Source organism: Staurois parvus, unplaced genomic scaffold, assembly GCF_062004578.1.
Source record: "Staurois parvus isolate SC_StPar_1 unplaced genomic scaffold, SC_StPar_1.0 ptg000270l, whole genome shotgun sequence".
Classification (NCBI taxonomy): Eukaryota; Metazoa; Chordata; class Amphibia; order Anura; family Ranidae; genus Staurois; species Staurois parvus.
In genome coordinates, this window is record NW_028318066.1 from 1,947,336 (window position 1) to 2,235,693 (window position 288,358).

The window sequence follows — 288,358 nt, forward strand, 5'->3', positions numbered from 1 at the left end:
ATGTACAGCACTGAGCGAACTATTGGCGCTTTATAAATACTGTATAATAATAATAATAATAATTATTATTCTTTGTCTGGCAAGAATATTTGTTGTTTAAACAGTCACAAGTCAGATATGAAAAAACAGGCTACTAATAGCTTATTTTCATTATCAAAAAACAAAAATCCTGTCTGCCTGACATAACATTTTGTTTAAAATATATTTAATAACTTAGGGTACAATTAGATCTGTAAGAGATTTGAATTTTGTGATAGGCTTTTTTGGTCAGCCATGTTGTTTTAGCCTTCCATTCCATATTATAAACCTACAATAATGTGCTTGTATAAACTCACTAATGAATGCTAGCTAGAGCTTATGTGAGACAGAAATAACACATTTTTCATTACAATTTTGAAAAAAAACACACCAAAACCTCTTTGTGAAACATTTTGTATTGACTAAAGAGGACTTGATTTATGGAAGCTGTGCCCCCCAAAAAGTCAAGAAAACCCACAAAGAACCAGTCATCAGTATGCTTGTAGGCTTCTTGCAGCTGATATTTTCCTCATTACTGATTTACTATGCCGTGTTCTGCACTATGCCTCTGTGTGAAGGCAGCCTTCTTGACAGTGGCAGAGATTTTCTTGTTTGTGTCAGATCCTGATGACTGGCAATGATCAAAATGCAGTAGAAGAGATGGAGAAAGCACATAAACACAGAATGGATGAAGTAAAAGCAGAGGGATGCTTGCAATGCAGATCCTCATGTACAGCTTTACCTCCAACAAGCCTCCCAGCATAGCAATGAGCAGCTATGAGGCTGCAGGAGGGATTCAATGCACAGAGGTTTCAGGATACTTCAAAGCTCCTATTAACCTTTCTAGATATTTACACTAAGATAACAAACATACAAATTCCATGACATTGTGATCACGTGCTCAGGAGCTATGCTAATTGTTTACTGATAATTAATAAAGACCAGAAGGTGTCAGTGACAGAGCAGTCTCAGGCTTAGTACCTGCATTCTCTTAGCTGTAAAGGGGAACATAGCTTTCCTCCCCATGGGGCACCACAATGAGAAATGTTAATCTGCAAATTGTAAACTGGAATTTGCTTTAAATTAAAAGTCATGGAGGATGGAAACTTCTCTACAGATAATGGTTTGTTGAACCCAAAAAGGGCAGGCAGGGGAAAAATAAGTAGTCACCAGCATTGCCTATGGTCTCTCTGCAGCTGATCTTTTCCCCAAAACTGACTTGCCAAGCCTGGTTCTGCAGCAAAGAGAATAGTGAGCAACAGTACCAACATCACCATATCTCACTCTGGTGAGACTAGCAGACTGAGGCACAGTGCCTTAGGTCCCACACTGCAGACAAACATCTATGAGACTGTACACACAGGAGTGCCTAAGTGCATTCACATACCAAAAGTACAGTGCCATTTTTCAGCAGCAATTCCAGACCAAAAGGTAAATTTTTCAGGGAACTTTAGCACAATATACATTTCTATATGTTCTCTATAAAAAGCAATTTTGGCTTTTTGAGGTCAAGTCTACTTTAAGAAATTGTCCTGTGACCGAGTAAAGCAAGGAGAGAAACACCACAACTAAACTTTTTCTATTATTTTAATATTTTTCACCTGCAAACTGTAGCAAAACATTAGCTTTATTATGCAGACATCTTCAGTCTTCAGTATGGAGAATTTAGGCGTATAGAAATGGGTAGCTTTGAATGGGCAAAATAAAAGTTTGTCGGGTTTATTTTCAATTTTAAATGAATAAAATTTATATATTTTTTTATTTAACATTTAATTTCACATCCCTTCAAGCCAAATTGCTAAAATTAAGAAAGTTTGCTCTTAAGTAACAAAGCGGATATTTAACACCGCTTGGTTTCTTCACTCCCACATAGCATAAAGTGTTATGAGTTAGAAATACTGATATGAACAATTATCTAGACCCTAAGAAAAAAATATATATGTACAGTACTGCAGCTTAATGAATATGGAATCTGCAATAACTTACCAAATTTATTATACATGATACGCCCTTCAGTTAACCCTTTGGTTGACCATTGAGTTGCTAACAGAGTGCTCTGCAATATTTTGCTAACAAGCCTGTGGACAGCCAAAGGGCTGAATGAGAAAGAAAACGCTTTCCAATTGCACATTTTACCTTGTTTTTCTTCCTTTTTTTTTTTTGTTTAAATAGAAAAAAAAATATAATTGCAGGCTCTGAAAGAACTCCCTGTGTTTAAAGCTTACGCTGGTTAAACAAGACAAACAGTGCAAGAGGCAGTACATGTATGGTGATGCTTGGTAAGCTCCTGTGTTAGTCTAAGGCTATAAGAAAGGATTGGTTGATGAACTTCCTGCTGGAAACTGTCCCGTAGGTCCTCCAGCCTGCAGATAAAACAAAACAGAGGAACTGTGAGTTGTAACAATCTGGATACCACGTACTTATTTATTTTATTTCAGGTACTTCTATAGCGCCGTCAATTTACACAGAGCTTTACATATATATATTGTACATTTACATCAGTCCCTATCCCTCAAGGGGCTTACAATCTAAGGTCCCTATCTCACATTCATACATACACATTCTAGGGCCAATTTAGACAGGATCCAATTAACCTACCAGCATGTCTTTGGAGTGTGGAAGGAAACCGGAGTACACGGAGGAAACCCACGCAGGCACAGGGAGAACATACAAACTCCAGGCAGGTGGTGCTGTGGTTGGGATTCGACCAACGATTCTAGTACTGCCAGGTGGAAGGGCTAACCATTTAGCCACTGTGCTGCCCTTGTACTGAATATTTGTAATAATAAACCAATATACAAGAAAGATAGCAATATCACACAGAACTTTGCTGCAAGTACACATGGTTAGCACTACAAGTAGGAGGTTTTCAGTCTTATAAACCCCTTAAACTGTACTTTAGTGACCAATTATTTATTTTCATTGGTACTTGAAGTATAGCATTCCAAAAAAAAAAAAACACACACATACTAACACCTCCATGTTGCAGTATTTGTGTGATGCTGTATTAGTCAGACGTAGGATCCGAGCACTCATGTGACTGCTGATTACTCAGTTTATGGTATGCTTGGAACGGATATCAGCGGTTGTCAGTCTCAACTCTCTTCTCTGCTCCTCCAGTGCTCACTGGAGTGCTGGGCCAGGGAGGGGGTGGGAGTGGCTGGTTCCAGCTCAGAGCCACATGCTGAAAGGTGGAGCCAGCTGTCGATCAGACAGCGGGGTAGATCCTGACATCATCAGTGCGCTTTCAGCTGACTCAGTGTCACAGAAGGACATAAGTAGTTGTACTCCTCTGATCCACAAGAGAAATATGGCCAAACTGTAACAATTTGAGCTGTGAATTACCATACCTTTACTTGTAAGCTGTAATGCTTGACAGGTATCGTGCCAATATGCCCCCAATTTAAATAAACATTTTTTTACATAAAAATGCACTTTAAAATAATAATAAAAAAAAAAAAAAGGTAGAGATATTTTCTATACATACATTTTTATTGACTTAAATGTGCCTCAAACTTGCTAGCAAATCTCACTTCCTTAGCACAGTATCCTCCCTTTGTGTACATCCTAGCCCTCCTGTTTTATGGAAGTGCTTAATTACTCTCTGTGCTGGACAAACTCCTCTGCACCTTCCCCCCTACAAATCCTTTTATGTGGCAGTTAAAAGGAGACCAAAAGAGTATACTACAGGGTGCCTCACTCGAGTGACAGCTGCTCTAAAAGTCTGCCCTCTAAAATCCCATCCAAAATGACAGCACACAGCAGCAGTCAAGGGGCTTTTGGATGTTTCCATAGGAAAGGCTTTTAACCCCTAGATGCCGAGATCACACAAATATGCAGCCTCTCGGTGTCTGGGCCTTGACGCCGAGCGCCCACATATTTGCACACCATTTGAAAATACATATGTGCTGAGAGTGCATGCCCTTTGCGATTGGGACCTTTCCCGATCATGTGACTGCCGTGACAGCAAATCACGGCGGTCACATGACCCTAAACCTTGCCCCGTGGTTTCTCAAACCCCCGCCCCTCGCTGCTGCTGCTCAGCAGTTCTTAGCCTTACCATCAAACGATCCCGGTGCTGGCCATAGAGTTGAGTGAAGGAAAGATGGCCTCCACTCGTCTCTATGTCCTTGGAGGACCGGAGCGATGTCATTTCTGGACGGATTGTATTTATTTTAAAGCACTAGATCAATGCTTTTTTTTTTTTTATTTGATGCTTTACATTGCAGAGAAGAGATGTGGGGTCTTATTGACCCCATATCTCTCCATAAAGAGGACCTGTCACTAATTAATACTATAACAAGGTATGCATGCATTTCATGTGATAAGAATAAAAGTGATTAAAATTTTTTTTTAAAAGGGACAGTGCAAAAAAAAAAAAAAAAAAAGTTTAACGTTCCCCCAGTTCTCGCACGTAGTGGTGAACGCATACGTAGGCCATGCCCACATATGTAAATGGTGAGGTATCCCCATGAATGTCAGCGCAAGAGCAATAATTCTCTTACTAACTTTACACTTCTAACCTGTAGAAATTTTTAAAGCATCACCCATGGAGATTTTTCAGTACTGCAGTTTCACGCCATTCCACAAGCGTGCGCAATTTTAAAGCGTGACATGTTCGGTATCTATTTACTCACTGTAACATCCTCTTTCATATATTACAAAAAAATTGGGGTATATATTGTTTTTTTAATTATTATTATTATTATTATTATTATTATTATTATACAGTATTTATAAAGCGCCAATAGTTCGCTCAGCGCTGTACATTATAAAGGGGGACAGAACATGTGACAGAACAATACCAATACAATGCAAAACATGAGGGTATCGAGGGCCCTGCTCTTTCAAGCTTACAATCTAGGAGGGAGGGGATGGTGGCACAGGAGGAGATAGCTGTGGGGGATGGAGTGGTAGGAAGAGTGGAGGAGGTCGGCAAGTTAGCAGGGGGCGGGGTAGGCTTCCCTGAAGAGATGGGTTTTCAGGGTGCGCCTAAAGGAGAGGAGAGTAGGTGATAATCTGATGGGTTGGGGCAGGGAGTTCCAGAGGATGGGTGACACCCTGGAGAAGTCCTGGAGGCGGGCATGGGAGGAGGAGACCAGGGAACTAGAGAGAAGGAGGTCTTGTGAGGAGCGGAGTGTGCGTGTTGGGCGGTACTTGGATATTAGGTCAGAGATGTAGTTCGGGGCAGTATGGTGGACAGCTTTGTACGTCAGCGTTAGGATTTTGAATTTGATCCGTTGCGCAATCGGAAGCCAGTGGAGGGATTGGCAGAGGGGGGTGGCGGAAACGGAGCGGTTGGAAAGGTGAATGAGTCTGGCAGCCGTATTCAGGATGGACTGAAGCGGGGATAGCCAGCGGCGAGGCAGGCCAGTGAGGAGGGAGTTGCAGTAGTCGAGTCGTGATATGATGAGGGAGTGGATGAGCTGTTTAGTGGTTTCTGGAGTTAGGAACGTGCGGATTTTGGCGATGTTGCGGAGGTGGAGTCTGCACGAGTTTGTTAAAGAGTGGACTTGGGGCTGGAAGGATAGGTTGGAGTCCAAAATGACACCAAGTACTCTGGCCTGCGGGGCGGGATTGATGGTGGCGTTGTTGGACATGATGGAGAAGTCAATGGGGGGTGGTGTCCGGGCTGGAGGGAAGACAAGAAACTCGGTTTTGGAGAGGTTCAGTTTAAGGAAGTGGAGCGACATCCAGTCTGATATGTCGCTCAACAGGTGTGTGATTCGGGCGGAGACCGAGGGGGTGAGGTGGGGGGTTGAGAGATAGATTTGTGTGTCGTCGGCATAGAGGTGGTAGTTGAAGCCGTGAGAGTGTATGAGTTGGCCACGGGAGGAGGTGTAGATGGAGAAGAGAAGGGGCCCGAGGACAGAGCCTTGAGGGACCCCAACAGAGAGGGGGAGTGAGAGGGAGTGTATTTTTTTAAAAACATATATATATATATATTCATTTTTAAAAACTGCACATTTCGGTTTTCGGCCAGGTGCATTTTGAATTTTCGGTTTTGGCACCAGAATTTTAATTTCGGTGCACCACTACTTTTACGGGAAATTAACATTCAAAAAAGATGTGAAATGCACACATAATCCTAGGGGTCTGACAACAGGGTCTCTTTAAATTGCACATTTTACACCCCAATAATAACAAAACTCACCATGAAAGGATTGCTAGAGACCGCAGGAGCTGCAACTTGTCCAAACGGAGTAACCACTGACTTTGCTGGAGCAAACACACCAAAACCAGCTCCTTCACAAAAGAAAACAGTATCAGTAAAAAAGTGGTGACAGAGATTTTCATGTATTCTATGAAAGATTATGTCAAACATGTAGAGTTACATTGCATGTGAATATAGCACAATCATATGTGGAGGACCATTACCTTGTATATTACCATTGGGTTGCTGGGAGAAAGCAGTCTGTTGGGGAAAGGCTGTCTGGGCAGGGAATGCAGGCTGATGGAAAGAGCCACTGAAGCTGGTCGGAAGACTATAAGATGCTGATGTCCCGAAGCCTGCGGGCATGCTTAGAGAGGCTGTGCCAAAAGAAGCTGTGCCAGGTGAGGCCGGAGAAGGAAAAGAAATGATAAGATACACAAGAGTACATATTGATCTATTTTTATTACTCCTCAGTTATAACTAAAACCTCAACACCAAACAAATAGTTCTCAAATGTCAAGAAGTAATTCCAAAGAACAGAAATCCTCAATCAGCTTAAAGAGGAACTTCACTCACCCTTTACAAAAATAAAAGTCAGCAGCTACAAATACTGTAGCTCCTAACATTTAAGAAAGAAATACTTATCAGTCAACTACGTCCAATGCCATCTTGTTGACACCTGAAATCTTCACAATTCTTTAGATTTACATGAGCCATCTTTCATTTGGCAGCGGACTGTCGCTTCCTGATGATTCACAGCCAGCTCCCCACTGCAAATGTGTAAGATCAGCCAGCTGGGGTTGACTGGTCCCATAGCCTCCTGGAATGTGTGATATTATTCCAGAAGGCGGTTTGTGGAAGGATAGGCTGAGCACGACATCATCCTCACCTAGGTGGGGAATAAGGACGCAGGAGCATGAAAAACCCTACTTGCTACTCTCAAAAACTAAACGTGTAATAGAGAAGGAGGAGGGTTAGAAAGATGCTATGAGAAAAATGGAACTAAACGGGCCGCTTTAAAACTATATTTTTCCTATAATATGGTAGATTTTTTTTTACAGTTTGTTTAATTTATAGGTCATTTAACACTAAGGATTTAATTAAAAAAAATATTTTAAGCTACTTTAACTATACTGTATATTAATCAAATGTGTTGTTTTAGGTTTATGACAGTGTACTTGTTAAAAACTTAACAAAGGATGTCGTTTGCAAAATTTGTGTTGGAAGATCTGTTTAGCCGCTGCTAAAAGTCCAGCTCCATGTTCTGTAAAAGTGGTACTGTAAACCCAAAGCAAGAGAAACTAAAAAAACTGTCTTTACTATCAAGTAACTAAAAAGTTAAAAGTACTAAACGGCAAAACTATTTCTTAGTTTTTGACAGAATGGAGAGGGACTAGAACATCTGCATTGTTTACTGCTGTCTGTGTTCCCACTAGGGAGATTCACCCTCTATATTTCCTGTTTACCGGACCTGGGATTTCCTCCTGCTTCCTATTGTGGCTACGGGACTGGAAGTGAAGGGAATTCTCCCCAATAGGAGACAGTCGGCAAAAAAAAACCCAAAACTTGACAGGGGTATAACCCTCCCTTACTCTATTCAAGATGAATAAAAGCTTTGCCTTTAGTTCCACTTTATTAGTGGGGGAAAAACAGTTTGTAAAAAGAAATTGGGATGCTTGTATTTATAAAAAAAAAAATCAATTTCCTGGAGTTAGTTGAGAGTGACAGGAATTCAGAGACTCTTGGGTTTTGCTGTCTCCTACAGAAGGATTTGGAAACTGTAAAACAAAAAAACAAAAAAACTTGTGGCCAACCTAGTATAACCCTTCCTACTCCCACCTTGCCTCAGTTTTGTGTAAAAGCAATACCAAGAGCATGGTCATAGACCTAGAGCTATGGGACCCATATCTCTCAATGAACTCAAAGAAGTGGATTATACGATAAGTACAAAATTTCCATTTTCCTTATCGTTCATTGAAGGACACAGGAATTCAGACTGTTGGGATGTCCGAATGCAGTCAAATTGATAGGGTGGACAAGAGCAACAAAACACTAACAGGCCTACAAAAAAACAAGTGGGGACTGTCTGCACCTAAAGGAGCTTACACTTCAAACATAAGCTTTGTTGTAAGTATCTTCTAAGAGACTGGAAGATCTTCCACCAACTCCAGAGCTGAATAAATGAGCCACAAGATAAGAGATAACCTAATCTTTGGCACCAGTCAAATTAGTTTGTCCAAGGTCTGGACTGACTTGTTCAATGATGATGGAATGTTGTGGTGTAGGGGGTCTGGAATGAAACTGGGCAAATAGGACTGCCTCAAAAGAGTCGGCCCTAAGCCCCAGAACTCTCATGCAGAAGTAAAAAGTTGGGCGAATCCTGGTGCTGGAGTCTAGGAGTAGAGAGTTAGCTCAAGCCAGAGTTTTTCTTCCCCAAGAGCAGCTTCTATGTCTAGGATAAGACCCAGATATTCCAAGTGATGAGTCAGTTCCAGTGCTGACCTCCAAAGGTGCAGGATCCAGCCAGACCTTTGCAGGGTCTGGACAGATCAAGCTGCATGGCTGGTCAGAACCTGAGTCAACTGCTTCCTCCAGAAGATATTCCAGATATCCCACAATGGGGATGCCCTGGAGCAAACACAGGAGTGAGGACATTGGTGAACAATAGAGGCGCAAAGGATAGTCTGAGTAGCAGGACCACCCACTGGAAGTGCCTGCAGTAAAGCAAAGAAATTGCTGAAGTGCTCAAAAAAAGGTGATATGCAAGTACGTATCCTTGATGTCCACAGAAGCCAGAAATTCTTGGTGGAGAAAGGGTATAACAGACCTGATGAATTCTAGGTTGAATTTTGGGGCTCACATGAAGGAATTTAGGGCCTTAAGATCCTTGGTGGGGTGGATGCCCCCTTTTTGTTCGGAACATGTAAATAGGTCAGAATAAAACCTCGGGAACACCTTGCCACTGGTAACAAGACAATGACCTCATGCTCCAGAAGATTCACAAAGCCTGCATGGAGATCTATTAATCTGTTTGGTGACACATGGTAGGCTGGAAATCAAGAACGAGGAGCAGGCCGAGAGTTGAATTTTACCTTGCAGTCCCTGGAAGCTATGCCCCGCATCCAGGCATCTGAGACAATACCTGTCCAGGTGTCCACAGATGCCAACAGATATCCCAACACTATGAAAAATAGGGGCTCCCTTTCATATCACAAATGAACTTTTCCTGACATAGGAGGAAGGATGGACATTTGTCCAGTCCAGCAGATATGGCCTCTAAAGCCATTGCTAAGGAAATGCCAATCTGCACAGTTGTGTGTAGAAACCACCTCAAGCAGTTTTTATAGTAATCTTGAATAAAGACAAAATTATCCCGATTGAAAAAACAAATACAGGTGAAAAGGTTAGACTTTTCTCAGCAGAGCAGAAAGATGTCCATTCTCCCACCCCAAAATAAAATCAGCCATGCTGGGAGTAGAAGGGGTTATACCAAAATGGCCACAAGTATTTTGTGTTCAAATGCCATTTCAGACAGCAGTTTAACTCAGCATACTTTGAATTCCTGTGTCACTTAATGAACCAAAAAGATAAATAGCTTTACTTTACATACATAAGGATACATCATTTAATAAATCACAAAGAAAATATGCGAAGATCGAGAAATGATCACAGGAAGTTACTATGAGCATCTAAACCTAAAAGCAAAAATGTTATATACTGTAGCTCATCAGTTCCTATATGCAGAGACTGCATTCGTTTCCTTTTTTCAGGCTTTTTTTCTTTATTTCTTGACAACGCTCACTTCTCACTGTATCTACAGAAACAGCTATGATTGTCACTCTAGGTTGCTCTCCTAATTTAGACTACTAAACACTTCTCCAAACCTCATCTCCATTACACAGTTAAGTGTTCCTTCAAAGTCCACAGAAAGTAGCTTGGAAAACTGATGAGATTATTTGATTTAGCAGCTCAGTGCACAGGGAGTTACAAGGACACTGCAATTCTGGAAAGACAAAACATTATTTTTCTGTACTTGCAGAAAATGTTTTGTTATTCTGGGATTTAGACAACCTTTACAATAAAGCTGTTGCTGTGAGAAAAGAATTCCAAACATACAGCTGCCTATTTGTCCTGTAATGTGAAGGTTCATTGTCATTCTGCTACCTGTTACCTAACATGGCAGATACCTCCGAGCAATAGGCTGTGTTAAAAATTACACACATTTCCCAATTTCTCTGAAGGTATGGCTATCGTCACCTGGTTGACTGTGAAGGTTGCATGTAGTTCCTTTACAAATGTAGGGGTTTTTTTTGTTTGGGGCACAGTGGTCCTTTAAACTCTTTATAGTGCATTCTAATAAGAGAACAATGGGCATGCTGACAGTCAGATAAGAAACAGTAGATCCACACAAAATGAGGACAAACCTGCAGCACTGAAATCTAAGTAAGCACATGCAACTGTCACCTGAGTGTGGATTCTGGTTTGTGTAGGTAAACACTGGGAATGTCCTTGGAAAGAAAACTGAAACAGCATACAATGGTATTAATAACCTCCGCTGTATACCATTACATGCACATTCTATTGTTTAAAGAGGACCTGTCATTTGTTTCCTTTTCTGTACACAATGATTAAGCGGTCTATTTATCAATGATTTCATCCACGATTTTCACATTTTTCTTTTGAATATTTGATTGTGTGAATCTTGGATAAAAACATTGATAAACAGACACCATTACTATTATATTTCTGAAAACCACTGAGCTCATTTAATCAATTAAATACAAATTCATAAACCAAGTTAGAAGACACATACCTAAAAGGAGACATACAGTCAAAGCTTTTTTGGCTGTGAGTCTCCTGTGGATCACAGGAGTGCAGTTCATTCTGCACTCCTGTGACCCATTTTCAGCTGACAGCGGACTGAAGTCCACCATTTTTTTTCACAATTTTGTATTGCCGGCAAAGGTTTTCTTTTTTTTTTCCATTCAGCTGTTAGTGGGGAACCCCGATGATGGCTGATGACTATCATTGTTAAGAAAGTGGAGGCTGGCTTCCCGGCCAGCTCCATTAAAATGGAGTCACTGCTCCTTACCGCTGAAGCTACTAAATGTAGAATACAAATTAGGCTGAACACAGCAGCAAATCATTAGCATTTAGTTGTCCAGCATTTCTAAGACAGTTTTTAGCTTTTCTAGTGTGCGTGAAGCCTAATTATTTCCAAATGTCTGCTTTAGGACTTGGCAAATGGCTGACAAACTGTTGTATTTAGTCATGGTCTGTCAATGTGCACCTGCAAAATGAGCCTCATTATACACACAGTGGGTGTCTTGCACCAGCTAAATGTTAGTAGTTCCTTAAAAAAAAAAATACTTACTAGAAGTAAAAAAGAAGAGGCACATGTAGCAGCTTTGTTTGTGTCTTGCATGTCTGAATGCTAGGCTATTCTGAATGGTTAAAGCTCCTTCACCTACCCCCCCATTTCTACTGGCTGTGAATGATGAACTATCTCCCTGGCCAACAGGAATGTGTGGGAGGGGCAGGCAAGTTCCATCAGAACAAGCAAGTGCCAGAGCTTTGCTGGCATGAATGACTAGGCATCTGGGCATGCAGGGGGAAACTAAAGCTGCTCCAGGTATATGCAGGCACCTCTACAATTTGTTTTTTTTTGTTAAAGGATTACTAAAAGCAGCTTTTTTACAAAAAAAATTAACTAAACATACTCGCTCGCTCTGTGCAGTGGTATTGCACAAAGCAGCCCCAATCCTCATCTTCTTGGGTCCCCTGGCAGTGATCTTGGCTACTCCTCCTTTGTGTGTCCCCATAGCAAGCCGTTTGCTATGGGGACACACGCTGCGTGCTCCCGACCTGTGTTTCTACTGTCATGGAAATTTTGTATTACAGGTTGAACTTTAAATGTGTCATATATCAGTGTTATTCATATGTCTTTCGTGTGGCTTAATTAAAGCTCTGAAGGCTGCAATTAGGCCATGTGCATTTACAATGTATATATTACAGTATTCAGCTTGGTAATGGATGAGATGGCAGATCTGCGCTTATAGACTGGCAAGTATGCCACCACGGCATTCGATGCGAATGCTGCCGGCGGCAGGCCGCGGGCCTGTATCCACATATCAGCAGCATAGTACCACATGGACTTCGTATGGCCAGGCGCCGGGCAGTGCGAACTCCGCGTGCAGGCTCATGTATATCTTACAAGCCACTACCGACCTGAACTGTATCTGGATGGGTGTGTTTTAATAAAGATCATATCAGGCCCATTCAGATACAGACTGGCACTGTTTTATTTAAGAGATGCTTGTACAGAGAGTGAACATACTACTAGGAGCTGATAGCATGTAAAGGATGGGAAGCTTGCTCTCCACAGAGAGCTTATGGGGGAGGGGAGGACTGGTTTAACTGGTTTTCAGTATAGATAAGAGGAAATGCTACACTCCAAACAGGATGTACATTCTCATGTATGGACACCCCCTATACATTGTTCTGTGGGAGGGGATTGACCTGACCCCCCGTGTGGGGGGGCGTGTGTGTGCTTTTAATAAAACAAGAGTCTGGGGTTAGAGCCAGACACAGAGTGAATTCAACCTCCAACCTGAGAGTATCATTTGATTATTCCTGGGTCACGGGAGCTCCATTTTTCCCCACATCTCAAAAGAGCTACTCACGGTAAGGAAAAATTAGTTGAAAACGAATTTCCAAGACACTACGGAGCCGCGCTCCATACACACATACAGCGGGACGTAGCCCCCCCCCTTTCACTTCCTCTTCAGCGCATTTGATTGACAGCAGCACGGGCCAATGAATCCTGTTACTGTTTGAGTTCCTGTGTAAACAGGAAGCGAGGGGGGGGAAGAGATTCAGCAACGCACAGCATGATCTCTTCTCCCATCTCTTCCCCTTCACACAAGGAAGGGGGAGCATATGGAAACTAAACGTTTTTTACATTAATGCAATCAATTCATTACAATAAAAAACATTGTTGGGTTTAGTATCACTGACAATCACTTTAAAATGTATAGTAATCTTATGGCGCTACTGTGGTATTAAGTAATCCTAGAAACCTGCTTCACGTTTTTTAACAGGAGTGATAGGCACATGACAAAAATAAAGCTGCATACTACTTATGCTACCTCTGGGGCAATGGAAACAGTTTTCCTTCAAGTTTAGAACTAGTCCTAGTATTAAGCAGAGGTCATCTGCATGCAAAGCTTTCAAAGATACCTCACAAGCAGACAGAAATGTTGGTGTTTTGCTTTAGTGCACAGCCTTCTACATAGTAACCACAGAAAAGAAAATGACAGATCCTCTTTAACATCAGCCATCAAAGACATACTTCCCCTTGTCTCTTATGTTTCAAGGGCCCTGCATAAATATAACCATGCTGCACATGAATACATTTGGAATGATCTATAAAAACTGAAGGGCAGGAAAATGTCTTTGCTCACCATTACTCATCAGATGGCAGAGCTTAGACAAAAAAAAAAAAATCTGACTAGGTAGCTATGAGCAGCACAGTCATTTTCAACGATTCTTCCCTGTATGGGCACCAGTGACAAAGACAAGAGTACAGACTACTCACAGACATCCATCGCTGCGGCTGTCGGTAGTCTGGTCTGGTGGAATGGGTGAAATGGAGCAGCTGGAAACTCCATCTCTGTTTGCCCATCACGGATTCCTGTTTAAGAATTTCAAGGAAATTAGATGAACTAGATGGTTTACCTAACAGGCAAGAATTCTACTGTGGTGGAAAACTAACACATTTATCCAACTTTACTTAATGGGCTTTTTAATTAACTTATAAAATCAAAAACAAATGCATGAATAGTAATATATGAAGCCACAATTATCAACGCTATATAAATGATACACCAGAGCTACCTAGAATGGGAGACTATTATACAGGTGCCTCTTTACAAATATTGTGTTTAAAATAAAGTTTTATATTGGAGAATTATTGCATTAATGAATCTAGGAATATGAACATTTTACGTTCAGGCAAAAACAGACAATCAGTGCCTTAGCCTTAATTGCCTTCCTGCTGCCCTATAGCAGATATACTGCTACCGGGCAGCAGGGGTGTGCAAAATCATGCGTATATATACACAGGATTTCGCATTTCCGGATAGGGGTGGTGCACTACCTGTGCCGCCGTTGGCGGCTGTCAATCACCAGGACCCACCCGGTGATTACTCAGCATCTCCGATGGGGAGGACTGTTTTGTTAACAGTCCTCCTCCCTGTCAGCTCGGGCACACTGCTTTGGATGGCCATCCAAAGCAGTGTGCTTACAGTGAAGCACACCGACATGGCCCCGTAGTAAAACACTCCCTGCACACAGTTAACCCTTTGATTGCACCTCATGTTAACCCCTTCCTGCCCAGTGCCATTTGTACAGTGTCAGTGCTTTTTTTTTTTTAGCACTGATTACTGTATTGGTGTCACTGGGGATGTCAGAATTTCTGACGTAGTCCCGCTATAAGTCGATCGTTGCTATAACTAGTAAAAAAAAAACATTCCAGTATCTATACCGCCATTTGGAAACACTAACTTTCAAGTAAACCAATTAATTTACATGTATTGGGATTCTTTTAAGCAAAGACATGTAGCAGAACACATTTTGGCCTAAATTTATGACGAATTTGATTTTTTAAATTTTTTTAGTGGACATGTTTAATAGCAAAAAGTAAAAAATATTGTTTCTCTCTAAAAATTGTCGGTCTTTTTATTTTTATAGCGTAAAAAATAAAAAATGCACAGGCAATCAAATACCACAGAAAGAAACCTCAATTTGTGGGAAAAAAAGGACACAAATTTCATTTGGGTGCAGTGTTGCATGACCGCGCAATCGTCAGTTAAAGTAACGCAGTGCCATAACGCAAAAAATGGCCTGGTCAGGAAGGGGGGTAAATCCTCAGGGGGGCAAGTGGTTAAAGACCGTGTATTTGTTCATGTCAGAACTGCTTCCCTCACTATATGTCAGTAAGAATGTAGAAGCAGATTAAAGCATAGCTTAGAAAAAAAATCAAATATACTATAGGTCAGATTGGAGTCAATTGCAGTTGAAATGCACCTGCTAATTCTCAAGCTAATCTTAATTGCTAGCGGAACACACCTGTAAGGAGGCTGCACATGGACACAAGCCCTGAGCTGTGGCTATTACCAGAGAGTAACCCAAAAGAAGTAGGCTGTTTGTGACCAGAGGAAGCCAAACCTGGGTGTACGTAAGAGGGAATTTGGGAGTAAGAGTAACAATGGCTTCCTGGTCCGTTCCCTCACTACCTTCCTTCGATTTTTTTCTTGGGAGGATGAGGGGGCATCGTTTTGGATGCAGGTGTCATCCAAGCTTTATTTCATTAAACATTTAATATGTTCTTCCTGGGGCACACCCCTAATCGAGTGTTACTCTTTATTATGTATAATTTTATAAAGCCCTAGTTCACTCGTGCTTTGCTTGCACTATGCCTTGTTATGCCACTCTTTATTGACACAATTGCTCATGTGAGCATATTCGGTTTTCCTGTATTGTTATGCTTGTCAAACTTAATTTTAAAAATTTATTGAACGAAAATTGGCTTCAACAGCAGCAGCAAAATAAACTATCATCCATATAATTGGATTATTTTTCACTACACAGCACAGACTCATGGGAATTATATGATCACTGCATGCAGAAAACTTCACAATGCATTTATAGACCAATTTTGTTTTATATACCTGGTGCTGCTCGCCCATTTGTCTGGAATGGATTAACAGCTTGTGCAACGGAAGCTGACACAAATGGGTTTGTGGAAGCAGGTGCTGCAAAAGTGATGAAAAAAATATATATTTTCACGTAAATAATGTAATCACATAAAATACATTTTATATTGATATGGTACAAACTAGATGAAACCTAAAATTATGCTTAAAGTAGAAGTGCCTACTCTGTAAATGGATGGGAAGGAGATGAAGGTATTATGTGGACATCACCATTGTGATGATCTTTGCTAAAAGAAAAGATTGGGTAGCAGCTAAAGCATAGGCATAGTCTGCTCAGTGGTGTCACTCTCCTAACAAAATGCAGCAACACAGTATGACAGGTAAGTAGATAACAGCAATAGCACACTCCTTTACAAATCTTTCAGAGGCTTCAGGTGTAGCTACATACATGTTTCAAACTGTCCACTCAGCTATTTTAATGGCGATGGCCTTTAGGAGAGTGCAAATGTGTTTTACAAGGTCTTAAAAGAAATCTATTCTAACAAACATATGGCTTGTAATAAAGACAGTGATAAGAAATAATTTGCTCTCACCTCCAAAGGTTCCAGCGACTGGTGGCGTGGGGTGCGCGTGTGCTGCAGGGACTGCAGCAGGTATTCCAAAAACACTGCTGAAAAATACAAGCAGATTTGCAGTTACAAATCCTAATTCCTCAAACCATAAAAACAGCTTTATCGTTACAGAAAACATGCAGCTCATGTGTTTACCTTCACTGCATTCTAACACATGTTGGAATGTTAAAATGAAAACAAAATACAAGGTAAATGCTGCAAAACGACACAAAAAGCATATTAATGACATGCACCAAAACAGTGTTTTAAGTAAAGCTTTAGTGTGAATAAAGCCTACAATCATTTACATGTATTACTGCAAATGTAGTATCGGAAACGTAGAACTTTTAGATCATACTGTTGCATAAATAGGGGAAAACACTTTTATTCTCTCTATCTATCTATATATATATCTATATATATATATCTATATATATAGATAGAGTTAGGTTTGCTTTATTAGACAAACACTGGGAAGGTCAGATAGAAGCAATAAAGACAGCAAAAATTTAACTACCAAGTGTTAAAATACAAAAAAAATGTACAGTTTACGCCCATTTTTATAGTACCTACTACATATAAACAATGTTGTATAAACCAAAATGAACCTCTCCTGACTCCACTTGAAGTTTACACTGAAGTAGGTATGATGCAATCTGAGGAACCAGTCAAATGGTATAGCTACAATCTGTAAGGGTGACTAGTAGTATGATGATAGTAGTATGGTATGACCAAATTGGCTTGATTTATTTTTGGACAGAAAGAAAACCCCTGTAACATGCAGATTTACACAGTCACCTGATTTTGGGAGAAAGTCAGACTGCCTGGATTGGATGGATATTTTTCTCAACTGCTACGGTCAGTAATAAGGAGAAAATCAGGGATGTGTTTCTGCAATCTCTACTGCATAGTCTTAAAAGTAATTGTAAATGCTCCTTTTTTTTAATACAAAATAACCAACATGGTATATTTGCCTGCTATGTGCAATGGATTTGCATAAAACAGCCCTGATCCTCATCTTCGCAGGTACCCTGCCAGTGCTCCTGGTTCTCCCCCCCCCCCACCAAGTGCTGCCATAGCAAGCCACTTCCTATGGAAGCACTTGTGGGGCTCGCTCCCAAGCCCCCCCAATTTCTCCTCACTGGCTGTGATTCACAGCTGCAGGAGCCAATGGCTCCCGCTACGGTTTCTGAGCCAATGAGGAGTGAGAGAGCTGAAAGAGCCTCTGCTTTAATGCACATTGCTGGATCGAGATCGGGATCAAGTAAGTATATGGGGGGCTGGAGGAGGGAGCAGCTCGTAGAAGTTTGTTTACCTTAATGCAGATATCTACCCTTTCAACCTGTGTGCTTGGACATTTAATGTAAGCTTGCTTACTGAAATATCTTTCAAAGGTGACCAAACTATTTCTACATGTCTGACCACCCTCTGTCAACTATTGTAAGCTTAAGATAAATGTAGTCACCAAGTAGCAAGGAAGATTAGTTTACTAAGGCAGGTCTATTGAGCGTTTTTCCATGGCGAGACATGTCAATGTCAAAATGAAACAGGCATTGAAGGTTCCTGAGCTCTGAAGCAGGTTTATCCTTCGTCTAAAGGCCTCTAAATTTAAAGATAGTAGAAGTATGCGAGACATACAGACATGACCTGACTGTCCTCAGGCATTTCTACCAATCAAATAAAAATGTTAAACTCTCCTGCATATGAGTGTGGAGCACCAGAAACAGCTATCCTATATATATCGGTGTATGTATGTTTCATGAATGGACCAACGGATAAGCCAAGCCTTGCTGCTCTCACAAACGACTGGGGTAGTCCTGATACCAACTATAAAGAGACAAACAGAGCGCAATAGCCTAGTGCATTAACCCAAGGTAAAATGTATTAAATAATGGTAAAATCATACTCACAAACAATATGTGGAAAATCGCATATCAGGTACAGCCACTAGGTATAATGATCAAAAAGTCCCAATGGACCTTACGTTGCTTCAAAGGTGCCGTCCAAGGACCTAGACAATGACTAACGCATTTCGAGGGTAACCTTCTTCCCTCTTGGTCAGTAGGGGATTTAACATGATGGAGGGATCCTATTCTCTTGACTCTGAGGAAGAGGGTTCCCTCGAAACGCGTTAGCCTTTGTCTAGGTCCTTGGTCTTATTGATCATTGTACCAAGTGGCTGTACTTGATAAGCGATTTTACACATATTGTTTGAGAGTTTGATTTTACCATTATTTTAATAAATTTACTTTGGGATAATGCACTAGGGCTGGTGCACTCTGTCTCATTACAATTCCTACCAGCCACCAGGTTCCTAAACATGAACATTCACATTATAGAATGATTCCTTACTAGCCTAATGAGAGGGACAGACAGGAAAATTACAGACACCCCTGGCACTGGTTAACCACAGGAAGCATAAAGTGATCAGCAATGTATTCCAATATGTCTGATCATTTCTCCTGATAAACCTCAACTGGAAGTGACCCATATGCATTAGACTCATAATCAGGTCAAAAACAGTTGGATCTAACGTTTGCCATCAAATATCAATGGACAACCTAAAACTGAACTCTGAGAACAAAAAACATTTACCCTTACAGTAAGACCCCTCCACACTTCAAGGGTTCACTGCTCATTTTGTCAAGGGGATAATGAATAAGGTGTTATAGTTCCCCAATTCCTACTCTTCATGCGCACAGTCCTCCTATGACCTCCCTCTTGCCTCTGCTGCCCAATGATTGCAGCTATTGTACATCAACCCCCAATAATGTGGGACTAGCAGTCCTGCATTGTACGCAAGAATGCCATGGACCCATGTGCATTCTGGAGCATCGGACAGCAGAGGTGAGTGCTGATTGATAGGGGGCATAGATAAGGTATATCACCTTATTCACCATACCCTATGCAGTTAACCCTTGCAGTGAGGAATAGGACCCACTACAAGGGTACATATTTCTCGTCTTCAGAGTTCAGCTAAAGCAACAGAGGATAAGGGGGGGTAAGGACACCTGCCTGAAACAATGGATGAAGACAACAGGCACATGCAGCACTTTCATACAAACTGCCCTCACAAAAAGAGTCATATTTGTGCAGAATATCCGGACAAGGAACACTATCTACACTCCCTTTAGCAACTGCTTAATATTGGATATTCCCACTGTAAGAACATTAGGCTAGAAGCAGTTGCCTATCAGCAGTCATCCAGTCCCCCCTCCTGCATTCAGCATTGATCAGAGCACTTGCAATACACATACAAGTTATAATACATACTTTTCTGTTGCAGATGAGGCCACTGGGCCAGATGTTGCAGAAACAGCTGCACTACTAAAGAGACCGCTACCACCTGGAAGAAAATGAACTTGGTAAGTTGCTATGATTAGCACCAAAGGACACCGTGACAAACACTGGTCAAGAACAAGGCACTGCAAACATTTCTTAAAGGGACCATACTAGAACATTTTCAAGTATTTACAAGAACTAGATTTTATTAAACTGAAAGCTTGCTCAGTTTTGTGACCCTTCGTGTCAGAGATCGCTCTAAAAGATCTAAACATTAGACTGACTTTAGAGAGGAACTGCAGGCTAGTGTAGCAAGAAAATATATTAATAACACCACCAAGACAAATATACTGATCTACAAAAAAAAAAAAAAAAAAAAAAAAAAAAAAAAAAAGCATTTAGCGCTTTCTTGTTAAGTTGAATATTCTGAAATCTCCCGTGGCCATGTGTGCCAGAAATAACTCCTTTCTTTCAGGAACTGACTGTAGATTACTGTGGAGACAAAATGACTATCAGCACTGTCATTAGATTGCACTATCGGTTGCATGAAAACTGTATTGTTTAGGGCTCATGTAGGCGGGTGTTTTCCTATGTCTGATGTTTGAAACGTGCATCAAACGCAAATCAGCAGATGACAATTCTGAGACCCAGTTGGCCCTTCTTTGTGTTTCTCTGGACAAAGCATGTCCTTTTGAGATCCATTTGTACTGCAAGTAAAGCAGGTCAAATGCAGCCTTTTGTGGCATTTCACATTTGAATGCATGTGTTTGGGTATAACTATGTTTAAATGCCAAAGGCAGTGTTTGAAAAATGGCTAAAACACCCATCTACACAAACCCATAATCTGCTGTGATATTAAAGTGTTACTAAACCCACAACAGTAATATCAGTCTGTATATGCAGTAAAGCATGCTTGTTATACTCACTGTGGAACCTAATGGGTTAATCCTCTGCACTTTGTAAAATAATGTTTGATCCTGACTTCTCTGATCCTCCCCTTCTTCCAGTGCACCCCTCTTATCTCCTGATAAGACACATCATGTGGAGACACTGCACATGCTCAGTTTGGTGTGTATTGCTAGAGGTTTTGTTTTCTTGGGAGAGTGCATGGGATCAGCACAGGGCCAATCAGCACTGTCCAGACAGAGGTCAGGGGTTCTGCATCCCCCTAGAAAAAACTCCTCCTACAAGCCTTAACCAGTGCTCTGCTGAACACTGACAGAAGTCACAAGACTGCTCTAACTGCTTTAAGACTTTAAAGCTGGCCATATACTGGGAGATTTCTGAATGAACATTCAAACGATTTTCAGTACACTCAATGATTTGACATATGTTGTTCAAAAATAGTTAAAAAATGTTGTTTGCCTTTTCGATTCAGTGTTGGAACGAATGTAATTTACTGTAATTACACTGTCCAGGCTTGTTTACGCTTGCTTCAAAATGTGGCACTGGACACACATTTTTAAAGCGCTCTGAATGCCAATCAAAGCACCTATCACTAAATAAAATGGTAAGCTTCCAGTCCTGTTAACACTTTACATCTGCTTTGCTTCGATAATTATACCCTATGTCACTTCAAAGCCTCCATTGAAAGTCTATGACAGCGCTTGCTAACAGTACCTGCAGTTTTTGAGAGGCTTTTATTCAACGTTAGCTTTGCTTTGTTTTGGAGGTATTGCAGGTATGCGACATCTCAGGATGCAGTGGGAAACCAACAATCGAAACGGAAAAAAAAGTAATCAGCAGTCAATTCTAGTTCATGTGCATATATTCTGGAAGTGTCTGGTGCAGACGTCACATCTGTAGAAGCAGCAGGAAGGTGTGTGTTGGGGGATGGACCAGAGTGGCGCAACTAGCAGACGGCACACATCGTGTGTCATATGGGAAACACTATAGCGGAAAGTGAGCGTAGACCAGACAGAGAGGACTAAACAGATTATCACCAGAACTGGGGAACTGGAGCAGGAGAAACTAAGAGATGTCACACGTGGTGCACAGCATGGGACAATATATCGGTAGGTGAGCAGAGACTGCGTGAGCGGGAGAGAGGAGGATCAGCAAAGCTGAGGGTTACCAACGAGTGTGGGATCAGCAGAGCTGGGGGGTTAATACTGACAAGGGGCTAGCAAAGCTGGGGTTTACTATTGAGCGAGGGCTCAGTAAAGCTGGGGGATATTACTTAACGGGAGTCATCAAAGCTAGAGGTTATACTGAGCGGGGGATCAGCAGAGCTGGTGGTGGTACTAATAAGCTGGGGATCTGCTGAGTTGGGGTACTACCGAGTTGGCATTCTACTGGGCCCCTTTAAAACAAATCAAAAATCAACACACAGAACATATGCCAAGCTTCCTAAAGCTTTAAAAAAAAAAAAAAAAAGTATGTTGAAGCGGTGGGAGTTTTAATTTGTGTTAAAGTCGAAGCAAGCGTAAATGAGCCATTAGAAATTCATTCGACAAAATTTTTTCCATTCTCCTCCTTCAAATTTTCTCATCACTATGGTCAAAAATGGATATCGATTTGATCTCACTGATGGTTAGATAGTACGAACGTAATTAAAACAGAAACATTTGTTTCTGCTAGTGTATGGCCAACTTAAAAGGGTGACCCGAGAAGAATATAGAAGACGGCTAACAGGCATACACATTAAAAGTGGTTCTAAAGGCTGAAGGTTTTTTTACCTTCATGTATTCTATGCAAGAAGGTAAAAAACCTTCACCATGCAGCTTCCTCCGCAGCCCCCCGCTGATACTTACCCAAGCCCAATCCAGCGGTATGCACGAAAGCTCTCCCAGGTCTCTGCCTCCTCATTGGCTGAGAGACAGCAGTGGAAGTCATTTGCTCCCGCAGCTATCAATCACAGCCAGTAAGGAAGGAGCTGTGGGCGGAGCTGAGCCCTGTCCGGTGTGTCTTATGGACATTCAGTATGGGGCTCGGAAGCGAGCACACAGAAGAGCAAGCTGCTTGCTATGGGAGCACTTGGAGAAGAGGAAGAGGCAGGAGCGCCAGCAGGGGACCCGAGAAGAGGAGGCTCTGGGCTGCTCTGTGCAAAACCATTGCACAGAGCAGGTAAGTATAACATGTTTGTTATTTAAAAAAAAAAAATTCTACCTTTAATATCACTTTAAATATATTAAATATATTTTACAGTAAATTATTTGTCTGTAGGGTTTAGAGTTCATCACAAATTCAACAGGAAACCTGCTATATATGTCTATGTAAGAATGTAATTTATATTGCAGAAGTTCTTTAAAGTGGTTGTAAACCCTCACATATACCCAGTGAAGTGACTGGCGTATGACACACAGATATGAAACAAATCCTCTTATACAAGTTGTACCTGTCTATCTGAAGTCTTCCCTTCTCTACATCTGTTCAAAGTGTTGAATTTTAAAGCTTGTCTAAGAGTCCAGAAAACAAAGAGGTGGAGAGCTGAAGTTACACTCCCCCCCCCCCCCCCCCCCTTTCCCCACACACGCACGCAGGCTGTCGATCTGCTGGAGGTCCTTTCCCTGTCACCATTTTTCTCTGTGTCAGGAAAACGTGTCAGAAGTGACTCATAGGGATAGAAGAACAAAGCAGCAGACAGAAATTACATTTACTGCTCTTAAAGGAGAAGTTCACCTTTTGATAAAAAATAATAAACGCAAGTATTTATTATTTTTGTTGCAGGAGCCTGTAAAGCATAGCACCAGCAAATCAGATCACTGGTGCCATGCAGATCCCCTGCAGATCTGCTGGTATATCTGCTTGCCTGTACGGGATGTACTTGCCTGTACTGATAGGAAGATTCAACTGACTACCACCGCACTCCACTATCGTGATTTGTTAAGTTTTTTTTTTTTTATTTGACAGCTAGGTGGGGGGGGGGGATGTGGGTTGTGAAGAAGACCCCCCTCTAGCTGTCAAATTGGGGGGTTGGCGGGGGCCGATGTTTTCATAACATGTTACACCCTGAATACATGTGTAACATGTTATGAAGGTAAACCTATCCTTTAATTAAGACAAGTACATACTACAGAGGGATAGGCTTTGTCCATATATCATATCTGAGGTTTACAACCACTTTAAAAACCTGCAGTAAAAATACCTACCTGAATTAGCTAATGTAGAGGGAACTGTAGGTGCAAGTTAATGTATTTTTTTATCTCAGACTGACATTAAAATACTTCCCACAATCCTTCAAATGTAACTATATGAAATGATGCAAAGGGAAAACAGCCACAGATCTTGTGGCTCTTGGCTTCCTGCCCGATAGAATGCCCAATGTTACATTCAATAGGAAAAATGAACCTGCCACACAACCAGATGTTTTACTGTGCAAAAAAAAAAAAAAAAACACACACACAGAAGTTTAAAGCTATTCAAAAGGAAGCGTGAGATCCCTTTATAATGGATGCAGCACATGAGCAGACCTGGGAATGCAACTGCAGAGATCTCACCAATGAAAACTCTGAGAGGCATAAGAAACTACAAGGACATTTTCCTGTTCAGCACCTCCATTTCAAGTGGACTGACTCTTAACACATTTCAAACTATGCATGGTGTCAGTTGGTGTGGTTGCCTACCAAGCTGGTACAGCACAGTTCATAGGGCCTCTGATCATGCCAGAAAATGCTAAATTCATATACTTGTACTTAAAAAAATAAATTGGTTATAAATATGTTCACTTATGAAAAACAATTTTATTTACACACTTATTCAGCTTTGCTTAGCCTGACTCTTCAACTTTAATAAAACAGTGAGATATCACAAGACTTGCTTTGTCAACTGCCTGTCCTCACTGCACAAATCAGAGGCAGGCCTGTGAGACCAGACAGCCGACACGCAGCAATGATCAGACTTTGAATATATCTGGCTGTTCAGCTTCAGTCAGGGGTACGAAAAGTAAAAGCCAAATAAAGTAGTAAATATAGATATTTCAAGTAATTCTTGAACAAGTCCCAATAGTGGCTCGTTCTTTTTACCATCTTTCATTAAATGCGTCATGGAAACGCATCCCTGCACATTATCTTCTCCCTTGCCTTACCTTGCTGGTTGCTGAAGATACTGTCTAGGTCAGCAAGAGCTGCGTATTTATCCGCTGAAGGCTGGCTAGGTTTACTGACTGCAGTGGTTTTGCTGGCTCCGGTGGAATTAAAGGCTCCAAAGTCAGCACTGGAGGATTTGGGAAAGTTATCAAACTGAGCAAAGTTTGCATTTGCATTGGTACCTACAAAAAAAATATCCAATTAAAAAGGCAAAGAAATCAAATACACTGCCAGATGATTCCATTATGTTTTCAGTTTATAATAAATTCAGGCAGTCCTAAACATTACGTGATGAATCCTCAAATGTAAATGCTTATAAAAAGGTAAGCATTTTGAGATCTTGATCAGCAGGAAAAAGTAGGTTCTAATTAAGAGTAATGCTGAGAGCCCCCTGATTTCAGGGGTGAATGTATGTTAAGCCAAACTGCTCTCTCCACCCCGATGCTCACTAAACCTCTCTCCTTGCTGCAATATCTAGTGCCCATTGCATTCCTATTGAATTATACTTATCCCTCAAGGAGGAACCAACACCAGAGGGCAGCCAGTGGCCAGATGAACAGCGGTGAAAGTTAAATAATCCCTAACTGGACTTCTGAATTCAGGGTTTTTCTGAAAGACCCAAAAGCACCCCAATAAATATTTAGTAACTTGTGGACTATTTCCACAAGGTCCAGGCAAGGTTAATAGCTTTGTCCACAGTGGCAGGCTGAAAGTCCAATATATCAGCTTTAAGCTGATAAACACCGTCTTCTGACCATGATCAACTGGCAAAGCAATGTTGCTAAAAGTGCTTTTAAATGGGGAAAGATGTTTCTCCATTGCCCATGGTGGAATTACAAATAGAGAATAGCTACAATGCTTTTGTACAGACTGCAACTTGTAGAAGAAAAAAAAAATTATAATTCTATGGTCATGAAGCCAATATACTGTGTATTCTAAGTCATAAGAGGGTTAAATAACACAAAGGTATTGTTTTGTGTCGTCCTTCTGGGTAAAGATACCACTACAACTGTTAACCATTACCTGCATTGAATATTCTCTTCCAACTGAAAATCAGTTAGATTCACCTAATGTTGCAAGTATAAAAGGGAAAAAAAAAATCTGACTTGTTTTCCCAAATTGTGGAGCTTCTGTTTGTTTTAGATTTGCATCAAAAAACCTAGAGTATATGCTGAGGAAGACCTGTCACTGAAACCACAAACACAAGTAGTCTAAATCTACACACTACAGGAATAAACTAGGCACAGCAAGAACCAAACCAAACACTGGTAGAGGTCCCCCACAGGGACAAAGACTTACGGTAAGCGGCCTGCAGAGAGAAAGCAGACGTAAAGTCGCCAAAACTGCAGCTGGATGAAAGCGTTCTGAACGCTGATAGGCCATGAAAAAAAGGGAGGAAGAAGGTAGAAAAGAAAAAAAAAAAAAAAGGAGTTGCAGAGAAAACAAAATTAAGTTGTCATGTTTGAAGGAATTAAAAGGCAAACAGACAAAACTGAAAACAAGACCATGCTGTGACAGGTGGAATGATGTAAGACACCAACATGCTATGCATCAGTGAAAAAGACAAGTTTATGGAATATGCTGTAGGGTACCCGAGAACAACCTACATCACAGAAATGCTAAGCTGAAGCTATCTAAATGTTCAGTAATGTTCAGTCAGGTCAGTAATGGAAGCACCCACCATGTCTTTATACATCTCAGGGGCTCAAACGCAGAAATCTGCACTTGAGTCACCAAGCCAGCCCATTTGCTGCTGCTAATATAAGGGGTCTCACACACTCATCTTGCAACTGGAATTTATTTAGAGGTTTCAAACTACTGTACTATTATCTACTCAAGAAGAAATATCAGTTTTCAGTAAACTGACCCTTTAAAATGGATGTATACTCAAAAGACAATCTGAACCTGTGTTACGTGTTTTGCAGGTGTCAGTAAGCACACAGGTAAGTTGTACATCTCATGGGAAAGTGCTGCATGTGGGTCCTCTCCAGTGCAGTGAACTATTATAGGTGTTTGGTGTGTAATCTTTAAAGGAAAGAAACAGAGCTAAGACTGGCTGATCTTCCTTTCAGCAGAGATCGCATAGCCCAATGCCTAAGATTATAATTTTATTACTGGTACAAGAGGTAGCTTGAAGACATGTTTTTTATTTTTTTTCTTGGGAAAGATAAGCATTTCAACCCTTTTATTGTTTGTTAAAACACGGTAAAACAGCTAACATACCTTTAGGCTAAAAAGTGAGTGTATGCCTGATTCAAGATTTTCCAGTAAAATATACGGATTTCCTTCAACGTTAGTTTACTCAAACTACATGACTGCATAAGAAAAATACCTGAACAGTACATGGTATACTCTGGATGGTCAGCAGTCACTGGGACACAAAAATGCTTATTATCTCCGGGCTTCAGAGACATGCAGCACAATAGTACCAGGGCAAGCAATGGTAACAATATTTATGTTTACTCACACATAATACAGCTAGAGGCATACTGAGATCACAGCAATAAAGGTCAACACAAAGGGCCCAAATGTGAATCTTTTAGGTACACAACAGGACTCATCCTTCCACAAATGGGTGCAGAACTAAATTTATAGTTAAAAGCCGCAAAAATATGACTTTGGCCTTACTATAAAAACCTTCTCTTGGAGTACATTAAGGGACACAAAATGAAGTATGTCAGGTACATTGGATAATGCTGCTACCTTCAAAAGATTGGACACAGGCAAACAAAAGCTATAATGATAGCCCAGTATAAACCCTCACACTCTCAGAATGGCTTGGTTTTGTAGCAAGGCAATAGTAAAAGTGGATCATAAGAACAGAGGGAAGGATAGAAAAGAGAGTCCCTTAATGTACTTCAAGAAAAGGAGTCTGCGGTAAGTCAAAAATCATTCTTAATTGTACAGTAAGAGACACAGGGTGAAGTGATTCAGGTACGTTAGGATGTCCACAAGCAGTCTTAACTGAAGGGTGAACAACACAGAAACGAAAGGCTAACAGGCCCACAGGGGGCCAAACAGAGCCTACAGAACTGCCTGAAGCTGGCAACAGCCAGGATGTGAACTTCCACCTGGTTAAACTTGAAGGATAAGTTCACCTTTTCATAAAATGTTACACCCATATTCAGGGTGTAACATGTTACTGTAGAACCAGCCCTCAAAACATGGATCCCCCGTTGTGACAGCTAGTGACAACTTAAAAAAACGTGGCCATACATGGCTCTGCCCAGCTGGCCGCATTATTTATTTACAGAGTTCTGTGAATGGGAAACTACAAGTAGCGGCATCCTTTGCCGCTGTCGGCTTGTAGTTCTCAATGAACTACCATGGCACTGCTAAGTGCTGTGGAAGTTGATGATTATTTCTGTCAGTGTAAAACTGCCTTCCTCTATGATGTACGTGCAGATTACACTGACAGTCTGCAGGAGACCTGCATAGCACCAGCTTTCCAGGCTCCGTAAACAAAAATAGTAAATGCACATTTTTTTTACCTGCAAAAAAATGTGCATTTGATATTTTTTGTTAAAGATTAACTTATTCTTTAAACTTATGAATTGAAGGCCATGTGGCAGCCTTGAAGATCTGAAAAAAAAACAGATGTCTTCAGGAAAGACAAACAGTCAGACTGTCTAAAGGCAGCTATAAATAAGAGCCTCAAACAGCATGTACCACATCCAGACAATGAAGGGAAATCTCCTTAAAGGATGATTTGGAATAGGACAGAGGAACAGCAGAACATCCTGGTTATGGTAAAAGGAAGAAACTACCTTGGGAAAAAGAAGCTTTGGTCTTAAAAAAAGCTTGTCTCTGTGTAGCACAAGAAAAAAAGTTCTTACAAATTAAAGTGATTTTAAACATGTCATACTAAGCTATTCTGTCCAATGGCTTTGTACAGAGGAGCCCTGAACCTCTTTTTTTGGGGTCCCCTGCTAGCGCTCCTGGCTCCTAGGAAGGCACATGTGAGGGCCTGACCCCAAGCTACGCTGCCAGCATCCAAAGACACAAAGCAGTGCAGCTCTGCCCTGCAGCTGCCGTCTCACTGTCCTGTGAAGAGACAGAGTGGAGAGAATCGCTGCTCTTGGGCACAGAGCTGGATCAAGATCGGGCTCAGATAAGTATTTAGGGGGGACTGGGGGAACCTGTTCACAGAAGGTTTTTTTACCTTAATGCAGAGAAGGCATTACAGTAAAAAACCTTAAGCCACCACCTTAACCTTAAGAACCACTTTAAAGCAGTAGTAAACCGCTGCTTTTAGGAAAAATAACTGCAAGACAATGGCATAATGTGCTAGTATGCATCAAATGCGCATCGGTTTGCATACTCCGACCGTCTGAGAAACGATGACATCACTCCCATGCATGATATTCACTTTACTGAATGAAAAGCATGATAAAACCCTTTACTTCCACTTTAAGGTCACAACTCAGAAGCTTGCCTCACTGAGAAAATGGCAATGAGAAAGTTAGGGTTAGGATGTGGACAGTCCACTGGACATGGACTGGACACAGAAACATGTAGCCAAGTATCCTTTACATCAACAGAGTCCAGTAAGCTTCCAGTAAAGAGAGGGACAATGACTGATCTTGCAGATTCCAAGAACAAATATTTGTACCTGAAGAAAGGTGTTGAGAACCTTTTAACAGTGAACAGGTTTGAGTGGAAACCTTGGAACCTTTATCTCATCCAGAACAATGGTTATTATCCCCTGAAGAGCTGCGTTAGAGCTGTGTAGAGGACCACTAATTTTTGTGGAGATGATGGTAAGTTGGACAACATGAAGCAGGGTGAAAAAAGAAAAAAATCTAGCATGTCGCCCTTGGAAACCACGCCTCTTGACCCAAGTGTCCAAAAAAGCCCTAGGACCAAGTGGCTGCAAAGGCCAACAAATGACACAACAGTTTATTGCAGTCCCGTAAGCGACACATTTTAAAAAGTGGCATGGTGGCCTGCATACAGCATCTGCAATACAGCAAATGTATTGCAGCTCACAGCCGAATAGCAACCCAAAAGGGGATCTCCAAAGGAACATTACATGCTCCATAGACCACGGCAAAGCCCCGCTGCTACTGCAGTAATGAACTGGATGGCGACCTTTGTAAACCACATTACAAGTCTTGGAAGGCGTCCAGGCATAGCATAAATTACATGTACATACTGCAAAATCTTCACCTCTCTGGCAGGCATATCTGCTAAGGAGTTTTCAGGGGCAGGGTTCCACTGAACAGGTGCACCATGGCCCTTGACCTGTAAAATGATCTGTGGCTCATGCTTTGCACACACATAGATGCCTAAGCAAACGGCTTCAGCAAATCCCAGTGCCCAAGGGCATATTAGAGGCTGGCTCCACTTCTCAGTGGGATCAGGTAGGGCTTCTGTAGCAATGTTAAGGATCAGTTGATCCAGAAATGAGCCCCTTCTGGCTTTGCATCAACTGAAGAAACTTGCTAGAAGAAAGATATCCTTGATAAAAAACAAAAAAAAGTGTTGCTTCTCTCAGAGGAGAGCAGTTAATTTTCCCTAGACATGAAAAATGGAGGCACAGAGTGGGAAGGTTTATACTACGCTGTCTACAGCTTTTGCCTGCCAGTGCACAATCTTCTGATGGCAGCAGCATAACTCAATATACCTAAATTACTTAATCCCTTAGTGTATGATCAAGACATTCATTTATAACATATGAACCTCAGATAAAATTAGAGCTAGTTATTAATACAATGTGCTTTTTTTTTTTTCTAAACTAGGAGACACTCTAAAGAGCGTTACCTAATACTCCATGTCTATTTTTTTCCCTTTTGTACTAAATTGTACAACGATTCACTTCTACTATCGTCTCTGGGCGATCACATTTGAATCCAATTATTTTGTGATAATTATGATTACTACTATACAGAAGGCCCTGAAACTTTTGAACTATTCTGATTTGTTTGTAAGAACATTCTCTGCAATGTGATATTTGATATTACTCATGCATGGAGAGCCCCCTACTGGACAGTGTAGGAAACTTTCCCAGGTAGACTTTCTTGTTATACTTAAACCGGAGTTCCAGATGTTTTTGTGTTTATTAAAAGTCAGCAGCTACAAAAACTGTAGCTGCTGACTTTTAATAAACACACACTCACCTGTCCCAGGGTCCGGCGACATGCTCACTCGCACCGTCTCTTCTCTCCCTCTTCTCCGCCTGGCCCCAGCATCTCAACTGTGGGCACCAGACTGCGACAGGTTGCGGCTTCACAGCCGGGTGCCCGCTGCGCATTCCGATTGGCCCAGCAGTCTTCTTGGACCTGTGAAGGTTCCCAGGAGTCTGCGGGAGGAAAAAGGGGGCTGAACTTCCGGCTCACTTCGCCATGGCGAACTGAGCCGGAAGCGGGGTACCCGTCAAAACCAGGTATCCGCTCCCCCTCCCCCCAAAAAGGTGCCAAATATGGCAGTGGAGGGAGGAGGCAAACATCGGAGCTTCCACTTTTGAGTGGAACTCCGCTTTAAAAGGAAACTTTCAGGAAAGAAATATGGGGGCTGATTTAATAGGATAAGCACACCTCTCTAACATGTTACACCCATATTCAGGGTGTAACATTCTTAGAAAGTACCCCCCCCCCCTTTTTTTACAGCCAATTTAAAAAATCCACAAACATACAGAGCTTCATCCGCCTGGCCATGCCATACATTCACAGTATTCTGTAGGCAGCTGTCGGCGTGTAGTTCTCAATGATCTATCACAGCGCTGTTGATCGCTGTGGTAGTTCATTGATTCTTACTATCAAGAGTGTACCTGCTTGCTTGTACGAGGTATGAGCACACAGATACACTGACAGGTCTGTTCATCGCCGTCACAATGCTTTACAAAAGAAAGTAGTAAATGCACATTTTGTGCATTTATTATTTTTTTGCTAAAAGGTGAACTTATCCTTTAAGAAGCAAACACTGGGGCTATCATGATTCTCTCTTCACTACTTGGCAAATCACAGTCCCAGAATGAGGTTGAGGTTATCTGGTGTCTGCTCAGAGCTCAGACACACTGAATAGTAACGCAAGAGCATGAAAACAAAAAAATCTTACTCAGTGTTATTCACTACCAACTATTCAAATGAGCTCTACAATATAGTCAGGTTTTTTTTTTTTTTTTGCTACAATCTTTCTTAAGTCTGTCAATGAATAAGCAATATGCCAATGACATGAAGTGGTTTGGTAATTCTGTTCACATAAAAACCAGGTATTATACACTGACAATTTTAACTGAAATTGATGGAATAAGAAGATGATATTCAACACTGCAAAGAAGAGGTCAGATGCCTTTCAACATCAAGCTGCTAGGAAATCTATTAAAAACACTGGTGTGACTAGGCTCTGATAGAAGTGGCCACTCTGACTTCATGTGGCTAGGCTCTGATAGAAGTGGCCACTCTGACTTCATGTGGCTAGGCTCTGATAGAAGTGGCCACTCTGACTTCATGTGGCTAGGCTCTGATAGAAGTGGCCACTCTGACTTTATGTGGCTAGGCTCTGATAGAAGTGGCCACTCCGACTTCATGGCGCTCACTAGTTCTTGGTTAGACCAATTTATTGTAGGAACCAGTACATGCTTGAGTCGTATAAAAATGCATTTAATACAGCCTAATCACACAGGTGTCTTGCTTTAGGACAGGGTCTCTATAAGGCCCCATGCACATTAGCGTTTTTTATAAGCTCAAAATTGCTAGGGAAGAAAAAGCTGAATGAAAAACGCTGATAATAGCATTTTTGTGCTGGCTTTTAGGAGCGTTAGATTAGTGTTTTTATGGTACAGCATTTCGGAGCATTCAGCACTTTTTATGACAGAAAACCGCTCCCAAAAAATCCACAAAAACATTTTTTTTCCTGCTCCTAAATGCTGAAGCTTGAAAACGTTACTAGCCTAAAATAATGTGCATGGACACATAGGATAACACTACCTTCTAGGGGAATAAAAAAATGCTGCTAACAGCTTCTGTGAACTTAAAGAAACTCTAGTGTACACTGAGCCTAAATGGTTATTTTGTTAAAAATGTGTCAGTCATAGTGAAACACCAGCAGTCATATGGCCTTCCATGCTTAAGTATAACTAAGGCCTCATTACTCTGGCTACAAGATCTGAGCCCGAATTCCCACATAAACATATACTAGGAACTTACAAAGGCATTTTACCCTCCAAAACTAGATCTATCTTTTACATTACTTTACATTTAGGGGATAGCAGTAAATATGGGGCTATTCTTGCTACAGAGCAAGAGTGGGAATGTGAAAAAGGTGGATCAGTGCCAAATACCATGGTGTGGAGATGTTGTAGCTGGAAGTCCTGAGTAGCCCAAGCTGTCAAAACATGATCCAGCCCATGCGAATCCACTCATAAAAGAATAATTGTGTATGGATTCTATATCTTTAAGGGTAGACCTTTATACGGAAAGGTAAAAATTATATTTATTTTGATATGCAGCTGTGCCTTTCCTCAATCAGCTGAAGCAACACAGCAACCAGCATTCTTAAGTCCCCCTAAATGTTTTTTTTTTAGGCGCGTAACAAACCCTTCCCGTTTAACATTTTATACCTGTAACCCAACAGCAAGATTAGCAGCAAGTGAAGTGAAGCACATGAAGGGCTGTAGGACTTTTTTTTTTACATGTAGTAGAAAGCGCTTCTGTTGCAGATGAAACAGCACAGCACAAAGGTGGTATGTTATAATACTAAATGAAACACAGATACAACGTAGTAAAGCAAAAAGATACAAAAACTTTAAAGTGTTAGTTCACCTTTAGGTCAACAGCCTGTTTTTACTCCATATGGCCCCCTCCAGACTACCTGTGTAAATTAAGTCTTAAAGGGTTAGTTCACCTGTACAGAAAAAAGTGAACAACGCACACCCTCCCCACCTACCCAGTGCCCACTGTACTTACCTCTGAGGCTGATAAATTGTCTGCGCTCCAGCAGTCGGTCCATGGATCAAAGGGATGACACTGGAAGCAGAATCAATGCAGTCTGTCCCAGAAGCACTGATGAAGAAGAGGGAGAAGAGCTGGGATTTCCAATTCCCAGACTGCTGCAGTAAGTACAGCGTGGGTGTCAGTTTTGAGTTTTGTGTCTTCTGTTAGTTCAGTGTTCATTATTTCTGCAAAGGTGAAATAACCCTTTAAGACTTCGTTTACACAGACAGCTATGGAGGGGACCATGGAGAGTAAAAACAGGCGGTTGAGGCATGGTTTTTCCCACCCCAACTGCCAAGTTGCAGTTGAGGTGTGGCAAAATTTATACAACAGGGATCTGGCAGAACCAAAAAACACTGCTCAAGTGAATGTGGCCATGCTGCAACCATGAGCCAAATGCTTGGCTGTATTTCAAAAGAAAATCTCCCTTTGGCTAGGAAAAAAAAAAAAAAGGATTCAAGAGGAGGCAGTATTTCCTGCTGAATGCCTGGCAGCCACTGCTTTACCATGCTCAGAAAAGCAAATTCACCTCTGACTGCTTTTCAGAGAGGCAGTACAGTGCAGCTTGTGTAAATGTAACATTAACAGTTTGAGCACTTGATTAAAAAGGTCACTGCGGCTTTAGGCTCCTGGATGAAGTGTTTTGGAATTTTAAATTATCTCTGTAGCAATCCCATAGCAAGGTATACAGCTTGCTGACAGACTCAGCAGCAGTGTTAATGTACTGGTAAAACATGATCATGATTCCTTTGCTTCTTGTTTTTTCTTAGGGATATTATTTAGGAGATTCACAGTTCTCTAGCAATCTTTAGCAGCTGTGAAAACCCAATACTGGGAAACAGATTAGTCAACTAGTAGAAAAATTCCAGCCAATTGTGAAAGAATGAAGAAAGTTAAAGAGAAACAAAGCAAAGTGTATTTTTTACACACAGTTTTCACAGCTGCAATCTATGGACTGCTATGGACACACGCACGCACTAATCAGCCATTACATTATGACCACAGACGGGTAAAGTTAACCACACAGATTTTCCTGTGCAGTCCAATGCAATAGAAGAGCTACTGGTGCTCAAATTGCTGAAAAAGTAAATTTTGGTTCCGATAGAAAGGTGTCAGAAAAAACAGTGCATCACAGTTTGTTGTGTATGGTGCTGTCATGCCGAACCATGTCCACACCTAAAAACACCTACAATGGGCATGTGAGCATCAGAACTCGACCACAGAGCAATGGACCAAGGTGACCCGGTCTGATATATTATGTTTTCTTTTACATCATGTGGATAGCCAGGTGCGTGTGCATTGCGTACCTGAGGAAGATATGGCACCAGGATGTACTAAGGGAAAAAGGCAAGCCAGCGGAGGCTTAAAGAATCTGCTACTGACAGCTTGGTGCCAAATACTACAGTATACCTTCAGAGGTCTAGTGAAATCAATGCTTTGACAGGTCAGTGCTGCTTTGGTTGCAAAAAGGAGAACTACTCATCAATTAGGTGGGTGGTCAGAAAGTTATGGCCGGTGTGTGTGTGCGCGCGCAGACACACACATTTTGTTAAATGGGTAAACAAGCTACATATCATTCACTGCCACCATTCATGAATAAACTAATCTTTTCTGTAGACTGTCTTTAAACTATGACACAGAAAAAAATAAAGTAGCCTGCAGTTGGGGTCCTTGCTCAAGAATCACTACAGTTCAAATATTCAGCACTGAATGTAACCAACTTTTGTCAGATTTTATCAGTTCATGTCACCAGCTGCTCTTTTCATTGCAGGCACTGTGCTGTATTTCTCCTGAAATGGAAAGAGAGAGCGAATGTCGACTACTGATAGGTGACCAGAGAAACACTGAATGTTCAAAACAGTAAGATGCCAAGAGCAGGAATCACTTCTGGCCACTGTTTTGAGGCACAAGGGGTTTCCACTTCTTTTTATTAAGCTGTTGCTAAACAGCACAAACATGTGACATACGTATTTATAAACATAAAATACAGCAACACAAACAAGATAAAATAACAAACAAGATGCACAAGCACAGAGTGTGATGGAGATGACATCACCTTGCTTATTAGCTATAGTGCAACGCTTCTCCTATGCAAACTGCATTATAGAGGAAAGACTACCTGTACTTAAGGGCTGGGAGGGTGTCTGACTCGCTGGGGCAAACGCTCCAAAACTACTCGTGCCACTAGATTGTCCGAATGCATCAAAGTTTGCAAAGTCTGCATGGGCAGAACTGGGAGCTGCAAATTGTGAAGAACAGAAGGAAGAAAGCAAAAAAAAAACAATAGGTGTTAATGAAGATGAGCAATATGGTAAAAAAAAAAAACTGATAAATGGTTAAAACACAAAAAAAAAAAAAAATACTTATTAGCTAAACATACATACAGATAAAGGAAAAATAAAAAACCCAAAAGAACGATGTGACATGATCCCACTGATCCTGTCCTGCAGGTAATGACTGGTAATCATGGATTTTCACAAACTGGTTACACTCACCTTGAAAAGGACATTTCATCACCTGGACAAGGTCATTTGCATGGTCCCAAATAGTGACAGAACCACATAGCTGAGTTTATTTATTCCATAACACATAGCCATGTTTTGACTGACTGCAATGAGCAGCAGATTTTTTTTTGGTTTCATGCACACAAACGTCATGTATGCACACCAGATGTTTGAAATAGCAACTAATAAGACTGTCTCAGTGCAGTATGAGAAAATGCTATTTAAATGTAATTCCTGTTGGCAATAGTTTCTAATTCAGACTTCTAAACAAGGCCTAAGCAATCTACAACCAATCCTAAGGAACAGAAAAACAAAACACTTGCTGATTATAGGGGACCTCTAGACTCCAAGAGTGACACACAAAAGGAAGAGTTAAAAACAGCAGCTGCCTGTTAGTGGAAGAAAACCCCAACTCTAACTGTTCTTAAAGTGTCATTGTGTTACATAACAGGGCATGCATGCTCACAAAGCCACTAAAGCATTTGTTTTCTGTAGAGTGAAATATATCTGGTTAATCCTGCCTTTAGCTGTTCCTCCCATCTTCTCTGTGCCCCCGCTGCAGGCTGAAATTGTGTAGACTAGCTGTTGTCATCTACTGAGCATGCTCCAGTTCTGGCTCCCTTCCAAGCTCCCTTCCAAGCTCTTCATTTCCTCCATTTTATCTGTGCAGCCCGCATGACTATAGTCACACATGTGGGCGTATACACTGTGGTAAATGACACTCCCCTTCCTCCATGTCCTCCTATTGCTTAACACAAAAAAAAGCTTAGTTTTAATATAAATTGGTATAAAATATATCAAATGTAATTGCTAATACCTGTAAGGTTAAAAAAAAAAAATACACATTCGATGTTCAATAAAAATTTATAGAGAGCTGTAAAAATTGCTTTCTGAAACTTTTTGGTTTTAGTCATGAGACCAGCAAAGCATAAATCAAGGCTGTGCAGACACAGACTGATACTGTAGAAAGCATACATCAACAGAGTAATAGAAGCCCCTCCCAAGGATCATTGCCTGCAGATGCCAAAGAACAGGGAAATCATGTGAGCACACAACAGTGCTGCAGGAATAAGGTACTTCGGTCATATACTGTATATCATGATACTGTTTTTATTTAAAATCTGCTATGTGAATGAATTATGGCAATTAACACTTCTCTGTTTAGTATCACTTTAATAATGTTCTCCTCCAACCTATCCTACCTCACTGGTCTGGTCACATGATCCATCAGCTCCAGCTCCCCAATGGTAAGCCAGATAGGTAAGAGTAAGGGGAGGGACATTTTTAAGAATTGTTATAGTTAAGCTTTTCTTCCACTTTAAAGAACATCTAAACCCAGAGACTAGAAATGTAACATATTGCAGCTTATTAATCTTTAGATATAGTGGTTGATTTAAAATTTTATTTTTCAGAAAAAAGAAATTCAGCTTATACATAACAATATCCATTGAGCTTGACAGAAATGCAGTGTCCTGGTCACTGTCACTGAACTAAACTGAGAGCACAAATATAATTTTCGTCCTTTCAAGCTATCCATCTAAAAACTACCATATTCCGTTGTTTCCCATGTATGAGAAGTGGAGAGTAAGAGTTTGTAGCTCAAATCAGGACAGCAGCTTTGTGACAACCATGGCTCCCTCCATAGATATTGCGGAAATGTGAGCATGGGCATGCTAGAATTGAAAGTATTTAGGTATTTGCTGGAGCTGTCAGAAAGCTGGGTGGATCCCGACAATATGGTCTGGAGGGATTCTGGCATCAGCTAACAGCAGGTTTTAGCCCATTGTTGGCTGATTCCAGGTTACAGGAGAGCAAAAGTACAGTGAGTGCACTCCTGTGACCCAGAAGAGAAGTATGGCCACAAAAGCATTGTCCATATTTCTATTTTAAAGAGTAACTCCACTTTTGCAGAGAAGAAAATAAAACCCCTCTGGTGAACAATACACATTGCAGGGATTGTAACAAACTTTGGATCATTTGTTGCTGTAGCTCTTGGTTTCATCAGACTGGTAGCATACACATTCTGAATGGGAGGGTCTGTGCTTTAATGAGGAAAGCTGCAGTAATTGCATCCCTTTAGAAGTGAGTAACCTTTGGTGAGTACCTCACCTACATTTCTGTTACAGGGGAAGCCCACAATCTGACTTGTATCTTAGTGCAAACTTCTGGGGAAATCATTGAGCCAATCACACAAGCTGGAAATTACATTTTTGGAGGTGTTTTATATACAAACTGGAGATCCCTGTGCTCAAATCCATACAGCTAGTGCATGCATTTATCCATCAGGTGCTAAAGGGGTGTAACCACATTAACTCTAGAAATTCTGAAGGACCCTCTGCACACTGGTATATACCCTTTCAAGCAAACTATGCAACAAATAGGGATATTTGGTTCACACATATTGCAATACATGTTTAAGCTGGCCAACTGTGTCAAAGTATTGCAATATGTGTGAACCAAATATTGATGATATTTATGATGGATAAATGCATGCACTAGCTGTATGGATTTGAGCACAGGGATCTCTTGTTTGTTGTATTGTTGGGTCAGTAGCCAGACCTGAACCTTGTAGCTCCCCCCATTGTGTCTTTTCCCCTATGTTAGCATTGTGTCCACAGTAGCACTTGCGTAGGCAGGGCAGAGTAGGACTGGCCATAGAGGGATTACTTTGACGCAGTTGGCCAGCTTAAACATGTATTGCAATATGTGTGAACCAAATATCCCTATTTGTTGCATAGTTTGCTTGAAAGGGTATATACCAGTGTGCAGAGGGTCCTTCAGAATTTATATACAAACTGTGTACAGAATACCTCCGGGCTACCATATTGCATTGCATTTTACAATGACAGCACTGCAGACTGAAAAGAAAAGGTAATTTTTAATAACATTAAATTACAACATGGCTTGTGTAGCAAATGCATATGGAACATTTTTTATTTGCTATTTTTTTCCCATGGAAGTGGAGTTACCTTTTAAATCCTCTATAAGTACCTCCCCTGCAGCAATGCATGCTCCCTCACTGGTGTATTTTCCTCTTCATCTTTGGCAGACCCATAATGATGCAACTCTTATGCAAGGGCACTGTAGTTAAATCATCCTGGAGCCAGGGCATGCCAGGAATGTACACTGAGCTGTGCATGTGTGGCTCATTGTATATTTAAAAGAAACATTGCTGGCAGGCAGAAGATAAACTTTTATTGTGTTGTAGGCATAGAGTCTCTTCTGGAAAAAAGCCTTTCTTCCAGCAATGATTCAAGAACAATTAAGCATACTATAGCTATCAGTGCTCAGGGGCAGACAGATACAGCATGGCTCAAAGGGACTCCCAATAATAGTAAATCAGGGAATGCAGAGATATCATACTTATACAGGTTGTCTGGTTCAGGCAATCAGCTAATCTGTATATTAGCAGCCCTGGTAGTTTCAAAGTCCATGAGAACGTTAAACTTATACAGTATATTTGGAGACCTAAACAGCTCTGTAACTGAAAACTAAAGAATGGCTTTTAAATAAGCAGGAATTCTTTCACCACTTGAAGATCATGGTCTACTACAGTGGCAGGAGGCCGAATGTGGCCCTTTGCTAGCTGTGGCCCTTTGCTAGCCTTCATCCAGCCCTTGGGGCACTATTTTTCCCACTTATACGAGGAACTATTCCTTCCACTGGCACCAACAACTGCCCATAATTACTGCCACTAACACCAATGATGCAAGGAATTATTCGTCCCGCTGACACCAAAAATGGAGCATAATTCCTGCCAATGACACCAATAATGGGCCACTATTCCTCCAACTGACACCAATGATGAGATATAGTTAGCTCCCACACTAGGAAATATTCTACTCCCACTGGCCACACTCCAACCCTAAGTCTGAAGGACAGTAAACTGGCCCTTTGTTTAGAAATTTTTGAAACCCAAGGTCTACTAAGTAGGCCCTGGAGGATAGCAAAGTCTCTATCTTCTCTATCTTTTTACCAGAGATGAATCCTTCAAATAACTTTCCGGCCTCAGGGAACACCTGCTAAGATTAGTATCTCTATCTATCCATTCAGTCGTATCCGACCCTTGGCGATTGCATGGACCGTCACTCATAAGCAACTTTTTCCATGAATTCTCTTAGCAATTATTTTAAAGGGTAGGTTGCCAGGTCTTTCCCCAACCCCTACCATGTAGGAGATCCTGCATGGCCAGGGATGAAACTAGGGCACTTTAGACAGGAGCCAATTAACCTATCAGCATGTCTTTGGAGTGTGGGAGGAAACCCATGCGAACACAGGGAGAACATGCAAACTCCATGCAGGAGGCGCCATGGTTGGGAATCGAACCCATGACCCAATTACTGCAAGGCAGAAGTGCTAACCACTAAGCCACTGTGCAGCCCAATATTAGTATAACAGGGGTCATTAAGAAAATACAGCTTACATTGGTAGTCAGTGGGAAGACAAATGGTTTGCTGTAACTGTTTGTGACCTCAAACACAGGTATAAAAAAACACCTGTTTCAGAAGCGTTCAGCAATTTTTCTTTTTTTATGCCTCTAAACGCAGCTCTATTTCAGCCTATGTGGCCATGCACATCAGGTGTTTAGAGCACTATGTATAAGCAGAAATGTATTCCAATGGCCAGAAAAAATATTCTGCCCAGCTAAATGCATTCATGCTCAATGCGCACACATACTTGACATTAGAGGCATTTTATTTTGCCATATTCTGACAGAAAAAAATTCAGCTTATTTGAAGCATAAATTCATACACTCATTGGCATGAGGCCTATAGTGTGTATTTAAATCCGTGAGTGCATCTAAGGCCTCGTTCACATGTGGCGATTATATCCGTGCAGGGTCATGTTTACCAGCAAGGGATGCACAGGTGTATTGTGCATCCCCCCTGTGGGCAATCCTATTCATGCCTATTGGGATACAGCAGCTGCACAGACAGACGTTGGGTCCCAATATGACAACCATATGTTTGAGGGTGCATGCTCCCGCATGGATATCATACTGGGAACAGCCAGCACGGGGATGCACGCAACACCTGTGCATAACCATGCTGGTAAACATAGCCCTGCGCGGTGCACGAATATAATCACCCTGTGTGAACAAAGCCTACCCCCCCACACTGATAATGATGCCTTCCAAAGCGGTCTTTGCTGCTCCTTTATCCAGAGTGTAGGCACCCTAATATAGGAAGTACGTTACTGCCCAGATCACCAGGTGAAAACATAGGTGGGGAGCTTAAAAAAAAAGAAAACTAATGCAGCCATCACATCTAATGACTGATAACTTGCAATATTACATATTTGGTTTTGGGTTTATTACTATTTTAATCAACCTGCAAAGCAAAAAATGTCCATACATGGCTCGAATTTTGGCCAATCCCTGCTAAAATGGGAAATATTTGAGCTGTGATTGGTCCTGTCGGCACCACCTGGCTCCACAAAATTTAACTGAACAATCAATGGCACTGGAAAGAGAACGGTCAACTGAATGGTAACTGCAAACAATATTATGAAGTCACTATTTGGGTACTTAGACTGTCATAGGTGTGGCAGCTGTCTGAATACAGAAGCCGACAGGGAAGATTCCTCTATCCATGCTAAACGGAATCGATTGATTTCTCTTGATCGGCTGAACTAGAGTAATCTTAATGTGTACAGCTAGGTTTAGTTACAATCACAAAAACACTTAAGCACTTGGGCTTTTAAGGCACCAGATATCAAACAAATGGCATGTTTTGTGAATGGCTAGGTTTAGTATGTCCATGTCAAGTAGTTAAAAAAAGAAAAAAAAAAACAGTTGCTGTGTGTCTCACTGGAGATGACTATTATTTGCTAAAATGGCACAAGATAATAGGGTGAGAGAAAGTGCTAACACATAAGAAACAAGATGTGAAAGTGTGAGTTAAGGAAGTTAAAATTTACATTCAAGAAAACAGGCCGAGAAATCACATGAAAGTAAAAAGACACCAACATTCTATTTTCCCTAGTAACTGGCCAACATCCAGACAAGTATCTGACACCGCTGCTACAGATATCTGAATTATGCAGCAATTCCTTACATTATTAAACCTGCTCTCGACCCAAAAGAAAAACTAGCCTTTGCCTTAGAACTACAGATAAAAGACCTGTGTGCGATTGTGTAACTTACAGCGGCCAATAAATATTGTTACAATATTATATTGCTGCTGGTTTGAAAAACAAAACCTGTGTATAAGATAGAATACAAAAATGAAAACCTTTACTTTTACTTCAACTAAAGAATAGACTCTATACCTCACATTTCTGCTATGCCTTCTCCTTTATTACTGAGGTAAAGAAATGCCATAGCAAGACTGGCAAATGGCAATATATATACTTTAATTATGCATTGAACTATTTGCTGGAGTTTGCATTAAAAAGTACAAATTCAACCCATATAAGCAATGCCACATTGCTAAAAGTCACTCCAGCTAACAACTGCCCTAGATAAGACATGCAAACGAGATAAATTCAATTACACTAAACCTCTAGCTTTTTTTCAGCTCGAGCAGTTTTCATACTTTGCCCACATGTGCATTTTTAAAAAATCCAAAACATGTTTTTGGAAAACAGAAGGCCTATAAAACGAAAAGTTAGAAGTTGCAAAATGTTATGTTGTATATATTTTCAGTAAAACATACAATAAAATTAAATTTAATGCATGCAAGCAAAATCTATAACGTTTTGGAAAATATAAAAAGATGAGATTGTGTCAAATAAATACATACAAAACATTAAATAAAAAACTGAAACAGTGAAATTTGGATACCCAATATTGCCCATAGGAGATGCATTAAAAATCTATACAGCTCTTTAGTTTAATGTTAATCATAAACAATGGTCCGAGAATTATTTCTCCCACTTCCACATGCATGGTGATACCAAATTATGTGTTTTTGTACGCATGTGTGAGTAGGTTTGTATATTTTTACATATGCACACTGGAGCGCTTTAACCACTTTTCCAATTCTGAGATTCCTCTCCTACATTTAAAAAGTCAGCATTTTTGTTTTGTTAGAAAATTCTTAAGAAACCCAAACGTTATATTTATGCAGAGGCCCTAGAGAATACAATTGTAAGTGTTACAATTTTTTATGTGACATGGTATTAGCACAGCTTTTCAAATTAAATTCATTAAAGTGTATTTTTTCTAAAAAGTTTTAAGTGCGCACAAACATTTTATAATACACAATTTTTTGGTAAAATATAAAGAGACGGTGTTGCTTCGAGTAAATATATATACTAAATTATTCACAGGCAAAGTTTTAATGCTGGTTCACATTTATGCTGATTGGATGCAGTTTGAACCGCATCCAATTCACATGACATGCGAATAAACATTGCTTCCTATGGTTTCTGTTCACATATGTCCGGTGCACCAGCGGTGCACCTTCAGTGTGGTTTGAAAAAGAGTCCTGTACGATTTCTGAGAAGTGTGGCCCAGTTCAGGTGCGGATTACAGGTTATTGACTTCTATGGAAACTGTTTCTAAATCACTGTTTCTAATGGAAACTGTTTCTAATGTGTGTGAACAGGATAATTCTAAAAGCTAATTCTGTCCTGAACCTGATGTAAACCTGACATGAACCGGTGAACAACTACTGTATCAATGAACTGTAAAACCAGACCATCAATTCGCACCGCACATGTGTGAATCAGCTCTTGCTTTTACAGGTTACTACCTTAGATTTACAGAGGAGGTCCAGTGCTAGAATTTTTGCTCTTGCTCTGACGCCCGCAGTGATACCTCACATGCGTGGTGCAATCGCGGTTTACATATGCGTGCAGGGCCATCACGAGTTTGCCTTTGCACGTGAGCACAGGGGATGGGGATTCTGAAAAATTAATTTATTAAAATTATTTTTATTTGATTTTTTTTTTTTTTTTTTTTTTTTTTACACTGTACCATTACATTTTTTTTAAATGGATTTTTTTGCTATCACAAGAGATGAACAGCATAGCTTGTAGTAACATGGGCCATGCCAGTTTGGCTTTATGGAGAGATCTAAGGTCTATCAGACCCCAGATCTCTCCACTGGCCTATAGAGCAGCAAATAAAACAGAGATTGGTTTGATCTGCTGCTACAGAAGGTGGCGAAGACTTGTAAATAAAAGAACTGAAACTGGAAGCGACTAATTCCTCATTGTTTCCAGTTTTTGAAATTGAACAGCGGGAGGAACAAGGTCAGTTCCTCTCACCCTGTTCGGGATAGCCAATGCTGCCAGTGGCATCTCCTCACTGGGCTCTCCCGAGCGATCGGGAGTGGGGTCAGACCCCCTTTGATCACCTGTAAAAGTAATCCAGTGACTTTTTAGCCACTATAACTACTTTTACATTCGAGGGAATTGCTGGCCCTAAAAAAAATATCTTGTCACTGCTGCAGTGATCACCGAGACATCACTCTTCCAATTCAGCAACGTATCAGTAAGTCGCTGGTCATCAAGTGGTTAAACTTTTCTTATTGATTTTACTCATTTTATTATTTTTGAGCGTACAATTATATTATGCAGTAACAGGTTCTTTGTATGGAGACATCAGACTCCTAATGTCTCTCACCCGCAATATCCCTGAGCTGAGGACAGAAAGTCCCTGATCAGCACCAATCACAGCAGCAGCTAGCTGTCAACTGACAGCCATAAACCCAGAAATGCTCAGAGCAGAGAATAGAGCAGAGAACAGAGGCGAGGTTGGGTATCATGCCATCTGGAAGCAGTTTTCTGTTGTCTCAGGCTCCCAGGAGAAGTGGGAGAATCTGGGAACCACTGAAGAACCAAACCTGAACTTCCACCACATGTAGAAGTGATTGGGCAGCTTTAGAGCCACCCAGATCACTTCCTTAATCTAAAAGCTATTGCTAGACTGCATTAAAAGGCGGGAACCTGCAAATAAAATGTAAAACTTCAGCAATTTTAAAAGTTCAGCAATGTAAGCCCAGTCAGCTTTCCTGCTATAGGAATAGTACGGTTTAAAGAAACAATACAACAAGTAAGACATATTCCAGCTTCTGTAATTTTTTTTTTTTTGCAGTGTGCAAATTCAGTGGCAGTAATTTTGACACAACACCTGTTCTTCCAGGAATGATAACTATAATTCATCATAATGGAAAAGACAAGCTCTGAAACTCACCCTTTACCTCAACTAAACTGCCAAAACACGCATTTAACCTAAACCTAACCTCTTAACACTCTAAACCTACTGAGATGATGTTTTATTAACACACAGATAAATACTATCATGGCAATACACTTGACATAAACCCTCTTGAAAATGTAATGTGATAAAAGCATCCCTTTAAAAAGGGTCAAATTACTGATAGATCCTGAAAAACATGCACCAAATTGAAATAGTTCAGATACTAGAATTAATCAGTTTATAAAAAACAGTCCTTGACGAATAGTAACATTAGTGATTCATATTCTCCATAAAATAAATAGTGCCACATACCTGTGTGACTGTTGAAGTTTGCAAAATTGGCAAAGTTCGCGGTGGCAGCTTGCTGAGGCGCAGGCGTAGCAAAGATGTCTCCTCCAAGGTCGCTCAGAAGGTCAAACTTTTTCTCTTGGTGATGGTGGTGATGATGATGATGAAGATGCTGTTGCTGGGGCACCTGATTGCGAGCCACAACAGGAGACTGAAAACGAGACCTCTATTAGCTGAACAGAAGTCCATTTAAACATTTAAACCGTGTTCTTACTGGAGACACAGCAGAGGGAAATGCAAGCTCCACTGTGAAACTCTGACAGATAAGTAGTGCTTTAACAGCAGCAAACCGCCTTAAGGCCTGGCTCACATCCATATGCAGGTTACGGTTGATGCTTTTTTCCCCAGTTCGTTTTTAATGCATTTTTAGGGAGGTGTCTGTTTTGCGGGAGAAACCAGCAAAAACATAACAGAAACGCAACAAAAATGCAAGCACTGTGTTTTTGATGCGTCTCCATTGAAATAGAACTATAGAACCAAAAACGCAACCTGCTGTGGGAAAAAAAGGCCCTGATCTTTTCCAAGAAACATACCAGTGGAAAACACACAGATGTAAACATGACCCATGGCAAACCATGCTAAATGGACTGTAGTGAGTTTCTGCAAAACTGAAAACGCACAGGTGTGAACCAGGCCTAACACAGAAAACATTCAAAACTGAGATTTCCTCCATTGAGAATCACCAGTGCCTTACATTACTAGAGTTTTATGTTCGGTTTCAATCAGGTGCACTACATGCTTCAGATTGTATGTTCTCCCCATGTTCTTTCATTTCCTTTAGATGCTCTGGACATACTGCCATCTACCAACAATGGCACTACAATATCTGAGTGTTCACATGACCACTTCAGGTACATTAGCCTGTAAGAGCCATTGAAACAAAGACTACCAGGAAATTGGTCCAAAGAACAGCCACACAACAAGCTGGGATCTTCACTAAACATTAATCTTCATAAATTCTGCCATTGCTGGTTTCCTTCTACTCTTTGAATATTCTATGGCAGGAGGAGCTTGTGCAGCGATGTTTGGAACAGTGTTTAGTGGAGATGAGATTGTAGCGTGATGTCTGGCCATGCCATTCTTTGGATCATACTAAGTGGGGTCAGAGGCAAGCTGGCACCTGAGGTGGGGTGAATGGAGCACATATGTGCTTGGAGCAGAATCATCGCTGTTTATGGACCAAGATGGAATGCTGCAATTTATTTATTTATTACAGATACTTATATAGTACCATCAATTTATGCAGAGCTTTACACATATATTGTACATTCACATCAGTCCCTAACCCTCAAGGGGCGTACAATCTACAGTCTCTAACTCACATTCATACACATACTAGGGCCAATTTAGACAGGATCCAAATAACCTACCAGCATGTCCTTGGAGTGTGGCAGGAAACCGGAGTACCCGGAGGAAATCTACGCAGGCACAGGGAGAACATGCAAACTCCAGGCAGGAGATGCCGTGGCTGGGATTCGAACCAATGACCCTAGTACCGCCAGGTGGAAGTGCTAACCATTTAGCCACTGTGCTGCCCAGTATGATGCATGAGAACTTAACTGCTCAATGACACTCATCCCTAGATTGTAAGCTCGAAAGAGTAGGGCCCTCTTACCCCTCGTACGTTGTTTGTTATTGTTGTACTGTGCCATGTATTGTCCCCCCCCCTATTGTACAGCGCTGAGCAAACCCTTTGGCGCTATATAAACTCGATGTAATAATAATAATAATCCCAAATTTCTGGAAATATGTTTGGCTGGACTACAATAGCAATGCTACAATAGTATACCAGGACACACTAGCTCTATACAAATCTCATTACAAATCCAGAGGGCCTCATATAAGGAATAGGACCTAAACTGTCTTGTAACAGCTATCTTAACAAAAAAAATTTGAAAACAAAAAAACATAGGCTGTCACGTGACTTTTTTTTTTTTTTTTTTTTTTAGGGTCATAGTTCACAAGCAAACTGAAATCTGGGCCTCCAGAATAAAGACTCAGCACCTCTGGAACAACCGAATAAATTCAAGTGTAGTCTAATCACAGGCAGTGTATGCTGACACAGAACGTCACACCACATCTAGTGCTCATAGCTGCCTATCTCTCTGAATGAAAAGGGATTCTGCGACAAATGGATTTTGAAACAGGATTTATTTTCTGCACATCCTGCACAAAATAATGAGAAGACCTATTTGATATGCACACAGAAATAAAGCCGGTATAAACATTTCCAAGCCATTCCGCTCACAGAAGATTAAACTATATTTTCCTACTGTTTAGCATTCTAACTTGCAGACACCTTTACAGGAATGATCTACATGTAGTGTCTTCTTAATACAGGGCACATTGCCGAATTACATCTGTAATAATTGTTACACATACGTTTCTCTCCCTGAATACCTACAACATATGTTAAATCATTCCAGTACAGACTACAAACAAAATACGGAACATGCACAGTACTAGGTTTACTTTTCAATTATCTCTTCCAAACAAGGGTTAAAGCTGAACTCAAAGATTAGTAAATACCATCTAAGTGTAAGAGTCATGTGTATTCTTCCTTGAATCTGGGAGTGCTTTGTGTATTCCTTCTGTGCAGTACTCCAGTGTAAAACTTTACCTCTGTGCAGGAGGTTCCTCTAATAAAGACCAGTCACTGCTGATCTCTTTCCTTGTGCTGGATGACTGGTCTCATCTCCTCCCCTCCCTTGTCATTTTCTGCAGTCTGTAGTGGGTGGAGCCTCCTGGATCCCCCCCCCCCCCCATAGCTCTGCTCTTTGAACAAGCTATATACAGCACAGCGATGTCACTACTACTTTTTAAAGGTAATATCTGGGTTTGCATTGACATTTGTGCACACAAAGTGGATTTCTGTCCTTTGTATTAATGTAAAACTATAGGCAAAACTTTTTTTTCCCCACTTTGAATAGAGTAAGGGAGGGTTATAACTCCTGTCCGATTTTTTTTTCACATTGTGAGATCCATTGCAGAGATTTCCCTTCACTTACTATCCCATAGCTAAACAGGAAGTGAGAGGAAATCCCTGCAAATTAAGAGAAATCCTGGGTGACCCCCAGGTCACCTGAACTAGTGTCTGCATTGGAGAATTTCCACTCTATTACTGTTCTGGGGACAACCCAAAATTTGGGAATTTCTTCTACTTTCAATGAAAATGGCGAACAGGACAAATAGAGAGTGAATCTCCTGAACAGAGACACAGAGAGCAATAAAAACTGACAAGTATTCAAACCCCTCACATGCTATCCAAAACTAAAAGAAAAAAAAAAAAAAGTCTTGCCTTTAGTTATACTTCAAGGAATATAGAAGGACTCAAAATTTGAAGTCCTGGACTACTAGCCAGGCCTTAAGAGTTACTCGCCACCAGGTGCCCCACCCAACCCCTACCCTGCCCGGGCCCTAAACACGCCCTCGTAAATTATGTCACTGTTAAATGTTTTATGCAGATCCACCCCAGGTCAGTGTTGTCCTACAGTAAAATCTGCCCTAGGACAGTCTTTTCCCAGTAAATCCCCCCCCCACCCTGGTCAGTCCATCCCCAGTAAAATCCCCCCACAGGAGGGGGCAGCGAGACAGGTGGGGGGCCAGCGTCACAACAGGGGGGCAGTGGGAAAGGTGGGGGGCAGAATGACAGCAGGGGGGACAGGAGAGGGCAGCGTTAAAGGAGTGGGGGACAGTGGGATAGGTGGAGGCAGCGTCACAGGAGGGGGGGGCGGGGGATAGGTGGGGGGCAGTGTCACAGAATGGGGGGCAGTGGGACAGGTGAGGGGCAGTGGGCTAGTTGGCACCGTGCTACAAGTGGGGCTGTCCGATTTCACACAAGTAGTGAGACTTGGTGGCCCCATTGACTCCCACTGTTGAAGGTGGCATTGACAGATCCTGGCGCGTGGCTGGCCAGTTGGTGGTAGTGGTGGGGGGGGTCGGGGGGGTGTGAATGTGTGGCGAGGGCCATGCCTGCAGTGTCCTCCGTGGGGCTGTGCAGGACTCTGCTCCGCCTGGACTATGCACGAGGAGGGATGGGGGAGACTCCAGTAGTTCTGGAATACTGGGCTGGGCTCCACACTCGCCCCCATGTTATATACACTCACCAAATGCGAGTAGGCAAATGGAAATTTTGAGGCCTGGGATAAAGGGTTAGTTCATCTTTTTCAAAAAACCACCTATGCATATAGGGGGCATCTGTAGATCAAAACAAACTCTGCAGTTTTAACCAAAGTTCAATAATACCCATTATAGGTGTAGGCCATTTACGTATATCCTGAAGCCTGATTGGAAAACTCCCAGGACATTGCTAAGTGAGACCTATTTATTCCTGTTCATCTTCACCATCACAGGAGTGAACTCTCAATTTTTGAGCCCAGAACTACTACATCAGGAGTGAGAAAGCAAACGTTAGGAGGTTTGAATCCGAGAAAAAGCTCACTCCTGTTATGGTGAAGGTGAACAGTAATAGCTGGGCTTCTCTTAGCAATGTTCTAGGAGTTTTCAGGTCAGGCTTAATGAAGTACATAAACGGCCTATATACACATATAGCAAGGGTTTTTGGTCAAAGCTGCACCGTTTGATTTTATCTCCAAAACATCCCTTTTCTGCATATGCAGTTTATTGAAAATTATTATTATTTCAGGTACTTATATAGTGCCATCAATTTACACAGTGCTTTACACACACACACATATATATATATATATATATATATATATATATATATATATATATATATATATATATATATATAGTACATTCACATCAGTCCCTAACCCTGATGGGGTGTACAATCTAAGGTCCCTAACTTACATTCATACATACGCATACTAGGGCCAGTTTAGACAGATTCCAGTTAACCTACCAGCATGTCTTTGGAGTGTGGACGGAAACCGGAGTACCCGAAGGAAACCCACGCAGGCACAGAAAAAACATGCAAACTCCATGCAGGTGGTGCCATGGCTGGGATTCGAACCCATGACCCCAGTACTGCCAAGCAGAAGTCCTAACCATTTAGCCACTGTGCTGCCCAAGGTAGATCTCCAACCAAAGCTTTTTTTTTCTCTTATAAGTTTTGGATAGAGTAAGAAACGTTTAGAACCTCTTTTGGGTTTCAAAGTAGAATTCCATTAAACTGCAACTGAGCTCAAACAGCCAAAGATTGAGTGACTTGTGGGCAATTTAACTGCACTTTGTTTTTTTTTGTCTTTTTAGCAAACCTGCTGCTGTAGTGGTGTTGCTAGTGAAAGGATTACAAGTGGTGACCAATCATAAGGTTTCAGAGAAAGAAAAATGTATCTTTATTCAAGCTCATGCTTTCATCAGCACAGTTAAAGCCCAAATCCAGGATTAGCAACTTATTTGATATAATACTTTTTTTATCCACAAAACCAGCGCATTTTTAATTTTAAGAGAGAGAAGCCAAAAATGTCACTACCTGTAACATCACCATACTACAACCACTTTCTAAGCTCTAATCAGATTCCTGGGGAGGTTTTATATAGAAACATCTTGCCATTTCCTCCTGTGTTATTGGACCACATATCCCATGATTCCCGACATCTGTTTTTTGTCTTTGTGCAGAATCACAGTAAGAGTTGTGGGCAGAGTGGTGTGCTGCTTTGCCGTAGTGTCTAATATGGCCAGAGCAGCACATCAAAGGCACAAAAGAGTACAGGTGACACCGTGGTACCAAACAAGAGGTAGAGCGGGACAAGGGCAGGTGAGCTAAATAAATTGGCATTTTAATATACTCGACCACCAAAATATTCACATCACAAGCAGAGCTCTGAAAATTACACAGGGGCAATATGATGTATTTTTAATTTTTGCCTGGCATTTGCCTTTAAAAGGTCTATGCACAGCTTTGAAGCACAGTAAAAAGGTGTCCCTCTGAGTCTTTTAGTTCACTAAATGGAACTGTATGAAAATTTGGTGTGAATGAGTTTCAATATAAAAAGTGTATATACCAGCTACATTATACTACTCATATGTGTAATATAGCATTTATAAACACACCGCAGAGACCTGAAGTATATGGGAACATGCATACAGAATTTCTGTCTGGTGAATATGGAAAAGTGGATCAAGTTTCTGTAATCTAAATATAAACCAGCATCATTTAAATCTAGTAGAATGTATCACACATACACAGTACCGGCTGAAAGATTCTTATCCTTATATATCAGATTTATGGTTATGATCTGATGTAATCAGAATCCTAGCAATGTGAGGCTAAGCAGTATATATAATTCACGGCTTCGTATCTCTTCCCTTAGGGATCACACTTGTTTTCCAGCAGGCCAGTGGAAAACAGCAGTAATTATTTGTGAAGCTTGCTATAGCAGTACTTTAGGGAGAACTTTATGGTGACGTTCGCTTTAGCAAGAGTCATGTGATTAAGACAACTATTACTATTAGAAGAACAAGCCATTTCCAGGAAAGTGTGGCCTCTAGGGAATGGTTAAGGGAGAGTATTTAAGAAAAATCATTGCTTGAACAAGAGGTCATGCACTACAGAACGGAGTGAATAGCTGGCAGGAAACACAAGGGGAAGTATTATTCACCACTCCTCCATTAAAAAATATGCCTGCAACAACAAAAAAAATAATCTAAAAAAAAAGGTAGAAAAACGTAGAGAAAGTGGGAAATGAAAAAAAAGAAAAGAAAAAAAGGCCAGCAATTGGCCCAGGCTTAAAGTAATGGTTTTTTTTTTACGTACAATTGAACTTCCAGTTTAAATCTGCTAGATACATTTTGGGTGCATCAAAACATAAGAGGTGCAAAGTCTTGTAGCTTTTTTTCTATAAAAAAACAGCTACAGCTTTAGTAGAACAGCCTGTCCCCTGCCAGCAGCTGCAGAATGGAAATCTTACTCTCTGCAAGAAGGCAGTGATGACATTAAAGAGGTCTGACATGCCCTCTAAGTTAAGGCCAGAACTCGCCTACTTGAAAGGGGGGGGGGGGGGGGGGATCATGAGCTTTGCTGATTGCAGAGCTTCAAATCTGACATAGCAGATGGCGTGTTGGTCCTCTGCAATAAGGTCATTGCTTCCCCACAAACAGCAGGGGTCATGCTCTGCGGGGTCATGCTCTGCAGCTCACCGTAGGCTTTAGAAACAAAATGATGTGTAAGACATTGAACACATTTTTCCTGATGCACCTGAAATGTATGAAACACATTTAAACTTAGGGTTAAATTGGACTTTATGTACAACTTGAGCAGTCAAAAACATTACATCTTGTACCGATCTAAATTTTCTGGTACTTAAAGTGCAACTGCAGGCAAACGTCTAGATAAGCAGTTTAAATACATTCATTATATAGGTCCCCTGTGTTACCTGCTAAATGATTTGTTGTTTTGTTCAGCCATGCCAGAGATGTACACACCTGTCACATTGAGCAGCCAGGAATATCACTCAATTACACCAATTCCATGCATATTTGTACAGAGGTGATGATTCCAGTTCACAGTCCAGTAAGCAGAGTGGAGCTGGAGCAGTGACACTTGCCTGCCTTTGCAATGTCATAGGCGGTATAAACACAAGACTGACTGTACAGATTTAGCAGGTAAAATAGTAAACATATCTAGATTAAATTTATTAAGCCATTTACCTGGAGCTCCACATTAAGAGCCCCTGTGGTGTTGACTGGCTTAATGGCAAAGCTGACCACTGTTCTCAGTAGCAGACACCTCCACCTGTCTTTATAGAGCACACAAGTAATCGAAAACATGCTCTATAAACCAAACTGGGACCAGAGCTTCCATAGCTGACATTAAAACCTGACTCCTGACTGCTTACTACTTTGTTAGTATCACAATTCCTGCTGAAAGGAAGATGGAGGTTTCAAGAAGGGGCAGGGCTATATAACCGCACACTTCCAATCACACTTTCCTTTACGGTGTATCCTGGGATTCAAGTCATCTAGAGGTGCCAGCAACCAGGGAAAAGAGTTAACTTATCAATAAATCACCCTACAGATTTACTTTCAACTGTAAAAGAACAATGATGCTGAAACTTCTGCCAATCCACCTGAGCATGTGAGGTCATTAACAGATTTAGTCCTCATGCACACTGGATGTTTTTACAGCGGCTGTTTTTGGCTTTTGATGTTTTTTTCTACAGCCAGTAAACCCCCCAGCATGTTATCCTGTGTCCATGCACACAGACTGTAATCAACATTTTTTGGCAGGGACGTTTTTTGGCTGGAAAAAAAACCCAGAACTAGTGGGTTTCTACAGGAGTTCTTTAGCTGTAAAAATGCTCTAACACTGAGCAGCATTTCTGAACTTTTTGTGACTAAAAAAAAAAATTTTTTTTTGGTCAACAAAAACTCTAAATAAAAGCTAAAATCACAACCACGAAAAAAACGCGGCAAAACACTAATACAAAAACGCTAAAAAAAAAAGCTGAAAAACACGTTTTTAACGTGACTTTACACAGCTAACATTACCAGTGTTATTAAAACACCCCGTGTGCATGGAGCTGAAAGGGGATGATTAGGAAGGTTTCAATTTTACTAAAGTATTACTGCATTAGCATCTTGAATCATATTGCTTTAGCCCGGGTTCACACTGAGGTGCGGAATTCACAGCGGTTTCTGTGTGAATTCCGCACCGCATCACAATCGCACCCTGTTCATGCAAACTGCTGTGGGTGTGTATGTTAAGTTAACAACACCCTGAAATCAGTCCGCAAAATGCGGTGCGATGTGCAGGTGTGAAGACCCATGTGATCCGATTCTAGTGCGAACCCAAAAAAAGGGTCCTGCACCTCTTTTTGGCGCAGATGCGGTGTGATTTGAGACATACTAAATGTATGGCTCAAAATCTCACCGCACAGAATTTGCATGTGATTTGCACAGAAATGAGATGAGGTTCCTGTGCAAATCACATGCGATATGCTTCACCACACAAGTGTGGACCCAGCTTAACAAAATTAGACCATCCATGTTTGATATCACAATATTTATGTATACTACAGTTATTTTAAAAGAGAAACAGACAGTAAAATCAAGTAAACTCCTGCCAGCAAAAAACAATGGCGCTGTGGGAGGGATTCAAGCCATTAAAATCGCATCATCTATGGGCTGCCTAAGATTTTATCATACTCCAACTAGCTAACTTTTCAGTAACCAGTGTGCAACAGCACAGGAATAACATGAAGGAGATAGTTAACATTTCCCAATTTTTCCTTTCATCTTACTGGAATGACGGTGTATGAACAGACTAACACATTAAAAAAAAAAAAAAGTTCTGCTTGCTGTTAGGTACAGTATCTATAAATACACCTAAAAATACTCATGTAAGTTACCCACAACTAAATATATGATTAGTTTCTGGTAAACACACTTCCATGATTCACCTGGCTAGGGGTGTTCTTGTTCAGGTGTAGAGTCGGTGCAGAGTCTCCCAAGAGAGTTTTCAATGGTTTGACTTCTGGTGTACTACTAGCACTACTTGCTGAGGACCCAGATATAGAGGCATGAACAGAAGCCACTACTCTGGCTTGTTCTGGCGGTACATACCTGGAGGAACAAAGACAAAATTATTACAGCTCAATCAAAAAGCATGCAACTACAGAAATGGCTATATATACACACACAGTATATTCCAGGCTATTTCAAAACAAAATGCATGGCTAGATTTCAATTATGTGACTGCTAGACCACATTAAATCCCACAAATTAGGGTTCAGGGCTTCTGTCAGCTTTTATTGCCGTCTGTGGCTTCACTGGATACAGGATTTCCCATCACCGAGTATCCCATAAAAAATTGTCAAATGTTGTAGCCCTTCTGAACCCTACCCAAAACAGTTTCAGCTCTAAATGGAACCTAACATTTTGGTACTTTATACTATTTGCAAATGTATAAATTGATAAACTGATTTAAATCAATATGTTGAAAATGTGTATTTTGAAAATGGAGTTTTAATACACAGTTCTTTTACAGTGTCCAGAGAATTTTTTTTTTAAAATGTGCAAAGCCCAGGGTTGTCTGCTTAAAGTGTTACTAAACCCACAACTGTAAAATCAGTCTGTATATACAGTAAAGCATGCTGGTTATATTCACTGTGGAACCTAAGGGGTTAAACTTCTGCATTGTGTAAACATGCTGTTTGATCCTGACTTCTCTGATCCTCCCCTTCCTATCTCCTGATAAGACATAATAGCTTAGTAAGTATTGCTAGAGGTTTTTTTTGGTTTTTTTTTCCTTTGGACAGTGCATTTGATCAGCACAGGGCCAATCAGATAAGGTGTTCCACATTCTCCTAGAGCAGAAAAAACTCCTCCTACAAGCTTTAACCAGTGCTCTGCCGAACACTGATAGATGTCACAAGACTGCTGTAACTGCTGAGAAAAGGTATTTAGCAGTTTATATTTACTAATATAATTGCAATTCCATGTTCTGTGTACTTTAGGAGACCAGATAGAGTGAATGCAGAGTCCTGGGTTTAGTAACACTTTAAGCGATTCTATTTAACTAAAAATTCAAATGGCTCCTTATCACCTTATCAGCAAGCAGATGGGGTGGGGAGTGTACCTCCCCTGACACTTTCAGCTGGATGTGTGTGTTAGTAGTTTGAACCCGAGCATGTATATTCACAATGCAGCATGTATATTCACAACACAGACTATTTAAAGCATTTCAGTAAAGCCCCATACACCCGATGAGAATATTGGACGAATGATCATCCGTTTTCTTTGCATGCCAGTCTCATATTGAAAGTGAAGGTGTTACTAAAGTTACGAAAATTCTTGTGCAAAAGAAAGAAAATTCGGAAGTCATGTAATGTATTTGTATTGTATTTTTGGACAAAAACTGTATTGATTAACCAAAAATCGCACGATCTGGTAACAGACGAGAACATTTTTCGTGCTTGTCCCTTCAAATAATTTTGGACGAAAGCTGTGTACTAACGATCAGATTATTGTACGATCACTTTAAAAAGCGGTATTTTTCATACGATTTTCTGATCGTGTGTACTAGGCTTAAGTCACTACATAAAGTCTGAAGCTGCATTCTCAAGTGTGTCTATTGTATTCCCAAATTGAAGAGATGGGTAAATGGGAATTCATGTTAAAAAGGAGAAAAGTGAAATAGATCAATGACCTCAACATACTACAATCAATGGGTTGTAACAGAGATTTTGATTTCTTTTTAGGAGATGGGTAGAGTGGTTAACATCATGTACTTTGTTCCACAGGTACTGCACTGTTCCAATGAAATTAGAAAAATAGGATATGATACACTTGAAGTCTAAGGTTTGAATGGAGGAGTTGCCATGTCTGGTTAGCATATGTCTGAGCTTGGGAGGAATGATACTATGTTGAGATGCGAATAATGACCTGAGGAACAGTCCAGTGGGGTGACCAGAAACAGTTATCTTTGTGATATTTTAACAATAGAGCAACTTTGAAATAAAGATGATTTAGCCTGCAGCAGTGTTGTTGGTTAAATGCACACACATTTATACAAACATACATGTTATAAGCGTATGGTTCAAAAAATGTGTTAAAAAAACCCAAAAAACAAATGGAACTAGTTTTCCTGAAATATTGCTGGCCTAAACTGGGTCTTGCATATCTCCCATGATTCTAGGTCTGAATTATGCTGTATATACATAGATCAAACATACATTCACCAACCAATAGTACACAATTCACAGCATTAGAATACTAAAACTTGATATATGTCCTTACCATCTCTTCTTTTCATATTTTTCTTGAAGGAATTCTTTCACTTTCTGTGGATCTCTAAAATCTGGGATTGCAGAAGACCTATCATCAAATAATCCTAGCCAAATTTGTTTGCACACCTAAAATAAACAAAGAAAACCATGATGTAATTACATGCTGTGATGATCAGGCTTTCTATTAATAAAACATCATGTGCCTATGCAACTTGAACAATCAAGGAAATTAAATCCGTTAGTATTCTGGCTGAAAGGTTCTATACAAACTGTTTACAGTGCCTTGATAAGTATTCATACATCTTGAAATTTTCCACATTTGGTCATGTTACAGGCAAAAACATAAATGTATTTTATTGAGATTTAATGTGATAGATCAACACAAAGTGGCATATAATTGTAAAGTGGAAGGAAAATAATAAATGTTTTTCACAATTGTTTACAAATAAATATCTGAAAAGTGTGGCATGCATTTGTATACAGCCCCCCTTACTGTGATACACCTAACTAAAATCTAGTGGAACCAATTGCCTTCAGAAGTCACCTAATTGGTAAATAGAGTCCACCTGTATGTAATTTAATCTCAGTATAAGTACAGCTGTTCTGTGAAGCATCACGAAGGCCAATGAACACACCAGACAGGTCAGGGATAAAGTTGGAGAAGTTTAAAGCAGGGTTAGGTTATAAAAAAAAAACATCCCAAGCTTTAAACATCTCATGGAGCACTGTTCAATCCATCATCCGAAAATGTAAAAAGTATGGCACAACTGCAAACCTACCAAGACATGGCTGTCCTCCTAAACTGACAGGTCAGGCAAGGAGAGCATTAATCAGAGAAGCAGCCAAGAAGCCCATGGTAACTCTGGAGGAGCTGCAGAGATCCACAGCTCAGGCGGGTGAAGTATTTGTCATGCAATCCACAAATCTGGCCTTTATGGAAGAGTGGCAAGAAGAAAGCCATTGTTGAAAAAAAGCCATAAGAAGTCCCGTTTGCAGTTTGTGAGAAGCCATGTGGGGGGACACAGCAAACATGTGGAAGAAGGTGCTCTGATCAGATGAAACCAAAATTTAACTTTTTGGCCTAAAAGCAAAACGCTTTGTGTGGCGGAAATCGAACACTGCACATCACCCTGAACACACCATCCCCACCGTGAAACATGGTGGTGGCAGCATTATATTGTGGTGATGCTTTTCTTCAGCAGGGACAGGGAAGCTGGTCAGAGTTGATGGGAAGATGGATGGAGTCAAATACAGGGCAATCTTAGAAGAAAACATGTTCAAATCTGCAAAAGACTTGAGACTGGGGCGGAGGTTCGTCTTCCAGCAGGACAACGACCATAAACATACCGCCAGAGCTGCAATGGAATGGTTTAGAACAAAGCATATTCATGTGCAAGAATGGCCCAGTCAAAGTCCAGACCTAAATCCAATTGAGGATCTGTGGCAAGACTTGAAAATTGCTGTTCTTGTTGTATTTGGCTGGGCACCCTCCATATACATGACCCTACCTATTAAATTGTGACCTTGCCATATTGTATCTACTATGACCTTTTTTTCTCTAAATCACATTTGAAATTAGGGATGCACATACATTGTTGGCTGAAATGTGTCGGTCAAAAAGTGTCATCAGCATTTTGCCGATAGGAAAAAAGGTGCCGATAATGACCGCCGAAAAAACACGATTTTGCCACGTTTAGGGTGCGTTTTTTTATAGGTCCATTGACTCACAAAAATGCATCAAAACACAACACATGTGCATTTTTGAGAGGTTTTCAGTGCACTTCAGACCTGGTTCACACCAATGAAGTTTGCGTTTTGTCTATTTTGCAATCCATCTTGCATTTTTGCATGAGCGTTTTTACTGCATTTTGCGCTTTTTTAAAAAAAAATTTGCCCAACTTCTTGCTGGGCAGATGAAAACTGCAAAATGCATCAAAAGCGTGGTAAACACATAAAAATTTGTCACGTTTGCGGTTAGAAAAGTCCCTGACCCTTTCCAAAAACACAGAAGCTATAAAAAAAAAAAAAAAATAGATGTGAGCGTGTCCCATAGGAAACCATATTAAATAGGCTGTAGTGCATTAGTGCAAAAAGCCCTTTAAAAAATGCATTGGTGTGAACCAGCCCTCAATAGGGAGGTGCACTTTTGGTGTTTTTTTGTTTTTTTTAACTCACCAAATATGCACACAACTCCTCCGGTCACCCTCCTCCATCCTTTACTACCTCACCCACATCTTCAATCTCTCTCTCTCTACTGGCACATTCCACTCCCCCCTAAAGCACGCGCACATCACCCCCATACTCAAAAAACCCTCCCTGGACCCCACCGACCTGAACAAACTTAGACCCATCTCCCTGCTGCCATTACTTCCAAGCTCCTTGAGCGCTTAGTCTACAATCGCCTATGCGCCCACCTCACTGATAACCTCCTCGATCCACTACAGTCTGGCTTCCGTCCCCTACACTCCACCGAAACTGCCCTACTCAAAATCACTAATGACCTGCTAACCGCCAAAGCTAATGGCCACTACTCAGTCCTCTTACTCCTCGACCTTTCCGCGGCCTTCGACACAGTCGACCACCCCCTCCTCCTTAACAAACTACACTCCCTTGGCATCAGAGACTCTTGCTCTCTCCTGGCTCTCCTCCTATCTATCCCAACGCTCCTTCAGCGTTACCTATAACGCTACCACCTCCCCCTCTCTCCCCCTCTCTGCTGGGGTCCCCCCAAGGCTCGGTCCTCGGGCCCCTTCTCCATCTACACCTTCTCCCTCGGCAAACTGATACACTCCCATGGCTTCAACTATCACCTCTACGCCGATGACACGCAAATTTACCTCTCCACCCCTCGCCTCACCCCTTCAGTCTCCGCCCGTATCACCCACCTACTGAACGACATATCAGACTGGATGTCGCTCCATTTCCTCAAATTGAACGTTTCCAAAACCGAGCTCCTGATTTTCCCCCCAGCCCGTGCCCCCCTCCCCCCCACCCTCCCCATCATGACCAACAACGCCACCATCAGTCCCACCCCACAAGCCAAAGTCCTAGGTGTCACTCTAGACTCAAACCTGTCCTTCCAACCCCATGTCCAATCGTTGGCAAACTCACGCAGGCTCCACCTCCACAACATCTCCAAAATACGCTCGTTCCTAACCCCAGACACTACTAAACTACTCGTTCACTCCCTTATTATCTCACGTCTGGACTACTGCAACTCCCTTCTCACCGGCCTACCTCGTCGTAGACTATCCCCACTTCAGTCTATCCTGAACTCAGCGGCCAGACTCATCCACCTTACCAACCGCTCCGCATCTGCCACCCCCCCCCCCCCCCCCCCGTCATTCCCTCCACTGACTCCAGATTGCCCAACGCATTGAATTCAAACTACTAACACAGACATACAAAGCCATTCATAATGCTGCCCCAAACTACCTCACCGACCTGATACCCAAATACCACTCTACCCGTAATCTTCGCTCCTCACAAGACCTCCTACTTTCTAGCTCCCTGGTCTCCACCTCCTACGCCCGACTGCAGGACTTCTCCAGGACTTCCCCCATCCTCTGGAACTCACTACCCCAATCCATCAGACTGTCACCTACCCTCCTCACCTTTAGGCGCACCCTGAAAACCCATCTCTTCAGGGAAGCCTACCCCGCCCTCACCTAACTGCCGATCTCCTCCCACCACTCCATCTCCCACAGCCACTTCCTCCTGTACCACTATCCCCTCCCTCCTAGATTGTAAGCTCGAAAGAGCAGGGCCCTTGTCCCCCTCGTGTTCTGTTTTGTTACTGTATTGTCTCATGTACTGTCCCCCACTATAACAGCGCTGAGCAAACCTTTTAGCGCTATATAAATACTGTATAATAATAATAATATGCACCAAAAATGCAGGATTTTTAACACTGCAAGCGCAACTGACCAGAGTGAAGACATACATTGAATTTAAATGGATGCATTTTTATTGAGCTGTCCTTGGTTTTTTTTTTGTTTTATTAATGCAAAAACACTGCCAAAACTGCTCAGTGTGAAAGCAGCCTATTGGCCAAAAGGTGCTGAAAATAAATTCATATTCATTTAAATTCATGAAATTAATTAAAAAGTGGAATAATACAATTATACATAACAAAAAAAACATTGTCCATTTCAGTTTTCGGTCAAATGCATCCTGATTTTTTAGTTTCGGCCCAGTAATTTTCATTTTGCTGCACCACTATTTGAAAGTAAAAAAAACAAAAAACCTAGCCTCCCTAGACGAATTTCCCTTTTAGACAGGCCTCTTGCCTGTGCCATCCAAACTAATATTTTCCCATAACAAACTGCTAAACTTTATAAAAAGTGCTCTTTATGTGAGCAAGATTTCTGTAAAATTCTAGTTGCAGTCATATAAACAGAACACCTATACAAACCCAGCCATGCAGATATTCCCAGTATATGTCTGTACAACCATGGATGAGTGGATAAATTTACACAGTGGTATTGTATTTCGCATACCCCCTACCAAGCCAGGACTGCCTTGCCTGTTTAATTGATGAGTCTGCTACAGCATCTGGAACTGGCACTAATCATGTTAATTCGAGGAAAAGCAAATAAAGCCTGCGTTTTCTTGTCTTCTGAGAACCGTCATTTGGAGTTATGATTGTTTGCTACGTCTCAGTAAAAGTGTGTGAGACTTTGGAAGAATTTGATCTTAGTTGCCTTGTGACTCAGTCAGGTACTGGTGCTGCAATGGCTTCTGTAGAACTGTCCGATACAATGTTGCACAATGTCATTCTGAGAGTGTCAATCTGAAAGCCTAGGTGCACAACTGTGCATTTTTAGCGCAGAAAATACAATCCATACACCCTTCTTTCCTATGGGGCCTGTTCACAACTATGCAGTTTCCTGCAGTGCATTTTTTGGAAAGGTGCAGGGACTTTTGGACACAGGACAGGGGCTCCATAGACATCAATGGAAGTGCATGAAAAATGCACATATTGTACATGCATTTTTGGTAGGGTTTTGTGTTTACACAACCAGTCTCATCCTACATACCTGATGAAGTCACATGTGCTGTGCCGCAACACGTAGGTGACGTGGTGACGCAATTTCTGACACGGACGCCATCTTTGTACTCCACATGAACCCATGCAAGTACACCCATAGCATGAGGTTCCAAGGCTTACTATCTGCTGAACTAATGTGAGTGTAATGGTTTACATTGCCTTTTATTTTTAATAAACAATATTACACTATGGAGGTTCTCTCTTTCTCCTGTGGGAGCTGGTCACACTTATTGTAGCCAAAGGGGAGTTTGGAGGTGATCTTGACCTGGAAAAGCTTACATGCATTTACCTGATGCAAGGTTTTGTCTGCATTGGAGGATACTATTAAGAGGAATCCATACTTGGGGGGTCCAGGAGTGATCCCAAAAGCTAGCAGGCCCTTTTTAGGGTCTCGGTAAGGAGGTGAGGAGGCTGCAATGCTTAGGATCACCTGCATGTTTTTGGAACACTGGTGTCACATTAATTTTTTTGGACTTTTGTTTAGTACTACTTATACTGCATTTTTTATTATATAAGGGATTCATGTGTTTATTTTCCATTATTTTTTCATCATTATCCATTATAAGGTTTTGGATGTGAGTTTTGTATTTGTACACATTATTTGAAGTGTTTTTAGCACTGAGCACTTTTTTCACTATTATTGATCTACTTATCCCCCAGTGCTGGGATCACATGCGTGTCTCACCATTTATGATTTTTTTTTTTTTACTTTAAAGTTTTTTTCACTTATCTCAATTGAGATCTGGAATAATCAGAACTTTATTTTGTATAGTTGTATCACAATTGGTCTATTGGAGACCATTGGTTTATGTTATATATTCACTGAGTTTTTTATTTATTTTTTTCCCACTTGGATACCCTATAAGGGATGTGATCACAATTTATTATTATTACAGTATTTATGTGTTGATAAGAGCACTACACCATTTTTTCGTATTTTTTTTAACCCAGTCAAAGGGCTCATTCACACAGCAGCAGCACTGTGCAGCATTGCCCAATGCAGTCCAAGAGCGAAAAAAAATGCAATTTTGTTTAATTAAGAAAAAATAAAGAGAATATGCTGCATTTTTTTTTTCAACACATTACAATGCACTGTGGCGCATAGAAATACATAAAACACATTGCAGTGTTTTGTGTTTTTTTAATTTTAACAACGTATTTACAGGTTCACACTGCACACAAGTTATGCACACGGCAAAGCTGTGTTGTGAATGGGCCCTGAAGTATTGTTCTCCCTAACAGGTTTTTGCCAAATGCTCTACACACCAGTGTTTGACAGCCATCAAGCAAAAGCCCCATAGGGCTGCAATGCCCCCCTGGCGGAAGCCAGGCTCAGCTTGCTTCACTGTGAGCTTAGGATCACTAAAGGGGTATCAGGATGGTGAGTATGAGAAAAATCGGTGAACTGACATTCATCTCTCTTCTAGGCTTATTATACTCCAGAACTCAGCACTCCGATATCAAATCCCAGCTGGATGTAATGCAGAGGGTTCTATCACCATACTTCCATAAAGAGCCTGAGGAATGCCAAGTAGCCCAAATCCCACGAGATGACACAGCAGCACAGTGTACATGCGTTTTCTACCACTGAGCTATCCGGCATTAACTGGTATCTCACTGGAAGGATTGTGACATCAACCTTATTATTATTATTATTATTATACAGCATTTATAAAGCGCCAATAGTTCACTCAGCGCTGTACATTACACAAAGGGGGACAGAACATGTGACAGAACAATACCAATACAATGAAAAACATGAGGGGATCGAGGGCCCTGCTCTTTCGAGCTTACAATCTAGGAGGGAGGGGATGGTGGCACAGGAGGAGAAAGCTGTGGGGGATGGATTGGTAGGAAGAGTGGAGGAGGTCGGCAAGTTAGCAGGGGGTGGGGTAGGCTTCCCTGAAGAGATGGGTTTTCAGCGTGCGCCTAAAGGAGAGGAGAGTGGGTGATAATCTGATGGGTTGGGGCAGGGAGTTCCAAAGGATGGGTGACTTCCTGGAGAAGTCCTGGAGGCGGGCATGGGAGGAGGAGACCAGGGAACTAGAGAGAAGGAGGTCTTGTGAGGAGCGGAGTGTGCGTGCTGGGCGGTACTTGGATATTAGGTCAGTGATGTAGTATGGGGCAGTATGGTGGACAGCTTTGTACGTCAGCGTTAGGATTTTGAATTTGATCCGTTGGGCAATCGGAAGCCAGTGGAGGGATTGGCAGAGGGGGGTGGCGGAGACAGAGCGATTGGAAAGGTGAATGAGTCTGGCAGCCGTATTCAGGATCGACTGAAGCGGGGATAGCCAGTGGTGAGGCAGGCCAGTGAGGAGGGAGTTGCAGTAGTCGAGTCGTGATATGATGAGGGAGTGGATGAGCTGTTTAGTGTTTTCTGGGGTTAGGAACGTGCGGATTTTGGCGATGTTGCGGAGGTGGAGTCTGCATGAGTTTGTTAAAGATTGGAAGCTGGAGGGATAGGTTGGAGTCCAGAATGACACCAAGTACTTTGGCCTGCAGGGTGGGTTTGATGGTAGCATTGTTGGATGTGATAGAGAAGTCAATGGGGGGTGGTGTCCGGGCTGGGGGGGAAGACAAGAAACTCGGTTTTGGAGAGGTGCCTAGATGCTGCAGACAGTAGCATTTTCTGCAGGACTTTGAGATGGGGATTAGGGTTACAATAAATGAACAGACCTTGCAATTTTAGTGCAAGGTCCCCCTTCAATTGGAGAAAAAAAAATGTAAAAAGTAATACGCATTGAAAAAATGTAAAAGACACACACGCATTTAGGAAAAATACACAAACGCCTATTGTCCAACACATTAAGTATCCTCAAGCACATCACAGAGAGAAGAATCATTTTGGAGCCATCATTTTGATAGCTTCAGTTCCAAATTGAGAAGTTTTTAATGTATTGTTTACTTAGAATGTATCATAGTGTTAACACTTATTCGCAAAGGCAGTTTATTGTCTAGATATATATTTGTACTTATTAACGGATTAACTTACTTATTAACTTGGTGTCATCTTTTACAATTAAAATTTTAGAGATCAAATTACTTTTTAATTTTTTTTTTTGTTATACAAGGGATGTTTTACAAGCTTAGGGTTTACAATCACTGTAGAGTATATGTAAACCCTCACTTTGTAAAAGAACCCATTCAGTTCAAAACAGAAATGAAAAGACAAAACATTTGTGTATACATATAAAAAAAAATACTATAAATACCCTTTTTTATAAGTGATCACATACCCTCTGTTCTCAGCTGCATAAGGAGGTCAGAGAACTGGGCGAGGAAAACCAGCAGCACACTGTTTTTCCCAGTGAATGGCTCACAGCACAGCCAGAAAACTGACCACACTGTGCACTCCTGCCTAGTGCGGTCAGTTTTCAATAGTAAATCAGAAAGGCAGACAGGAACACCAGGAATTTTTTTTTAAAAAAGGAAACACTACAAAGAGAACAGGATACTTTTTCATACAAGTACATGGTACAGCAGGCACATATCAAGAATATGAAATGTTAGGTTTACATATTTTTTAATAATGTGCACTGTTCCTTTATTTAAAGTGCTAAAACTCAAAGGGACAGTGCACATCAATCATCACTTTTTAAGAAGGCTATAGAGCACCAGGCACACTAATTTAAAGAGAAAGTGTATATTAATACGTTCACGGATAATGTGTTTAGGGAAAAAAGCAGTGTATCATCTGTTTCATTCAAACAGCTCTGCCACACAGGACATCCCTGTCTGCCTGGGCAAAAGACCTGATATTCCTTTGCTGCATTTAGCACTAACAAGTCTTGTCCCTTCCCCAGACCGTGACTGGACATTGAAAGGATAAGCAGCAGACTGATGAGCTCATCTGTCACTTTGCCCTCTCTGCATTTCAGCATGACTCTTATCAGCTCGTGAGCACTACAGCACCACTGACTGGCTCATTCTGCTGTCTTTTCCTCTACTAGTCTGAGGATTGCTGGGACTAAAAAAGACAAAATACTATGTCAAACTCAGGTACTTGCATTTAAAGGTTCACATTTGAAAAGTATGTTACCCCAACATTTGATATTCCTAATGTGTCTGCTGTACAATGTACATGTTTTAAAATGTATCCTGTTCTCATTGTATTGCTTCTTTATACCTGGTGTTCCTGCCAGTCCCTCTGCTTTCCTATTTAAAAACTGACCGCACTAGGCATAGAAGGCATCCATCTCAGTGTGTCTGTTTTCTGGCTGTGTTGGGAGAAAAACCTGCCTGTCCTCCAATGAAACCTCTTGCATTAACACACACCCCCTGCACAGTTGTTCACTGGGAAGATCAGTGCACTGCTGTTTCTCCACCCCCACATGCAGCTATACATATATATGATATATATATACATACAGTTGTGTTCAAAATAATAGCAGTCAGACATCACTAACCTGATCAATCACTGTTTTTGGTAGAAATGATATTTCTACATGGCAAATAATTTACTAGCAGGTGTAGTAGAGTAATAGAAATCCAACAGATCCAACAGTCATGACATGCATGCTGATGATTCTGTGTAATTGAATCACTAATTGAAAGGGGCATGTTCAAAATAATAGCAGTGTGGAGTTCTATTAGTGAGGTCATTCATTCTTTGAAAAACAGGTGGCAATTATTGCCCTTATTTAAGGAAGGAAGGCAGAAAATGTTGTACATGCTGATTACAGTGCATTTCTCTCTGAAATTGAGGAAAATGGGTTGTTCCAGACATTGTTAAGAACAGCGTACCTTGATTAAAAAGTTGATTGGAGAGGGGAAAACATAAAGAAGTACAGAAAATGATAGGCTGCTCAGCTAAAATAATCGCAAATGCTTTAAAATAGCAACCAAAACCTGAAAGACGTGAAAGAAAGCGAAAAACTACCATTCGAATGGATAGAAGAATAGCCAAAATGGCAAGGACTCAGCCAACAATCAGCTCCAGGAAGATCAAAGAAGCTCTAAAGTTACCTGTGAGTACTGTTACAATTAGAAGACGCCTATGTGAAGCCAAGCTATCTGCAAGAAGCCCCCGCAAAGTCCCACTGTTGAAAAAAAGACATGTGCTGAAGAGGTTACAATTTGCCAAAGAGCACATTGACTGGCCTAAAGAGAAATGGCGCAACATTTTGTGGACTGATGAAAGTAAGATTGTTCTTTTTGGGTCTAGTGGCCAGAGACAGTTTTTCAGACGACCCCCAAACACTGAATTCAAGCCACAGTACACTGTGAACACAGTGAAGCATGGTTGCGCACGCATCATGATATGGGGATGTTTCTCATACTACGGTGTTGGGCCTATTTATCACATACCAGGGATCATGGATCAGTTTGAATACATCAGAATACTTGAAGAGGTCATGCTGCCTTATGCTGAAGAGGAAATGCCCTTGAAATGGGTGTTCCAACAAGATAACGACCCCAAACACACCAGTAAACGTGCAACATCTTGGTTCCAGACCAACAAGATTGACGTTATGGAGTGGCCAGTCCAATCCCCGGATCTTAATCCAATAGAAAACTTGTGGGGCGACATCAAAAATGCAGTTTCTGAGGCAAAACCAAGAAATAGAGAAGAACTGTGGAATGTAGTCCAATCATCCTGGGCTGGAATACCTGTTCACAGGTGCCAGAAGTTGGTTGACTCCATGCAACACAGATGTACAGCAGTTCTCAGAAACAGTGCTTATACAACTAAATATTCATTAAGTGATTCAAAGGAAAGCAAAATCTTCAAACATTTTTCAGTTTATATAGTGAATGTTTGAGTTTGTAAAGAAGAATACAAACATTGCTTTTTTTTTGAACAGTCTAATATTCACTTTTCTTCAATTTTGTTTAGAGGAACAACACAAATTTGATATATTTTTCTTCATGTTTTGATTTGGAATAGAATGTGTAGTGTTCCCAACGCATTTGTGTGTATGGAAATAAAAACTATTAGAAGGATTTTGAGCTTTATTCACTTTTTTCAACACACTATTATTTTGAACACAACAGTACACACGAACGAACACACACACACACTTTTGCCTTTTATTTCTATTTTAAACTGAATGGGTTGTTTTACAAAGTGAGGGTCCCCTTATACTTTAAGGACAAAAATAAATACAGGGCGAACTACTTTGCTTATTTCAGACTGGAGTTCAGCTTCAGCGCTTAAAGTGGAAGTAAAGACAAAACCTACCGCAAGACCTTCAAAAAAAAAAAAAATCATTATACTTCAAATGGTTGTAAAGGCTGAAGGTTTTTACCTTCATGCATAGAATACATGAAGGTAAAAACCTTCAGCATTTACAACCATTTGAAGTATGATTTTTTTTTTTTTTTTGAAGGTAAAAAACCTTCGGTGTGCAGCAGCTCCCCCAGCCCCCTCAATACTTACCTGAGCTCCATCGTGATCCAACGATGTGAACGACCGCCTCGGTTGTCTCAGGTCTCTGCCTTTTTGGCTGGGACAGGAAGTGGCAGCTATTGTCTCCCGCTGCTCTCAATCACAGCCAGTCAGCCAATGAGGAGAGAGAGGGGGCTGGGCCAAGCCACAGCTCCGTGTGTGAATGGACACACGGAGCAGCGGGTGCCCCCATAGCAAGATGCTTGCTGTGTGGGCACCCAACAGACAGGAAGAGCCAGGAGAGCCTGCGGGGGACCCGAGCAAAGAAGGATCCAGGCTGCTCTGTGGAAAACCAATTCACACAGTAAGTATAGAAAAATAGAAAAAAAAAAATGAACCTTTAGAATCGCTTTAACTGTTCTGCATCTGCTCCGGTCCACGGACGGCTGAGCTGTCAGTGGTGGCTTCAGTTTGTAGGAGTGTGCAGGAAAGGCAGCCAACAACAGAAATTCCATATTAACTCTGGGGTGGGTGACGTCACTTCCTAGCCGTTGTCGGTTTTCACCTGCACACAGCAGCTACCCCTGAAGACTAGACACGAGCAGCTACAGAAGAGGTAAGTAGAACAATTTTTTCTTTATAGGGCTAGATAGATTAGCCATAGAATGTGGCTGAGAGTAGGAGACTTTTAGAGTTAGTTAGGATTTGCCTTTTCATCCACTTTAAAAAGGGGGGTATTCAAAATCCAAAATTGTTCCCAATTTTAGTTACCTTCTATTACAAACGTTTATGCTATCTTCACCTTAAAGCTGAACTTCAAGCCATGTTTACAGTAAACACACTTACAGGAAGAGAGAGCAAAATTGTGATCGTATAATGTGTGCTGCTTCAACTTTACTGTCCAATCACAGGCTGGAGTCAAGTTGGTGACCAAGCTGTATTGTTAACTGCAGCAGAGAAGGATGAGGTCGCCAATCCGTACTGTCTGGCAGCGATGCATGGATGACGAGATTGGCTGAACACAAAAATCCTTTGACTCATATATATATATATATATACTCTGATGTGTATGCAGCTAGCATTCATCACTAAACCCAGCCCCAACTTTAATCACTAAATTATCTACAGACACTTTGGGCTTATCTAGAGCCAAAATAATTGACTTTGAATCTATGCATTACTGAAATGATACAAACTGTGCTAAGATCCCTGTGCCAAGACCCTGTTCTGATAGTTTGGCATGCGTCTGTTCTGCAAGTAGTGAATAGGTAGCTTGTGCCCAGCATGTCGCAGATCACGGGCATTCACAGATTGTACACTTTGGTTAAACAGCAGTCATTTATTAAGGTAAATTTTATAGCCTGCCAGACAGGAGGTATGAAGGGAATGTCTGAATATTAGCAGCCATGTGAGATTCCAATGCTGCAGATAAAATATGTAGCAGGTGTGTAACAAACTAGATCTTGTTTTATTTAACTGCAAATAGGAATCTGGAATAAAAAATGTTAGACCACAAAGGGACACGTTTTTGACACACCAACAGCAGCTCTAACATGTACTCTCAATTGCCTTGACAACGTTTCCATGCATAAAGAACCAACAACAACATAGAATCAGTGCACAGTGTATCCACAACATTGTATTGGGACTTTATTCAGCATAATCAGTGGAAAAAGCACATAGCAGTATTCCTGAGTAGGGCTCATGCACACAGGGCCTTTTTGCAGCCACTTTTAGGGGCGTCAGGTATTTGTTTTTTTTACTGCTTGTAAACGGTCCTCCATGTTATCCTATGTGTCGATGCACACTTAGACATTTAGGAGCTTTTAGTAGCAAGAGCGCTTACAAGCAGGAAAAAAAAAAAAAAAAAAAACAGGGCCAGTGCATCCAGGAGCAGCAGCGTTTTGGCAGAAAAAACGCTTGACACGTGTGAACATGTCTAAAAGCATCTTAATGCTAGGCACATTTAGCGCTTGATCGCTAATTTCAATGGCCAGAATAAATTATTATTCTGGCCAATTCACCTAAGCGCTTGACACATGTAAAGTGTTAAATACGTTTACAGCTTTTTTTCTGCAAAAACGCTGCTGCCAGGAGGAAGGCTTCTAGAAGAGGTTTTGGGTTTTTTTTAACACCCGGTGTGCATAAGGCCTAAAACTGCAGAATCAGCTGACAGAGGTTGGCCAATAAAAGTGTATATCCAATGCAGCAAACTGATTTTTTTTTTTTTTTTTGTAAAAACTGAAACATTTACAACATTTACATAGAAAACATCAACCAAGAAGGAATCAAAAAGCAACGACTGCTGTAGCCCTTATCCACCCCATGTATTGGCTTTAGCAAATGTGTGTATTTGTTTGCTATGGTCCAGAGCAAACGAATGGCTTTATGGGTTCAATCTGTCCACATCCACTGTTGTGATTAGGAGTAGAAGCTTACAGGACCTTATTGAATCTTTTTGATTCAACATTGTCCTATGGCATGGGGGAGTAGCACCCATATAAGTATAAACCTCCGACAGAGTCTCCATCCTTCTGAAATGGGTAATTTGCACAATCAGGGATGCTTGATAAAAAGCTAATATGGGGGTTGACAACAAGGCTTTATTCCTATCGCCTACAAAAATGTAATATGCAAAGTATGTGCACTTACACCCTGGTCACATCGGGTGCAACTTGGCAAGCGACTGGCATGCCATGCAACTTACAAATCACATGCCAAGTCGTACCCTATTGTCCGCAATTAGAGCGGACAAATCGTTGCGTTTCCAACTTGGTCGGAGTCGCACCGATTTCTAAAGTAGTACATGTACTACTTTTGGTGCAATTTGCATAGACATCTGTGTCAGATGTCTTGCAAATCACACCTGAAATCGGCATCTCACCCGACTTTGAAATTGTGCGACTTCACTGTGCTGTGATACAAACAGGTGCAACTATTTAGCTAGCTGCATAATCAATATCCTTCAACTGAAATAGCAAAACAGGTGCAAACAAAAATTTCTCAGATGCACCAGAACAAATCCAACAAGAAGCAAACTACACTTGTGAGTGACTAGTGACTGTACAAGTATCTCAAAACTTTATGTTTAGCTCATAAGGTCCTCTTCATGTTTGTCTACTACAGGCATCACTAAACAGTGGACCGTGATCCGGATCAAGACACTGTTCCATCTGGATCCGCGGTCACGCCACTTAGAAGAACATTTCTGGATCAATTGGGTGAGGCCCAGCATTGAACAAGGGGCAGTAGCGGGAGCTGCCGTGGGTTACTTTTCAAGTTAACCAGCAGGTGATTGGATGCAGGGCGGTCCTATCAGCCAATCACCTGCTGGTTAATTAAAAAAAAAAAAAAAAAGTATTGCTTTTGTGTAGCGTGAAATATATCTTGTTGAATATAGCTGCCCGTCACATCTTCTCTGTGTCCCAGCTGCAGCCTGAGATTGTGTAGACCAGCTGGTGTCCTCTACTGAGCATGCTCATAGTTCAGTTCCCTTCTAAGCTCTTCATTTCCTCCTTTTTCATATCTGGGCAGCCCACATGACTATAGCATCACATATGTGGGCATATGCACAGTGGTAAATGACACTCCCCTCTCTTCCTCCTCCTCCACATCCTCCTATTTGCAAACACTATGGGGGTAGGATAAAGTATGCCGACTGATTACATTCTCCAAGAAACTCAAAAAAAAAAAAAAAAAAAAAAAAGAAGCTTACTTTTAATATAAATCAGTATTAAATATATCAAATGTAATTACAAATACCTGTAAAGTAAACAAAAATAGCCTTGAATGCAGATGCCATCTAAACATATTGAAAGTTAGTATCAATCACTTTTGACTCCGTCCACATCATATTAATGCACAAAAAGTAAACATTTGGTGTTCCATAAAGATTTATGATGCATATATGATTTATGTGAATGAATTATGACAATTAACACATCTGTTTAGTATCGCTTTAAAGGAGAAGTATAGCCAAAGCTACCTCTCCTGTGACCAGTTCGTAGACAGCAGCGGGCTAAAGTATGCTGTTGGCAGACGTTGCTCTTTCAATTCAACTCTAAGAATGATCCCAACCATATGGTCAGGATCCACCCAGAAGCCTGGACCAGCACCTTGCTCAGCTTTTAAGTGATCTGATGAGAACCTGAGCCAGCTACTCTACAGCCCAGCACTGCAGTAAGCGCTGGAGGGGCAGAGCAGAGAGCCGGAGACAGACAGTCACCGCTCTCTGCTCAGAGAGGAGGGGAGAACTGAGCGTTCATCAGTGTTTGATCACTTAGTTTTCACTACAGAGCTGACGTGGGACTGATGCAGCAATGGATCGATGCTGCATCCACCTAGGTGAGTATACATTTTTTTTTTTACTATAAATGTCAATACTTCTCTCTTAAATAAAAGCCACATTTTCCTATTCTGCTTTAGAGTTCATAACAGGGGGTATGGGTAACCATATGAAATAATTACAGTTAATACCCAATAAGAAGTGGCCTTTAAGGAAACCTTCCAGGCTGCTGGTATTGTCAGAATATAAAAGTGCAATCCAATTATCTGTAGGCATGTTAAAGGTGCATTATTATTATTGAATATCGCAGGTTTTTTTCAGCTCTTGCCATTTCAACATGATAATATGCCCATATGACCAGTACTGATCCTAGACCCTATTGGTTTGGCATGCAGAAAAAGGAAATAATCAAGGTGTACTAAGGTCTTAAACACTCTTATTTAATGCTCTCGAACGTTTTTAAAAATAATTTCATGTGTGTGTCAAAGCCAGTATTTTTTTTTTTCTGTATTGCATCTCAATGGGCAAAATTACACTGCAGCTGTGGCTCCCTGCACCACAATAACAAGAGTACAGTCGTACATGGACATACATGTACATGGGGGAATCTATATTTGTTCAGATATACTGCTACAGGGCGGAAGGGGTGCATAAAATCATGAATATATACGTGATTTAGCAATTTCGGGTAGGGGGCGCGTGCGTGCACCCTACACACGCCGCCATTTGCGCCTGTGGCTGTCAATCACCGGTTCCCGGCCATGATTCCCCACTGGCGCCCAGTGATTCCCGAGCATCTCCAACAAGGAAGACTGCTTTGTTTACTAACAGTCCTTCTCCCTGTCGGCTCATAACACAGCACAGCCATCCAGAGCAGTGTGCTTACCTTACAGTGAAGAACCAACACACCGCCCCCAAGTAATACACTCCCAGCACACAGTTAACTATTTGATCGCCCCTTATGTTACCCCCTTCCTGCCCAGTGCCATTAGTACAGCATCAGTGCTTTTTTTTTTTAGCATTTATCACTGTACCGGCGTCACTAGGGATGTCAGTGACACCAAGTCATGCAAGCCACGTGCGTGCCCTACCCATGCCGCTATTTGCGGCCTCACCTGGAACCCGACGATCGCCGAGCATTACCGACTTGGGGAGAGAACTGTATGTAAACAGTACTCCCTGTCAGCTCCTGCACACTGCTGTATGGCTCTGCAGAGCCATACAAAGCAGTGTGCTTACAGTTGAAAGCACACAGTAAAACAACACACATTTAACCCTTTGATCACCTCACATGTTAACCCCTTCCTGCCCAGTGCCATTAGTACAGCGTCAGTGCTTTTTTTTTTAGCATTGATCACTGTACTGGTGTCACTAGGGATGTCAGTGACACCAAGTCAGTTCCCCCCAGTGTCAGAATGCCCGCCGCAGTCCTGCTATAAGTCGCTGATCGCCGCGATTACGATTTAAAAAAAAAAATTTCCAATATCTATACTGCCATTTGTAAACGCTATAAAAAACTTTAACGTAACACAATTATTTTACACGTATTGGGATTTTTTTTTAGCAAAGACATGTAGCAGAATACATTTTGGCGTAAATTTATGAGGAGATTTGATTTTTTCAATTTTTTTTTACTGGACATGTTTAATAGGAAAAAGTCAAAGCAAAATATTGTTTTCTCCAAATTGACTTTTTTTTTTCATAGCGAAAAAAATAAAACACAATGGCAATCAAATACCACCCAAAAAAAGCTCAACTCGCGGGGAAAAAAGGACGTAAATTTCATTTGGGTGCAGCGGTGCATGACTGCGTACTTACCAGTTAAAGTAATGCAGTGCCGTAACGCAAAAAATGGCCTGGTCAGGAAGGAGGGGGGGGGGGTAAATCTTCAGGAGGGCAAGTGGCTAAAAAGTTTTACTTTTCTCACTAGAATGACTGTATTAAAATAAGGTAGAGCAGAACACAACAGAGATATGTTATTATAATAAAATACTGGTTTAATTTATGAGGTGAGCCAGTAGGAAGCCTAATGAAGTTACCAGGCTCACATCATTCCTGCTATTGAGGCATGAAACACAGGGGTGAGGTTTTAAAGAAGTAGGTTAGGGGAACAGAACAACAAACTTGTAAGGTTTTTTCCTCCTTTTTTCTCTATGGCACATTTTTTCTGTGTTTTTTACTAATGTTATTTAAATGCATAAATATCAAAATAAAATAATAATCTCCGTGCTTTGAAAACCAATATCCCATGTAATCTGCTGGCTAGATACAAATTAAACACTAGGTACAGGGGTAACTGCATCATTATTAAACACAGTTTGCAATGAATAGAAAAAGTGATCCAAATTAAAAACTTACTTCATTGCCATGTTTCTGAAGGAATTCTATTTCTTGTTGTGTAAATGTGGTCATAGAAATTGACTTCACTCTGTGGGGTGGATTCAAACCTCGGCTAAAATGATAAAAATAAAGATTTGTTAAAATCAACATAGCAAATGAAAAGATACAGTAATTAGCATATTCACAATATAATACCTTCATTTTTGTTTACTGCATACACCTCAATTTTGATTTTACCATTACAACATGACACCTGTATTTAGGGTATAACATGTAACTGGTTCTAGCATTCCACAATCCCCCCCCACCAGCTGTCACATTTAGATTAGCATGGCTGAACATAGCTGTAGCAAGCAGAGATGGACGCGGTTCAACCATTTTGTTAAGCATTCTCCATGTTGTCCCATTTTTCTCCCTCTCTGAGAGTCACAGTGACATATGGTCGGTGTGTGTGTGTTGGAAGTGTCACAGGCTGGCCAGGGCACAGCAGGGAGCTCCGAGCTATAAACCATTTTTGAGCTGGGTGCCGGGCGGGCTGGGAAGCTGAGTAATCTGGCACCTCGTAAAAAGATAAGCCAAGCCTTCCCCTGAGTTCAAAGACATTCCCGAGGAGTAAGGAACTAGATAACACTTTTAAAATCCATTTTTCCCCTCTGTCTCATATCTTGGAATATGAGAGACTTATATAAAAACCAGGTATATCTTCGGATTGGTCACGATCAGACAAATCGTTTGATAGGTCACACTCCCTGACTGGAATACCTAGGAAAGCAGAAAATCACATCTCTTGAACCCTTCCAGTATGTATTTCATATCTAACCGTTCCTCAGAGGCGTCTGCAAATTAATCTACCCGCGGGTGGAATGGTACTTGTGCCTAGGAAAAGTTATGAGCCAAAATATGAACTACGAGAGATTTTGGTTCTAGTTTAGGTCTCCACCCAGACAATCCTCCCCAAAACGAGGCATTGGTCCTTGGCTTCAGAGACACCCCCTGCTGGGGGACTATAAAATAGGCTGTCAGGCCTTAGAGTGAAGTTGAAGAATTCTCCCGTCTAACATCAGACCAACTTGTGAGATGTGCCCTTTTGCTCTGAAACTTGATCTGCTTAACCTCAGGCTGATTGGCAAGTACTTTAACCCTCCTTTCTGTTACCTCTTTGCTGTGCTGTTGTTCTCTGTATATTTATATATATATTGGCTACATCTTTTTTCTGTAAATAATTTTATTGCACCCTTTTGACCTTTTAGTAATAAATCTTTCTTTCTGAAAGTGTTGAACGGTTTCTATAGTTCGTTAATGCAACTTACGAATTCCTGCCTCTAAAAGAGTGCTACTGTGTTTGTTTAACCCTCTGTCTGCGGTGACAGTGCTATACAGACAATTATCTCAACCATCATAGTGTTACTGCTGATATTGCCGAGTTTCCTCTCTGTACAAAAAGGAGGTGGTGGCAGTGTGAAGGGTAATTGCGTCATTAACCTGACCCAGTAACAATCGCTCCTAGGCTGCCGGTACATCGATTTCTGGTCCATTAGCTGGAAAATCATTGTGCAGTTGGGTGTGGCATTGTTGCGCACGTGACATCGCAGTTTTAGATTGGCCAGTCCTTCGGTCACGAGTTTGGTGAGAGGGGCAGGGGTCTGACGCGCGATCGTCACAATAGCCTTTAAAGAAGTTCAGTTGCACAGTGAGACAAAGGCAGACAGTAATCATATGCCAAATATCCGACAAGCTGGTTGTACCCAAGTCATACAATTGAACTGGGTAGAATCAGCCAGCCCATAGATGGTTCGAATCTCGGCCATGCTGATCCTGCCGAAATTCGAACCATCTATGGCCAGCTTTAGGGTGAGAAGTATAAAGCCACTGACATCTGAGGGCTGGTTCACACCAGATGTAATCCAGTGAGTTTCATTTCTGAATCAGAAATGCATGGACAGTTTTAACATGGATTCCAATGGCCCTAGTTCACATGAGTGCAGTATGTTCCAGTGCAGTATGAACTCCTACCTTGCATGCATGTTCATGTAGCCCCACAGCCTGCATCTTAAAAACACAACAGCAAAGGCAGCATCCCTATCTCTATCCAGATTCCCATAAAATGTTAGAGGATGTGAGTTTGATATGCCCAACTCCCTTCCCACCAACATCTATTCTTTTAACTCAAAGAATTATTGCTGGTACAGAAAGCTTAATCTCAACATCACATATCAGGAGAAGGGGGTCATGAATAGTAATTTCTCCCCAAAGGAGGCAAATAGAATGCAGAGACTATCATATGTGAAATATGTACAGTAAACACCCTTCAAGGAGGGAAAATGTGGCATTAAAGTACACTGCAACACATCATGTTTGCAAATTACTGCTATGGTAGCATTAGGAAATTATGACTTAACTGGTTGCACAATGGCGTGACAAGCGTTTTCCTAAGTATTTGCAGCAAACCCTTGCTTACCAGCAATTCTACAGCATATTTCCTTCCAATACAGCTATTCAAAAACAGAAAAAGAGAAACGCATCATGGAGCCTTCCACCCAACCTTGCCATCACCCCATAACTGCTTGCCCCACAGCAAATAGGAACTGGAGCTGTTGATTCCGGGTCAAAAACGCGTCAGACCACAACATGACCTGCTGAATCACCATCTTTCTACATCATTGCCGCTCATAGTCTTCTCAGCAGCACACCAACAGGGAAAGTCTCTCCCCACGTTCTAGCCTGACCAAAGACCATTGGAGGGGGATTTCTGGCAACAATGCTGAGTGAGAAATCCTGTAAGCTCTGCTGTCATGTCTAATGTTAACATTTTGTCCCCTACTATTAAAGGTCTAAACATTCCTAGAAAACATAGAATTATGTTGCCTGATGTGCAGGAAAAGGAAGGGCCAAGTAGTTTTCCTGCAGGAGACCCACTTAAGAAGAAATCAAATTCCCAAGCTCACAGATACAGTGTTCCTAACGGCATAGCACAGCTAATTGGTGAATTCCAAGATGAAAGTAGTAAGAATTCCTGTTTCTGGCTCTAACCGATTGTCACTTAAAGTGCAGCGGAGGGGATGTCCCTTTTTGTCATGGGTTACATAACCAAAAGGAGAATGTCACCAGCACACTGAGGATCACTAATATGGGTCTAAAAGTTTTAATGAACGATCACATACTTACAGCAAGGCGTTTTTGGAGTCTCGCAGAACCCCTTCATCAGGAATGTGACACAGGGGATAAACTTGGGGGATTCTCAGCATTCAATGTAAATTGGAGATTAGCAACAATGGACATTTCGTACTTGTATACAAACATACCTAATGAAGCAGGTTTGGTGGCGGTTAAACATTGCTGGTCCAGATTGAAGGCCCAGATTTTCCCGTGTGAATACCTTATTGATTGTTTACGTTTTGTACTTGAAAGCAATTTTTTTGCATTTGAGGGGACCATCTATGCTCAAATATGTGGCACTGCCATGGGCAGTTCTGCTGCCCCTTCCTTTGCAAATTTGTTTGTTGGGTATATAGGACAGCACAACATTTATTCCATGCCTTCATTGATCATGTCAAATGCTGGCTGAGATATATTGATATCTCCCTTATTGAGAAGGAAAAACATCTATTTTTTATGAGTTTGTTGATCAGCTTAACAGCATCTTTCCCTGTATCATTTTCAACCCTGAGATATCCAACAAAATTCCATATCTTGATGTGAGGATGACTAATAACTAGGGTACACACCAGACATCTGTGCTCTCAAAACTAACAGACAGGAACACCTTTCTACATTACCAAGCATCTCCGTGATAACCTGCCTATTTCACAGTTCAAGAAGGTGTTACGCATTTGCTCCTGTATGAATGACAGGACAGAACAATTTGAGGCCATGTATGTAAAATTTGTAGAACCAGTCTAAAAGAACCCACCATTAATGGTACATAAGTGAGGTAGATTCCTACGTGACTTATTAGTTCAAGCGGACCTTAGGACAAAGTACGCTAAGGCAGTGTTCAAGTTCTCAAAAAGACAGGGTTGTTACAAGTGTTACAATTGTAATGTATGCAACTCATTGATCTGTGGGGAATATTTCATACATCCCCACAGTAGGAAACATTACCAGATACAGGGTTACCTGAACTGTAAGACTGATTACTGCGTTTATATTCAGAAATGCCCCTGCTCACTAGTTTATGTGGGCAAAACAAAAAGGTCCCTTTAAGCATAGGTTTCAGAAACACAGGAGTGATATTAGAACAGCTCTAGTCAAGAGTATCAAAGTTGAACCTATTGATTTGAACAAACCCGTAGCAGTCCATTTTATTTCGGCAGGACACCAGGTACATGAATTGAGGGGCATGACCATCGCACACGTCAGTCAATTGGCAAGAGGAGGATATCGTGACAACTTCCTCCTCCATCGTGAAGCTTATTGGATCCATACCCTAAACACAAGCGAGGAGCCTTAATATTAATACATCTTATTTGTGCTTTTTGGATAGCAGATGAACTTTGGTTAGGAGGATTCCTCATGATTGAAGTGTATATAGGTCACATGCCTGATGAAAGGGTCCTGTAAGACTCCGAAACGTTGCCTTGATGTAACTATGTGCTCGTTCATTAAAACTTTTGGACCCATATTGGTGATCCTCGGTGTGCTGTTGACATTCTCCCTTGCTGATTCTATTTGGTTCCAGCCGACGGTTGCTGTAGCACCCACTTATACACACAGCCATTTTTAACGCAGGAACGCATGCGTTTGGATTGTGCATTCTGTGTTACATAACCACACTCTGATTACACTGGCAACAATGAAATCCACCAATGTGAACTAGAAGATGCTCCTGGAAAATGATGGTCAAATGCCTTTCTGATTTTGTAGAACTTCTCCTTCCGACAGAAGCCAGTGTAAGGAGCAGCTTTTGTTGAGGGGACATGCTAGAAAACCAGCATCCGATTAGTGCTCAAAACAAACAGACCACAGTTTTTTGATCATGGAATATGCCCAAGACTTGTCTTGAATCAGAAGAACCAACCTTACTGCCATCCTGTGATCTTTTTTCCTCTACTCTACTACTTTCCCTTCTATCATCTCCCCTGATTTTTCCCCAACATTTCTGCTTAATACTAACCTTCCCACCACCACACCCTTGTCCATTCCATTTCTGCACCTTCACTACACTGTAGTATATTACCATCTATCACCTCCTTATCCTACCTTCTCCTGCCATAGAACACAACAGTATGCAGAAGAACTGTTATCACCACCATTTCTCTTGAAAGAAGAGACACAAAGCTAAAGTTTTAGTATTAATGCTACTTTATTGCAAATAACAGTTTTTAACTAAATATTGTACTCCACTGACATCGTACGGTTTCAATGTTACAAAAGGTCAAGACTCAGTTATCACATTATATATTCATTATGCCTGTTGGCTCACTGTAGATTCTTTGTATTCAGTCAATGACCTGTATTGTTTATTGTATTTTCTCTCTATTTAACCTTCCGCAACACAAAATAAAGAATACATTAGAAAAAATTATATTACAAGGGAGGATTATTGTCTTTAGAGGTTAAAACAAAAAACACACTTTCATGTTCTTTCAGAAGACTTACACACATGTGAGTGTGTGACATCTAACTGCCAACATGGCACCCTTATCGCAAGCAATGTGTATTTAAGTGCTTAAACGTTTTTTTCTTTCAAGTGTCCTGCTCAGAAAAGTTGTATTTCAGACTAAACGGCCCTTGTATATGCCTCAAGGACATGTATCATTTTAAAGAGCTTTATTTCTACCCATGTAAAGGTTAAGTACACTAGAGTGAAATTCTTAACTTGTTCCCTAGCAGTTTGTAGAAATGGCAAATCAGCAGATTTATTCACGCGCATTCAGTAAAAGGAGGCAGCAGATATGCTGAGAAGCATCCTGTTCACAATATTCCCCAAGTCTGAACTTTTTGTCAAACTTGAGCAGGCCTTTTCTATAGATATGCTATGGAGTTATCAAATGCTTGATATTAGTGCTGTAAAAATATTTACCTTTCAAACAAAAAAGTACCAAACATTTGAATTCCAACACTCTCTTCCTTCTCTCTTCCAATTTGAAAATCTTAGTGATTAAAAATACTTCTTAAAGGTTGGCCGCTTTCTCCTCTAACCACTTGCCTACCAGCAAGTTAAAATCTGCATTTTTTTGCTAGAAATTACTATCCAAAAAGTAAATAAATATTTCCAGACAGCAAAGACCCTGAAAAATAAAATGGTGGTGAATGCAAAGTTTTTTTATGTTCAACAATATTTGTTCAGTTATTTAAAAAAGGAACATTTTCAAGAAAAAAGTACATGAAAATTATTTTTATTGAAACACACACACACGTTATACCCATTTTTTTTGTCAAATGTAAAAGATTGGGTTGCGTTCGAATACATAGATACCAAACATGTCAAGTCAAAAAATTGGAATCGCAAAAAACTATGGTACCCAAAACTCTTCATTAAAGATGCTTTAAAAGTCTTTACATGTTTTCAGTTTACAGTTAACTGAACTATGGTCCTAGAATTATTACTCTCGCTCTGATGTTCGTGACGATACCTCACGTGTGGCATAACTGAGATAAATAGGCGTGTGCTTGTCCTATGCATTTTTTTTAAACATTTTCCAAGTATACAATGTAATAGCATTACCTTTGGGGAGTGGGTACCCGAATTTGACAGGTAACTGGTTTCACTTCCGCTGCGATCGCCTAGGCGATTGGAAGCGGAAGTTGTCCTCCCTCCCCATAGTCTTCTGGGACACGTGACATGTCCCAGAAGACTACGGGGCCATTCACAAAGCTCAGAGCAGTGGGCACCCAGCTGTGAAGCCGCAAGCTGTCACAGCCAAGTGCCAACATTAAAGATGCCACGCCTGGGAGAGAAGATGGCCGGTGAAACCAGCAGTGGTGAGGACACCATTGGACAGGTAAGTGGTTGTATTTTTGTAGCTGCGGACTTTTTTTTTTTTTTTTCAGCTGGAACTCAGCTTTAAGTGTGCACACCATTTCATAAGCAGCTGTACCTATTATTCCTAGTGCCAGGTATTTGTTTTCAATATGTTAACAAAAAAAAAATAATACGCAACATACATGTCATACTTACCTGCTCTATGCAGTGGTTTAGCCCAAATCCTCCTCTTCTTGGGTCCCCTGCCGGTGCTCCTACCCACTCCTTTTTGTTGACTGCCCTCAGAGAAAGCACTTCGCTATGGGGTCACCCAAGCAGGTTCGCTCCCGAGCCGCTGCTCTGCATGTCAATTTACACACAGAGCCACGGCTTGGCCACTCCCCCTCTGTCCTCAATTGGCTCACTGGCAGTCTCAGCCAAAAAGGAGGGAGAGTCCCCACAGAGCCGAGGCTCTCTTGCACATCGCTGGATCATGATGGGGCTTAGATAAGTATTAGTAAGAAAAAAACTTTAGTATTTAGAACCACTTTAAGCACTTACAGACCTTCCCAGGTCCAAAATTAAATTGAAAACTATACCACACTCGACTTTTATCTAAAGTAAACAAACTAAATATGCAAAATTCTTCCAACAAATTAGTCAAGTGTCCACATCAAAACCATGACTCTCTATAATCACTGTAGTACAGCAATCGAGTGCTCCTCGGTACACCTCTTTTTTAGCAACTTTTTTCAAACTTTTATAATTTTATCAAACTAACACTTGTTCACCTCCACCAGTTGTGCTCTCACCTTATATATATATGACCAAACCATTAAGTGAGGTCATATAAAGCATGTGTCCCTTTAATTGGACTCAGATGAGATGGGATTGCTATCCCAAAGGGTCTGGATCCCCTTCACTTCTCTAGTTGTCGTCCTCCATCGAATTCAAATGCCAAGAAAAATAACCAAAACATAGTGCTTTATCCTTATAAAAAGCATTTATTTAATATAAACTGTATTCCACTCACATGTGTAATATAATAATGAGCTTTTTGCTGTACTGTTACTGCTTTCGCATTTAATTTATAACCCTTATTGGTAATTTCTGATCTATATTAGTGGTGCTATACGATCCATTAAATATAGTATTTCCAAATATTACTGGCTGAGCCCATATATGTAACATTAGGTATTAAAATGTATTATGATACCTCCGCCTGTGCACTGATCATAGTAACTACTACTGCCCTAAATACAACTAGCGTGATTTAGGCAGCATTCAATCATATGCAATAAAACATATACATAAATATGGGTGCGAATAAAACATACTGCAAAGTAAAACAACAAGAAGCGCACCAACCTTGTGCATTACCTCAGTAACAAAAATTTATTAAATGAAGGAAAGGTACTCACAAACAGCGAATAAAAATAGGCATGTAAGTCCACCAAGGGACTTCAAAAGGTACGAGGCCAGCGCGAATCCCATCATGGGTATAGGTACTCAGTCCAGTTGACGCGTTTCGAAGGTCATGCCTTCTTCCTCAGAGCTTTTATTCGCTGTTTGTGAGTACCTTTCCTTCATTTAATAAATTTTTGTTACTGAGGTAATGCACAAGGTTGGTGCGCTTCTTGTTGTTTTACTTTGCAGTTTGTTCGGGCTCCCCCAGCCTTGGTTTGGAGCTGCACGACCTTGGATACTCCGGTGGTTGCTTCTCTGGAGGTTTTAATTCCATCTACTCGCCACCGGCCTGGGTCCCGGAGCGCAGGAGAAATCTTTTTTGGTTTATTGTCTTGCGAATAAAACATATACATGCATATATGTGTGATTACATCAACTAGATAACGTTGGTTTATTAAAATTTAAAATCTAAAAAAATTTATAAACAAAAAATATAAAATAAATAAAAATAAAAAACTATTATAATGGGAATGAAAATTAAATTAAAATATAAAAATAGGAAATTATTATTTTGACATTTACAGTATCTCACAGAAGTGAGTTCACCCCTCACATTTTTGTAAATATTTTATTATATCTTTTCATGTGACAACACTGAAGAAATGACACTTTGCTACAATGTAAAGTAGTGAGTGTACAGCTTGTATAACAGTGTAAATTTGCTGTCCCCTCAAAATAACTCAACACACAGACATTAATGTCTAAACTGCTGGCAACAAAAGTGAGTACACCCCTAAGTGAAAATGTCCAAATTGGGCACAAAGTGTCAATATTTTGTGTGGCCACCATTATTTTCCAGCACTGCCTTAACCCTCTTGGGCATGGAGTTCATCAGAGCTTCACAGGTTGCCACTGGAGTCCTCTTCCACTCCTCCATGATGACATCACGGAGCTGGTGGATGTTAGAGACGCTGCGCTCCTCCACCTTCCGTTTGAGGATGCCCCACAGATGCTCAATAGGGTTCAGGTCTGGAGACATGCTTGGCCAGTCCATCACCTTTACCCTCTGCTTTTTTAGCAAGGCAGTGGTCATCTTGGAGGTGTGTTTGGGGTCGTTATGTTGGAATACTGCCCTGCGGCCCAGTCTCCGAAGGGAGGGGATCATGCTCTGCTTCAGTATATCACAGTACATGGTGGCACTCATGGTTCCCTCAATGAACTGTAGCTCCCCAGTGACAGCAGCACTCATGCAGCCCCAGACCATGATACTCCCACCACCCTGCTTGACTGTAGGCAAGACACACTTGTCTTTGTAGACCTCACCAGATTGCCACCACACACGCTTGACACCATCTGAACCAAATAAGTTTATCTTGGTCTCATCAGACCACAGGACATGGTTCCAGTAATCAATGTCCTTAGTCTGCTTGTCTTCAGCAAACTGTTTGCAGGCTTTCTTGTGCATCGTCTTTAGAAGAGGCTTCCTTCTGGGATGACAGCCATGCAGACCAATTTGATGCAGTGTGCGGCGTATGGTCTGAGCACGGACAGGCTGACCCCCCCACCCCTTCAAGCTCTACAGCAATTGCTGGCAGCACTCATATGTCTATTTCCCAAAGACAACCTCTGGATATAATGCTGAGCACGTGCACTCAACCTGTCCTGGAACCTGTCCTGTTAAACCGCTGTATGGTCTTGGCCACCGTGCTGCAGCTCAGTGTCAGGGTCTTGGCAATCTTCTTATAGCCTAGACCATCTTTATGTAGAGCAACAATTCTATTTTCAGATCCTCAGAGAGTTCTTTGCCATGAGGTGCCATGTTGAACTTCCAGTAACCGTATGAGAGAGAGAGAGAGATAGCACCAAATTTAACACACCTGCTCCCCATTCACACCTGAGACCTTGTAACACTAATGAGTCACATGACACCGGGGAGGGAAAATGGCTAATTGGGCCATTTTCACTTAGGGGTGTACTCACTTTTGTTGCCGCGGTTTAGACATTAATGGCTGTGTGTTGAGTTATTTTGAGGGGACAGCAAATTTACACTGTTATACAAGCTGTACACTCACTACTTTACATATAGCAAAGTGTCATTTCTTCAGTGTTGTCACATGAAAAGATAGAATAAAATATTTACAAAAATGCAAAGTATTGGCACATTTGTATGGGTATTTGTGTGGTGCAAGCATTCTAATATGTATACAGTATAATATTTTTTTTGGTACTTTATATTTGGAAAGCAGCTCACAAGATTTTACTTAATATATTCAAAATTAAATTCAGCTAATTGGTTAGTCCCTCCACAACAGTCCCAGTTTCTCATGTGTCCCTTGGGAAAATCAATAGCCCATCCCTAATGAACAGCATGAACTGTGCCTAACAGCAATAGATTGGTTTCAACACATGGTAATATACCTGATAATTTAAATCCCACCAAAAAGCTGTGGAGGTTCACATAGCCCATTCTCATCTTTGACAAAACTACATGCCTTCTGCATAGAAACCATAAAAAAAAAAAAAAAAAACTTTAAAAATAAACCTGAAGTAATTACAATGCCAGAGTCAAATACAAACTGCATGCATGTTTGCAACAAATTGTAAGAACACTCTTTGGAAACTAAATATTGAACAGAAAACAAAAAAAAAAAAACTTTGCAGTTCAAAGTATTAGACAAAAAGGAAGGAAGAGGACAGAACATATCAGGAAGCGGCAGACCATGTCTGCAGGTTACACACAGATGTATCTGTTTTTTATAAAAGTAAAACATGAAAGCTACGTAGTTTGTAAAAAGTGGTTCATATCAATGGGAAACAACAGTTCTGACACCCTTTTGGATGGTGACACTGCACAAAAAGCATGGAATAGGGAGGCTGACCTTACTAACGAAGATTGGGCCCATATAAAAAAACAATTTCCTCAAAGGTTGCATCGATGTAAACATCCAGGAAACGAACTACAAACTCCAGAGCTGAAGGCACGTACCCCGACGCGTCTCCACACCATTTTCCTTGACGTACCAGATCTTTGCTGGCGTTGCCAAGCTGACAAATGGACACTCGTACACACTTGGTGGTCCTGCCCTCTCCTAAACCATACAGATATGTCACCCTCAAAATACAAACTATCCTTGACCGTCCATTTGCTGAGCTCCTCCATAGCATAAGTGTCTTAGCTAACGACTAAGGCCCTGGAAGTCTGACTGGTTCCTGTCACATTGAGCAGGTGAGAGAAATGGAGGAACTGGTACATACCAGCAAAGAAACTATATCCTCATTTACTACTGGTTCTTGTTTGATTCAGACTTGTGCAAGCAACATTTTTTCTTTTGACCGACCTGTTTTGTGTCCATATCCCAAGTCTTACAGTGCCTCACTTGGTCAAGCGACCTGATGATAGGTACTCTTCAGGTGCACCTTTCGCCAACCCCTCTCTTCTTACTCTGCCCCTTTTTTTTCTATTCTTCTCAAGCGCATATTTCTTTATATCTTTTACCTCCACCCTGGGATTCTTCCTTTCCCCAGTAAGACTTCTTCCCTGGATCCCTTATCCCCCCTTTATCACCGTCCCCTTACACCGGGTGTCGGCAACCCGCGGCTCCGGAGCCGCATGTGGCTCTTTTTCACCTTTCCTGCGGCTCCGGAGCACACTGCCCACCAGGTGACAGGCAATAGGGTCGGCAAGCCGCGGCTCTTTTAATGCAGATCTTCTGTGTGCCGGGCGCCCGCTGGCAAACATTGGCTGTCAGGATGTAGGCGGGGCAGCCCGGATGTAGGCGGGGCAGCGTGACGAACTCCTCTCCTCTCACAGTCCGCCCTGAAGACCAGAACGGCGCGGGAACCCAGCGAGAGGAACGCGTGGAGCAAAGGTAAGTGAATTCACACAATATGGGGAATGAATTACTATGGGGGATGAATTACTATAGGGGGGATGAATTACTATATGGGGGATGAATTACTATATGGGGGATGAATTACTATATGGGGGGGATGAATTACTATATGGGGGGATGAATTACTATATGGGGGGATGAATTACTATATGGGGGGATGAATTACTATATGGGGGGATGAATTACTATATGGGGGATGAATTACTATAGGGGGGATGAATTACTATAGGGGGGATGAATTACTATATGGGGGATGAATTACTATATGGGGGATGAATTACTATATGGGGGATGAATTACTATATGGGGGATGTATTTTCAGTTTTAAAAATGTTTCTCTCAAAATAAATTTCAATCGTGGTTTTGGCGAGATTTGGCTCAGTCGAAAAAAAAGGTTGCCCACCACTGACCTAAGGCTATGATTGTGATTATGACGATACACTGTGGCCCTGATTAACCCTTTGCTTACTGGGCCCTTAAACCCCCTTCATGACCAGAGCGCTTTTTGCAATATATGCAGTGTCGGATTTGTTTTAAATGTTGCAATGGTTTTGCGGCTCCCAGTCTTTTTTTCCCTCTCGGAAACGGGTCCAAGTGGCTCTTTATGTCTTAAAGGTTGCAGACCCCTGCCTTACACCCATATATTGACTGTCCCAGGAATCTACCCCCGTTTTTTTATGTTTTGCAACAAAAAGGAGATTCTTACTTCCAATTCTCAGCAATAATGCACGCAGATAAAAGTTATAAGAGGTCTTATAATGCCAAAATCCCCTGATGGTTTAGCAAGCAAACATTTTAATGTGATCTATCCAAGATTTTCCTGAAGAATGCACGTTTATGTTCCAAAAAGGAGTAATCACTGTGTACTGTACACAAACCTATCCAGAAATTCAAAGGCAGTGTTTATTTGCAGTCATTTCTACCCTGTTTTCATATTACTGAACAGTTTAAACTGTAGACAGTGTGTCTCAGGGGAAACCAGGCTTCTCCCAACTCTGCAAACAGTCAATATGTCTGCCAGAACAATAACAATCTTGGATTTTACAGCAGACGGCAACTAAATTAAAAGTAGAACAGTGGTGCAGACAGTTTTGGAAAGCGGTAGTGAAATGGCGATAAACAATTGTACTGTAAAGTGGCTTATATACAGTATATAAATAATATTTTTGTGTGACCAGCCTATTTTAGTCAGCAGGTGGGGCTGTTGGCTGCTTTTGACATATGTAATCTATTTAGCCTCACTAAAAATAAAAAAATAAAAAATAAAACCTGTTTACAGGATTGAAAGATGCAATCTACATACACAGGTGGATCCCAGTTATTTCTCATCAGATTGTTCATTCTGAGGCTGCATTGCACTAAAGAGTTTCAAAGCAAGCAGCATCTGCCAAGTATGCTTTGTAGCTAGCCCAGTATGCTTTTGCAATCCTTTGCTCATGAACGTATAAACCAAAAGGCAAAACTTTGGATAGAGTGGAGAGGGATTAGAACACCTGTCAGGTTTTGTTATAGGTTTGTTGTGTTTACCTTTACTATTGAAAAACAGGAAAAGAGGGGACACCAGTTCTGGTGATCCTGGTGACACCCCGGGATTCCACACTTTGAAGGGATTTTCTCTCAATTCCTGTTTTGGCTGTGGGACAGGAAGTGAAGGGAAATATCCACAATGGAACATATATGGAAAAAAAAAAAACCTGACAGGGGTTAAAACCCTTTACTCTATCCAAAATGAAAAAAAAATGCTTTTTGTTAAACTTTAAAAAAAAAAAAATGAAGAAAAAAGAAGCCTGGCCATAGAGGGACATGACCATGTAGGTCTCCTGCAGATATACTGACAGGAAGAATAAATTAACTACCACGGCACTCCACAGTGCATTGGTATTTCATTGAGGACTGCAAGCCGACAGCCGCTAAGGATGTTGGGACTTGTAGTCTTTCATTCACAGAGGACTGTTCATTTTTAATTTGACAGCTAGTGGAAGGGGGAGATCAGAAGTCAGCTTGCGGCTTCACAGCCGGGTGCCCACAGCTAAAATGCTGGTGCCAGGGACCAAAGACAGTGCTCAGAGCCCCCTCAGGTGAGCACACCACTGGATCCAGGGACAGGTAAGCGTTTGTTTATTAAAGTCAGCAGCTACAGTTTTTACAAAAACGATTGGAGCTCTACTTTTAGGTTTACTTTAAATATCCATTTGTAAAACAAATATTTAGGGTATTGTCTAGCCCATACTGTCATCGCTGCAAGGGGGGCTGAGAAAGTCGCAGTGATTTCAAATCCCCAGACCTGTGAAGCGGCTTGCTCTCCTCTCCTTGCAGCAATGACAGTATAGGCTAGACGGCATCTGATCATATGGACGGTGCTGACCAATAAAAAGCCCTCTAGCCCGAACTGTTATCCCTGCTGCTTTCTCTCCTACCACTGAGAATATGTAGCATCTGCCACCATAGTATATATCCCCACTCTACCACTCTCTGCTGTGGGAAACCTCCCTGCACAGCACCTTTGTGCTAGGTTCACACAGGAGCAGTGGGGAAACTGAATGCGATTTGGATAGGAATCGCAAGCGTTGCTTTGTGGTGCAATTTGCATCCATACATTTTGTATTGGCCCATATCGCAACGCAAAGTATCAGTAATCGGTATCGGCGAGTACATTACCAAAAGAATCGATAATCGTAGATAAAAAAAAAAATGGCATCGGTGCACCCCTTAATACTTGGAAATACAATGTAAGGTCTACATAAGTAACAATTAACCTTTACAAAGCACTGAGATACAGTTTTGCACACATTCTACAGCGTGCCTTCTGTCCACAATTTACAGGAAGGAAGGCACCTCTAGCATTTTGTAAATAGTTGAATGCCTTACAACACAAAAACAAAAACATGCATTTTGCATGCAGTATCATTCAGTACTATGGAGCCTGTACTGAACATAGTTGTTCCAGACAGTTTTCAAAACATTTACCAAAATACAAAAATATGAACAGTATAATGAAAAATACAGTTACAGTTTTGAGGCACGTTGTAATGGAAACAAGGTGAAGCATTACCTTCAGCTCTGTTGATACACAACCACTTTAAAGTGACACTAAGCAATATCCTAAAGCAGTCCATAGATGGATCAAATCTCAGCCAGTTCAGCAGGGGCCAGCCCAAATCTGATCCATCTATGGGGAGGCTGGTTGTACTGAAGACGATCCATCAATCAACTTTAGTACAACCAGCCTGTCGCATTTGTTTACATGCAATCACTGCAGGCAGCTATAGCCGCTAGCAGTAATCATAATGTTAACAACTGTGTGCACAATAGGGAGAGGGATTGATGGGGAACCCAGCAAGTTTATTTCCTTCCACACATGAATGAAGAAAAGAAAATCATATAACCTATGGTTCTGGCCTTACGCTCCAAAAATAATCAACACACATGCACTACTTAATAACCATGCTATCTATTCTTCATAAAATCATTTCTTTGTAGATTATTTTTGGCCATCTTGTGTTGTCCTCTAAAAGCTCCCAAACCTTTCCTTGGGGGGAAAAAAAAAAAAAAATTCTTGTCACTTTAAGATCAGGAGTGGACAAGGTCTAACTAAAGATGTACTTGTGGCAGCACTTCAAGGGCCCCATTCACACTTAGTGATTTGGAATCGCAGCAAAACACTGCATGCTCCTTTGGATGCCATTTATTCTTAATGGCACTCGAAACACAGTTCGATTTTGCCACAATTGTCACGCAGCAGAACACGAGTATGAAAACACACTTGGCTCAGGGTTAAAATTTGGTATCATTGCTACAACAAACATACATACATAGGACAGCCCACTCAAGTGAATGGGCTGCCATCTCCTAGATTGTAAGCTCCAAGGAGCAGGGCCCTCCTTTCCCTCTTGTATTGAACTGTATTGAACTGTATTATCTCCCGTTTTATATTGTAAAGCGCTGAGCAAACTGTTGGCGCTATATAAATCCTGTGTAATAATAATAATATGCACAAAACGTGCGTTAATCACTCAGCAATAAAAATAAAAAAACATCCGTAAGAGGGAACGTGTGTTCTCAATAAGCGAAATGTGAACAAGGCCTCGGTGCTAACTAGTTAGTGTATCAACTCTAATATTCAGTATTTGTGGTATTAAAACCGGATTAAACGGGAAGATGCAAGATCACATGATAAATTCTTCCTTTTACCCATTTAACATCCAAGGTGGCACTAACTGAGCATAAAAGATGCATTCAGGTTTTTGTAAATGCTCAAGCATTATATCACCCAAAATTAAAACTTAAAACCAATCCCCAAAATCTCATATAAACTTTAACACATAACCCTAATTATAAATAAGTTTCAGTATTTTATATTCTTAAGCTTTAATTAAAATATATGGAGATCCTAACGATTCTAAACCAATTAATGCTCAATTTCAAGTTAAAAAAAAAAACAAAAACAAAAAAGGAATAAGCAGCTATACTTACCTTATTCTTCGCTCCAGCAGACTTTCCCCCCTACACAACCAGTCCCACAAAACCGTTTCTATTCACCACTCCCCTGGTCGCAGGCATTCCAACATCAACACATTCAGTGCAGGACCAGCAGTTCTGCATTGTACACAAGGATGAAAAAGGGGCTGCCAACATCCCAAAATTAACCCAAATCTTTCAATTACCTCAGAGCTTCAGGTACTTATATACAGGTGAAACTCGAAAAATTAGAATATCGTGCAAAAGTTCATTTATTTCAGTAATGCAACTTAAAAGGTGAAGCTAATATAGGAGATAGACTCATTACATGCAAAGCAAGATAGTTCAAGCCGTGATTTGTCATAATTGTGATGATTATGGCTTACAGCTCATGAAAACTCCAAACCCACAATCTCAGAAAATTAGAATATTACATGCAATCAATACAACAAGGAATGTACATAGAACAATATCGGACCTCTGAAAAGTATAAGCATGCATATGTACTCAGTACTTGGTTTGGGCCCAAACCTGGTAACCGACTACAAAAAAAGTCTTAACTCTGTGCTTGCCAACAAGGGTTTCTCCACCAAGTACCAAGTCATGTTTTGCTTGGGGATGAAATACTTATTTTACACACTGAACTGCAACTCAATTTATAACATTTGTATCCTGTTTTTTCTGGATTTTTGGTTGATATTCTGTCTCTATCATTTAAAATACACATATGATAAAAATAATAGACCCTTCATTGGGCAAACTTACAAAATCTGCACGTGATCAAATAATTATTTTCTCCACTGTACTAGGCCCCCTTTCACAATGATGGACAGATCGGGTCTGCCTGTCAGTTTTCTAGGCAGACCTGATCAGACCATCCATAGCTCTCTATGGTGCGGCAGACGTCAGCAGATATCCACTGACAACGGCCAGCATCCGATCCTGTCCTCTAAAAACAGACAGATAGGGATCCGTTCCCCATCCGTCCAGCAGATTGGATCAAATGACCTTTCGATTGACACGTATAGAAGGATCCATTCCATCCAACCGCCCCATAGAGGTGAAAGGACTGTGTCCGCTCTGCATAATATATATTTGTGTTTGGCTCTACTGAAACTGCATAACTACTAAGTATGCTTCACGATGGAAGATACAAGCGAGATCCAAAAATAAAATAAATGTGATCCCTTGTCATTTATAAAAAGCAGGTAATTTTCAAGACATTATGATCTTCTGTCAGAAACAGGTAGGTGAGCTCCCAGGTGAATTATGCCAGTAGCTCAATGTAGGAGTATCCCCCCTGGCTTTATCCGGAATGATGATTGCAGGCCGGAGAGAAGTGCCAGCAGCAACACACATAAATCTGTCTGCTCCAGGGGAATCAAGCACCAGCCAAGACACAGAGGAGAAATCAAAGGCAAACCAAAGGCACGCTTCGAAAGCATTTAATGCAGGCAGGCGAGTGACACAGAACAAAAGACAACTATTAAAATGATTTAATAAGAATGCTTTACAATGAACAGTCGCTCTGCAGGGGAGTATAGCAAGCAACTGATAACTATAGTATGCTCAAGTTGTCATCTTATGTTCAGGCCTTTACCAGTGTTGGACTGATCAATGGAAACTGTCAAACTTTACCTGAAATAGATATAGGGCCTGTGCCGACAGGCTTTGGGCTTGTGTCAAGGATATCATGTAGACATCAGTTTGAGACGCTTCTAAGATCATTCAGAATTCATTGACAGCTACATCTGAGCTCATTCAAATCTAATTCAAGCGGGTTCTGCATTCCCATAGACTTTTATGGTAATGCAAAACCTGCTTGAAGCGAACAAAAGTCTGCAGAAACAAGTCCTTATTTTCAAGATGGTGTATGGCATGCTATATTAAGAATATGGCATGTGTATACACATGTGCCATATTCTTAATATAGCATGCCATACACCATCTTGAAAATATGGCACGACCAGGGTTCCTCTTTAGGCTAGACCAGGAATGCATGATTTATATCGGCCGCTGCTTGGGACATGCAGCTCCAGGTGCTTTTTTTTTTTTTTTTAACATAGCGTAGCCATGCTGCGTGCAAGCACTGAAGCCAACGGGAGGCAATTTTGCACTGAAGTCAATGGAGGGCAAAAACGCCGTGAAGTCGGTGGGAAGTGATGTTGCACTGCATTGCATTTTGCTACTCACAGAGCAGACACCAGAGCTTGATTTGTCTGCTCAGCAGGCGCTAGTACTGAGCACCCAAGTGCTTCTATGAGTGAGGGTAAACTGAAGGAATAAAGTTTTGGGGTTTTTTTTCTCTCATTGGGCCAGTGCCTTATTTACTCGCTCAGCAGATGCGCTTCTGCTGAGCATTAAAAGAGTCTGACACTCACCTTTTCCTGACAAGCACCCAATCGGTGCTCTTTACACTGCAAGTTCTCTCCCCTCCCTACTAATCCCTTGGTGCGGTACTGGAGACAGGCAGGGAGGTGAGGAGGAGAAAAACAGCGCAATGTTTAAAACATTACAAGACGCCATAATGTCCCATTTAAATACGGATTTGGATAATAAAAAAAAAAAAAAAAAATGTTTTTTTCAGGAGAAGTAGATTTTCATGAGGGACAAGTAGATTGGGACCCCGATTTAGTCCCTGGACAAGTAGTTTTTTAAAAATTTCCACACAATCATGCTTCTGAAATTGCAGTAATTAATCACACACATTTGGGGCATATTGTGATCATTGGCAATTGATTGCTACTACATACTACCCATGTACCTCACTTCATAGGGAACCATCTGCTCCTAAAGTATAGCAATCAGTCGGTGCTACTAGAAAATTATCACTAGCTATTTTAGCACAATAGCACTACTAAAAAACTAATTAAAAGTGGGCATAATAACAGATATATCAATGTTGAAATGGACTTTTGTAAAAAAAAAAAAAAAAAAAGCCAGTCATAAATTTTGAGCCAAAGAGCAATCACTAAGTATCTAAACGTTGACTGCATCTGTTTGGATATAACCTCTGTTCAGCCAACAATTTTCCACCTGACCTCTTCAATTTTTCTATCAAAGTTTTTGGAGTCAGGTGGTGACAGCGCAGAAATTGTCCACGATGTGAGCGGTGTATGACCAGTATTACTGTCAGAGCCTGAAATGATGTTAATATATTGTGGCCAAATTCTTTATATTGCTGGTCAATCCTGCACAGTTGATCTCCAAAGACATCAAACAGTCCTATAGTGGTCTATGAGATAAACTGCGAGAGGGCAGCCAGCGGTAATCAGATATCAGCCCCAATATACCAACTTTGCAGTAACTTTGTGGAAGTGCACTAATCCTTCAGGACACATTTTTAGATCTAGCACATTGGATGCAAACAACCTCCTATAGAAGTGCTCATCATCCAACCCCAGTGCTGAGTCTTATTGCAGTACAGGCACATAAGGACTTGTGAAGAGGGGCAAAGTGCGCATTCACCAGAGATCATTTTGAGAGGTTTCTGAGGTCATCTGGAGTTCCTTGCAGGTGCTTTTGACCTGTATCAGGCCGCTTCAAAGTGCTCTGTATTCCCATTTGCTTCTATGGAGAGAAAAGCAGTTCTAACAAAAGCCTGCATGCACCATCCTCATAAAGAACCCATTTACAAAACCTCACAGTGAAGGATGAGAGAACACAGCATATTTCTACACTCTATAACCATCTTTAAAGGCTTCTCCGAACTTTCTGGAAGTGCCCTGTACCGTTACTCCATTTCAAATTTGTGGAAATGGACTGTGCTTTTTTTTTGGTCAATACACCATCAAAAGAGAAAGACTGCGCTTTGCATTCACAGGCATGCAACAGAAAACAAAAATCTGCAACCACTGAGCACAGACACGTTCCTCAAAGTCTTCAAAATTTACCTCCACTGATATAACAGTGGAAAATATACACTCACTGGCCACTTTATTAGGTACACCTTGCTAGTACCGGGTTGGACCCCTTTTGCCTTTAGAACTGCCTTAATTCTTTGTGGCATAGATTCAGCAAGGTGTTGGAAACATTCCTCGGAGATTTTGGTCCACATTGACATGATAGCATCACACATTTGCTGCAGATTTGTCGGCTGCACATCCATGATGCAAATCTCCCAGTTCACCACATCCCAAATTTGCTCTATTGGATTGAGGTCTGGTGACTGTGGAGGCCATTGAAGTACACTGAACTCATTGTCATGTTCAAGAAACCAGTTTGAGAGGATATGAGCTTTGTAACATGGTTCATTATCCTGCTGGAAGTAGCCATCAGAAGATGGGTACAATGTAGTCATCAAGGGATGGACATTGTCATTAGGCAGGCCGTGGTGTTTAAACGATGTTCAATTGGTACTAGGGGCCCAAAGTGTGCCAAGAATATATCCCCCACACCATTACACCACCACCAACAGCCTGAACCGCTGATACAAGGCAGGATGGATCCATGCTTTCATGTTGTTTATGCCAAATTTTGACCTCACCATCTGAATGTTGCAGCTGAAATTGAGACTCGTCAGACCAGGCAATGTTTTTCCAATCATCTATTGTCCAATTTTGGTGAGCCTGTGTGAAATGTAGCTTCCATTTCCTGTTCTTAGCTGACAGGGGTGGCACCCGGTGTGGTCTTCTGTTGCTGTAGCCATTTGCTTCAAGGTTCGACATGTTGTGCGTTCAGAGATGGTATTCTGCATACCTTGGTTGTAATGAGTGGTTATTTGAATTACTGTTGTCTATCATCTTGAGCCAGTTTGCTGATTCTCTTGACCTCTACAGGGCATTTCGTCCACACAACTGCCGCTCACTGGATATTTTCTCTTTTTCGGACCATTTTTTGTAAACCCTAGAGATGGTTGTGTCTGAAAATCCCAGTAGATCAGCAGTTTTTGAAATACTCAGGCCAGCCCATCTAGAACCAACACCCATAACACGTTCGGTCACTTAAATCCCCTTTCTTCCCATTCTGATGCTCGGTTTGAACTTCAGCAAGTCATCTTCCCCACATCTAGATGCCTAAATGCATTGAGTTGCTGCCATGTGATTGGCTGATTATCAATTTGTGTTACCAAGCAATTGAATAGGTGTACCTAATAAAGAGACCGGTGAGTGTATGTTCACACTGAAATCCCCATTCTGCATTTAGCAAGTGAGCACTTAAGCTGGTTATACATGGATGGTGCTTGCTGAACTGCACAAACCGGATGAATTTCAATCCATGTGTGGCCACTGCAGTTGAACAGAAGTCGATCTAACAATCAATTTCTGTCCAACCGCCCTGTTGGAGAAAAGTCACTCAATCAGCGCCGCAGTCAATAGACTGCAGTGCTAATTTGTGTATTCTGACAAAAGAAGAGTATCCCCACCGGCAGAATACAATAGTGCAGCGAGGAGGAATCCAGACAGTTTTTTTTTTTTATTCAACTCACTGGCTAAACGAAAAAAAAAAACTGACCCATGTACAGCCAAGCTTTAGAGAACATTGATAAAAAGGCTGGGTTGTGAATCTTTACAGGTATTGCATTCTAACAGATCATGTACCTGGTGTCCAAGTAGAATAATATTGTCTGAGATAATAAGCTTCAACTTAGCCAGGAAAAATGGGATGTATCAAAGTTAAAGTGTTACTAAACCCACAACAGTAAAATCAATCTCTATATACAGTAAATCATGCTTGTTATGCTCACTGTTAGACCTAAGGGATTAATCCTGCAAATTGTGTAAAAAGGCTGTTTGATCCTATCTTCCCTGATCCTCCCCTTCTACTGTCCCAAATTCATCTGCTAATAGTACAGAGCTCTAAGAGTCACTCTGCACATGCTCAGTTTAATGTGTATGGCTAGACAGGTTTTTTTTTTCCTTTGGGGGGAGTGCATCTGATAAGCACAGGACCAAATCAGCACTGTTTAGCCAGATGTTTAGGGATTATGCAGTCTCATAGGACAATCAGAGCAGAATGAAAATTCCTACAAACTTTAACCAGTGCTCAGCTGGACACTGATAGAAGTCACAAGACTGCTACATACCGCTGATGAGAAGAGGTATTGAGCAGGTTATATTTAATAAAATAATTGCATTTCCATGTTCTGTGTACTGTAGTAGACTGGATATAGTGAATGCAGGGTCCTGGGTTTACTAACACTTTAACTGAGCCATCTTTCCACCACTTTAAAAAAAAAAAAAAAGGGTAAAGGCGCTCTAACTCTTGATAGCATTGCTTCAAATAATGTAAAATGACTACTAATGCACTTTGAAAATCATATTTCTCTTTTCTGCCTTGAAGAGCAAGTAAACTTGTCCTCAATATGTGGAGGGGAAAAAAAAAAAAAAAAAAAAAAGAAAAAACTAAGCAAGCTGTTTCTGGGTGTAACCCACCTTCAGCACTACGTCATGCCTGTGGATTTTAAAGCAAACATTTATAGATGGCATTCCACAAATTACTGCCAATGAACACAGCGGTCTAGAGGGATGCCAGGCTAAAACAGTCAAGAGAAGATACAGCCTATTTTCTGAATAAGTAGCATCATTGTATAAGTGACCTGTGGGCAGGAAATGGAGGTGAAAGGTACATTATGTCCTGCTGCTTCTTCTTATCCCCCAGGAACATACACAGAAATGTTTTAAAAAAACAACAACTTTTAATGCAGGAAACCACTTGAATTGCTGGAATTCCTGTCAGCCTCACAGCACTGGGTGGGAAGGACACACTAAAAGAAAAAAAAGGTCATGCTTTCAATCTATACTATAGGTGCCTACAGAGAACATTTGCTGATGAAGCTGCTCACTGGAAACATTCATTTCCATAGCCCTACTCTCAGAACCCCCTGCCCAAATTTATTGGGACGTAGAGTCTATAGTCCAGCTAATCACAGAGATGGAATTTTGTTTTGTTTTTTTTTTGTTTTTTTTTGGAACGGTTTATTATTATTATACAGGATTTATATAGAGCCAACAGTTTGCTCAGCGCTTTACAATATAACAGGAGACAATACAGCAACAATACAGTTCAATACAAGAGGGATAGGAGGGCTCCTTGATAGACAAATCATTCAGTGGCTGAATCTTGTATGTTCCTAACGTTCTGTAGGTAACTTTACCCTGATCATACAAGAGCAGCTTAAAGTGGATGTAAACCTTAACATATACCCAGTGAGGTGACTGGCCTCAGGAGATATACAGAGATAAAACAAATCATCCTATATAAGTTGTACCTGTTTATATACAGTTGTCTTTCCCATACACTGATCAGAATTTTAATATATTTTTAAGAGCAGGAGTCAAAGGCGTTTGTGTACAGCTGCAGTTAGCAAATAAATGGCAGACAAAAAAAATGCAGCTTTATGTACATCTGACCAGTTACATGATTCTGGGGGTAGATGAGCAGCCCCGGACACTTTGCATAACAGTTTAGGTGTGCATATCATCGTGGTGTCTGTCAACCTGCCAATCCCTCCACTGGCTTCCCATTGCCCAACGGATAAAATTCAAAACATTAACAATAATATATAAAGCCATTTATAACTCTGCCCTAAATTACATCACCAATCTTGTCTCCAAATATCGCCCACACCGTCCTCTCCGCTTCTCCCGCGACCTCCTGCTCTCTAGCTGCCTTGTCTCCTCCTCCCATGTTCATCTCCAGGACTTCTCCAGAGCCTCCCCCATCCTCTGGAACTCTCTACCCCAATTTATCAGACTATCGCCTACTCTGCTCACTTTTAGGCGATCCCTGAAAACCTCTCTCTTCAGGGAAGCCTATCCTGCCCTCAGCTAATAATGGAATCTTCTACTCCTCCTACCAGTCCATCCCCCACAGTTATTACCTTTTGTACCACTAGCCCCTCCCTCTTAGATTGTAAGCTCCAAGGAGCAGGGCCCTCCTAACCCTCTTGTATTGAACTGTGTTCTTGCTGTATTGTCTCCCATTATATTGGGAATGCCTGAGCAAATTGTTGGCGCTATTTAAATCCTGTATAATAATAATAACCTGTCATTGATTTGTACAGGCAACTGGCCAGTGGCTGTACATAAAAACACATGACTCCCGGAGCAGAAGTACTCTGCACCAATGTGAATGAGCCTTTTCTGTGAAAATACATTGGAGCATGCAAAAGCAGATACATTTTCTACCCCATGGTAAAATGTTCAGATATCGTTTAGGTCAGTGGTCGGCAAGCCGCGGCTCGCGAGCCACATGTGCATCTTTACACATTTTAATGCGGCTCTTCTGTGTGCCGGGCGCCCGCTCCCCTCCCTCCTCTCGGGCGGCCGAGGACTCTGCAGCTAGCCCAGCAATGATTGGCCAGTCTCGCTGCCACTCACATCCTGATAGCTAGTGATTGGCTGTTAGGATGTGTGTAGGCGGGGCAGCGTGACGAACGTGAGGGGAGCTAGGCTCCTCTCACAGTCCGCCCTGAAGACCGGAACGGCGCGGGGAACACGGCGAGAGGAACGCGCGGAGCAAAGGTAAGTGAATTGACACAGGGGGGACTTGGCTTACTACTTGCTACTTACTTACTACTACTATATGAGGGATGAATTACTATATGGGGGATGAATTACTATATGGGGGATGAATTACTATATGGGGGATGAATTACTATATGGGGGATGAATTACTATAAAAACTTATTGAAACTAAAAACAGTGTACCATCCTATGTATTTTCAGTTTTAGAAATGTGGCTCTCAAAATAAATTTCAATCGTGGTTTTGGCGAGATTTGGCTCAGTTGAAAAAAAAGGTTGCCCACCACTGGTTTAGGTGAGGTGGAATCGCAGAATATGTGTGACTGTCAAATGATCACTACTATATTCTTCAGCATTATTCTGGCAGCTGGACTGTCTGTGCCATGTGCCAGATTTGGCCATGACGGTGGAAGGACACGTTTGTTGTGAATTAGATCTTTTTTCAGATAAAGAGGAAAAGTCTTGGGTTCCCCAGTCTGAAGAAATGTAGGTAGATTTTAAAGTGTTACTAAACCCACAACAGTAAAATCAGTCTGTATATACAGTAAAACATGCTTGTTATACTCACTGTGGAACCTAAGGGGTTAATCCTCTACATTGTGTATAAAGGCTTTTTGATCCTGACTTCTCTGCCCCTGCTCTTTTTCGAATGTACACACTGAAAAGACAGACTGAACCCGTAGCCCTTCTGCACATGCTCAGTTTAGTGTGTATTGCTAGAGAGGTTTTTTTATTTTGCTTGGGAGAGTGCATGTGATCAGCACAGAGCCAATAAGCACTGTCCAGACAGAGGTCAGGGGTTTTGCATCCTCAAAGAGCAAAAAGAAAACTCCTCCTACAAGCTTTAACCAGTGCTCAGCTAAAGTCACAAGACTGCTCTAACTGCTGATGAGAAAAGGTATTTACTAGTTTATATTTACTAAAATAATTGCACTTCCATGTTTTGTGTACTGTGGGAGACCAGATATAGGGAATGCAGGGTCCTGGGTTTAATAACACTTAAAAGTTAAAGTTGGCTCAGTTCTTGTTCTCACTAGTCTGCATGCTGAAAAGCATGTGCCTTGGTGTATGTTGCGTAGGAGCAGCATGAGATTGCTACAACACTTTCTAACAATTTACTCACAGATATTTTTCATTGAATTGCACAGAGTAAAAACAAACACAGTTTTTGCAATGCACACCACCACACATGCATGATGAGAACATGGCACATAGAAAACCATTGTCTTGTATGTGTCTCTGCATTGAGCCTGCACTGATACATACAGATCAACACAGTTTAATTGACATAGTGTGAACAAGCCCTCACAGAATCAACTGCTTAGCTCAAATGTTCTTTATTTTAATTTGTCCAACCCCACAATTAGTGTCTAGCAATCAACAGCTACTAGGAACATCCCTCAATTCTCCAAATAATGCCCAATCACCAAAAAAGCACAGTAGATATTTCTTGATGTTGCATTTTTAGACTTTTAAATGAGCAATAATGGAGTATACTTTTTACTATTTTACACCCACTATTAAATAAGTCATGCCTGTAAGTTTTTACATTCGAAAAAAAAAACTTCTAAACAGCAGTTCACAAAATATCTAAGTTCATGTCAATTAAAATATATGTGCAAAACTTCCTATTCAGTGCAGATTCTTAAAAACGGACCTGTCAGCAGATTTTTAATTTTTTTTTAATAAATTCTTTATTTGGATAGAAATGGTACTACAAGTCCAGAGAAGAAGAAACCGTTCACGTCCATTACCATGAACACAATACAAAACAGGTTATCCATGGGGTCAACATAGAACACCCCTAAGTGGACCTCTGTGCATCAGTACAATCAACATACATAACTTAGTACTTAACCACCTCCCACCCGCCATATAGTAATAAGACGGACGCAAGGTGGTTCTCTCGTTCTGGGAGGACGTCATTCTCACCACGCATGCGCGGCTCAGGGAGTGCGCAGCGCGGCGATCGATGGTGCACTGTGTCCCTCGGACACAGCGGATCACCGATCACGGAAAGAGCCGAAGATGTCGGCTCGGTCATGTGATCAGCTGTGTCCAATCACAGCTGATCACATGTAAAACAGGGAAATGCCGGTTATCATCATTTCTCTCCTCTCGAGCTGTCATGCTGACAGCTCGAGAGGAGAGCCGGTAATCGGCTTTCCGCGGAGGGGACATGTACACTGATCATCAGGTCACTGATGATCAGTGTGCCCTGATAATCAGTGTAGCCCCAGCAGCGCCACCTGTCAGTGCCCTTCAGTGCCTTGTGTCAGTTCTCATCAGTGCCACATATCAGTGCCTACCAATGCACATCAATGCCACATAGTGCCTATCTGAGCTGCCTTTCAGTGTCATCCATCAGTGCCAGTCAGTGCCGCCTAACAGTGCTGCCAGTCAGTGCCGCCTAACAGTGCCATATATCAGTGCTGCCTTTCAGTGCCCATCAGTGATGCCCGTCAATGCCCATCAGTGATGCCCGTCAATGCCCATCAGTGATGCCCGTCAATGCCCATCAGTGATGCCCGTCAATGCCCATCAGTGATGCCCGTCAATGCCCATCAGTGATGCCCGTCAATGCCCATCAGTGCAGCCTCATTAGCGCATATCAGTGAAGGAGAAAAATCACTTATTTACAAAATTTTATAACAAAAACAAAGAAGAAACTTTTTTTTTTCAAAATTCAGTGGTTTTTGGTTTAAGAAAAAATAAAAATCCCAGAGGTGATTAAATACCACCAAAATAAAGCTCTATCTGTCACAAAGAAATTATAAAAATGTCATATGGGTAAAATGTTACATGACCGCGCAATTTTCATTCAAAGTGCAACAGTGCTGAAAGCTGGAAATTGGCCTGGGCAGGAAGGGGGTATAAGTGCCCTGTAGGCTAGCGATTAAACGATGTGCTCGTAGACGAATAACACTGTTTTCCCACATTTGTCGTGTTTGTTCAACATAATAGAACTTAAAGTGGTATTAAACCTAAAAGCAAAATGTAGGTTTGCAGGTTAAGTTCCACTTGTTTGCATCCTCCCCCCTGCACTCCCACATCTGGCACTTTTGGGGGCTGCCATGCCTACCGGAATTGCAAGGAAAAAGTCCCTGGATCATTTCTGGATACGCAGCCCGCATGGGTACGGCAAGTGCAGTGTGGTTCCCTGTGCTGGAGCGACTTCCAGAGCATGTGGCATGCCATTAGGATTAATGGCACCTGCACACATCTCTTGCATTTTTCTGTGCGGGTGGTTGCTGCTTCAGGAACAGGTGCAGACACGCAGCGGGAACCACCTGCACAGACCCTAGCCTAAATCCTGGTGTATGTGCAGTTCTTTACCATATTTCACAAAAATCAAACACATATCAGCCCCTGCTGTTGCCTTCCATCCTATGACTTGCAATAAAGTTACAATATTGCAGTTTAATCACTGGGGGAGGAGAAACTGAGGAAATGCCTTCTCCTGTTTGCAGTGGGCAGATGACATCGCAGCCTCGGCAAAGTCACTGGCTAGAGCTTAAAGTGATTCTAAAGCTTCAATTTTTTTTTTGGGGGGGGGAACAAACATGTATACTTACCTACTGGCTTTGCACAGAGCAGCCTGGATCTCTCTCTTCTTGGGTCCCCCGTAGGCTCTCCTAGCTCCTCCTGTCTATCGGGTGCCCCAGCAGCAAGCAGCTTGCTATGGGGCACCAGCTGCTCTGTGTGCCCCGCCCCCTCTCTTCCCATTTGCTGATTGGCTGTAATTGACAACAGAGGGAGAAAATGGCTCCGCCAATTAGGAGGCAGAGACCTGGGACAGCCGAGGCTGCCATTCACATGGCTGGATCGCGATGAGGCTCAGGTGAGTGCTGAGGGGGCTGGGGGAGCTCCTGCACACAGAAGGTTTAAGGATGTCTTTTAAATTATAAAAGGTTGTCATTCTGAAAAATGATACGGATTGTGTACATTGTGACAAGTCCGGAATTATTTCATGTAGACTTGTAAAGTTACTGACAAGTCCACTTTAAAAAGTCTCAAGAGTCAATCACCTAGGCTGCTATTGGATAAAAAGATGAAACAGACAAAACAAACTGGTAAATTCAATTGCAAAACGGATTACAAATTCCACCCAGTGTTTGACAATGTGACTTTGAAAGAGGTAAACATTAACAGTTTATTTAAATACACAAGAAATGTGGAATGTGTTGACATTTTCAAGAAAATAAAACCGACCACAACCTGTTCACCAAGAACTGGTTAATCCAGAGAGGGAACTATGGCCCAACTGATCAGAGAAATGTAGACTTTTCTAAGGATTACCTGTTCTTTTGATATATTAACACAAAGTCTAATATGGAATCTGGTATTGACTGTTCTAACAAATACAATTTTGTCTAGGTCATTATGAGGAACAACAAACTTGGACAAAGGAGAAGCTGCTGTGTATGTAGCTACAGAAAGTTTACAGATTACACAGAAGAAACTAGGAAAACGCACCCATTAGTCATTCAACCAGAGTGTGTTTTTCTGGGATCAGGCCTCTTCAGCTATGATGAGCTGAGAACGCTAATGTCATAGTTTTCTAAATCCTTCCACCTGTGCCTATAGGAAATCAGGAGAACCCTATGATAAGAAGCTGCTTGCTCTTCTATGGAAGTCATTTCCCAACAACAAAAGAAGTGTTCAGTAGGATACTGAAAGGAAAGAACAATGGGAGCTGCCATAGTTGAGCTGCTTTTGAAGGCACTGGCTGTCATTCTTTACATTGTATCACTACTTAAGGGCCCGCTGACCTGGAACAAGCATGCAGCCTATGAAGTGTTAGGACACCTGATATGCACATGCATGTTCCAGGTCAGCATTTCAGCAAGTAGCAGAAGGATAAGGTTGACTGGCCTACAGCATGCACCTTCAAAAACAATTTAGCAAAGACAATGCCCATATTTTTATCCACTGGGGCATGAAAACGCCGATCACGATAGACATGTTATATATCGCCGCGCACACCAGAATGAGAGCAATAATTCTAGCACCAGACTTCCTCCGTAATGCTAAACTGATGACCTATAAGGGGCTTTAAAAGCGTCACCTACAGAAAATATAGGGTACTAAAAGTTTGTTGCCGTTTCATCAGCAAATGCAAAATTTAAAGTTTTACATGTTGGATATCTATTTACTCACTGCAACCTCATCTTTTATATTTTACAAAAAAATTGGATAATTTATTGCTTTGTGCTCTAAAATTAACTTAAGTGTATTTTTTACTGAAATTTTGCGTTTCCTAGACAATTGTGATAATATCGTGTGACATAAAAAATTGGAACTACCGCTATTTTATTCTCCGGGCTCTCCAATTTCAGAAAATATATAATGTTTTGGAGTTTTGTGCAATCCTCAGGCCTTAAATGATTTTTTACCGTGCGCAAAAAATGGAAAACCGGCTCTGGCAGCGAACGGGATAAAGTATAAGCCCAACACTCCTCTTTCCTGACAAGCAGCCAATCGGTGCTCGTTACACTGCAGGGTCTCTCCCCTCCCTGCTAGCCCCCGGGTGTGGTGCTGGAGACAGGCAGGGAAGGGAGGAGGAGATATTCAGCACAATGTTAAAAATATTAAACATTTAAGTCGCCATAAAGTCCCTTTTGATTTTAAAAGCACCAGACATTACTTAATGCAGATTTAAATACAGTTATGGTTAATAGATTTTTTTTTTTTCTTATCAGGACAAGTAGATTGGGACACCAATTTAGTACATGGACAGGACGTTTATCGGCCAAATTGTCGGCCAATAAACGAAAAAACGGTCACTGCCGTTGCTGCCACCAATGTCTACAGAAAACGGACGTTTTTCGTTGATTTTCCAGCATGACCGATAAAAATAAACGAGAAGATCTGCAAAAACCGGCGTAAATATTGGCCGATTTTTCGTGCGGGCGAAAATTCGGCCGATAAACGACCCATCTATGGCCTGCATTAGTAGACTAAGTAGTTTTTCAAATGTTTCCACAGCCCTGCACAGTATGTCTTATCAGGAGATAAGAGGGGGACACTGGAAGAAAGGAAAGATCAGAGAAGTCAGGATCAAACAGCTTTTTCACACAATGCAGAAGATTAACCCCTTAGGTTCCACAGTGAGTATACCAAGCATGCTTTACTGTATATACAGACTGATTTTACTGTTGTGGCTTTAGTAACACTAAGTATTATTAGAAAATAATCAGATCTTTACTACATGAAACATGCAATTTTACTTGAACAGCAGACAAAAATATATCACCAAAAACATCCAGTATTCTGCTTGCCAGGAACAACGTGTCCATCAGTATTTCTAATTATCTGCTGGAAGATTTTATCTGTGCCATTTACATTGCTTTCCCCAGAAAGCTGGAACATGCAGACAAACACATTTGAGAAAAGCAAGCTTTGAATTTCAGAAACAAACACCAATTCAGAGTGACAGTGTATTGTGAAGAAACATTGGCCACAGAACATAAATGTGCGCTATGCCTGCCAAACCATCACACATCACATGTTGTGAAGGAAAACCAGGATTAAAGCCACCTCAATAGCTAATTAGCACTTGGGCTTCTTCTTCAGAATGGTAGGATGTGGATTGGGAGAGTGACCAGTTCATGGGAACAGAGGCACAAAGATGCAGTGGACAATTCCAATGTCAAAGTCAGTGCAGTGTGGGACAGGATGGTAATGAGCTTCTCTATTCAAGAGCCAATAGACTGCAGTTTGTATTTCTGAAGGAGTATTGTGCAAACATTCTGTATGAAGTGACTGGTCCCTAGCATACACAAATGTGTGTTGTGAAAGGTTTAACCTTGCCCTCAGGACATGGTACAGCCACGTTTTAGAAGGAAATCAAATGCCTGAACAATCAACATGCAAAAAACTGCATGACAAACTGTCATCAACTAGTAATACTACCAATTTAGTAAAAGCAGAAAGTTTAAAGGTCGGTTCACACACAGAAACACAGTCCAGACGTGTTTCTGCACGCATGTCATTACTGCATTCTGGTGCATGCAAGATGAATTTTTAATGCATTTTCCCCTTTTTTTGTGTGTGTAATGCATTCCAGGAGCATCTGGTGCGTTCCACCACATTTTTGGTGCGCTTTGTTTTGCCATGCTCTGTTACGATTCAGTGCAGAAAAAAATGCAGCATGTTCTCATTTTTTTTAGTGGTGCACTGAAATAAAAACTCTGGACCGAAACCAAAAATTCAGGATGCAACTGTCTGAAAATCAAAACCGAAATGGAGTTTTTTTAAAAAATATTTTTATATGTAATTGTATTGTATTTGACTTAATTTATTATGAATTTAAATAAATATGAATTTAAAAAATACAATCCAGTAACAAAAAATAACTTATTGAAAGTAATCTGGTGTCCGCAAAGGCTGCGTATTACAGCATGGCACTGGTCATAACACGCACGAGGTAATCTAAACTTTGCCATTTTGAGCACTTTTTTTCCCGTCAAAACACTGATAACCCTATTTTTGGCCAATTTTCAGTGCATCGCTAATTTTTTTTTTCTGCACTAGTGCGAACTATGCCATTGAAACCTCTAAACCCTATTGTCTATGCATTTTTGAAGCAGAAAAAAAAAAATGCACTCTGGTGTGAACTGGCCCCAAGTGAAATGAAACCCTAACTATAGCTATTTTTAAAAGGTTCCCACCCCCTAGTCCTACCTAACCTGTATAAAAAAAAAAAAGAGGTGTACTTGCCTATTTTCAATCCACTCTGTCTGGTCATATGATCCCACAGCTCTGTGTAAGGGAGCACTCAACAATGGCTGTGAATTCTGGAAACCGTGATGTCACCCATAGGCCCATGGCCTATTGTCGGTGCTCCCTCCTCTCCCCTGCAGCTACTGCTCACTGACAAATGGTTCCAGAGCTGAAGGATCATGGGACCAGAGTCGGTTTAAAAATAAATACACACTTTTTTTTTTTTTTTTAATACAAATTAGACCGGATTTTTGAGAATAGTTACATTTAAGCTTTTCTCCACTTTAGGACCCATTCACAAAGTGTGAAGTTTCCTGTGTTTTTCCTCATGGAAAATTGCAGGTAGCTGAGAGGACACAAAGAAAACAACTGTCTTGTGTGTCACATTCAGACCAGAACACAATGATACACTGTGTTCCAAGCTGTACAATATTATACAACATGCTTCATAATATTGTACTGCTCTACCTGACCCTGCATGTCACCCCACAGCAATGCAGTGACATGAATGAAGTGTCACTTTGTACATTTCATATAAAGTTCTGTCAAAAAAAGGGAACTGTGTGATGCAATAATGAGTGCATCAACCCACCCCCTGCCCCATGGCTCTGCAGCTCAGAACACTGTGCAAGCATCAGCATTTGGGGTTGCAGGTAGTGTGAACAGGCCCTTAAAGCCATATCATTTACGGACTAATAACACTACAGAGAAAAAAATCAAGTTCTGTAAACACATTAGGTCCCGGAATTTTAGTGCACCAGGGAGAGACAGGCGCAGCATCCACCACCACTGCATGCAGTCTGTCAAAGTCTATGGCAGGCTATGGCTGAACAGGGTTGAACGGTGTGCCAAGTGGTCTTCATGTTTGGGGCCCCGAAGCATTCAGGGGCTATCAGATGTAAACATTAGAGTGTTTACATTTGTGTTCGCTGTGATTGGTCACAAGGTACAGAGCTGCCTGGATCAGCTGTGATCAGATGGGCCAGATCACAGCCATTCATTGGCACACTAGCTGCTCATGGAGGTTTTCTAAAGTGCTGTTTATAAACATGTGCCATTCACTCTGCCAATCAAGCATATAGTCAAAGTGAAAAGGTTTAAAAGGCTTCACAACAAAGAAGCAAAAGAATACTTACCTCTCCTGCTGCCCACGCTCTTGAGCACCACTCTGAAGCAGAGTAATTTCCGGCTGAAGATTATTTCAAAACTGACACTCCTGGGAATGTCAATCCTCTGTCTCTCCCTTGTAGCCCTTAGTCATTCCTCTTGATGACCTCTACAAGATAGAAAACTAATGTGAAGATCAACAGGAAGAAACATGAGTACTGTGGGGAATGCAGGAGATCTACACTCCCAAAAGTGTTAGGCCCCATGCACACAGGATGTCAAAATGCTACTTTTACAGACGTGTGATGTTTTTTTCCTACCTCCAAACTTCCCTCTATGTTATCCTATGTGTCCTTGCAAACCTAGGCACTTACACATGTTTACAGGCAGAAAACAGCGAACGTGCATCAATTCTATACATGTTTAGAGGCATTCGCATGTTAATGCATTCCACTGGTCATAAATAAATTAATTTTTTGGTCAATAGAATGCATTAACGCCGAATGCAAATTAACGCGCCTGCAAAACATGGCATTAGGCATGTTTGAGCTGAGCTTTCTTCCCCTGGAGCAAAGGCATCCAGGAGAGGAAAAAAAAAAAAAAAAAAACGCCCTGTGTGCAAAAGGCCTTAGTTTTGGAAGACAATTCAGCCATAGAAGACTCTGAATCAGAGCAGTGTGAGACAGTACAGGCAGCAGAAGAGCTAGAGTCTCTATCCTTGTGTTTGATGGCCTCAAATAAATACATTTTATATATGCGAGTTTCTTTAACCCCTTGACGCCAACGGCACACAAATATGCGGCCTGACGGAACTGGGCTTTTTTCCGTGGGGCCGCATATTTGCGTACCTGTCTGTGCGCTGGGAGCGCGCCACTCCGAGACTGCGGTGTCACTGAGAGCCCCGAGTCCCGTTCTAACGATCAGGAGCTGGGACTCCCGATTCCGGGTCATGTGATCGATGTGATAGCCTCTGATTGGCTATCACAGCGATCAGTCACTGTGCAGCCCGGCCCCCTTGTTTTTTCTCTCTCTATGAATGGACAAGAGATACATTGTATCTCTCTAACTCCTGGCATAGAGAGAAAAAAATGTTTGTAAAAAAAAAAAAAAAATTAAAAAAGAAAAGAAAAAAAAAGAAAAATACCTAGATCAAGGTTTGATCTAGTTCAGTACCAGGGTTAGTGTTTGGGTCAAAGGTCAGGATTTAAAAAAAACTGGTGTCAGTTAGTGTTAATGTCAGCGTGTTTTAGGTAAAAAAACACAAACCGCGCATTATTGTTTCTGGGCTGTACTACGGGTACAAACAACAAATAATATATACATATGTGGTATCGCTGCGATCGTCAAGAGCTGGAGAATTTATTTTTGGTTGTTCTTTGGTGGTAGGTTATGGTTGTAACAAGAAACATAGCTAAATAAAAAAAATGATTTTTTTTTTTTACTATTTTGGGCCAGTTTTCCTTTGATAACAAAAAAAAAAAATTAGGAGATATTTATTATCATTTACCACCAAATGAAAGCCCAATTTGTTCTGAAAAAAAAACAAAGGTATAATCCACCTGGATGTACAAAGTAGTTGTGATGATATGGACGGTTTTACTAACACATGTCAACGTTGCAGAATTGTGCTTAGGCATTTAGATTTGTTTTACCCTTAGGCGTGAAGGGGTTAAATAGCAACTTTCTTATTTTTTTACCATATTTTAAAGTAGTAAACATCTACACACAATCGCGCAATCAAAAATCATGTGACAAGTGTGGAATGATATCGTTTACATGTCATAAGCATGCAGGTTAAGAAAATCACCAACCAATCGGCTGAGCTCCTGATCAGCTAAGCTAGAGAACCTAACCTCTGAGCTGTGTAATCTTTATAAGTACTGCCATAAATGAGAACATACAGCTGTAAAATAATGATAAATACAGGCTTTCAGATTAGGACCTGAGGATTAACAAATCTGCAAAGAGTAATTGCCCAACAACATACAACATGGCTTCACATGAACACACTAATGACAGCAATGGCCAAGCTTTGAATTAAAAGATACAAGCTTGCTTCTGTTAGCAGAAACGACTGAAAAAAAGCACTGTGTTTAATATCCCTGCATCCAGCTACCATTCAAAGACCTGATTGTAGATGGCTGTTACACAAAATCCACCAGCAAAAAAAGCACATAGTACATACTTCAGTGCTTGACCACACCACCTGGCAACCAATATTGCCTTTCATTACTGCAACTTCACTGTATTAACACACCATTTCATGTATGGCTACAAAGCAGTAATGTTCCTCTTTCAAAGGCTGCATGAAGCCTGGGCTTTAATCATATACTATGTATAAAGTTGTTTATCAGTCAACATCTTAAACTTAGTATAGGAAAATATGTACATATATGGATTTCATTGTACCACAAGGATTCACTTTTCAACAAGGTTTGTGTGTGGACAAAATCTAAACAACATTCAATACTCGTAAGTACCTAGTGACCCTGCCCAAAATGCAATCAGCTCCTAACTTCCTGTATCAGGCTGACAACACTACCTTTGTGGTACTAAAATAGCAGTAAAGAGGGTGATAGAGCAGGCAGCTGGTATAGGAAGCTAGCAAATGCTACAGTTAGTCTGGCTGAAAAAAGACCGAAGTCCATCCAGTTCAACCATTAAAAAAAAAAGTTATAATCCTATACCAACAGTTGATCCAGAGGAAGGCAAAAAAAAAAAAAAAAAAAAACAACGCATGATCCAATTTGCTCCTGCTGGGAAAAACATTCCTTCCTGACCCCCCAAGAGGCAATCGGATATTCCCTGGATCAACTTTACCTATAAATGTTAGTATCCAGTTATATTCTGTGTATCCAAGAAATAATCCAGACCTTTTTAAAGCAATCCACTGAGCTGGCCAGAACCAACTCTTAAGGGAGTCTATTCCACATTTTCACAGCTCTCTCTGTGAAGAAACCTTTCCGTGTTTGGAGATTACATTTCTTTTCCTCCAGATGTAAAGAGTGCCCCCTTGTCCTCTGTGATGACCTCAGGGTGAATAACTCTACCCCGAGTTCACTATATGAACCACTGATGTATTTATACATGTTGATCAAATGCTTTGAATGTAAAGCAGGAGCAGCACAGAGGCTTACTAGTTAGCAGGCCTGCCTTGTAACACTGGGGTACTCAGTTCGAGTCCCAGTCAAGACACTATCTGCATGGAGTTTGAATATTTGCCCTATGTGGGTTTCCTCTGGAGTCTCCCAAGACATACTGGTAGGGTAATTGAGTCCTGTCTAAATGGACATTTCTATCATATTCTTTAGAGACCACCCAAAAAAGGATGCCCCAAAAGCAGATAAAAACACTTTGAGAACCCAGGGAAAAAAAAGAGTTAAGGAGATATTAATTATGGAGGTGAAGAGCACCAGTATCATTGTCAGCAGAGTGCAGGAAATTAGGAGTCGAATGCATTTGTGGAAGGATCACTAGATATTTGCCATCAATATGTATGTTTAGATTTTGCCACACACAAAGGATAGCAACTAATTAAAAATCTGCTATATAAAAATAGGCCTTACATTGAGCAAGATTACCAGTGTCATTGCATGGGCAATCACAGGATCTGACACCTGGACATTTCTTCATTTTAGCCACGTTTAGCAGATCTACAACCGATTCCATGGTGATGTTCAAATTAAACTGATAAGAGCATGTGGCATCGGTGATTAATCCCATACAGCTAGTGGGGTAATGAAGGTGATCAGATCAGGGTGGCAGAAATTGTTATGGTTCTCACTGCATCATTTGTTATCTCAGTAATTCTTTATAGTGGTATAAAAGGTTCAGCTTGGAAAAGAAAAAAAAAAAACAACAAACATACTTGGTCTGTGCAATGGTTTAGCACAGAGCAGCCCAAAACCACCTCTTCTCGGTTCCCCCGTCGGCGCTCCTAACTTCTCCCCCTTGACCAGTGCCCCCAATACTTAGGCGCTTGCTATGGGAGCACTCGTTTGTGCTCCCTACCACGCCCAGCTCTATGTGCCCATAATACACAGAGCCGTGGCTCTGCCCCACCCTCCGCTCTCTGCTCATTGGCTGCGATTGACAGCACTGGGAGCCAATGGCCCTCGCTGCTGTCTCAGACAATGAGGTGAGAGTCCCAGGACAGCCGCTGGATCTAGAGGAGGCTCAGGTGGGTACTGGGGAGGTGGGGACTGCAGGTTCCTTCAGCCTTCACAACCAATTTAAGTAAGCTGCTACCCATTGAAGACAACACATAATTAGAAGCAAGCAGCCACGTGGGTGTGGTAAACAAAATGCATCAAGGTGAAGCATAGCGACATTATCATGACTGTCAGGAAGCCTAGCCGCTCAGCTGGTATATAGCAGTGAAAGTCTAAGGCTTTTAAACTGGCCTGTGATTGATTTCAAATAAGCATTTGAAGTTGTGCACGGCTTCCTTGGTGGACTTTACTTGTGAGTGATTTTATCTTATGATTTTAAATAAAGTGTTAGCTTTTTGTGACTTGTTACACTATGTGGAGTTTTCTCCTTGCCTTGAGTGAATGAGCCTGGTTGTGCCCTTTACCATATGGAAAAAGCTGGAGGATTAATCCTGAGGCATTTGTTCATCAAGTGGCTGATGGGAACTGCTGTTTTTTCCCCTTTGGTGAAAGGGAAAGGCACAGATTGACCCATTGTATACCAAATACGTCCACAGGTCCAGGTGAGAAAGGAGAGTGAATAGTGGTGGGACCCTCTCCTCGTGATGACACGTTGATGGATCCTTGAATGCAGTACAATATTTCATTATTTCTCCTTGTTCATTTTCACAGGGTGTTTATATATGGACTAATTCCCATGGACTCACTATATGCATTGAAGTATATTATGGTTTAAAAACATTTTTCACTTTATTTATTCAGTAAGTGTATCTGTTGGTATAATTACACTGGTTTAAGTACAGTGAGATAGAGTGAAGTTTTATTGAGCTATCACATTGCATGAGTTGCCGTATTGAGTACATTATCACATTGCATGAGTTGCAGTATGTCAATTTTTTTTTTTTTTTTGGTTTGCGCTGCACTTTTTATGTTAATGGTAAGACAACAATTTACTGCAGAAAATTGCCAAGGTATAAGTACTGACAGTAAAGAAAAAGAACAAATGCAGTAAGAAAGGATTGTGTATTACTGGTATTCTGGCTAGTTGCTATATAAAAACAGCAGAGCATCACTTGGCCAATACTGGTGACAAGCAAAACCGTGAGACAACAGTAAATAGTAAGTAAAAACTGCTACCCTAAACTCCAACATACAAAACAAATAGATTCACATAGGAATCGGTTTACAAAGTTAGAAAAAAGCACTTGGCAATGCTGAATACTTCACTATGTAAATGTTCATTCAATGGTGTGGATTACAATCCAATCTAATAGAGATCTTTTTTTCTCAACATTACCAAAGACATATCGCCTGAACTTTTCCACAACACGCCAATTCGCACAAGCTCACAGATATTTGGTATAGGGCAGTGGTTCTCAACCTGTGGGTCGCAACCCCTTGGGAGGGTCGAACAACCCTTTCACAGGGGTCGCCTAAGACCATCGGAAAACACATATTTCCGATGTGTAGAAAGCAGCTACTGTGTTGAAAGCAGCTACTGTACTGAAAGCAGCTACTGTGCTGAAAGCAGCAGTATTGGAAGTAAAACGACACTTCATGAATTATAATTACTGGATAAATAATTTTATGGTTGGGGGTCACCACAACATGAGGAACTGTATTAAAGGGTTGCGGCATTAGGAAGGTTGAGTACCACTGGACTAGGGAATGACAAAGGCAGAAAAGACCATTTACTATCACTGTACCGTACACAACTGTTTGTATGTATGTACAGTATATACCAGTTTAGTTGTATCTGACTCTCAGCAATTCTATGGACCTCCTCTCTGGGTACCATGTCTAATAGGCTTGAGAGCCCTTTCTACAGAATTCTCTTGGAGAATTTTTTTCAAGGTAGTTGTATTGTATACATCACACACCTTACAGAATTGCCCGCCGTTTATGTAGGGTGTTGTAAGTGAATTGGTGGATGGCACCCCATGCAATCATAAGAAAATCAGGATCTTTACCAGCACACCTAACAACTAAGCCACTGTTCTGCTTTACATTCTCAGCATTCACTAGCCTCTTATATCAGTGGTCTGTTCTTCTGCTTTTCCAGTGATTTCAAACAAGAATCAGACCGAGGACCCCCAGTGCAGCAAAGCATATGTCTAACCACTAAGCCACTGTGCCGCCCATTTTATATAATTAAAGAGCAATTACTCAAATGAAGCATCGTCATGCAAAACACAGCTTTATTCAATGGCCAGAAACCATGACCAAATCAATATTCAGAAACACTCCAAAGTTGTTATCTGTGGCATGTCCAATCCTAAATTACAATCCAATATTTAGGTGACAAAGTGGCAAGATAACCAGCAAGTGCATCAATGCAATAACCTGACACCTCAACAATGCACAGCCCCTTAAAGACATATCATTTGCTATCCCCAATAAAGGGTAAAATTCCCAATGAAAGAACAGATATGAACACAGAAGTCATCAAGTCCCTAATCAGTACACAGTGTGGACAGATGACATTTTCTCTCAGTAATACAATAATGAACACCTCAGACACATGAATAGATTGATAATGTCCCAGTACAACATCCTGACAAACAAATGAACAATACCTATAGACACCCCAAGTAAAAAGGCAGCAGGAAAACCATATTGTGGATAGAATGCTCCCTGCTCCGCTCAGTGTGCAGAAATACCATTGTTCATACAATCAGAATCAGGAAACCAGGAGAATATCATGACATTCCTCAGTCATCTGTGCCTTTTGAGGAATACTATAGGCACCTATCCCCAAGTATATGTAAAGAACCCCAGTATGAATGCAGGACACCTCTGTGCTCAGGTCTGTACTGCACTGACAGACACGGCACCAGGCAAATAACATGAATGGAAGAGTAAGATGTCTCCAGCACGCCTGAAGATTCGTTTCCACGATTTATTGTGCAATTATTATTATTATTATTATTATACAGTATTTATATAGTGCCAATAGTTTGCTCAGCACTGTACATTATAGTGGGAGACAGTACAGTAACAATACAATGCGATACACGAGGGGTTCGAGGGCCCTGCTCCTTGGAGCTTACAATCTAGGAGGGAGGGGATAGTAGTACAGGAGGAAATAGCTGTGGGGGATGGAGTGGTAGGAAGAGCGGAGGAGATCAGCAATTAGGTGAGGGCTGGGTAGGCTTCTCTGAAGAGATGTGTTTTCAGGGTGCGCCTAAAGGTGAGGAGGGTAGGTGACAGTCTGATGGATTGGAGTAGCGAGTTCCAGAGGATAGGGGAAGCCCTGGAAAAGTCCTGGAGACGGGCATGGGAGGAGGAGACCAGGGAACTGGAGAGTATTATTATTATACAGTATTTATATAGTGCCAGTGGGTACGCTCAGCGCTGGGTAGTTTATTGAAAAGAGTAGGAGGTCTTGTGAGGAGCAGAGAGTGCGTTTTGGGTGGTAGATGGATATCAGGTCAGTGATATAGTTTGGGGCAGTGTTATGAACAGCTTTGTACGTCAATGTTAATATTTTGAATTTTATGCGTTGGGCAATTGGAAGCCAGTAGAGGGATTGGCAGAGGGGGGAGGTGGATACGGAGCGGTTGGTGAGGTGGATGAGTCTGGCCGCAGAATTCAGGATAGACTGAAGCGGGGGATAGTCGGTGTTGAGGTAGGCCGGCAAGGAGGGAGTTGCAGTAGTCAAGTCGTGATATAAGGGAGTGGATGTGTTGCTTTGTGGTTTCTGGAGTTAGGAACGTGCGTAGTTTGGAGATGTTACGGAGGTGGAGTCTTTATCAAAATCATGTCATGTAGGCGATACTGCCATGCCAATATTTTGAAGCCTCACAAGACTCAGAAAGAAGACCATGTGAGGCCCCAAAACATTGGCATGGCAGGGTCACCTGTGCCACATGAATAGGATACTTGTACAATAAACCATGGAAACATCTTCAAAAGCGATGAAGACTACTTCCTTCCATTCTGATTATACACAACGCCATCAGTTATGGCCACTGCAGGCACCTCCCTGAAGTTAAAGAAGACTTTCAGCCATTAAAATAACAGCTTCTCTGTTTCCTGTCCTCCACCTTACACAATTGGAGATCATTTCTTCATTTTCTGAAACATTTTGTATATTTTTTTTGTTCTGCAGCCCAACACTTCCTCCTAAGTAAGAAAAGATCTAGAACCTGCACTACCTCCTGGAATGTCATATCATACATGGCAGGAGGTGGTGTTTTACAGAGGGCCACATGTTTGCCATGCATACGTAGACCAGACTCTGTCTCCACTAGGTAACTGAGAACTGGCAATCTCCCACAGTATATATACAAATGGAGGATTTCTGTGCATATACAAATGATGCTGGTCTCATCAATAAATGTGACATTTCTCAGACATGTGTAGCCTTTTATGGAGTACTATAGAAATGAATACCATACACCATATAGGAAAAGAACCCCAGTATGAAGGTAGTACACCTCTGTGCTCAGATTTGTATGGGGGTTACCTGCACTGACAGACAGAAGGACATTCCACAGACATGTGCAGCATTTTATTGAACACTATAGGCCAGTGATGGGGAACCTTTTTGAGCCCAAGTGCCCAAACTGCAACACAAAACCAACTTATTTATCTCAAAGTGCCAACACTGCAATTAAACCTGAATATTTAGGATTTAGTTTAGAAAAAAAAACAACTCATACAGTTGTCCGAACTAGTTAACATCTTTTGTCTTAAATGAAAAAACAGGGCTTCCAGTGTTGCAGCTTTTTATTGAAAAAGAAAACATCAACTATACAATGTAGACTCAACTTGGTTATATACCAGACTGAAATATAGGGCAAAACTTACTCCATGCCCTTTCCCTACTTCTACATTAATGTGATGAGGAGGCTCTGATGATGCCCTGATATGTAGCAATGGTGGGCAGTGATAGGCAGCACTGACAGGCACTGCTGGGCAGCACCGATAATCAAGACACTGATAATCAGTGCCCTGATTGTTAGTGCAGATCTCCCGTCACATCTGCCAGTTATTGGCAACTGTATTTACATTGTGATCAGATGTGTTATTGAACACAGCTGATCACATGGTAAAAGACCGCTGTGATTGGCCTTTTACCTCATCAAGTGATCAGCTGCGTCCGTAAGACACAGCGATCACCGGCAGTGCCGAGTGAGCGCCACTGGGGGCGTGTTCTGGAAGGACGTCCCTCCCAAAACTAGACAACCGTGTTGTAGCCGTATTTCGGCTACAGTGCGGTTGGGAAGCAGTTAATCTCACCTGCGGCAGTGTCGGCATGGCTTCCAATCCAGCAACTCATTCCCATCCATGCTGAACACGTCGCCCCTGGACCTGGAGCAGTGTGGGAGCCGCTTCCTCTCATCCACACTCAACCATGGATACATCACCCCTGGTGCCAGAGCCATGTAGGAGCCGCTTCCTCTCGTCCACCCTGGCCCCAGAGACATGTGGGAGATGTAGTTTGATGGGGGTCCAGTGTGGACGAGATCTGGATGGCCGGTCAGTGTGCACGGTCCGTGTGCGCTCATCTTCCTCTTCTTCCTGGCATGCCAATTGAGATGGCTCTGCGTGCCAGCTCTGGCATACGTGCCATAGGTTAGCCATCACTGCTATAGGCAATAATCCAGTATAGGGAGAGAACCCAAGAACAAATGGAGGACAACCCTGTGCTCAGGACTATACAGAGGGTACCTGCACTGACAGACAGAAAAGGAAACAGAACATGATATTCTTCAGTCACGTGCACTATAACCATTAACATTTAATATAGAAAGATCTCCAGTATGAATGCAGGGCATTCGTGTGCTCAGATCTGTACATACAGATACTAGCAAGATCACCAGGTGCAAACAGTAGGAAAAAAGCAAAAAAAAAAAAACCAGATGCAGCCACCACATCTAATGATTGGGGAGCTGCAATGCATTACATTTTTAGTTTTGGGTTTAAGGCCTCATTCCCACCATACATGCAGGTGCTTTTTTTTTTATTATTGAGTACTATAGACAATAATACCCCAGTGTGGATGGATGTACAGAGGGTACCTGCACTGACAGACAGGTAATCAGGGGATGACATGACAAGTGCTGCATTTAATGGAGTACTGTACACAATGATAACCCAGGGGGGAACCCCCAATATGAATACAATACACCTCTGTGCTCAGAACTATAAAAGGGGTACCTGCACTGACAGTCAGGTAACCAGGGTATGACATGATGCTCCTCAGCCATATACTGCATTTAATGCAGTACTATAGGCAATAGCAACACAATATAGGGAGAGAAACCCAATATGAATGCAGGACATCCCTATGCTCAGATCTATACAAGGGGTGCTTGCACTGGCGGCATAAAAACCAAAAAATATGACATTCCTTAGCCATGTGCTTTTTTTTCATTGAGTTCTATAGGTAATAATACCCCAGCAAAGATAGTTGTACAGGGAGTACCTGCACTAATAGACATGTAATTAGGGAATGACATAACGTGCTGCTTTTAATGGAGTACTATAGGCAATGATAAGCTAGTATAAGAAAGAAACGCCAGTGTAATTACAGGAAACCTCTATGCTCAGATCTGTACAAGGGGTATCTGCACTGACAGATAGGTTATCAGGGGATCACATGATGCTCCTCAGACATGTGCTGCATTTAATGGAATACTATATGCAACAGCAACCCAATATAGAGTGAGAACCCTGGTATGAATGCAGTACACAGTTATGCTCAGATCTGTACTGGGGGTACCTGCACTGACAGACAGGTAATCAGCAAATAACATGATAAGTGCTGCATTTAATGGAGTATTATAGACAATGATGAGCCAGTATAGGGAGGGAATCCTGATATGAATGCAAGACATTGTTGTGCTCAGTTCTCTACAGGGGATACCTGCACTGACAGACAGGATATACCATGACATTCTTCAGCAATGTGATGCAATTTATTGAATGCTAAAGGCAATAAAAAGCCAGTATAAGGAATGAAACCCAGATATATGGAAGGCTCCCATTTTTATTGGATGTGTACAGTGGGAACCTGGACTAACTGATAGCTAACCAGAGGGACAGCATGACAGTCCACAGTCCTGTGCTGTTTTTGTGGAGTACTCTAGGCAATGATACTCCATTATAGTGAAAGATCCCCAGTATGAATGGTGGGCACCTGCACTGACAGGCTGATAATCAGGTGATCACATGCTCAGTTAATGTAATCACTGGATCACGATGTTCTGCAACCCTGTGTCACTGCTATTTGGGTACAATAGACATTAATACCCCAGTGCAGAAAAAGATCCCCAGAATAAGTGGTAGCCATTCCCAGGCAACAGCAATGCAAAATAGAGGGAGAACCCAGCATGGATGCAAATCACCCCTATGCTCAGATCTGTACTGAGGATACCTGCACTGACAGATAATCAGGTGATCACATGACATGTGCTGCATGCAATGCAGTACTAAAGGCAATAATAACCCAATACAGGAAAAGAACCCTGATATGAATAGAGAACACCCCTGTGCTCAGATATGTACCCTGAATGAAACCCAAAACATATGGAGGGCTCTCAGTTTGCTCAGATATGTACAGGGGAACCTGCACTAACACACAGGAAACTAAGCAAATGACATCCCTACAGCAAAGATCCCCAGCAAGGATGATGGTCAATCCCAGGCTCTACAGGGGGAACCTACAATTACAGACAAGTAACTGGAAGAAGAGTATGACATTCCTGAGTCCTGTGCTTTTTTAAAGTGGAAGTAATCGCACTTTGGTTTCTTTTATCTCCAGGTAATCTTACAATAAAGCTTACCTGTAGGTAAAATGAATATCTTCTAAACATGCACTGTTCCCTCAAAGCACTGTGCCATGTCCCGAGTTTTCCACGTGCAATCCAAACACACACGTACCTGCATTAAAAATGGCTGTGTGTATAAGTGGGTGCTTGGAACCGAGGATCACCAATATGGGTCCAAAAGTTTTAAAGAACGATCACATAGTTACAACAAGGCAACTTTGCAGAGTCTTGCAGGACCCCCTTCATCAGGCATGTGTCAGTGAACGGAATTACCCCTTACAGTACTGGTTAAAATGTCACCCTTATAGTTACCTAACAAAATATAATTGGTGTCATGCTTCTGGTTCTGCCAAGTGGCAATAGACCAGGAACTATGAAGGCACCATCACATGGAAGGTATATTACCACAGCTCAAGGAACCCCTAAGCAACTTCTGGAGGAACCCTGGCTGAGAATGCCTGCTATAGACCATGATTACCCATTATAGTTAAAGATCCTAAAATGAATAGATGACACCCCTATGCTCACATGTGTCCAGGGGGTAGCTGCAATGACAGACAGGTAAACAAACAAATCACATGCCCTCCCTCAGCCATCCATTGAGAACTAAAGACATTAGGAAGAGATCCAGTATGAACGGTGAGCTCTCCTAGGATGTACAGAGGGTCCCTGCACTGACAGCCAGGTAAAGAGGAGGACAACATGACATGTGCTTCATTTAAGGGAGTATTATAGATAATGATAACCAAGTATAGCAAAAGACCCCCAGTATGAATAGAGGAAACCCCTACGATCAGATCTATACATGGGGTCCCTGCACTGACAGGTAATCAGGGGATCACACAGCCTCCCTCAGCCATCCATTGTGTACTATAGACATCAGGAAGGGACCCCAATATGCATAGAGGACACCCCTACGATCAGATCAAGACATAGGGTCCCTGCACTGACAGGTAATCAAAGGATCACATGGCCTCCCTCAGCCATCCACTGCATACTATAGACATCAGGAAGGGACCCCAGTATGAATAGAGGACACCTCTATGTTCAGATATATACATGGGATCCCTGCACTGACAGGTAATCAGGGGATCACATGGCCTCCCTCAGCCATCCACTGCGTACTATAGACATCAGGAAGGGACCCCAGTATGAATAGAGGACACCCGTACGATCAGATATATACATGGATCCCTGTACTGACAGGTAATCAGGGGATCACATGGCCTCCCTCAGCCATCTATTGAGTACTATAGACATTAGGAAGAGACCCCAGTATGAATAGAGGACACCTCTATGTTCAGATCTATACATAGGGTCCCTGCACTGACAGGTAATCAGGTGATCACATGGCCTCCCTCAGCCATCCATTGAGAACTAAAGACATTAGGAAGAGATCCCAGTATGAATGGTGAGCTCTCCTAGGATGTACAGGGGGTCCCTGCACTAACAGGTAATCCGGGGATCACATGGCCTCCATCTGAGTACTATAGACATCACGAAGGGACCCCGGTATGAATAGAGGACACCTCTATGTTTAGATCTATACATGGGATCCCTGCACTGACAGGTAATCAGGGGTCACACAGCCTCCCTCAGCCATCCACTGTGTACTATAGACATTAGGAAGGGATCCCAGCATGAATAGACACCTCTATGTTCAGATCTATACATGGGGTCCGTGCACTGACAGGTAATCAGGGGGTCACATGGCCTCCCTCAGCCATCCACTGCGTACTATAGACATCAGGAAGGGACCCCAGTATGAATAGAGGACACCCCTACGATCAGATTTATACATGGGATCCCTGCACTGACAGGTAATCAGGGGATCACATGGCCTCCCTCAGCCATCCACTGCGTACTATAGACATCAGGAAGGGATCCCAGCATGAATAGACACCTCTATGTTCAGATCAATACATGGGGTCCGTGCACTGACAGACAGGTGACGAGGGAATGACATGACCCTCCTCTGGTGCAGCAGTATAAACATGAATGGAGGGCCCCGTCCTCATAGACAATAATAGTGACTCCCCCCGGACAACCTGTGGCTGTACATCAGTAGGGTGAGGGTGATGAGGGCAGGCGGAGTGTGGAGGGCCTCAGCCCGGCCTGTCAGTGCGGAGCCCGAGTCTCCCCCTCTCTCACACACACATCCATCCATCCATGAGGCGTGTACTCACAGGATGCCAGAGCAGGACGTGCACACGAACGAGCCCGTCGTCATATTGGCGTAGGTCGGGCCGCGCTGGTCGCAGTCGAAGCACTTGCGGTTGTGTGGGAGGCTGGTCATCTCCCGCAGCAGCTTCAGGTGCTTCTCCTCCTGCTTCCGTTTGGCGCTGGCCGCCATGGTGGAGCACCGGGCGGGAGCTTCACACCGGGAGACACCGGGCGGCACCTAGCAGGCACAGTCAAGGGCCAGTGACGTATACGGGGGGCGGAGTAAGGTGACGTTGCGTTGGGCGGGGCGTGGTGACGTGGGGTCGAGTACGGGAGAAGGAAAAATCGCACAGAAGGATAGGGAGCGGGAGGAGAACGATGGGGCGGGTGTGCGGCTGAACTTTCCTAAGCATTCATAATGGATGGGAGGGCGGAAACAAAGTGCATTTGTCCAACGTCACGGGGGAGGGAGCCGGAAATTGCACTGGATACTTCCGGATTCCTTTACGGGTTGCCTAGCAACCGTATGGGAAGCGAGTCGTGCTTGTCCAGCTCTCGAAATGTCATCTTCTCCGCCAGGTGACTGACATTTCAGTGAATGGGGGTTGGGCATTGGACTGTCATAACCTGTGACCACTTGTCTCCCGGAGCTGTATTTGTAACATCATAAAATATACGTGTTAGGCCTGAAGATTAGTCAAAGCCCCAAACGTTATATATCTTCTGAAAGCAGAGACCTTGGAGAATAAAGTGGCGGTAGATGCATTTGTTTATGTTACAATGGGGGCAATTCACTAAAGGTTACCACATGCAACAACACTGTCATGTGACTCATTTGCATAAAGTATCGCCTGTGGTATCAAAATGTCCAATTCACCAAAAGATTAATAATGGTTCTGTGGCATTTAACCACTTCCAGTCCGGACACTTTTACCCGCTTCCTGCCCAGGCCAATTTTCAGCTTTCAGTGCTATCACACTTTGAATGACAATTGCGCGGTCATGCAACACTGTATCCATATGAATTTTATAGTTTTTTTTAGACAGATAAAGCTTTATTTTGGTGGTATTTATTCACCACTGGGAGTTTTATTTTTTTGCTATGTAAATGAAAAAGTCCAAACATTTTGGAAAAAAGTGTTTTTCTTATAACATTTTGCAAATAAATAATATTTCATCATAAATCTTGGCCAAAATGTATTCCGGTATCTTTTTAGTAAAAAAACAAAACAAATTAGTTTATAACCAAAAATTATCATTTTTAAACTTTTTTTTAAATTTTTTTTTTTTTTTTTATATTATTATTTATTTATTTTTTATTACATACTGTCACCCTAGCAGTACAGTGTCACCGTGGTGACTCTGTACTACTTGTGGGGGGTGATGAAGATTTTTTTTTACACTGATTGTTTTTACACCCATAAAGGCTGTAAAAGCAATCATTTCTCCTTCTCTCCGGCTGCATTCTTGCAGCTATTGAGAACTACTGTGTGAGCTGTGATTGGTCACAGCTTGTCACATAGTACAAGGCTGTTGTGAATAGCCTTGTACCATGTGACCTCTGTGATCATTCACAGATTTCACACGTAGTAAGCAATGATGTCAGAAGTGACCTCTTGCTTACTACTCTGCATGTGATCACTGATTGGTCAATCAGTGATCACATGATCGGGACCTCGCACAGAGGTCCCATGCGACGATCGGTGTTCCACTGTTTCCAGAGGACACAGCAAGCACCGGATTGCAGTGCTGCGCGCTCCCAGGGAGTGCACACAAGCAGGGGGCAGGGAGGCCACCTGACCCTGCACTGCCACCGTCCGGCCGTTTATATACAACAGCCGGAGGGGAGGTGGTTAACACAAAATTAAAAATGTGTCGGTAATTACCGGCAAAAATACCGGGACGTACTAAAGTGCCAATCCCTCCACTAGCTTCCAGACGCCCAAATAATAAAATTCAAAACACTAACAATTTACAAAGCCATCCACAACTCTGCTCCCAACTACGTCACCAACCTGGTCTCAAAATATCAACCAAACCGCTCTCTTCGATCCTCCCAAGACTTTCTGCTCTCTAGTTCCCGTGTCACCTCCTCCCATGCTCGCCTCCAGGACTTCTCCCAAGCTTCTCCCATCCTATGGAACTCCTTACCCCAATCTGTCCGGCTATCTCCTAATCTATCCACCTTTAGACGATCCCTGAAAACCTCTCTCTTTAAAGAAGCCTCTGCTGCTTTTAACTAGTAAACTGCCATTTATTTCCTCCTTCAGCTCATCCCCCACAGCTATTACCTTTTGTATCACTCAACCCTTCCTCCTAGATTGTAACATCTAACAAGCAGGGCTCTCTGTTTCCTCTTGTACCAAACTGTATTGTAACTGTAATGTCTACCTTCATTTTGTAAAGCGCTGCTCAAATTATTGGCGGTATATAAATCCTGTATAATAATAATAATAATGATGGGATGATGGGATTATTGGCTGCAATGCTCAACACTCCCATTAGGTGTCAGTATATTGTTACACACATATATGGTAATGACACTCAATATATGTTTTTCTTTTTTGCAGGGCTTGATACTATGTTGCAAGTAGTAGAGGCTAATGTTTAACTCTTCACTTAACTGATATATGTGCAGATGTACAATGGCATCGTAGTAAATGATACAGAAATATTGGAAACATTACTCAATATATTAATAGGAATAGATTTACTGATGTTATATACTACATGTATGTGTAAAGCACTACATTTTGAACTGTTTATTAGGAGCCTGGAAAATGGTGTTTAAAAAATGAAGCTGAAAAAAATGAAGATTAAAAAATTACAAACGCCATGGAAAAAATTAATGCATGTCTGATAACAATGTGGTTATTTTTGATCTGCAGGGGGATTATGGATGGAATATGATGGCTACACATCCCATACAAAATAAATTTCACCTTTATAGATAAAAATATAGGTAAAATTACTTTTATATATGAGGATTATGAGGGGAATATCATGGTTACACTTCAGATAAGCAAATATATATAATTATTTTTCTACATGGGGATTATGGGTGCATTTTTGTGGATACACATGCCAAGGATCATATTTGATCTATGTCTGATAAGTATATGAGAATACTTATTTTTCTACATGGGGATTATGGGTGAAATATTGTTTTTTAACATGCCTAGGAACACATTTGACCCCTTTCTGATAAGAATATGAGAATAGTTATATTTCTACATGGGGATTATGGGTGGATGATTGTTTTTTAACATGCCTAGGAACACAGACTCCTTTACGATAAAAAAAATGAGCATAGTTATTTTTCTACATGGGGATTATGGGTGGGTGACTGCAGATACACATGCCAAGGACCATATTTGACCTGTTTCTCCTAAGAATATGGGTATAGTTATTTTTCTATATGGGGATTATGGCTGGAATATCATGGCTAAACATGCCTAGTAACACATATGATTTGTTTCTGATAAGGATATGAATATAGTTATTTATGTACATGGGGATTATGGGTGGAATACTGCTTTTTAACATGCCTAGGAACACATGTGACCCCTTTCTAATCAAAATATGAGAATAGTTATTTTTCTGTATGGGGATTATGGGTGTATTATTGTGGCTACACATGGCAAGAACCGTATTTGACCTATTTCTGAAAGGATTATGGGCATAATTATTTTTCTACATAGGGATTATGGATGGAATATCATGGTTAAACATGCCTAGGAACACATATGACTTGTTTCTGATAAGAATATGAGAATAGCTATTTGTCTACTTGGGGATTATGGGTGGATGATTTCAAATGCACATGCCAAGGAACATATTTGACATGTTTCTCCTAAGAATGTGGGTATAGTTATTTTTCTATATGGGGATTATGGGTATAAATATCATGGTTAAACATGCCTATGAACACATTTGACTTTTTTTCTGATAAGAATGTGAGAATAGCTATTTTTGTACATGGGGATTATGGGTGGAATATTGTTTTTTTAACATGCCTAGGAACACATTTGACCCCTTTCTAATCAAAATATGAGAATAGTTATTTTTCTACATGGGGATTATGGGTGGATAGTTGCAGATACACATGCCAATGACCATATTTGATATGTTTCTCCTAAGAATATGGGTATAGCTATTTTTTAAATATGGGTGGAATATCATGGTTAAACATGCCTAGGAACGCATTTGAGTTGGGGTTATGGGTGGAATATTGTTTTTTAACATGCCTAGGAAAATATTTGACTTCTTTCTGATAAAAATATGAGAATAGGTTTTTTTTGTACTTTGGATTATGGGTGGATGATTGCAAATACACATGCCAAGGACCATATTTGACATGTTTCTCTTAAAAATATGGGCATAATTATTTTTCTGCATGGGGATTATAGATGGAATATCATGGTTAAACATGCCTAGGAACACATTTGACTTTTTTTCTGATAAGAATGTGAGAATAGCTATTTTTCTACATGGGGATTATGGGTGGAATATTTTTTTTGAACATGCCTAGGAATATATTTGACCCCTTCCTAATAAAAATATGAGAATAGTTATTTTTCTGCATGGGGATTATGGGTGGATAGTTGCAGATACACATGCCAATGACCATATTTGATATGTTTCTCCTAAGAATATGGGTATGGATATTTTTCTATATGGGGATTATGGGTGGAATATTGTTTTTTTAACATGCCTAGGAACATGGGGCCCCATGATCCCCTACTGCCCGGGGGCCCCATGAGTTGTTAGTCCGCCCCTGGAAAGAACCATATTTCACAATGGGGATATTTCATATGGGCATTATGGGTGGATGATTGCAGATACACATTCCACGGACCATATCTGACATGGTCCCTTTCTGATAACAATAGGAGAATGGCTATTTTGCTACATGGGAATTATGGGTGGAATATTGTTTATTAACATGCCTAGAAACACATTTGACCCCTTTCTTATCAAAATATGAGAATCATTCATCCATAATCCCCATGTATAAAAATAACTATTCTCATATTCTTATCAGAAAGGGGTCAAATTTTTTTCCTAGGAATGTTAAAAAACAATATTCTACCCATAATCCTCATGTAGAAAAATAGCTATTCTCATATTCTTATCAGAAAGAGATCAAATGTGTTCCTAGGCATGTTTAACCATTATATTGCACCCATAATCCCCATGTAGAAAAATAACTATACCCATTTTCTTAAGAGAATCATGTCAGATATGGTCCTTGGCATGTGTATCTGCAATCATCCACCCATAATCCCCATATAGAAAAATAATTATGACCATAATCTTTTCAGAAATGGGTGAAATATGGTTCTTTCCATGTGTATACACAATAATACACCCATAATCCCCATGTAGAAACTACTATTCTCTTTTTTTATCACGTTAAATATTGTTAAAAAAACAATATTCCACCCATAATCCAAATGTAGAAAAATAGCTATTCTCATATTCTTATCAGAAAGGAGTCAAATGTGTTCCTAGGCATGTTTAATCATGATATTTCACTCATAATCTCCATGTAAAAAAATAACTATACCCATAATAATTTTAAAAATAATAATCTCCATATAGAAAAATAGCTATATCCATATTCTTAGGAGAAACATGTCAAATATGGTCCTTGCCATGTTTATCTGCAACTATCCACCCATAATCCCAATGTAGAAAAATAACTATTCTCATATTTTGATCAGAAAGGGGTCAAATGTGTAACTAGGCATGTTAAAAAACAATATACCATCCAAAGTCCCCATACAGAAAAATAACTATACCCATATTCTTAGGAGAAAAATGTCAAATATGGTCCTTGGCATGTTTATCTGCAATCTTCCACCCATAATCCCCATGTAAAAAAAAACCTATTCTCATACTTTTATCAGAAAGGGGTCAAACTTGTTTTAGGCGTGTTCAAAAACAATATTCCACCCATAATCCCCATGTAGTAAAAGAGCTATTTTCAAATTGTTATCAGAAACAAGTCAAATGTGCTGTCCTTGGCATGTGAATCTGCAATGTTCCACCCATAATCCCCATGTAGAAAAAAACCTATTCTCATACTTTTATCAGAAAGGGGTCAAACATGTTTTTAGGCATGTTCAAAAACAATATTCCACCCATAATCCCCATGTAGTAAAAGAGCTATTTTCAAATTGTTATCAGAAACAAGTCAAATGTGCTGTCCTTGGCATGTGTATCTGCAATGATCCACCCATAATCCCCAGGTAGAAAAATAATTATTCTCATATTATTATCAGAAACAGGTCAAATGTATTCCTAGACATGTTTTGAAAAAAAAAAAATAACTATAACTATAATTATTTCAGAAATAGGTCAAATATGGTCCTTTGGCATGTGTATCCACAATATTCCTCCCATAATCCCCATGTAGAAGAATGTGTTGCTAGGCATGTTTAACCATGATATCCCACCCATACTTCCCCATGCAGAAAAATAATTATGTCCATAATCTTTTCAGAAATAGGTCAAATATGGTTCTGCTCATGTGTATCCACAATAATACACCCATAATCCCAATGTAGAAAAATAGTTATTCTCATATTCTTATCAAAAACAAATCAAATGTGTTCCTAGGCATGTTTAACTCTGATATTTCACCCATAATTTCCATGTAAAATAACTATACCCATAATAATTTTAGAAATAGGTCAAATACGGTTCTTGCCATGTGTATCCACAATAATAACCGCATAAACCCCATGTAGATAAATAACTATTCTCATATTTTAATCAGAAAGAATTCAAAATACAGTATATTCCTAGGCATGGTAAACAATATTCCACCCATAATCCCCATGTAGAAAAATAGCTAATCTCATATTCTTACAATAAGGGGTCACATGTGTTACTGGGCATGTTTAACCATGATATTCCATCCATAATCCCCATATAGAAAATTACCTATACCCATATTCTTAGGAGAAACAGGTCAAATATGGTCCTTAGCATGTGTATTTGCAATAATCCACCCATAATCCCCATGTAGAAAAATAGCTATTCTCATATCTTTATCAGAAAGGGGTCATATGTGTTCCTAAACATGTTTAACCACGATATTCCATCCATAATCCCCATATAGAAAAATAACTATACCCATATTCTTAGGAGAAACAGGTCAAATATGGTCCTTGGCATGTGTATCCACAATAATCCCCATGTGGAAAAATAACTATTCTCATATTATCAGAAAGGGGTCAAATGTGTTCCTAAGCATGTTTACTTTGATATTTCACCCATAATCCCCATGTAGGAAAATAACTATACCCATAATCTTTTCAAACATAGATCAAATATGATCCTTGGCATGTGTATCCACAAAAATGCACCCATAATCCTCATGTAGAAAAATAATAATTATATGCATTTTCTTATCTGAAATAGGTTAAGTGTAACCATGATGTCCCCCCCATAATGCCCATATATAAAATTCATTTTACCCATATTTTTATCTATAAAGGTGAAATTTATTTTGTATGGGATGTGTAGCCATCATTTTCCATCCATAATCCTCCTGCAGATCAATAATAACCATATTGTTATCAGAAATGCACTAATTTTTTCCATATCGTTTGTAATTTTTAATCTTCATTTTTTTTCATTTTCCTTTTTTTAACCATTTTTACCCCCTTCTTGGACAGGCCATTTTTTGCGTTATGGCGTTGTGTTACTTTAACTGACAATTGCGCAGTCAATGCAACGCTGCACCCAAATGAAATTTACGCCTTTTTTTCCCCACAAAGTAAGCTTTCTTTTGGTGGTATTTGATTGCCTCTGTGTTTTTTATTTTTTGCGCTATTAAAAAAAAACAAACAACAATTCTGAGAAAAAAAACAATATTTTTGAGTTTTTGCTATTAAACATGTCCAGTAACAAAAATTAAAAAAATCTGATTTTGTCATAAATTTAGGCCAAAATGTATTTTGCTACATGTCTTTGCTAAAATATATTGAGCAATGTTTCCATTATTTTTGTATAATTTATTACAATGCCATTTTACATCTACACATATATCAGTAAGTGAAGAGTTAAACATTAGCCTCTACTATTTGCAACATAGTATCAAGCACTGCAGAAAAGAAAAACATCTTTTGAGTCACAACAAAATCATGAAAGTGTTGATCATTGCAGCCAATAATCCAATAAAATCTGAAAGGTTCTATAGCCTACCGAAATTGCTGGCACAATACATGCCAGTGCCTTTCAAGAATGTACAATAAAGAGAATGAGGGTAGGTAGAATTTATTCTTTTCTTCTGCTTTTTCTGCATTATTTGTAAAGCAGTGGCATGACCTTTTGGCAGCTATAGAGCTGCTTTGAAAAATGTCAAATTTTTTGTATACAGCAAAGTGCTAAACTTTACAAATGCAATTTGAGTTTACTTTGGAAGAGTGATCCACATTACAGTACTCTTCAGAAGGCGCTTGACAGGCAGTGAAGAGGTGTTATGTTACCTCCTCACCGCCTGTTTTAAACCTATTGCACACGGTTGTGGAGTGCCTCATTCAGTTAAATGGGTCATATTAGGCGAGCAGTACTGCCTGGCAAACACAACAAGCTGGCAAGCTTGTGTTTACTGCACACTGCATTTTATGGGTAACATATACAAATCAGGCTCCACACTACAGCCTGATTTTTACATACCCTTATGTGTGGAGTAAACAGAAAGCACATATTGGTATCCACTCTTCAATATAACTACCGGTGTACCTTGGTTTACGAATTTAATGAGATCTCCAGGATGTTTCGTATTGCGAAGAATTCGTAACTTCGTATTAGTTTCCCATAGGAATGCATTGAAAAACAATTAATCTGTTCCGGAGGTCAGAAAAAAGTTTTTAAAAAGTCGCTGTCACTATGGGGTTTATTTACTAACGCTGGAGAGTCCAAAATCAGACTCCCTTCTGCATAGAAACCAATCAGCTTCTAACCTCAGCTTGTTCAATGAAGCTTTGGCAATGAAACCTGGAAGCTGATTGGTTTCTATGCAGAAGGGAGTCTGATTTTGGACTCTCCAGCTTTAGTAAATAAACCCCTATAGGTCTGTGCCTGTTTTTAAATGTAATTACTGGCTTTTTTGTTCTTCTTCACTATAGCTCAGAGAATCAGCTGTCACTTTCGCCGCTAAAAGAAAGAAAGTTTCCTTCTAGTTTATTTCTCTGCGTTAAAAGAAACAATGTTTCCTTTTAGTTTGTTTCCTGAGATAAAAGAAACAAAGTATCCTTTAACTCCAGGGAAAGTGCCAGCTAATTCTGTGAGCTATAGTAAAGGAAAAAAAAAGCCGGCAATTGCATTTAAAAATCGACACTGACAGACACTTCGTATTGCGAACAAAATTTGCAAAAAATTTGTAAACCGAGGCATTATTTTCAATGGATTTTCATTCATAAACCCAAAAATTATGTTAACCGAGGCGTTCGTAAACCGGGGTACGCCTGTAGATCCTTTGGAGTCTTTTAATGCAACAAGGCAGCACTGAAAATCCAGGCATATAAAGAGACTGAAGTTCTAAAATTAATGAATACAATCAGCATTTTTTTTATGTTTGTGGTTCAATTCTTACTTCACAAGTTGCCCTGAATACAGTTTTAGTCTCTAATTATGCATTTGCAAGCAGAATTGTGGCCTTCCTGGAAGATAACAGAATTACTGGCACATGTTATTCCAGCTAAAGAATACAGATGGATGTAGCAGACAGATCAAAACAACACATCCTCTGTGTCCTAACATGTACTTCCTGTAGGACATCTCACTACATCAGATTCATGAGAACTCATTTCTGAACAACAACCAAAAAATACACATTACAAATATTATAGAAAAGACCAACTGATAAAATTTGCATCCAAGGAAAAAATACTAAAAGTTACTCACAATTTCTACAGAAAGCTCTATTTTGGATATTTCTGTAACTTGTTTTTCTTTTGCTATGTGCTGGCATACTGGCAAAGCAAGCAACAACATAATAAATTCAGGCGTACCTCGGTTTACAAACACCTCGGTTAACGTAATTTTCGGTTTCCGAATGAAAATCCATTGAAAATAATGCCTCAGTTTACAATTTTTTTTCGCAATATGAACAGATTAATTGATTTTCAATGCATTTATGATTTTTTTTTTTAATCGTGTCCCTGTACAGTACTATGCCTTTAACAAGTTGCCGCCCGGCCTATAGCCAGATGGTGGCCTGGCAAACAGCTCATCCCTCAGGTGGACGCCATATGGCGTCCTTTCTGGAACGTGCATTGCGCCTGCCCTCAGGGCCACGCTGTGGCGAGATCTGTCACTGGTCGTGTACCTCGGACAAGGCCGATGACAGATCTGTGTACCGGCCCCATTGCCAGTATCATATGACCTGCTGTGCCCAATCACAGCAGGTCACATGACAGTTGTATACAATGGATGGCTTCCTTCATGCCATCCATTGTATACAAGTGTGTCTAGCTGTGAACGGTCACAGCAATCACATGCACAAGCTGGGCCAATCACAGCCCAGCTGTGTCATGTGATTAGCCGTGGCCAAATCACAGCTAATCACACAAAAAAAACCTGACTGAATCGATTTCATTCAGGTAAATGCTTGCTAATAGCAAAGTACTTCTTTGCTATAAGCAAATTGTGTAAAAAGTAAAAAAAAATACTGATCACTTCCCCAAAGTAGTACAATGTTACTATGGTAACAGTATACTACTTTGGTCATAGTGCAATACGAAAAATATCTTAAAAAAAAGAGGAAAAAATGTAATAAAAATAATAAAAAAATAAAAATAACAAACAAAATGAAAAAAAAATTGAAAAAACATTATCAATTTTTTTTTTCGTACTGTCACCAGTCAGTGTCCCTGATCACTGCCATGCCAGTTATATGATGACGCTGTATTGCACTGGTGACAGTATGTAAAAAAAAAATAGTGAAAATAATTTTTTTAATTTTTTCATTTTCCAAACAATTATGACAAAAAAATTACAACTTCAAAAAACTCGCCATGCCTGTTATGAAATACGTCGGACTGTCTACTTTACAAAAAGGGGTCATTTGGGGGATATCTGTACTGTTCTGACATTCTTGATTGGCTGATTGATCAATTTTCAGATATATCCCATAGTGAGTGAACTCTATAACTTTCCTACAGACTAAATAATAAATACTAATTTGGGTTATTTTCACCAAAGAAATGTAGCAGAATACATCTCGGCCTAAATTTATGAAGAACAATTATTTATTTGCAAACTTTTATAACAGAAACAAAGAAAAATATGTTTTTTCAACATTTTCTGTCTTTTTTTGTTAATATAGCAAAAAATAAAAACCCCAGTGTTGCTTAAATACCACCAAAAGAAAGCTCTAGTTGTGTGAAGAAAATTATAAAATGTTAGTTTGGGTACAGTGTTGTTTGACCGCGCAATTGTCATTCAAACTGTGACAGCGCTGAAACCTGAACATTGGCCTGGGCAGGAAGGGGGTAAAAGTGCCCTGTATGGAAGCGGTTAAATATTTTATGTGAACTCATAACTTTTTCTATCACTCCCTGGAATTGATGACCACTGCAACCACTTATGTATTTTTGACCGTTAGGAGAGAATTGTAGCCATTTTATTACTGTTTGGGCCATTCAAACTGTGACAGCGCTGAAACCTGAACATTGGCCTGGGCAGGAAGGGGGTAAAAGTGCCCAGTATGGAAGTGGTTAAAGTGCACTTTATAAAGAGTTTTGAACAGATAAGACTTTTTTTAACTTTTTTCTGACCTCCAGAACAGATTAATTGGTTTTCAATGCATTCCTAAGGGAAACCGCGTTTCGGTTTAAATTTAAATTAACTTCATAAACAGAGGTACGCCTGTAGTTTTCCTGTGTGTACTGGATAGGCCGTCAACTGTGTATTGTAAAGCTATGCCATCTTTGCTATATGTATCCTGCTCTCATTTCTTCCACAATCTTTTACATATTTGACTATGAATATTACAATCACTTTTATGAAGATTCTGTATTATGTGTAGCTCTTTAACCAGAAACCGTACTCTAACAATATTTACATGAAGCATAGGATATGTAAGGATATAACTCAGATTCCCTTAACCGCTTGCCCACCGCCCTATAGTTGAATTACTGCAACAGGGCGGCAGGGCTGCGCAAAATCACAAATATATGCGTGATTTGCATTTTGGAGTAGTGGGCGTGCGTGTGGATCTTCATTTTTTTACTATTATATTACACTATACTGTCTATAATGTTTTTAACACTGTATTTTTATATTAATTTGTACCATTGATGTAGTAATTTCTGTACATATGGTTTTAACAATTCCCATGATCCTCTTCTCCTTTTTTAGGCTCGAGCGGAGGGGCTTTGCTATAGGCAGCATTGGCCGCAGACATATAAAGAAAGACCTGTATTTATGCTGGCCATAGTTCTGAGGAAAGGGATTCGTCCCCGAAACGCATCAGCAGGCCGACTGCACCATCAGTCGGATACTCTGCCATTCTTGTGGCCATCTCTATGGCCTTATAGGCTTCACACACATGCTATGTTTGTGAGTATATTTTTTGTCCTTTTACACATTTAATAAACCTTGGATAATGCGCTGGGTGTTTGCGCCACCTGTATGCTTTCTTCCAGTTTGTTGATCTCCCCATCTGAGGAGGGCAGCATCTCCAGAACGTTATCCATAGGCTATTAATGCTTCTGATCCCCTGGCCTTCCCCTGGCATTGGTTCCCTCGAGGCACTATAGAATTTATACATCTGCTGTGTATTTTTCTGCACCACAGAGAAATATACAGCAGCATGTCTCCCTTGTAAAGCACACAGTAAAACAGCACACAGCACAGTTAACCCTTTGATCTCCCCAGATGTTAACCTCTTCCTGCCCAGTGTCATTAGTACAGTGTCAGTGCTTTTTATTAGCTGTGTTAGTGTCATTGGGATGTCAGTGGGAATGTCAGTGGCAGTTAATCAGTTCCCACCCAGTGTCAGAATGCCCACTGCAGTCCCACAGTCTCGCTATAAGTCACTTATCACTGCCATTACTAGTATAAAAAAAATTAAAACTCCACTATATATACCGCCATTTGTAGACACTATAACTTTCACATAAACTAATTAATTTACACGTTTTGGGAATTTTTTTTTTACCAAAGACATGTAGCAGAATACATTTTGGCCTAAGTTTATGATGAGCAAAAAGTCAAAAATATTGTTGTTTTTTTTTTCAAAATTGTTGGTCTTTTTTGTTTATAGTGCAAAAACTATAACTTTGGGGACTGTACAAAGTTCACTTGCTGTTGAGTGTAGCTAACATTACATTGCAATCTTCATTTGCAAAAGGCCTAGGTTTGCTCCCTAATTGCAAGATCCTATTGGCAGCTTAGCCTCTAGCTGTGTTTGGTACCCATCTTGGTTGCCTATTGCTGCTCATGTAGTGAGAAGAGCTAGTTTGTGCTGGTCAGATTTGAGTTTACTGTGGTTCTGTAAATATCCCAAGAAACTCTCTATGAATTGTGTATGCTGTTACATTTTTCACTGCTATACCCTGTCTTATCTGATAATTACTCGTGAATATACTCTGTTATTTGCTACATTTTAAGGGTGACCCTCCAGGGTTTAAAATTTCAAGCCCAGACCTACTAGCCGGTCACAAAACTTACTCTCCACCAATTGCCCCACCCAACCTTGCCCAGGTCCGCCCCCAAACCCCACCCGCGGCCCGCCCCCAACCACGCCACCTTAAAGCTTGTGAAATTAAATTTTTATTTAGAGTAAATAGTCCAAAATATAAAACTGTACACAGTAATGTATATCCCAGCTCCCCTGTACTCCATTATAGTGATATGACATGTACACAGTATGTATATCCCAGCTCCCCTGTACTCCATTATAGTGATATGACATGTATACCGTATGTATATCCCAGCTCCCCTGTACTCCATTATAGTGATATGACATGTATACAGTAATGTATATCCCAGCTCCCCTGTACTCCATTATAGTGATATGACATGTATACAGTATGTATATCCCAGCTCCCCTGTACTCCATTATAGTGATATGACATGTATACAGTAATGTATATCCCAGCTCCCCTGTACTTCATTATAGTGATATGACATGTATACAGTAATGTATATGCCAGCTCCCCTGTACTCCATTATAGTGATATGACATGTATACAGTAATGTATATCCCCCCTCCCCTGTACTCCATAATAGTGATATGACATGTATACAGTATGTATATCCCAGCTCCCCTGTACTCCATTATAGTGATATGACATGTATACAGTATGTATATCCCAGCTCCCCTGTACTCCATTATAGCGATATGACATGTATACAGTAATGTATATCCCCCTCCCCTGTACTCCATTATAGTGATATGACGTGTATACAGTATGTATATCTCAGCTCCCCTGTTTACTATTATAGTGATATGACATGTATACAGTATGTATATCCCAGCTCCCCTGTACTCCATTATAGTGATATGACATGTATACAGTAATGTATATCCCAGCTCCCCTGTACTCCATTATAGTGATATGACATGTATACAGTATGTATATCCCAGCTCCCCTGTACTTCATTATAGTGATATGACATGTATACAGTAATGTATATGCCAGCTCCCCTGTACTCCATTATAGTGATATGACATGTATACAGTAATGTATATCTCAGCTCCCCTGTTTACTATTATAGTGATATGACATGTATACAGTATGTATATCCCAGCTCCCCTGTACTCCATTATAGCGATATGACATGTATACAGTAATGTATATCCCCCTCCCCTGTACTCCATTATAGTGATATGACATGTATACAGTAATGTATATCCCCCCTCCCCTGTACTCCATAATAGTGATATGACATGTATACAGTATGTATATCCCAGCTCCCCTGTACTCCATTATAGTGATATGACATGTATACAGTATGTATATCCCAGCTCCCCTGTACTCCATTATAGCGATATGACATGTATACAGTAATGTATATCCCCCTCCCCTGTACTCCATTATAGCGATATGACATGTATACAGTAATGTATATCCCCCCTCCCCTGTACTCCATAATAGCGATATGACATGTACACAGTAATGTATATCCCAGCTCCCCTGCACTCCATTATAGCGATATGACATGTGTACAGTAATGTATATCCCAGCTCCCCTGCACTCCATTATAGCGATATGATATGTGTACAGTATGTATATCCCAGCACCCCTGTACTCCATTATAGCGATATGACATGTGTACAGTAATGTATATCCCAGCTCCCCTGTACTCCATTATAGCGATATGACATGTGTACAGTAATGTATATCCCAGCTCCCCTGTACTCCATTATAGCGATAGGACATGTGTACAGTAATGTATATCCCAGCTCCCCTGTACTCCATTATAGTGATAGGACATGTATACAGTAATGTATATCCCAGCTCTCCTGTACTGCATTATAGCGATAGGACATGTATACAGTAATGTATATCTCAGCTCCCCTGTACTCCATTATAGCGATAGGACATGTATACAGTAATGTATATCCCAGCTCCCCTGTACTCCATTATAGCGATATGACATGTATACAGTAATGCATATCCCTGCTCCCCTGTACTCCATTATAGCGATATGACATGTATACAGTAATGCATATCCCAGCTCCCCTGTACTCCATTATAGCGATATGACATGTATACAGTAATGCATATCCCAGCTCCCCTGTACTCCATTATAGCGATATGACATGTATACAGTAATGCATATCCCAGCTCCCCTGTACTCCATTATAGCGATATGACATGTATACAGTAATGCATATCCCAGCTCCCCTGTACTCCATTATAGCGATATGACATGTATATAGTATGTATTTCCCAGCTCCCCTGTACTCCATTATAGCGATATGACATGTATACAGTAATGTATATCCCAGCTCCCCTGTACTCCATTATAGCGATATGATATGAATACAGTAATGTATATCCCAGCTCCCCTGTACTCCATTATAGCGATATGACATGTATACAGTAATGTATATCCCAGCTCCCCTGTACTCCATTATAGCGATATGACATGTACACAGTAATGTATATCCCAACTCCCCTGTACTCCATTATAGCGATATGACATGTATACAGTATGTATATCCCTGCTCCCCTGTACTCCATTATAGCGATATGACATGTACACAGTAATGCATATCCCTGCTCCCCTGTACTCCATTATAGCGATATGACATGTACACAGTAATGCATATCCCAGCTCCCCTGTACTCCATTATAGCGATATGACATGTACACAGTAATGCATATCCCTGTTCCCCTGTATTACATTATAGCGATATGACATGTATACAGTAATGCATATCCCAGCTCCCCTGTACTCCATTATAGCGATATGACATGTATACAGTAATGCATATCCCAGCTCCCCTGTACTCCATTATAGTGATATGACATGTATACAGTAATGTATATCCCAGCTCCCCTGTACTCCATTATAGTGATATGACATGTATACAGTATGTATATCCCAGCTCCCCTGTACTCCATTATAGCGATATGACATGTATACAGTAATGTATATCCCAGCTCCCTTGTACTCCATTATAGCGATATGACATGTATACAGTAATGCATATCCCAGCTCCCCTGTACTCCATTATAGCGATATGACATGTATACAGTATGTATATCCCAGCTCCCCTGTACTCCATTATAGCGATATGACATGTATACAGTATGTATATCCCAGCTCCCCTGTACTCCATTATAGCGATATGACATGTATACAGTATGTATATCCCTGCTCCCCTGTACTCCATTATAGCGATATGACATGTATACAGTAATGTATATCCCAGCTCCCCTGTACTCCATTATAGCGATATGATATGTATACAGTAATGTATATCCCAGCTCCCCTGTACTCCATTATAGCGATATGACATGTACACAGTAATGCATATCCCAGCTCCCCTGTACTCCATTATAGCGATATGACATGTATACAGTAATGCATATCCCAGCTCCCCTGTACTCCATTATAGCGATATGACATGTATACAGTAATGCATATCCCAGCTCCCCTGTACTCCATTATAGCGATATGACATGTATACAGTAATGCATATCCCAGCTCCCCTGTACTCCATTATAGCGATATGACATGTATATAGTAATGTATATCCCAGTTTCCCTGTACTCCATTATAGTGATATGACATGTATACAGTATGTATATCCCAGCTCCCCTGTACTCCATTATAACGATATGACATGTATACAGTAATGTATATCCCAGCTCCCCTGTACTTCATTATAGTGATAGGACATGTTGTATACAGTACTTACTGTCCACTCGAGTTCCCCGCAGCGGTGGAGAGGGTGTCTCCTCTCAGCGGGGGAGAGCGGACCTCTCCTGCACCTGTCCCCTCAGTGGCGGTGGCGGTGCCGCAAAAGCCGGAAACCAGAAGTTGTAAACCGGAACTTGGCTTCACAATGCTTTTCTTTTATCTTCAGCTATTCAGTGCTATAGAAAAAGATTTGTCATCTTTGGTTTCACCTGTAAGTACTGAAGCTGTAATCACTGCATGGAAATACCAGCATCATTTCCTTCTGCCTTTGTAAAGTTCCTCTTTTTGGGTCTATAAAAGAAGATGGCTCCATGTGGCTATCAGTACTCAGCAGCTCTGCATACAGGAGAAGACAAGAGCCCTAAAGGTCAAAGATACCCCAACATCATGTGCTCCATGAAGACCATGCTGTGTATGGCACTCCTTGCAGTTGCAGTAGTCACCGTATCTGCTGGTAAGTGGTGACAGAAGAACACATAGTAAGCAGATAGATAATATGCAGGTGGAAGGATGTATGGTTACATGTGAACTGATTTATGGAACAAGTGGGTCAGTAAAGATTTTTCCTACATAAACTAGTGAGTTTTTTACTTCAGCCTCTAATATACACAAGGAAACTAAGCAAGGACAATGGGAGGAATCTGTGAGAAAATCTCCCAATTTGTATCACTTTTTATAAAATGACTTAAATGTTTGGCACGGTTTAAGGAGAAAGAAGAGTAGAAGACAATACAGTGTTATAACTATTTATGGGCAATATTTTCCCTGTTTGTTTCTGCATCCCATCTTTTATTAATAGATTTTTTGCAACACTGAATGTATTTAATCATGCAGCCATAAAATGACGATTTTCATATGACTGACTGGTAAAGACTACTCAGGACCTCTTCTGAAGATTTTTATATACAGATCCTTCACCATTTTATTTTAAAAGGCAATCTCGCCATTATTAAAATATTCCCTCTAAATTCTCAATTTGGACCAATTGGCAAAGCCATTATCCACTAGCTAAAGGGATGTGTCATGTTATGTAGCAGATTCCTCATTTGAAAGAACAAACAAATATCTTGGGAATCTGGATGTAAGAAAGTGATACCTTTTATAGGCTTGCTGTTCTAGACTAAGGCACAAAAGCAAGCAAGCAACCAACCAACCAACCCAAAAGCTGAACTGGTGGGGATTTCTTCATTTTGGTGGAGATATTCCTTTATGAAATATCAAATGGTATGTATATGAAATGCAGTTTGCTGTCACCTTACATTTTATTTTAATAACATAGAATTTCATGTGATCGTTAATTCTCTACACTTGTTATTATTTGCAGACACTGATAAATTTAGCACCTGCTGCACCAAGGTCTCCTCAGCTAAATCCAAAGTTCCTATAGTGGACTTCCTCCTACAGCAGCTCCTCCTTGTGTTGAAGCTGTGATGTAAGTATTAAGATTAGAATTTATTTACTATTTGTTACAGGTACTTGTATAGGGTCCTCAATTTACGCAGTGCTTTACTGTATTTTTCGCACCATAAGACGCACTTTTTTCCCCCCCAAAAAGGGGGGAAAATGTCAGTGCGTCTTATGGAGCGAATATAAAGCGGCCGGTCCGGTATTTTTGCGGCCACCATGTCAGAATACCGGGCCGGCCGCTCAGCTGTTGTCTCCTGCAGGGCCTTACCTGTTCCTCGCTCCAGCGCTGCACAGTCTTCCCGCGCTGGCTTCTGTGACACCCGGGTGCCCACTGCGCATGTGCTGCGCTTTGTGAATGATCCGGTGTCTTCTGGGACACATGAAAGGTCCCAGAAGGCGCTGGGCCATTCACAAAGCAAAGCGCTTCTCGCACCTGCGCAGTGGGCACCCGGCTGTCACAGAAGCCGGCCCGGGAAGAAGAGGGAAGGCAACTCCGCGGAAGTGGGAGCGGGTACCTGTCAAATTCAGGTACCGGCTCCCCCTCCCTCCCCAAAGGTCAGCAGTCTCTGGTCATCCCCTTCAATGTCTGCAGTCTCTGGTCATTCCCTGCACTGTCTGCAGTCTCTGGTCATCCCCTGCACTGTCCGCAGTCTCTGGTCATTCCCTGCACTGTGTCCGCAGTCTCTGGTCGTCTCCTGCACTGTGTCCGCAGTCTCTGGTCATCTCCTGTACTGTTTCTGCAGTCTCTGGTCATCTCCTGTACTATGTCCGCAGTCTCTTGGTCATCCCCTGTACTTTGTCCGCAGTCTCTGGTCATCTCCTGTACTGTGTCCGCAGTCTCTGGTCATCTCCTGTACTATGTCCGCAGTCTCTGGTCATCTCCTGTACTGTGTCCGCAGTCTCTGGTCATCTCCTGTACTGTGTCCGCAGTCTCTGGTCATCCCCTGTACTGTGTCTGCAGTCCATTGGTTCAGAATATTTTTTTTTTTCTTGTTTTTCACCTCTAAAACCTAGGTGCGTCTTATGGTCAGGTGCGTCTTATGGAGCGAAAAATACGGTACATTTATATTGTACATTCACATCAGTCCCTGCCCTGAAAGAGCTTACGCAGGCACAGGGAGAACATGCAAACTCTATGCAGGTAGTGTCATGGTTGGGATTCAAACCAACGACCCTAGTGCTGCCAGGCAGGAGTGCTAATTACTTAGCCACTGAGCTGAAAGAGAATGGAAGTGGGGCAAAAATACCCATTATTGGGGATAATTGCACTCCATGTGATTGTACTGGATCCTGGTGATGGGCTGCTGAGGTCCTAAGTGCTGCATTGTGGGGAGGGTAGGTGCTGTGCTTTGTGCTATATTCATACAGTATATTTGTAGAATTAACTTTTAACAAATGTTTACATTGATATGAGCAAAAACTAGCCAGTTTCTGATTATATGCATATCTGCTGTTTATATCTTAATGCTAATAAACACTTATGAAGTGTTCTCAAATACTATGTATTTCTTCCAGGTTTATCACAAAAGAAGGCAAGATTCTTTACTCCAGACCTAACTTGCCCTGAGTTATTCAGAAGGTGAAGGAGATTGGGTAAGTTAAGACGATTTAAACCTCAGATTCAAATGCTTAGATTCCAACTTAAAGTGGAACTGCACTGCATCTGAGCACCACAAACCAAAAATGCTATACAATTCATTTTTAATATTCAAAACAAATTCCTCCATCCATTCATGTCTCCATGCTTTATTTTGCTGAGAAAACATTTTGAAAAACACCTCCTGGCATTTCTGGCTGTGGTCATCTTGAGTAAGGGCAGATGTTTCATATAGCAGTTACTTCCTGGAATCCATCTGTCCTTAGCTCAGGCATTGGCTGAGCTCCTTCCCCTCCTGAAGACTCCTGGGATGCATGACATCATTTCCTTAGGCAGGGAAACCAGGAAGTTAATGAAGGAATACAAAAAAAGAAAAGGTTAAAACAAGTAAATATGATATACTTTACTAATGCTAGCAGCATAAGGATTAGAAATAGTCCATGCTGATTGAGAGAGTGAAGTTTCGTTTTAAGTATTTAAAAAGCCTCTTGTACGTGCAGATGATCATAGGGAAAGCTCATTTTAGGCCCTCTGTCTTTAACTGGTCTATTTGTAGGCTAATGACTGCTTTTCCAGGGCAAGAGCTTGCCACGCAGATACAGAACTGTCTGAATAAATTATTTATGGTTAGACGGCATCCAGAAACGTCTGAACAAATGTAGACTCTTGGTAGCCTCCTGGCTTGTCTACATCTACCTAACTTGGCCATTGCCATGAATGGCCAGATTTGTTACACACTGAGTACCTGTAGCCTAGACGAAAATCAAGTGGTTCAATATGTATGCTAGCCAAAGTGTTGCCCTAATTCATGTCTTACACCAATGCCAAGGCTTCTGTAGAGAGAGAAAATAGAATAGAACAGGGGTGTCTAACCGCATCATCATGTCTAGCTGCATCAGCATTATGGTTGCCCTCAAAGGGCCAGTTGTACCTGTAAGACTAGATGTCCAGAGCTCCCCACCCTCCCTTACATCAGATGTCAAGAGCCCCCCACCATCAGAAGTCAAGAGTCCCCCACTCTCCTTTGAATTACAGTGCACCCCCCTTACTGCTGCTGCAGGGAATAAACTTGGGGCAGAGCTTGGAAGCAGAAAGGGTAGGGTCTGGAGAAGGACTGGAGTCTGCTGAATGCTGAGACCAGAGAAGGCAGAAACGAGGGAATGCTGCAACTGCACAGAGAGGCACAGCATATGTAGGAGTTCTGTCATCCTCTCTACTGTGGACTGCTGAGATGGGAAAGGGGGTACAGAGACGATCCTGTCCATGGCTGCATGGAGAAATGCAGGATCTGGCAAAGAAGTTCTGTACTCCTCTCTGCTGCTGAATGCTGGGACAGGAAAGGGGGGTGGAGATGGCCTGTCCTAAGCTGCAAAGAGAGACACAGGATCTGTAGGAGGAGTTCAATCCTCTTCTTTGCTACTGACTACTGAGACAGGAGAGGAGGAGATGGAGATGAGCCTGTCCGTGGCTGCACAGATGACGGAGGATCTGGCTGAGGGGTTCTGTCTCCCTTCCAGTTGCTGACTGCTCAGGCAAGGTGGGGGCAAAGACTAGGGGGGTGCTACAGCTGACGGCCACATGAAATGACCTGGAGGGATGGATTCGGCACATGTGGAATAGAAGTTGGGGCTTATTTAGACTGTGTCAAACGCACTGCAATTATAAATATGATTCAAACATGGCCTTTACAAACAAGTCTCCCAAGATGCATTAGGTCATATTTATATTTTAACCTTTGTTGTTTTTTTTTTTTTTTTTTAAAGGTAAAGAAAAGAAGCACAACAAAATAAAGAAAATGATGACCATGACAGAAACACTGGGTATTCCCATGCTAATTAGTATGAACAAAACTAAGGAGAACCTCAATGACAAAAGCGATGTCTCTAGTTGAACTATGTGGCGTTCAATTAATAGGTATTTAACTTTAATTCTAGTAATTTATTTGTGTGATTTAAATGAGTGCAAAATGAATTGTATGTACGTGTAGTTAGAGTTGTGATTTATGAATGTGTATTATTTTTACAGTATCATGTACTGTAAAATAGTTTAGCTCTGAAACCACTTATAATGGTCCTCGTGTATAAAAATGTGTCACCCAGAGCAATTTGACATATTTTTCTTTCAGCGGCACTGAAATATGAGAATATTTTTTTTTTTCATATTTCAGACCCTTGTACTTTCATTTTTTTTTTACTTTTTCTCCTGGTTTAATGTAATTTTTCCTGAGTATTTTGCTCATCATAATTAGCAAATGAATCTGTTAATTTAATTGTGAAATGTATTTAGTTGCAGCAAGATATGAATAGTGCTATGCCTTCCTGAGCATGTCACTTATTAGGGTAATATCCCAACAACCAGACTGCTGTAGTGATGGTAAGAGGATGCCAATACTTTGTAAGCATTGCCGTCCTAGCTCATGGTATGCTGTCCTGCCCTCTGTGCCTCTAGCAGTTAGTAATGTTTCCAATGTAATTGGGAGGGGCCAAAGCGTAATAATTAATTTATCACCTAGCACTTTGCACATTCCCCTCGCCATCACAGCTAAGTTAGTTCAGCATTCTTTAATCACTAATGTAGATCACTTCATATGACACTTTTATGAAGTTGTTTTACATCATTTTACCATTTTGTGTACTGAAACATCTTTATTTTTATTGAAACTACCATTTTGTCTGTTTTAAGACATGAAAAATCAACTGGAGAATCAGCACACAGGAAGCTGATATTGTTACAACCAATTATGATTTTTGTTAATTTGTTATTCTCTCTATTTAACTCCACCATTGATTTTACCCAGCTCAACTCAAAACAGGTTCAAAGTATCTCTTGACAATAGCCTCTGTATGGCAGTTGTCAGAATTCCCCTTGCATTTATTGTTTAATTCCCCTTGCCTGAATAGTTTAATTGTCAATCTATTGTGATGGGCTGTTTTATAATCCTAGTAAAAATTACAAGGCAGTTGAGAAAGCCAATCACAATTTAGTAAGCAAGATATACACGTGTTGGCAGTCAACATGTATGAATCAATTTGCTGCAACGTAGATGCATTCATTTTTTTGCACTGTGGTAAAAGAAAGGTATTGTCATTTGAATGCATGCTGGGATTGTATCTGTACTGCAATGCAAATGTAATTCCTTACTCGATTTTTTGAGTTTGTTTTTGTTAATGAATGTATGCATTTTGTCATATTTATAAAGACAATACCTTATTCACTGGTTCAAGATAAAACTGGATTATTTATTAATACTTTACTTAATACTTCAGTACTTTAATGGAAAGTACAGAGAAAAAAATTGGGTTTTTTTTTATTTCAATATTTCATTCTATAAGATGAATTGTTATATGCAGTGATGTATTTTGGTTTTGTGTTGCCCTAGGCAAGACTAAAATTGGGCGTCCCCTCCTTCCCCAGAAAGACTAAAATCGGGCAACCCCCACCATCTGAATTTGTCCCACTCCAGCCATGGTATACCATTTGGTGCCAAATTATGGTACCTAAAAATCTCCATAGGAAAATTTAAAAGATTTTACAAGTTACCTGTTTAGAGTTACACAGGAGGTCTGGTGCTAGAACTCTCACTCTGACTTTCATGGCAGTACCTCACATGTGTGGTGCGAACTCCATTTACATATGCGTGAGGGACCTATGTGCCTGTGAGCATGGGGGAACGGGGGTGCTTTCATATTTTTTTTATTTTATTTTTTCTTTATTTACATTTTTTTTGTACACTGTACCTTTTTAACTTTTTTTTGATCAACTTTATTTCTATTACAAGGGATGAACAACATCCCTTGTGATAGCATACGCCATGACAGTTCCTGTTTATGGAGAGATCTAGGGTCTATTAGACCCCAAATCTCTCCTCTGGCCTCCCAATGCATGCGATCAGACACAGATCAGTCTGATCATTTGCATTGGGACTGCATGATAGAACCTGGTAAAGGCATCGGTGGCAGGAGGGGGAGGGACACCCTTCCGCCGCCTGTAAAAGTAATCCAGAGGCTTGTTAGCCCCCACAGTACTTTTATCTTGTGCAAAATGAGAGAGAGAAGAGAGAGAGAGCGGAGAAGAGAGAGAGGGGAGAGAGAGAGAGGGGGTAGAGAGAGAGAGAGAGAGGGGGGAGCGACAGGGAGAGGGGGAGACAGGGAGAGAGAGGGGGAGACAGGGAGAGAGAGGGGGGAAGAGAGGGGGAGACAGGGAGAGAGAGTGGGGGAGAGAAGAGAGGGGGGAGAGAAGAGAGGGGGGGAGAACAGAGAGAGGGGGGGAAGAGAGAGAGGGGAGGAGAGAGAGAGAGGGGGAGACTCTCTTTGACAAGTAAAGGTGCCCTTATCTGGGGTCCGTGGTGTCTGCAGCTGCACTGATACCTGCCATGCAGCAATGGTCTCTTCTTCTGCACCCCCTCTGCACGGTCAGCTGACCTCTAGGCTCCACCCTCCAGCCCTATGTAGTGAATGGAATAGACAGCCGGCTGGTTGCAGAGAGGCCGGGTAAGCGGAGCATAGCTGCAATGGTCAGTCCGGCCCTGGGCTTCTTGCCGGATCTTAATGATGGCAGTGGGTACAACAGGGAATCAGAGCTCCGGGAAGGCACAGAGAGGGTAAGACAGCTGGCTTGCCATTAACTCAAGATGGCATAAGCCGAGCCCACCTTCCCCTGCTCAAAACTTGCTGAGCCCGCCCCCCTGTCTAAACCCTGCCTTCCACCTGAGCCTGCCTCCCGCCCGAGCCCTGCCAAGCTCTCCTAACCTGCCAAGCCCTGGTCCCTTGTCCCTTCTGCCTGGGGGCAGGGCCGCCCCCCTGAAAACTGCCGCCCTAGGCAAACGCCTTGTTTGCCTTGCGGCAGATACGCCCCTGGTTATCTGCAGTAAAACAACACAAGCTTTTGAGGTTTCTGTCCTAACATCCTGCTACACTAACCTTTTTATTCAATAAACCAACGCAAGAAGCAAAGAAATAAATACAATTGCCAACTGATAACCGATCAGAATCTAGCTTATGTTGGCCCTACTTTAGTCATTTTAATTTTAATGAGTTGAGTTGTTATAGGTTGCTGTGTTTCGTAGTTTATTTCTTGAACTCTTTATTTCTTTTTTTAGACTGTTGGCCTTTATTATAAAACTTTTTAAATAAATCTTAAGGCTTGCTTTACTCATACAATAAAATACAGAGGGAAGTAATATTCCAGATGTGGTTTTCTGGGCTGGTTGCTACATTCAGAGAGGATCTGTTTTTGCATTCTGAAGCAGAAACACTTACTACTTAGTCACTGGTTATCAGACTTACACACCTATATAATGACACAGTACAGCTAGCTGCTCTGAGTGTTCTAATATACAGGTCTTAAAACCTCAAAAGATCTTAAATCACTCTCTGCTTTATATAGGTACAGTAGCTGGTATAAGCAAAATCTCCCTCCACTAAAGCTAGCAATACAAATTTAGATTTTTCTCATTCATTCCATAGATTGAATGAGAGAAAAGCAATAGTTTTCTACTTCCACACTACATGCCAAGCATAGTATTCAGACAGCCACAGCAACCGCGGCTGTCTGAATACCTGAATAGTGCATGCATCTGATAGGATGCAGTCACTCTTTGACGGAATATTTTCCACCTAGCTCAGTTGATTTGATCAACCTGGGTGGTGTTGTCAGGGCCACTCACAGCCTAAATTTAGACTGATTCAGCCCGTCCATGTATGCCTACCTTAATAATAATAGTCAGCATTTACAGCACTCTTCAGTCTGCACCAAATCAGCACCTCTTTGTTTCCCATTAGAATCAATAGTCCCTGGGTTTTCAAAAGAAGCTCCTCAGGTGCTAGTAATGGTTGTAATAGTAATAAAGTCCAATCATGGGCACTAAGACACTCTATGCAGGCTTTTTACTAACAGTTTCTGGAAATTGTAACTTAAACGGTGGCTATAAAATTAAAAATTAATAATCATCTTTTCTTTCTCCTTAAAATGATTCTAGAGGCTGAAGGTCTTTTTTTAACCTAATGCCTTTACTGCATAAATGTAAAAAAAACCTTCCGAGTGCAGCTCCCCCCCAACAGGCTTACCTAAGTCCAATCTCGATCCAGCACTGAGGCTCTCTCCCTCAGAGACAGTAGCAGGAGCCATTGGCAACTGTCAATCGCAGCCAGTGCGGAGAGAGCAGGGGGCAGAGCCGAGCAACACTCTACTCTGTGTGTCAATGGACACACAGATGTGTCTTAGGAGTGAGCCTGCATGAGTGCCCCCATAGCATTCGGCTTGCTATGGGGGGCACTTGGCAGAGGGGAGAGGGGACCCCAGAAAAGTAGGATTGGGGCTACTCTGTGCAAAATGATTGCACAGAGCAGGTAAGTTGGTGATATGTTTTTATTAAAAAAAATATAGGTTTCCAGTCACTTTTAAATGATCACTTTAATTGTTGGCTGGACCTGGGTATACAGTGGGGAATACAATTATTTGATCCCCTGCAGATTTTGTAAGTTTTCCCACTTACAAAGAAATGACGGGTCTATAATTTTTTATCATAGGTATATTTTAAATGATAGAGACAGAATATCAACCAAAAATCCAGAAAAAAAAATGCTTTAAATTGAGTTGCAGTTCAGTGAGTAAAATAAGTGTTTGATTCCCTACCAACCAACAATAATTCTGGCTCCTACAGACTGGCTATGTGCTCATGTGGGCCACAGGTCAATTTAAGAAGGTGCTCCTAAAGACACCTGTGCACAGAATCTTTCTTCCATTCAAACCTCACCATCATGGGCAAATGACCAAAGAGCTGTCAAAGGACATCAGGGACAAGATTGTAGACCTGCACATGGCTGAAATTGGCTATAAGACCATCAGCAAGAAGCTTGGTGAGAAGGAGACAACTGTTGGAGTGATTATTCGCAAATGGAAGAAATACAAAATAACCATCAATTGCCCTCGGTCTAGAGATCCAAGCAAGATTTCGCCTCATGGGGTAAGGATGATGAGACAAATGAGGGATCAACCCAGAATTACTTGGGAGTAGTTTGTGAATGAGCTCAAGGCAGTTGGGACCACAGTCACCAAATAAACCATTGGTAACACAATATGCCTCCATGGATTGAAATCCTGCAGCGCCCGCAAGGTCCCCCTCAAGAAGGCACATGTAAATGTGAAAGTCAGACGTTTGCCAGTAAACATCTAAATGATTCAGAGAAGGAGTGGGAGAAAGTGTTGTGGTCAGATGGGCACCTGAAAAAGTGTACTTACAAGAAACGCGTCAGGGAGGTGCCCCCACACAGTGACCTTAGCCCGCACGGTGCTTATGAACAACCGGTGGCCATCTTGATATTTTATGTAAGTTGTTTACCTGTTTTTATATTACATCCTTTAATAATAATACTACACTATCGGATACCTCTCTTCTGGGCTTGTTTGTCCTGCGAGCCCCCCCTAAGGTGATTCCTGACATATGAGAGTGGGTAACATTCCTCTGGTGGCTGATGACGGAATACCTGGTGATGAGCTATCTACCTTCAGACGCATAGTACCTGAATGCTGGTGACCTGGTGATGATCCACGTTGCAGTGCTCCAGATCCAGATGACCAGGAGTAGGTCCTATTTACTCCAATGCGCAATAATTGCGCTATCTGGTTAGTGCAATCAACATTCACTTTCTAAGCCACAGATGTCACGGATTGTTTTTATCATTTTGCAATACGACCGAATAGACTGACTTTGGCACTATTGTCACTATATGCACCTTTTTCCTTCAGGATATTTGAGATTGCTTTACATCATTGGTTTCAGCAATAAGTTATGTTGCTCATTTGCACACGTATATCATGTACATTTTATTATCTATTTTAATATCCAATTTGTAGTGCTGCATATTTTATGTTCATGTATTACTGGAGAGGACTGAGTGAGTAATCCTACACCCCCTGGGCCTGATAAGGGGAGAGAGCATTCTGGTGGGAAACCTGACTAGCTCCTCATCTGGGACTGCTTTCATCTAAAGTGGCAGCTTCTTGTATTCTTGCCCAGGGATTCCCTCAGGCAGCTGGGTGAAGAAAAGAATTAATCTTGGGTCTGGGGTGATACACCAGGAGAACTGTCCAAGAAGAGATTTTGCTGTATAGAGACTGGTACATAGTTGCTAAGGAGTTTGTCCTCAAGTTGTAGTTCCTTGGGCATCCCATACACCTCTCAACTCCATCTAAGTTCAAACCCCTTAATAAAACCTAAAAACCAAGCTCAAAGACTGTTTATTAACTCCAGTGTGCAAGGTCTGAAGAAAATGCATGTTGCCTGGCTGTGCAGGACTATAGGGGGGCCCAAATCTTTAGCAACTCCTAAGAGGGTAGTGCTACATTCTATTACATCACTTCTGAATTTTTATTCAAGAATTTTCGTAACTTTAGTAACCTCTTCACTTTCGATATGATACTAGCATGCAAAAAAAACGGACGATCATTCGTCCGATATTTTCAACGTGTATACAGGGCTTTACTTAGCTCGAAACTAAGATCTAATGACATATACAATAAGCAGTCAGTCTCCCTAGTCCAAGCACTTAAAAGTACGGGGAATGATTAACCATCATTAAATGCTTGGGAGTGTCACATTCAGTGCTTTGCCAATATGTCCCTAAGAGCTCACTCACATCATTGAGGTGTCACAGTGCACATGTCTTAATGTGTGGTGCATTAAGGCAGTCCATTCATTGAAATGGGTGGCCTAACACACCAAACCAAACCAAAAAGGTGCTTGACAGACAGGCACTGCCCTTTGACAAGGTGCATCGGGGTGCCATTCAGAATGAATGACTATCTAACACACAATGTGACATTCAGTGAGAATTTACAGGTGGTTAATTATTCCATGTAAAATGGGATGCTATTCAGACTAAATAACTTTCTTTTGCATAATGTGACATGCACCATGCACTTATAAAAGGTTAATGTAGAACTATAGGCATAACTTTTTTTTCATACTGGATAGAGCAAGGGAGGAATAACCTCTGTCAGATTTTTTTTTTCGACATCTGTGTCCCATTGCAAAGATGTACCTTCACTTCCTGTCCCATAGCTAAACAGGAAGTAAAAGGAAATCCATGCAAATTAAGGGAATTCCTTTGGGACCCCCAGGTAACCAGAACTAGTGTCCCTATTGGAAGATTTCCCCTCTTCTACTTTTCTGGGGACAACCCAAAATTTGGGATTTTCTTTTATTTTCACTTTCAATGATAATGATAAACAGCAAAAATAAAGAGGGTGAATCTCTTTAACGGGGGCACAGGCAGCAATAGAAACTGATAAATGTTCTAATGACCTTCCTCCTCCTCCATCCTACACTCCCTCACCCACATCTTCAATCTCTCCCTCTCCTCAGGCACTTTCCCCTCCCCTTTGAAACATGCACACATCACCCCCATACTTAAAAAGCCCTCCCTGGACCCCAATGACACGAACAACCTCAGACCCATCGCCCTGCTCCCATTTACATCTAAACTCCTCGAGCGCCTAGTCTACACCCGCCTAAGCTCTCACCTCAACGACAACAACCTCCTCGATCCCCTACAGTCCGGCTTCTGTCCCCTACACTCCACCGAAACTGCCTTACTCAAACTCTCCAACGACCTGCTAACCGCCAAAGCTAATGGCCACTATTCAGTGCTCCTACTCCTTGACCTCTCTGCGGCCTTCGACACAGTCGACCACCCCCTCCTCAAAAAAAAACTACACTCCCTCGGCCTCAGAGATTCTGCTCTCTCCTGGCTCTCATCCTACCTGTCACAATGCTCCTTCAGCGTTACCTATAATGCTACCACCTCCCCCTCACTCCCCCTCTCTGTTGGGGTCCCTCAAGGCTCTGTCCTCGGGCCCCTTCTCTTCTCCATCTATACCTCCTCCCTTGGCCAACTCATACACTCTCACAGCTTCAACTACCACCTCTATGCCAACGACACACAAATCTATCTCTCAACCCCCCACCTCACCCCCTCGGTCTCTGCCCGAATCACACACCTACTGAGCGACATATCAGACTGGATGTCGCTCCACTTCCTTAAATTGAACCTCTCCAAAACAGAGTTTCTTGTCTTCCCCCCAGCCCGGACACCACCCCCCATTGATTTCTCCGTCACATCCAACAACGCTACCATCAAACCCGCCCTGCAGGCCAGAGTACTTGGTGTAATTCTGGACTCCAACCTATCCTTTCAACCCCAAGTCCAATCTTTAACAAACTCTTGCAGACTCCACCTTCGCAACATCGCCAAAATCCGCACGTTCCTAACCCCAGAAACCACTAAACAGCTCATCCACTCTCTCATCATATCACGACTTGACTACTGCAAACTCCCTCCTCACTGGCCTGCCTCACCGCTGGCTATCCCCGCTTCAGTCGATCCTGAATACGGCTGCCAGACTCATTCACCTTTCCAACCGCTCTGTCTCCGCCACCCCCCTCTGCCAATCCCTCCACTGGCTTCCGATTGCGCAACGGATCAAATTCAAAATCCTAACGCTGACGTACAAAGCTGTCCACCATACTGCCCCGAACTACATCACTGACCTAATATCCAAGTACTGCCCAGCACGCACACTCCGCTCCTCACAAGACCTCCTTCTCTCTAGTTCCCTGGTCTCCTCCTCCCATGCCCGCCTCCAGGACTTCTCCAGGGTGTCACCCATCCTCTGGAACTCCCTGCCCCAACCCATCAGATTATCACCTACTCTCCTCTCCTATAGGCGCACCCTGAAAACCCATCTTTTCAGGGAAGCCTACCCCACCCCCTGCTAACTTGCCGACCTCCTCCACTCTTCCTACCACTCCATCCCCCACAGCTATCTCCTCCTGTGCCACCATCCCCTCCCTCCTAGATTGTAATGTCGAAAGAGCAGGGCCCTCGATCCCCTCATGTTTTGCATTGTATTGGTATTGTTCTGTCACATGTTCTGTCCCCCTTTGTAATGTACAGCGCTGAGCGAACTATTGGCGCTTTATAAATACTGTATAATAATAATAAAATAATAATAATAATAATCCATCTCCACTCTATCTAAAACTAAAGAAAACATTTTGCCTTTAGTTATACTTTAATTAGTCCATATATTTTAAAACACATGCACTAGGAAGATTCACTGCTTTATTCAGAATGAATGGCACCACATTGCACCAACACAGATAATTGTGCATTACTGAGCGTTAACACAACGCACTAATGTGAATGGGCTCTGAGTGTTGACAAAGAGGTTGCTCTATGAATTTGCACAGTGATACCTGTAACAATTGTGCGCAATAAAGACATGGAAGTTGTACTCAAAAGCCATCGTGTGAAAGTCTCATGAGCAGTGTTCCTACTGCCTCCCCCCCTTTGCAAACTATGGAATTTGTAGCTTAAACTTTTAACAAACTTCAAAAGAACCTCTTATCTTAATTAAAACACAAAAAGATGCAGTGTCCAGACCTGACCAGAGCTGTAAACAGCTAATTAGTCTTCGCAGCATGTCTATTTCCACAAACCATGAAAAACACTTTCCACTGCCCTATCGTAAAACAATAATAACTCAGTAAAGCCGTCACATGTGACCTTTAAGGCTCTAGGAATACAGAGCATGCCATAAAACGTCTATCCCACAACGTAACAATTCCACATACAATTAATAGAATTCAACAGGAACAGGGCAAATTAATTTTAGGTATATATTTGAATGGGGAATATCATACTGAACAAATCAAGGTCATACATGACTATGGTAGCACATAGGAAAGGGGAGAAAGCAGTCTCCTCCCTCCTGGGTGACAAAGGTACGCTGTGCTGTGTTTGGTATTCCTGGGATCTAAATATAATTCTGAATAATAATCTGCCAGTTGCTAGAATACCACCTGCACGTATTGGAAGTTGTTCAAATTTGTATGAAACTGTAGTTGGAACTTGGTAATAAATTTGGTGACCTCCTAGCACCCATCCCCTAAACCGGATGATTGGTCAGTTGTTCTCAGGCAACACCTCTTTGATATCATAGAAAAGGGACTGACCAGATCTAGTAGGGGAGCTCTCATTTACCTTCAACCAAGAAACCTCCAAGAGAGCCACGGCACGTTATTTGCTTGGACAATTGGACTCTGCTAAAACCAAGGACTTTGCAAGTATTCTTCTTTCTTACCTCCTTTCTTTTTTCTCTGTTACTTTATTGTACTTTATTTCTTTGTAACATCTTTTTCTGTAAATAATTTAATTGCACCATTTGACTTTTTCATTAATAAACTCTATTTTGAAAAGTGTTAAATTTATCTCTAAGACTTTTAATGCAAACTAAAGAATCCCTGTCTCTTGAAAAGTGCTACTGTATATAATAATCCTCTTAATATACCTGTCTCTGTTAACAGTGTGTGTTACAGACATTTATTTTTCGTATTTGTTCTTGCTAACATTGTGAAGGGTTGATAGTCCCAAAGCTATCTGGTGGCAGTTTGGAGTTTGAAGGGTTAATTGCATAATTAACTTAACCCAGTGGCCATCGCTCTGAGGCTGCTGGCACCTAGGTTGTGGTCAGGGGCGGACTGACCATTTGGAAACTCGGGCACTGCCCGGTGTCAGTAGGGGGCCCCATGAGATACCCCTGGTACCTTTTTCATAGGCTTTTTTGAGTTTGGGCAAGGACACAGGAGCCCCATGATCCCCTATTGCCCGGGGGCCCCATGAGTTGTCATTCCGCCCCTGGTTGTGGTCCTGCGAGCTGGAAAATCTTTGTGCAGGGTGTAGCTGAGAGTGGCATTGGTACGCAAGTGACAGCGCGGTGTGAGATCGGCTGGTCCTTTGTCACAAGTTGGTGAGAAGGGCAGGGGTCGGGCACCACGTTCGTCACAATACTCACTGAATGAGAAGATGATTTTCAACAGCCTAATACGCATACAAAATGGGTGAAAAGCCTTGGTGAAACATATTGCACTGTATAAAGTAGTTCAGAAAATCAGTGCTGGCATTGATGACTTTCACATATACAGATTTGCAAATGTGTGTAGTGTGATTTAATACCAACAATTATGCCATAATATAGAATATTATAATGGTCATTAGTGTTGCTACTACAAATCTTGTGTTTTAGATTTTTTTTTTTACTTACTAGTAGGCCTTCTCTTTCAGCACTTGCTTGTTGTGGTGGTGGAAGGGTTACAAGGGCTTAAAATTTACACTGAGGCCCTGAGATCTGAGATACTGAAAAAGACTAGTGAGCTGCTGCATTCAGGATAGTTGGCTGAAAAATGAAAGTTAAAAGTTAAAGCAGAACTTAACTCCTAAAAAGACGTTCCACTTTTATGCCTCCTCCTGCCCTCCTCACCTTTGAGACACTTTCCTTTTTTTAGGGGCTGTGGGGACTTGGTTTTAACACTTCCCGCTTCAGCTTCCCACCCTCTCTGCATGCAACCTTTTGGAATACGTCACAGGTCCCAAAAGGCTGCAGGACCATTTCTAGGGCATAGCATGGCACAAGCATGTGTAGTGGGGAGCTGCCTGCAAAGCTGCAGAGTCACACCCGGCTTCCCACAGTTAGCATGGAGGTGCCTGGGGCCCAAAGACTGGTGAAGAACCAGCCAGGGGTTAATAAGCCAGGGATTTACCTAAAGTCAGCAGCTACAGTATTTGTAATTGATGACGTTTATTTTTTTTGGTCTGGGACTGAAGGACCTCTTTAATTTTATGTACTGATACCCCTCTTACCTGACAACTTCTGTCCACAGAAATGGTCCCTAGTCCTACTACCTCACTTCAATATAGACATGCTTTATTTTAAAGTGAAACTAAAGGCTTGTTTTTTTTGTACATACCGTATATATTTAATAAAATACTTACATGCTCTACTCAGTGGTTTTACACAGAGCAGCTCTGATCCTCCTCTTCCTGGGTTCCCTGTCGGCACTTCTGGCTCTCCCCACCTGAGAAGTGCCACCACAGCAAGCTGTTTGCTATAGGGGCTCTTGTACAAGCTCGCTCCCCAGCCCCACTCTCTGCGTTCATGAGTGTAGCACTACATCCTCAGGGGCTGCTGAGTTTTGGGTCCCGTAAGCTTTGCACGGTCAGGCAACATGCATTTTTCCCACATCTTCACATGCACAGAGTTAGTAATTCAGTCTTTGAGCTTGTTTTTAATTGTTTTTATTAAGGACTGAACAACTTGGATGGGGTCTAGGGGTATATTGGATGCCCAAGGAACTGCAAACTTGAGGACAAATGTCTTAACAACGTGTACACTGTACAAAAGCTGTGCATCCAAAAATAGCACTGTCTCTGTTAGGGAGCACTGAAGTCCCCTTGGTGTACCTCCTCAGACCCCAGATGAGTCCCCTTCTTGACCCAGCTCCACTGAGGGTATCCCTGGGCAAGATTCCAAGATCTAGCAGCACAGTGGGTAAATGGTTAGTACTTCCGCCTGGCAGTATTAGGGTCGTTGGGGCCAAATCCCAACCACGGCACCACCTGCCTGGAGTTTTCATGTTCTGCCTGTGCCTGCGTGGGTTTCCTCTGGGTACTCCAGTTTCCTGCCACACTCCAAAGACATGCTGGTAGGTTAATTGGCTCCTGTCTCTGCTTGTGCCCACCTATTTCCTCTGGATCCTTAAAGAGCATCTGCACACTGAAAAATGCTGCTGACCTTTATTTTCCCAATGCAATGCAGGTGTTCAGTGGTGTATGTGTTATGGTGCATTTTTTAGTGTGTGGAGACACAACATAAGCCCTTTAGAAATTAACTGATGTACCTCTAAAATGCATGCACAAGCTGCCTACTGAGTAACACCACAAATATGTGGCTAAATGGTTAGAACTTCTGCCTGGCAGTACTAGGGTCATTGGTTCAAATCCCAACCACGGCACCACCTGCCTGGAGTTTGCATGTTCTCCCTGTGCCTGCGTGGGTTTACTCTGGGTACTCCAGTTTCCTGCCGCACTCCAAAGACATGCTGGTAGGTTAATTGGCTCCTGTCTAAATTGGCCTTAGTACGTGTATGTATGAATCTCAGGGATTTTAGATTGTACACTCCTTGAGGGTTAGAGACTGATGTGAGTGTACAATATATATATATATATGTAAAGCGCTGCGTAAATTGATGGTGCTATATAAGTACTTGCAATAAATAAATAAACTAACTAACTAGTTGGGTCTTGCACCTGTCCACTCTCTCCCTTTTTCTAGCCCAGGGGGTGTAAAAGTACTCACACTGTCCTGTCAGTTTGATGAGTTAAAGCTGCTTTCAGGCCTTACCCTGGGCTGGCTGCTTCCCAGCTGACAGGTTGTCCTCCCTCGGAGATGGTGGAGTGGAGATACTTTTGTCCAGCAAACAGCCTGTAGGTAGGCTCCCCTCCCTGGGGCCCCCTCCCAGGATTCACACTCCCACCTTCCTCTCCATCCATCAAACACACTACTGCTGCACAAACTCTCCCACATTTAAGGGTTGTCCATGGTCACTTTGCCTGGTCTTCTGCCAGGAGATTAGCCAAGTTCCCCTAAACATGCAGACCTAGGCCTCCTCCACCCCTCTTCCAGAAAATTCTTTAAGTTTCTGGAATGGTGGGAGGGCTCCAGAAGCCCTGACCTGTAGTGCCTCCCAGCCTGTCCTGAGGTGAACTCACTACCTCACTCCCAGGCTGACTCATCCCAGGCTGCTACCCAGCCTCTGTCTTACAGAAATAACAACCTAGCTACCTAGAGGGCGCTATATCAGACACAGCAGAGCGGGTCTCAGCCGAACCCCCCGCTCCCTCCTCACAAGCTGTGATTGACAATGGCTCCCACTGCTGTGTCTCAGCCAATGAGGATGGAGAGGCCCAGGAAAGCTGAGTCTCCTATGCACATCGCTATACAGAGATCGGGCTCAGGTGAATATTAGGGGAGCTGGGAGGCTGCTGCACAATGAAGGGTTTTTAGCTTCATGCATACAATACAAGAAGGTAAAAAACCTTAAGCCTTTAGAACAACTTTAAGATCAACAATAGCAGGGAGGCCACCAGGGTGCTGCATCAAAATTCTGCATTGGGGCACCATGATCTGCAGTTACACACCTGATAGATACCATTAAAGTCCCGTTTTTCTAAAACTGAGTGAAGTAATATGACATTTAGTTAAATGTGTCATCAAAATATACAGAGAACTTTTGGAGAAAGTGGTGAGCAAAAGTAAAATGTAGTAACTTGTTTATTTCCAGTGTAACCTTGAAGAAATCAAATGAACTATTTTAAAGTAAGTATGGACTTTGTAAAAAAAAATATACACCCCTCACATTTTGTAAATATTTTTTATATCTTTTTCATGTGACAACACTGAAGAAATGACACTTTGCTACAATGTAAGTGTACAGCTTGTATAACAGTGTAAATTTGCCCTCCCCTCAAAATAACTCAACACAGCCATTAATGTCTAAACTGCTGGCGACAAAAGTGAGTACACCCCTAAGTGAAAATGTCCAAATTGGGCCCAAAGTGTCAACATTTTGTGTGGCCACCATTATTTCACAGCACTGCCTTAACCCTTTTGGATAAGGAGTTAAGCAGAGCTTCACAGGTTGCCACTGGAGTCATCTTCCACTCCTCCATGACGACATCACGAAGCTGGTGGATGTTAGAGACCTTGCACTCCTCCACCTTCCATTTGAGGATGCCCCACAGATGCTCAATAGGGTGACGTCCTCCCACTCTACTTGCGCATGCGCGCCCTCGGGATGGACACAGTGGATCACCGATCACTGTAAAGAGCAGATAACGTCGGCTCTGTCATGTGATCAGCTGTGTTACACTACGCTAACCTACTCAATGCTAGTCATCGTAGTTTTAGTGCTAGATGCCTGTTTGTAATAAGCCTCAACCTAGAACCTGCAAAAAAAAGGAGAAGAAAAAAGGCTGCACACCTAAAAAACTAACCTCAAAAGAAATTTATTATGCACCATAAACAGTAATAGGCCATCGGAGACATGATAATCCTGCATGACAGAGGACTCTACCCCCCGAAATATCAAGAGGGAACCATCAGGGATGGACCAAGGATGGAGTCAGTCCACTGGGACTAACCTGACCCAACCCTCCAACACCCAACCCCTGACCCAAACCACCCCACCAATCCTAACCAACCCCCAAATACCCCCACAAGGAACTCCTCCCCTAGATAGAGGACCCCCACATCCCACCATCCCACTCACAAAGGAGAGAGGAGGAGCTGAGAGAGATAGTACCAGCCCACTGACACCCCCAACCCCCTAAAACCCACTAGATGGAGAGTAAGCCTACTGCACACACTGGGGGTTCCTGGAAGTGCCAACCATATAGATATATTACACAGCTAAACAACAAACATCAATGCATAAACATATAGCATTAGAATATATAGCAATATGCAAAGGCCAGTGTGGACATGGCCGTTGGCCAAAGAGGATCACAAGGTATAAAGTCACTGTACAGGGCAAAAGCCTCAAAGTCCATGCAATACGTGGTATAAATAAACTCTTGTGTGACCAGAACCAGATGGATGGGGGCCGTAATGAAGGTAAGGCAATGGAAGGTATTGCATGAGAAAAATGGATGAAACTGGTGCAGCCTGCTGAAATCAATCAGCTAATAGCCAGAGAAGGAATGACAGCCATGGAGTGAGGATGGTCAGCTTGTAACTGGGAGTTCAGTACTATGGTACACAGTAGCCAGCCTATGTGATAGAGGATATTGTAGGAGTAAATAAGCAACATGAACTCGTATGACCAGTCCAGCCCGTGATCTGTACAACTGATATGATTAAAGTAGCATCACAAATCGCTATAACTCACAGTCTGATAGGACCCCTGGGTCCTGTGATGATAAAGCTGAAATAACAATGGAACCTCCAAGTCCAGCAAAAAATCTGCCTGCACTCCCGTGGATGGTGGTCAGTCTTCAAATTCAAGCCCAGCAAACGGCTCAAGAATAGATGTATGGCTGTGAAAGGTCTACATATGAACCACAGCATGTGGAGATGGCATGTGGATGTCAGAGAGAGTGGGTAGGCACGTGTCAGCTTACGCATTTTGTCCCGCCAACTTCGGGGACTTCTTCAGAGCTATAGCTGTCTGTATCTTTTTTTCTAGAAATATAGACATATAACTATTTTTTTCTAGTCTGTTCTGGTCTGGTCTTAACCAAAAGATGACAAGCCTGCCCACCACGACAAGGTAGACTCTTTTAGGGCAGGGCCTACACTAAACTACACTACTCTAACCTACTCCATGCTAGTCATCGTATTTTTAGTGTTAGATGCCTGTATATAATATGCCTCAACCTAGAACCTGCCATCTTCCTTTCCAGACTTGTTTACCAAGATCTACAAAAGAACAATCCTTTTCATTCACAAAACGGAGAACAAATTTAAAATGGCTGTTGCTGGTATTATATGACGGGTGATGCAGTGGTCAGCAATGGTCACCTGTAATGGCACATTTCCCCTTCTTTGATCAATTCTGAGCTCTCTTCCACATACATACATCCACATTAGCCTGCAATAAGGCAGGTGAAGTGTACAAGATGGGAGACTCCCCAAGATGTGTCTATTACCTGATTAGACTTGGAAAGACACTAGGGGTATTGTCCCCAATCTCCCACACATATTCATATCTCTAGCATACTGAAATAGAATAAAACAAAGAGTCCACTTTTTCCTTCACGTTTTAATGTACACACTATTGTGTAATGAACCACACTTCACTCTCTGACCAAGCATCAATGTCTGTACAAAACACTAATTGAAAATAATTGACCTTCAGTCTGAAAGGTCTAAAGCAGTTTAACCGCTTGCCGACCCCCCGCAGTGTTTTTACTGCGGCAGGGCGGCACCTGTACGCACAGTGCCGTCTTTTAACGTCGCTGTGCAAAACAGGTAGGGGTAGCGCGCGAGGCACGTGCCTGCCCTACCCGTCCCACCGATCGTGGCAGCGGGTGTCCATCACCGGCTCCCGACGGGTCATTTCCCGCCGGGTGCCGGCGATTACAAGTAATCACTTACAGATAGCTCTGCTATCTGCCAGTTCAGAGCACGCTGAACCTGAGAGAAGACTTTATCTCTCGGGATCAGCGTGTTCCTGTGAAGTACACACCCCCGCCCCCTAGTAAAACACTCCCCTCACACATTTAACCCATTCTTTACCTAATAAAAGTTAACCCCTTCCTCCCCAGTGCCATTAGTACAGTGTCAGTGTTTTTTTTTTTTGGTGTCACTGGGGATGTCAGTGACCCTAGTCAGTTCCCCCCCAGGGTCAAAATGTCCGCCGCAGTCCCGCCATAAGTCGCTGATCACTGTCATAAATCGCTGATCACCACCATAAGTCGCTGATCACTGTCATAAATCGCTGATCACTGCCATAAGTCGCTGATGGCCGCCATTATTAGTATAATAAAAAAAAAATCCCAGTATCTTTCCCGCCATTTGTAGACGCTATAATTTTCACGTAAACCAATTAATTTACACGTATTGGGATTTTTTTTAAGCAAAGACATGTCGCAGAATACATTTTGGCAGAAATTTATGACTAAATTTGATTTTTACATTTTTTTTACTGGACATGTTTTATAGCAAAAAGTCCAAAATATTGTTTTTTTTTTGTCAAAATAGTCAGCCTTTTTTTTTTTATAGCGCAAAAAATAAAAAAACGTACAGGGGATAAAATACCACCGAAAGAAAGCTCAATTTGTGGGAAAAAAAGATGTAAATTTTATTTATATACCGTATTGCATGACCGCGCAATTGTCCGTTAAACTAGCACAGCGCTGTATAGCAAAAAATGGCGTTAATTGCAGTATCTATACCATAGTTTGTAGACGCTATAACCTTCACACAAAGCAATCAATATACACTTATTGGGTTTTTTTTACCAAAAACATGAAGCAGAATACATTTTGGCCTAAATTTATAACTAACTTTGAGTTTACTATATATTTTTTATAGCTGAAAGTAAAAAACATTGTTTTTCTTCAAAATTTTTGGTCTATTTTTGTTTATAGCGTGAAAAATAAAAAGCGCACAGGTGATCAAATACCACCAAAAGAAAGCTCTATTTGTGTGGAAAAAAAGGACGCAAATTTCGTTTGGGAGCAGCATTGCATGACTGCGCAATTATCAGTTGAATTACTGCAGCGCCGAGTAGCAAAAAGAGGCCTGCTGACCGGAAGGGGGGTAAATCCTCAGGAGGGCAAGTGGTTAATTATAGTGAAGTTTGTTCACAGAGAACTGCCTTTGTCGCCCTCCTCATCTCACCAGTCCTCAGTTTTACTGACATAGAAAACTGCTCACAATAGTGTATTACAATAAATAATTGGATGTTAAATAAAAAAAAGTTTTTTTTGGAATTAAAATTCCAAAACATCTGAACAGAGCCCATGGCAGCAACAGGGGGAATGACAACCGTCAGGGTACTGTGGTCACCCCCTGAAGGAGGACACCCCACCCATATTCCACCTATCAGGCCATGCACAACACCCCAGTTATCCCACCAGACCGCACCCAACTGGGAGGAGGTGCAATCAATCCTGAACTTCGTGAACCCAACAGGAAGGCCGAGGCTTCCTGAGAGCTATGTGCCACCAACATTCCTGTCATGCCGCAGTTTCAGAGCTTCCCCAAAAATTAGCCTCACTCCATTCCTCCAGATGAAGAGTGTCTACTCTCCGCTTAAAAAACCTGTGCTAATACACTATTACAAGCATTATTTCTATGTTGGTAACACTGAGGACTGATCAGAGGAGAAGAATGACCAAGGCAGTCCTATGACAGCAGACCAAACAGCATGAGGACCCAAAGAGAAATCCACCACCCTACCTGGACACCTGATCAACATCCATGGGTCAGCAGAGAAATCTCCAGAGTCGTGTCGTGGCCAGAGAGTATACCCCTGTAAACATTAGATCAGAGAAATGTTGCCGGCATGAAATAGAAGGAATAAACGTGTAACATTAAAAATGCTGATAACATACAAAGCCACTTTAAAATAGTTTGTACAGATTACTGTCTGCATCTTTTTTTCTATATAGACATAGAACTATTTTTTTCTGGTCTGTCTATATGAAATCTAGGAGTCTTTTAGTTGAATCCCATGGTCAAAAATGAAACTGCCCAGAGACAATACATTCTTTCTCCAGTTTTGACATTTGTAACCAAAAGATGACAAGCCTGCTCACCACGACAAGGTAGACTCTTTCAGGGCAGGACCTACACTAAACTACACTACGCTAACCTACTCCATGCTAGTCATCGTATTCTTAGTGTTAGATGCCTGATTGTAATAAGCCTCATCCTAGAACCTTCCATCTTCCTCTCCAGACTTGTTTACTAAGATCTACATAAGAACAACCCTTTTCATTCACAAAACAGAGAACAGACTTGACATGGTTGTTGCTGTTCTCTTATGGTGGGTAATGCAGTGGTCAGCAATGATCACCTGTAATGTCTCTATATATCTCCTTTTCTTTGATCAATGTTTCTTCTCTAAAATACAACGTGAAGGAGAAGAACTGAACAAAACATGGACACTTTGGGGTTGATTTACTAAAGTTAAATAGCATGTGCACTTTGCAAGTTCTATTGCTCCAGAGCTTAGTAAATGAAATAAAGCTGCAGCTGGTAAGGAATACCCAATCACATGCATGAACATGAAGAAGAACAACACTTGTTCTCGCACTCAATGGGGTGATGGATGTCAGCAGTGCTTCCCCGTATTTAGTAAGCTGTGGAGCAACTGCAATTGCAAAGTGGACAGTCTATTGATGTATCATAGAGTCACCCCTTGGTTTTATTTTGTTGTATTAAATTTTATGATGCTACAGATTTCCTTATGAATTCACCAGACACTTTCACTAATGTGTTGATAATGATTTCGGTGGACTCGTTTGGTTTATAATCTGAAGAATCTTGGCCAGAAAGTTCCCCCGTCACATATTGGATACTTAGTTCCAACATCTTCCAGACATCAGCCTTCTGATAAGAAAACAATGTTATAGGGGGACACAGATTTATACATTGATATTACGGGGGGCTGTGGTAATGTTGGTGACAGGCTGTATCATATAGTTATGTATGATATGTACTATTTCTGTAGATGATAAAAGATTAAAAAAAGTCAGAGGGGCGTGATGTCACCATTGTGTGTGAGTGACTGACAGCTGTTCACACTGTGCGTTAGAGACACAGAGAACCAGTATTCCCTCTTCACACTTCTGTCCCACCAGACATGACCCGGGATCCACTAGTCTGTATTAGACTGTCATTAGGATGAATAAACAGAACCAGCACCCCTTATATCAGGTCTCCCCATCACTGTGCCCCATTATATCAGGTCTCCTCATCACTGTGCCCCCTTATATCAGGTCTCCCCATCACTGTGCCCCATTATATCAGGTCTCCTCATCACTGTGCCCCATTATATCAGGTCTCCCCATCACTGTGCCCCTTATATCAGGTCTCCCCATCACTCTGCCCCTTATATCAGGTCTCCCCATCACTGTGCCCCCTTATATCAGGTCTCCCCATCACTGCGCCCCATTATATCAGGTCTCCCCATCACTGTGCCCCATTATATCGGGTCTCCCCATCACTGTGCCCCATTATATCGGGTCTCCCCATCACTGTGCCCCATTATATCAGGTCTCCCCATCACTGTGCCCCCTTATATCAGGTCTCCCCATCACTGCGCACCATTATATCAGGTCTCCCCATCACTGCGTCCCATTATATCGGGTCTCCTCATCACTGCGTCCCATTATATCGGGTCTCCTCATCACTGCGTCCCATTATATCGGGTCTCCCCATCACTGCGCACCATTATATCAGGTCTCCCCACCACTGTGCCCCTTATATCAGGTCTCCCCATCACTGCGTCCCATTATATCGGGTCTCCTCATCACTGCGTCCCATTATATCAGGTCTCCCCATCACTGTGCCCCATTATATCAGGTCTCCCCATCACTGTGCCCCATTATATCGGGTCTCCCCATCACTGTGCCCCATTATATCGGGTCTCCCCATCACTGTGCCCCATTATATCAGGTCTCCCCATCACTGTGCCCCATTATATCGGGTCTCCCCATCACTGTGCCCCATTATATCGGGTCTCCCCATCACTGTGCCCCATTATATCAGGTCTCCCCATCACTGTGCCCCCTTATATCAGGTCTCCCCATCACTGCGCACCATTATATCAGGTCTCCCCATCACTGCGTCCCATTATATCGGGTCTCCTCATCACTGCGTCCCATTATATCGGGTCTCCTCATCACTGCGTCCCATTATATCGGGTCTCCCCATCACTGCGCACCATTATATCAGGTCTCCCCACCACTGTGCCCCTTATATCAGGTCTCCCCATCACTGCGTCCCATTATATCGGGTCTCCTCATCACTGCGTCCCATTATATCAGGTCTCCCCATCACTGTGCCCCATTATATCAGGTCTCCCCATCACTGTGCCCCATTATATCGGGTCTCCCCATCACTGTGCCCCATTATATCGGGTCTCCCCATCACTGTGCCCCATTATATCAGGTCTCCCCATCACTGTGCCCCATTATATCAGGTCTCCCCATCACTGCGCCCCATTATATCAGGTCTCCCCATCACTGTGCCCCTTATATCAGGACTCCCCATCACTGCGCCCCATTATATCAGAAGTCCTCATTAAGGTCCCCCTTACATCAGACATCCTTATCACAGTCCCCCTTACATGCATTGTCCCCATCGGAGTGCCGTCTTTTATCAGGAGTAATCCACAAAGGCCCTCTTTATATCAGATTCTCCAAGTGTCCCCTTACATCAATTATCCTCATCAGAATTCCCATTTCATGGACTGTCCTTAGTGGAGTGCCCCTTTACATGGGCTGTCTCCATCCGAGTGCCCCCTTACAAGGTCTGTTCCTTTTGGAGTGCCCCTTTACATGGACTGTCCCCATCATGGTGGTTCCTTATATCAGGAGTCCTCATCAAAGTTCCTCTTACACCAGATGTCCCTACAGAGTCTCCCTTACATTGATTAACCCCATCAGAGTGCCCTTTTACATCAGGGTCCCCAATATAGTTCCTCCTTACATCAGTTGTCCTCATCGGAGTGCCCCCTTATATGGACTATCCTAATATCAGTACCCACTCACATGGACTGTTCCCATCAGAGAACCCCTTTACATGGATTGTTCCCATCAGAGTGCCCCCTTACATGAACTGTTCCCATCAGAGAGCCCCCTTTAATGGACTGTTCCCATCAGAGTACCCCTTACGTGGACTGTTCCCATCGGAGTGCCCCCTTACATGGACTGTTCCCATCGGAGTGCCCCCTTACATGGACTGTTCCCATCGGAGTGCCCCCTTACATGGACTGTTCCCATCAAAGTGCCCCCTTACATAGACTGTTCCCATCGGAGTGCTCCCTTACATGAACTGTTCCCATCGGAGTGCCCCCTAACATGCAGTGTTCTCATCGGAGTGCCCCCTTACATGCAGTGTTCCCATCGGTGTGCCCCCTTACATGGACTGATCCCATCAGAATGCCCCCTTACATGGACTGATCCCATCAGAGTGCTCCCTTACATGGACTGATCCCATCGGAGTGCCCCCTTACATGGACTGTTTCCATCTGGGTGCCCCCTTACATGTACTGTTCCCATCGGAGTGCCCCCTTACAAGGACTGTTCCCATCGGAGTGCCCCCTTACATGAACTGTTCCCATCGGAGAGCCCCCTTACATGGACTGTTCCCATCGGAGTGCCCCCTTACATGGACTGTTCCCATCGGAGAGCCCCCTTTCATGCACTGTTCCCATCGGAGAGCCCCCTTACATGGACTGTTCCCATCGGAGAGCCCCCTTTCATGCACTGTTCCCATCGGAGAGCCCCCTTACATGGACTGATCCCATCGGAGTGCCCCCTTACATGGACTGTTCCCATCTGGGTGCCCCCTTACATGTACTGTTCCCATCGGAGTGCCCCCTTACAAGGACTGTTCCCATCGGAGTGCCCCCTTACATGAACTGTTCCCATCGGAGTGCCCCCTTACATGGACTGTTCCCATCGGAGTGCCCCCTTACATGGACTGTTCCCATCGGAGAGCCCCCTTACATGCACTGTTCCCATCGGAGTGCCCCCTTACATGGACTGTTCCCATCGGAGTGCCACCTTACATGGACTGTTCCCATCGGAGTGCCACCTTACATGGACTGTTCCCATCGGAGTGCCCCCTTACATGCAGTGTTCTCATCGGAGTGCCCCCTTACATGGACTGTTCTCATCAAAGTGCCCCCTTACATGGACTGTTCCCATCGGAGTGCCCCCTTACATGAACTGTTCCCATCGGAGTGCCCCCTAACATGCAGTGTTCTCATCGGAGTGCCCCCTTACATGGACTGTTCCCATCGGAGTGCCCCCTTACATGGACTGATCCCATCGGAGTGCCCCCTTACATGGACTGATCCCATCGGAGTGCCCCCTTACATGGACTGTTCCCATCGGAGTGCCCCCTTACATGGACTGTTCCCATCGGAGTGCCCCCTTACATGGACTGTTCCCATCTGGGTACCCCCTTACATGGACTGTTCCCATCGGAGTGCCCCCTTACATGGACTGTTCCCATCTGGGTGCCCCCTTACATGGACTGTTCCCATCGGAGTGCCCCCTTACAAGGACTGTTCCCATCGGAGTGCCCCCTTACATGGACTGTTCCCATCGGAGTGCCCCCTTACATGGACTGTTCCCATCTGGGTGCCCCCTTACATGGACTGTTCCCATCGGAGTGCCCCCTTACATGGACTGTTCCCATCTGGGTGCCCCCTTACATGGACTGTTCCCATCGGAGTGCCCCCTTACAAGGACTGTTCCCATCGGAGTGCCCCCTTACATGGACTGTTCCCATCGGAGTGCCCCCTTACAAAGACTGTTCCCATCGTAGTGCCCCCTTACATGGACTGTTCCCATCAAAGTGCCCCCTTACATGGACTGTTCCCATCGGAGTGCCCCCTTACATGGACTGTTCCCATCGGAGTGCCCCCTTACAAGGACTGTTCCCATCGGAGTGCCCCCATACATGGACTGTTCCCATCGGAGTGCCCCCTTACAAAGACTGTTCCCATCTTAGTGCCCCTTTACATGGACTGTTCCCATCGGAGTGCCCCCTAACATGCAGTGTTCTCATCGGAGTGCCCCCTTACATGCAGTGTTCCCATCGGATTGCCCCTTTACATGCAGTGTTCCCATCGGAGTACCCCCTTACATGGACTGATCCCATCGGAGTGCCCCCTTACATGGACTGATCCCATCGGAGTGCCCCCTTACATGGACTGATCCCATCGGAGTGCCCCCTTACATGGACTGATCCCATCGGAGTGCCCCCTAACATGTACTGTTCCCATTGGAGTGCCCCCTCACATGGCTTGTTCCCATCGGAGTGCCCCCTCACATGGACTGATCCCATCGGAGTGCCCCCTTTACATGGACTGTTCTCATCGGAGTGCCCCATGCATGGATTACTCTCATCGGAGTGTCCCTTTATGTCACCTGCCCCCCCCCCCCCCCCCCCAGTCTGTCCCAGAGATGATTGGACTGTCCTCTCCAGAGTGTCCTTGCTTTCTGAGCAGAGCTTCCTCACAGTCTAGACTCCTACCCCTTTGGAAACGTCCAAAGGGGGCGGTGTGGAACGAACAGCCAGGAGGCGGGGCTGAGGAGCGCGCGGGTAGGATCGTAGACTACATAGGTTGCTAGGAGACCGGCCTTCCAGGAGATGAGTGAAGGGGAGGGGCCTAGCAGTAAAATGGAGCTCCACTCTAGATAGGACATGTGGCCTGCACTCCATCTTTAGTTCAGGTCCCTTTTTTTTCTTTTTGTTTATTGAACTTTGATTCAATAAACAACCAACAAACGCAGCTCAATGAAGTGGATGTCACATATTTCCTGTGTAGATTTGTACAGAAACTGAGAAGTCTGGCTGCAGAATGGAACTCCATTTTGGAGGTCACATGTTTCCTGTCAAGTGGAGCTCCACTCTGTAGCCTCTGAATATTTGTTAGTTTAAAGTTCATTAAAAAAGGGGCGGAGTGGAGGTCATGTGTTTCCGCTCAAATTCTGCAGCCAGCTTGTCTGAATAGAGACCCGCCTTAGTCTAGACTCCTCCCTCCGATGATGCAGTAAGAAAGGGACGGAGCAACTTTGAGCAGCTAGGAGGCGGAGCTGAGGAGCGTGAAAAAGAAATGTGTGTGATCTGTTCTGTAGTGTTTACATCGGTTGCTAGGAGACTGGCGCTGTGCTTGGAGCAGCTGCCTGCACGGTGCTGATGGTGATGGGATCAGTCCATGTAAGGGGGCACTCCGATGGGAACAGTCCATGTAAGGGGGCACTCCGAAGGGAACAGTCCATGTAAGGGGGCACTCCGATGGGAACAGTCTATGTAAGGGGGCACTCCGATGGGAACAGTCCATGTAAGGGGGCACTCCGATGGGAACAGTGCATGTAAGGGGGCACTCCGATGGGATCAGTGCATGTAAGGGGACATTCCGATGGGAACAGTCAATGTAAAGGGGCACTCCGATGGGAACAGTCAATGTAAAGGGGCACTCCGATGGGATCAGTGCATGTAAGGGGACACTCCGATGGGAACAGTCCATGTAGAAGGGCACTCTGATGGGAACAGTCCATGTAGAAGGGCACTCCGATGGGAACAGTCCATGTAAAGGGGCACTCCGATGGGATCAATGCATGTAACGGGGCACTCCGATGGGAACAGTCCATGTAAAGGGGGCACTCCGATGGGAACAGTCCATGTAAGGGGGCTCTCCGATGAAAACAGTCCATGCAAAAGAGCAAACCGATGGGAACAATGCATGTAAGGGGGCACTCCGATGGGATGAGTCCATGTAAGGGGTAGAGGTGGCTTCATGTCGGTCAATCAGATAACAAATGGCTGAGGGTTCGGGCAGTCTGTGTTCTTTATCAGAGGGGTCACCTCTATGCTGCAGATTCAAAGCAGGGAGCCGGCCTGTGCAGATTGCCAGTGACCTCTGACCCCCCAGGTCCCATTAAGGGAACCTGCCTACAATACAGCCGCCATTACTAGGTGGTCCCGGATGTAATAGAAAGGTCAAATTGTGGAGGATTGTATGAGCACAGCACACATTGTCAGATCAGATTGGTGGAGATCGCTATTCAATCACGTCTGACTTTCGCCCCACACCATGATGGTCACATGATTGCTTGGGTGGGCGCTAACGATGGCGGATCCTCATACAACTCACTGTTTATGTCTTACAGAGCCCCTCCCCCATACTGGGAATCTGATTGGACGTGAAGTACCGTCAGCCTCATAGTGGAAGAGCCGTGAGCCGCCAACATGGACGCCAAATGCGTAAAGGTGGTGGAACGATGTCTGCAAGTGAAGGGCGAGGGGACGGACATGAAGTATCAGATGATGGGTGCAGTGAGCAGCAGGCGCTGTCAGTACTTCATCCAGAAGACAGGTGGGTGGGTGAGGATGGGAGCATAGGGGTCCTCACTGGGGGAAGGAATGGTGTGTCACCCATATACAGAGAGGGCTCCCCATACCCATGTATGAGCTGGAAGTGGCAGGAGATCAGTGCTGGTAAAATCCATCACAGACAACACTGACCCATCCTCCCATCCACCACATACTGACCTATCCCTGCAATCCCCACATACTGACCCATCCCTGCAATCCCCACATACTGACCCTTCCCTGCAATCCCCACATACCGACCCTTCCCTGCAATCCCCACATACTGACCCATCCCTGCAATCCCCACATAACGACCCATCCCTGCAATCCCCACATACTGACCCATCCCTGCAATCCCCACATACTAACCCATCCCTGCAATCCCCACATAACGACCCATCCCTGCAATCCCCACATACTGATCCATCCCTGCAATCCCCACATACTGACCCATCCCTGCAATCCCCACATACTGACCCTTCCTTGCAATCCCCACATACTGACCCATCCCTGCAATCCCCACATACTGACCCATCCCTGCAATCCCCACATACTGACCCATCCCTGCAGTCCCCACATACTGACCCATCCCTGCAGTCCCCACATACTGACCCATCCCTGCAGTCCCCACATACTGACCCATCCCTGCAGTCCCAGCATCGACCCATCCCTGCAATCCCCACATACTGACCCATCCCTGCAATCCCCACATACTGACCCATCCCTGCAATCCCCACATACTGGCACTTCCCTGCAATCCCCACATACTGACCCATCCCTGCAGTCCCCACATACTGACCCATCCCTGCAATCCCCACATACTGGCCCATCCCTGCAATCCCCACATACTGGCCCTTCCCTGCAATCCCCACATACTGACCCATCCCTGCGATCCCCACATACTGATCCATCCCTGCAGTCCCCACATACTGACCCATCCCTGCAGTCCCCACATACTGACCCATCCCTGCAGTCCCAGCATCGACCCATCCCTGCAATCCCCACATACTGACCCATCCCTGCAATCCCCACATACTGACCCATCCCTGCAATCCCCACATACTGACCCATCCCTGCAGTCCCCACACACTGACCCATCCCTGCAATCCCCACACACTGACCCATCCCTGCAGTCCCCACACACTGACCCATCCCTGCAATCCCCACATACTGACCCATCCCTGCAGTCCCCACATACTGACCCATCCCTGCAGTCCCAGCATCGACCCTCCCCACAGTAGTGTATTTTACTTTTTTGCTGCCCTAGGCAAGACTAAAATTGAGCACCCCCCATCTACATTTATCTCTCCCCTTGCTGTTTAAGATCCACCTCTTCAGTACAGGAGCATGATGGAGGGCAGTGTGACATGGCAGGGGGGGGGTCGTGGGACAGGAGGGGGTCAGCGTGATGGGGGGCAGCAGGACAGGAAGGGGGCAGCAGGAGAGGAGGGGGGCAGCAGGAAGGGGGAGTAGGCCATCGAGACAGGTAGGAGGGTAGCAGGACAAGAGGGAGGCATCATGACAGGGGAAGGGCAGCATGATGGGGGGCAGCATGATGGGTAGGGAGACAGGTGGGGGCAGAGGGACAGGAGAAGTGCAGTGGGACAGGAGGAGGAGCACAGAGGGACAGGTGGGGGGCAGCGGGACAGGAAGAGCGCAGAGGAACAGGTGAGGGGCAGTGGGACAGGAGGAGCGCAGAGGGACAGGTGAGGGGCAGCGTGACGGGGGGCATGGGACAGGATCGGGACAAGAGGAGGAGCGCAGAGGGACAGGAGGAGCGCAGAAGGACAGGTGAGGGGTAGTGGGACAGGAGGAGCTCAAAAGGAGAGGTGGGGGCCAGCGTGATACGGGGCATGGAACAGGATCGGGGCAGCAGGACAGGAGGAGCGCAGAGGGACAGGTGAGTGGCAGTGGGACAGGAGGAGCTCAGAGGGACAGGTGGGGGGCAGCGTGACAGGGGGCATGGGACAGGATCGGGGCAGCGGGACAGGAGGAGCGCAGAGGGACAGGTGGGGGGCAGCGTGACAGGGGCATGGGACAGGATCGGGGCAGCGCGACAGGAGGAGCGCAGAGGGACAGGTGAGGGGCAGTGGGACAGGAGGAGCGCAGAGGGACAGGTGAGGGGCAGTGGGACAGGAGGAGCGCAGAGGGACAGGTGAGGGGCAGTGGGACAGGAGGAGCACAGAGGGACAGGTGAGGGGCAGTGGGGACAGATGGGGGGTAGTGGGACAATGTGGGGGGACAGGAGGGGGGAAGTGGAACAGGTGTGGGAAAGGGTGACAGGAGGGGGCAGCGTGACGGAGAGGGGGCAATGGTATGGAGGAGGGATGTGGGACAGGTGGGGGGCTGTGTGTCGGGGGGACAGGAGTGGGGAAGCACCAGTCCTCCAAGCTCTTACCTGTCCAGCAGGGGCTCCTCCAGACAGTGTCAGGATCACTCCAGGAGGGACGCTTGTGTCCCATCTCCCTCAGGATCTCCGGCGGCGGCTGCAAAAGAGCGGGGGGCTCCTACACCCTGACCTCGTTCTTTTCTTTTTCCTCCTCCGCTGGCACCTTCTGGCCATCCTGCACGTCCCAGCGCACACTGACAGTGGGCCCCGCCCTCACGCGCTCCGAGCGCACACCAGGGATCCGCCCACCACTCTTCTCTCCTCTGCAGCCGGTCCCTTAGCCCGGGTGACCCTCCTTGTGTGTCGGCTTGGCTGTACACTCACCCATGACAGCCCTGTTGCTGACACACACAGTGTCCCTTCTGCCTGGGGGCGTGCCGCCCCCCTGTAAACTGCCACCCTAGACAAACGCCTTGTTTGCCTCATGGCAGATACACCCCTGCCTCCTCACCACCCCCCAACACTAACACAGTCCCATCCCTGCAACCAAAATCAGAACAGTAACCCTCCTGGAGCCTTGTTTGCCAGGAAATTCCCTCGTAGACATTCCTCACCAGAACACGTAACCTGTATGCATAGCCAAAACTTTTTTTTCTGTTCTTGGTTAAGTGGGAAGGATCGGCGCTCCTGTTGTGTTTTATTGTTTTTTTTTTCCCACTGGGGAGAGTCTCTATATTTCTTGATGGCTGTTGTCACTGAAGCAGAACATTATGAGAAATGTAAAATTGTAAGGCTGTTCCCAGAAAAGGAATAGAGAAGTCCTCCAATGCAGACATTTGTTCTACTCTATCCAAAAGTGAAAACGATTTGGCTATAGATACAGTTAACTCCATTTAATCCCTCATTATATGTCACTTACTGTTACCAGGACATAGAAGGTGAATCTCCCCAGGGGGAACACAGATCGCAATAACAATTTCATAGGGAATCTAACCCATGACTTGCTTCCATTGTGAGGATCTTTTAAGAGATCAATAGGAAGGATTTTCCCAACAAAGCTTGAATGATGATCCACCAGGCCAGAGAAAACCTGGTGTTTGGTGACAGGTGCATCGGTTTGTCCCGAGATTGAACCGATTTGTCCCAGGATGAACTAACAAACGAAAAGAGAAATAATTTTCCTAATGACACCAGTGTAATGGAAATTATTTTTGACTCCAATTTAAGGCTCGTTCACACTTGACTGTTTTACCAACACTTGCCAAACGCCCCTATAGCGTTTGGCAAGCGTTGGTCCAGCGTTTGCGGAGCGTTTTTTAACGCTCGGCAAATGCCTCATGCGCGGTTTAGCGGCGGTTGCTAGGCGTTTGCCGAGCATTAAAAATGCCCCACAAACGCCTATAATGAAGTTTGAATAGTGTGACCGCTCCGCAAACACCCCGCAACCGCACCGCAAACGCCAGTCGGGCGTTTGCGGAGCGGCACCATAGACTAGAATAGGAGGCTTCAACGCCTCCTGACTCGACCAGAGGCGTCTGTTTTGCCTCGATGCTAATGCTCCCGTTAGAACAGCACCATGTGCTGCAATGTGCAGAATTGTCCGAGGCATTTGGGAAGCTGTAAAAATGCTTCCCAAATGCCTCTCTTCCGCCTGCACACAACGCTAGTGTGAACGTAGCCTTACTGGCAATTTTTCCACTGACATCCATGTATGTGAAAAATATTACCAAAGGGATGCTCACATAAGGGGAATTATTTTCCCACTGACACCAATGTAATTATTTTTTTTTTTTGCACACTGTCACTGGTATGTTGGTGGGGAATAGTTTTCCCATTGACACCAGTATAAAGGGCATTATTTTACAATCTTTACCAATTTAAAGTAGCAGTAAACTTGTTATATACACGCATGCACACGCACACACGTGTTAAAGGGAGTTCTTCATTGCTGTGCTGTCAGTGTGTGGTGATTTCATGTGGTCTTCCTTCCAATGTGAGGTTTCCCATCCACACCAAATAAACCCCTTCCCACCGTCTGTACACTTATGTAGCAACACACTGACACCAGTGAAACAGGAATTATTTTCCCATCTACAGCAACTTGAGAGCATTATATTCCCAGTGACATCGATGTACGTCACATGTACAAGCAGGCATTATATTTTAACCGACATCAATGTATGAGGAATTATTTTCCCACTGACATCAATGTTAGGCACATTGGGGAGATCCAGATTGCCTTTAAAACATCTGCACATAATTAAGGAAAGCCTTGCTCGTAAAGTTCCAAAACATGCAACAGACTTGGGTAGTTCCTATTTTGGGAATTTTCAAATGTAAGAATTACTGACAGTTTGTAGATAACGTATCAGGAGGTAATTAAAACCACCTCCAATTTGGTGTACAGAGACAGGCCAGACCATGTTTGCGCTGCAAAGCTGTTGTGGATGTTACGCTTCCTCCTTAGGGCTTGCTGGTTGCTAGAATGCTGGAGGCTGCTGCTATCCTAGCAACCAAGGATGCATCTCTGGCTCCATTCAGCTGACAACCAGGAGATTCTCCAGGTGACAGCTGATTGTAAATGAAGGGGCTAAGAATGCTGGCTGATGTAATAAACCAAATATGGCTATGGCACTTTTTGAACAATGACATCAGTCAGCATCCCCAGCACCCCAACCCTTTGTTTACATTCAATTGTAGGCTGGGGAACATTCCAATCATCAGCTGAATGGGGCGAGGGATGCGTAATTATTTGCTAAGGCACTGCCTACTGCACACCTAACAGCATCTTACCAACCAATGGCACTGTGCGGCTCAGGAGCTCAGTATGGACTGAGGACAGGGTGTCCGTAGTTTGTACACTGTGGCCTCATTGCTGCACCCCTCACCATGCTTCTATGTGACACATTGTTGTGTCTGTTTCTTACGTTTACAAAAATGGCAACTGTCCCATTTTATAGCTAGTTTTGAAGGATAAGTTCAACCTTTAAAAAAAAAAAAAAAAAATAATAATAATACATGTACATCTTTTTGCAGGTAAGAAAATGTGCATTTATTAGAAAGCATCGCTCCTGCAATCAGCAGATCGCGGGTGCTATGCAGGACTTCTGCAGACTTGTCAGTGTATGTGTGCTTTTACTCCGTACGGGCAAGCAGATACACACTGACGGGAAGAGACAACGAACTATCACAGTGCTCAACAGTGCTGTGGTAATTCACTGAGGACTACAAGCCGAGAGTGTCGTTTCCCATTCACAGAATTCTGTAACTGAATGACACTGCCGGGCGGGCGAGTAATAGGTATCCCGTGCCTATTATGTGGTATAGGTATCCTAATTAAGGAAGCTGCTTACACCAAAAAACGTGTATCTCCTCTCAACTGAAGGATCAACAGTTATTAAAGCTAAAATCAGTGCTACCCATAAATCAGCATAATTAACAATGTGTCTCATTAATAAAATCATACAAGTTAGGCCTCGTTCACACTATACGTGCAGAAAAACTGATGGAAAAGATTTCACTCGCAGAGCACAAGTTTACATCTGTTTTCATACGCATATCAGTGAGTTTTATACAGAGAATAGGGCACATAGAGAACTATTGTTTTCTTTGTACCCTTGCAGAACGTATGCAGAAAAACTCAGAAAGGTATACAGAAACAAATGGCATGAACAAGGCCTTAGGTTCTATGACTATTCGTAACAATGTAACATGACAATATAAATACATGCAATAAAGGAAAAAAATAAATTAAGATTAAAATGATAAAAAAAACTTTAAAATATATATATTAATAATATATTTTTTAATTGTTATTTTTATTTTCATTTTTAGTAATTTTTTTCTTTTCTTTTTTTTTATTGCATTTATTCACATTGTTACATTACAGTTTTACAAATAGTCACAGAACTTTATTGTTGTATGATTTTATAAATGAGACACATTGTTAATTATGTTCATTTATGGGTGGTGCTGCACTTGCTTAATTTTGGGGATTTGCTGTTTTTGCCGCCCTTCGTCAGACCCCTGGTCACACTTTTTTCTGGTCTGCCTATATGAAATCTTAGGAGTCTTTTAGTTGAATCCCATAGTTAAAAATGAAACTGCCCAGAGACAATACATTCTTTCTCCAGTTTTGACATTTGTAACCAAAAGATGACAAGCCTGCCCACCACGACAAGGTAGACTCTTTCAGGGCAGGACCTACACTAAACTACACTACGCTAACCTACTCCATGCTAGTCATCGTATTTTTAGTGTTAGATGCCTGATTGTAATAAGCCTCATCCTAGAACCTTCCATCTTCCTCTCCAGACTTGTTTACTAAGATCTACATAAGAACAACCCTTTTCATTCACAAAACAGAGAACAGACTTGAAATGGTTGTTGCTGTTATCTTATGGTGGGTGATGCAGTGGTCAGCAATGCTCACCTGTAATGTCCCGACACATTTCCCCTTCTTTAATCAATGCAGAGCTCTCTTCCACATAGATGCCTTCAGTCTGAAAGGTCTAAAGCAATTTCATTGTAGTGAAGTTTGTTCACAGAGAACTGCCTTTATCGCCCTCCTCATCCTAACAGTCCTCAGTTTTACTGACATAGAAAAATGCTCACAATAGTGTGTTACAATAAATAATTGGATGTTAAATAAAACATTAGGTTTTTTTTAGAATTACAATTCCAAAACATCTGAATAGAGTCCATGGCAGCAACAGGGGGAATGACAACCCTCAGGGTACTGTGGTCACCCCCTGAAGGAGGACAACCCACCCACATTCCACCTATCAGGCCGTGCACAACACACCAGTTATCCCACCAGACCGCACCCAACTGGGAGGAGGTGCAATCAATCCTGAACTTCGTGAACCCAACAGGAAGGCCGAGACTTCCTCAGAGCTATGCGCCACCAACATTCCTGTCCTGCCACAGTTTCAGAGCTTCCCGGAGAGGTAGCCTCACTCCATTCCTTCAGGTACAGAGTGTCTACACTCCGCCTAAAAAAAAACCTGTGCTAATACACTATTATGAGCATTATTTCTCTGTTTTTTAAGGGTTTATTTGCATTTTTAATTATATTAATAAAAGGTAATTTTATTTTGGTTTATTCACATATATTATGGATTGGCAATATGAGATTATTAGTATACAGTATTTGATTAAGGGTTTTGTATATTAAAATATTTTTTATATACATGTACTTATTTTTTATATACATATGATTCTGTATACTACTTTTTATATTAATTGCATCCGGTTGGTATCACCCATTTGTTTTGAGGATTAGGGGGTGAGTTTTTTTATTTTTTTATCTAGTGTATTTTTATCAAATTTATAATTATTTAGATTATTAAAGGTTTTTTGAGGCTGTCCAATTTATACTGTCCAATAATGATGTTGGGAGCCATTAAGGGATATATACTATATAGTGCCATTAAGAAGTACTGCCCTGTGATCTATAGGGTCTGTGGAAAACAGGCTTGTTTTCACTGTGAGTCCAACGGTAGGGTTGCCTAGTTACCGTTCGGACTACGCTAGTATGGCAGTGGTTGTCCCGCCCAGCGGTCTGATTGGCAGACCTTCAGCCTATAAAATGGAGTACTGTCTACCAATCACGCAGTCCTGAAGAAGTCAATCGCATTCCTGTTCAAAATGCATGCTATTCTTTGCGGTGCAATTTGCGTCCTTACATTTTGTATGGACGCCAATGGCATAGCAAAGTATCGGTAATTGGTAACGGCGAGTACTTGAGCGACAGTATCGATATCACACTTGCATCCCTAGTTAGGATATGACAGTGTTGTATCTGATGAATGTTAGACAATGTGGCCAGTAGATTAGATCCATCAGCATTTAGAGCCCGAAATTCAAATGTTGGAATTGTGTCCCTGGTGGTGGGTGTTTATTGGCTAGAATAGTTTTCTCACACCTTTATTTCCACAATCTACCTGACTCACTTACCTCACTCCTGATGCTGCTGACAACCGCCAATAATCCAGACGGTACGGCTTTATTCTTTCATGCACAAATCTGAGACCGCAGAACTGAAAGCAAATGCTGCACAAAAAATAGATGACTGGAGTGTTAACTAGTGGATGTGTATTTCTTATTTCTGAAAGATAAAGATCTCGTGTAGGGCCAGTTCACACCACAAAACGCACTCTGGATGCATTCCGGATACGTTTTTGCTTACAGTTCACACCACACTCTGTTGTGGTGCAGTTTTGATGCAGTTTGCCATGTTCCAGTATGGTTCTGTGTAGAACAAAATGCAGCATTTTCTCTTTTTTTCCTGCACCAGAAGCTGAAATAGGCTATGGGATTTGCAGTGTGCATAGAACAGTGCGTATGATCACAACTAGTGCGCATGCTTGTTTCAAACAAACAAGTGGGGGGGAGCATAGGTATGGGAGCTCATGGAGGATGTAACAAGGAAGCAGAAAAACACAGTAAGAAATGATGTAATAAAAAATAGATTATTACAGGACTGTGAACTAGCGGATGTGTTTTTGGATTTTTTCTGAATAATATGGATATTGTTTGTTTAGTGTCACAAAATAAAATCCGTCTTCCTCCTTCCCTTTATAGCCGCCCAATCCTCTCCTTTTTTGTAAGATGTTAAAAATGTGATACTAAGCTTTGGAGTAAAAAAATGTGTTAACCTTAAAAATGTGTTTTTACTGCTTCAAATCTCCATTTGTTTTTTGTGATTGGGCCGTGGGCTGTGTAGTGTGTGTAGAGCAGCGTACATGGCCATAACTAATATTCACTGCTATTTTCACATGAATAGAAGTCTGGGGGATAGGAGACATTCAGGAGTTAATGGCGGATGTCACAAGAAGCAGATACACAGTAAGAAGCAATATAATGGAAAATAGATTATGGGAGCATTAACTAGTGGATGTTTAATCTATATATATATTTTTTGTGGAAAATAAAGATATCATTTAGTGTCACAAAAAAAACAGGCCCCTCCCCTCCTTATAGCCGGCCAATCACGCTCTTTCCTTGCGAGATGTTAAAGTGACTCTCCTGAGATGGGCTATGGGATTTGCAGTGTGCATAGAACAATGCACATGATCGCAACTAGTGTGCATGCTTGTTTCAAAGTAACAGGTGAGAAGGAAAAGCATAGGTGTGGGAGCTCATGAAGGATTGGGGAAAACCTCCTGCGCTCAATCCTACTAAACTAAAAATAAGCTGCTACACCTGCACCTTATTACCAAAAGTAAAAAACCAAAATATAACAATCAATAGGTGTAGCGTTCTGGTGAAAACTAACTAAATCTCAACATAAACGACATGTGACATAATGGTGGAACAAACCGTGAATCTTAATGAGAATGAATGCTAAAACAGTGCAATATCACACGATATTGTGCATATGGTGGAAATGACTAATATTAAGCCCCCTAATACAGGGGATATACCCTATAAAACAAGTGCTCTGTGTCAACACACTCTATTCATACCATAAATAAACCGCTGAAATCAGAAAATATATATATATATATATACAGCAAGTGAATATAAATGAACACATCACTGAAAGTAATATCTCATAAACAAAACGTGCCACCAGTGTCCACAACAATAAATGCAATCATGCAGGTGAATCTTGTGCGTTTGTAGGCTCTGGTGATGACTCCACACACAGCTAGATTGGCTCATCACCTCCTTGCTGCGACCCTAAAAGGGCCTAAATGCCTTATGGATCACTCCTGGATCCCCCTTGGGTTAAAGCGTATCCTCTAGGAATATCCTAAATGACTCTTATCCAGAAAAATCAGCTCCCACATGGTCCACAAAGAGAAAAGCCTCCATAGTGTATTATCATTTATTAACACAGTAATTAAAATAATATACACAGGACACTCACATGATATATCTTCTTGTATACAGCATTTTGAACCTCATGTATGGGTGTACTTGCATGGGTTCTTTAGGGAGTCCAAAGATGGCGTCCGCGCCGAAAATGACGCCACCTACGCCTTGCATCACCTCTCACGTGACTTCCTCAGGGACCCTGACACCATTATGTCACATGTTGTTTATGTTGAGATTTAGTTAGTTTTCACCAGAGTGCTACACTTATTGATTGGTATAGCTCATGAAGGATGTTACAAGGAAGCAGAAAAACACAGTAAGAAATGATTTTATGAAAAATAGATTATTACATTAAGTAGCTGATGTGTATTGGATTTTTTTCTGAAGAAGGATATTGTTTAGTGTCACAAAAAAAATCTGGCCTCCTCCTTCCCCTTATAGCCAGCCAATCCTCTCCTTTTTTGTTAGATGTAAAAGAAGTGACACTAAACTTTGGTTTAAAAAATGTGTTGTTAACCCAAAAAGTAGTTTTTACTGCTTCAAATCCCAATTTTTGTTTTTTTTGTGAGTGGGCTGTGCAGTGTATGTAGAGCAGTGTACATGGCCATAACTTATATTCACTGCTCTTTCCAAATAAACAGAAGTGAGGGGGATAGGAGACATTTGGGAGTTAATGGCGGATACCACAATGATACACAGTAAGACACAATTTCTTGAAAAATAATTGTTTTTTTTTTTTGTTAAATCAAGATATCATTTAGTTTCAGAAAAAAAAAATCGGACCTCCTCCCCTAATAGCCAGTCTATCACGTTCTTTTCTTGCACGATGTTAAAGTGGCACTCCAGTGTGCATAGAACAGGCGTATGATCACAACTAGTGTGCTCATTTCAAACAAACAAGTGGGGGGGAAAGCATAGGTGTGGGAGCTCATGAAGGATGTTACAAGGAAGCAGAAAAACACAGTAATAAATTGTTTAATGAAAAATAGTTTATTACAGGGCCATTAATTAGTGGATGTGTACAATTATAAACAACAAATTCTCGCACAGTCACAGATGCTACTAAAAATATTCCCTTCTTGTGTCAAATACAAAACTATATATCAGAAAGCAGCTCACACTAACACATACTCATGATGTGCGTGGATTCTAATACATAAAACACACAGTGCCGCGCTCTCTTTTAGTATGTGAGAGCAAACAAATTATGTTATAAAACAGTGAACATATGTGAAAAAAAGTCTCTAAGTATAAAGTTTTTCTTCAACTTGAAACAAACTTCACAATTTCATATCTTCATGCAATATAAATCCTCCACCACAAATTCCAGATGTGCCCTCACCAGGGGTTTTTGACCTCACATATAGTTTGTTCAAAAACCGCTTGTGTTCCTTGAGGTGGACATAAATGGTCAGATGTATCCTGAGAATGGAATCTTCCTCCAAAGATTAAAGGGATCAGTGATCCTCTTCCATTTAGCATACATGTCAAAAAACGAGTAAAACACAATAGTGCGTTATCCTTTAAAACACATTACTTTACTAAAAGCATAAAAAGTGGCCAGTCACATAGTACAGGTACTAGATCGCACCAGATATATGTGCAATTAAAACCTGCAATACTCTTGTATGAGCAATCAAAGGAAACTCCACTCCTCAAATGTAACAATGTGGTTGTAACGATGAAGGGGGGGCTTGGTGACGTCATGAAGCTCGCTGTTCATCGTTACAACCACATTGTTACATTTGAGGAGTGGAGTTTCCTTTGATTGCTCATACAAGAGTATTGCAGGTTTTAATTGCGCATATATCTGGTGCGATCTAGTACCTGTACTATGTGACTGGCCACTTTTTATGCTTTTAATAAAGTAATGTGTTTTAAAGGATAACGCACTATTGTGTTTTACTCGTTTTTTATCATGTATGCTGAATGGAAGAGGAAAGATTAAAGGGATCAGTGATCTTTGGAGGAAGATTCCATTTTCAGGATACATCTGACCATTTATGTCCACCTCGAGGGACACATGCGTTTTTTGACCAAACTATATGTGAGATCAAAAACCCTGTTGAGGGCACATCTGGCGTTTGTGGTGGAGGATTGATATTGCATGAAGATATGAAATTGTGAAGTTTGTTTCAAGTTGAAGAAAAACATTATACTTGGAGACTTTTATTCACATAGGTTCACTTTTTCTTTTTTCACATATGTTCACTGTATTATAACATAATTTGTTTGCTATCACATACTAAAAGCACGGCACTGTATGTTTTATGAACTAGTGGATGTGTATTGGATTTTATCTGAATGATAAGGATATTGTTTAGTGTCACAAAAAAATCCGGCCTCCTCCTTCCCCTTACAGCCAACCAATCCTCTCCTTTTTAGTAAGATGTTAAAGAAGTGACACTAAACTCTGGTTTAAAAAATATATCCAACTCAAATATGTGTTCTTAAGCCAAAAAAAAGTCATTGGTGCTCTCAGACCCTCCAAATCTCCATTTTTACTTTTTTTTAATTTGTGATCCAACTTCCTGATATGGGCCCTGGGCGATGGGTGATGGGGCATGCAGTGTGTATAGAGCAGTGTACATGGCTACAACTAATATTCACTGCTGTTTTCAAACAAAGAGAAGTGGGGAAAAGGAGAGGTTTGGGAGTTAATGTAGGATGTCACAAGGAGTTTCATTTTCAAAAAGAAGTGGGAGGGAAGGTGTGGAATCTCATGGAGGATGTTACAAGGGACTAGAAAAACACAGTAAGAAATGATTTCCTGAAAAATAGATTACAGGGACAGTAACTAGCGGATGTGTTTGGGTTTTTTTTCTGAATAATAGGGATATTGTTTAGTGTCACAAAAATAAAAAAAAAATCTGGCCTCCTCCACCCCTATAGCCAGCCAATCCTCTCCTTTTTTGTAAGATGTTAACGTTAAGATGTTCTAAAAATGTATACAATAACCCAAAAAAGTGACTTTTTCTGATCCAGATCTCCATTTTTTGTAATCCAACTGCCAGCTGTGGGTGACAGGTGGTGGGTTTTGCAGTTTGTATACATAAAATATAATATTATATATAACATTTTCTTTTTTAAACAGAAATGAGAAGAAAAGGAGAGGTTCAAGGGTTAAAGAGGATGTTACATGAAGTCAGAAACACACCATAATATCTTATATTAACTTACCACTATTTTATCTATGTTTAAAAACTAAAATCTATTTTTTTTTTTTTTTGTAATTTTTTTTTTTTTTTTTGTAATTTTTTTTTTTTTCCAAACAAAGTGAGGAGAAAAGGACAGATTCAGGAGACAGGAAAGATATCAGAAACACACAGTCTAGAGAGAGCTATGGCTAAAAAATGGACTTTTTTTCCCCTTTAAGCCAGTAATTAGGGGGAGGTAAGAGAGATGGGCTGTAAACATAAAAAACCCATAATTGCCTGATGTTACTTACCTCATTCGGCCCTTACCTGATGGTACTTACCTCATTCGGCCCTGGGTCTTTTGGCTCCTTGAGGCTTGCTGTACGCTGCCTTTCTTTTGGGCTCTTTGGAGTTCAGGGCATCCAGGAGACCTTCAGCTACCAGCTCTTTGTATTTAGCCCCTTTGCTTGCTCGGGAAGAGCATCGCTGGGTGCTGGTTGTAGGCTCCTGGGATGCCAAGCTGGTGGTGATGTCCCTCCTCTTCACCTTGAGGGCCTTTCCATCTTCAGCCCTCTTCCCAGATGTCTTTGGGAACCTCACTGGATAGTGGAAGATGGGAGCCATGGTGAAGGTAGTAGCCATATCCAGAAGCTGTCCCAGGGCCTCAGTCTTCTCAGCCTTTCCTCCCTGCAGGTAAGTGACAGCGGCCATGATGTCCTCCTCTCTGTCCTTCCCGGTGCAGTCCGACGATGCAAATCCCAGAAGCAGAAGAGGGTCCGCTGATCCCCAGTCGAAGTCTTTGGCCATCATAATAGCAGAAACGCTGAAAACTTGCTGAAATCCACAGAAATCCTGGAGCTACAGGTGTCTGTGTCCTCTCAGCAGCACAGCTATCAACAGCGATCAACTGTCACTTTTGGTGTGAGGTTGTTTACTCAAATCCCCCCCCCTCCCCCCCCCCCTCCAACCGACCTGATGCTTAGAAATTCACCTGTTAGCCCATTTGTTTAACACATAAAACCTTATTTTACCCCAAATACTACCAGAAATATTGTTCTATAGACACACACATTAATATTACCATACATTTAGACTGGGAGCGTTTAACCCTTTTTCTGCCAGAGACGTTTTTAGGGTTTTTTTTACACATATTTTAAAAATGAATTTAAGGTGATTACTGAAGATTACAGAAAACCCCCAAACATGATATATTTTCTTGCAGCAGAGACCCTGGCAATTCAAATATCAAAAATTATATCAAAAATTAGACAATTTATGTCACATAATATGTGTGCAATGGTTTTTCAAGCTCAAATTTTTAGTAAAAAATGTCACTAGAGTTCATTTTAGGGCACACAAACACAATATATTCCCCAAATGTTTGGTAAAATATAAAAGATGAAGTTGCACCAGGTAAATAGATGCCCAATATGTGAAGCTTTAAAACTGAGTGTGCCCATAATACAAACATGTACTTCAGCACCCTATATTTTCTCCAAGGGGACACATTAAAAGCCCCTCCAGGTCATTAGGTTGGAAGTAACTCTGTATAACAGCCCTAAAATGATTGCTGTCACTCTGGCATTTGCAGCAATGCACAACACGTGTAGCACCAGCAATGTTTTCATATGTGGGTGCCATGACCGGTGTGCTCAGGTTGGTATGTACATAGGGGGGGGACCTTTTGGAGGTTTAAGTGCTTGGGTGTATGTTTATTTGTTGACACTTTTTATTGACATCACAGAGAGGACACCGTCTCCTATGTGATGTAATGCCTTTGTGACAGGTGCTGCTTCTTCACACATCAGGAGTCTATTTCAGCAGCAAGCCGACAGACAACTTGTGATACATTGTTACATACAAGGAAAAAATGTCACCAGCACACCGAGGATCACCAATATGGGTCCAAAGGTTTTAATAAACCATCACATAGTTACAGCAAGGCAACGTTTCGGAGTCTCGCAGGACCCCTTCATCAGGCATGTGACCATGCCTGATGAAGGGGTCCTGCGAGACTCCGAAACGTTGCCTTGTTGTAACTATGTGATGGTTTATTAAAACCTTTGGACCCATATTGGTGATCCTCAGTGTGCTGGTGACATTTTTTCCTTGCTGATTTTGTTCGGTTCCAGCCGACGGTCACTGCAGCACCCACTCATACACACAGCCATTTTTTAACGCAGGAACGTGTGCGTTTGGATCATATACTTACATTGTTACATACAACACACTCCCAGCTCCTGGTGTGTACCCCCCCTCCCCCGGCAGTGAGAGGGTTAATGATGCCGTAACAGATGTTGGTGTTTCTGGGGGTTGGAGGGGCATTAGGGGCCTCTTACTATATGGCTGATTGATGATTTGGCTGCCTTGTCTTGGCAGTGTGTATTTCCCTCCTGGGATCCAGTTTGTGTTTTTCTGCTCCTGATAGTTGTCTGTGAGTATGGCTGGGGAAGACAGGAATGGAGGGCACTCACACTCTATTAGTTTCACTGCAGACAGGTGAGATGTCGGGTCTTTTAGACCCCTGTCACCAGTTACTGTGAGCAGGGAAAGGGCCACGCTCGAAATGCGTTGTCATGGTGACAGTGGAAGCCTCCATCTTGTTTGGTCCAGCTTGCGCTCCACCTTGATCCCCGGATCAGGTTAACTTCCTTTGTTGACGTCACTTCTGGTGCACCGCATCCGAGCCCACGCAGGTTACCGAGTGACTCCCAGAATCCTAGTGGACCCAGCCGGAGACCCATTGATGGTGGATCCTTACTAGCGGAGTCGCTAGTGGTTATAAAACAGTCCTGTTTGCTGACATGGGCTCACCGCTGACACTCCTGAAGCTCTGTGAGCTTCTATCTCCCTGGAAGGCTTTCCTTTAATATGCAATGTTGCTGTTTTTATTGAAGTTCATCCTCTCTTGTTCTGACTGGTATATTACCATTGATCAAGCAAGAGAGCACGTGTTTTATCTGCCATAAATATGCTTGTGCCTTGTTATAAACGTTTAGTGCCACAGTCACCGAATTGTTGTTCTGATTTTTGATTTGACATGGGGACTCCTTTATACAAGTCACTTTCCTCGAATCGCTTTTGGGACATTTGGTTTCATGTTTGCTTTTTTCACCACTCTTGGTGATTTTCATGCGAAGCAGCTGAGGACTAGCAGCCACTTTAGACAATCATTCTATGTATACCTCACTGCCCAGCCTTAGCGCCTAAACTTCAGGATATATATCCAAATTTATTCTGCAGAAGGGCAATGACCCCAAACATACATCCAATGTCATTATAACCATCTTTACTGTAAAGAAGAACAAGCAGTCCTGGAAGGGATGGTTTGGCCCCCACAGAGCCCTGATCTCAACCTCATCAAGTCTGTTTGGGATTACATGAAGAGTCAGAAGGATAAAGGGCAGCCTACATCCACAGAAGATATGTGGTTAGTTCTCCAATCTGTTTGGAACAACCTACCTGCCGAGTTCCTTCAAAAACTGTACAAGTGTACCTAGAATTGATGCTGTTTTGAAGGAAAAGGATGGTCACACCAAATATTGATTTAATTTGGATTCCTCTTTGGTTCATTTACCTTCCATTTTGTTATTTGATAAAAATAAACTATTAACACTTCTATGCCTGAAAGAATCCATAGTATAAGTAAACCCTCATCTTGTAAAACAGCCCATTCAGTTTGAAATAGAAATGAAAGGCAAAACATTAATGTATACATATAGAAAAAGTGAAAACATATCTTCTGTTCTCCGCTGCATAAGGAACTCAGGGAAGAAAAACAGCAGCACACTGGTCTTCCCAGTGAAAGGCTGTGAAGGAAGCATGTCAGCACAGTTTAATCCATGGAAGAGAGCAGGCTGAGTTGTCAGCAGAACCAGAAAACTGGCCACGCTGTGCTCTCATGCCTGGCGTGGTCAGTTTTTAATAGGAAAGCAGAGGAACTGGCAGGAACACCAACAATTTCACACAAAGCAAGCAATTCAAGGAGAACAGGATACTTTTTTTTTTTTTATACAAGCACGTGGTACAGCAGTTGTATGTCAGGAGTATGCAATGTTGGGCTTTCATATTTAATTTACAGCATTTTTTACACCGGCCTAAAATGTTTGCACAGCAGTGTGTGTAAATAAGTGTATGTGTACGTGTGTGTGTTTATAAAAATATATTTAAAAAATTGTACTATCCCCGAAATAAAATTCCCAACAATGTTTTTAATGGTAGTTGGATGTTTTGGATATGTTCTATTGGTGTAAGACTTGTGAATGTTACCCCTCCCTATCCTAAAACAGGACATTCAGAATAAAGGCAGTCGCTTACTTTGGAATTGAATGCATGAATGGATTTCCTTCTCTGAAAACTTTCAGCCAGAGTCTGGAGTGGTTGGGACATTGATATAGATGTAAAGCTGGGTTGGGTGAAGATCTGCTGACTATTTGTGCCTCTAATGATTTTCTCCTTGGTTTTTTTTTCACTTTTTTGATCAATTCTATCTTGGAGATCCACATCTGTAATAACACATTAACCTGCTATTTATCTTGTTTTTCTAGCTCACCACTTTAGCACTTAAACAGAGAAAGGGAAATCAACATGGGGGATGAAAGTGAATGGTTGAAACGTCCTGTTGGCCAGAAGTGTGAACACAAGGTAAGTTGTGATTTATGATGTTTAAATATGATCCACGTCATCATGCATGCCTAAAAGCAGAACTTGATCTCCCTTACCCACTTCCAGTCCAGACACTTTTACCCCCGTCCTGTCCAGGCCAATTTTCAGCTTTCAGTGCTATCACACTCTGAATGACAATTGCGCAGTCATGCAACACTGTACCGATATGAATGTTTTAGCATTTTTTTTGCGACAGATAAAGCTTTATTTTGGTGGTATTTATTCACCACTGGGATTTTTATTTTTTTTGCTATGTAAATGAAAAAGTCCAAAAATTTAGAAAAAAAGTGTTTTTCTTATAAAAGTTTGGAAATAAATAGTATTTCAGTATAAATCTTGGCCAAAATTTATTCTTTTTAGTAAAAAAAAAATAACCCAAACTAGTTTATAACCAAAAATTATAAGTTTTTTAAACATTTTTTTACAATTTTTTTAATATATATATATATATATATTTTTTTTTTACATACTGTCACCCTAGCAGTACAATGTCACCATGGTGACACTGAACTACTTGTGGGGTGTGATGAAGATTTTTTTTTTTTACACTGATTGCCTTTACACCCGTAAAGACTGTAAAAGCAATCATTTCTCCTTCTCACTAGCTGCATTCTTGCAGCCATTGAGAACTACTGTGTGAGCTGTGATTGGTGACAGCTTCTCACAGGGTACAAGGCTGTTGTGAATAGCCTTGTACCATGTGACCTCTGTGATCATTCACAGATTTTACACGTAGTAAGCAATGATGTCAAAAGTGACATCTTGCTAACTACTCTGCATGTGATCACTGATTGGCCAATCAGTGATCACATGATCGGGACCTCACACAAAGGTCCCGTCCGACGATCGGTGTTTCACTGTTTCCGGAGGACACAGCGGGCACCGGATTGTGGTCCTGCACGCTCCCAGGGAGCGCGCACAAGCAGGATGCGGGGAGGCTGTTTAAAAACGGCCACCCGACCCTGCACTGCCACTGTCCGGCCGTTTATATACAACAGCCGGATGGGAGGTGGTTAATGGCACTTTTTGGTTAATGGCTGGGAGGTGGCACAGCTTCACTATCAGGAGCCCATTAAAGTTGGTTGTCACAGTGGATACATGATTGGGAACCCATCCCACAGGCTCCTTGTCAAAAGCTGTGACTGAGAGCTGTCTTTGACGGCTCAGTTAATGTGCAGTGAGCTTGCTAATTGCTGTTGTGGGTGCATATGTGCTGACGCGGGGTGGTGAGGCCAACTTTTTCTTGCTATTGCAGATATGGGCTACATGGTTGGCAAAAGGTTACGTGAAGGGAGGATGATTTATAGTACATGCTCAGTTTTGCTACCAATGTGAACCTCCTTCAGCCCTACTTCGGGATCTTCACTGTGTAGCCCTACCTGGCACTGCAGAGCCTTTGCCTCAGTTTTTACTTGACTAGAAGGATAAAATGTGTCTGACGGAAATCCAATACATCTCACCATACAAATACCACCGTTCCTACAGTAAAGCATGGAGGTGGTAATATCCTGTTATGGGGGACTTCTGTGCAGCAGAGATTGGAGCACTTGTCAGGATAGAAGGAAAGATGGATGGGGTGAAAAACCATCAAATTTTTGAGGAAAATGTGCTGCCTTCTGCCAGAAAGTTGTCAGTGAGAAGGTTTACCTTCCAACATGATAATGACCCAAAGCACACAGCAAAAATGGCCACACAGTGGTTGGAGGAGAAAAAGGTGAATGTCCTTGCATGGCCTAGTCAGAGCCCAGACTTAAACCCCTTTGAAACTCTGTGGAATGATTTAAGACTGCAGTCCACAAACAGTCACCATCAAATTAAAGTGAACTTGAGTAGTTCTGCAAAGAAGAGCAGGCAAATATTGGCAAGTCTAGATGTGCAAAGTTAGTGGAGACCTATCCCAACAGACTAATGGCTTTAATTAACCGCTTGCCTGCCGCCCCATAGCAGATATACTGCTACAGGGCAGCTTTGCAAAATCATGTAAATATATGTGATTTTGTAGTTCCAGGTAGGGGGCTTTCATGTGCGGTGCCCTACCTGTTCTGCTATTGGCTCCTGAGGATGTCAATCACCAGGTCCTGGCTGGTGATTTTTGGCCAGGACTAGGTGATCATCTGCAAAGCTGAGAGGGGAGAGACCTATGTGTAAACAACACAGATCTCTCTCCTGTCAGCATTGACATACTGCACAGCAGAGATCTAGAAAGCAGCAGCTTTGCTTAGTAAAACACAACATAGTACACAAAAAAAATCACTCCCTAACTCACAGTTAACCCTTTGATCGCCCCAGATGTTAACCCTTTCCTGCCCAGTGTCATTAGTACAGTGTCAGTGCTTTTGATTAGCCCTGATCACTGTATTAGTGTCACTGGTCAGTGGCAGTTAGTCTCCCCCAGTGTTAGATTGAGCACTGCAGTCCCACAGTTCTGCTATAAGTCACTGATCACCGCCATTACTAGTATATAAAAAAAAAATAATTATACGTATGTGCTGCCATTTTGTAGATGCTATAACTTTCACGTAAACCAATTAATATACACTTATTGGGATTTTTTTTTAGCAAAGACATGTAGCAGAATACATTTTGGCCCAAATTTATGATGAAATGTATTTATTTTTTTGTAATTAATATGTTTTATAGCAAACAGTCAAAAATGTTGTTTTGCTTTTTCAAAATTGTCAGTATTTTGTTTTTTCTATAGCACAAAATATAAAAACCACAGAGGTGATCAAATACCTAAAAAAAAAAAATGACATAAATTTAATTTATGTTCAGCGTTGCATGACTGCACAATTGGCAGTTACAATAACACAGCGCTGTATCGTAAAAAATGGCCTGCTTAGGAAGGGGGGTAAATCTTCTGGAAGGCAAGTGGTTAAAGCAAAAATTGATTCAACAAAACACTGACACAAGCGGGTGATCCTTTTTCCAACTCGGTGATTCTGTTTTTGACTTTTTCAATTCTTTTTCTGACCTGTTGGTGTTCTATCTTTCACTTGGATGTTGTAACAAAAAATCTTTTTACTTTCTATGCCTTGTTCACATGGGTGTGCTGCAGTGTATACCTGTGAGAGGGCCATGTATGACCACAGGGGGATGCCCAGGTGTTCAGGTGGGTGCCATGCAGATGCGGGTGTGCAGTCCGAAATGCAGAAGTGTGCGTTTGGGGCTGTACACCCACACAGCTGTCAGATTGAGAGCAGTGGCTGTGTCCATGCAGCTCTGTGTCCCAATTGACATGAATGGGACTGCCCGCATGGGGATGCATGAACACCTGTGGCTAAAAGCGGCAGTACGCCTGTGTGAACGAAGTCTACATCTTTATTTATTTATTATCGATCCTATTTATTCACATGTGTTATTGAAAGATCGCTCCACCCGTAAAGTTTGGGTTTATGCTAAAGAGAGATCACCTGGCGGTTCTGTGTGTCTCTTAAAGTATACCTACAGGCAAAACTTTGTAGTTTTGAATTGGGTGGAGAGGGTTTAGAACACCTGTCAGGTTTTTATTGCTGTCTGTGTCCCCCAGGGGCGGACTGACCATTTGGAAACGCGGGCACTGCCCGAGGGCCCGGGGTCAGTAGGGGGCCCCCTGAGATGCCTCTGATACCTTTTTCATAGGCTTTTTTGAGTTTGGGCAAGGACACAGGGGCCCCATGATCCCCTATTTCCCGGGGGCCCCATGAGTTGTCAGTCCGCCCCTGGTGTCCCCTTTAGGGAGATTCACCCTTCCAGTGACAGAGCACCGCTGGAGGGATCCCTTTTACAGGTACGTCTGTCATAATGTGCTAGTACAGTATGTGGTACATACTAGCACATTATGCCTTTAACTTGCCGGGGGACTTTTTTTTAATGATTTCTCTACCGCTGTAAAAGCAAATTAAATATTCATTTAAAGTGTTACTAAAGTGTTACTAAACCCATAAGAGTAAAATCAGTCTGTATATGCAGTAAAGCATGCTTGTTATACTCACTGTGGAACCTAAGGGGTTAATCCTCTACATTGTGTAAAAAGGCTGTTTGATCCTGACTTCTCTGCCCCTCCTCTTGTTGAAATAACCACCTGATACAGATTGAATCCATAGTCACATGCACATGCTCAGTTTGGTGTGTATTGCTAGAGGTTTTTTTTTTTTTTATCTTTAGAGAGTGCATGTGATCAGCACAGTGCCAATCAGCACTGTCCAGACAGAGGGTCAGAACTTTCACATCCTCCTAGAGCAGAAAGAAAACTCCTACGTGCTTTAACTAGAGCTCTGCTGAAGTCACAAGACTGCTATATACTGCTGATGAGGAAAGGTATTTAGCAGTTTTATATTTACTAAAATAATTGCATTTCCATGTTGTGTGTACTGTGGGAGATCAGATAAAGTGTTACTAAACCCAGGACCCTGCATTCCCTATAAGTAATAGACCACAAAGGGTGGTTCATGTGGAGACCTGTACATGTATAAACAGTGCCATGTCCTAATTCAAGAGCATTAATAACAAAAAATGGATAGAAGTCCACACATGGACTTTTTAGGCACTCAGCACTTGCTGATAACTCAAACAATTTTATTGATACATAATTGGAAATCCACTAGTGTATGGCCAGCTTAACTAGAAAGGTTTGAAAGTGTTTATTCATAGGATACACAATGTTCCTAATAGAAGGCTCATATACACAAGAGTTCACCTGACAGCCACAGGTTCTGTCTTTCTCCAGCTCTACCTGCAACAAGTATAATGAGCTCCCGGCAGGTGCATGAAGGGCTTGTTGAACCTTAAAGGGATTGTGCACACATTTGCTTGAAAACAGAAGCTGATATACAAGACAGGGCATTGCCAAAAGTAGTCATTGGGATCTTCAGGCTCCTTATGCTCCACTCTATTTTTACAAAGAAGGAGATGGATGGGTGAGCTGTAATTCCCCATCTACCTGGGTCCTCTGGGGCTTTTACACTCAGATACGTAACCCTTGGTGTATGGTTCTTTTTGCTACAACCTAGAAAGTGTTCATTAACACCAGCTGTAGAAACATTGTTTGAAATTTATTTTGGTTAAATATATAAGTTAAGTGTATTTAAATATTTAACTTACCGTATTTTCCGGCGTCTAAGACGACTTTTCAACCCCTGAAAATCTTCTGAAAAGTCGGGGGTAGTCTTATATGCCGGTGCGAGCCGGTGTCAGGGCGGCACTTTTTCGAGGGGGCGCGGCGCGGCGCCTCCCCCCCTCCTCCTCCAATGGATACTAAGTACAGGGGTGGGCAGAGGGGCTGCTGTACCTTACCTGGCTCCGGTCCCACGACGATCCGGTCCAGGAAGCGCGGCTGTTCCTTCTTTCAGTTCGGCCGCTCGATGGTCACGCGGCCTCCTCACCGGTGATTGGGCGCCAGCACTGGAAAGGCACACAGGCGACCAATCACCGGCGAGGAGCCGAGCGGCCCCGCGAAAATTGAGCGGCCGAACTGGAAGAAGGAGCAGCCGCTCCTCTCCCCCACTGACACTAACGATGGGGCACTATTCCTCCTCCACACTGACACCAACGATGAGGCACTGTTCCTCCCCCACTGACACCAACGATGAGGCACTGTTCTCCTCCACTGACACCAACGATGAGGCGCTGTTCTCCCCCACTGACACCAACGATGAGGCACTGTTCCTCCCCCACTGACACTAACGATGAGGCACTGTTCTCCCCACTGATACCAATGATGGGGCACTATTCCTCCTCCCCACTGACACCAATGATGGGGCACTATTCTCCCCACTGACACCAATGATGGGACACTATTCCTCCCCCACTGACACCAATGATGGGGCACTATTCTCCCCACTGATACCAATGATGGGGCACTATTCCTCCCCCACTGACACCAATGATGGGGCACTATTCCTCCCACTGATACCAACGATGGGGCACTATTCTCCCCACTGATACCAATGATGGTGCACTATTCCTCCCCCACTGACACCAATGATGGGGCACTATTCCTCCCCCACTGACACCAATGATGGGGCACTATTCTCCCCACTGATACCAATGATGGGGCACTATTCCTCCCCCATTGACACCAATGATGGGGCACTATTCTTCCCACTGATACCAACGATGGGTCACTATTCTCCCCACTGATACCAATGATGGGGCACTATTCCTCCCACTGACACCAACGATGGGGCACTATTCCTCCAACTGATACCAACGATGGGGCACTATTCCTCCCACTGATACCAACGATGGGGCACTATTCTCCCCCCCACTGACACCAACGATGGGCACTATTCCTCCTCCCCACTGACACCAACGATGGGGCACTATTCTCCCCACTGACACCAATGATGGGGCACTATTCTCCCCACTGATACCAATGATGGGGCGCAATTCCTCCCACTGACACCAATGATGGGGCGCAATTCCTCCCACTGACACCAATGATGGGGCGCAATTCCTGCCACTGATGCCAATCATGGGGCGCTATTCCTCCCACTGACACCAATGATGGGGCGCTATTCCTCCCACTGACACCAATGATGGGGTGCTATTTCTCCCACTGACACCAATGATGGGGTGCTATTCCTCCCACTGATACCAATGATGGGCCGCTATTCCTCCCACTGACACCAATGATGGAGCACTATTCCTCTCACTGACACCAATGATGGGACACTATTCCTCCCACTGACACTAATGATGGGACACTATTCCTCCCACTGACACCAATGATGGGGCACGATTCTTCCCACTGACACCAATGATGGGGCACTATTCCTCCCACTGATTAATGATGGGGCACTATTCCTCCCACTGATTAATGATGGGGCACTAAACCATAAATAATGATATGTATCTAGATATACATATACGTGCCGCGCTCCATATTAATAACAAAAACTATATATATTAAATGATAGTGATAATAATAACGTGAAAACACAGTGCTACAAACAAGTGCAACATAAACATGGAGTGTGTAAAGATGTGATTCTGCCAATATGTATAACAGTCCTCTTTACACTTCTATAAACGTTCCAGTGATAGGTGAAATATATAGTGCCACACTCCTGTGCTCTGTGGATAGGTGTGCGCTCACCTCCTTGTCAGCCAGACAAGCTGACTAAACACACTTTTTGTCCTCACTGGACAAGGTGGAAATCTTTGCTTTATCTGCGTGTCTCCATCCAATGCTGGGCTGCCTAATTGCCACCAGAGGTCTCCCTCCTTCCACACTAGGACCTCAATGGATTTCTTATGGGGATGGTAAAGATGGTATTTCTCCTCTCAATTGCACCATGTAAGAAATAAGAAACCACAAATGGTGCCTTATCCTTTGTGTGGCCAGAGCCCGTTTATTATAAAGGAAACGCCACTCACATTTTATTCCATCAGTTCAGTAATCAGCTGGCGTGTCTGTCAGTCCTGTATAGCTGGCGCCGCTCGTCCACCGCGGCGTCGTGACGTCAGAGCCCCTCCCCTACGCGTTACGCCACAGGGTCACGTGGCTTCATCAGGGGGATTATAATACAACGTCACTGCGCTCTGCTCTCTATATATAGAGACAGTCGGTGCCATTTTCTTGTGGTCCGCTTGGGCGCGGCCATTTTCCCATGGTCTGTGTGCACCTATTTATCTCTGATGTGTGTGATGCACATCAGGGGTTATTAATATGGGTAACGGATATACTATACTCTATTCTGACTAAATTGTCACATTACACCAGCCTCCAGGATCATGAGACACACGCAGCTTTACAGATAAGTGGGTATAATACAAAAATCGAATGGTATAATACTATCTATTAAAAACAATCTATATTTTATTTAAATATGTGCTATTATAAAAAAACATATTGCAATTGTGTAATCCCTACCAGATATAATATATATATGTGTGTGCCTGGGAATTGCCACACACACATATAAGTGTACTAAAATGTTAAAATTACATAAACTTATAATATAGAAGGCCATAAAATTTAGATAAAAAAACAATAAAATTATAAAATGTACATGAAGATACAAATCCAAACGCCCAATAAGTAATCAGAGGCCCTCATGTGCGCCTCCTACCACCTAATACCCTTTTCTGTATCCTTTCTTTATTATTTTCCCTATTCATGTGTCACTACAGCATCCACTATACCTATTCATTTAATATATAATAGGAACCAATTCCTGTGCTTTAGCAATACTGTATAGTTGTTATGTTATAATTGGGTACTTTCTATATCTCTCAATATTTACTCCTCTCCATATACTACTTACAAAAGGTGTTTATTTTAAAGTCTCTATGGGAGTTGATATCTGCTAAATAAAACTTCTTCTTACATATTGCTAATGAAACACGTTAGGTCAAATTCCTTGTTCAAACCATGTGGGGCCATACATTTCATTTCATAAATCCATTTGGATTCTTTTTTACTTATCTCCCGTACCAGGTTATCACCTCTCCAATGTCTATTGTGCTTCTCTATTCCCCAGAATTGTAATTTGGATGCATCTTGGTTATGGCATTGTCGGAAGTGGTCTGAGACATAGTGGTATTTATATCCTCTGTTAATGTTGTACACATGCTCCTTAATGCGTTCTTTTAGTGCTCTTTTAGTTCTACCAATGTATAAAAGGTTGCATGGACATTTCAACGCATACACTACTCCCCTCGTTTCACAAGTCATGAACTGTTTAATTTTATATTCCTTGTTATTGTGTGTATTGGAAAATGTGAATCTCCGTCTCGGGTTAGCTACGACTCTCTTACATCCATAGCACCTCCCGCATGCATAGAACCCTTCACCTTGGAAAAAAGTGCAGTAAGAATTTTTGAGTGGTTCCAATACATTTTTTACCAGCATATCCCTTAAGTTGGGTGCCTTTTTATATACAAATTTCGGTTTTGGGGGGATGATATGCTTAAGGTGTTTGTCCAGTTTTAATATCTCCCAGTGTTTGGAGATAATACTCTGGATCGCTTTGTACTGTTTATGATAATCCAACACTATGGGCATATTGTACTCTTCCCCATTAGTCTTTGGCTTGTCCATCAGTAAATTGTCTCTATTCATTTGTCCCACTTCATATCTTTCTTTTTCTATTGTGACTGGGTCATATCCCTTCGCTACAAATCTATTTCTTAGCACTTCACTTTGCGCTTTGTAGTCCTCTTTTCTACAGCAATTCCTTTTCACCCTTATAAATTGGCCCTTCGGGATATTTTTAATCCACGGTTGATAATGACAGCTCGTAATGGGTATATATGCATTCCGATCCGTGGTCTTAAAATAATTTTTTGTATATAATAACTGTCCTTCTTTCTTAATTGTAATATCCAAGAAGTTAATTGCATCATCACTAATAGTCCAGCTCAAATCAATATTGTCTCTATAGTTGTTTAGTTCTTTATAGAACAATTCTAGACACTCTTTATTCCCCTCCCATATGAGGATAATGTCATCAATAAATCTGCGGTACAGTCTAATTTCCTTCCTGGGGTGCTGGTAAACAGTCTCCTCCTCCCATTTAGACATGTACAAATTTGCCACGCTAGGGGCGAATTTGGCTCCCATCGCTATTCCCCTGATTTGTAAGTAATACTCCTTCTTGTACCAGAAATAGTTGTGGAGTAGACAAAATTTCAGACTTTTGATGATGAATTTTTTGTGTTTATTAGGAATACTTGAATATTTATTAAGGGCCCACTTGATTGCTTCTATTGCTCCTCTGTGATCAATGTTTGTATATAGTGAGGAGATATCTGCTGTACTCATCATCGTATCGTTGTGTGCCTGTACTTCCTGTATTAACTTGATGGTATGCTTCGTATCTTTTAAGTAAGCTGGTGTATTCTCTACTAAGGGTTGTAGGAAGCTGTCGATGTACTCTCCTAGTCTGGATGTCATAGAGTCTATGCCATTAATAATTGGCCGACCTGGTGGTTTGGTGATATCCTTGTGAATTTTGGGGACTGAATATATAACCGGCAATTTACATACAGTGGGTATTAGATACTTTTCTTCTTTACTGTTTAATACACCTTTTTTATACTATATGAAGGGCAAGAGAAAAAAAAAAATCACAGAGGTTCTAACACTTCCCCTTCTATGAATAAAGTTGTTTTATTTGCTGATGCGTCCCTAGAGAGATTCTGTTCACTTCCTGTTCCTTTGAACATGTATTGTGGAGGAATCTCCCCTGCAGTGGACACAGACAGAGATCCTAACTGCATCCCACCTTCTTTGGAAAAAAGGTTTTGGCAGGAGTAACACTTTTTCCTAGTTTAAAATAGTTAAATAGTAAAAAAAATTTCTGGTAAATGCCTTTTAACCACTTCAAGTCTGGACACTTTTACCCCCTTCCTGTCCAGGCCAATTTTAAGCTTTCAGTGCTATCACACTTTGAATGACAATTGCGCGGTCATGCAACACTGTACCCATATGAATTTTTTAGTTTTTTTTGAGACGAATAAAACTTTATTTTGGTGGTATTTTTTCACCACTGGGATTTTTATTTTTTTTGCTATATAAATGAAAAAGTCCAAAAATTTTGAAAAAATAAATAATCTTTCTTCATTAATCTTGGCCAAAATGTATTCAGTTTTCTTTTTAGTAAAAAAAAAATAAAAATTATTATAACTTTTTAAAAAACATTTTTACATTTTTATGTTATTTTTTTATATTTATTATGTATGTTTTTTTTGTTTTTTTTCAACATACTGTCACCCTAGCAGTAAAAAAAAAAAAATCTTCATCACCCTCCACAAATAGTACAAATAGTACAGTGTCACTATGGTGACACTGTACTACTTGTGGGGGGTGGTGAAAAATTGAATTTTTTTTTTTTTACACTGATTGCTTTTACACCCATAAAGGCTGTAAAAGCAATTATTTCTACTCTTCTCTGGCTGCATTCTTGCAGCCATTGAGAAATACTGTGTGAGCTGTGATTGGTCACAGCTTGTTACATGGTACAAGGTTGTTGTGAATAGCCTTGTGCCATGTGACCTCTGTGATCATTCACAGATTTTACACATAGTAAGCAATGATGTCAAAGTAAGCAATGATGTCAGAAGTGGCCAATCAGTGATCACATGATCGGGACCTCACACAGATGTCCCGTACAAAGATCGCGGTGCTGCGTGCACACAAGCAGGGAGCGGGGAGGACGTTTATAATCGGCCACCCACCCCTGCACTGCTCCCGTCTGGCCATTTATATACATGGGCCGGTACAGGAAGTGGTTAATTACCTTCCTTGTTCCTGACCCCCTCCCATATCTACACCAGTGAAAATCCCAGTACTTCCAGGTATAAAAACCCATGGCTATACCCCCTGCCTTCCCACAATGCATTATTTGCTATCATGAGCGAGTCACCAGTCTCAAATCCTGTTACATGGAGGCAATCCTGGAAGACCTGGATTTGCATAGGGTCTGCAGTGCAAAACACAACGGCAAACTGGACCAGAAAGCCATCCTCTGTGTGACCTCCTGTAGGTGGTGGTGGGAAGGAGGTGCAGAGTGGCCCGGGTTTAGAATGACAGGCAAACTTCCCTGAAGGTGGTGGGTTGGCAGGGAGATGCTAGAGAGTATATAGAGGGTGTATGGGGCATGGAGGGAGATGCTAGAGAGTATATAGAGGGTGTAGGTGGCACGGAGGGAGATACTAGAGGGGCTATAATCTGTGGGTGGCAGGCAGGGAGACTCTAAAGGGGCTATAGACTGTATGAAGGTTGCAGGGGAGATGCTAGAGGTACTGCAATGGTAAAATATTTACTGGGTATATCTGTCAAAAGACACAGGTAACGTTTGCCTTTTAACTCTTATTTTATTTGATAAAAAGTGGGATATTTCCAGTAACTGGAGTTGAAAACCCTGTAGTGCAGTCCATGGTTGAAGGTAGAACTGCCTCTTCTGCCTGTCCTTGGATTTTATTTTAAATACCAGAAGCAAAGCCTCTGGAGGTGTTTTCTACATACTGGGATGTCTGGGGACATTTGACTTTTATCTAATCCCTCCAATGAATAACACATCTCTGCTGTAAAGTTGTATTTCTTTATTTTATTATCTATTAATGCTTACATTTTAAGGATCCTGTATGTGACCATATTTGTGAATTTTGCTTTTGCCTTTTTTTGAGAAGCCCTCATCTCTAACTGTAACATCAAACGTGCGTTACCGCTCTGACCTTTCTGTACAGGTAATAACTATTACTGTCTGGCTGACCTAGAATTTATACATATTATACACCAAAAACAGGCTATTAAGGCCGGTTCTCACATGCCCACATCTGAATCACGCAGGAACATGCTGTGCTTTCCTTTGCAATTAAACCTAGATGCAAAACATACAGCTTTTGCAATCTGCAGCGGGTGTCAATAGAAATTTAATGACACCCCAAGTGCCAGTCGCAAATGAAGTGCGTTTGCGCGCACCAGATTGCATGGTACTTTTGTACCCTGTGATCTGGTTACAGTGGGGCTTATTTATTAAAGCTGGGGAGTGCAAAATCAGGCTCACTTCTGCATAAAAACCAGTCTGCTTCCAGGTTTTATTGCCAAACCTTAATTGAACAATCTGAGGTTAGAAGCTGATTGGTTTCTATGCAGAAGTGAGCCTGATTTTGCACTCCCAAGCTTTAGTAAATATACCCCAGTGTGGCACAGTGCAGTGCAACTTTAGCCCATTCACAATTCATGGCCTTGAATTCACACCGCACAGGAATGCAGAGCGCTTTCTTGTGCAATTCAGCTCTGGGCATGGTGTAAACCTGTCATTGTAAGAGTTGTAGAAAATAGGCAGCCCCATAAAATTAAAATCCAAAGCCTAATACCTAATATAACAGTAATCTATCTTTGTCAATAGAAGATATTAGTGATTGAATTTTTATTGTATCATCACAAGAGGGCAGAACTACTTCCTGTTATAATAGGAAGATACAGAAGTGGGAACTAAAAGTCTATCTATTTGTTTCCAGCAGGACAGTGATTACAGTGAACAGATTATTATTTTATTATTATACAGTATTTATAAAGCGCCGATAGTTCACTCAGCGCTGTACATTACAAAGGGGGACAGAACATGTGACAGAACAATACCAATACAATGCAAAACATGAGGGGATCGAGGGCCCTGCTCTTTCGAGCTTACAATCTAGAAGGGACGTGAGAGTGGTACAGGAGGAGATAGCTGTGGGGGATGGAGTGGTAGGAAGAGTGGAGGAGGTCGGTCAAGTTAGCAGGGGGTAGGCTTCCCTGAAGAGATGGGTTTTCAGGGTGCGCCTAAAGGAGAGGAGGTGATAATCTGATGCGTTGGGGAAGGGAGTTCCAGAGGATGGGTGACACCCTGGAGAAGTCCTGGAGGCGGGCATGGGAGGAGGAGACCAGGGAACTAGAGAGAAGGAGGTCTTGTGAGGAGCGGAGTGTGCGTGCTGGGCGGTACTTGGATATTAAGTCGGTGATGTAGTTCGGGGCAGTATGGTGGACAGCTTTGTACGTCAGTTTTAGGATTTTAAATTTGATCCGTTGCGCAATCGGAAGCCAGTGGAGGGATTGGCAGAGGGGGGTGGCGGAAATGGAGCGGTTGGAAAGGTGAATGAGTCTGGCAGCCGTATTCAGGATCGACTGAAGCGGGGATAGCCAGCGGCGAGGCAGGCCAGTGAGGAGGGAATTGCAGTAGTCGAGTCGTGATATGATGAGGGAGTGGATGAGCTGTTTAGTGGTTTCTGGGGTTAGGAACGTGCGTATTTTGGCAATGTTGCGGAGGTGGAGTCTGCACGAGTTTGTTAAAGATTGGACTTGGGGCTGGAAGGATAGGTTGGAGTCCAGAATGACACCAAGTACTGTGGCCTGCAGGGCGGGTTTGATATTGGCGTTGTTGGATGTGATGGAGAAGTCAATGGGGGGTGGGGTTCGGGCTGGGGGGAAGACAAGAAACTCTGTTTTGGAGAGATTCAGTTTAAGGAAGTGGAGTGACATCCAATCTGATATGTCGCTCAGTAGGTGTGTGATTCGGGCAGAGACCGAGGGGGTGAGGTGGGGGGTTGAGAGATAGATTTGTGTGTCGTCGGCATAAAGGTGGTAGTTGAAGCCGTGAGAGTGTATGAGTTGGCCAAGGGAGGAGGTGTAGATGGAGAAGGGAAGGGGCCCAAGGACAGAGCCTTGAGGGACCCTAACAGAGAGGGGGAGTGAGGGGGAGGTGGTAGCATTATAGGTAACGCTGAAAGAGCGTTGTGACAGGTAGGATGAGAGCCAGGAGAGAGCAGAATCTCTGAGGCCGAGGGAGTGTAGTATTTTGAGGAGGAGGGGGTGGTCAACTGTGTCGAAGGCCGCAGAGAGGTCAAGGAGTAGGAGCACTGAATAGTGGCCATTAGCTTTGGCGGTTAGAAGGTCGTTGGAGAGTTTGAGTAAGGCGGTTTCGGTGGAGTGTAGGGGACGGAAGCCAGACTGTAGGGGATCGAGGAGGTTGTTGTCGTTGAGGTGAGAGCATAGGCGGGTGTAGACGAGGCGCTCGAGGAGTTTAGATGTAAGTGGGAGCAGGGAGATGGGTCTGAGGTTGTTCGGGTCATTGGGGTCCAGGGAGGGCTTTTTAAGTATGGGGGTGATGTGTGCATGCTTCAGTGGGGAGGGGAAAGTGCCGGAGGAGAGGGAGAGATTAAAGATGTGGGTGAGGGAGCGTAGGATGGAGGGGGAGGGAGGTCGTAGGAATTGTGAGGGGATAGGGTCGAGGGGGCAGGTGGTGAGGCGGGCATCAGAGAGGATCTTGGAGACTTCCTCGATGGTAGTAAGGTCAAAGGTGTGGATTGTTGGGGGAGCTTCAGTATGAGGAATGTAGGGTGGGGTGGAAGTGGAGGTCAGAGCAGTGGTGGGGCCGTGGGAGAGGGGTGATGAGGGGGTAGCTGAGTGAGGGGGAACGGGGTTGGAGGGAGTTTGAGCAGTGACGAAGTCCCTGCGGGTAATGTCGAGGGGGAGGGGGGATGAGGGGGTAGCTGTGTGAGAGGGGACGGGTTGAGAGGGAGTGTGAGTTGCGGCAATGTCCTTGCGAATTGTGTCAATCTTGTTTTTGAAGTGATTGGCAATCTCAAGGGCGGTGAGTGAGGTGCTGGGTGGAGGTGGGGGTGGAGAGAGTAGAGAGTTGAAGGTGGAGAAGAGTCGGCGAGGATTGGAGGAGAGGGCCTTGATGAGGGTCAGGAAGTAGGCTTCTTTGGCAGCATGGAGGGAGGAGGTGTAGGTGTGGAAGGCAGATTTGTAGCGGGTGAAGGCTTGTTGAGATTTGGTTTTGCGCCATAGTCGCTCCAGGGCACGACTGTCGTTTGAGGGTTTTGGTGTGATCAGTCTGCCAGGGCTGGAGCGGTCGGGGTCTGATGTTGCGTGTGGTTAAAGGCGCTAGTGAGTCAAGGGCTGTTGAGAGCGCGTTGTTGTAGGCGGTCATAGCCAAGTCGGGGCAGGACAGGGGGAGGATGCGGTCGTGGAGTTGATCAGCTGCAGAGTGGAGGGAGGCAGGGTTAAGGTTGCGGAGGTTACGGCTGGTAGTAGTGTGACATTTGGAGGGGTAGGCGTTGGAGGACGAGGAGATAGAGAAGGTAATCAGGTTGTGGTCAGAGAGAGGGAAGGGGTGTTAGTGAGGTTGTGGGGAGCGCAGCGGTTGGAGAAGACAAGATCAAGGATATTACTGTCAGAGTGGGTGGCGGATTGTATGCACTGTGCAAGTGCAAAGGAGGAGGTTAAGTGGAGGAGATGGGCTGTGTCCGGGTTGTCGAGGTTGACAGGGATGTTGAAATCCCCAAGGATGATGGTGGGTAGCTCAGAGGAGAGGAAGAAGGCTATCCAGGAGGAGAAGTCATCCAGGAAGCGGGGTATGGATCCAGGAGGCCGGTATATCACAGCAATCTTCAGGGCAGTTGGGTAGAATAGTCGGACGCAGTGGGCCTCGAAGGAGGAGAAGGATAGGGAGGGGGGTTTGGGAGGACTCGGAAGGTGCTCAGCAGTGACAGGAGCAGACCAACCCCACCACCTTTACGACCGTTGCGCCTGGGTGAGTGGGTCCAGGTGAGACCTCCGTAGGAGAGTGCAGCAGGGGAGGTAGAGTCAGTGGGCTGGATCCAGGTTTCCGTAATCGCTAGGAGGATGAGGGAGCGGGAAGCAAAGAGGTCGTGGATGGCGGTAAGCTTGTTGCACACCGATCGGGCGTTCAGGAGTGCACATGAAAACGGGGGGGAGATTTTAGGGAGCAGGGGGACAGATACTAAGTTGCGGGGGTTGCGGCGGGACGTGGAGGCGGGAGGGTGTTGTGCGGGTGAGGGAGGTAGTAGAGGGCCAGGATTCGGGGAGATGTCCCCCCGCGGTTATGAGGAGGAGAAGGGTGAGAAAGGTGGCATGGGTGCGGGATGTGCAGGAGCGTGAGAAACTACTAGTGGAGGTGTTTGGGTCAGTGTGAGAGTGGAGTAATAGGAGGAGGTGGTGGGTGCCGTAGAGGGGTGAAGGAAGCAGTGAGGACACAATATACAATTGTTTGGGAGGGGCAGAGGGATATAGTGAATGGATTTTGGGAATGGAGGAGAGGAAAATGAGAAGGAGGAGTGGAAGAGGCATTTTGGGGAGGTGATGAGAGCAATAGTAGGGAGATGATAGCAATGAGGGGGAGATGTACAAGTTTTGGGGTGGAGCAGAGGGGTAAAGAAATGAGATTTGGGAACAGAGGATAGTAATATGGAAAGGAGAAGAGGGGATGTATTGTATAAAAGGTACACGGAGTGGGTCTCAGGTATGTAAGAGATGTTTCCCAGGGTGTTTGCTTGCAGTCTGTCCAGCATGCAGTAGAGTTTCTTGCTGTTGTTGTGTCTTCCTGCTGCTTAAGTTCTCCTGCTTTAGTTCAACTGCTGTGTTTAACTGCTTCGCACTCGTTCAAAGCCGCACTGCTGTGTTTAACTGCTTCGCACTCGTTCAAAGCCGCACTCAATCATAAGCAGCACCCCCATCAGTGATCTCCCCCCATGAGCTGATCTAAATTTATAGGGAGATGCTCAAATGAGCATTCAACTCCGCCCTAATTAGAAGCTGATAAGGCTCACATGAATAGTGGGGGATGTTTCTTAGGAACCAGGCTACAGTTGTAAACCTGAGTGCACCTAGGAGGTGAGGACTGGTCAACATATACACAAATATAAATACACCATTTGTTCAGAATTTAACAGGAGTCAATGCGTTTTTCTGGTTAAGAGCGGAGGTAGGAGATAGATGCAGTTACCCAGAGAAGAACAGCAGGAGTCAATGCGTTTTTTTGGTTAAGAGCGGAGGTAGGAGATAGATGCAGTTACCCAGAGAAGAACAGCAGGAGTCAATGCGTTTTTCTGGTTAAGAGCGCAGGTAGGAGATAGATGCAGTTACCTGTGAAAGTAGAGAAGGCATAATTAAAGTGCTGTGTTTAACTGCTTCGCACTCGTTCAAAGCCGCACTCAATCATAAGCAGCACCCCCATCAGAGACTTGCCCCCCCATCAGATAAACAGCGCAATGTTAAAAATATTAAATGTTTAAGTCACCATAAAACCTTTTTATTTTTAAAATATTCCTAATATCCACCTCTGATTTAAATAAGCTTTTGGTTCAATTTGTTTTCAATATCTGGACAAGTAGATTGTCATGAGGGACAAGTAGATTGGGACACCGATTTAGTCCCTTGGACAAGTAGGTTTTTCAAAAAATGTCCACACCCCTGGAATATGTCCCATAGGAAATCATGTTAAATGGACTGCTGTGCATTTCTGCACAAAGCAAAACACTTAGGTGTGAACCTAGACTAAAGGGTTAAAAACAGGGTGAGGAAGCAACAATGCTGCCTGCTTTAACCCCATTTGCTGTACTGGTCAAGGTTGCAGGGCAATTGCAGAGCAGCCTCTTTCACTTGAATGGGTCATGCTTGACAGATGCTACACCCACCAACCATGACCACTTATAACTCCTGCTGCCACATGTGCACACCCCTTGCCATTGCCGCTAAAGGGGGTGCAGTTAGGGCAGGGGGAAAAAAGATAAAAAACAAAAAAACACCACACCCCAACTGCAGGTTTTCAACTACAAATTTAAATGGACCTTTATCGTTCTGGGCACCCTAGAAGGCTGCTTTCACACTGATGTGCTGTGGTTTACATGCACTGCGGTGCAAAGCATCTGTAACTTTCCTGGGTTAACTGCACTTTTCTATAAACTTCTATTATATCTTGCAGGTCTGGTGTGCTTTCTGAAATCCTGCATTCAGGAGTTTTGGTGTGCTTTCAGAAAGTAGGATTGAATAAAAGTATGTGGCCAAGTGCAGCAAACCCACAGGCAAGCTGCAGGTCCACTGCACCAGTGTGGGTAAACTGCAGTGCATCAGTACAGAAGCAACCCTATACTATTATGCCCAGTATATTGCTTCACAGTGACTTCAAGATCTCTTTCCTGCTGCTGACACCACTCTGGAGACAGCTGGCCAGGGTAAGAGGTGGAGTGCATTTGGTATCACTTCACACTGGACAGAAGCCAGCACACAGGCGGCATTGGCTTATGCAGCTCTGGATCCCTACTACAGCTCCAACTTCACAAGTAGCCCCTCTGCATTGCACTCTGTAAGCAAGTCCAGACTGCCATCTTCCAGTCACCTGGCCGCGATCTATGGGTTGCTGATCCCCAGGTTAATGCATGAGAATAGTGGTGTACCACATTGCAGCCAAATACAAAAAACAAGCTAACACTCTACTCGACTCATTAACAACTTCAGCTCCGGAAGATTTTACATCCTGCATGACTAAGCCATTTGATGCTATACTGAATGAGGCGTTACTGTAACTGGTAAATGCACGGTCAACAACGCTGAGCCCAAGAGAAATTTATATACAATTTTTTGTAAACAAATATTTTTTAGTGGCATTCAATCACCACTGCGTTTTTTTTTGCAATATAAATCAAAAGACCAAAAGTTTATTTTTTTCCCTTTCTGCTATTATATGCATATCCAATGAAAATAGTAAAAAAAAAAAAGATAACTTTTGGCCAAAATGTATTGTGCTACATGTCTGATGGAAAAGTGTATATTGATAGATTGTAGGTGCTATAACTTTTAAACAAACCTAGGTTACATATACACACTAACATTTTTATTTATTTTTGTACCAATGGCAGTGATCAGCAACTTGGGGATTGCAATAGTGTGGCAATCTTGACACTGACACTGGGGGGAACTGACCAACTGCCACTGACATTAATACAGTGATATTATACACTGTCACTGTACTAATGGCACTGGATGGAAGGGGGAGGGGTTATCATCTAGGGCGATCAAGGGGTGTGCCCAACTATGCGTAACGTGTGCTTCTTTTACTACTAGATCTCCAAGTTTCTCATCCTGGATGAGAAACAGATAGATCCCTCTGTTGATAGTCAACACAGTTCTGGGCTGTGATTGTACACTGGTGATCAGCAGGTCCCAGCTGGGATTTGCTCACAGGCTCCCGCTGTGTAAAATCACAGAGGGTGCTGGCCAGGGGATGCCATGCACATGCCCAAAACTCAGAAGTAGGCAGCGATGTACGGTTATGTTGCTTTGCCTACAGTGGCTGCCTGTCTGCAGTACATTATGGGTGGGCACCAAGTGGTTAACTGAGGCCAAGTAGGATTGTAGACAAGTTGTCTACAAAGAAAGGTCGATGAAATACCCTTTGGCATGGTTAAAATTGTAAAACCGAACCATTTAGGCAGACCTGTGATACCAGCCTCTTCATTACAGCTACATTATTCTCACCTGCTTATATATGCAGTGGGGCAAAAAAGTAGTCAGCCACCAATTGAGCAAGTTCTCCCACTTAAAAAGATGAGAGAGGCCTGTAATTGGCATCATAGGTAGACCTCAACTATGAGAGACAAAATGAGTAAAACAAAATCCAGACAATCACATTGGCTGATTTGGAAAGAAATTATTTGCAAATTATGGTGGAAAATAAGTATTTGGTCACCTACAAACAAGATTTCTGGCTCACACAGACCTGTACCTTCTTCTTTAAGAGGCTCCTCTGTCCTGCACTCATTACCTGTATCAATGGCACCTGTTTGAACTTGTTATCAGTATAAAAGACACCTGTCCACAACCTCAAACAGTCACACTCCAAACTCCACTATGGTGAAGACCAAAGAGCTGTCGAAGGACACCAGAAACAAAATTGTAGACCTGCACCAGGCTGGGAAGACTGAATCTGCAAGAGGCAAGCAGCTTGGTGTGAACAAATCAACTGTGGGAGCAATAATTAGAAAATGAAAGAGATACAAGACCACTGATAATCTCCCTCGATCTGGGGCTCCACGCTAGATCTCACCCCGTGGGGTCAAAATGATCACAAGAACGGTGAGCAAAAATCCCAGGACCACACAGAGGGACCTAGTGAATGACCTGCAGAGAGCTGGGACCAACGTAACAAAGGCTACCATCAGTAACACACTACGTTGTCAGGGACTCAGATCCTGCAGTGCCAGACGTGTCCCCCTGCTTAAGCCAGTACATGTCCGGGTCCGTCTGAAGTTTGCTAGAGAGCATTTGGATGATCCAGAAGAGGATTGGGAGAATATCATATGGTCAGATGAAACCAAAATAGAACTGTTTGGTAGAAACACAACTCGTCGTGTTTGGAGGAGAGTGAATGCCGAGTTGCATCCAAAGAACACCATACCTACTGTGAAGCATGGGGGTGGCAACATCATGCTTTGGGGCTGTTTCTCCGCAAATGGACCAGGACGACTGATCCATGTACAGGGCAGAATGAATGGGGCCATGTATCGTGAGATTCTGAGTGCAAACCTCCTTCCATCAGCAAGGGCATTGAAGATGAAACGTGGCTGAGTCTTCCAACATGACAATGATCCCAAACATACCGCCAGGGCAACGAAGGAGTGGCTTCGTAAGAAGCATTTCAAGGTCCTGGAGTGGCATAGCCAGTCTGCAGATCTCAACCCCCTAGAAAACCTTTGGAGGGAGTTGAAAGTCCGTGTTGCCCAGCGACAGCCCCAAAACATCACTGCTCTAGAGGAGATCTGCACGGAGGAATGGGCCAACATACCAGCAACAATGTGTGCCAACCTTGTGAAGACTTACAGGAAACGTTTGACCTCTGTCATTGCCAACAAAGGATATATAACAAAGTATTGAGATGAACTTTTGATATTGACCAAATACTTATTTTCCACCATAATTTGCAAATAAATTCTTTCCAAATCAGCCAATGAGATTGTCTGGATTTTTTTTTCTCATTTTGTCTCTCATAGTTGAGGTCTACCTATGATGCCAATTACAGGCCTCTCTCATCTTTTTAAGTGGGAGAACTTGCACACTTGGTGGCTAAATACTTTTTTGCCCCACTGTAAATCCATCTTATGCACAGGAGACCAGTATCTTCTATGACCTTTACTGTACACAATAGAATTTCAGAAAGACAGATAAGGTATGACCAGAACCCCGATTGTTCTCCAATATATTTAAAAAAAGCTGGCGTAGGTCTCTAGATGCATTGGCATTACCAACAGTCCCAAAAAGTCCTTGCTAGCCTGTAGTCCAAGCAGGCCAAATAATGGAATATTGCAGTCAGTAGAAAATGTAAGCGCTTCATAAGCACTAGTAACATTAAACTGTATAATCAAAAGAAAGCCTGGAGACTGCCTCTAAAGGAATGAAGATATTCTCACGTATTAACATGATATACATGTATAGAGAACCATGCCACAGCTGAATATATTCAAGAAACACAATTCAAAGATCATTTTACTACACATATACAGTTGTGTTCAAAATAATAGCAGTGTGTTGAAAAAAGTGAATAAAGCTCAACATCCTTCTAATAGCTTTTATTTCCATACACACAAATGCATTGGGAACACTACACATTCAAAATCAAATCAAAACATGAAGAAAAATATATCAAATTTTTGTTGTTCCGCTTAAAAAAAAATTGAAGAAAAGTGAATATTAGACGGTTCAAAAAAATAGCAGTGTTTGTATTCTTCTTTACAAGCTCAAACATTCACTATATAAACTGAAAAATGTTTGAAGATTTTGCTTTCCTTTGAATCAATTAATATTTAGTTGTATAAGCACTGTTTCTGAGAACTGCTGTACATCTGTGTTGCATGGAGTCAACCAACTTCTGGCACCTGTGATCAGGTATTCCAGCCCAGGATGATTGGACTACATTCCACAGTTCTTCTCTATTTCTTGGTTTTGCCTCAGAAACTGCATTTTTGATGTCACCCCATAAGTTTTCTATTGGATTAAGATCCGGGGATTGGGCTGGCCACTCCATAACATCAATCTTGTTGGTCTGGAACCAAGATGTTGCACATTTACTGGTGTGTTTGGGGTCGTTGTCTTGTTGGAACACCCATTTCAAGGGCATTTCCTCTTCAGCATAAAGCAGCATGACCTCTTCAAGTATTCTGATGTATTCACACTAACCCATGATCCCTGGTATGCGATAAATAGGCCCAACACCGTAGTATGAGAAACATCCCCATATCATGATGCTTGCACAACCATGCTTCACTGTCTTCACAGTGTACTGTGGCTTGAATTCAGTGATTCAGTGTTTGGGGGTGTCTGACAAACGGTCTCCGGCCACTAGACCCAAAAAGAACAATCTTACTTTCATCAGTCCACAAAATGTTGCGCCATTTCTCTTTAGGCCAGTCAATGTGCTCTTTGGCAAATTGTAACCTCTTCAGCACATATCTTTTTTTCAACAGTGGGACTTTGCGGGGGCTTCTTGCAGATAGCTTGGCTTCACATGGCGTCTTCTAATTGTAACAGTACTCACAGGGAACTTTACACCTTCTTTGATCTTCCTGGAGCTGATTGTTGGCTGAGTCCTTGCCATTTTGGCTATTCTTCTATCCATTCGAATGGTAGTTTTTCGCTTTCTTCCACGTCTTTCAGGTGTTGGTTGCCATTATAAAGCATTTGCGATCATTTTAGCTGAGCAGCCTATCATTTTATGCACTTCTTTATATGTTTTCCCCTATCCAATCAACTTTTTAATCAAGGTACGCTGTTCTTCTGAACAATGTCTGGAACGACCCATTTTCCTCAGAATTTCAGAGAGAAATGCACTGTAAACAGCATGTACAACATTTGCTGCCTTCCTTCCTTAAATAAGGGCAATAATTGCCACCTGTTTTTCAAAGAATGAATGACCTCACTAATAGAACTCCACAGTGCTATGATTTTGAACCAAAAACAGTGATTGATCAGGTTAGCAATGTCTGACTGCTATTATTTTGAACACAACTGTATGTATTTTGTAGTGCACTGTATTAAATTCTTGTGCAATTCTAAAGTCTGCTACCACACACTGGCAGTAATAAATGGGCAACTCAATGCAATAAAACGCGAGTAAATCCATTTAATCTCATTAAAGTGGTAGTGAACTTGTTTTTTTTTTAACTTTTACCTACAGGTAAGCTTATAAGCCTTCCCTGTAGATGAAATGATATGTCCTAAACGTGCACTGTTTAGAAGATATCCATTTTTAAAGCCGACGCATGCGCTCTGAACGGCATACCCATGCCAATCCTTCGGAGTACTGTGCCGTAGCCCGGGACTCCCACACGCATGAGTGACACCATCATGGCCCGGCCTATCAGACGGAACCTGAAAAGGAAGACCAGGTGAAGACAGAAGCCTCTGCAGCAGTGACAGTGCCCCACCGGAGGGCTTAGTTTTAAGATAAGCTTTACATAATGTGCTAGTATGCAGTGCATATTATGACATTAACTTGCAGGGATCACTTTTCTCCTGCGGTTTACTAACACTTTAAAATGTGCAAATTCTTTTGCAGGCAGTCAAAGACAGCATGGATCTACTTACCCTTTACTAGCACCATCTTTTGAAGTTGGAAGACGGATGTCTTTGGCATTTTCAAAAATCTCTTGCAATTCCTCTGAAGTTGTGCTATAGGGGATGTTCTTAACAAACAGAGTTCGTGCATCTCTCTCTAAGATTAGAAGCGAGTCTTATGAAGTTACACACATTTCATTTAAGTATTAAAAATATTTTCATTAAAATTAAAATTTTGTTCAGATAACCCATCTGGAAAAATAAGCAGCTCCAGGACCACCACCTTGGAGTTCTGCTAGATTCAGTTTAGACCAGCCCCACTTTGAAAATTCAACGATTTTCACTGCAAACTATAATGCAGGTATAGCTCTAGAAAACTACTGAAATGCAACGTTTATTTAAACTCACAGAACAAACCTTTTGTGAAGGGCTAACTGAACACATCAGGCCTACATTTCTACGACTTTGGAACATGCACCATGACGAAGCTACTATTGTCTTCCTCTAGTACTGCAAACTTTACCTATGAGGAAACTGAAGCTATTGTTGAAACAAGGATGCAAATATAGGCTTGACTGAACCCCAACCTTCCTTATCTGCTCACTTTATTAAAACTGGTGAGTAAGTATTAAAAACAGTGTGTCAGCATAACAACCAGGCTGCCAACATCTTTTTGGTCCCCCCAATAACAGCATCACTATAAAGGGAACAAAGAGTGAGCAGTAATTGACTTTAATTTACAGAGAGTTTCACAATCCATGCCTTAAAGTCAATTAGAATGCAAAAGATACACAGGACCTATTCTTGCTATTAGGCTAGATGTGTACATTTAATATATAATCATATTATGAAAATGTAAAAACTAGCCAACGGATCAATTTAAAAACAAAAGTACTATATGGGAGGACAAACAGATCCTATCTTATGTTCTCTGCATTTTTTGTTTTCTCTGCAGGAGTGTTGGCCTTCTCTACTTTCATCGCAAAACAAAGAACCTTCTTTCCATTTAATTTCAGGGCTTTTTCCACTTCCTCCGCAGTAGCAAACTCCACATAGCCAAACCTCCTGCAGTAGAGATGGAAAAGTGAAGGAGCTGCAGCACAACAAACAAACAAGAGATCCCTGTGCTCAAATCCCAACCGCTAGTGCATGCATTTATCTATCAGGTGCTAAAGGGGTGTAACCACATATTAACACTAGAAATTCTGAGGACCCTCTGCACACTGGTATATACCCTTTCCAGCAGACTATGCAACAAATAGGGATATTTAGTTCACACATTGCAATACATGCTTAAGCTGGCCAACTGCGTCAAAGTAATCCCTCTATGGCCAGTCCTACTCTGCTCTGCCTACGCAAATGTTACTGTGGACACAATGCTAGCATAGGGGAAAAGTCACAATGGGGAGAGCTACAAGGTTCAGGTCTGGCTACTGACCCACAATACAACAAACAAGATCTACCTGTGCTGAAATCCCAATAGCTAGTACATGCATTTATCCATCAGGTGCTAAAGGGGTGTAATTAATATTAATATGTGGTTACATCCCTTTTAGCACCTGATGGATAAATGCATGTACAAGCTATTGGGATTTAAACACAGGTATATATATTTTTGGAAAGGGTCAGGGACATTTTTTTTTAACACAAAGTTGAGTTTTCGGTTCTATAGTCTTCAATGGAGACAATGCGGAAAAGCATGTAGTGCATTTTTTTTAATGCATTTTTTTGGTTTAATCTTCCTAGCAACTAGAAAAAAAACCGTATGTACAAAAACACACCGCAAAAAGCACTGCAGAAACGCAAACTGCATAGGTGTGAACCTAGCCGTAGACCCAGCAGAGGCATGCAGTTGCAGAGCAAGTGAAGGAGCTGCAGCACAGGGCGCCTATTCAGCACGTTATCTTAACCATTTCAATACCGTGCAATTTTACACCTTCCTGCCCAGGCCAGTTTTCAGGTTTCAGCGCTCTCACACTTTGAATGACAATTGTGCGGTCATACAACATTGTACCCAAACTAAAATTTTATCATTTTCTTCACACAACTAGAGCTTTCTTTTGGTGGTATTTAATCACCGTCAGGGTTTTTATTTTTTGCTAAATTAACAAAAAAAAACCAAAAATTTTTTTAAAAAAACACATTTTTCTTTGTTTCTGTTATAAAAGTTTACAAATAAATAATTGTTCTTCATAAATTTAGGCCGAGATGTATTCTGCTACGTGTCTTTGGTGAAAATAACCCAAATTAGGATGTATTTTTTAGTTTGTAGGAAAGTTATAGAGTTCACAATCTATGGTATAGATCTGAAAATTGATCAATCCTGAAGTACTGACAGCCAATCTAATTTCTTGAGGTCCAAGAATGTCAGAACAGTACAGATATCCCACAAATGACCCCTTTTTGCAGAGTAGACAGTCCGACGTACTTCATAAGAGGCATGGCGAGTTTTTTGAAGTTGTATTTTTATGTCATAATATTTTGGAAAATGAAAAAATTAAAACAATTATTTTCACTATTTTTTTTTTTACATACTGTCACCAGTGCAGTACAGCGTCATCATATAACTGGCATGACGGTGAACAGCGACACTGACTGGTGACAGTATGAAAAAAAAATATATATATATATTTTTTTTATTTTTTTTTATTTTTTTATTTTATTTAATTTTTTATTACATTTTTTTTATTTTTTTTAAGATTTTTTTTCCATATTTTACTATGACCAAAGTAGTACAATGTTACCATAGTAACACTGTACTACTTTGGGGAAGTAATCAGTATTTTTTTTTTTTTTTACACAATTTGCTTATAGCAAAGAATTACTTTGCTATAAGCAGGCATTTACCTGAATGAAATCGATTCATTCAGCTTTTTTTTTTTTTTTGTGCTTAGCTGTGATTTGGTCACAGCTAATCACATGACATGTGCATGTGATTAGCTGTGCCCATTCACAGCTAGGCACTAGTATACAATGGATGGCATCATGAATGAAGCCATCCATTGTATACAACTGTCATGTGACCTGCTGTGATTGGTCACAGCAGGTCACATGGTACCAGCAACGGGAGCCGGTACTCGGATCTGTCATCGGTAGTGTCCAAGGTGCACGGCCCGTGACAGATCCCGCTGCTGCGCCGCTCTGCATTACCGCAAATGGCGTGCACCCGGAATGAAGAGGCACATCTGAAGCCGCCAAACGACCATTGGCCGGGCGGCTAATGGTTAATAAATACTTACTTGGAGGCTCCAATCTGAACATCCTGCACTGGCAAGTTCTTCTTACAAAAAAAACTCCCTCAGAGCATTTTTAAGTTCATCATAATCTATTGCAGAATTCAGATTTGCAACAAATACTGACAAATCTAACAAAAGGAGTAAAAAAAAAAAAAAAGATTTTAACCAGAAATACCAAATACACATTAGCAAATATGGCATGAACTTTGAAATGATGGCCAACATTGAATAGAATTAGCATGTAAAGCTGGAATTTCAGCTTCATTATCTGTCCCAGAGACCCAAGGGAACGCTATTATGCTACTATACGAACACAACTTAAAGCAGAGATATACACACACCGATTTAACAGTTTCACATAAATGACATTCAGAGCATCCCATGAGAACAACTGTCACAGTTACCTGCATCTTTCAACTAAACTGTCAAGCCATTTAATGGTTGGTGTTCTAACCAATCACACGCGCAGCACCATGGCAACTGCAGAACAGACGCTAAAGCTGGCCATACATTACACAACTTTCCTATTCAATTTCCTTTAGATTTACCTTCAACTAAGACACGCAAGAGCCTTCCTGACTGCATACAAACTGAAAGTTTAGGTTTGACCGCATATGTTTTGGAAAATCTAAAGGAAATTGACACTTGCAGACTTAATACTACTGACAAGAGAAAACTCAATTGAAATTTTCTTGACACTTGTACCCCAGAAGGGCCGTTATATTGCTAGGTGAGAATTCTCAGATTTTCTCAACTGGAATGCACACAGCCAATACGGATTTCCTGACATTTTCGTTAACCTCTGCATCTGGATATGCATAGTACACGACAAAGGTCTATAGGTGCCAGAAAACCAAGAGTCCAGCATACATCCAGCGCCCCGAATAACGTTTCCTAAACACATCACTTCCAGAGCCAATTTTTTTAAATTTTGTGCACATTTGTACATAAAAATGCACATGAAACCCTGAAAATATTTTAAGAAGGTAAAAAAAAAATTTTAATGTATGAACTTTTTTTTTTTTTTAAATATTTTTCAGCAAAAAACTAATGAAAACAAATGCTCAATTTCCTGGTAAAGTATAAAAAAAAAAAAAAAAAATAGTGTCACCATGGTGACACTCCACTCCTAGAGTGACAGTATATAAAAAAACAAATATAAAAAAATAAAATAGTTAAAAAAAAAATGTTTAAAAATTATAATTTTGGTTATAAACTAATTTGGGATTTTTTTTTACTAGAAAGATAACGGAATACATTTTGGCCAAGATTTATGATGAAATATATATTTGCAAAATTTTATAAGAAAAACACTTTTTTTCAAAATTTTTGGACTTTCATTTACATAGCAAAAAAAATACAAATCCCGGTGGTGAATAAATACCACCAAAATAAAGCTTTATCTGTCTAAAAAAAAGGCTAAAAAATTCATATGGGTACAGTGTTGCATGACCGCGCAATTGTCATTCAAAGTGTGATAGCACTGAAAGCTGAAGATTGGCCTGGACCAGGAAGGGGGTAAAAGTGTCCAGACTTGAAGTGGTTAAATATGGCAATGCAGTTAAGTAGAGCAAAAAGGCTTTTTTCCCTTTTTAAATATGTTGGATAGAAGAGGAGAGGGTTCCATTTATTGACCATCTGTGTCAGAGAATTCCCTTCACTTCCTTCAATGTTGCCTCAACATGAAGAGGAGATATCTTTCCAATGTGAAGGATATCCTCTCAGACAGTTGTCACAGGAAAAAGTGCCCCCATTAGAAAAAGGTCTCCTGCATTCATGTTTTGGTGGCAACAAAATGTTGAATCTCTACAACGGGGACACAGACGGCAAAAAAAAAAAAAAAAAAAAATCTGACAAAAGGTTTTCTTTCATTACACAAGTAAAAAAAAAATAAAAGTTACAGTAAAAAGAGATCTCCATTGCATGTTAAAAACAAAGTTATCACATTTATGGCACATCAGCAAACATCAGTCATCAAAGATCAGTATTAAGTCCCAAAATTGTTCATCATTTGTGCCAACAATTCACAAGACAGCAGGCAGCTTACCCTCCTCTTCAGACTCCTCCTTGACAGCTTTCTTCCCTTGAGGCATTTTGGCAGGAGCTTTCTTGGCAACAGGTTTTTTCTCTTCTTCAGATTCATCTAAAGAATAGAATTCCATTAACACACCAAACCAAATTTCAGTGACACCATCTCTCTATTAGATATCTAGTATTGTAAGAGTGGGAGGAGCCATCCACTATGTCCATGTCTCCTTCCCCTGTAATCCCAGGGCGTTGCCATGGAAACAGAGGTGACCAGGAAGTAGAAAAGAGGGCAGCCTGTCACTTCAGGTGTCCTCAACCCACAGAGCGCCTCCTCTTTCTCTATGATTTGCCTCCTGTTCTCCTCCCCCTAGGTGGAGACCCGCCCCTTCCATCACGGCAGATGAGGATTCTGACCCCGCCTCTTCTCCGCCCCCTCAAAGAGTTCTACACCATACTCCTCCCCCCAGGCGGAGTTTCGGTCTTTTCCCCACTCTCATTTAGAGAGGTACCACGCCCCCACATTTATGGAGGTGAAAGCCACCCCCTCTAAAAAGTTCAATGGGAGGACATAGAGATGCCGCCCCAAAGCTTTGTCGCCCCGCCCCCATGCTCTGATGCCACGCCCCCGTTTTCTGAGTGGTAGGTGGCAAAGTCCCCGCCCCTCTCATTTGCATAAATGTTGCAGAGGATTGTGGGTATGTCGGTGTGTGATCCGGGGATGGGGGCTGAGCGGTTGTGTGTAATGTATGAGTACGGTATTCGGTGTAGGAGGTATACATTATTAATAATAATACATCCACACATACATCACAGCAGACACGTCTAGGAATAAAGGGAATGAGATGGACGGGCTCTCCATGATGTGACCCTCACAGATCCTGGAAGGGTTTATATAGAACAGGACACACCATAGTAATCAGCTGAGGGACGGCTTACTACCAAGGCTATGTGCACACCTTGGGCGGGTGTGAGGCCAGAACCAATCACTGGTGGGTCCACCCAGACCACATGACATGAGAAGAGCAACAATCGAACAGTGAAGAAAAAGAAGAGATGTTGTCATGTGGGACATTGGAAGGAGACTCCTGATTGGCTGGCAGAGCAAGTCTGTGGTGTGAGATGGAAGCACCCCACTGAAGAGTGAAGAAATGCGTGCGTGTGGGCGCTACCAGAACCCGATTCAGACTACTCTCCCTTCCCTCACCAAATTTTTACTTCACCACAGCATGTGAGGGTGCTGCACGACCTGATTCAGACTACTTTCCCCTCCCCCACCCTCATTATTCATCACGGCATGTGGGGGCGCTACATGACCCGATTCAGACTACTCTCCCCTCCCACACCATCATTACACTCCGCCACGGCATGTGGGGGCGCTACATGACCCGATTCAGACTACTCTCCCCTCCCACACCATCATTACACTCCGCCACGGCATGTGGGGGCGCTCCACCACCCGATTCAGACTACTCTCCCACCCTCATTACACTCCGCCACGGCTTGTGTGGGCGCCACACGACCCAATTCAGACTACTCTCCCCTCCCCCACCCTCATTATACTCCTCCACAGCCCGTGGGGGTGCCACACGACCCGATTCAGACTACTCTCCCACCCTCATTACACTCCGCCACGGCTTGTGGGGGCGCTACAGAACCCAATTCAGGCTACTCTCCCCTCCCCCACCCTCATTAAACAGCGGTTGCACCATGCATGTGAGGTATTGCCGTGAACGTCAGATCAAGGGCAGTAATTCTAACACTAGACCTCCTCTGTAAATCTAAAATGGTAGCTTTTAAAGGCTTTTAAAGTGTTGCCTATGGATATTAAAAATGTTTGCAGTTTGTCGCCATTGCACGGGGAATGCGCAGTTTTAAAGCATGTCATGTTTGGTATCTGTTTACTCAGAATACCATTTTTAGATCTTTTATATTTTACCAAAGAGTTGGCCAATATATTGTGTTTTTGTGCATTAAAAGTAAAAAAAGTGTATTTTTTTTTATTTGCATTTGAAAAATCGCTGCGCGAGTACTATGTGCCATAATAAATTGTAGTACCCACCATTTTATTCACTAGGGTGTCTGCTTTAAAATAATATACGCTGTTTAAATTAATTTCCTAGCAAAAAATACTGATTTTTTTTCATGTGAACAAAAAGTGTCAGAAAAGGTTTGGTCTTCAGGTGGTTAGAAGAGTGAGTGATGTGTGGCATAAACTTCTAATGCTGGGCATAGAATGCCCCCACCCCCAAAACGACCCCCAAAACGACTTTTTGGAAAGTAGACACCCCAAACTATTTGCTGAGAAGCATATTGAATCAATAGAAGAATTTATTTTTTTACCTCAAGTTTTTGGAAAATGACAAAAAAATATATATTTTTTTTACACAAAATTGTCACTTAAATGATTTACAGCTCACACATGCCATGGGTATATGTGGAATTACTCCCCAAAATACATTCTGCTACTTCTCCCGAGTATGGGGGTACCACAAGTGAGAGACGTTTTGGCAGTCTAGCCAAGTACAGGACCCCAAAATCCAATAAGCACCTTCAGGCTTTTAAAGGGCTTTATTTCCTCATTACACTTCCAGACTACCTATCACAGTTTCGGAGGTCCTGAAATGCCAGGATAGCACCTAACCCCCCCAAATGACCCCTTTTTGGAAAGTAGACACCCCAAGGAATTGGATAAAAAGCATGGTGAGTATTTTGCAGATAACATTTGTTGCCACAAGTTTTTGGAAAATGAAGAAAAAAAACAATATATTTTTTCTATTCTTTTTTTATACTTCAATATTTTTATTGAAAGATGGGTATAGAACAGTATCCATAGAAATATAGACAACACTCACCGACATGGTGAGATGGAGTACATCAGCATATTCTTAGAACATAGCAGATCACAAGAAATATAGGAAACATATCCCTAGTCAACCACATTGTGTACAAAGGACACCATCACCACCAGACGGGAAACCTTACATCTATCAGTGAATATAGGCAAGGATCTTCTAGATTTACCAAAAGTATCAAAGATCAGGTCAGAGAAGGAAAAGAAATAAGGATGAAGACTAGAAAAGTCATAAAAAGGTCCAAGGTAAGAGAGAAAGATTAGAGAGAGAAAAAGGGGGGGGGGGGGGTTTGAGCGGTAGCACCATTAACTAACAGAAATATATCTGATCCATAGTTCCCACGTCACCTCAAATCTGGCCACATCATTTAATGGGGCACTCCGATGGGAACAGTCCATGTAAAGGGGGCACTCCGATGGGAACAGTCCATCTAAAGGGGGCACTCCGATGGGAAAAGTCCATGTAAAGGGGGCACTCCGATGGGAACAGTCCATGTAAAGGGGGCACTCCGATGGGAACAGTCCATGTAAAGGGGCACTCCGATGGGAACAGTCCATGTAAAGGGGGCACTCCGATGGGAACAGTCCATGTAAAGGGGCACTCCAATGGGAACAGTCCATGTAAAGGGGGCACTCCGATGGGAACAGTTCATGTAAAGGGGCACTCTGATGGGAACAGTCCATGTAAAGGGGGCACTCCGATGGGAACAGTCCATCTAAAGGGGGCACTCCGATGGGAACAGTTCATGTAAGGGGGCACTCCGATGGGAACAGTCCATGCAGAGAAGCAAACCGATGGGAACAATGCATGTAAGGGGGCACTCCGATGGGAACAGTCCATGTGAGGGGGCACTCCGATAGGAACACTGCATGTAAAGGGGCACTCCGATGGGAACACTGCATGTAAAGGGGCACTCCGATCGGATCAGTCCATGTAAGGGGACACTCCGATGGGATCAGTGCATGTAAAGGGGCACTCCGATGGGAACAGTCCATGTAAAGGGGACACTCCGATGGGAACAGTTCATGTAAGGGGGCACTCCGATGAGAACTGTCCATGCAGAGGAGCAAACCGATGGGAACAATGCATGTAAGGGGGCACTCCGATGGGAACAGTCCATGTAAAGTGGGCACTCCGATGGGATCAGTGCATGTAAAGGGGCACTCCGATGGGATCAGTGCATGTAAGGGGGCACTCCGATGGGATCAGTGCATGTAAGGGGGCACTCCGATGGGAACAGTGCATGTAAGGGGGCACTCCGATGGGAACAGTCCATGTAAAGGGGGCACTCCGATGGGAACAGTCCATGTAAAGGAGGCACTCCGATGGGAACAGTTCATGTAAGGGGGCACTCCGATGAGAACAGTCCATGCAGAGGAGCAAACCGATGGGAACAATGCATGTAAGAGGGCACTCCGATGGGAACAGTCCATGTAAGGGGGCACTCCGATGGGATCAGTGCATTTAAGGGGGCACTCTGATGGGAACAGTCCATGTAAAGGGGGCACTCCGATGGGAACAGTTCATGTAAGGGGGCACTCCGATGGGATCAGTGCATGTAAAGGGGCACTCCGATGCGATCATTGCATGTAAGGGGGCACTCCGATGGTATCAGTGCATTTAAGGGGGCACTCCGATGGGAACAGTCCATGTAAGGTGGCACTCCGATGGGAGCAGTCCATGTAATGGGGCACTCTGATTGGATCAGTCCATGTAAAGGGGCACTCCGATGGGAACAGTCCATGTAAAGGGGCACTCCGATGGGAACAGTCCATTTAAAGGGGGCACTCCGATGGGAACAGTTCATGTAAGGGGGCACTCCGATGGGAACAGTCCATGCAGAGAAGCAAACCGATGGGAACAATGCATGTAAGGGGGCACTCCGATGGGAACAGTCCATGTAAGGGGGCACTCCGATGGGAACAGTCCATGTAAAGTGGGCACTCCGATGGGATCAGTGCATTTAAGGGGGCACTCTGATGGGAACAGTCCATGTAAAGGGGGCACTCCGATGGGAACAGTTCATGTAAGGGGGCACTCCGATGAGAACAGTCCATGCAGAGGAGCAAACCGATGGGAATAGTCCATGTAAGGGGGCACTCCGATGGGAACAGTCCATGTAAAGTGGGCACTCCGATGGGATCAGTGCATGTAAGGGGGCACTCCGATGGGAACAGTCCATGTAAAGTGGGCACTCCGATGGGATCAGTGCATGTAATGGGGCACTCCGATGGGAACAGTCCATGTAAAGGGGCACTCCGATGGGATCAGTCCATGTAAAGGGGGCACTCCGATGGGATCAGTGCATGTAAGGGGGCACTCCGATGGGATCAGTGCATGTAAGGGGGCACTCCGATGGGATCAGTGCATGTAATGGGGCACTCCGTTGGGATCAGTGCATTTAAGGGGGAACTCCGATGGGAACAGTCCATGTAAAGGGGGCACTCCGATGGGAACAGTCCATGTAAGGGGACTCTCCGATGGGAACAGTCCATGTAAGGAGGCACTCCGATGAGAACAGTCCATGCAGAGGAGCAAACCGATGGGAACAATGCATGTAAGGGGGAACTCCGATGGGAACCGTCCATGTAAGGGGGCACTCCGATGCGATCAGTGCATGTAAGGGGGCACTCCGATGGGATCAGTGCATGTAAGGGGGCACTCCGATGGGATCAGTGCATGTAAGGGGGCACTCCGATGGGATCAGTGCATGTAAGGGGGCACTCCGATGGGAACAGTCCATGTAAAGTGGGCACTCCGATGGGATCAGTCCATTTAAGGGGGCACTCCGATGGGATCAGTGCATGTAAAGGGGCACTCCGATGGGATCAGTGCATGTAAGGGGGCACTCCGATGGGATCAGTCCATGTAATGGGGCACTCCGATGGGATCAGTGCATGTAAGGGGGCACTCCGATGGGATCAGTACATGTAAAGGGGCACTCCGATGGGAACAGTCCATGTAAGGGGGGCACTCCGATGGGATCAGTGCATGTAAGGGGGCACTCCGATGGGAACAGTCCATATAAGGGGGCACTCCGATGGGAACAGTCCATGTAAAGAGGCACTCCGATGGGATCAGTCTATGTAAGGGGACACTCCGATGGGATCAGTGCATGTAAAGGGGCACTCCGATAGGATCAGTGCATGTAAGGGGACACTCCGATGGGATCAGTGCATGTAAGGGGGCACTCCGTTGGGAACAGTCCATGTAAAGGGGGCACTCCGATGTGAACAGTCCATGTAAAGGGGCACTCCGATGGGATCAGTGCATATAAAGGGGCACTCTGATGGGATCAGTGCATTTATGGGGGCACTCCGATGGGAACAGTCCATGTAAGAGGGCACTCTGATGGGAACAGTCCATGTAATGGGGCACTCCGATGGGATCAGTCCATGTAAAGGGGCACTCCGATGGGATCAGTGCATTTATGGGGGCACTCCGATGGGAACAGTCCATGTAAGGGTCCACTCCGATGAGAACAGTCCATGCAGAGGAGCAAACGGATGGGAACAATGCATGTAAGGGGGCACTCCGATGGGAACAGTCCATGTAAGGGGGCACTCCGATGGGAACAGTCCATGTAAGGGGGCACTCCGATGGGAACAGTCCATGTAAAGGGGCACTCCGCTGGAATCAGTGCATTTAAGGGGGCACTCCGATGGGATCAGTGCATGTAAGGGGGCACTCAGATGAGAACAGTCCATGTAAGGGGGCACTCCGATGAGAACAGTCCATGTAAGGGGGCACTCCGATGAGAACAGTCCATGTAAGGGGGCACTCCGATGAGAACAGTCCATGTAAGGGGGCACTCCGATGGGAACATTCCATGTAAATTGGGCACTCCGATGGGATCAGTGCATGTAAGGGGGCACTCCAATGGGATCAGTCCATGTAAAGGGGCACTCCGATGGGATCAGTCCATGTAAAGGGGCACTCCGATGGGATCAGTCCATGTAAAGGGGCACTCCGATGGGATCAGTGCATGTAAAGGGGCACTCCGATAGGATCAGTGCATGTAAAGGGGCACTCCGATAGGATCAGTGCATGTAAAGGGGGCACTCCGATGGGAACAGTCCATGTAAAAGGGGCACTCCGATGGGAACAGTTCATGTAAGGGGGCACTCCGATGAGAACAGCCCATGCAGAGGAGCAAACCGATGGGAACAATGCATGTAAGGGGGCACTCCGATGGGATCAGTGCATGTAAAGGGGCATTCCGATGGGATCAGTCCATGTAAGGGGCACTCCGATGGGATCAGTCCATGTAAAAGGGCACTCCGATGATATCAGTGCATTTAAGGGGGCACTCCGATGGGAACAGATCATGTAAAGGGGGCACTCCGATGGGAACAATTCATGTAAGGGGGCACTTCGATGAGAACAGTCCATGCAGAGGAGCAAACCGATGGGAACAATGCATGTAAGGGGGACTCCGATGGGAACAGTCCATGTAAGGGGGCACTCCGATGGGAACAGTCCATGTAAAGGGGGCACTCCGATGGGATCAGTGCATGTAAGGGGGCACATTGATGGGAACAGTCCATGTAAAGGGGCACTCCGATGGGATCAGTCCATGTAAGGGGACACTCTGATGGGATCAGTGCATGTAAAGGGGCACTCTGATGGGATCAGTGCATGTAAGGGGGCACTCCAATGGGATCAGTACATGTAATGGGGCACTCTGATTGGAACAGTCCATGTAAAGGGGGCACTCCGATGGGATCAGTGCATGTAAGGGGGCACTCCGATGGGAACAGTCCATGTAAAGGGGCACTCCGATGGGATCAGTGCATGTAAGGAGGCACTCCAATGGGAACAGTCCATGTAAGGGGGTCCACTCCGATGTTATCAGTCCATGTAAAGGGGCACTCCGATTGGAACAGTCCATGTAAGGGGGGGCACTCCTATGGGATCAGTGCATGTAAGGGGGCACACCGATGGGAACAGTCCATGTAAGGGGGCACTCCGATGGGAACAGTCCATGTAAAGTGGGCACTCCGATGGCATCAGTGCATGTAAGGGGGCACTCTGATGGAAACAGTCTATGTAAAGGGGCAATCCGATTGGATCAGTCCATGTAAGGGGACACTGATGGGATCAGTGCATGTAAAGGGGCACTCCGATGGGATCAGTGCATGTAAAGGGGGCAATTCGATGGGAACAGTCCATGTAAAGGGGGCACTCCGATGGGATCAGTGCATGTAAGGGGGCACTCCGATGGGAACAGTCCATGTAAGGGGGGCACTCCGATGGGATCAGTCCATATAAGGGGGCACTCCGATGGGAACAGTCCATGTAAAGAGGCACTCCGATGGGATCAGTCTATGTAAGGGGACACTCCGATGGGATCAGTGCATGTAAAGGGGCACTCCGATAGGATCAGTGCATGTAAGGGGACACTCCGATGGGATCAGTGCATGTAAAGGGGGCACTCCGATGGGAACAGTCCATGTAATGGGGCACTCTGATGGGATCAGTCCATGTAAAGGGGCACTCCGATGGGAACAGTCCATGTAATGGGGCACTCCGATGGGATCAGTGCATGTAAAGGGGGCACTCCGATGGGAACAGTCCATGTAATGGGGCACTCTGATGGGATCAGTCCATGTAAAGGGGCACTCCGATGGGAACAGTCCATGTAAAGGGGGCACTCCGATGGGAACAGTCCATGTAAAGGGGGCACTCCGATGGGAACAGTCCATGTAAAGGGGGCACTCCGATGGGAACAGTCCATGTAAAGGGGCACTCCGATGGGAACAGTCCATGTAAAGGGGGCACTCCGATGGGAACAGTCCATGTAAAGGGGCACTCCAATGGGAACAGTCCATGTAAAGGGGGCACTCCGATGGGAACAGTCCATGTAAAGAGGGCACTCCGATGGGAACAGTCCATCTAAAGGGGGCACTCCGATGGGAACAGTTCATGTAAGGGGGCACTCTGATGGGATCAGTCCATATAAAGGGGCACTCCGATGGGATCAGTCCATGTAAAGGGGCACTCCGATGGGATCAGTGCATGTAAAGGGGGCACTCCGATGGGAACAGTCCATGTAAAGGGGGCACTCCGATGGGAACAGTTCATGTAAGGGGGCACTCCGATGAGAACTGTCCATGCAGAGAAGCAAACCGATGGGAACAATGCATGTTAGGGTGCACTCCGATGGGAGCAGTCCATGTAAGGGGACACTCCGATGGGATCAGTGCATGTAAAGGGGCACTCCGATGGGAACAGTCCATGTAAAGGGGGCACTCCAATGGGAACAGTCCATGTAAGGGGGCACTCCGATGAGAACAGTCCATGTAAGGGGGCACTCCGATGGGAACAGTCCATGTAAGGTGGCACTCCGATGAGAACAGTCCATGTAAGGGGACACTCCGATGAGAACAGTCCATGTAAGGGGACACTCCGATGGGAACAGTCCATGTAAAGTGGGCACTCCGATGGGATCAGTGCATGTAAGGGGGCACTCTGATGGGATCAGTCCATATAAAGGGGCACTCCGATGGGATCAGTCCATGTAAAGGGGCACTCCGATGGGATCAGTGCATGTAAAGGGGGCACTCCGATGGGAACAGTCCATGTAAAGGGGGCACTCCGATGGGAACAGTTCATGTAAGGGGGCACTCCGATGAGAACTGTCCATGCAGAGGAGCAAACCGATGGGAACAATGCATGTAAGGGGGCACTCCGATGGGAACAGTCCATGTAAAGGGGGCACTCCGATGGGAACAGTTCATGTAAGGGGGCACTCCGATGAGAACTGTCCATGCAGAGGAGCAAACCGATGGGAACAATGCATGTAAGGGGGCACTCCGATGGGAACAGTCCATGTAAAGGGGGCACTCCGATGGGAACAGTCCATCTAAAGGGGGCACTCCGATGGGAACAGTTCATGTAAGGGGGCACTCCGATGGGAACAGTCCATGCAGAGAAGCAAACCGATGGGAACAATGCATGTAAGGGGGCACTCCGATGGGAGCAGTCCATGTGAGGGGGCACTCCGATGGGAGCAGTCCATGTGAGGGGGCACTCCGATGGGAACACTGCATGTAAAGGGGCACTCCGATGGGAACACTGCATGTAAAAGGGCACTCCGATCGGATCAGTCCATGTAAGGGGACACTCCGATGGGATCAGTGCATGTAAAGGGGCACTCCGATGGGAACAGTCCATGTAAAGGGGGCACTCCGATGGGAACAGTCCATGTAAAGGAGGCACTCCAATGGGAACAGTCCATGTAAGGGGAGACTCCGATGGGATCAGTGCATGTAAAGGGGCACTCCGATGGGAACAGTCCATGTAAAGGGGGCACTCCGATGGGAACAGTCCATGTAAAGGGGGCACTCCAATGGGAACAGTCCATGTAAGGGGGCACTCCGATGAGAACAGTCCATGTAAGGGGGCACTCCGATGGGAACAGTCCATGTAAGGTGGCACTCCGATGAGAACAGTCCATGTAAGGGGACACTCCGATGAGAACAGTCCATGTAAGGGGGCACTCCGATGGGAACAGTCCATGTAAAGTGGGCACTCCGATGGGATCAGTGCATGTAAGGGGGCACTCTGATGGGATCAGTCCATATAAAGGGGCACTCCGATGGGATCAGTCCAAGTAAAGGGGCACTCCGATGGGATCAGTGCATGTAAAGGGGGCACTCCGATGGGAACAGTCCATGTAAAGGGGGCACTCCGATGGGAACAGTTCATGTAAGGGGGCACTCCGATGAGAACTGTCCATGCAGAGGAGCAAACCGATGGGAACAATGCATGTAAGGGGGCACTCCGATGGGAACAGTCCATGTAAAGGGGCACTCCGATGGGAACAGTCCATGTAAAGGGGGCACTCCGATGGGAACAGTCCATCTAAAGGGGGCACTCCGATGGGAACAGTTCATGTAAGGGGGCACTCCGATGGGAACAGTCCATGCAGAGAAGCAAACCGATGGGAACAATGCATGTTAGGGTGCACTCCGATGGGAGCAGTCCATGTGAGGGGGCACTCCGATGGGAACACTGCATGTAAAGGGGCACTCCGATGGGAACACTGCATGTAAAAGGGCACTCCGATCGGATCAGTCCATGTAAGGGGACACTCCGATGGGATCAGTGCATGTAAAGGGGCACTCCGATGGGAACAGTCCATGTAAAGGGGGCACTCCGATGGGAACAGTCCATGTAAAGGGGGCACTCCAATGGGAACAGTCCATGTAAGGGGGCACTCCGATGAGAACAGTCCATGTAAGGGGGCACTCCGATGGGAACAGTCCATGTAAGGGGGCACTCCGATGGGAACAGTCCATGTAAGGGGACACTCCGATGAGAACAGTCCATGTAAGGGGGCACTCCGATGGGAACAGTCCATGTAAAGTGGGCACTCCGATGGGATCAGTCCATGTAAAGGGGCACTCCGATGGGATCAGTCCATATAAAGGGGCACTCCGATGGGATCAGTCCATGTAAAGGGGCACTCCGATGGGATCAGTGCATGTAAGGGGGCACTCTGATGGGATCAGTCCATATAAAGGGGCACTCCGATGGGATCAGTCCATGTAAAGGGGCACTCCGATGGGATCAGTGCATGTAAAGGGGGCACTCCGATGGGAACAGTCCATGTAAAGGGGGCACTCCGATGGGAACAGTTCATGTAAGGGGGCACTCCGATGAGAACTGTCCATGCAGAGGAGCAAACCGATGGGAACAATGCATGTAAGGGGGCACTCCGATGGGAACAGTCCATGTAAGGGGGCACTCCGATGGGAACAGCCCATGTAAAGTGGGCACTCCGATGGGATCAGTGCATGTAAAGGGGCACTCCGATGGGATCAGTGCATGTAAGGGGGCACTCCGATGGGATCAGTGCATGTAAGGGGGCACTCCGATGGGAACAGTCCATGTAAAGTGGGCACTCCGATGGGATCAGTGCATGTAAGAGGGCACTCTGATGGGATCAGTCCATGTAAAGGGGCACTCCGATGGGATCAGTCCATGTAAAGGGGCACTCCGATGGGATCAGTGCATGTAAAGGGGGCACTCCGATGGGAACAGTCCATGTAAAGGGGGCACTCCGATGGGAACAGTTCATGTAAGGGGGCACTCCGATGAGAACTGTCCATGCAGAGGAGCAAACCGATGGGAACAATGCATGTAAGGGGGCACTCCGATGGGAACAGTCCATGTAAGGGGGCACTCTGATGGGAACAGTCCATGTAAAGTGGGCACTCCGATGGGATCAGTGCATGTAAAGGGGCACTCCGATGGGATCAGTGCATGTAAGGGGGCACTCCGATGGGATCAGTGCATGTAAGGGGGCACTCCGATGGGAACAGTGCATGTAAGGGGGCACTCCGATGGGAACAGTGCATGTAAGGGGGCACTCCGATGGGAACAGTCCATGTAAAGGGGGCACTCCGATGGGAACAGTCCATGTAAAGGGGGCACTCCGATGGGAACAGTTCATGTAAGGGGGCACTCCGATGAGAACAGTCCATGCAGAGGAGCAAACCGATGGGAACAATGCATGTAAGAGGGCACTCCGATGGGAACAGTCCATGTAAGGGGGCACTCCGATGGGATCAGTGCATTTAAGGGGGCACTCTGATGGGAACAGTCCATGTAAAGGGGGCACTCCGATGGGAACAGTTCATGTAAGGGGGCACTCCGATGGGATCAGTGCATGTAAAGGGGCACTCCGATGCGATCATTGCATGTAAGGGGGCACTCCGATGGTATCAGTGCATTTAAGGGGGCACTCCGATGGGAACAGTCCATGTAAGGTGGCACTCTGATTGGATCAGTCCATGTAAAGGGGCACTCCGATGGGAACAGTCCATGTAAAGTGGGCACTCCGATGGGATCAGTGCATGTAAGGGGGCACTCTGATGGGATCAGTCCATATAAAGGGGCACTCCGATGGGATCAGTCCATGTAAAGGGGCACTCCGATGGGATCAGTGCATGTAAAGGGGGCACTCCGATGGGAACAGTCCATGTAAAGGGGGCACTCCGATGGGAACAGTTCATGTAAGGGGGCACTCCGATGAGAACTGTCCATGCAGAGGAGCAAACCGATGGGAACAATGCATGTAAGGGGGCACTCCGATGGGAACAGTCCATGTAAGGGGGCACTCCGATGGGAACAGCCCATGTAAAGTGGGCACTCCGATGGGATCAGTGCATGTAAAGGGGCACTCCGATGGGATCAGTGCATGTAAGGGGGCACTCCGATGGGATCAGTGCATGTAAGGGGGCACTCCGATGGGAACAGTCCATGTAAAGTGGGCACTCCGATGGGATCAGTGCATGTAAGAGGGCACTCTGATGGGATCAGTCCATGTAAAGGGGCACTCCGATGGGATCAGTCCATGTAAAGGGGCACTCCGATGGGATCAGTGCATGTAAAGGGGGCACTCCGATGGGAACAGTCCATGTAAAGGGGGCACTCCGATGGGAACAGTTCATGTAAGGGGGCACTCCGATGAGAACTGTCCATGCAGAGGAGCAAACCGATGGGAACAATGCATGTAAGGGGGCACTCCGATGGGAACAGTCCATGTAAGGGGGCACTCTGATGGGAACAGTCCATGTAAAGTGGGCACTCCGATGGGATCAGTGCATGTAAAGGGGCACTCCGATGGGATCAGTGCATGTAAGGGGGCACTCCGATGGGATCAGTGCATGTAAGGGGGCACTCCGATGGGAACAGTGCATGTAAGGGGGCACTCCGATGGGAACAGTGCATGTAAGGGGGCACTCCGATGGGAACAGTCCATGTAAAGGGGGCACTCCGATGGGAACAGTCCATGTAAAGGGGGCACTCCGATGGGAACAGTTCATGTAAGGGGGCACTCCGATGAGAACAGTCCATGTAGAGGAGCAAACCGATGGGAACAATGCATGTAAGAGGGCACTCCGATGGGAACAGTCCATGTAAGGGGGCACTCCGATGGGATCAGTGCATTTAAGGGGGCACTCTGATGGGAACAGTCCATGTAAAGGGGGCACTCCGATGGGAACAGTTCATGTAAGGGGGCACTCCGATGGGATCAGTGCATGTAAAGGGGCACTCCGATGCGATCATTGCATGTAAGGGGGCACTCCGATGGTATCAGTGCATTTAAGGGGGCACTCCGATGGGAACAGTCCATGTAAGGTGGCACTCCGATGGGAGCAGTCCATGTAATGGGGCACTCTGATTGGATCAGTCCATGTAAAGGGGCACTCCGATGGGAACAGTCCATGTAAAGGGGCACTCCGATGGGAACAGTCCATTTAAAGGGGGCACTCCGATGGGAACAGTTCATGTAAGGGGGCACTCCGATGGGAACAGTCCATGCAGAGAAGCAAACCGATGGGAACAATGCATGTAAGGGGGCACTCCGATGGGAACAGTCCATATAAGGGGGCACTCCGATGGGATCAGTGCATTTAAGGGGGCACTCTGATGGGAACAGTCCATGTAAAGGGGGCACTCCGATGGGAACAGTTCATGTAAGGGGGCACTCCGATGAGAACAGTCCATGCAGAGGAGCAAACCGATGGGAACAATGCATGTAAGGGGGCACTGCGATGGGAACAGTCCATGTAAGGGGGCACTCCGATGGGAACAGTCCATGTAAAGTGGGCACTCCGATGGGATCAGTGCATGTAAGGGGGCACTCCGATGGGAACAGTCCATGTAAAGTGGGCACTCCGATGGGATCAGTGCATGTAATGGGGCACTCCGATGGGAACAGTCCATGTAAAGGGGCACTCCGATGGGATCAGTCCATGTATGGAGACACTCCGATGGCATCAGTGCATGTAAAGGGGCACTCCGATGGGATCAGTGCATGTAAAGGGACACTCCGATGGGATCAGTGCATGTAAGGGGGCACTCCGATGGGATCAGTGCATGTAAGGGGGCACTCCGATGGGATCAGTGCATGTAATGGGGCACTCCGTTGGGATCAGTGCATTTAAGGGGGCACTCCGATGGGAACAGTCCATGTAAAGGGGGCACTCCGATGGGAACAGTCCATGTAAGGGGACTCTCCGATGGGAACAGTCCATGTAAGGAGGCACTCCGATGAGAACAGTCCATGCAGAGGAGCAAACCGATGGGAACAATGCATGTAAGGGGGAACTCCGATGGGAACCGTCCATGTAAGGGGGCACTCCGATGGGATCAGTGCATGTAAGGGGGCACTCCGATGGGATCAGTGCATGTAAGGGGGCACTCCGATGGGATCAGTGCATGTAAGGGGGCACTCCGATGGGAACAGTCCATGTAAAGTGGGCACTCCGATGGGATCAGTCCATTTAAGGGGGCACTCCGATGGGATCAGTGCATGTAAAGGGGCACTCCGATGGGATCAGTGCATCTAAGGGGGCACTCCGATGGGATCAGTCCATGTAATGGGGCACTCCGATGGGATCAGTGCATGTAAGGGGGCACTCCGATGGGATCAGTACATGTAAAGGGGCACTCCGATGGGAACAGTCCATGTAAGGGGGGCACTCCGATGGGATCAGTGCATGTAAGGGGGCACTCCGATGGGAACAGTCCATATAAGGGGGCACTCCGATGGGAACAGTCCATGTAAAGAGGCACTCCGATGGGATCAGTCTATGTAAGGGGACACTCCGATGGGATCAGTGCATGTAAAGGGGCACTCCGATAGGATCAGTGCATGTAAGGGGACACTCCGATGGGATCAGTGCATGTATTGGGCACTCCGTTGCGAACAGTCCATGTAAAGGGGGACTCCGATGTGAACAGTCCATGTAAAGGGGCACTCCGATGGGATCAGTGCATGTAAGGGGGCACTCCGATGGGAACAGTCCATGTAAAGGGGCACTCCGATGGGATCAGTGCATATAAAGGGGCACTCTGATGGGATCAGTGCATTTATGGGGGCACTCCGATGGGAACAGTCCATGTAAGAGGGCACTCTGATGGGAACAGTCCATGTAATGGGGCACTCCGATGGGATCAGTCCATGTAAAGGGGCACTCCGATGGGATCAGTGCATTTATGGGGGCACTCCGATGGGAACAGTCCATGTAAGGGGGCACTCCAATGGGAACAGTCCATGTAAGGGGGCACTCCGATGAGAACAGTCCATGCAGAGGAGCAAACGGATGGGAACAATGCATGTAAGGGGGCACTCCGATGGGAACAGTCCATGTAAGGGGGCACTCCGATGGGAACAGTCCATGTAAGGGGGCACTCCGATGGGATCAGTCCATGTAAAGGGGCACTCCGCTGGAATCAGTCCATGTAAGGGGACACTCTGATGGGAACAGTCCATGTAAAAGGGCACTCCGATGGTATCAGTGCATTTAAGGGGGCACTCCGATGGGATCAGTGCATGTAAGGGGGCACTCAGATGAGAACAGCCCATGCAGAGGAGCAAACCGATGGGAACAATGCATGTAAGGGGGCACTCCGATGGGATCAGTGCATGTAAAGGGGCATTCCGATGGGATCAGTCCATGTAAGGGGCACTCCGATGGGATCAGTCCATGTAAAAGGGCACTCCGATGGTATCAGTGCATTTAAGGGGGCACTCCGATGGGAGCAGATCATGTAAAGGGGGCACTCCGATGGGAACAATTCATGTAAGGGGGCACTTCGATGAGAACAGTCCATGCAGAGGAGCAAACCGATGGGAACAATGCATGTAAGGGGGACTCTGATGGGAACAGTCCATGTAAGGGGGCACTCCGATGGGAACAGTCCATGTAAAGGGGGCACTCCGATGGGATCAGTGCATGTAAGGGGGCACACTGATGGGAACAGTCCATGTAAAGGGGCACTCCGATGGGATCAGTCCATGTAAGGGGACACTCTGATGGGATCAGTGCATGTAAAGGGGCACTCTGATGGGATCAGTGCATGTAAGGGGGCACTCCAATGGGATCAGTACATGTAATGGGGCACTCCGATTGGAACAGTCCATGTAAAGGGGGCACTCCGATGGGATCAGTGCATGTAAGGGGGCACTCCGATGGGAACAGTCCATGTAAAGGGGCACTCCGATGGGATCAGTGCATGTAAGGAGGCACTCCAATGGGAACAGTCCATGTAAGGGGGTCCACTCCGATGTTATCAGTCCATGTAAAGGGGCACTACAATTGGAACAGTCCATGTAAGGGGGGGCACTCCTATGGGATCAGTGCATGTAAGGGGGCACACCAATGGGAACAGTCCATGTAAGGGGGCACTCCGATGGGAACAGTCCATGTAAAGTGGGCACTCCGATGGCATCAGTGCATGTAAGGGGGCACTCTGATGGAAACAGTCTATGTAAAGGGGCAATCCGATTGGATCAGTCCATGTAAGGGGACACTGATGGGATCAGTGCATGTAAAGGGGCACTCCGATGGGATCAGTGCATGTAAAGGGGGCAATTCGATGGGAACAGTCCATGTAAAGGGGGCACTCCGATGGGATCAGTGCATGTAAGGGGGCACTCCGATGGGAACAGTCCATGTAAGGGGGGCACTCCGATGGGATCAGTCCATGTAAGGGGGGCACTCCGATGGGAGCAGTCCATGTAAGGGGGGCACTCCGATGGGAGAAGTCCATGTAAAGGGGCACTCCGATGGGAGCAGTTCATGTAAAGGGGCACTCCGATAGGATCAGTCCATGTGAGGGGACACTCCGATGGGATCAGTGCATGTAAAGGGGCACTCCGATGGGATCAGTGCATGTAAGGGGGCACTCCCATGGGATCAGTGCATGTAAGGGGGCACTCCGATGTGAACAGTCCATGTAAAGGGGCACTCCTATGGGAACAGTCCATGTAAAGGGGCACTCCGATGGGAACAGTCCATGTAAAGAGGCACTCCGATGGGATCAGTGCATGTAAGGGGACACTCTGATGGAAACAGTCCATGTAATGGGGCACTCCGATGGGATCAGTGCATTTAAGGGGCACTCCGATGGGATCAGTGCATTTAAGGGGGCACTCCGATGGGATCAGTCCATGTAAAGGGGGTACTGTGATGGGAACAGTCCATGTAAGGAGGCACTCCGATGGGAACAGTCCATGTAAGGGGGCACTCCGATGAGAACAGTCCATGCAGAGGAGCAAACCAATGGGAACAATGCATGTAAGGGGGCACTCCGATGGGATGAGTCCATGTAAAAAGGCACTCCAATCGGAACAGTCCATGTAAGGGGTAGAGGCGGCTTCATGTCGGTCAATCAGATAACAAATGGCTGAGGGTCCGGGCAGTCTGTGTTCTTTATCAGAAGGGTCACCTCTATGCTGCAGATTCAAAGCAGGGAGCCGGCCAGTTCAGATTGCCAGTGACCTCTGACCCCCAGGTCCCATTAAGGGAACCTGCCTACAATACAGCCGCCATTACTAGGTGGTCCTGGATGTAATAGAAAGGTCAAATTGTGGAGGATTGTATGAGCACAGCACACATTGTCAGATCAGATTGGTGGAGATCGCTGTTCAATCATGTCTGACTTTCGCCCCACACCATGATGGTCACATGATTGCTTGGGTGGGCGCTAACCATGGCGGATCGTCATACAACTCACTGTTTATGTCTTACAGAGCCCCTCCCCCATGCTGGCAATCTGATTGGACGTGAAGTACCGTCAGCCTCATAGTGGAAGAGCCGTGAGCCGCCAACATGGACACCAAATGCGTAAAGGTGGTGGAACGATGTCGGCAAGTGAAGGGCGAGGGGACGGACATGAAGTATCAGATGATGGGTGCAGTGAGCAGCAGGCGCTGTCAGTACTTCATCCAGAAGACAGGTAGGTGGGTGAGGATGGGAGCATAGGGGTCCTCACTGGGGGAAGGAATGGTGTGTCACCCATATACTGAGAGGGCTCCCCATACCCATGTATGAGCTGGAAGTGGCAGGAGATCAGTGCTGGTAGTATCCATCACAGACAACACTGACCCATCCTCCCATCCACCACATACTGACCCATCCCTGCAATCCCCACATACTGACCCATCCCTGCAATCCCCACATACTGACCCATCCCTGCAATCCCCACATACTGACCCATCCCTGCAATCCCCACATACTGACCCATCCCTGCAATCCCCATATACTGACCCATCCCTGCAATCCCCACATACTGACCCATCCCTGCAATCCCCACATACTGATCCATCCCTGCAATCCCCACATACTGACCCATCCCTGCGATCCCCACATACTGAGCCATCCCTGCAATCCCCACATACTGACCCTTCCCTGCAACCCCCACATACTGACCCATCCCTGCAATCCCCACATACTGACCCATCCCTGCAATCCCCACATACTGACCCATCCCTGCAATCCCCACATACTGACCCATCCCTGCAATCCCCACATACTGACCCATCCCTGCAATCCCCACATACTGACCCATCCCTGCGATCCCCACATACTGACCCATCCTCCCATCCACCACATACTGACCCATCCCTGCAATCCCCACATACTGAGCCATCCCTGCAATCCCCACATACTGACCCTTCCCTGCAATCCCCACATACTGACCCATCCCTGCAATCCCCACATACTGAGCCATCCCTGCAATCCCCACATACTGACCCTTCCCTGCGATCCCCACATACTGGCCCATCCCTGCAATCCCCACATACTGACCCATCCCTGCGATCCCCACATACTGACCCATCCCTGCAATCCCTACATACTGACCCATCCCTGCGATCCCCACATACTGACCCATCCTCCCATCCACCACACACTGTCCCATCCCTGCGATCCCCACATACTGACCCATCTCTGCAATCCCCACATACTGACCCTTCCCTGCAATCCCCACATTCTGACCCATCCCTGCAATCCCCACATTCTGACCCATCCCTGCGATCCCCACATACTGACCCTTCCGTGCAATCCCCACATACTGACCCGTCCCTGCGATCCCCACATACTGACCCATCCCCGCGATCCCCACATACTGACCCATTCCTGCAATCCCCACATACTGGCCCATCCCTGCAATCCCCACATACTGACCCATCCCCGCGATCCCCACATACTGACCCATTCCCGCGATCCCCACATACTGAACCATCCCTGCAATCCCCACATACTGGCCCATCCCTGCAATCCCCACATACTGACCCATCCCTGCAGTCCCCACATACTGACCCATCCCTGCAGTCCCCACATACTAACCCATCCCTGCAGTCCCCACATACTGACCCATCCCTGCAGTCCCCACATACTGATCCATCCTCCCATCCACCACACACTGACCCATCCCTGCGATCCCCACATACTGACCCTTCCCTGCAATCCCCACATACTGACCCATCCCTGCAATCCCCACATACTGACCCATCCCTGCAATCCCTACATACTGACCCATCCCTGCGATCCCCACATACTGACCCATCCTCCCATCCACCACACACTGACCCATCCCTGCGATCCCCACATACTGACCCATCCCTGCAATCCCCACATACTGACCCTTCCCTGCGATCCCCACATTCTGACCCATCCCTGCAATCCCCACATACTGACCCATCCCTGCGATCCCCACATACTGACCCTTCCGTGCAATCCCCACATACTGACCCGTCCCTGCGATCCCCACATACTGACCCATCCCCGCGATCCCCACATACTGACCCATCCCTGCGATCCCCACATACTGACCCATCCCTGCGATCCCCACATACTGACCCATCCCTGCAATCCCCACATACTGACCCATCCCTGCAATCCCCACATACTGACCCATCCCTGCAATCCCCACATACTGACCCATCCCTGCAATCCCCACATACTGACCCATCCCTGCAATCCCCACATACTGACCCATCCCTGCGATCCCCACATACTGACCCATCCTCCCATCCACCACATACTGACCCATCCCTGCAATCCCCACATACTGAGCCATCCCTGCAATCCCCACATACTGACCCTTCCCTGCAATCCCCACATACTGACCCATCCCTGCAATCCCCACATACTGAGCCATCCCTGCAATCCCCACATACTGACCCTTCCCTGCGATCCCCACATACTGGCCCATCCCTGCAATCCCCACATACTGACCCATCCCTGCGATCCCCACATACTGACCCATCCCTGCAATCCCTACATACTGACCCATCCCTGCGATCCCCACATACTGACCCATCCTCCCATCCACCACACACTGTTCCATCCCTGCGATCCCCACATACTGACCCATCTCTGCAATCCCCACATACTGACCCTTCCCTGCGATCCCCACATTCTGACCCATCCCTGCAATCCCCACATTCTGACCCATCCCTGCGATCCCCACATACTGACCCTTCCGTGCAATCCCCACATACTGACCCGTCCCTGCGATCCCCACATACTGACCCATCCCCGCGATCCCCACATACTGACCCATTCCCGCGATCCCCACATACTGACCCATCCCTGCAATCCCCACATACTGACCCATCCCTGCAATCCCCACATACTGACCCATCCCTGCAGTCCCCACATACTGACCCATCCCTGCAATCCCCACATACTGACCCATCCCTGCAATCCCCACATACTAACCCATCCCTGCAGTCCCCACATACTGACCCATCCCTGCAGTCCCCACATACTGATCCATCCTCCCATCCACCACACACTGACCCATCCCTGCGATCCCCACATACTGACCCTTCCCTGCAATCCCCACATACTGACCCATCCCTGCAATCCCCACATACTGACCCATCCCTGCAATCCCTACATACTGACCCATCCCTGCGATCCCCACATACTGACCCATCCTCCCATCCACCACACACTGACCCATCCCTGCGATCCCCACATACTGACCCATCCCTGCAATCCCCACATACTGACCCTTCCCTGCGATCCCCACATTCTGACCCATCCCTGCAATCCCCACATACTGACCCATCCCTGCGATCCCCACATACTGACCCTTCCGTGCAATCCCCACATACTGACCCGTCCCTGCGATCCCCACATACTGACCCATCCCCGCGATCCCCACATACTGACCCATCCCTGCGATCCCCACATACTGACCCATCCCTGCGATCCCCACATACTGACCCATCCCTGCAATCCCCACATACTGACCCATCCCTGCAATCCCCACCTACTGACCCATCCCTGCAATCCCCACATACTGACCCATCCCTGCAATCCCCACATACTGACCCATCCCTGCAGTCCCCACATACTGACCCATCCCTGCAATCCCCACATACTGACCCATCCCTGCAGTCCCCACATACTGACCCATCCCTGCAGTCCCAGCATCGACCCTCCGCATAGTAGTGTATTTTACTTTTTTGCTGCCCTAGGCAAGACTAAAATCGACCACCCCCATCTACATTTATCTCTCCCCTTGCTGTTTAAGATCCACCTCTTCAGTACAGGAGCATAATGGAGGGCAGTGTGACATGGCAGGGGGAGGTCGTGGGACAGGAGGGGGTCATCGTGATGGGGGCAGCAGGACAGGAAGGAGGCAGCAGGAGAGGAGGGGGGCAGCAGGAAGGGGGAGATCAGGACAGGAGTAGGCCATCGAGACAGGTAGGAGGGTAGCAGGACAAGAGGGAGGCATCATGACAGGGGGAGGGTGTCATCTGTTTTCACAAGTTGCCTTGTGTTGATGTAGGTGCTACTGCCATTGATGAAAACTGGTGACTCTTCCTTACCTCCTCCTAGAAACAACAGGAGGAGTTCTTCACTGCCAAATAATAGGATAATGTAGCATTCAACAGTGGGAACAGATCAGCATTGGCAAAACTGTAAAAGGGACTTAACTCCACTATGGAAGTTATTATTATATTAAAAAAAATAAAATTTGAGTTACACTACCAGTGACACCAGTTTTGTACCTAAATTCTCAGCTCTGCTTACCCTCCAGAGCCATTATCAGGAGGTTCCCTGTTCACCTGTGGAATATTCCATTTATACTTTATGTACCGTTGAATGCAGCAGAAGTGGTGAGACTTAGTGGAGGGGGGAAAACTGGGATCTGTAAACAGGAGATTTTGCCCTTGCTGTCAATAAAAAATGTAATAAACCAGCAAGTTGGTTAAATTGACCTTTTCTCATCATCAACATTACAATTATCAATGTTTCTGTGATGGCCAGCTCTGCAACAATTATTCTTTCTTTTCTTTTATCTTCAGCTATTCAGTGCTATAGAAAAAGATTGGTCATCTTTGGTTTCACCTGTAAGTGCTGAAGCTGTAATCACTACATGGAAATACCAGCATCATTTCCTTCTGCCTTTGTAAAGTTCCTCTTTTTGGGTCTATAAAAGAAGATGGCTCCATGTGGCTATCAGTACTCAGCAGCTCTGCATACAGGAGAAGACAAGAGCCCTAAAGGTCAAAGATACCCCAACATCATGTGCTCCACAAAGACCATGCTGTGTATGGCACTCCTTGCAGTTGCAGTAGTCACCGTATCTGCTGGTAAGTGGCGACAGAAGAACACATAGTAAGCAGATAGATAATATGCAGGTGGAAGGATGTATGGTTACATGTGAACTGATTTATGGAACAAGTGGGTCAGTAAAGATTTTTCCTACATAAACTAGTGAGTTTTTTACTTCAGCCTCTAATATACACAAGGAAACAAAGCAAGGACAATGGGAGGAATCTGTGAGAAAATCTCCCAATTTGTATCACTTTTTATAAAATGACTTAAATGTTTGGCACGGTTTAAGGAGAAAGAAGAGTAGAAGACAATACAGTGTTATAACTATTTATTGGGCAATATTTTCCCTGTTTGTTTCTGCATCCCATCTTTTATTAATAGATTTTTTGCAACACTGAATGTATTTAATCATGCAGCCATAAAATGACGATTTTCATATGACTGACTGGTAAAGACTACTCAGGACCTCTTCTGAAGATTTTTATATACAGATCCTTCACCATTTTTTTTTAAAAGGCAATCTTGCCATTAGTAAAATATTCCCTCTAAATTCTCAATTTGGACCAATTGGCAAAGCCATTATCCACTAGCTAAATTGATGTGTCATGTTATGTAGCAGATTCCTCATTTGAAAGAACAAACAAATATCTTGGGAATCTGGATGTAAGAAAGTGATACCTTTTATAGGCTTGCTGTTGTAGACTAAGGCACAAAAGCAAGCAAGCAACCAACCAACCCAAAAGCTGAATTGGTGGGGATTTCTTCATTTTGGTGGAGATATTCCTTTATGAAATATCAAATGGTATGTATATGAAATGCAGTTTGCTGTCACCTTACATTTTGTTTTAATAACATAGAATTTCACGTGATGGTTAATTCTCTACACTTGTTATTATTTGCAGACACTGATAAATTTAGCACCTGCTGAACCAAGGTCTCCTCAGCTAAATCCAAAGTTCCTATAGTGGACTTCCTCCTACAGCAGCTCCGCCTTGTGTTGAAGCTGTGATGTAAGTATTAAGATTAGAATGTATTTACTATTTGTTACAGGTACTTGTATAGGGTCCTCAATTTACGCAGCGCTTTACATTTATATTGTACATTCACATCAGTCCCTGCCCTGAAAGAGCTTACGCAGGCACAGGGAGAACATGCAAACTCTATACAGGTAGTGTCATGGTTGGGATTCAAACCAACGACCCTAGTGCTGCCAGGCAGGAGTGCTAATTACTTAGCCACTGAGCTGGAAGAGAATGGAAGTGGGGCAAAAATACCCATTATTGGGGATAATTGCACCCCATGTGATTGTACTGGATCCTGGTGATGGGCTGCTGAGGTCCTAAGTGCTGCATTGTGGGGAGGGTAGGTGCTGTGCTTTGTGCTATATTCATACAGTATATTTGTAGAATTAACTTTTAACAAATGTTTACATTGATATGAGCAAAAACTAGCCAGTTTCTGATTATATGCATATCTGCTGTTTATATCTTAATGCTAATAAACACTTATGAAGTGTTCTCAAATACTATGTATTTCTTCCAGGTTTATCACAAAAGAAGGCAAGATTCTTTACTCCAGACCTAACTTGCCCTGGGTTATTCAGAAGGTGAAGGAGATTGGGTAAGTTAAGACGATTTAAACCTCAGATTCAAATGCTTAGATTCCAACTTAAAGTGGAACTGCACTGCATCTGAGCACCACAAACCAAAAATGCTATACAATTCATTTTTAATATTCAAAACAAACTCCTCCATCCATTCATGCCTCCATGCTTTATTTTGCTAAGAAAACATTTTGAAAAACACCTCCTGGCATTTCTGGCAGTGGTCATCTTGAGTAAGGGCAGATGTTTCACATAGCAGTTACTTCCTGGAATCCATCTGTCCTTCGCTCAGGCATTGGCTGAGCTCCTTCCCCTCCTGAAGACTCCTGGGATGCATGACATCATTTCCTTAGGCACGGAAACCAGGAAGTTAATGAAGGAATACAAAAAAAGAAAAGGTTAAAACAAGTAAATATGATATACTTTACTAATGCTAGCAGCATAAGGATTAGAAATAGTCCATGCTGATTGAGAGAGTGAAGTTTCGTTTTAAGTATTTAAAAAGCCTCTTGTACGTGCAGATGATCACAGGACAAGCTCATTTTAGGCCCTCTGTCTTTAACTGGTCTATTTGTAGGCTAATGACTGCTTTTCCAGGGCAAGAGCTTGCCACGCAGATACAGAACTGTCTGAATAAATTATTTATGGTTAGAGGGCATCCAGAAACGTCTGAACAAATGTAGACTCTTGGTAGCCTCCTGGCCTGTCTACATCTACCTAACTTGGCTATTGCCATGAATGGCCAGATTTGTTACACACTGAGTACCTGTAGCCTAGATGAAAATCAAGTGGTTCAATATGTATGCTAGCCAAAGTGTTGCCCTAATTCATGTCTTACACCAATGCCAAGGCTTCTGTAGTGAGAGAAAATAGAATAGAACAGGGGTGTCTAACCGCATCAGCATGTCTAGCTGCATCAGCATTATGGTTGTCCTCAAAGGGCCAGTTGTACCTGTAAGACTAGATGTCCAGAGCTCCCCACCCTCCCTTACATCAGATGTCAAGAGCCCCCCACCATCAGAAGTCAAGAGTCCCCCACTCTCCATTGCATTACAGTGCACCCCCCTTACTGCTGCTGCAGGGAATAAACTTGGGGCAGAGCTTGGAAGCAGAAAGGGTAGGGTCTGGAGAAGGACTGGAGTCTGCTGAATGCTGAGACCAGGGGAGGCAGAAACGAGGGAATGCTGCAACTGCACAGAGAGGCACAGCATATGTAGGAGATCTGTCATCCTCTCTACTGTGGACTGCTGAGATGGGAAAGGGGGTACAGAGACGATCCTGTCCATGGCTGCATGGAGAAATGCAGGATCTGGCAAAGAAGGTCTGTACTCCTCTCTGCTGCTGAATGCTGGGACAGAAAAGGGGGTGGGGGGTGGAGATGGCCTGTCCTAAGCTGCACAGAGAGACACAGGATCTGTAGGAGGAGCTCAATCCTCTTCTTTGCCACTGACTGCTGAGACAGGAGAGGAGGGGATGGAGATGAGCCTGTCCCTGGCTGCACAGAGTGACGGAGGATCTGGCTGAGGGGTTCTATCTCCCTTCCAGCTGACTGACTGCTCAGGCAAGGTGGGGGCAAAGACTAGGGGGTGCTGCAGCTGACAGCCACATGAAATGACCTGGAGGGATGGATTCAGCACATGTGGAATAGAAGTTGGGGCTTATTTAGGCTGTGTCAAACGCACTGCAATTATAAATATGATTCAAACATGGCCTTTACAAACAAGTCTCCCAAGATGCATTATGTCATATTTATAGTTTAACCTTTGTTTTTTTTTTTTGTTTTTTTTTAAAGGTAAAGAAAAGAAGCACAACAAAATAAAGAAAATGATGACCATGACAGAAACACTGGGTATTCCCATGCTAATTAGTATGAACAAAACTAAGAAGAACCTCAATGACAAAAGCGACGTCTCTAGTTGAACTATGTGGCGTTCAATTAATAGGTATTTAACTTTAATTCTAGTAATTTATTTGTGTGATTTAAATGAGTGCAAAATTAATTGTATGTACGTGTAGTTAGAGTTGTGATTTATGAATGTGTATTATTTTTACAGTATCATGTACTGTAATATAGTTTAGCTCTGAAACCACTTATAATGGTCCTCGTGTATAAAAATGTGTCACCCAGAGCAATTTGACATATTTTTCTTTCAGCGGCAATGAAATATGAAAATATATTTTTTTACCATAATTCAGACCCTTGTACTTTCATTCTTTTTTTACTTTTTCTCCTGGTTTAATGTAATTTTTCCTTAGTATTTTGCTCATCATAATTAGCAAATTAATCTGTTAATTTAATTGTGAAATGTATTTAGTTGCAGCAAGATATGAATAGTGCTATGCCTTCCTGAGCATGTCACTTATTAGGGTAATATCCCAACAACCAGACTGCTGTAGTGATGGTAAGAGGATGCCAATACTTTGTAAGCATTGCCGTCCTAGCTCATGGTATGCTGTCCTGCCCTCTGTGCCTCTAGCAGTTAGTAATGTTTCCAATGGAATTGTGAGGGGCCAAAGCATAATAATTCATTTATCACCTAGCACTTTGCACATTCCCCTCGCCATCATAGCTAAGTTAGTTCAGCATTCTTTAATCACTTCATATGACAGATCACTTCATATGACACTTTAATGAAGTTGTTTTACAACATTTTACCATTTTGTGTACTGAAACATCTTTATTTTTATTGAAACTACCTTTTTGTCTGTTTTAAGACATGAAAAATCAACTGGAGAATCAGCACACAGGAAGTTGATATTGTTACAACCAATTATGATTTTTGTGAATTTGTTATTCTCTCTATTTAACTCCACCATTGATTTTACCCAGCTTAATTACAACTCAAAACAGGTTCAAAGTATCTCTTGACAATAGCCTCTGTATGGCAGTTGTCAGAATTCCCCTTGTATTTATTGTTTAATTCCCCTTGCCTGAATAGTTTAATTGTCAATCTATTGTGATGGGCTGTTTTATAATCCTAGTAAAAATTACAAGGCAGTTGAGAAAGCCAATCACAATTTAGTAAGCAAGATATACACGTGTTGGCAGTCAACATTTATGAATCAATTTGCTGCAACGTAGATGCATTCATTTTTTTGCACTGTGGTAAAAAAAAGGTATTGTCATTTGAATGCATGCTGGGATTGTATCTGTGCTGCAATGCAAATGTAATTCCTTACTCGATTTTTTGAGTTTGTTTTTGTTAATGAATGTATGTATTTTGTCATATTTATAAAGACAATACCTTATTCACTGGTTCAAGATAAAACTGGATGATTTATTAACCTCTTGCCGACCGCGCATAGCCGAATGACGGCTTCACCGCGGCCGGCCAGTTCTGACGTCCTCCCAGAACGCGCTCTCCTGCGCGCCCCAGGGGGCGCGCACCCGGCGATCTCCGTGATCGCTGTGTCCTACGGACACAGCTGATCACGAGATGTGGTAAAAGGCCGATCATACCGGCCTTTTACCACGTGATCAGCGGTGTCCAATGACACGCTGATCACATGGAAATGCAAGTGCCGGTTCTCGGCTGCACTTTCCTCACGCTGTCAGATCGTGAGGAAAGTACTGCCGAGAACCGGCAGTTGTCAGAGCGGGGATCGGCACCGATCATCAGGGCACTGATGATCAGTGCCCTGATGATCGGTGCCCAGCAGTGACACCCGCAACTTCCGCCCAGCAGTGCGCCCACTAGCTCCGCCCACCCGTGCCCAGCAGTGCACCCACCTGTGCCCAGCAGTGCCCCCACCTGTGCCCAGCAGTGAACCCACCTGTGCCACTCTGCAGTGCCACCTACCTGTGCCCAGAAGTGCCACCTACATGTGCCCAGCAGTGCCACCCACCTGTGCCCACCCACCTGTGTCCACCAGTGCCACCCACCTGTGCCCACCAGTGCCACCCACCTGTGCCCACCCACCAGTGCTGCCCACCAGTGCCACCCACCAGTGCAGCCCAGCAGTGCTGCCAGTCAGTGCCACCAGTCAGTGCCCAGGGGTTGTGCCAGTCAGTGCCGCCAGTCAGTGCCCAGCAGTGATGCCAGTCAGTGCCGTCTATCAGTACCCATAATCAGTGTCACCTATCAGTGCCACCTATCAGTGCTGCATATCAGTGCCGCCTATCCGTGACCCCTAATTAGTGCTGTCTATCAGTGCCGCCTATCCGTGCCACCTCATTAGTACTGCCTATCAGTGCCCTTTAGTGCTGCCTATCAGTGCCCATCAGTGCCGCCTATCAGTGCCCATCAGTGCTGCCTCATCAACGCACATCAGTGAAGGAGAAAAAATACCTGTTTGAAAAATTTTATAAAAGAAACAAACTTTTTTTTTTTTTCAAATTTTTTGCACTTTTTTTATTTATAGCACAAAAAGTAAAGCGCCCAGTGGCGATTAAATACCACCAAAAGAAAGCTCTATTTGTGAGAAAAAAATTATCAAAATTTCATATGGGTACAATGTTGCATGACCGCGCAATTGTCAATCAAAGTGCGGCAGCGCTGAAATCTGAAAATTGGCCTGGTAAGGAAGGGGGTATAAGTGCCCGGTAGGCAAGTGGTTAATACTTTAATTAATACTTCAGTACTTTAATGGAAAGTACAGAGAAAAAAATGATGTTTTGTTATTTCAGTATTTCATTCTATAAGATGAATTGTTATATGCAGTGATGTATTTTGGTTTTGTGTTGCCCTAGGCAAGACTAAAATTGGGCGTCCCCTCCTTCCCCAGAAAGACTAAAATTGGGCAACCCCCACCATCTGAATTTGTCCCACTCCAGCCATGGTATACCATTTGGTGCCAAATTATGGTACCTAAAAATCTCCATAGGCAAAATTTAAAAGCCTTTACAAGTTACCTGTTTAGAGTAACACAGGAGGTCTGGTGCTAGAACTCTCACTTTGACTTTCATGGCAGTACCTCACATGTGTGGTGCGAACTCCATTTACATATGCGTGAGGGACCTATGTGCCTGTGAGCATGGGGGAACGGGGGTGCTTTCATTTTTTTTTTAATTTTATTTTTTCTTTATTTACATTTTTTTTGTACACTGTACCTTTTTAACTTTTTTTTGATCAACTTTATTTCTATTACAAGGGATGAACAACATCCCTTGTGATAGCATACGCCATGACAGTTCCTGTTTATGGAGAGATCTATGGTCTATTAGACCCCAAATCTCTCCTCTGGCCTCCCAATGCATGTGATCAGACACAGATCAGTCTGATCGTTTGCATTGGGACTGCATGGTAGAGCCTGGTAAAGGCGTCGGTGGCAGGAGGGGGAGGGACACCCTTCCGCCGCCTGTAAAAGTAATCCAGAGGCTTGTTAGCCCCCAGACTACTTTTATCTTGTGCAAAATGAGAGTGAGGAGAAGAGAGAGGGAGGGAGGGAGCGACAGGGAGAGAGAGGGGGGAAGAAAGGGGGAGACAGGGAGAGAGAGTGAGGGAGAGAAGAGAGGGGGGGGGAGAACATAGAGGGGGGGGAGAACAGAGAGGGGGGAGAAGAGAGAGGGGAGGAGAGAGAGAGGGGGAGACTCTCTTTGACAAGTAAAGGGGCCCTTATCTGGGGTCCGTGGTGTCTGTGGCTGCACTGATACCTGCCTTGCAGCGATGGTCTCCTCTTCTGCACCCCCTCTGCACGGTCAGCTGACCTCTAGGCTCCGCCCTCCGGCCCTATGCAGTGAATGGAATAGACAGCCGGCTGGCTGCAGAGAGGCCGGGTAAGCGGAGCATAGCTGCAATGGTCAGTCCGGCTCTGGGCTTCTTGCCGGATCTTAATGATGGCAGTGGGTAAAACAGGGAATCAGAGCTCCGGGAAGGCACAGAGAGGGTAAGACAGCTGGCTTGCCATTAACTCAAGATGGCATAAGCCAAGCCCACCTTCCCCTGCTCAAAACTTGCTGATGCCACCCCTGTCTAAACCCTACCTTCCACCTGAGCCTGCCTCCCGCCCGAACCCTGCCAAGCTCTCCTAACCTGCCAAGCCCTGGTCCTTTGTCCCTTCTGCTTGGGGGCAGGGCCTCCCCCCTGAAAACTGCCGCCCTAGGCAAACGCCTTGTTTGCCTTGCGGCAGATACGCCCCTGGTTATCTGCAGTAAAACAACACAAACTTTTGAGGTTTCTGTCCTAACATCCTGCTAGACTAACCTTTTTATTCAATAAACCAACGCAAGAAGCAAAGAAATAAATACAATTGCCAACTGATAACCGATCAGAATCTAGCTTATGTTGGCCCTACGTTAGTCATTTTAATGAGTTGAGTTGTTATAGGTTGCTGTGTTTTGTAGTTTATTTCTTGAACTCTTTATTTCTTTTTTTTTACTGTTGGCCTTTATTATAAAACTTTTTAAAGAAATCTTAAGGCTTGCTTTACTCATACAATAAAATACAGAGGGAAGAAATATTCCAGATGTGGTTTTCTGGGCTGGTTGGTACATTCAGAGAGGATCTGTTTTTGCATTCTGAAGCAGAAACACTTACTACTTAGTCACTGGTTATCAGACTTACACACCTGTATAATGACACAGTACAGCTAGCTGCTCTGAGTGTTCTAATATACAGGTCTTAAAACCTCAAAAGATCTTAAATCACTCTCTGCTTTATTTAGGTACAGTAGCTGGTATAAGCAAAATCCCCCTCCACTAAAGCTAGCAATACACATTTAGATTTTTCTCATTCATTCCATAGATTGAATGAGAGAAAAGCAATCGATTTCTACTTCCACACTACATGCCAAGCATAGTATTCAGACAGCCACAGCAACCGCGGCTGTCTGAATACCTGAATAGGGCATGCATCTGATAGGATGCAGTCACTCTTTGAGGGAATATTTTCCACCTAACTCAGTTGATTTGATCAACCTGGGTGGTGTTGTCAGAGCCATTCACAGCCTAAATTTAGACTGATTCAGCCCGTCCATGTATGCCTACCTTAATAATAATAGTCAGCATTTACAGCACTCTTCAGTCTGCACCAAATCAGCACCTCTTATTTTCCCATTAGAATCAATAGTCCCTGGGTTTTCAAAAGAAGCCCCTCAGGTGCTAGTAATGCTAGTAATGGCTGCAATAGTAATAAAGTCCAATCATGGGCACTAAGACACTCTATGCAGGCTTTTTACTAACAGTTTCTGGAAATTGGAACTTAAACGGTGGCTATAAAATTAAAAATTAATAATCATTTTTTCTTCTCCTTAAAATGATTCTAGAGGCTGAAGGTCTTTTTTTAACCTAATGCCTTTACTGCATAAAGGTAAAAAAAACCTTCCGAGTGCAGCTCCCCCCCAACATGCTTACCTAAGTCCAATCTCGATCCAGCACTGAGGCTCTCTCCCTCAGAGACAGTAGCAGGAGCCATTGGCAACTGTCAATCGCAGCCAGTGCAGAGAGAGCAGGGGGCAGAGCCGAGCAACACTCTACTCTGTGTGTCAATGGACACACAGATGTGTCTTAGGAGTGAGCCTGCATGAGTGCCCCCATAGCATTCGGCTTGCTATGTGGGGCACTTGGCAGAGGGGACCCCAGAAAAGTAGGATTGGGGCTACTCTGTGCAAAATGATTGCACAGAGCAGGTAAGTTGGTGACATGTTTTTATTAAAAAAATATAGGTTTCCAGACACTTTTAAGTGATCACTTTAATTGTTGGCTGGTCCTGGGTATACAGTGGGGAATACAATTATTTGATCCCCTGCAGCTTTTGTAAGTTTTCCCACTTACAAAGAAATGAAGGGTCTATCATTTTTTATCATAGGTATATTTTAAATGATAGAGACAGAATATCAAACAAAAATCCAGAAAAAAAAATATGCTTTAAATTGAGTTGCAGTTCAGTGAGTAAAATAAGTGTTTGATTCCCTACCAACCAACAATAATTCTGGCTCCTACAGACTGGCTATGTGCTCATGTGGGCCACAGATTAGTCCTGTCAATTTAAGAAGGTGCTCCTAAAGACACCTGTGCACAGAATCTCTTTCTTCCATTCAAACCTCACCATCATTATGGGCAAATGACCAAAGAGCTGTCAAAGGACATCAGGGACAAGATTGTAGACCTGCACATGGCTGAAATTGGCTATAAGACCATCAGCAAGAAGCTTGGTGAGAAGAGACAACTGTTGGAGTGATTATTCGCAAATGGAAGAAATACAAAATAACCATCAATTGCCCTCGGTCTAGAGATCCAAGCAAGATTTCGCCTCATGGGGTAAGGATGATGAGACAAATGAGGGATCAACCCAGAATTACTTGGGAGTAGTTTGTGAATGAGCTCAAGGCAGTTGGGACCACAGTCACCAAATAAACCATTGGTAACACAATATGCCTCCATGGATTGAAATCCTGCAGCGCCCGCAAGGTCCCCCTCCTCAAGAAGGCACATGTAAATGTGAAAGTCTGACGTTTGCCAGTAAACATCTAAATGATTCAGAGAAGGAGTGGGAGAAAGTGTTGTGGTCAGATGGGCACCTGAAAAAGTGTACTTACACGAAATGCATCAGGAAGGTGCCCCCACACAGTGACCTTAGCCCGCACGGTCCTTATGAACGACCGGTGGCCATCTTGATATTTTATGTAAGTTGTTTACCTGTTTTTATATTACATCCTTTAATAAAAATACTACACTATCGGATACCTCTCTTCTGGGCTTGTTTGTCCTGCGAGCCCCCCCCTAAGGTGATTCCTGACATATGAGAGCGGGTAACATTCCTCTGGTGGCTGATGACGGAATACCTGGTGATGAGCTTTCTACCTTCAGACGCATAGTACCTGAATGCTGGTGACCTGGTGATGATCCACGTTGCAGTGCTCTAGATCCAGATGACCAGGAGTAGGTCCTATTTACTCCAATGCGCAATAATTGCGCTATCTGGTTAGTGCAATCAACATTCACTTTCTAAGCCACAGATGTCACGGATTGTTTTTATCATTTTTCAATACCACCGAATAGACTGACTTTGGCACTATTGTCACTATATGCACCTTTTTCCTTCAGGATATTTGAGATTGCTTTACATCATTGGTTTCAGCACGAAGTTATGTTGCTCATTTGCACACGTATATCATGTACATTTTATTATCTATTTTAATATCCAATTTTTAGTGCTGCATATTTTATGTTCATGTATTACTGGAGAGGACTGAGTGAGTAATCCTACACCCCCTGGGCCTGATAAGGGGAGAGAGCATTTTGGTGGGAAACCTGACTAGCTCCTCATCTGGGACTGCTTTCATCTAAAGTGGCAGCTTCTTGTATTCTTGCCCAGGGATTCCCTCAGGCAGCTGGGTGAAGAAAAGAATTAATCTTGGGTCTGGGGTGATACACCAGGAGAACTCTCCAAGAAGAGATTTTGCTGTATAGAGACTTGTACATAGTTGCTAAGGAGTTTGTCCTCAAGTTGTAGTTCCTTGGGCATCCCATACACCTCTCAACTCCATCGAAGTTCAAACCCCTTAATAAAACCTAAAAACCAAGCTCAAAGACTGTTTATTAACTCCAGTGTGCAAGGTCTGAGGAAAATGCGTGTTGCCTGGCTGTGCAGGACTATAGGGGGACCCAAATCTATAGCAACTCCTAAGAGGGTAGTGCTACATTCTATTACATCACTTCTGAATTTTTATTCAAGAATTTTCGTAACTTTAGTAACCTCTTCACTTTCGATATGATACTAGCATGCAAAAAAAAACGGACGATCATTCGTCCGATATTTTCAACGTGTATACAGGGCTTTACTTAGCTTGAAACTAAGATCTAGTGACCTATACAATAAGCAGTCATTCTCCCTAGTCCAAGCGCCTAAAAGTACGGGGAATGATTAACCATCATTAAATGCTTGGGGAGTGTCACATTCAGTGCTTTGCCAATATGTCCCTAAGAGCTCATTCACACCATTGAGGTGTCACAGTGCACATGTCTAAATGTGTGGTGCATTAAGGCAGTCCATTCATTGAAATGGGTGGCCTAACACACCAAACCAAACCAAAAAAGGTGCTTGACAGACAGGCACTGCCCTTTGACAAGGTGCATCGGGGTGCCACTCAGAATGAATGACTATGTAACACACAATGTGACATTCAGTGAGAATTTACAGGTGGTTAATTATTCCATGTAAAATAGGATGCTATTCAGACTAAATAACTTTCTTTTGCATAATGTGACATGCACCATGCACTTATAAAAGGTTAATGTAGAACTAGGCACAACTTTTTTTTCATACTGGATAGAGCAAGGGAGGAATAACCTCTGCCAGATTTTTTTTTTTTGACATCTGTGTCCCATTGCAAAGATTTACCTTCACTTCCTGTCCCATAGCTAAACAGGAAGTAAAAGGAAATCCATGCAAATTAAGGGAATTCCTTTGGGACCCCCAGGTAACCAGAACTAGTGTCCCTATTGGAAGATTTCCCATCTTCTACTTTTCTGGGGACAACCCAAAATTTGGGATTTTCTTTTATTTTCACTTTCAATGATAATGATAAACAGCAAAAATAAAGAGGGTGAATCTCTTTAACAGGGGGCACAGGCAGCAATAGAAAGTGATAAGTGTTCTAATCCATCTCCACTCTATCTAAAACTAAAGAAAACATTTTGCCTTTAGTTATACTTTAATTAGTCCATATATTTTAAAACACATGCACTAGGAAGATTGACTGCTTTATTCAGAATGAATGGCACCACATTGCACCAACACTGATAATTGTGCATTACTGAGCGTTAACACAACGCACTAATGTGAATGGGCTCTGAGTGTTGACAAAGAGGTTGCTCTATGAATTTGCACAGTGATACCTGTAACAATTGTGCGCAATAAAGACAAAGAAGTTGTACTCAAAAGCCATCGTGTGAAAGTCTCATGAGCAGTGTTCCTACTGCCTCCCCCCCTTTGCAAACTATGGAATTTGTAGCTTAAACTTTTAACAAACTTCAAAAGAACCTCTTATCTTAATTAAAACACAAAAAGATGCAGTGTCCAGACCTGACCAGAGCTGTAAACAGCTAATTAGTCTTGGCAGGATGTCTATTTCCACAAACCATGAAAAACACTTTCCACTGCCCTATCGTAAAACAATAATAACTCAGTCAAGCCGTCACATGTGACCTTTAAGGCTCTAGGAATACAGAGCATGCCATAAAATGTCTATCCCACAACGTAACAATTCCACATACAATTAATAGAATTCAACAGGAACAGGGCACATTAATTTTGGGTATATATTTGAATGGGGAATATCATACTGAACAAATCAAGGTCATACATAACTATGGTATTACATAGGGAAGGGGAGAAAGCAGTCTCCTCCCTCCTGGGTGACAAAGGTATGCTGTGCTGTGTTTGGTATCCCTGGGATCTAAATATAATTCTGAATAATAATCTGCCAGTTGCTAGAATACCACCTGCACGTATTGGAAGTTGTTAATATTAGTATGAAACTGTAGTTGGAACTTGGTAATAAATTTGGTGACCTCCTAGCACCCATCCCCTAAACCGGATGATTGGTCAGTTGTTCTCAGGCAACACCTCTTTGATATCATAGAAAAGGGACTGACCAGATCTAGTAGGGGAGCTCTCATTTACCATCAACCAAGAAACACCCAAGAGAGCCACGGCACGTTATTTGCTTGGACAATTGGACTCTGCTAAAACCAAGGACTTTGCAAGTATTCTGCTTTCTTACCTCCTTTCCTTTTTCTCTATTACTTTATTGTACTCTTTATTTCTTTGTAACATCTTTTTCTGTAAATAATTTAATTGCACCATTTGACTTTTTCATTAATAAACTCTATTTTTAAAAGTGTTAAAATTATCTCTAAGACTTTTAATGCAAACTAAAGAATCCCTGTCTCTTGAAAAGTGCTACTGTATATAATAATCCTCTTAATATACCTGTCTCTGGTGACAGTGTGTGTTACAGACATTTATTGTTCATATTTGTTCTTGCTAACATTGTGAAGGGTTGATAGTCCCAAAGCTATCTGGTGGCAGTTTGGAGTTTGAAGGGTTAATTGCATAATTAACTTAACCCAGTGGCCATCGCTCTGAGGCTGCTGGCACCTAGGTTGTAGTCAGGGGCGGACTGACCATTTGGAAACTCGGGCACTGCTCGAGGGCCCGGGGTCAGTAGGGGGCCCCATGAGATGCCCCTGGTACCTTTTTCATAGGCTTTTTTGAGTTTGGGCAAGGACACAGGAGCCCCATGATCCCCTATTGCCCAGGGGCCCCATGAGATGTCAGTCCGCCCCTGGTTGTGGTCCTGCGAGCTGGAAAATCTTTGTGCATGGTGCAGCTGAGAGTGGCATTGTTACGCAAGTGACAGCGCGGTGTGAGATCGGCTGGTGCTTTGTCACAAGTTGGTGAGAAGGGCAGGGGTCGGGCACCGCGTTCGTCACAATACTCACTGAATGAGAAGATGATTTTCAGCAGCCTAATACACATACAAAATGGGTGAAAAGCCTTGGTGAAACATATTGCACTGTATAAAGTAGTTCAGAAAATCAGTGCTGGCATTGATGAAAAAAGGAAAGATCGCAATAATTATCAGCCAAACATTTTTACTGTTTTTGTGGGTTATGAATTTCAAATAATGCCATGGATTATAAAGTTGTGGGTACCAATGGTATAACAATAGCCATGTTAGCCCATGCTGCTGATATGGGGCCTGGGAGTAAAAGGGGACCTATTAGGGGGGTCCTTAAGTCAAATTCAACATTAAAAATTGGTGTATATGTGAAGATACCACAAACCCAGTACTTTATTATTAAGAATTGCAGAGGTTTCTGTTGACACCGACTCTGTATCCCCTGTGATGTCTCCAGTTAAAAGAGCTGACATCAGACACACAGGAGGAGATTTAAGCATTATTGTTGCTAGTAACAAATCCCCCTTTGCAGGCTGTGCAGTAAGGAGAAACCAGGTCAGCAGGGGCGTCCTAGGGTTGGTGTCACCCGGTGCGATAACACTTGGTGAGATCCCCTCCGACGATCTCCACAGAATGGATCGGGACGGATCTGCGGATTGAGCATAATGGTTCAGACTCCAATCCATTATGCTCCCCAATCCACAGATCCGATCCATCCTGCGGGGATCGTCGGCTTTCTTTACAACTTACCTTTTCGTGGAGCGGGTCTGGTGTCACCCCGTATAAGTTGCATGCCGACGTTCCTCGCAGCATGGTTTGGATCTGTGGATTGAGCATAATGGATCGGAGTCCTATCCATTATGCTCCCCAATCCTCAGATCCGATCCATCCTGTGGGGATTGTCGACTTGCTTTACAAGTTACCTTTTCATGGAGCGGGTCCGGTGTCACCCCATGCGGTAGGTGTCACCTGGTGTGGCGCGCACCCCCCGCACCTGCCTCGGGACGCCACTGCGGGTCAGCACTGTAATTAACTCCTTATGTCTAAAGCAAGCATTCCAGAGTGTCTCCTCAGGAAAAAACTGGCAAGATGTGCAGATGAATGACAACCATCCCAATCTATAACTAGCCTTTACAGTAAGGAGCACATGGAAGGTGCTTTGCACATTACAAACAACAGAAAATTTCCAGCACACTTACCAGCTAGCCTGCAACAAAACCAATTTAGCCCTGTCTAACAGTTTGCACGGAAAGAGAAGCTTTTTTTGCACACACTTGCAAATGTATGTGAAAGCCGCAGTGCCAAACCTCTTCTGAGGTGGTTGGCATTTATCTGCACAATTGAATTTAATGCCGGGACACATTGAATGCTTTCAGCTGCCATTGTGCGCTTGCTGGGTGTCTGATGTGTTCCTGTACCTTTAAGGAGTTGGCTCCCTCCAGGCAAACCTACCCTTCATTCTTTCATTGCTATATTTGTTCCAACTCGGAACCTCAAAATGATGAGTTAAGACCACAGTATACAGAGGAGCCTTGGCAAGGCACTGTGGCTTTCACATATACAGTATTTGCAAATGTGTGTAGTGTGATTTAATACCAACAATTATGCCATAATATAGAACATTATAATGGTCATTAGTGTTGCTACTACAAATCTTGTGTTTTAGATTTTTTTTTTTACTTACTAGTAGGCCTTCTCTTTCAGCACTTGCTTGTTGTGGTGGTGGAAGGGTTACAAGGGCTTAAAATTTACACTGAGGCCCTGAGATCTGAGATACTGAAAAAGACTAGTGAGCTGCTGCATTCAGGATAGTTGGCTGAAAAATGAAAGTTAAAAGTTAAAGCAGAACTCCTAAAAAGAAGTTCCACTTTTATGCCTCCTCCTGCCCTCCTCACCTTTCAGACACTTTCCTTTTTTTAGGGGCTGTGGGGACTTGGTTTTAACACTTCCCGCTTCAGCTTCCCACCCTCTCTGCATGCAACCTTTTGGAATACGTCACAGGTCCCAAAAGGCTGCAGGACCATCTCTAGGGCATAGCATGGCACAAGCATGTGTAGTGGGGAGCTGCCTGCAAAGCTGCAGAGTCACACCCGGCTTCCCACAGTTAGCATGGAGGTGCCTGGGGCCCAAAGACTGGTGAAGAACCAGCCAGAGTTTAATAAGCCAGGGACTTACTTAAAGTCAGCAGCTACAGTATTTGTAATTGATGACATTTATTTTTTTTTGTCTGGGACTGAAGGACCTCTTTAATTGTATGTACTGATACCCCTCTTACCTGACAACTTCTGTCCACAGAACTGGTCCCTAGTCCTACTACCTCACTTCAATATAAACATGCTTTATTTTAAAGTGAAACTAAAGGCTTGTTTTTTTTGTACATACAGTATATATTTAATAAAATACTTACATGCTCTACTCAGTGGTTTTGCACAGAGCAGCTCTGATCCTCCTCTTCCTGGGTTCCCTGTCGGCACTTCTGGCTCTCCCCACCTGAGAAGTGCCACCACAGCAAGCTGTTTGCTATAGGGGCTCTGGTACAAGCTCGCTCCCCAGCCCCACTCTCTGCGTTCATGAGTGTAGCACTACATCCTCAGGGGCTGCTGAGTTTTGGGTCCCGTAAGCTTTGCACGGTCAGGCAACATGCATTTTTCCCACATCTTCACATGCACAGAGTTAGTAATTCAGTCTTTGAGCTTGTTTTTAATTGTTTTTATTAAGGACTGAACAACTTGGATGGGGTCTAGGGGTATATTGGATGCCCAAGGAACTGCAAACTTGAGGACAAATGTCTTAACAACGTATACACTGTACAAAAGCTGTGCATCCAAAAATAGCACTGTCTCTGTTAAGGAGCACTGAAGTCCCCTTGGTGTACCTCCTCAGACCCCAGATGAGTCCCCCTCTTGACCCAGCTCCACTGAGGGTATCCCTGGGCAAGATTCCAAGATCTAGCAGCACAGTGGGTAAATGGTTAGTACTTCCACCTGGCAGTATTAGGGTCGTTGGGGCCAAATCCCAACCATGGCACCACCTTCCTGGAGTTTTCATGTTCTCCCTGTGCCTGCGTGGGTTTCCTCTTGGTACTCCAGTTTCCTGCCACACTACAAAGACATGCTGGTAGGTTAATTGGCTCCTGTCTCTGCTTGTGCCCACCTATTTCCTCTGGATCCTTAAAGAGCATCTACACACTGAAAAATGCTGCTGACCTTAATTTTCCCAATGCAATGCAGGTGTTCAGTGGTGTATGTGTTATGGTGCATTTTTTAGTGTGTGGAGACACAACATGAGCCCTTTAGAAATGAACTGATGTACCTCTAAAATGCATGCACAAGCTGCCTACGGAGTAACACCACAAAAATGTGGCTAAATGGTTAGAACTTCTGCCTGGCAGTACTAGGGTCATTGGTTCCAATCCCAACCACGGCACCACCTGCCTGGAGTTTGCATGTTCTCCCTGTGCCTGCGTGGGTTTCCTCTGGGTACTCCAGTTTCCTGCCACACTCCAAAGACATGCTGGTAGGTTAATTGGCTCCTGTCTAAATTGGCCTTAGTATGTGTATGTATGAATCTCAGGGATTTTAGATTGTACACTCCTTGAGGGTTAGAGACTGATGTGAGTGTACAATATATATATATATATGTAAAGCGCTGCGTAAATTGATGGTGCTATATAAGTACTTGCAATAAATAAATAAACTGACTAACTAGTTGGGTCTTGCACCTGACCACTCTCTCCCTTTATCTACCCCAGGGGGTGTAAAAGTACTCACACTGTCCTGTCAGTTTGATGAGTTAAAGCTGCTTTCAGGCCTTACCCTGGGCTGGCTGCTTCCCAGCTGACAGGTTGTCCTCCCTCGGAGATGGTGGAGTGGAGATACTTTTGTCCAGCAAACAACCTGTAGGTAGGCTCCCCTCCCTGGGGCCCCCTCCCAGGATTCACACTCCCACCTTCCTCTCCATCCATCAAACACACTACTGCTGCACAAACTCTGCCACATTTAAGGGTTGTCCATGGTCACTTTGCCTGGCCTTCTGCCAAGGGATTAGCCAAGTTCCCCTAAACATGCAGACCTAGGCCTCCTCCACCCCTCTTCCAGAAAATTCTATAAGTTTCTGGAATGGTGGGAGGGCTCCAGAAGCCCTGACCTGTAATACCTCTCAGCCTGTCCTGAGGTGAACTCACTACCTCACTCCCAGGCCGACTCATCCCAGGCTGCTACCCAGCCTCTGTCTTACAGAAATAACAACCTAGCTACTTAGAGGGCGCTACATCAGACACAGCAGAGCGGGACTCAGCCGAACCCCCCGCTCCCTCCTCACAAGCTGTGATTGACAATGGCTCCCACTGCTGTGTCTCCGCCAATGAGGATGGAGAGGCCCAGGAAAGCTGAGTCTCCTATGCACATCGCTATACAGAGATCAGGCTCAGGTGAATGTTAGGGGAGCTGGGAGGCTGCTGCACAATGAAGGGTTTTTAGCTTCATGCATACAATACAAGAAGGTAAAAAACCTTAAGCCTTTAGAACAACTTTAAGATCAACAATAGCAGGGAGGCCACCAGGGTGCTGCATCAAAATTCTGCATTGGGGCACCATGATCTGCAGTTACACACCTGATAGATACCATTAAAGTCCCGTTTTTCTAAAACTGAGTGAAGTAATATGACATTTAGGTAAATGTGTCATCAAAATATACAGAGAACTTTTGGAGAAAGTGGTGAGCAAAAGTAAAATGTAGTAACTTGTTTATTTCCAGTGTAACCTTTGAAGAAATCAAATTAACTATTTTAAAAGAGAAGTATGGACTTTGTAAAAAAATATATACACCCCTCGCATTTTGTAAATATTTTTTATATCTTTTTCATGTGACAACACTGAAGAAGTGACACTTTGCTACAATGTAAGTGTACAGCTTGTATAACAGAGTAAATTTGCCCTCCCCTCAAAATAACTCAACACATAGCCATTAATGTCTAAACTGCTGGCAACAAAAGTGAGTACACCCCTAAGTGAAAATGTCCAAATTGGGCCCAAAGTGTCAACATTTTGTGTGGCCACCATTATTTCACAGCACTGCCTTAACCCTTTTGGATAAGGAGTTAAGCAGAGCTTCACAGGTTGCCACTGGAGTCCTCTTCCACTCCTCCATGATGACATCACGAAGCTGGTGGATGTTAGAGACCTTGCACTCCTTCACCTTCCATTTGAGGATGCCCCACAGATGCTCAATAGGGTGACATCCTCCCTCTCTACTTGCGCATGCGCACCCTCGGGATGGACACAGTGGATCACCGATCACTGTAAAGAGCAGATAACGTCGGCTCTGTCATGTGATCAGCTGTGTTACACTACTCTAACCTACTCAATGCTAGTCATCGTAATTTTAGTGCTAGATGCCTGTTTGTAATAAGCCTCAACCTAGAACCTGCAAAAAAAAGAAGAAAAAAGGCTGCACACCTAAAAAACTAACCTCAAAAGAAATTTATTATGCACCATAAACAGTAATAGGCCATCGGAGACATGATAATCCTGCATGACAGAGGACTCTACCCCCCGAGATATCAAGAGGGAACCATCAGGGATGGACAAAGGATGGAGTCGGTCCACTGGGACTAACCTGACCCAACCCTTCAACACCCAATCCCTGACCCAAACCACCCCACCAATCCTAACCAACCCCCAAATACCCCCACAAGGAACTCCTCCCCTAGATAGAGGACCCTCACATCCCACCATCCCACTCACAAAAGAGAGAGGAGAAGCTGAGGGAGATAGTACCAGCCCACTGACACCCCCAACCCCCCAAAACCCACTAGATGGAGAGTAAGCCTACTGCACACACCGGGGGTTCCTGGAAGTGCCAACCATATAGATATATTACACAGCTAAACAACAAACATCAATGCATAAACATATAGCATTAGAATATATAGCAATATGCAAAGGCCAGTGTGGACATGGCCGTTGGCCAAAGAGGATCACAAGGTATAAAGTCACTGTACAGGGCAAAAGCCTCAAAGTCCATGCAATACGTGGTATAAATAAACTCTTGTGTGACCAGAACCAGATGGATGGAGGCCGTAATGAAGGTAAGGCAATGGAAGGTATTGCATGAGAAAAATGGATGAAACTGGTGCAGCCTGCTGAAATCAATCAGCTGATAGCCAGAGAAGGAATGACAGCCATGGAGTGAGGATGGTCAGCTTGTAACTGGGAGTTCAGTACTATAGTACACAGTAGCCAGCCTATGTGATAGAGGATATTGTAGGAGTAAATAAGCAACATGAACTCGTATGACCAGTCCAGCCCGTGATCTGTACAACTGATATGATTAAAGTAGCATCACAAATCGCTATAACTCACAGTCTGATAGGACCCCTGGGTCCTGTGATGATAAAGGCTGAAATAACAATGGAACCTCCAAGTCCAGCAAAAAATCTGCCTGCACTCCCGTGGATGGTGGCCAGTCCTCAAGTTCAAGCCTAGCAAACGGCTCAAGAATAGATGTATGGCTGTGAAAGGTCTACATATGAACTACAGCATGTGGAGATGGCATGTGGATGTCAGAGAGAGTGGGTAGGCACGTGTCAGCTTACGCATTTTGTCCCGCCCACTTCGGGGACTTCTTCAGAACTATAGCTGTCTGTATCTTTTTTTCTAGAAATATAGACATATAACTATTTTTTTCTGGTCTGTTCTGGTCTGGTCTTAACCAAAAGATGACAAGCCTGCCCACCACGACAAGGTAGACTCTTTTAGGGCAGGGCCTACACTAAACTACACTACTCTAACCTACTCCATGCTAGTCATCGTATTTTTAGTGTTAGATGCCTGTATGTAATATGCCTCATCCTAGAACCTGCCTTCTTCCTTTCCAGACTTGTTTACCAAGATGTACAAAAGAACAATCCTTTTCATTCACAAAACGGAGAACAAATTTAAAATGGCTGTTGCTGGTATTATATGATGGGTGATGCAGTGGTCAGCAATGGTCACCTGTAATGGCACATTTCCCCTTCTTTGATCAATTCTGAGCTCTCTTCCACATACATACATCCACATTAGCCTGCAATAAGGCAGGTGAAGTGTACAAGATGGGAGACTCCCCAAGATGTGTCTATTACCTGATTAGACTTGGAAAGACACTGGGGGTATTGTCCCCAATCTCCCACACATATTCATATCTCTAGTATACTGAAATAGAATAAAACAAAGAGTCCACTTTTTCCTTCACGTTTTAATGTACACACCATTGTGTAATGAACCACACTTCACTCTCTGATCAAGCATCGATGTCTGTACAAAACACTAATTGAAAATAATTGACCTTCAGTCTGAAAGGTCTAAAGCAGTTTAACCGCTTGCCGACCCCCCGCAGTGTTTTTACTGCGGCAGGGCGGCACCTGTACGCACAGCGCCATCTTTTAACGTCGCTGTGCAAAACAGGTAGGGGTAGCGCGCGAGGCACGTGCCCGCCCTACCCGTCCCACCGATCGTGGCAGCGGGTGTCCATCACCGGCTCCCGACGGGTCATTTCCCGCCAGGTGCCGGCGATTACAAGTAATCACTTACAGATAGCGCGGCTGCAGTGTTTACATTGCAGCTCTGCTATCTGTCAGTTCCCAGCACCTCAACCTGAGAGAAGACTTTATCTCTCGGGATCAGCTTGTTCCTGTGAAGTACACACCCCCGCCCCCTAGTAAAACACTCCCCTCACACATTTAACCCTTTCTTTACCTTATAAAGGTTAACCCCTTCCTCCCCAGTGCCATTAATACAGTGTCAGTGTTTTTTTTTTTTGGTGTCACTGGGGATGTGAGTGACCCTAGTCAGTTCCCCCCCCAGTGTCAAAATGTCCACCGCAGTCCCGCCATAAGTCGCTGATTACTGTCATAAATCGCTGATCACCACCATAAGTCGCTGATGGCCGCCATTATTAGTATAATAAAAAAAAATCCCAGTATCTTTCCCGCCATTTGTAGACGCTATAACTTTCACGTAAACCAATTCATTTACACGTATTGGGATTTTTTTTAAGCAAAGACATGTCGCAGAATACATTTTGGCAGAAATTTATGACTAAATTTGGTTTTTACATTTTTTTTACTGGACATGTTTTATAGCAAAAAGTCCAAAATATTGTTTTTTTTTTTTGTCAAAATAGTCAGCCTTTTTTTTTTTATAGCGCAAAAAAAAAAAAACCGTACAGGGGATAAAATACCACCAAAAGAAAGCTCAATTTGTGGGAAAAAAAAGATGTAAATTTCATTTATATACCGTATTGCATGACCGTGCAATTGTCCATTAAACTAGCACAGCGCTGTATAGCAAAAAATGGCGTTAATTGCAGTATCTATACCATAGTTTGTAGACGCTATAACTTTCACACAAAGCAATCAATATACTGGGATTTTTTTACCAAAAACATGAAGCAGAATACATTTTGCCCTAAATTTATAACTAACTTTGAGTTTACTATATATTTTTTATAGCTGAAAGTAAAAAACATTGTTTTTCTTCAAAATTTTTGGTCTATTTTTGTTCATAGCGTGAAAAATAAAAAGCGCATAGGTGATCAAATACCACCAAAAGAAAGCTCTATTTGTGTGGAAAAAAAGGACGCAAATTTCGTTTAGGAGCAGCATTGCATGACCGCACAATTATCAGTTGAATTAGTGCAGCGCCGAGTAGCAAAAAGAGGCCTGCTGACCGGAAGGGGGGTAAATCCTCAGGAGGGCAAGTGGTTAATTATAGTGAAGTTTGTTCACAGAGAACTGCCTTTGTCGCCCTCCTCATCTCACCAGTCCCCAGTTTTACTGACATAGAAAAATGCCCACAATAGTGTATTACAATAAATAATTGGATGTTAAATTAAAAAAAGTTTTTTTTAGAAATAAAATTCCAAAACATCTGAACAGAGCCCATGGCAACAACAGGGGAAATGACAACCCTCAGGGTACTGTGGTCAACCCCTGAAGGAGGACACCCCACCCATATTCCACCTATCAGGCCATGCACAACACCCCAGTTATCCCACCAGACCGCACCCAACTGGGAGGAGGTGCAATCAATCCTGAACTTCGTGAACCCAACAGGAAGGCCGAGACTTCCTCAGAGCTATGCACCACCAACATTCCTGTCCTGCCGCAGTTTCAGAGCTCCCCAAGAATTAGCCTCACTCCATTCCTCCAGATGAAGAGTGTCTACTCTCCGCTTAAAAAACCTGTGCTAATACACTATTACAAGCATTATTTCTATGTTGGTAACACTGAGGACTGATCAGAGGAGAAGAATGACCAAGGCAGTCCTATGACAGCAGACCTAACAGCATGAGGACCCAAAGAGAAAGCCGCCACCCTACCTGGACACCTGATCAACATCCGTGGGTCAGCAGAGAAATCTCCAGAGTCGTGTCGTGGCCAGAGAGTATACCCCTGTAAACATTAGATCAGAGAAATGTTGCCGGTATGAAATAGAAGGAATAAACGTGTAACATTAAAAATGCTGATAACATACAAAGCCACTTTAAAATAGTTTGTACAGATTACTGTCTGCATCTTTTTTTCTCTATAGACATATAACTATTTTTTCTGGTCTGTCTATATGAAATCTAGGAGTCTTTTAGTTGAATCCCATGGTCAAAAATGAAACTGCCCAGAGACAATACATTCTTTCTCCAGTTTTGACATTTGTAACCAAAAGATGACAAGCCTGCCCACCACGACAAGGTAGACTCTTTCAGGGCAGGACCTACACTAAACTACACTACGCTAACCTACTCCATGCTAGTCATCGTATTCTTAGTGTTAGATGCCTGATTGTAATAAGCCTCACCCTAGAACCTGCCATCTTCCTCTCCAGACTTGTTTACTAAGATCTACATAAGAACAACCCTTTTCATTCACAAAACAGAGAACAGACTTGAAATGGTTGTTGCTGTTATCTTATGGTGGGTGATGCAGTGGTCAGCAATGCTCACTTGTAATGTCTCTATATATCTCCTTTTCTTTGATCAATGTTTCTTCTCTAAAATACAACGTGAAGGAGAAGAACTGAACAAAACACGGACACTTTGGGGTTGATTTACTAAAGTTAAATAGCATGTGCACTTTGCAAGTTCTATTGCTCCAGAGCTTAGTAAATGGAATAAAGCTGCAGCTGGTAAAGAATACCCAATCACATGCATGAACATGAAAAAGAACAACATTTGTTCTCGCACTCAATGGGGTGATGGATGTCAGCAGTGCTTCCCCGTATTTAGTAAGCTGTGGAGCAACTGCAATTGCAAAGTGGACAATCTATTGATGTATAATAGTCACCCCTTGGTTTTATTTTGTTGTATTACATTTTATGATGCTACAGATTTCCTTATGAATTCACCGAGACACTTTCACTAATGTGTTGATAATGATTTCGGTGGACTCGTTTGGATTATAATCTGAAGAATCGTGGCCAGAAAGTTCCCCCTTCACATATCGGATACTTAGTTCCAACATCTTCCAGACATCAGCCTTCTGATAAGAAAACAATGTTATAGGGGGACACAGATTTATACATTGATATTACGGGGGGCTGTGGTAATGTTGGTGACAGGCTGTATCATATAGTTATGTATGATATGTACCAATTCTGTAGATAATAAAAGATTAAAAAAAGCCAGAGGGGCGTGATGTCACCATTGTGTGTGAGTGACTGACAGCTGTTCACACTGTGCGTTAGAGACACAGAGAACCAGTATTCCCTCTTCACACTTCTGTCCCACCAGACATGACCCGGGATCCACTAGTCTGTATTAGACTGTCATTAGGATGAATAAACAGAACCAGCACCCCTTATATCAGGTCTCCCCATCACTGCGCCCCATTATATCAGGTCTCCTCATCACTACCCCCCTTATATCAGGTCTCCCCATCACTACGCCCCATTATATCAGGTCTCCCCATCACTGTGCCCCATTATATCAGGTCTCCCCATCACTGTGCCCCATTATATCAGGTCTCCCCATCACTGTGCCCCATTATATCAGGTCTCCCCATCACTGCGCCCCATTATATCAGGTCTACCCATCACTGTGCCCCATTATATCAGGTCTCCCCATCACTGCACCCCATTATATCAGGTCTACCCATCACTGTGCCCCATTATATCAGGTCTCCCCATCACTGTGCCCCCTTATATCAGGTCTCCCCATCACTGTGCCCCCTTATATCAGGTCTCCCCATTAGTGTGCCCCATTATATCAGGTCTCCCCATCACTGTGCCCCATTATATCAGGTCTCCTCATCTCTGCACCCCATTATATCAGGTCTCCCCATCACTGTGCCCCCTTATATCAGGTCTCCCCATCACTGTGCCCCCTTATATCGGGTCTCCCCATCACTGCGCCCCATTGTATCGGGTCTCCCCATCGCTGCGCCCCATTATATCGGGTCTCCCCATCGCTGCTCCCCATTGTATCGGGTCTCCTCATCGCTGCGCCCCATTATATCGGGTCTCCCCATCACTGCGCCCCATTATATCGGGTCTCCCCATCACTGCGCCCCATTATATCGGGTCTCCCCATCACTGCGCCCCTTATATCGGGTCTCCCCATCAATGCGCCCCATTATATCGGGTCTCCCCATCACTGCGCACCATTATATCAGGTCTCCCCATCACTGTGCCCCATTATATCAGGTCTCCCCATCACTGCGCCCCATTATATCAGGTCTCCCCATCACTGCGCCCCTTATATCAGGTCTCCCCATCACTGCGCCCCTTATATCAGGTCTCCCCATCACTGCGCACCATTATATCAGGTCTCCCCATCACTGCGCCCCATTATATCAGGTCTCCCCATCACTGCGCCCCATTATATCAGGTCTCCCCATCACTGTGTCCCATTATATCAGGTCTCCCCATCACTGTGCCCCGTTATATCAGGTCTCCCCATCACTGTGCCCCCTTATATCAGGTCTCCCCATCACTGTGCCCCTTATATCAGGTCTCCCCATCACTTTTGCCCCTTATATCAGGTCTCCCCATCACTGCGCCCCATTATATCAGAAGTCCTCATTAAGGTCCCCCTTACATCAGACATCCTTATCACAGTCCCCCTTACATGCATTGTCCCCATTGGAGTTCCGTCTTTTATCAGGAGTAATCCACAAAGGCCCTCTTTATATCAGATTCTCCAAGTGACCCCTTACATCAGTTGTCCTCATCAGAATTTCCATTTCATGGACTGTCCTTAGTGGAATGCCCCTTTACATGGGCTGTCTCCATCCGAGTGCCCCCTTACAAGGTCTGTTCCTTTTGGAGTGCCCCTTTACATGGACTGTCCCCATCATGGTGGTTCCTTATATCAGGAGTCCTCATCAAAGTTCCTCTTACACCAGATGTCCCTACAGAGTCTCCCTTACCTGGATTAACCCCATCAGAGTGCCCTTTTATATCAGGGTCCCCAATACAGTTCCTCCTTACATCAGTTGTCCTCATCGGAGTGCCCCTTTATATGGAATATCCTAATCTCAGTACCCACTCACATGGACTGTTCCCATCAGAGAACCCCTTTACATGGATTGTTCCCATCAGAGTGCCCCCTTACATGAACTGTTCCCATCAGAGAGCCCCCTTTAATGGACTGTTCCCATCAGAGTGCCCCTTACGTGGACTGTTCCCATCGGAGTGCCCCCTTACATGACCTGTTCCCATCAGAGTGCCCCCTTATATGGACTGTTCCCATCGGAGAGCCCCCTTACATGGACTGTTCCCATCGGAGAGCCCCCTTACATGGACTGTTCCCATAGGAGTGCCCCCTTACATGGACTGTTCCCATCGGAGTGCCCCCTTACATGGACTGTTCCCATCGGAGTGCCCCCTTACATGGACTGTTCCCATCAAAGTGCCCCCTTACATAGACTGTTCCCATCGGAGTGCCCCCTTACATGAACTGTTCCCATCGGAGTGCCCCCTAACATGCAGTGTTCTCATCGGAGTGCCCCCTTACATGCAGTGTTCCCATCGGAGTCACCCCTTACATGGACTGATCCTATCGGAATGCCCCCTTACATGGGCTGATCCCATCGGAGTGCCCCCTTACATGGACTATTTCCATCTGGGTGCCCCCTTACATGGACTGTTCCCATCAGAATGCCCCCTTACTTGGACTGTTCCCATCGGAGTGCCCCCTTACATGGACTGTTCCCATCGGAGTGCCCCCTTACATGGACTGTTCCCATCGGAGAGCCCCCTTACATGCACTGTTCCCATCGGAGAGCCCCCTTACATGGAACGTTCCCATCGGAGTGCCCCCTTACATGGACTGTTCCCATCGGAGTGCCACCTTACATGGACTGTTCCCATCGGAGTGCCCCCTTACATGGACTGTTCCCATTGGAGTGCCCCCTTACATGCAGTGTTCTCATCGGAGTGCCCCCTTACATGGACTGTTCCCATCAAAGTGCCCCCTTACATGGACTGTTCCCATCGGAGTGCCCCCTTACATGCAGTGTTCCCATCGGAGTGCCCCCTTACATGGACTGTTCCCATCGGAGTGCCCTCTTACATGAACTGTTCCCATCAGAGTGCCCCCTAACATGCAGTGTTCTCATCTGAGTGTCTCCTTACATGCAGTGTTCCCATCGGAGTGCCCCCTTACATGGACTGATCCCATCGGAGTGCCCCCTTACATGGACTGATCCCATCGGAGTGCCCCCTTACATGGACTGTTCCCATCGGAGTGCCCCCTCACATGGACTGTTCCCATCGGAGTGCCCCCTCACATGGACTGATCCCATCGGAGTGCCCCCTCACATGGACTGTTCCCATCGGAGTGCCCCCTCACATGGACTGATCCCATCGGAGTGCCCCCTTTACATGGACTGTTCTCATCGGAGTGCCCCATGCATGTATTGTTCTCATCGGAGTGTCCCTTTATGTCACCTGCCCCCCCTCCCCCCCCGGACTGATCCCATCGAAGTGCCCCCTTACATGGACTGATCCCATCAAAGTGCCCCCTTACATGGACTGTTCCCATCGGAGTGCCCCCTCACATGGACTGATCCCATCGGAGTGCCCCCTTTACATGGACTGTTCTCATCGGAGTGCCCCATGCATGTATTGTTCTCATCGGAGTGTCCCTTTATGTCACCTGCCCCCCCTCCCCCCCCGGACTGATCCCATCGAAGTGCCCCCTTACATGGACTGATCCCATCAAAGTGCCCCCTTACATGGACTGTTCTCATCGGAGTGCCCCCTCACATGGACTGATCCCATCGGAGTGCCCCCTTTACATGGACTGTTCTCATCGGAGTGCCCCATGCATGTATTGTTCTCATCGGAGTGTCCCTTTATGTCACCTGCCCCCCCTCCCCCCCCGGACTGATCCCATCGAAGTGCCCCCTTACATGGACTGATCCCATCAAAGTGCCCCCTTACATGGACTGTTCCCATCGGAGTGCCCCCTCACATGGACTGATCCCATCGGAGTGCCCCCTTTACATGGACTGTTCTCATCGGAGTGCCCCATGCATGTATTGTTCTCATCGGAGTGTCCCTTTATGTCACCTGCCCCCCCTCCCCCCCCGGACTGATCCCATCGAAGTGCCCCCTTACATGGACTGATCCCATCAAAGTGCCCCCTTACATGGACTGTTCCCATCGGAGTGCCCCCTCACATGGACTGATCCCATCGGAGTGCCCCCTTTACATGGACTGTTCTCATCGGAGTGCCCCATGCATGTATTGTTCTCATCGGAGTGTCCCTTTATGTCACCTGCCCCCCCTCCCCCCCCGGACTGATCCCATCGAAGTGCCCCCTTACATGGACTGATCCCATCAAAGTGCCCCCTTACATGGACTGTTCCCATCGCAGTGCCCCCTCACATGGACTGATCCCATCGGAGTGCCCCCTTACATGGACTGTTCCCATCGGAGTGCCCCCTTACAAGGACTGTTCCCATCGGAGTGCCCCCTTACATGGACTGTTCCCATCGGAGTGCCCTCTTACAAAGACTGTTCCCATCGTAGTGCCCCCTTACATGGACTGTTCCCATCGGAGTGCCCCCTAACATGCAGTGTTCTCATCGGAGTGCCCCCTTACATGCAGTGTTCCCATCGGATTGCCCCTTTACATGCAGTGTTCCCATTGGAGTGCCCCTTACATGGACTGATGCCATCGGAGTGCCCCCTTTACATGGACTGATCCCATCGGAATGCCCCCTTACATGGACTGATCCCATCGGAGTGCCCCCTAACATGTACTGTTTCCATCGGAGTGCCCCCTCACATGGACTGTTCCCATCGGAGTGCCCCCTCACATGGACTGATCCCATCGGAGTGCCCCCTCACATGGACTGTTCCCATCGGAGTGCCCCCTCACATGGACTGATCCCATCGGAGTGCCCCCTTTACATGGACTGTTCTCATCGGAGTGCCCCATGCATGTATTGTTCCCATCGGAGTGTCCCTTTATGTCACCTGCCCCCCCCCCCCCCCCCCCAGTCTGTCCCAGAGATGATTGGACGGTCCTCTCCAGAGTGTCCTTGCTTTCTGAGCAGATCTTCCTCACAGTCTAGACTCCTCCCCGTTTGGAAACGTCCAAAGGGGGCGCTGCGGTACGATTAGCCAGAAAGCGGGGCTGAGGAGCGCGCGGGTAGGATCATAGACTACATAGGATGCTAGGAGACCGACGCTGTGCCTTCCAGGAGATGAGTGGAGGGGAGGGGCCTAGCAGCAAAATGGAGCTCCACTCTAGATAGGACATGTGGCCTGCACTCCATCTTTAGTTCAGGTCTTTTTTTTTCTTTTTGTTTATTGAACTCTAATTCAATAAACAACCAACAATCGCAGCTCAATGAAGTGGATGTCACATATTTCCTGTGTAGATTTGTACAGAAACTGAGAAGTCTGGCTGCAGAATGGAACTCCATTTTGGAGGTCATGTTTCCTGTCAAGTGGAGCTCCACTCTGTAGCCTCTGAATATTTGTTAGTTCATTAAAGTTCATTAAAAAAGGGGCGGAGTTAATTAAAAAAGGGGCGGATGTGTTTCCTCTCACATTCCGCAGCCAGCTTGTCTGAATAGAGCCCCGCCTCAGTCTAGACTCCTCCCTCTGATGATGCAGTAAGAAAGGGACGGAGCAACTTTGAGCAGCTAGGAGGCGGAGCTGAGTAGCGTGAAAAAGAAATGTATGTGATCTGTTCTGTAGTGTTTACATCGGTTGCTAGGAGACCGGCGCTGTGCTTGGAGCAGCTGCCTGCACGGTGCTGATGGTGATGGGATCAGTCCATGTAAGGGGGCACTCCGATGGGAACAGTCCATGTAAGGGGGCACTCCTATGGGAACAGTCCATGTAATGGGACACTCCGATGGGATCAGTGCATGTAAAGGGGACACTCCGATGGGATCAGTGCATGTAAGGGGGCACTCCGATGGGAACAATCCATGTAATGGGGCACTCCGATGGAATCAGTGAATGTAAGGGGGCACTCCGATGGGATCAGCCCATGTAAAGGGGCACTCCAATGGGAACAGTTCATGTAAGGGGGCACTCCGATGGGATCAGTGCATGTAAGGAGGCACTCCGATGGGATCAGTGCATGTAAGGAGGCACTCCGATGGGAACAGTCCATGTAAGGGGGCACTCCGATGGGATCAGTGCATGTAAGGGGGCACTCCGATGGGAACAGTCCATGTAAGGGGGCACTCCGATGGGAACAGTCCATGTAATGGGACACTCCGATGGGAACAGTCCATGTAATGGGACACTCCGATGGGATCAGTGCATGTAAATAGGGCACTCCGATGGGAACAGTCCATGTAAGGGGTCACTCCGATGGGAACAGTCCATGTAAGGGGGCACTCCGATGGGATCAGTCCATGTGAGGGGGCACTCCGATGGGATCAGTGTATGTGAGGGGGCACTCCGATGGGATCAGTGCATGTGAGGGGACACTCCGATGGGAACAGTCCGTGTAAAGGGGGCACTCCGATGGGAACAGTCCGTGTAAAGGGACACTCCGATGGGAACAGTCCGTGTAAAGGGGCACTCCGATGGGATCAGTGCATGTAAGGGGGCACTCCGATGGGAACAGTCCATGTAAAGGGGCACTCCGAGGAGATCAGTGCATGTAAGGGGTCACTCCGATGGGAACAGTGCACGTAAGGGGGCACTCCGATGGGATCAGTGCATGTAAGGGGGCACTCCGATGGGAGCAGTCCACGTAAGGGGACACTCCGATGGGAACAGTCCATGTAATGGGGCACTCCGATGGGATCAGTGCATGTGAGGGGGCACTCCGATGGGATCAGTGCATGTGAGGGGGCACTCCGATGGGATCAGTGCATGTAAAGGGGGCACTCCAATGGAAACAGTCCATGTAAAGGGACACTCCGATGGGAACAGTCCATGTAAAGGGCACTCTGATGGGAACAGTCCATGTAAAGGGGGCACTCCGATGGGATCAGTGCATGTAAGGGGGCAAGCCGATGGGATCAGTGCATGTAAGGGGACACTCCGATGGGAACAGTCCATGTAAAGGGGCACTCCGATGGGATCAGTGCATGTAAGGGGACACTCCGATGGGAACAGTCCATGTAAAGGGGGCACTCCGATGGGATCAGTGCATGTAAGGGGGCAAGCCGATGGGATCAGTGCATGTAAGGGGACACTCCGATGGAAACAGTCCATGTAAAGGGGGCACTCCGATGTGAACAGTCCATGTAAAGGGGCACTCCGATGGGAACAGTCCATGTAAAGGGGGCACTCCGATGGGATCAGTGCATGTAAGGGGACACTTTGATGGGAACAGTCCATGTAAAGGGGCACTCCGATGGGATCAGTGCATGTAAGGGGGCACTCCGATGGGAACAGTCCATGTAAGGGGGGCACTCCGATGGGATCAGTGCATGTAAGGGGGCACTCCTATGGGAACAGTCCATGTAAGGGGGCACTCCGATGGGAACAGTCCATGTAAGGGGGCACTCCCATGGGAACAGTCCATGTAAAGTGGGCACTCCGATGGGATCAGTGCATGTAAGGGGACACTCTAATGGGAACAGTCCATGTAAAGGGGCACTCCGATGGGAACAGTCAATGTAAAGGGGCACTCCGATGGGATCAGTGCATGTAAGGGGACACTCCGATGGGAACAGTCTATGTAGAAGGGCACTCCGTTGGGAACAGTCCATGTAAAGGGGTACTCTGATGGGATCAATGCATGTAACGGGGCACTCCGATGGGAACAGTCCATGTAAAGGGGGCACTCGGATGGGAACAGTCCATGTAAGGGGGCTCTCCGATGAGAACAGTCCATGCAAAGGAGCAAACCGATGGGAACAATGCATGTAATGGGGCACTCCGATGGGAACAGTCCATGTAAGGGGTAGAGGCGGCTTCATATCGGTCAATCAGATAACAAATGGCTGAGGGTCCGGGCAGTCTGTGTTCTTTATCAGAGGGGTCTACTCTATGCTGCAGATTCAAAGCAGGGAGCCGGCCTGTGCAAATTGCCAGTGACCTCTGACCCCCAGGTCCCATTAAGGGAACCTGCCTACAATACAGCCGCCATTACTAGGTGGTCCAGGATGTAATAGAAAGGTCAAATTGTGGAGGATTGTATGAGCACAGCACACATTGTCAGATCAGATTGGTGGAGATCGCTCTTCAATCATGTCTGACTTTCGCCCCACACCATGATGGTCACATGATTGCTTGGGTGGGCGCTAACGATGGCGGATCCTCATACAACTCACTGTTTATGTCTTACAGAGCCCCTCCCCCATACTGGGAATCTGATTGGACGTGAAGTATCGTCAGCCTCATAGTGGAAGAGCCGTGAGCCGCCAACATGGACACCAAATGCGTAAAGGTGGCGGAACGATGTCGGCAAGTGAAGGGCGAGGGGACGGACATGAAGTATCAGATGATGGGTGCAGTGAGCAGCAGGCGCTGTCATTACTTCATCCAGAAGACAGGTAGGTGGGTGAGGATGGGAGTAAAGGGGTCCTCACTGGGGGAAGGAATGGTGTGTCACCCATATACAGAGAGGGCTCCCCATACCCATGTATGAGCTGGAAGTGGGAGGAGATCAGTGCTGGTAGTATCCATCACAGACAACACTGACCCATCCTCCCATCCACCACATACTGACCCATCCCTGCAATCCCCACATACTGACCCATCCCTGCAATCCCCACATACTGACCCATCCCTGCAATCCCCACATACTGATCCATCCCTGCAATCCCCACATACTGACCCATCCCTGCAATCCCCACATACTGACCCATCCTCCCATCCACCACATACTGACCCATCCCTGCAATCCCCACATACTGACCCATCCCTGCAATCCCCACATACTGACCCATCCCTGCAATCCCCACATACTGACCCATCCCTGCAATTCCCACATACCGACCCATCCCTGCAATCCCCACATACTGACCCATCCCTGCAATCCCCACATTCTGACCCATCCCTGCAATCCCCACATACTGACCCATCCCTGCAATCCCCACATACTGACCCATCCTTGCAGTCCCAGCATCGACCCTCCGCACAGTAGTGTATTTTACTTTTTTGCTGCTTTAGGCAAGACTAAAATTGAGCACCCCCCATCTACATTTATCTCTCCCCTTGCTGTTTAAGATCCACCTCTTCAGTACAGGAGCATGATGGAGGGCAGTGTGACATGGCAGGGGGGGGTCGTGGGACAGGAGGGGGTCAGCGTGATGGGGGGCAGCAGGACAGGAAGGGGGCAGCAGGAGAAGAGGGGGGCAGCAGGAAGGGGGAGTAGGCCATCGAGACAGGTAGGAGGGTAGCAGGACAAGAGGGAGGCATCATGACAGGGGGAAGGCAGCATGATGGGGGGTAGCATGATGGGTGGGGAGACAGGTGGGGGCAGAGGGACAGGAGAAGTGCAGTGGGACAGGAGGAGGAGCACAGAGGGACAGATGGGGGGCATGGGACAGGATCGAGGCAGCGGGACAGGAAGAGCGCAGAGGAACAGGTGAGGGGCAGTGAGACAGGAGGAGCGCAGAGGGACAGGTGAGGGGCAGCGTGACGGGGGGCATGGGACAGGATCGGGACAGGAGGAGGAGTGCAGAGGGACAGGAGGAGCGCAGAAGGACAGGTGAGGGGTAGTGGGACAGGAGGAGCTCAAAAGGAGAGGTGGGGGCCAGCGTGATACGGGGCATGGAACAGGATCGGGGCAGCGGGACAGGAGGAGCGCAGAGGGACAGGTGAGTGGCAGTGGGACAGGAGGAGCACAGAGGGACAGGTGAGGGGCAGCATGACGGGGCATGGGACAGGATCGGGGCAGCGCGACAGGAGGAGCGCAGAGGGACAGGTGAGGGGCAGTGGGAAAGGAGGAGCGCAGAGGGAAAGGTGAGTGGCAGTGGGACAGGAGGAGCTCAGAGGGACAGGTGGGGGGCAGCGTGACAGGGGGCATGGGACAGCATCGGGGCAGTGGGACAGGAGGAGCGCAGAGGGACAGGTGAGGGGTAGTGGGACAGGAGGAGCACAGAGGGACAGGTGAGGGGCAGTGGGGACAGATGGGGGGTAGTGGGACAATGTGGGAGGACAGGAGGGGGGAAGTGGAACAGGTGTGGGAAAGGGTGACAGGAGGGGGCAGCGTGACAGGGGGCAGTGTGACAGAAAGGGGGCAATGGTACGGGGGAGGGAAGTGGGACAGGTGGGGGGCTGTGTGTCGGGGGGACAGGAGTGGGGAAGCACCAGTCCTCCAAGCTCTTACCTGTCCAGCAGGGGCTCCTCCAGACAGTGTCAGGATCACTCCAGGAGGGACGCTTGTGTCCCATATCCCTCAGGATCTCCGGCGGCGGCTGCAAAAGAGCGGGGGGCTCCTACACCCTGACCTCATTCTTTTCTTTTTCCTCCTCCGCTGGCACCTTCTGGCCATCCTGCACGTCCCAGCGCACACTGACAGTGGGCCCCGCCCTCACGCGCTCCGAGCGCACACCAGGGATCCGCCCACCACTCTTCTCTCCTCTGCAGCCGGTCCCTTAGCCCGGGTGACCCTCCTTGTGTGTCGGCTTGGCTGTACACTCATCCATGGCAGCACTGTTGCTGACACACTCAGTGTCCCTTCTGCCTGGGGGGCGTGCCGCCCCCTGTAAACTGCCACCCTAGACAAACGCCTTGTTTGCCTCATGGCAGATACACCCCTGCCTCCTCACCACCCCCCAACACTAATACAGTCCCATCCCTGCAACCAAAATCAGAACAGTAACCCTCCTGGAGCCTTTGCCAGGAAATTCCCTCGTAGACATTCCTCACCAGAACACGTAACCTGTATGCATAGCCAAAACTTTTTTTTCTGTTCTTGGTTAAGTGGGAAGGATCGGCGCCCCTGTTGTGTTTTATTGTTTTTTTTTTCGCACTGGGGAGAGTCTCTATTTTTCTTGATGGCTGTTGTCACTGAAGCAGAACATTATGAGAAATGTAAAATTGTAAAGCTGTTCCCAGAAAAGGAATAGAGAAGTCCTCCAATGCAGACATTTGTTCTACTCTATCCAAAAGTGAAAACGATTTGGCTATAGATACAGTTAACTCCATTTAATCCCTCATTATATGTCACTTACTGTTACCAGGACATAGAAGGTGAATCTCCCCAGGGGGAACACAGATCGCAATAACAATTTCATAGGGAATCTAACCCATGACTTGCTTCCATTGTGAGGATCTTTTAAGAGATCAATAGGAAGGATTTTCCCAACAAAGCTTGAATGATGATCCACCAGGCCAGAGAAAACCTGGTGTTTGGTGACAGGTGCATCAGTTTGTCCCGAGATTGAACCGATTTGTCCCAGGATGAACTAACAAAAGAAAAGAGAAATCATTTTCCTAATGACACCAGTGTAATGGAAATTATTTTTGACTCCAATTTAAGGCTCGTTCACACTTGACTGTTTTACCAACGCTTGCCAAATGCCCCTATAGCGTTTGGCATGTGTTGGTCCGGCGTTTGCGGAGCGTTTTTTAACGCTCGGAAAATGCCGCATGCGCGGTTTAGCGGAGGTTGCTAGGTGTTTTCCGAGCATTAAAAATGCCCCACAAACGCCTATAATGAAGTTTGAATGGTATTACCGCTCCGCAAACACCCCGCAACCGCACCACAAACGCCATTCGCGCGTTTGCGGAGTGGCACCATAGACTAGAATAGGAGGCTTCAACGCCTCCTGACTCGACCAGAGGCGTCTGTTTTGCCTCGATGCTAATGCTCCCATTAGAACAGCACCATGTGCTGCAATGTGCAGAATTGTCAAAGGCGTTTGGGAAGCGGTAAAAACGCTTCCCAAACGCCTCTCTTCTGCCTGCACACAACGCTAGTGTGAACGTAGCCTTACTGGCAATTTTTCCACTGACATCCACGTATGTGAAAAATATTACCAAAGGGATGCTCACATAAGGGGAATTATTTTCCCACTGACACCAATGTAATTATTTTTTTTTTTGCACACTGTCACTGGTATGTTGGTGGGGAATAGTTTTCCCATTGACACCAGTATAAAGGGCATTATTTTACAATCTTTACCAATTTAAAGTAGCAGTAAACTTGTTATATACACGCACACACACACACACACACGTGTTAAAGGGAGTTCTTCATTGCTGTGCTGTCAGTGTGTGGTGATTTCATGTGATCTTCCTTCCAATGTGAGGTTTCCCATCCACACCAAATAAACCCCTTCCCACCGGCTGTACACTTATGTAGCAACACACTGACACCAGTGAAACAGGAATTATTTTCCCATCTACAGCAACTTGAGAGCATTAGATTCCCAGTGACATCGATGTAAGTCACATGTACAAGCAGGCATTATATTTTAACCGACATCAATGTATGAGGAATTATTTTCCCACTGACATCAATGTTAGGCACATTGGGGAGATCCAGATTGCCTTTAAAACATCTGCACATAATTAAGGAAAGCCTTGCTCGTAAAGTTCCAAAACATGCAACAGACTTGGGTAGTTCCTATTTTGGGAATTTTCAAATGTAAGAATTACTGACAGTTTGTAGATAACGTATCAGGAGGTAATTAAAACCACCTCCAATTTGGTGCACAGAGACAGGCCAGACCATGTTTGCGCTGCAAAGCTGTTGTGGATGTTACGCTTCCTCCTTAGGGGTTGCTGGTTGCTAGAATGCTGGAGGCTGCTGCTATCCTAGCAACCAAGGATGCATCTCTGGCTCCATTCAGCTGACAACCAGGAGATTCTCCAGGTGACAGCTGATTGTAAATGAAGGGACTAAGAATGCCGGCTGATGTAATAAACCAAATATGGCTATGGCACTTTTTGAACAATGACATCAGTCAGCATCCCCAGCACCCCAACCCTTTGTTTACATTCAATTGTAGGCTGGGGAACATTCCAATCATCAGCTGAATGGGGCGAGGGATGTGTAATTATTTGCTAAGGCACTGCCTACTGCACACCTAACAGCATCTTACCAACCAATGGCACTGTGCGGCTCAGGAGCTCAGTATGGACTGAGGACAGGGTGTCCACAGTTTGTACACTGTGGCCTCATTGCTGCACCCCTCACCATGCCTCTATGTGACACATTGTTGTGCCTGTTTATTACGTTTACAAAAATGGCAACTGTCCCATTTTATAGCTAGTTTTAGAGGATAAGTTCACCTTTAAAAAAAATAAATAAATAAATAATACATGTACATCTTTTTGTAGGTAAGAAAATGTGCATTTATTAGAAAGCATCGCTCCTGCAATCAGCAGATCGCGGGTGCTATGCAGGACTTCTGCAGACTTGTCAGTGTATGTGTGCTTTTACTCCGTACGGGCAAGCAGATACACACTGACGGGAAGAGACAACGAACTATCACAGTGCTCAACAGTGCTGTGGTAATTCACTGAGGACTACAAGCCGAGAGTGTCGTTTCCCATTCACAGAATTCTGTGACTGAATGACACTGCTGGGCGGGCGAGCAATAGGTATCCCGTGCCTATTATGTGGTATAGGTATCCTAATTAAGGAAGCTGCTTACACCAAAAAACGTGTATCTCCTCTCAACTGAAGGATCAACAGTTATTAAAGCTAAAATCAGTGCTACCCATAAATCAGCATAATTAACAATGTGTCTCATTAATAAAATCATACAAGTTAGGCCTCGTTCACACTATACGTGCAGAAAAACTGATGGAAAAGATTTCACTCGCAGAGCACAAGTTTACATCTGTTTTCATACGCATATCAGTGAGTTTTATACAGGGAATAGGGCACATTGAGAACTATTGTTTTCTTTGTACCCTTGCAGAACGTATGCAGAAAAACTCAGAAAGGTATACAGAAAAAAATGGCACGAACAAGGCCTTAGGTTCTATGACTATTCGTAACAATGTAACATGACAATATAAATACATGCAATAAAGGAAAAAAATAAATTAAGATTAAAATGATAAAAAAAACTTAAAAATATATATATTAATAATATATTTTTTAATTATTATTTTTATTTTCATTTTTAGTAATTTTTTTCTATTTTTTTTTTTTTTATTGCATTTATTCACATTGTTGCATTACAGTTTTACAAATAGTCACAGAACTTTATTGTTGCATGATTTTATAAATGAGACACATTGTTAATTATGTTCATTTATGGGTGGTGCTGCACTTGCTTAATTTTGGGGATTTGCTTTTTTTGCCGCCCTTCGTCAGACCCCTGGTCACACTTTTTTCTGGTCTGCCTATATGAAATCTTAGGAGTCTTTTAGTTGAATCCCATGGTCAAAAATGAAACTGCCCAGAGACAATACATTCTTTCTCCAGTTTTGACATTTGTAACCAAAAGAGGACAAGCCTGCCCACCACGACAAGGTAGACTCTTTCAGGGCAGGACCTACACTAAACTACACTACGCTAACCTACTCCATGCTAGTCATCGTATTCTTAGTGTTAGATGCCTGATTGTAATAAGCCTCATCCTAGAACCTTCCATCTTCCTCTCCAGACTTGTTTACTAAGATCTACATAAGAACAACCCTTTTCATTCACAAAACAGAGAACAGACTTGAAATGGTTGTTGCTGTTCTCTTATGGTGGGTGATGCAGTGGTCAGCAATGATCACCTGTAATGTCCCGACACATTTCCCCTTCTTTAATCAATGCAGAGCTCTCTTCCACATAGATGCCTTCAGTCTGAAAGGTCTAAAGCGATTTACTTGTAGTGAAGTTTGTTCACAGAGAACTGCCTTTGTCGCCCTCCTCATCCTACCAGTCCTCAGTTTTACTGACATAGAAAAATGCTCACAATAGTGTGTTACAATAAATAATTGGATGTTAAATAAATAAATTAGGTTTTTTTTAGAATTACAATTCCAAAACATCTGAATAGAGCCCATGGCAGCAACAGGGGAAATGACAACCCTCAGGGTACTGTGGTCACCCCCTGAAGGAGGACACCCCACCCACATTCCACCTATCAGGCCATGCACAACACCCCAGTTATCCCACCAGACCGCACCCAACTGGGAGGAGGTGCAATCAATCCTGAACTTCGTGAACCCAACAGGAAGGCCGAGACTTCCTCAGAGCTATGCGCCACCATCATTCCTGTCCTGCCACAGTTTCAGAGCTTCCCCGAGAGGTAGCCTCACTCCATTCCTTCAGGCACAGAGTGTCTACACTCCGCCTAAAAAAAAACCTGTGCTAATACACTATTATGAGCATTATTTATTAATTATATTAATAAAAGGTAATTTTATTTTGGTTTATTCATATATATTATGGATTGGCAATATGAGATTATTAGTATACAGTATTTGATTAAGGGTTTTGTATACTAAAATATTTTTTATATACATGTACTTATTTTTTATATACATATAATTCTGTATACTAATTTTTATATTAATTGCATCAGGTTGGTATCACCCGTTTTTTTTGAGGATTAGGGGGTGAGTTTTTTTTTTTTTTATCTAGTGTATTTTTATCAAATTTATAATTATTTAGATTATTAAAGGTTTTTTGAGGCTGTCCAATTTATACTGTCCAATAATGATGTTGGGAGCCATTAAGGGATATATACTACAGTCATGGCCGAAATTGTTGGCACCCTTGATATTTTTCCTGAAAATCAAGTATTTCACACAAAAAAAGGTATTGCATTAACACATGTTTTGCTATACACATGTTTATTCCCTTTGTATGTATTGGAACAAATATAAAACAGAGGCAGAAAAGCAAATATGACATAATGTCACACAAAACCCCAAAAATGGGCTGGACAAAAGTATTGGCACCCTTAACTTAATATTTGGTTGCACACCCTTTGGAAAACATAACTGAAATCAGTCGCTTCCTATAACCATCAATAAGCTTCTGACACCTCTCACCCGGAATTTTGGACCACTCTTCCTTTGCAAACAGCTCCAGGTCTCTCTTATTGGAAGGACACCTTTTCCCAACAGCAATTTTAAGATCTCTCCACAGGTGTTCAATGGGATTTAGATCTGGGCTCATTGCTGGCCACTTCAGAACTCTCCAGCGCTTCTTTGCCATCCATTTCTGAGTGCTTTTTGACGTATGTTTGGGGTCATTGTCCTGCTGGAAGACCCAGGATCTTGGACGCAAACCCAGCTTTCTGACACTGGGCCCTACAGTGCGACCCAAAATCCTTTGGTAATCCTCAGATTTCATGATGCCTTGCACACAGTCAAGGCACCCAGTGCCAGAGGCAGCAAAACAACCCCAAAACATCATTGAACCTCCACCATATTTTACCGTAGGTACTGTGTTTTGTTCTTTGTAGGCCTCATTCCGTTTTCGGTAAACAGTAGAATGATGTGCTTTACCGAAAAGCTCTATCTTGGTCTCATCTGTCCACAAGACGTTTTCCCAGAAGGCTTTTGGCTTACTCAAGTACATTTTGGCAAACTGTAGTCTTGCTTTTTTATGTCTCTGTGTCAGCAGTGGGGTCCTCCTGGGTCTCCTGCCATAGCGTTTCATTTCATTTAAATGTCGACGGATAGTTCGCGCTGACACTGATGCTCCCTGAGCCTGCAGGACAGCTTGAATGTCTTTGGAACATGTTTGGGGCTGCTTATCCACCATCCGGACTATTCTGCGTTGCAATCTTTCATCAATTTTCCTCATCCGTCCACGACCAGGGAGATTAGCTACAGTGCCATGGGTTGCAAACTTCTTGATAATGTTGCGCACTGTGGACAAAGGCAAATCTAGTTCTCTGGAGATGGACTTGTAACCTTGAGATTGTTGATATTTTGCCACAATTTTGGTTCTCAGGTCCTCAGACAGTTCTCGTCTCCTCTTTCTGTTGTCCATGCTTAGTGTGGCACAGACAGACACACAATGCAAAGGTTAAGTGAACGTCTCTCCTTTTTATCTGCTTTCAGGTGTGATTTCTATATTGCCCACACCTGTTACTTGCCCCAGGTGAGTTTACAGGAGCATCACATGCTTGTAACATTCTTATTTATCCGCAGTTGTGAAAGGGTGCCAATACTTTTGTCCAGCCCATTTTTGGAGGTTTGTGTGACATTATGTCGAATTTGCTTTCTTTCCTCCCTTTTTTTGTTTTGTCCCAATACACACAAAGGGAATAAACATGTGTATAGCAAAACATGTGTTAATGCAATACGTTTCGTGAGAAATACATGATTTCCTGGAGAAATATCAAGGGTGCCAACAATTTCGGCCATGACTGTATATAGTGCCATTAAGAAGTACTGCCCTGTGATCTATAGGGTCTGTGGAAAACAGGCTTCTTTTCACTGCGAGTCCGACGGTAGGGTTGCCTAGTTACCATTCGGACTACACTAGTATGGCAGTGGTTGTCCCGCCCAGCGGTCTGATTGGCAGACCTTCAGCCTATAAAATGGAGTACTGTCTACCAATAACGCAGTCCTGAAGAAGTCAATCGCATTCCTGTTCAAAATGCATGCTATTCTTTGCGGTGCATATTACATCCTTACATTTTGTATGGACGCCAATGGCATAGCAAAGTATCGGTAATTGGTAACGGCGAGTACTTGAGCGACAGTATCGATATCACACTTGCATCCCTAGTTAGGATATGACAGTGTTGTATCTGATGAATGTTAGACAATGTGGCCAGTAGATTAGATCCATCAGCATTTAGAGCCCGGAATTCAAATGTTGGAATTGTGTCCCTGGTGGTGGGTGTTTATTGGCTAGAATAGTTTTCTCACACCTTTATTTCCACAATCTACCTGACTCACTTCACTCCTGATGCTGCTGACAACCGCCAATAATCCAGACGGTACGGCTTTATTCTTTCATGCACAAATCTGAGACCGCAGAACTGAAAGCAAATGCTGCACAAAAAATAGATGACTGGAGTGTTAACTAGTGGATGTGTATTTCTTATTTCTGAAAGATAAAGATGTCATGTAGGGCCAGTTCACACCACAAAACGCACTCTGGATGCATTCCGGATACGTTTTTGCTTACAGTTCACACCACACTCTGTTGCGGTGCAGTTTTGATGCAGTTTGCCATGTTCCAGTATGGTTCTGTTTAGAACAAAATGCAGCATTTTCTCTTTTTTTCCTGCACCAGAAGCTGAAATAGGCTGTGGGATTTGCAGTGCGCATAGAACAGTGCGTATGATCACAACTAGTGCGCATGCTTGTTTCAAACAAACAAGTGGGGGGGATAGGTATGGGAGCTCATGGAAGATGTAACAAGGAAGCAGAAAAACACAGTAAGAAATGATGTAATAAAAAATAGATTATTACAGGGCTATGAACTAGCGGATGTGTTTTTGGATTTTTTCTGAATAATAAGGATATTGTTTGTTTAGTGTCACAAAATAAAATCCGTCTTCCTCCTTCCCTTTATAGCCGGCCAATCCTCTCCTTTTTTGTAAGATGTTAAAAATGTGATACTAAGCTTTGGTGTAAAAAAATGTGTTAACCTTAAAAATGTGTTTTTACTGCTTTTAGCAATTTAATGGAAAATAGATTATGGGAGCATTAACTAGTGGATGTTTAATCTATATATATATATTTTTTGTGGAAAATAAAGATATCATTTAGTGTCACAAAAAAAACAGGCCCCTCCCCTCCTTATAGTCGGCCAATCACGCTCCTTCCTTGGGAGATGTTAAAGTGACTCTCCTGAGATGGGCTATGGGATTTGCAGTGTGCATAGAACAATGCACATGATCGCAACTAGTGTGCATGCTTGTTTCAAAGAAACAGGTGAGGAGGAAAAGCATAGGTGTGGGAGCTCATGAAGGATTGGGGAAAACCTCCTGCGCTCAATCCTACTAAACTAAAAATAAGCTGCTACACCTGCACCTTATAACCGAAAGTGAAAAACCAAAATATAACAATCAATAAGTGTAGCGCTCTGGTGATAACTAACTAAATCTCAGTATAAACAACATGTGACATAATGGTGGAACAAACCGTGAATCTTAATGAGAATGAATGCTAAAACAGTGCAACATCACACGATATTGTGCATATGGTGGAAATGACTAATATTAAGCCCCCTAATACAGGGATATACCCTATAAAACAAGTGCTCAGGGTCAACACACTCTATTCATACCATAAATAAACCGCTGAAATCAGAAAATATATATATATACAGCAAGTGAATATAATGAACACATCACTGAAAGTAATATCTCATAAACAAAACGTGCCACCAGTGTCCACAACAATAAATGCAATCATGCAGGTGAATCTTGTACGTTTGTAGGCTCTGGTGATGACTCCACACACAGCTAGATTAGCTCCTCACCTCCTTGCTGCGACCCTAAAAGGGCCTAAATGCCTTATGGATCACTCCTGGATCCCCCTTGGGTTAAAGCGTATCCTCTAGGAATATCCTAAATGGCTGTTATTCAGAAAAATCATCTCCCACATGGTCCACAAAGAGAAAAGCCTCCATAGTGTATTATCATTTATTAACACAGTAATTAAAATAATATACACAGGACACTCACATGATATATCTTCTTGTATACAGCATTTTGAACCTCATGTATGGGTGTACTTGCATGGGTTCTTTAGGGAGTCCAAAGATGGCGTCCGCGCCAAAAATGACGTCACCTACGCCTTGCATCACCTCGCACGTGACTTCCTCAGGGACCCTGACACCATTATGTCACATGTTGTTTATGTTGAGATTTAGTTAGTTTTCACCAGAGCGCTACACTTATTGATTGTTATAGCTCATGAAGGATGTTACAAGGAAGCAGAAAAACACAGTAAGAAATGATTTTATGAAAAATAGATTATTACATTAACTAGCTGATGTGTATTGGATTTTTTTCTGAATAAGGATATTGTTTAGTGTCACAAAAAAAATCTGGCCTCCTCCTTCCCCTTATAGCCAGCCAATCCTCTCCTTTTTTGTTAGATGTTAAAGAAGTGACACTAAACTTTGGTTTAAAAAATGTGTTGTTAACCCAAAAAGTAGTTTTTACTGCTTCAAATCCCAATTTTTGTTTTTTTTGTGAGTGGGCTGTGCAGTGTATGTAGAGCAGTGTACATGGCCATAACTTATATTCACTGCTCTTTCCAAATAAACAGAAGTGAGGGGGATAGGAGACATTTGGGAGTTAATGGCGGATATCACAATGATACACAGTAAGACACAATTTCTTGAAAAATAGATTGTTGTTTTTTTTGTTAAATCAAGATATCATTTAGTTTCAGAAAAAAAAAAATCTGACCTCCTCCCCTAATAGCCAGTCTATCACGTTCTTTTCTTGCAAGATGTTAAAGTGGCACTCCAGTATGCATAGAACAGGCGTATGATCACAACTAGTGTGCTCATTTCAAACAAACAAGTGGGGGGGAAAGCATAGGTGTGGGAGCTCATGAAGGATGTTACCAGGAAGCAGAAAAACACAGTAATAAATTGTTTAATGAAAAATAGTTTATTACAGGGGCATTAATTAGTGGATGTGTACAATTATAAACAACAAATTCTCACACAGTCACAAATGCTACTAAAAATATTCCCTTCTTGTGTCAAATACAAAACTATATATCAGAAAGCAGCTCACACTAACACATACTCATGATGTGCGTGGATTCTTATACATAAAACACACAGTGCCGCGCTCTCTTTTAGTATGTGAGAGCAAACAAATTATGTTATAAAACAGTGAACATATGTGAAAAAAAGTCTCTAAGTATAAAGTTTTTCTTCAACTTGAAACAAACTTCACAATTTCATATCTTCATGCAATATAAATCCTCCACCACAAACGCCAGATGTGCCCTCACCAGGGGTTTTTGACCTCACATATAGTTTGTTAAAAAAACGCTTGTGTTCCTTGAGGTGGACATAAATGGTCAGATGTATCCTGAAAAAGGTATCTTCCTCCAAAGATTAAAGGGATCGGTGATCTTTCCTCTTCCATTCAGTATACATGTCAAAAAACGAGTAAAACACAATAGTGCGTTATCCTTTAAAACACATTACTTTACTAAAAGCATAAAAAGTGGCCAGTCACATAGTACAGGTACTAGATCGCACCAGATATATGCGCATTTAAAACCTGTAATACTCTTGTATGAGCAATCAAAGGAAACTGCACTCCTGAAATGTAACAATGTGGTTGTAACGATGAAGGGGGGGCTTAGTGACGTCATGAAGCTCGCTGTTCATCGTTACAACCACATTGTTACATTTGAGGAGTGGAGTTTCCTTTGATTGCTCATACAAGAGTATTGCAGGTTTTAATTGTGCATATATCTGGTGCGATCTAGTACCTGTACTATGTGACTGGCCACTTTTTATGCTTTTAG

The 288,358-nt window shown here is 43.5% G+C and overlaps 1 protein-coding gene, 2 long non-coding RNA genes and 1 other non-coding gene across 15 annotated transcripts; 1 reads left to right on the forward strand and 3 right to left on the reverse strand.

Annotated features, from left to right (window-relative positions):
- Positions 1-1,587: 1,587 nt before the first annotated feature.
- AGFG1 (ArfGAP with FG repeats 1) lies at positions 1,588-123,904 on the reverse strand. 12 transcript variants are annotated; one of them, XM_089681539.1, is made up of 16 exons: positions 123,516-123,904; positions 75,459-75,552; positions 57,448-57,563; positions 55,110-55,272; positions 45,706-45,868; positions 35,861-35,980; positions 26,108-26,179; positions 24,808-24,990; positions 19,773-19,845; positions 16,482-16,558; positions 15,904-15,987; positions 13,770-13,865; positions 10,637-10,693; positions 6,397-6,564; positions 6,173-6,264; positions 1,588-2,381 (listed from the first exon to the last, which is right to left on the reverse strand). In XM_089681539.1, exons 1-16 carry the CDS (start codon positions 123,680-123,682, stop codon positions 2,322-2,324), a joined length of 1,785 nt encoding a protein of 594 aa, XP_089537665.1. In that variant the 5' UTR covers positions 123,683-123,904; the 3' UTR covers positions 1,588-2,321. The 12 variants fall into 12 exon arrangements, with proteins under 12 accessions (XP_089537665.1, XP_089537664.1, XP_089537663.1 ...); XM_089681538.1 differs by having other exon boundaries at positions 16,482-16,555; positions 45,706-45,892; positions 123,516-123,902; XM_089681537.1 differs by having other exon boundaries at positions 45,706-45,892; positions 123,516-123,901.
- A 95,416-nt stretch (positions 123,905-219,320) lies between these two features.
- Positions 219,321-219,386, reverse strand: LOC149459173 (small nucleolar RNA SNORD82). Its single transcript, XR_016313327.1, has one exon. It is a non-coding gene; the product is annotated as a small nucleolar RNA SNORD82 (small nucleolar RNA).
- A 22,296-nt stretch (positions 219,387-241,682) lies between these two features.
- LOC149459174 (uncharacterized) lies at positions 241,683-246,423 on the forward strand. The gene is made up of 5 exons (XR_016313314.1): positions 241,683-241,771; positions 242,377-242,664; positions 243,532-243,639; positions 244,172-244,249; positions 246,025-246,423. It is a non-coding gene; the product is annotated as an uncharacterized LOC149459174 (long non-coding RNA).
- LOC149459175 (uncharacterized) lies at positions 244,383-277,399 on the reverse strand. Its single transcript, XR_016313315.1, has 3 exons — positions 277,314-277,399; positions 265,938-266,010; positions 244,383-244,580 (listed from the first exon to the last, which is right to left on the reverse strand). It is a non-coding gene; the product is annotated as an uncharacterized LOC149459175 (long non-coding RNA).
- Positions 277,400-288,358: the final 10,959 nt, after the last annotated feature.

Excerpts from the sequence above, each read along its gene's own strand:
- AGFG1 (XM_089681537.1), bottom strand. The coding sequence starts at position 123,682 with ATGGCGGCCAGCGCCAAACGGAAGCAGGAGGAGAAGCACCTGAAGCTG. Across the intron at positions 16,559-19,772 it reads GCCTCATCTGCAACAGAAAA|CAGTGTTTTTGGAATACCTG; the intron begins GTATGTATTATA and ends TGTATTTTTCAG. Across the intron at positions 2,382-6,172 it reads TCTCTAGCAATCCTTTCATG|GCTGGAGGACCTACGGGACA; the intron begins GTGAGTTTTGTT and ends TTTTATCTGCAG.